This window comes from Lissotriton helveticus, chromosome 2_1 (genome assembly GCF_964261635.1).
Source record: "Lissotriton helveticus chromosome 2_1, aLisHel1.1, whole genome shotgun sequence".
NCBI classification, from domain to species: domain Eukaryota; kingdom Metazoa; phylum Chordata; class Amphibia; order Caudata; family Salamandridae; genus Lissotriton; species Lissotriton helveticus.
The window spans coordinates 1543124011-1543412368 of record NC_136059.1 but is presented as its reverse complement, the minus strand read 5'-3'; the positions used below and the strand labels follow the sequence as shown (position 1 = coordinate 1543412368).

General features: G+C 46.3%; 1 protein-coding gene across 3 annotated transcripts; it reads left to right on the top strand.

Annotated features, from left to right (window-relative positions):
• The first annotated feature begins 81349 nt into the window (after window positions 1-81349).
• GSR (glutathione-disulfide reductase) lies at window positions 81350-285321 on the top strand. 3 transcript variants are annotated; one of them, XM_078676503.1, is made up of 13 exons: window positions 81350-81820; window positions 95924-95950; window positions 130930-131018; window positions 152277-152346; window positions 169825-169972; window positions 223132-223186; window positions 226571-226670; window positions 227405-227491; window positions 244913-245071; window positions 255352-255463; window positions 261762-261893; window positions 266621-266754; window positions 284916-285321. In XM_078676503.1, the coding sequence occupies exons 1-13, from the start codon at window positions 81554-81556 to the stop codon at window positions 285063-285065; spliced, it is 1530 nt and encodes a 509-aa protein (XP_078532629.1). In that variant the 5' UTR covers window positions 81350-81553; the 3' UTR covers window positions 285066-285321. The 3 variants fall into 3 exon arrangements, with proteins under 3 accessions (XP_078532629.1, XP_078532630.1, XP_078532631.1); XM_078676504.1 differs by lacking the exons at window positions 81350-81820; window positions 95924-95950 and adding an exon at window positions 96057-96066 and having other exon boundaries at window positions 130928-131018; XM_078676505.1 differs by lacking the exons at window positions 81350-81820; window positions 95924-95950 and adding an exon at window positions 118665-118767.
• The last annotated feature ends 3037 nt before the right edge of the window (window positions 285322-288358 follow it).

Here is a 288358-nt window from a genome sequence, read left to right as displayed (position 1 = left end):
TAACTCTCTCCCACACATTATCTCTCTACAACAGCCTCTCTCTACAACAGCCACTCTCTACAACAGCCTCTCTCTACAACAGCCTCTCTCTACAACAGCCTCTCTCTACAACAGCCTCTCTCTACAACACTCTCTCTCTACAAAAGCCTCTCTCTACAACACTCTCTCTCTACAACACTCTCTATCTACAACAGTCTCTCTCTACAACACTCTCTCTCTACAACACTATCTCTCTACAACACTCTCTACAACAGCCTCTCTCTATAACAGCCTCTCTCTACAACAGCCTCTCTCTACAACAGCCTCTCAACACAACAGCCTCTCTCTACAACAGCCTCTCTCTACAAAATTCTCTCTCTACAACACTCTCTCTCTACAAAAGCCTCTCTCTACAACACTCTCTCTCTACAACACTCTCTCTCTACAACACTCTCTCTCTACAACACTCTCTCTCTACAACACTATCTCTCTACAACATTCTCTACAACACCCTCTCTCTACAACAGCCTCTCTCTACAACAGCCTCTCTCTACAACACCCTCTCTGTAGAACACTGTTTCTCTCTAGAAGACACTTTCTCTCTACAACACTCTCTCTTTCAAGTATACACAGTTTAACTATTCAAGACACTAACTCTCTCCCACACATTATCTCTCTACAACAGCCTCTCTCTACAACAGCCACTCTCTACAACACTCTCTCTCTACAACACTCTCTCTACAACACTCTCTCTCTACAACACTCTCTCTCTACAACACTCTCTCTCTACAACACTCTCTCTCTACTAAACTCTCTCTAACACACACTGTAACATTTCGGTTGAAAAAAATTTAACTATGTATTTCTTTACTACAACAGGTAACAACGCCACCACAAGAAACTATTGATGTTGAAATATATGCAGTGGAAAGCACAAACGGAGATTGGAGCACTATAACAACTAAAATAACCAACACCGATATTTACCAATCAATGGACGTAGAAAATAAAACACTTATACAGTGGTTTATGTTGGATGAAGAGGTGGATGACATTGGTGAAGCCCTAATTCACTATTTGCCTCAAATATGTGAAGTTATATTTTGTAATGGCAAAATTACGAAAATTGTGAAAGAAAAGTCTGAAGATTTAATTTTAAACTGAACAATAAGAAGATAAAAAATATGTACAAAGTTCAATAAATAAATATTATTTTGTGTTTTAAAAAAATAAATATACTAACTTGAATATAGCCACTTGCATGGTCATTTTCGTTGGGGGTGGGTATATTTTTTAAAAAAATGAATTAAATGTACCACTACAAGATACATTACATTAGCAGTTGCAGCTATGCTTTCACGAAGCACACACACCAACAGCCATTACTGCACCATTTCAACATGCATACACACCACCGGCCGTAAGTGCACTCTTTCAACACATATTTTAACATAACACACACACAATTACAGGTATAAAAGCATGCGTTTTGGCTGATGAGTACTGCAGTAAGGTGCATAAATGAAACTGTTGTTGTGCTACATACTGCTGTGGTGGTGCAGAGTGATGCTGTGTAGTTGTTCAATGGTACTGTGGAGGTGCTGAGTTATAATGTTGTGTCGCTGCGTGTTGCATTGGTGGGGCTCAGTGATGCAGTTGTTGTGAGAAGTGCTACTATTGTGCTGCTGAGTTATGCTGTGGTGGTAATCAATGAACACCAACACAGCAACACTCATCACCAGCACTGCACCACTCATCACCACAACAGCATTACTCAGCACCACACGAACATCACTCGGCAACACAACAGCATCACTCCACACCACCACAACAGCATCATTCAGCAACAACACAATATCACTCTACAACGACACAGCAGCACTATCACCACACCAGCACCACTCAGCAGCACAACAGCATTACTCAGCAGACAAATGTCACACAAACACAACATGTACGCTTTCACCAGGCACACACACCAACAGCCATTATTGCACGCTTTCACTAGGCATACACACACACCAACAGCCATTACTGCACGCTTTCAACAGGCATACACACCATCGGCCGTAAGTGCACACTTTCACCACATAACACACACACAATTACAGGTATAAAAGCATGCGTTTTGGCTGATGAGTACTGCAGTAAGGTGCATAAATGAAACTGTTGTTGTGCTACATACTGCTGTGGTGGTGCAGAGTGATGCTGTGTAGTTGTTCAATGGTACTGTGGAGGTGCTGAGTTATAATGTTGTGTCGCTGCGTGTTGCATTGGTGGGGCTCAGTGATGCAGTTGTTGTGAGAAGTGCTACTATTGTGCTGCTGAGTTATGCTGTGGTGGTAATCAATGAACACCAACACAGCAACACTCATCACCAGCACTGCACCACTCATCACCACAACAGCATTACTCAGCACCACACGAACATCACTCGGCAACACAACAGCATCACTCCACACCACCACAACAGCATCATTCAGCAACAACACAATATCACTCTACAACGACACAGCAGCACTATCACCACACCAGCACCACTCAGCAGCACAACAGCATTACTCAGCAGACAAATGTCACACAACACAACATGTACGCTTTCACCAGGCACACACACCAACAGCCATTATTGCACGCTTTCACTAGGCATACACACACACCAACAGCCATTACTGCACGCTTTCAACAGGCATACACACCATCGGCCGTAAGTGCACACTTTCACCACATAACACACACACAATTACAGGTATAAAAGCATGCGTTTTGGCTGATGAGTACTGCAGTAAGGTGCATAAATGAAACTGTTGTTGTGCTACATACTGCTGTGGTGGTGCAGAGTGATGCTGTGTAGTTGTTCAATGGTACTGTGGAGGTGCTGAGTGATAATGTTGTGTCGCTGCGTGTTGCATTGGTGGGGCTCAGTGATGCAGTTGTTGTGAGAAGTGCTACTATTGTGCTGCTGAGTTATGCTGTGGTGGTAATCAATGAACACCAACACAGCAACACTCATCACCAGCACTGCACCACTCATCACCACAACAGCATTACTCAGCACCACACGAACATCACTCGGCAACACAACAGCATCACTCCACACCACCACAACAGCATCATTCAGCAACAACACAATATCACTCTACAACGACACAGCAGCACTATCACCACACCAGCACCACTCAGCAGCACAACAGCATTACTCAGCAGACAAATGTCACACAAACACAACATGTACGCTTTCACCAGGCACACACACCAACAGCCATTATTGCACGCTTTCACTAGGCATACACACACACCAACAGCCATTACTGCACGCTTTCAACAGGCATACACACCATCGGCCGTAAGTGCACACTTTCACCACATAACACACACACAATTACAGGTATAAAAGCATGCGTTTTGGCTGATGAGTACTGCAGTAAGGTGCATAAATGAAACTGTTGTTGTGCTACATACTGCTGTGGTGGTGCAGAGTGATGCTGTGTAGTTGTTCAATGGTACTGTGGAGGTGCTGAGTGATAATGTTGTGTCGCTGCGTGTTGCATTGGTGGGGCTCAGTGATGCAGTTGTTGTGAGAATTGCTACTATTGTGCTGCTGAGTTATGCTGTGGTGGTAATCAATGAACACCAACACAGCAACACTCATCACCAGCACTGCACCACTCATCACCACAACAGCATTACTCAGCACCACACGAACATCACTCGGCAACACAACAGCATCACTCCACACCACCACAACAGCATCATTCAGCAACAACACAATATCACTCTACAACGACACAGCAGCACTATCACCACACCAGCACCACTCAGCAGCACAACAGCATTACTCAGCAGACAAATGTCACACAAACACAACATGTACGCTTTCACCAGGCACACACACCAACAGCACACATAAAACATCTGTAATTATGTATCTATAATTATCATTGCACGCTTTCACTAGGCATACACACACACCAGCAGCCATTACTGCACTCTTTCAACAGGCATACACACCACCGGCCGTAAGTGCACTCTTTCACATTACTCGGCAACACACCATCATCACTCCACACAACCACACAATATCACTCTACAACGACACAGCAACACTCATCACTGCCACAGCACCTGTCATCACCACGACAGCATTACTCAGCAGACAAACGTCACACACACAGAACATGTACGCTTTCATCAGGCACACACAACAACAGCTATAAATGCACTCTTTCACAAGGCATACTCCCAATACGCCGATACTACACTACATGACCCGCATCCCAGGACGACACAAGCAAAATAAATGAGTCAATGCATTGCGACATGGACACAAGCAAACTGTGAGCCCTATTCCATAATTACATTATCACACAAAAGGTCCTGTATACAACGTACATACAAAAAATCACAAAAGAACGCTTTCATTACATTTGAACAATTTGCATTAAAAGCTCGATCGTAGCAGCTCAGTCAGTGAATTCTAATAATAAGACAAACGTGACAAAAAAAGAACTGAGGCAGTGCATACATACTAAGCCAATGGATACCACGACACAAGCCAGATACGGCCCAACAACGATCCAAAGAAGATCCAGGTGCTAAATAAAAATTTTACTAGGTGCGAACTCAGGCGAAACAACACTACAGGACCCGCATACCATAACGACATGCGCAAACATGAGTCAAGGCATGCCGAAGAGACAACATAAATAAGAGCCAGTGATCGCATGAAAAACGGCACTAAGAAGAAAAGAGCCGGACACAAGCACAATTGCGAAAGAAATAATTGCAAAATTCTTATTTACATTCAATGCACACTAAAGAACATGATTATATTTTTAATTGTAAATAAACAAAGGCACTTGTTAAATAAAAAATTAATGGCAATTACCTGTCGATCGGAGCTGCTCAGTCAGTGAAGTGTAGAGATCAGAGAAACACCACACAAATATTACATAGACAGTGCATACATAATAATGTTTACAATAAAAATAAAAAATCACAATAAACACGGCAATGCATAGCGGCGACACAAGCCAGATACGGCCCAACAACGATCCAAAGAAGATCGAGGTGCTAAATAAAAATTTTACTAGGTGCGAACTCAGGCGAAACAACACTACAGGACCCGCATACCATAACGACACGCGCAAACATGAGTCAAGGCATGCCGAAGAGACAACCTAAATAAGAGCCAGTGATCGCATGAAAAACGGCACTAAGAAGAAAAGAGCCGGACACAAGCACAATTGCGAAAGAAATAATTGCAAATTTCTTATTTACATTCAATGCACACTAAAGAACATGATTATATTTTTAAGTTTAAATAAACAAAGGCACTTTTTAAATAAAAAATTTATGGCAATTACCTGTCGATCGGAGATGCTCAGTCAGTGAAGTGTAGAGATCAGAGAAACACCACACAAATATAACATAGACAGTGCATACATAATAATCTTTACAAGAAAATTAAATCACAATAAACACGGCAATGCATAGCGGCGACACAAGCAAGATACGGGCCCACAACGATCCAAAGAAGAGACAAGATGCGAAATAAACATTTTACTAGGTGCGAACTCAGGCGAAACAACACCACAGGACCCGCATACCATAACGACACGCGCAAACATGAGTCAAGGCATGCCGAAGAGACAACCTAAATGCGAGCCAGTGATCGCATGAAAAACAGCACTAAGAAGAAACGAGCCGGACACAAACCAACTGTCAACGAAATTATTGCAATGTTCATAATTACATTCAATTAAAAAAAAAGAAAATGTATAAATTTTTAAGTGAACAGTCACAGTCACACTTTCAATAAAATATCAAATAAAGCAATTACCTGTCGATCGGAGCAGCTCATTCAGTGAAGTGTAGAGATCAGACAAACAACACACAAAGAGAACATAAACGTTAATAAACAAAATTGATGTGTGTTGCCGAAAATAGCACTTTGAAGTGACGAAAGATCACAATCAGTACCCAAAAAAAAATAAAGAGACACACAAGTACTTCGGAAACACAAACATTCCTTAATTAATTCCCAAAATTATTTTTCGTCCTTACCGTTCACATTTCACATAAACAATCGAAACGTCACTTTGACAGAGTCAAACAGGAACGGTACAGTCAAAACCTGTAAATTAAAAATTATTATATAAATTTAACGTATTCAAATACAAGCAAAATACAGTATATAACAGCTATCATTTGGCATTACAGCAAGAATTACAGAAAACATATCGATAGCTGACATTTACAGTTCGACATGTTCATATAAACACTGCATCCAATAAATTAATTACAGTTTATCATTATACCATTACCATAATCCAATATTTACAGACGCGCAATAAATACATGACGCAATATGTAAATAACTGTAAAATATTATATAAAAAGTAGATATCGTAACGAATAAAGAAGGAAGAATATCAAAAACGCAATAATACATCTAAAAAATTGATCGATTTAATAACAATAGATACACAATAAATAATACATTCATATTCATGTAGTAAATAATTTTTTTTTAAGCTTACCTGTCAAACGACGCTGGAACAAGAACGGAAGATGAACACGCCTTTCACGGAATAACATTCACACCAATTTGGAAAGTTACACGTTGACGCACGTCAAACGCAACGCTACGTCACCAAAAAGTAGCAATGCGATTGGCTAGAAATTACGTCACACTTAAATTTACATAAAAACGAATAGAAAACTAGAACGCTACATTCTATTACGTAACGGACGTAAAGGGAAAACATAGCCTCCGCCATTTTGAAATACGTAAAATTAGACTTTAATTACAGTCTATAAACATTAACACATATGAATTGCAAAATAATACTTACCACAGGATAAACACTCACACTCACACAGCATCAAATATGTTATTTCACAAAATAATATTTTACTCACTAAATACATGAAAAGTACACTAACAAAAAATGACGAAAATATTGATTTAAAAGTTCATTACTCACATTTCGGAAATACTCGGCACAATTTTAAATTTTAGCTAAACAAACAACACTATTCGCATATTTCAATTCAAACGAAAATAAACATACAAAACATTCAATAAAAAGTTCGACATGTTCATATAAACACTGCATCCAATAAAATATTTACATTTTATCATACCATTATCAAATTTTTACATACGCGCAATAAATAAATTTCACAATATGTCAATAACTAAAATATTATATCAAAAGTAGATATGGTAATCAATTAACAAGGAAAAATACCAGAAACTCAATAATACATCTCAAAATATGATACATTTAATAACAATAGATACACAATAAAAAATACATTCATATTCATGTAGTAAATACATTTTTTTTAAGCTTACCGGTCAAACGACGCAGGAACAAGAACGGAAGAAGAACACGCCTTTCCCGGAATAACATTCGCACCAATCTAGAAAGTTCCACGTTGACGCACGTCAAACGCAACGCTACGTCACAAAAAAGTAGCAATGCGATTGGCTAGAAATTACGTCACACTTAAATTTACATAAAAACAAATAGAAAACTAGAACGCTCCATTCTCTTACGTAACGGACGTAAAGGAAATACATAGCGTCCGCCATTTTGAAATACGTTACATTTGAAAATGACAGTTGATAAACATCAAAAGAAAAATATGTATTAACAAATAATACTTACCACAGGATAAACACTCACACTCACACAGCATCAAATATGTTACTTCACAAAATAATATTTTAGTCACATAGAACATGAAAAGTACACTATCAAAAAATAAAAAATATAGACTGATAACTTCATTAATATTACATTTCGTAAATACTCCGCACAATTTCACATTTTAGCTAAACAAACAACACTATTCGCATATTTCAGTTCACACGAAAATAAACATAACAATGATTCCATAAACAGTTCGACATGTTCATATAAACACTGCATCGAATAAAAAAATTACATTTTATCATACCATTAGACACTTTTTACATACGCGCGATAAATACATTTCACCAAATGTAAATAACTGAGAAATATTAGATACAAAGTATATATGGTAACCAATAAACAAGGATAAATTGAAAAAACTCAATAATACATTTTAAAATAGGATAGATTTAATAACAATAGATACACAATAAATAAAACATTTATATTCATGAAGTAAATTCATTTTTTTTAAGCTTACCTGTCAAACGACGCAGGAACAAGAACAGAAGCAGAACACGCCTTTGCCGGAATAACATTCGGACCTATCTGGAACGTTCCACGTTAACGCACGTCAAACGCAACGCTACGTCACCAAAAAGTAGCAATGCGATTGGCTAGAAATTACGTGACACTTAAAATTACATAAAAAAAAGGGAAACTAGAACGCAAAATTCTATAATGTAACGGACGTAAAGGGAATACATAGCGTCCGCCATTTTGAAATACGTTACATTTAAAAATATTTAGAGTTTATAAACATAAAAATACACATGTATTAAAAAATAATACTTACCACCGGATAAACACTCACACTCACACGGCATCAAATATGTTACTTCACAAAATAATATTTTACTCAGAAAGTACATGAAAAGTACACTATCCAAAAAACAATAAAATATAGAATTAAAGGTTCATTAATATCACATTTCATACATACTCCGCACAATTTTAAATTTTAGCTACACAAACAACACAATGACATATCAGGATAAATCGAAAAAAATTAAAGTCACAACTAAAACAGAACTGCAAATTCAAAGTTACATCCACATGTGCACTTTTAAAATACATTGACTAACACTATTCGCATATTTATTTTCACACGGAAATAAGAATAAAAAAAATTCAATAAACTGTTAGACATGTTCATATAAACACTGCATCCAATAAAATATTGACATTTTATCATTATACCATTACCATAATCCAATATTTACATAGCCGCAATAAATAATACGATCTCCAAATAAAAATAGAGTTGAATAAAATAAATAATAATAACAAATAATAAAGACAGGAGAAACACTCACTGTCACACCACATCAAATGTACTAAATCAGAAAATTATCTTTTACTCACAAAGTACCTAACAACTACAGTAGCTAAAAAATACCAAAAAAAAGGTGAATATGTTCATTAATATCACCGCTAAAGTAACAGTCGGAAAAAATTGATATTCTTACCTAAACAAACAACACAATAAAATAGCAGAATAAATAGGAAATAAGAATACATACAACTACAAGAAACATGCTAACTCAAAGAGACATGAACATGTGCACTTTCTAAATATGTTGGCTAACACTATTCGCATAGTTCAATTCACACGAAAATAACGTAAAAAAACATTCAATAAACATTTCATAATCTTCGTATAAACACTGGTCATCCACGAAAATATTTACTTTTTGTCATTATCCCATCACCATAATAAAATATTGATATACTCGCAATAAATACATGTCACTAAATAAAGTACATACAATGCAAGAACATACATTAATGTTATACACAAAAACATAAAATATTACAACATTTCACATCCGAAAAATACATAGGCTAAAAATACATACCCATTCGACGAGATAATAAATTTTAGGTACGTAATAATTCGTATACAAACAATATATTAATTAAATATCAGGTGTCAGAAACATATACATAATATATAAATTTTACAAACATTTCATTTCTTTTACATTAAGTGAATACGCTATTACAAATTAATTCGCGAACACAACATTGAAGAATTTGTAGAAAAACATTATTATACATTCTTTATTTTAAACACACTATCAATAGTAGATTTAATAGACTTTAAACATAAACATTCAAATAAAGTCTTACCTGTTAAACAACGCGAAAACAGCACTGCAACAAGAACACGCCTTCCGCACACCACCATTCTCGATCTTCTGGAAAATTCCCCGGTTACGCACGCCAATCGCAACACTACGTCAAAAACGTAGCGCTACGATTGGCTGACAAAAATGTCAATAATAAATATAGAACACGGAAGTCTAAAGAAAAAAAAAAACTAGACTGCTGACCTACTAAACGTAAGTAGCGTCAAGGGGACGTATTGCGTCCGCCATTAAAAAATTAAAAATAATTATTTACGTAACAAAACACTACACTAACACACACAACACACACAAAATACATTAACAAAAACAGACATACACATAAAAAAATTATTAAAAAAAAATTAATTGCATACTATCATACACGTAACACCACTCATCCACGCAACACCACTCATACACACAACCCCACACATCCACGCAACGCCACTCACACACGCAACGCCACTCACACGCGCAACACCACTCACACGTGCAACGCCACACACATGCGTAACGCCACTGACACACGCAACGCCACTCACACACGCGACGCCACTCACACACGCAACGCCACTCACACACGCAACGCCACTCACACACGCAACGCAACTCACACACGCAACGCAACTCACACATGCAACGCCACTAACACACGCAACGCCACTAACACACGCAAGGCCACTGACACACGCAACTCCACTCACACACGCAACACAATTCAAACGCGCAATGCCACTCACACGCAACGCCACTCACATACGCAACGCCACTCACACATGTAATGCCACTCACACACGCAACGCCACTCACACACGCAACACCAGTCACACACCCAACGCCTCTCACACACCCAACGTGAGTGACACGCGCAACGCCACTCACACGTGCAACGCCACTCACACGCTCAACGCTATTCACACGCGCAAAGTCACTCACACACGCAACGCCACTCACACACACATCGCCACTCACACACGCAACACAACTCACATGCATGCGCAACACCACTCACACGCGCAACGCCACTCACAAGCGCAACGCAATTCACACACGCAACGCCACTCACATACGCAACGCCACTCACACACGCAACGCCACTCACACATTGTGGGTGCAGATTGTGGCATTAGATTGTGGGTGCAGATTGTCATTGCAGATTGTGGGTGCAGATAGTGAGTGCAGATTGTGGATGCAGATTGTGGGTGCAGATTGTGGCTGCATATTGTGGCTGCAGATTGTATCTGAAGATTGTGGCTGCAAATTGTGGGTGCTGATTGTGGGTGCAGATTGTGGGTGCTGATTGTGGGTGCAGATTGTGGGTGCTGATTGTGTGTGCAGATTGTGGGTGCCGATTGTGAGTGCTGCTTGTGGGTGCAGATTGTGGATGCAGATTGGGAGTGCAGATTGTGGATGCATATTGTAAGTGCATATTCAGAGAAAACTCAGCAGCACCACCAACATTGCAATGCAATAGGTCTCCTTTTAACGCAAATTTGAGCTATAGGCCTTGTAAATGGAAAAACCTTTTATTTATGTTCCAAAAACAACAACGCAAAAATAAAGGGCATTCTCATTTACAATGGTAATAGTTCTGACTTGCGATATTGCGAGACCTATTGCATTTCCAATGCTTGTTTATTTAGTTCCTCCCTGTTTAGGGTGAATTAGGTTCGGTTTATGCATAGCAGGGACAATGCATTATGGGTTTTGTAGTAGCGTCTTGTTCAGTAAAGAGTTTGTTTTCCTTTAAGTCAGGTAGTCACATGTTCTTATTGAGCACACCTGTGTTAGCAGTTTAAGAGCTGGGAGGGAGCGAGCATTGGGATTGATTTTTTTGAAGCAGGAGTGGAGACATGAAGAGATTAAAATGCCGGTTTTGGCTTTCACAAGGTAAATAGGGTTTTTTAAATTTCAGTAGTGAATGGACAAGGGGTAGTTTAAGGGGTAACTTGAGATTTTAGGCACTAATTAGATGTAGGATAGGAGAGCAGGTTTTCGTTTACAAACATGTTTCACAGTGGTTAGTTGGTGGAGTGACTGTGAGGATGGTTAAGGGAGGTGATTTTTGGTTGGATTAAGGGTTATTATTTTCTTGTTTCTTCAGGTATTGGGCAGGTTATGCTTCACATCGGTTAGTTAGTGGGGTGACTGTCAGGGGGGTTGAGGGAGGTAAATTTGGGTTTGATTAAGGGTTATTATTATTTTGTTTCTTCAGGTATTGGGCAGGTCACATTTGAGAGTGGCTGGCTAAACACATCTTTCTAAATTTGTTACAGCGACCCCTGACGAAGAACCAGACAGGTTCGAAATGCATTGGGGTGTATTGAAAGTCCTGTACTGAAATAAGATTGACTGCACAAGCTCATGTTAAAGCTTGGATTGGCTACAGAAAGCATTTTGAAAGTGCATGAATAAAGTATTCAGTGCTATCTATCTGTCTCCGGATTGATTCTATAAAAATACAAAGATCAGGATAATTAACATGACAAGTTAAATGGTTTAACATGGATTACTTGGTTTACAGTGAAGGTTCGGTTTACTTGGAAAATGTTCTTTTTAAAGCAGTGCAGCAGATGGGGCCTCTAAACGCGCAACCTTTTTGTAGCACTTTCTAGTAGTGGCATTTCTACGCTAGTCATGACAAAACCACCTGTACCACTGGAAAGGTTTGTCATTCTCGAGTCCAATGATAGGAAACAATATGAGGCTGCTCAGCTACAATCCACTATTGCAGCCTGAAGTAATTTCAACCCTCCCCCCATGTTAGCCTATGGGAAAAGTAAACCTCATAGGTAGTGAAAATACACATGGGTATCCTCACTACCTGGGCAGGAAATCACATGGGTACCTACCCTTCCTTTCACCTACCACTCGCTTCACCTCTTAAGATGTACCCTCTGGGTGGTCCAGTGGTAGTAAAAGGTTCTCTTAAGATGGCTAGTGATTTAGAAATGCCAGCCTGAGTAGAGGTGCATTTGTGCAAATGCAGACCTGCAATGGTAGGTAGAAACACCAATGGTGCAAGAGCAGACACCAGCAGCAGTGGCAGGCTCGACTCATGTTCAAGCACATCATTGGTGCAAGTGCGCAGACCGGCCTGCAATCGCAGGCTGGTGACCTATGTCACAAACATCAGGTAAGCACTGCTTCCTAACATGGATAAGAAGGGTGCACACACCTTCATGCTGCATTTAAAGTGGTAAAGTGCCCCAGGTCATAAGGCCACAACAAGAGATTCAGCCAAATCAGAGCGGTGTCCCATGGGGACAGCCAACCCCCTAGGTAGGGAAAACCCACAAGGGGGTAATTACCTACCTGGGCAATGAACACGCAGGTGTACCTACCCGGCCACTCACCTATACCAAGCTTCACCCCTTAGGTCTTACCCTAGGGCTTCTCTGGAGGTAGTGAAAGGCCCCCTCAGATTTGGCTAATGAGTGAAAAAGGCCAACCTGAGCATGATACATGTTTGACAGGCTATTCTGGTGGGTGACACAATCAGTGCTGAGTCCCACTACTAGCAAGTGCAGTACCCCCCTGGGTATGTGGTGTACCTTTTTACATGGCAGTTACGACACCTAAACCAATCAAGTAAGCACCCTTTCCCGGCATGTGTAGGAAGGGCTTGTGCACTTTCCCACTGCAGTGCAATAGGGAAATTTCCAGAGTCCTAAGGTCAGGAAAAGAGAGTCTGTAAAAACTAGGACAAAAAGCGAAAGGTGTTGAGGTAATCCCCCTAATAAGGGCCATGTCCAACAAATGCTTGCGAGAGATGAATCAGAAGCATGCAGGAAAGAAAGTTTACAAGGGGAGTCACCATTATTTTTAAGGTTTTAAATCTGCCCCACCATTGTCGAGACTGCTCTGTCCAGGCCGCTAGTTGCAGCAGGGGCGGAGCCACGCACAGCTAAAAGGACACGTCGGGATGGAAGGAGCACTTCGCGTTCTAGTTCATGCGAGCGTCTCCTTCGCGTCTGGAGACACTCACCTGCTTCCGGATCCCGCAGCACCATTGGTTCCTGTTTCCTCATGTCTCCACATCTCCTCGACTGCACTGCTGGAAGCTCTCCTGCATAAAGAAAAAAGAAAAGAAAACTGAAAAGCATCATGTAGATAAGTTGGTAACGCGCTTGTGCTTAGATGCTTGATTAGTAGTTACAGAGAAATATCTGGAAATACTTATCTAATGGGGACTCCATGATTGAAATTGACATCTTCATTCCTCATTGTTATATTGCTGTTGGCTGCGCTGAAGTATAGCAGTCAGTACATTAGATTCCTGAATATTTAAGGAAATAAGAAATACATTATCCTGCACATTTTTTCATTTTTATTTTTATCTGTTGCTTACTCAAAACTTCCCTAAGGGTTTATGGCTAGGCTATCATTTTTGGGCTAAATTTCTGTTTCTATGTTCCTATTCATATTACATAAGTATCTCTACATTGCACACAAGGGGATGGGGTACACATTGAGATATTTTCTGTTTGCTGTTTCCCATGCAGAAATACTCATTGAATCATACAACAACTTTTTTTTGGATACTAGTGGAAGAGGGGAAAGCATCAGGTATAGAATATTGACATTTATTTATTTATTTGCTGGTTTTTATAGCGCTTGAATCGACTCCAGATGGAGTATCTCTGCGCTTTTGGTGCCGGTTAAACAGGAGGTGTAATTAGAGCAGAAGTTAGATCTCATTTTTAAACAGAACGGTTTTCAATTGCCTTCTGAATTTTAAATGTTCAGTACACTGTCTCAGGGACAGAGGGAGTCTGTTCCATAATGTGGGTCCTGCAATTGATAACGCTTTATTCCCATGCCTCGCTTTCCTGGCACGGGGCACCACTAGGAGCAGATTATTGCTTGACCTTAGTGGTCGGGTTGGAATGTAGGGAATACATTTGTTTTCAAGATATGCGGGCCCTTGTCCATGTAGACATTTGTGGATCAGGCAACATATTTTAAATTTCGTTCTTTGCCGGATTGAGAGCCAGTGCAGTTGCTCAAGGAGGGGTTTAGATGGAGTTCTTGGCGGAGCATTAAGAACTAGGCGGGCCGCCGTGTTCTGAATGACCTGGAGCTTAGCCAACATGCCTTCATTGGCAGAGAGCAGCAGGCCATTACAGTAGTCGATCCGACTTAGAACAAGTGCCTGAACTAGCGTTCTCCTAAAGGAATCCGGCAGCAGAGGGAAGACCTTACGCAACAGGCTGATGGTGTGGAAACAAGAACCCGAGATGTAGTTAATGTGTTGTTTTAGTGATAGTTCTTGATCCAAACGGACTCCTAGGTTTTTCACTATCTGTTTGGGTTCGGGGGCTGCTCCCAGGTCCTGTGGCCACCAATCCGGGGCCCATAGCATCCTGGCTTCTCCAAACAGCATGACTTCAGTCTTGCTGACGTTGCACTGAAGGCAGTTGGAGGACATCCAGTGTGCCACTGCCTTCATACCTGATGAGAAGGAGTTTCTTACTTCAGCGGAGAGGGTTTTGAAGGGGAATATGTGTTAGATACTGGAGAAAGAAGTAATTTGCTTTTCATTCCGCAGTTTGCAATGACCATTGTATAGACAAAAAACTGAGACAAACTAAAATAGTTGGAGCATGTGAAAACGAGGGTCCAGAACTCCCTTCTTGCTACAATGATTTGATGGAAGTATTCGAGAAAACAAAAGACCACTGTTCTTCCTCCACACAGGCCATATGACTGCAGGATTGATTTAATTCCTGGAGCTCACATTCCCTGCAGCCGTAGTAATGCTCTTACTGAAAAAAGAGAATATATATCTCAGGAAATACCTAGACGAGATGCTACACATTGGGTTCATCGGCCCCTCTAGATGTACAGCCTCTTCTCCTCTTTTTTTTATCCCAAAGCGGGAAGGGGGGTCTTCGGTGTTGCATCGACTACAGAGCTCTAAATGAGAACACAATAAAAACAGGTATCCCTTGCCCTCGATTTCATCTCTGTTGGATCAAGTAAAAAAGGCAAAAATCTTTACCAAGCTAGATTTGCGAGAGGTATATCACCTGGTACGAGTACAGCAGAGGGAGGAACGGAAGACTGCCTTCAGTACCAAATTTGGCCTATATGAGTACTTAGTAAGGCCTTTGGCTTATGCAATGCTCCAGCAGCCTTCAAATTGTTCATAAATAAAGTTCTGAGAGAAATGTTGGACATATATGTCATATCTTACATTGTTGACATATTGGTTTACTCATCTTTGCCAATGGAGCATGAAACCCATGTACGGGCAGTACTGATGAAACTTAGGGAAAATCATTTGTTCATAAAACTGCAGAAATGCGAAATTCACACACAGCAAGTGGCCTTTTTAGGGTTTATCCTATCTCCGGACGGAGTGGGTATGGATCCTCACAAAGTTTCAGCAATCACACAATGGCAATCCCCTAGATCAGTGAAGGAGGTACAGAGTTAAGTTTCATAGGTTTCGCAAACTTCTATAGAGGATTCATAGAGAATTTTTCAGCACTAGCCTCCCCTATAACTAAAATACTTAAGAAAGGGGTAACGTTCTTTTGGTCTACTGAAACAGAAACAGCCTTCAACAAACTCAAGGAAGTCTTTACTCAAGCTCCCGTACTAAAACACCCAAACCCTTCTCAACCATTTACAGTAGAGCCTGATGCTTCCCAGCAGGCTATAGGGGGTGTTCTGTCTCAGAGAGATACAACCACGGGATGCTTACATCCTGTGGTTTTCTATTCCCACAAGCTGAATATCACAGAGCAAAACTATTCCGTGGGAGACAAAGAATTGTTTTTTTTATAACCAATTTTATTGGCATTTTAAACAACAAAGTAAACATAGCACCATTTTGATATGTCAGACCTTTCAATACATTTACAAGAGGATCCTCCCATCAGGTTGTTTGGAGTGTGAGCCCACCGGTGTGGCGGAAACTCAATCCAGCAGTCCCATCCATTTGCCCCATATACGCTCATGTTTAGCCGGGCACCCTCTTGCTTCGTATACAGCTTTTTCTTGGACAGCGCACCAGTCCACACCCCTGAGCCATTTTGCCAAAGAGCGAGATGCTGACTCTTTCCAGGCCGCTGCAATGTCTCTTTTGGCTATCAGAATGGCTGTTCTTAGAAATAGTTTATCAGCGCGTGAGCCATCCAGCCCCTCCATCACCCCCAGGAGAAGGGCAAGGGATTGAGAGGGACCTCCCACTCCAGTATCCCACTCAGCTCAGATACAATTGACTCCCAATACTTAAAGAGGATGGCGCAAAACCAGACCATGTGATAAAAGTCGGCTGGCCCTGCCTTACAGCGTGGGCATTGTGGGGTTGGGAGGAACCCCGCTTTATGGAGCTGCACCGGGGTAAGATATGCGCAGTGGAGGTAGTTGATTTGGATGAGGCGGAGCCTGGATGATATAGTGAGTGTCCTTGGGGCCATCAGAACATCTCTCCAGTCTTCCTCCTTTAGAGGACCAAGCCAATGATCCCAGCGGGCTCTGAGAGGTTCTAGAGTGGATGGGGTATTGTTTATCATGGAACGATAGATTTGGGATATTCCCCCCCATTCCCAAGTTCCCCATGAGAAGCTTGGCCTCCAGTGGGCTAAATTCGGGGATTGTTGTGTGGTCAGGGATGGGGATGGCTAGGGCGTGTCGCAGCTGAAGGTATCGGAGGAATTGGGTGGAGTGTAAGAAGTAGGCCTGTTGTAGGTCCCAAAAGGAGGACAAGTGCGCTCCCTTCCATATATCTCCCAGGCAAGTTATACCGATCAAATCTCATTACTGTTAGTGTAGCTACCAAGTTATTATTATTTTATTTAGAAGTTTTCTATAGCGCTAACAAGACCCGAAGGTAGCAGAGCGCTTTACAGTAAGAGGAAAGGCATGGTGAGCAAAAAGATACATAACACATAAAGGCAGTCCTCAAGACAATGTTGGGAGAAGTTCGTAACAGTAGGCCTTTTGGTAGAAGGATACAGAGATAGCGCATAGTTCAGAGGGAGATCCTCGTTATCTAGGACCCAAGGAGCGGGTGAGGAACAAGGATTTGAGTTGGATCTTGAAGTCCGGATAGGAAGGTAGAGTTCTGATATGAGGGGGGATAGAGTTCCATATTTTGGGGGCATTTCCAGTGAAGGAGCAGTCCGCAGTTTTCTTCTTTCTGGTTTTTGGTGGGATGAGCAGCAGGGAGTTGGAGCTTCTCAGATATCTGCTTTGGCCTGCTTTTTTGAGCTTGTTAGCCAAGTATTCTGGTTTACCGGTGTGGAGGGCCTTGTGTGTTAGGCAGGCCGTTCTGAAGGAGCTACGCATTTCCACCGGGAGCCATTCAAGTTCTTTGAGTGCTGGGGAGATGTGGTCAAATTTTTTGCATCCTGTGATCATTCTTGCTGCCGCATGTAGTGTTGTTTTTAATGGAGCCAGGTGTGATTTGGGTATGCCTGTAAGGATTGAGTTCCCATAGTCCAGTCTAGATAGAACTAGAGATTGGGTGGCTGGTTTGAGGTCTTTGTTTGGAATAAAAGGTTTTATTTTATTCAACAGTCTGAGGTTGAAGAAAGCACTTTTTGCCGAGTTCTTAATGTGGTTTGTCAGGGTTAATTTGGGGTCAAGGGTGAAACCCAGGGATTTGACGGAATCAGTTGGCGTGAGAGAACCTTTAAGAGCATCGATCGACTTCAGCCATTCAGTGATTTGAGGATTGTCTTCTTTGTTTGAGATGAGAAGAGTTTCGGTCTTGTCGGGATTGAGTTTCAGGTGGTTTTTTGTTAGCCAGTCTTGAACATCTTTTAAGACAGCATTTAGTCTGTGGATGTCATTAAGCGAGGAGGTTTCCAGGTAGATCTGCGTGTCATCCGCGTAGAGGTGGAAGAGGATATTGGCATTCCTGAGTAGTTTGGCGAGCGGTTCCATATAAATGTTGAAGAGCTGAGGAGAAAGTACTGATCCTTGGGGGACACCTTTGTTGACTTGCTGCGTTTCAGAGGTGAAGTTCTTCAGTTTTATTATTTGCGAACGGTTGTGGAGAAAGGAAGAAAACCAATCAAGGACAACTTCGCCGAGGCCAGCTCTTGCTTGCAGAGTTTTGATGAGGAGCTTATGGTCTACCGTGTCGAAGGCTGCGGATAGATCAAGGAGTATGAGAAGGCAGCACTTGTCAGCGTCAAGAGAACCGTGAATGTCATCTAAGATGTTCAGCATCGCGGTTTCTGTGCTGCGGCCTTGTCTGAAGCCAGATTGGAGGGGATCGAGGAGATTGATGTTCTCCAGATGATGAGTCAGTTGCAGAAGAACACATCGTTCCAGTGTTTTGGCGAGTAGGGGGAGGTTAGATATCGGTCTGAAATTGTTTAAGTCTGCAGAGTCAAGACCGGGTTTTTTCAGTAAAGGAGTGACTTGTCCCATTTTTAGGCAGTCAGGGACCACTCCGCTTTGTAGGGAGCTGTTTATGATTTTGCCCCAGATGGGAGCTAAAGTGAGCTTCATTTTTTTGACTAGTGAGGGAGGAATGGGGTCTGAGATGTGAGCTGATGGTTTGGCGGTCGAGATCAGCGAGATTATCTCAGTTTCCTGCACGTGACGAAAGCTTAGCCACGGGGCGGGGGGGGGCCCAGAGAGGAGGGTCTGAGGGATGGCCGCGTTACTGATGTCTAGAGATAGTTCAATTTTTAGGACCTTGTCATTGAAGAAGCTGGCGAAGCTATCGCAAAGTTCTTTGGACGCTTGTAAGGGTGGGGGTAGAGGCTTGGATGTTTGATGTCTGATTATGTTGAAGAGCTCCTTAGGTCTGTTTTTGGAGTTGGCTAGAGCCTCTCGGAAGAAGCTGGATTTCTTGCTTTTGATATTGTTGTTGTACTTCTTGCGGGCTGATTTTAGTTGTAGGCGAAGGGTGGTTGTTGGGTTGTTTCTCCACTTTCTTTCTTTGGCTCTCAATGATCTTCTTTCTGCGTTGAGGTCCGCATTGAACCACGTTCTGGATGGGGTGGCGCGACTTCTTTTGAGCTTTGGAGGAGCTAGATTATCGAGAATGGAGACTAGCTCAGAGTTGTAGTGGTCAGTGAGTTCGTTGGTCGAAAGATGTGGGGAGTTGTCTAGAAGAAGAGAACTTAGCTGCCGTTCTAGAATGTCTAGGGGGACTTGGGAGAGGTTTCTTGACCATTTGGGTGGGTCTTGGGGAGGATTAAGCGGGATGATGGGGTGATTAATGTGGAATAGGATCATATGGTGATCTGACCAGTCAACTGGGAGTATGTGGTTGATCGTGATTGAATTCTTTTGTGCAATGATGGCGTCCAGTGTGGCTCCTTTGTAATGTGTCTCCTCGGTGCAATGTTGAGTGAGGTTGTTGTCGGTGAGGAGGTTGGATAGTGATCTAATTAGAGGGTTATGGGATTCATTCCATCGGAGATTCAGGTCACCAAGAATTATGTTTTTGGAGTCATCGAGAGAGTCTTGGGCGATCAGGTTGGATAGTTGGTCTCCAAACTCATTGTTTCTGCCCGGGGGGTGATAAAGAAGATGGCAGAGTAGAGAGTCATTGTCTTTGGTTTTAATGGAAGCGGATAGGCATTCAAATGAGTTGTATTCAAAGGGGGAGGTTTCTGTGATGTTCCAGCTGTCCTTGTGGATGATAGCAACTCCACCTCCTCGTTGTTCTATCCTGTCTTTGGAGATGAGGGAGAATCCCGGTGGAACCAGCATGTCTAGGCAGGGGGGAGATGACTTATTAAGCCAGGTCTCAGTGAGGAACGCAACGTCTATGTCGTGTGTGAGGATGGCTTCAGCTATGTCCGTTGCATGTAATGAGGCCGATCTGCAGTTCATTAGGAGGCAGTTGGTGATTCTCTCCTGAGTGCTGGTGGTTTTGTCTTTAACTTCTCTGGGTATGGCGGTGAGGACTGGTAGTCTTTGTCGTTTGAGGATGGGTTGATCTTTCCGGAAACCAGTGATTACTTGGATTTTAGATTTAGGTGAGACTGAGATGGGAGAGTCGTAGGTCGTGGCTAGTGATGCTGCTTCACTGTCTGACATGGGGGCTTCTGATCTGAGTGGTCTGGTGGTCAAGTGATTTGAGCCTGCTAGGGAGTGAGATGGGTTAGTTGTCGGGGGCTTGGTCCGTGAGGTTCTGGGGAGTTCAGTTTTTTTGGGCCTGGAAGCCAGGACCTTAGGGTAGGGATCAATCGGGAGGGGGTTAAGGGCTTCTGAGGGTCCCTGGGTGATGATGGCATTGGCGAGGAGGGGCGTTGGGGGAGGGGTATTGGAAGGTTTGGGGGTATTACATTGAGTACTGAGGGGTACTATGGGACCCTGGGTGATGTTGGGGTTGGCGAGGAGGGGTGTTCGGGTAGGGTGATTGACGGGAGTACAGGCAAAACCGAGGTTGAGGAGTGTTACTGTAAGGCCTTGGGTGATGGAGTCGACCTGTTTTTCCAAGGCTGAGAGCCGTCTGGTTATGGAATCGATGGGGGTGTTGCGGGCATCTGCAGTGGGGCCGGGCTTAGTGTGGTTAGGGAGAGTAAGTTGAGAGATAGGGATCGGGGTAGAGGGAGGGGGTGGTGTGGGAAGAGGGCTGGGTGAGAGATTGGACATGGGAGGGAAGGGGAGGGGGTCGGGAGGAGGATGGGGTGGGGGATGTTTGAGAGTTGGGAGGACATTGGAGGGGAGGCTCGATGGCTGAGGACTGCCTGTTGACCGGGGGGTGAATGTCCTCAGGGTGGGCAGTAACTGTGGGTGGTGGGGGGGGTAGGGGGGGGCGAAGGGGGTGAGAGTTGCGTTTCCTGTAGGAGGTGGATGGATGGGTGAGGAGGGTGGGCTGAGGCGGGGGGGGGGAGCCAGACGGGCTTTGTGTGGATCGGGGTGGGTCGTGTCGCTATCATCTCTGATTGTAGAGGGAGAGGGTGGTGAGGGTGTTGATGCGAGATGGGTAGGAGGGGCGGACTTGAGAGAGGGAAATAAGGAGTCAAAAGCTTCCAGATTATCGTTGTTGGCTTGTATGAGGACTGTGCCATTGGAGAAGATAGTCACTGTTGTATAGCCCCTGCCAACTGATCTGAACGGAAGAATCGTAGTTAATTTGCAGCTGTGGGCAGTGGAGGTGGTTTTGGCGATGAACATCCGTGATTTGATTGTGAAGACCCAATATTCGGGTCTTTCGGTGTGGAATATTAGGTCCATCTTTGTCGGTCCTGTGGTGGTCGAGTGGTAGATGTCAATGATTAGGGTTTCTTTATGTTTGCGGATGAGTTTCTGCTTGAATGTGCGTCTGAGCTTTGTAGAGAGGAGGGGGGGGAAGATGATGGTGAAGGAGTTCCGACTGTGAGGTTTGAGATGGGCAAGTGGGATTGGAGGAGGAGGTGGCGATTGGTCCCGGGCCATCGTGTGGATAATAGAGGGTGGGAGAGCCTGGATGAGTTGTGATCCGAAGCTTGGAGCTGAGGTGGCCCAGGGTATCTAGCCGCGGTGATCCCGTGGAGTGATTGAGGGTGACGTTCCAGGCTGGAGGAGAGGGTCTTAGAGCCCGTGTGGTACTTCTTAGGAGTATGCAGGTGATCGTACTCGATTAGTTGATGGATTTTTTGTAGACTAGCATCTTGAGAATGGAGTGAGATGAAGATTCTAGTTAGGAGGGGGCATGCAAAGAGCCTCCCAAAACGTACACTCCAATGGCCAGCTCAGTACAGGATCTGACCTGACGCAGTTCTAAAGTTGCTGACAGCAAGCTCTATTGTCCATGATCATTCTGATAGAGTTGCACCTTGTCTGGTGTAAAGGGAAGTGTTTTTGAGTCTACAGGGACGTTTTGGGGAAGTGGATGAGAATAGTGGGAGAGGACGATCCGTTGTCCCCCTGTTAGATGCCCCACTCGAATTTAGCAGTCAGAAACTTCACTGAAACATCAGGCAATGTCTTCGATGGCCGCCATTTTGAGGTCAGGCACAAGGCCGGCGGCGGTGGGCAGCAGAGGGAGCCGGAGGGAGACTTTAATTATTGCAAAGGGAGGAAGATAGGGCTATCGCTTGGCGCCCGCGTAATAGACGTTGCCTCGTAGGTGGAAGATGCACCTCCGAGGGGCATTCGAGTCAGGCAGCGTCTTCTTTGTCCGCCATTTTGGGTACAGGCGGTGAGAGGGCAGCAGAGGGAGCCGGGGCGGGGGCTTACAGTTGCACTAGTAGTGGATCGGGGTGTAGCTTAGGCACCTCTGCCGATGTAATAACCTTTAGAATGTCGGGGGCGACTCCGGGGTAAGTTAGGGTCAGGCGGCGTCTACTTTGTCCGCCATTTTGGAAACAGGCAAGAAGTTTGAGGCGGAGAGGAGCCTGTAGCTTCGATGACGGGATTGCTGATAATACTCACGAACCGGGCTGTAGCTTGATGATCATTAGGTCGACTGAGCGCTTGCAGGGTGAAGAGGAGCGGCTCCGGAGGAGGCTCTCGTCAGGCGATGTCCTTGATGGCCGCCATTTTGGGGACAGGCTTACCGGAGGCGAGCGTCTCAGGGCTCCGGTGGTGGAGTGAGGTCCTGCGCTGTTCGGCGGGCTTGAGTTGCGGAGTTCTTAGTTCCTGGAACTGGCGCTGGTACTGGAATGCTGGATCCGGCGCTGGTCTGTGTCAGGAAGGTAAGTGTCCTGAGGTCGCAAGGAGGGCAGAGGGGCGCCGATCACCGTGGAGCGAGATCGGGCGGCTGGACTCTGCTTTCCTGAGGCGGGACAGGCTTCACTTGTCCTTCGGTCGTCGTTCCTGGTGTTGGGCAGCGCTGGGGGGGGGCACTGCTTAGGGTATTATTTGTTGAAGCCAGGAGCTCGGTTTCAGAGCTTACTCCCCCCCCGCGGCCATCTTCCTAAGTACCAAGTGCCGTGCCACAACGGTATTTGTAGTGAAAGCTTAGCGTCCCAGTGAATGTATTGCAGCATGGAGTGCCATGCCAGGAGAACTACATGAGTAACTATTGGTAGAGCGTGAGTAATTGAGGCCCTATAAAGCATGGCTTGGACTTGTGAGAATCCAAGGCTCTCCAGTTTCAGTGATAGGTTCGTCCATGATTTTAGGCTCTGTCTTTGAGAGCCGCGGAAGGGGAATATTCTGCAGAAAGGTGGAGCTACCCTGTGACGTTTGTGAGTGATTCGCTGAATACAGACCCTTATAATAGTTTGCGAAGGTCTGTGCAATTGTTGCAGGAGCGCAAGAAATTTGTCCCTGTACATTGCAGATTTCGGGGACTATCTGGTTAGCCATGGGGAAGGTAGTGAGCCAGTGAAGCAGCTTGCCGTTCTTATCTCCCCACCCATAGAACCTGGCCACCGAGGATCTCCAAACCAATTTGGCAGATTCTAGGGAAAAAGTTTTAATCTCTTCGCGTATTAGCTGCAGCTGTCGCGTTCCGCCTCTCCTTCCGAAGCGGCCGTTGTCAGTTCCAGATGGAGGGCCGTGGCCGCGAGGTGAGAGAGCAGGCGGTCTTGGATCTGCTGTTTGTATTTGAGGAGCACTTTGGTATATCCCCATATCGTGGCCTTGACCGCCTCCCACAGTGTGTCCTGTTGTGGCACTGTGCCCTCGTTGGTGCGAAAGTAGTTGTTCAGTTATTTTCCAATTCCCTTTTTGTAGTCTTGTTCCTGGAGGAACCAGGGTTTTAGTCGCCATAGGGTTCGCAGAGCTCCCATGGGGCCCCCCACCCGCAGAAGGAGTGGGGAGGGGTTGGACACTCTACGCGCTAGGATTTGAATTTCGGAAAACAGCCTGACAGTCTGGGGCAGGCATAAAGATGAGGTCAATGCGAGAGTGAGTGAGGTGCGCAGCAGAAGTGTGTGTGGATTGTAGCTTCTTAGGGTGCCAGGTGCGCCAGACATCACAAAGGCCAAGTGTGGAAGCCCAATCCCCAAGGGCGCTTGGCCTCTAGTTTCCTGTGGGAAGATGGGGCACCTGTGGCATCTGTAGTGGGCTCAGGGACAGCATTAAAATTCCCCCCTATTATGGTCAGGCCCTTGGCGAGGGTGAATAGTATCTCCATCGCAGCCCGAAGGGCAGATTCTAAATTTGCCGGAGGGGCATATTAGTGACATTAGGTTGACAGTAGAGTCCTCAAGAGTACCTGTGAGGGCAGTAAAGCGGCCTTGAGGGTCGTCAATCACCTGGGTCGGTGAGAATAGAAAGGAGCGCCGCAAGAGGATTCCTGTCCCGCGAGCGCCCCTGGAAAATCCAAAGTGCCATACTCTGTTGAACCCCTGACGTGCCGGAAAGGGACAGTGATTTCCCATCAGGTGTGTCTCTTGGTGTAGTAGGACGTCTGGGTTAACCCGCCGGGCATATTTTAAAATCTCTGTCTGTTTGATTTTGTCTAAAAGACCGTTAAAATTCCATTCAAGGACTCTCAGGGGTTCACCCCAGTACAGGGACTAGACTTTATGAGAGAGTGATGGTGTGAGGGTCCAGGAATCGGGATAGTTACGGTGGACCAAGTCTATGGGCCCTGATGGAGGCTGGGCGCATTTGGGGTCGTTATATGGATCGCCCAGGGGAAGATCTTGGATGTGGTGCACGGTGCTGTCGTAAAAAACAAAATAACACAACTAAAGGCTGGGAGAATAGTCGCAGTCAAGAACCCCAACCAACCCCTTTACCATACTTCCCCAAATGAAACATCTGTCGTCCAATGAACAAAGCTTAAAGTGTGAACAGTTAATTAGTTAGTTGCGGGGCGAAGTGTAGGGCTACATGCTGGGCCCCTCAATGTTCAAGGATTAGTGTTCCTCCAGGTTGAATTCTTCATAGTGGCGTACTTGGTTTCACATTTGGGGGCTACGTGACAGATCGGTGTCCTCAGAGCTGGGTCTTGAGGAGGTTTTTGGACCCACTTCAGTCAATAGGTCCGGTCCGTTGGAGTTATCTCGGAGGCCAGGCGAACCACTCCGTGTGGGGGGGGGGAGCCGGCCGGAGAGACGGATGTCGTTCCACGGGCATTGCGCCCGCTACAGGACCCAGTGCATTGCCCACGGGAGGTTGCAGGTGCACTTCCCCGGGGGTCCCTTATGGGGGTCCGCCACCAGGGCAATCTTTGTTGGACGGATTGGGCAATCCTCGGTTGCCAAAGGTCCAACCCGCCTCTGGCGTGTCGAAGAAGTAAGATTTGCCTTGGAGCATCACTTTGAGGCGGGTTGGGAAGAGGAGTCTGTAGGGAAGATTGAGGGCCCGCAGCTTCTGTTTCACATAGATGTATGATCGCCTGTGAGTCTAAACTTCCTTGGTGTAGTCAGGGAAGATCATGATCTGGCCCCCTTGTGGAGTAGTTCTGGACTAGAGTGGGCCTCTTGCAGGATGGCATCCCGGTCCCTGAAATTAAGGATCCTCACAATTATTGGGCGATGTGGGGCTCCTGGTGGTGGTCTAGGGGCGAGAGCGCGGTAGGCCCACTCCACAACAAACCAGGGGGACAGGGCGTCCGCGGGCATCCAAGATCTGAACCCAGTGTTCAATAAAGGTGTTGACTTGGGTGGGCTCTGTACCCTCGGGTAGACCAACCAGGTGGAGATTGTTCCGGCGGGAGCGGTTCTACGCGCCCTCAGCCCGTCTGTGAAGATCAGATGTATGGGACAAAAGTTGCTTCACCTGCATTTTTAGTGTTGATATGTCATCCTCCACTTCTGAAAGATGGGATTCTGCTGCTGCTCTGCGAGCAGTTGCGCCGCGGAGATCTTGGCAGATAAGTGCCATGTCCACACGAACCTCACCTATCTTGAGCTCCATAGAGTCTTGACAAGTCTTGATGGTGTGCAATATGGTGGGCAGGTCTCCTTCAGGGTTGCCAGTCGAGGAGGGCGCAGTCTCACTCTGGGTGGGGCCACTGAGTGTATATTGTTCCATTCTGGTCTGGGTCGGTTGGGTCTTTGTTCTTTTATCCTTCCCCATGATGGAAAGGACCTCTAGGGGGGGTCAGACCAACCCCGCAGCGCACACCTCTACTTGGGTCACTGAAGCACAGGTAGGCTCAGCCGAATGGTACAGGCCAGCTGCTCAGGAACGAATTCAGGCGAGGGTCGGGCTGGAAGGGCCGACACCGTCACATAGCTCATGATTGTGTAAGCAGGCGGTCTGGTGCGCAGAGAAGGGAATAGGTGCAGGGCAAGCTGGAGAGGCTTGGGCATCTAGCAGGTAGCACTCAGGAGTATATGGAGGTTAGTGCATGGGCTGCTGTATCTCTTTATTCTCCTTCACTGAACGCGGATCAGGTCGCGGAGCTGCCGCTCGCGCAAGGTCTCTAGTTTCAGTCGAGCCTTCCCTTAGATGGAGCAGGTGTCACCCCTCGTGCCACAGATGTACACAGTTTCTTGCTCCTTCCGCACAGCTTGCACCCCTGAGCAAGTGGAGCGCCGGGCATCCATGACGATTGTGAGCTCACCCTCTGGAACACAGAAGTAGGTCCACTCGGTTGGGCGCGTCTGAGAGAGGAGTTGAGCCCTTGAGTTGGTGGGTGCATGAGTCCGCTGCTCGGGGATCAGCTTGCTTCCGCTCTTCACAGCGGTTGCTGCTCCTGGCAAGGCTGGTTTAACCTTAGTGGTACAGTAAGTAATTTGGCACACCCCGCTGACTTCAGGCACCCAGCTTTCACAGGTTCAGGGCTTTGGGGTAGTGAAGAAGCCGCCCTAAGGCCTCGCAGGGTCCTCTTCCTGCGGTTCAGAGGCCCATTGGATCTCCCAACCTATGGGGAAGGCCCTGTGAGTCACACAGTCTTCTCAGCTGCTGTCAGTCCCAGCCGGTGAGCAGGGGGTTCAGTCGAGTTGGGGCAGAGGAGTGGTGGTGGAATCAAGTCTAGGTCCTGTCTGCAGCCCACCCGCAGGGAGGCCACACGCCGATCAACAGAGGGGTGCCCGCCCCAGGCCACAGATCGCGGCGCCACCAGGCCCTCGTGAGGCGTCCAACCCGGCTATGGGCCAAGCGCAGAGCAAGTCATACGCGACCGGGTAGGTGCTGTAGTATATAGTTGATTCAGCTGCCGTATATGGGGCCCCTTCCTCACTCCAGACACCAGCGGCAGGAGTCACGCTCACTTCGGGCCGGTCAGCTGCCCTCGGAGCCTCAGGGCATTAGGCCACCATGGGAGCATCATCGGCAGGACCAGGATCAGAACGTAACATATCCCCACCAAAAGGCCCTCGTGATGTGTCCGCCAATCGTGGGCAAAGCGCATCGCAAGTCGTACGAGGCTGGCCCGTGGCTGCAGTCTTTGCTGTTGGGAGTCCCTGCCGCCCCAAGGAGCAGTGTGGCAGCTCCAATGCTGTGTATGATTCCCTCTCTTCACCTCAGGCACCACCGGCGGGTGTCTCATTCGCGCCAGTCCAGTCAGCTGCCCTCAGAACCTAAAGGCAGTCAGCCACCATAGGAGGTATCAGCAACAGGTCCAGGATCGGATGGCTGCAAATACGCACCACCAGGCCCTCGTGATGTGTCCCGCCGATCACGGGCCGAGCGCACCGTAATCCGTCCACGGCTGGCCAGCGGCCACAGCCTGCTGTTGGGAGCCCCTGTGGCACCAAGAAGCAGTGTGGAGTCTCCCATGAAGTGTATGGTGCCCTCTCCTCACCTCAGGTGCCAGCGGCCGGTGTCTTGCTAGCTCCAGGCCTGTCAGCCACCCTCGGAGAGTCAGGGCACTAGGCCAACACGGGGGCATCATTGGCAGGCCCAGGATCAAATCGTGGTATATCCACACAACCAAGCTATCGCCATGCGTCCCGCCGATCGCGGGCCAAGTGCACCGCAAGCCGTCCGCAACTGGCTAGCAGATGCAGTCTGCCGTTGGGAGTCCCTGCCGCCCCAAGAAGCAGCGCGACGGCTCATCAGATGCCGTGTATGTTGCCCTCTCCTCACCTCAGGCGCCAGCGGCAGGTGTCTCTCTCGCTCCAGGCCTGTCAGCCGCCGTCAGAGCCTCAGGGCACTAGGCCACAGCAGGGGCCATCCACGGCAGGCACAGGATCAAGACTCTGCATTTCCAGCGTGAAATAGGCGGCCAGAGCCCCGAGACCACCACGGCCATCACTCGGTATGCCCTTCAGGCACAGATCAGTTCGCACCATTTTATCTCGGGTCTCACTGTTCCGCAGATGATCGCCAGCTGTCCCTGTAGCCTGCATGGGCTCTTTTCAGGGGATCAGGACTGCCATGGATGTGGGCACCTTGGTGACAAAGGTGTATCGGCTGGATGCTGGGTACTGGAGGTGCAGGATGACAGCGGATTGCAGAGGGGTCCGGAACACTCTTAGTGTGCGACCGCCATCTTGACTCGCCAAGCCAAGCCCGAGACAAAGAATTGTTAGCCACAAAAAGAGCTTTTGAAGAATGGCGCCAATATTTGCTGGGAACCTTACATAAGGTTACTGTTCTCACTGACCGTAGAAATCTGTTATTTCTGAAATCTGCAAGAGCCCTGTCTAGGAGGCAATTGACATGGAAATCCAGATGCCTTATCTAGATTGGGTTATGAGATTCAGGAACAGGAATGGGAACCCCCTCCAATTATTGCCAATGAACGTATACTTGGGGTGGTATATTCTGAAGAGGATTTCATTCAGAAGGTGTCAGTAGCACAAGACACTGAGGAGGTAAGAGTATGGGAGACAAAACATCAAGGGATAGGTAATAATATCCTCCTATACATACAAGGGGCTTTAGCGGTTCCGACAGCAGAATTACAAAGATAGGCCTTGGAATGGAGTCATGCTCATTTACTCATAGGCCATCCCGGATATAAGAAAACTGTATAACTTGTGAGACAGCACTTTTGGTGGCCTTCTCTGGCAACTAATACTAAGAACTACATACAGAAATGCTACATACGCGCACAAAGCAAGAGTTCACATCAAGTACCTGCTGGGTTATTGGTTCCCATGCCTACTACTCCTAGTCCCTGGCATTCTATTTCAATGGATTTTATAGTGGAGTTTCCTAAAACCACGCAAGGAAACACTGTTGGCCCGGTGGTGGTGGACATGTTAACAAAAATGTCCCACTTTATATCTTTGAAATCTCAGGAGTTGGCCTTGTTATTCATACAACACATTGTTAGATTACGTGGGCTTCTTTCTGTCATGGTTTCAGACCGTGATCTCAGTTCATTTCCAAGTTCTGAAAGGGGTTGGGCAATCTTTTACAAATCAATGTGCGTTTTTCCTCAGGACATCATCCACAAACTGATGGACAGACAGAAAGGGTCAATCAGTGCTTAGAGCAGTATATAAGGTGGACGTTATTAATATCCACCTCTGATTGGGACACATATCTATGAGCAGCTGAATTTTCTATTAACAATAGTATACACTCCTCTACAGACTCTTCTTCTTTTTTCTGTTCATACAGTTTTCATCCACGTTTTCTGTTACCACTCCCTACTGTCTCCACAGTAGCTCCTGCTGCACTAGAATGTGTTAAACGGATACATGAGATACAAAAGGCCGTCATAGTCAACCTAGACAAAGCCAAAGCTGAGTACTAGAAGAATGCAGATCTTCATCGCCGCCCTAGTCCTGAATATGCCATTGGGGACATGGTCTGGTTGTCTACTTACCACATCACAATAAAAGGGGCTAGGAAATTCAAACCTCGTTTTATAGGTCCCTATAAAATCATAAAGATAATAAACCCTGTAGCCATGAAACCAGAACTCCCTACGACTGAAGATACACCCCGTCATTCACGTGTCACTACTGAAGCCTGTTGTACAGGGAACTGTGTTGCCAATCCATCCTGCTCCTGTCAGTGTGGAAGACGAACAACAATATGAAGTAGGGGGGGGTGGCTTTGAAGCCGACCAAGATGATCGCTTAGTGTCGGAGCTCGGGCCCTCGCCTGACAAGACACCCCCATATCCGCACAAATATCCTCTCCTGGGACGCCAGCAACATCAAAATTGAGTAAGGGGTGGCACGGGGAAGAATCCTGAGCCGTGGAACAGCCCCGGAACGGCGCGGCAATACCAGAGAAAGGCCCCGACAGGAGTGCGTCTGATCTGCCGCACGCTGGGTCCAGAACGAACGGGGCAGTTGGGTGGCAAGGATGGATCACCCCTGTCCCCAAGGGACCACAGCAGGAGAGTGGTGGTCTGCCGACAAGGGGCACCCCAGTAAGCCTTGACCCCCGCTGCTGTGACCGGCGGAACAGCGGCTCATGCTGGGGCCCAACATATCGTGCCCAGGAGGAGGGGCCAACAAGCGAGAGCCGCGAACAAAGTATCGCGGAAGGCCACCCGCGAGGACCCTAGGAGTAAACAGGTCCATTCATGCCTGATACTCACCAACAGAGGCCCCAGAGTCCGATCGGAGCAGATAGGCGGAGACAGCTAGGCTGGAAACGGACCTGTGGTGAATGGCTGACTTCGAGAGAGAGAAGAAGTAATTGTGCACGCCGGCAAGAAAGGGGAACAACTGCCAGGTGAGTGGCCAGCCTGCTGAAGACCCAACAGCCCAATCAGAGACATGGGTAGAGAGACCGTGCAGCAGCAACACTTGGAAAACAGGCACAAGTGAGAACAGGGGGCTTAGAGAGATCTTGAACTCCCCCTCCCCAGGGCCCATAGGCAATACGCCAGACATTGATATGCGCCATAATGAAAGACCTCTGTACACAGGGAAAAACTGTGCGACCACAGCAGGTCAAGGGCGTAGAACGCCAACACACAACTACAGAAGCCTGGACTGACATGCCCACAAAGGGGTGCCAAGGGGGAACAGCGAATACACCTACCTGAACATCCAAAGGCGAAACAGACGGGCGGTGAGTGCGTATCCAAAATGGATAGCCCTAACATACAGGACCCACAAGGCTGTGACGAACCTTAGCTCGTGGATGAAGCCTAAGGGGCAGGCAGGGTCCCAGAACAACAAAATGGACAAATATGCAGTCCCGAAGCAGGCGATGAGTACCCTTGAGTCGCAAACAAATGAACCTACAGAACCCTCCCTAGCCGCAATCAAGGCGGCGAATGCGGATCTGAAAGGGTCGATCGAACCCAAGATAGATGCGGTGACTCTGGACGTGAAGCTGCTGAGGGCTGACCTGCAAAAAATCTCTGAAAAAGTTAACACCACAGAGACCAAAGTGTCAAAGTTACAAACTAGTACTAAGCGCCTCGAGCAGCAGGTGCAGATTCTTACGAAGCAGCAAGAGGCCATGGCTGCGAGGCTGGTAGACCAGGAAGTGAGGGCCTGCAAAAATAAAATCAGAGTGGTGGGGGTCCCAGAAGGCATAGAAGGACCAAGCGTGGAACTGTTCCTGGAAGAACTAATACTACAACATCTCAAACCGAAGAGACTGTCCACCATATAACGGACACACTGAGCCCCTATTTCAAAGCCAAAACAGGGCGTGCCACCCAGAACGATAATAGCCCATGTACTTAACTATCGGAACAGAGATGTAATACTGCAGGCCGCACAGATGAACAGCAACCTCCGATATGAAAATGCAACTGCTCGGTTCTTCCCTAACTTCACATTGCAGGTCCGGAGGCACTGGAGAACCGTTCAGGCAGTCAAGAGGGAGCTACGCAGCAAAGAATTGAAATATATAATGTTGTTTCTGGCAAAATTAGGGGTCATCACAGAAAAAAGTCCTGGCATTTTAACACAGCAGAGGAAGCATGAGAATGGTTAGAGGGCTGGCAGACTGTGGGAATCAATGCCCAACGTGACCAAAGAAGAGGAAGGCAGAAAGGACAACTGTCTGGCTCAGCAGAAATCGGAACACCCTCAACCGACCGGGATGGATGGGGGAAAGCAGAGACTGGATACCTGGGGCAGATGTTCATTCGAAACTGCTGCTGGGGGCTACGAACCCTCTTCAAGGCTGAGATGACAATGGCAAACATAGCCTTTAAGCAAAACTAGGGAAGTAATATATAGTTGGGGAGGAGTGACATTCAACCAAACACTGCTGCTTGCAGGAGGAGTAACAACTGGACCAAAACCTTGGGGGGTGGGAGCAGGCGAGGAAGGCCATCTACACCGTCAGGCATCGGCCTACCCCGTATTAGTAAACACAGTTAAAGGGGCGGCAGGTGCTCTGCAAGTTTGGGAGGTGGGCGGTTAATTAAACCTGCCTAGGAGGGTAGCAGGGAGGGTGGAGTTATACAGTTAAGGGGAAGCGACACTGTTTAAAGTTAACAGAAATGGTTTGTTATGTGATACAGTATCGTCAGGATGCAACATTTCTACAGTATTCAACACACAGAGAGATGATCCAAATGATAGGATGGCCAAAACAGCAGGTAGTGATACACAAAGGGAAGATCCGTATCTAGGATCACGAAACCAGACAGGGGGCCAGGGTGATAGTAAACTTAAAATCCTCACCTGGAATGTTAATGGGTTGGGTAACCGAATCAAACGCACAGTGGTATTACAGTACCTTCATAGGCACTCCCCCGACCTGCTGCTCTTACAGGAAACGCACCTAAAGGGTAACGATTACAAGGCACTAGACAGGTTTGGATACAAACTAGTGGCACATGCAGGTTATACGCTGGGATCGAGAGGGGTTGGAGAACTAGTGAAGACTGCCCTTACCCTGTCTGTTAAAGAAATCAAGCAAAACCTCCTTGTGCGTTATGTGGCCCTCAGAGGGACATGAGAGGGAAGAGTTCTGAGCATAATCTCGGTTTACGTACCACTGTATCTACACTCAGATACACTATCGGGATCAGGCACCGTACTCTTGGAACTCCCACGGGGAATCCTAATACTTGGGGGAGAAAGGAATGCGACCATGGACCCCGAGCGAGACAGGGAATCAAAAGCGACTAGGGAAAGGAGTGTAAGGAAATCAATTTCCTGTTTATTGCTTATTGGTAAACCCACTTAGACAGAAAAGGCGCTACTTGGCTCAATACCCTCATTGGTTAAGGCAGAGGTCTTCAAACTTTTGTAGGTTGAGCCCCCCACCTGAATTTGTTTAGATGTTGGGACCCCCCCACCACCTGACAGAAATTTCTGGACTCGACCGCCACGCGCACATTCCGGGCATATTCAGCGAATAACATTCAATACAATAAGAGTGTTAAGTAAACTGCCCACACAGGCGTGACGTGCGCACCACTTGTTTTATTTGGCAGCGCGTGACCGCATGCCTTTATTTTCTTCTGAACTTGCCCCTTTTATATGTATTGTTTATTTATTAATTTTGCAAGCGCGGCACGCTTTTACTATAGTGGCCTCGCACTTTTTTCCCCCTGGAGAAGCAGACCATGGCAGCCCCATGCCTTTCTTTCCAACAACAAGAACCCCCAACCCCCTTCTTTCTACAATAGCCGTCGGAACCAGAAGAAGGTCCCTCCGTGGAAACCAGCAGCTGCGAGCAGTCACATTCTGAGGTAATATTTCACTTCCATTGGTAAGTAGAAATGCTTGTTGTACAAAGAGGCGTGGTGCTGTTTTCTCTTGTGTTTACAGCACTATAAAGGAGGGACCGATGTCTGCAGTAAATTTTTGCATTTGTAAAGTTAGTGTGCGTTTTTCTGCAGGGAATCTCCACCGATCCTTCCAGCTCCATTCGTAACACAGGCAAAAACGTTTCTGCCTGCAGATAAAAAAGTTAAAGTAATACGAACCAAAGTGCTTTAAAGACACAGAGCTCTTACTACCATGGCTTCCCCTCAGTTCAAACACATATCTTCAAAGAGTTTCTGAATTTTGCTTAAATCGACAAAAAACACATGGTAACTGGGCTAAGTCGGCGCTAACACATCTGTTGTACAGCGTGGGATGAAGCGGTCTGTTTTTAATGGTTTTCACACATACATATGTGCATTTACAGCCCGCAGATGATATAGACTCGATATTAAATGACAACCTTCCACCTACATGCAATCCATACCATGAAAATAAAGGGACAGAATCCAGGCGAATTAGGCGCCTTTAGATGCTTCCTGAAATAGTTACACAAGGAGCCAGAAACATCTGCTTGGAACGGCTTAAATGTGCATTTTTATACAGAACATGAAATGATAGCGGTCTCCTTGATTCCCTGCCTGCCACTGCTCACTTAACAAGGAAGCAGTTTATATACCACGATTATGACTATAAAATCCATTCAATTTATTATATAAATTCGTTACAGGAACCGGACATCATTTATCTGCCCTACTACAAATCTGTCCAAAAAGCTTGTCGGATCAGTAATAATAATAATTGTTTTGCATTAGTGCTTGCTGGGAACAATATTCCCACTTAAAACAAACACGCCCTCAAAGTATGAACTACTTTGAACCATCCGCATCCCGCCCTCTCACTGTGTAACACTTAAACTCCAAGCAGGCAACTACCCCACGCACTCAAATACATACACGTGTCTTCGCACCATATGCTGGCAGCCGAGCCTTACTTCTCTCAAATCAAAAAGACCGACAAGAAGAGCTAATTGCAACTATGTATTTGCAAGGAAGCAACATTCCAATGGGAATAGAGCACACAAATATTTGACAATTCTGACCACTGCTTGGCAGATGTTCAATGCATGTTTTAAAATGTTTATTCAAGTTATTTATACTGCTTAAAGGGCCCCTTGCGGAATTGGGAGATTTTAAATATAAGCAGCACAGTTTCATGATAGTTGGCTTGTTTTGTTAGGCACGGGGAGATTGTGATTTGCCCATAATCACAGGATGTTCAGCTTCATTGCCGAGACTTTGTCTCCGTTCTGGGAAGAGCTAACTCTCCCAGGAGGGGGTTAATTCATGGAGCTGAAATGCTTCAGCTGCAGTGAGAGGCGAGGGGTCTCCACTGCTAAAACCAAAAGCGTGTCTGTTTGTTTGTTTGCTTTTGGTTTTAGCAGAGGAGACTCCGTGCCTCCCACTGCAGCTGAAGCTGTCAGCTCTGTGAATTAACCCCCTCCTGGGAGAGTTAACATGACTAAAGAGCGGGCACCTCCTGCCCCATCGATCTCCCCTCCCTCCCCCTTAGACATACCAGAATCCTACATGAAGACTTGCACAGACGGAGGGACGCAGGGAACAAAGGTCAGATTGAAGTGGAGTACGCGTCCCCCCTGGGAAGGTGTCGCGCCCCCCCAGGGGGGCGTGCCCCACAGATTGAAGAACACTGGGTTAAGGTGACCCCACATACTTGGTTCCTGCTACAAAGGTTTATGCACTCTTTCATTTCTGAAGGAAAGAGAGCTCACCCAACATGGCGGCGGCCATGTAGACAGCGTTTAGCCTCTTAGTCTTTTGGTCCGTTATTGCCTGGCAGCACTTTTGTTGAGCATGAGCACTTGAAGTCCTCGCACTTCAACTGTTACCTTGAAGAGAGAGCAGCATTCTTGTTTCGCGTCTCCTCACAGGAGAATTTCTAGTATATTTTTGCTGCGCCTGCTCAGTAATAGCGGCACTTACTTCTTTTTGGCTCCATAACTCGGAGCGGTGTGCACACCCGTTTTTGACCTGTCAGAAGAGATTAGTGTCTCGAAATTCGATGACAAGAAAAAGACATTTGTGTTGCTTCCAGAGGAGAAAAAGAAGACGATTCATCACTTCTCTATAAAGGACAGTAAGAGTAGAGATAAACCTATAGATTCATCAAGCATCCATTTTGCGATTCCTTATTAGCGAAAAATAAGGATTCGCTAATAAGGAATAGCAAAAGGCTATGCATGAAGAACTCGCTAAAAAAATAGCGATTTCTTAAAATTCCTTAATTGCGACACGCAAAGTGCGAGTCGCAATTAAGGAATACCTCCCCATTCACTCCTATGGGCCTAGAGGCCCATAGGAATGAATGGGAAGACTTTCTCAATTTGCGATTCTCAATTAGAGAATCGCAAATTGAGAATGCAATTTCAACGGTGCCAGGGTGTCAAAAGGACACCCTGTTGCACCCCTAAAATCTGCATATGGGTACATCTTGCACAACCACATGCCCCAAGGGCATGTTTGTGTGTAAAATGGAACTTTGAAAAATACACTTTAGTGCATTTTTCAAAGTTTTTGCAAATTACCATGAAGTTCAACTTCATGCGAAATCGCTATTTTTTTTACATTAATGCATTGCATTTAAGGAATCTCAATTTGAGATTCCTTAAATGCAATCTCAATTTAAGTAATCGCAATCTTGCGATTTCTTAAATTGCGATTTTTGCATTTGGGATGATGCATCCCAAATGCAAAAATACCAGTCGCAAAGGGGCAGATTCTGAGAATCTGCCCGTTTGCGACCGGTTTTTAGCTTGATGCATCTATGCCTAAGAAACTAAGAGACGATGTTGTTGACGTCTAGGACTTAAGAGACAACTCTCCTGAATTCCAATTGTTCTTTATATCGTTCATGAAGAAATTCTATACTCTCAAATCTACTAGATTATTTGGAGAAAACTGATGTTATTAAATACAGTTTTATAATCTCCAGAGAGGGACTAGCCAATGCAGTGTTCAGGTAGAGAAGAGAGTATTGCATGAGAATATTAATTAGACGATAGGAAGTTAGATAGAATGTACTAACCTTGTGCTCTTGTCATTTTAACCACAGACGTACCACAGAAAATTCCCTGAATACCAGACCATCAATATGTGTTGAAGGGAGACTGAGGCTGATTTCCTGAACCTGGAGGCGGTCTCTCTGTTGTCCCATTCCCCTTTCCCTCTGGTGGATGCGAGAGACAGGTTATTTGATTTGAATCTGTGCTAGCACTCGTGAGGGTGATTTGGGAAGTTTGCTTCTGCTCCTGTGGAATAATCAGCACTTAAAGAGCTTTCTGACAAGGGGGGATGAGCCATTGCAGGCGTTTGTGGAAGCCACAGGACTAACGGATCTATGGCGCATGCACAATCATAGGGAACGGCAATATACTTTTTATTCAGCGATACACAGCAGCTATTCCCACCTCGACCACATCCTGACACACACACAGAGTAACGGACTGTTCCAAAATACACATATCAAAGCTCGAGGGATTTCGGACCACTCCCCAGTGGAAGTGGCCCTTCAGGGCCCACGAAGAACAGCAGTATTACCACCTAGAATAGGCCCTTGGGATTTTAAGACAAAGATATAGTCAAGCAGGCTACGGAAAGGACACATCTCAACTTCCAGGAAAATGAGGGATCCGCAAAATCGCATTCACTTTATGGGAACCATTTAAACCGGTGATACGTGGTCAGGTGCAAGCACTATTGGGGAGGCGTAAAAAAGAAAAACAGATACAATAGGACGATTTGGAAAGAGAATTAGTTAAACTGGAAGCAAGAGCGCTATCAGGGGAAGAAACTAATCTGTCAATCCCACACCAAATCCGGCTTAAACAAAGGGAAATGAGAGACCTAGCGAATGATAGGGCTAGATCACTAGCACTGCCAATGCAAAGGAGATTATACGATCTCGGAGACAAAGCAAACAGAATGATTGAGTGGCTGGAAAAGAGATAGAGAGAGGAACTGTGTTGTAGAAATAAGGGACTCCAGTGGGTTGATGCAAATGACAGGGGAGGGAGAGGCAGATGCCTTTGCAGCTTATTACGAGAACATATACACTTCAAACCCAGTTAGAATAAGTGAAGACTGCCATGAGCTGCTGGTGCATGTCCGACTTCCTAAGCTGCCAGATGCTGACAGGGAGGACATAGACCGAGATATCACAGTGCAGGAAAATGAAGGGGCCATAAGTGACCTACAGGCCGGAAAAGCACCAGGACCTAACGGGCTCACCATCAAACTCTACAAGGGAACCGCAAGAGTGGTGGCTCCATATTTGTTCAATCTGCTTGCCTTTCGTAAGGAGCTAAAGACGTGGCTTTTTGCTCAGTAATATCTGTACCTCCTGAGCAGGGCACTGTGTTATGTATTTTCTTTGATTTTCTCTTTGCCAAAGCGCCGGGACACTCCACGGAGTAGCCGCGCGCTATAAAAGAGCTATTTTAACATAACATAACATGTTTGAAGAGGCAAGGGAGAAGGGGTGCCTACCAGCAGACCAACACATAGCTTCAGTGTTGGTGATCCCAAAGCTGGGCAAACCACTGGAAGAATGCAGCTCATACAGACCCATATCCTTGCTAAACTCAGAAGCAAATATTTTGGTCCTGGTGAACCGTATCCTGGGGGCTATCACAACCCTAATACACCCAGAACAATCGGATTTCATGCCGAACCGCAGTACAAGGCTAAACCGAAGGCGCCTGTAAGGGGTACTGCATCAGATTAAATCCCATCCTGAAGAGGAAGCAGTATGCAATTATGGTGTTCAATAGTATTGAGTGGCACTACCTAGATGCAGTCTTAGAGAGATTCAGGTTTGGCCCTAATTATCAGGTGTGGGTCAAACTACTCTACACAAAACTGATGGCTGGGGTGTGGGTGAACAGTTCGATTTCCCGATCCTTTGAACTGCATAGGGGAACGAGACTGGGATGCCCGCTGTCCCCCATCCTGTTTACATTAGCACTGGAGCCACTAGCGGCATAGGTTAGAGGAGACCCAGTAATTACGGGGATAACAGGAGAGGAGAACTGGGAAGAGCGTATTTCATGATACGCCTACGACATCTTGTTATATGCCACTAGACCCTGATTTACAGTAAACAGACTACTGCCGATATTTAGCTTATTTGGCGAATACTCAGGGTACCAAATCAATTGGGACAAGACTCTCATGTTCCAATTAACAGGTGGGTCGATGCCTGCACTTCTGGGACAATTCCAATTACATACTGAAGACAAATTTAAGTACTTAGGTATTACGATAGGGAAAATAGAATCAGAATTCCTAGAAGACAACCCAAAGCCCAAATTGGAGCAGTTCAAAAGGGACGTGACACACTGGAGGATCTTGCCAAGTTCATTGATGGGAAGAGCACTGCTTTTCAAAATGAGGACACTGCCATGCATGCTCTATGTCCTACAAAAGACCCCATACAAGATTCAAGATACATTTTCAGGGAGGTCGACAGTGAAATGAGGAAGCTCCTATGGGATGGGGTGGCGCCAGAATAGCCCTAGCTAAACCCCAGAGTAGTGTGTATGAGGTAGGCCTGGCCATTCGAAACATCCAAAACTACTACTGGGCATCCCAATTGGTACCAATTAATGAGTGGATATATGCAGATAGGAACAACCTGGCGTTCAGAACGGACCATCTAGGGATGGGCCACAGGGGTGTTGTACAGCAAAACTGCGGTCAAGCACATGGCCCCACACACGCAAGCAGGGATCAACGTATGGCGAAAAGCCAATACCTTCCTGGAGTGGTACAATAGACTAACACAGAGGACTCCACTATGCGATAGTGACATACTTCGATAACTGGGAACATTGTGGGGATTCCAAAAATGGAGACTAATAGATATTGCCTACCTGGAAGAAGTGTGGAGAGGCTCAGTGATAATTCCATTTGACTACTTACAGAGAGAATATCAGATAGCAGCCTCGGAAAGATACAAATATATTCAGCTGGGGCACGCACTCAGATACCATACCTGAGAAGGCGAACAGCTCCCGGAATACAGCCCCCTGGAAGACCAACTATTGCTGGATCCAATCCAGGAAAAAACCACATCTGTGATATATATAAAAAGATACTCAATAATGCACCAGATCCACTGAGGGCATTGCGGGAAGCTTGGGAAACAGATGTTGGGCTCCTGGAGGACGATGACTGGGCCATGGCAATTCAAAGCCCGAGGGAAGATGTGATTAGAAGATTTTGCTTGGTCCAATTACGGATCCTGCATAGATCTTACTCTACAGGGGTGTTGATGTGTAAACTGAGACGTGCTCCGACAGATCTGTGTATCAGAGGCTGTAATCAAAAAAGTACCTTCTTCCATATTATATGGGGATGCCCAGTTATACAGCAGTTCTGGGGAAAGGTAATAGAAGTGAAGTCCGAAGTCCTGGGACAGAGGATTCCAGCTGAGGCTAGATGGCACATATTATGTGTGACAAGTGATCAGTCCTGGCAAAAATATCAAATAATCTGGTTACTAGTAGCAGCAATGATAGCTAAAAGAAATATTGCCCGAGCATGGGGGCAAACCTCCCCCCAAAGGTAGTACAGGGGATATCTGACCTAGATTGGTGCAGCGCTATGGAGAAAATAGTCTACGAAATTAGAGGTCGCCCAAAAAAATGGGGATAAATATGGTGCAATTGGATGACATACAGAGGTCTTGGGAAAATGGAGGGTGAGGATGGGAGGTAACAAGAACCAAGGGGGGGGGCACTCAAATTGTATACACTTCAGAACTGGTCTCTCAAGATTTTGTAATGCATGTAGGATCGCTTCAACGTAGATCAGTAACGTAGATCTGGATATAAAGAAAGTTCTCCCACATATGTAACATGGCATGAGTGTAACTAATAATGGTTAATGTTTTGATTCTATGATACTATATCTCCTGTAAATGATGTATTGTATACTGCGCCTGATGAAAAGTTTAATAAAAAGATTATTTAAAAAAAAGAATATGAAGTAGGAGCTATTGTGGATTCCAGACAGGAATGGGGTAGACTACAGTATCTGGTACTTTGGAAGGGCTATGGACATGATGATCGCACTTGGGAACCTGTGGTACATGTCCATGCCCCTCGATTGGTACGTCTTTTTCACAGACGTCATCCATGGAAGCCCAAACCGGTTGGGGGCACCGTTGGGAGGATGTACTGTCGAGAAGGCTCTGTCTGGACAGCTAGTTACAGCCGGGGCGGAGCCACGCACGTCTAAAAGGACGCGTAGGGACGGAAGGAGCACTTCACGTTCAAGTTCATGCGAGCGCCTCCTTTGCGTCCGGGGTCACTCACCTGCTTTCGGGTCCCATGGCACCATTGGGTCCTGTTTCCTTGCGTCGAGTTCTCAGTTGGAGTCTCCACATCTCTTCGGCGGCACTGCGGGAAGCTCTCCTGCATAAAGGATAAAGAAATTAAAACTGAAAAGCATTGTGTACACAAGGCGGTAACGAGCTTAGATGCTTGATTAGTAGTTACAAAGAAATATCTGGAAATACTTATCTGATGGGGTCTCCATGATTAAAATGGACATTTGCATTCCTCATTGTTATATTGCTGTTGGCTGCGCTGAAGTATAGCAGTCAGTACATTAGATTTTTTAATATTTAAGGTAGTAAGAAATACGTTAGCCTGCATATTTGGCATTTTTTGTTTTATGTGTTGCTTACTCAAAACTTCCCTACGGGTTTATGACTAGGCTATCCTTTTTGGGCTAAATTTCTTTTTCTATTTTCCTATTCATGGTAATCACGTTACATAAGTATCTCTACATTGCTCACAAAGGGATGGGGTACACATTGTGATATTTTCTGTTTGCTGTTTCCCAAGCAGAAATACTCATTGATTCCTGAAACTCTTACTTTTTTTATACTAGTGGAAGAGGGGAAAGCATCAGGTATAGAATATTGACTTATGTGTTAGATACTGTTTTACAAACTTGTCTTACTCTAATGCCTTGTTTATAGGTTCACATACTGGTCCACTGACGAAACTTGGCGATCCGGGTCATACTGAAGAAACTTCTTTTTGTTCCTTCCCGCTTTTCCCCTCTTACCCTTGTACACTGGTTTGCTTTGACTTTGTTGGGCAGACTAGGTGATAGCGGGAAGTGGAGATCTGCTCTTCAGTTTCTTGCCTCTCGTTCCTGTGGAAACCTCAGGTCAGCCTTGATAACCATGAGATGTTTGTAGGGGACCAAGCTGAACGTAAATCTTTGAATTTCTTGAGTGTCTTCTGTTCATTATAGGTGATTGATCCAAATAGGTCACCAGAGAAGCATACGCCTAGATACTTAATCAATTTAAATTCCCATTGGAGGCCCGAACCTCCTATGCTTGAGGGGTGACAATGAATATTTAATGGTAATACCTCGTTTTTTGTCCTTATTCAAGGAATATCCTGAGCCACTAGAAAAAGAGTGTATGATCTTAATGAGGGCTGGAATGGGTAAATCTGGCTCTTCAATGAAGATTAATATATCCTCAGCATATGCAGCTTTTTTAAAAGTAGAAGGGACAAAAAGAAAACTTTTAATCTCTGATGTATTATTGATCATTGCTATGAGAGGGTCAATGGCTGAAAGAATAGTAATGTGGATAATGGACAGCCTTGTCAGGTTCCCTAATGCAATGAGAAAGGGGTAGAGGTGAACTGTTAACTCTAATTCTTATGATGGGTTGGCATACATTGTTACAATCATTTTCGAATAAGACTCTCCAAGATTTTATTTACAGATTGCAGCCTCCAAGCAAGGCCAGGTGACTTTGTAAAATACCTTCTCTGCATCTAGAGCTATGGCAACGGTTGCAGGTGATTGTGGCAAAGAGGTTTTTTCAATGACATCGCAGAACATATAAATGTTATCACCAGAGGTGGCTGGTGACATTTGAAAATGGTGTGGCGTAAAAGTTTGTCATGAGTGCCGCGTGTTGAGCGAGGAAGCCCGAGTGTCATAAGGGAACATTTGGGGGAAAAAGAGTGGGCAAAAGGTGCCCTTTCAAGCATATTTGAAGGTTAATAAAGCAATTGTAAAAGTGTACTTATTATGACATCAATAAAAAGGATTTCATATGATAATGATGTAGCTAGCTGCTCATTCTGTAAATTCAGAGAACTTTATAACAGACATACGCACACACAAGCAAGCACACAGATACATAGCAATCTGGGCCAGGTACAGGATTACTTGTCTTGGATCTTAGTTCACTATTGATTCATGTTTAAAAACTCAGAATTCAAAAAGTACCTCTCAGTGCAGTGCTGTAGTGTGTCGCAATAATGCCAAAAGTTCCGCATGGTAAATAAATACACTTTTTGAGATTTTGAATAGAGTTTAGCATATTTTACATGATGTTTGTGGTATGACGTAAATAGTTAACATTTTCAGTGCTCGGCAAAGCACTTGGCTATGCTCTCCCTGTTTATTAGAGCTCGGTGCGGGACAGCAGGACTGGGAATTTTCCTGGAAAGGAGGAGGCATCTATTTTGTGGTGACGCAGCTGCAGTTTTAAGTACAATCTGGTTATTTTTTAACTGGAGTGCATGAAAGCTACACGCAGTTTCAGACAGGTATCACTTCCTCATATTAAAATAAGCTTAAACCCAGCGTCCGTGTACAGCCAGAAACTCCCAAATTGAGATAAACCAACTTAAAGGGAATCAGCTCCGAACATCATCATAATCGAACGCTCTTAGCACAAAATATTTAAATCCCTGCACTGTATAAATCGGTACACAGCCACTCCCTCCAAATGCTGACCTGGTGCTCAAACACCGATGAGCGTCTGCAAGAAGCGATGAAACAGAAAGGCAGACCATTCAAGGCAGCATTTTACTTTCAAGGCTGCCCCCGAAGTGTTCTTGCTTCTACATGTGACTTCCTGGGCGTGCAAGAGCTGGTAAACACAGGGCCATGAACAGGCATGCAATAGTAACTCAAACAGCATTCCTGGTGGTTCTCTGCATTGAAAGGGAACTTCAACTCAAACAAGATAAGGTTCCCAAGCTGCAAAGCCATAGAGAACCGAGCAAAAACCCTACCTTGCTTCACCCGTAAAATGTTCTTCGCTCTGGTGTATCAACTGCCAAATACACTGCTGGCCCCTCCTTCAGCACGTCCTCTAAAACAAAAGCATACCACGTATGGGGTTGGGGAGGGGCTCGCATGTTTGCTGACACCTAATCAGCTCTGCCTCCTTTGTCTCTGACATTACGTGGACGCCGCCCAAGGTCGCAGGTATTAACGCCCAGAAGCAAGCCAATACTATGGCATTGAAAAATGCCGCCCCCACCACCCTGACGACACAACACTGCTTTGTGGCTCCAGGGCGAATATTTTCTCGCCCGGCAGCCGGCACATGCGCAGCTGTGTTCAGTTCACTTATTCAGCTCGTAACAAAACGATTTCAGGCTCCTTACTGCCTGAAACAAAGCACTATGAAGCCTTTCATTAGGAACTCAGTGTTTTTTTATTTATTGGTTATAAATGCCCTACTGGTTGAATGATGATATATAGAAGATATCTGTGCGTTACTTACAATACCTCCCTAATACTTCTTAGGGCTCCTCCTCTGCATCATAATTTGAGCCATGGAAATGACAGGAAATTTCCATGGCTCAAATTATGGTGCAGAGGAGGAGCCCTAAGAAGTATTAGAGAGGTATTGTAAGTAACGCACAGATATCTTCTATATATCATCATTCAACCAGTAGGGCATTTATAACGAAACAGCAACCAATGCCATATGAGCCTTGGGCACATTACACTTCAGACAAAGGACATAGAACAAGATTATCACAAGATTGAGAAACTTTATGTGAAACTCCACGAAGCTCAAGAGTTCCCAGAGGCGGAATCATCTTCATTCATTCATGTTTCAAATGTGGGCTCCAGAAAAGACTCTAATTCCAAATGTTCTGTAAATACCTGTGTTTTACCATAATGGTGATTTTAAATTTATAAGGACCAATGAAGGACTGTTGAATTCATTTTTCTGTGAGCTTTTTCCTGAGGGCCTATAAACTTTTACTCCTGGTAACTGTGTCTCTAGCAAAGTCTTGTGAAATGGAGGCCCTGTTTAAATCTGTTTTTATTAGTTATACATTTGGTTGTACAATTTTACAAATGCAACCAGTAACAGGAATAGTATGCAATATCACAGGGATTGCTACACAGCCTCTTGGTTGGCATGTTCTCATCATACATATAGTCATGCACCTACCCCTGCAAGCATGTAATACACTAAACTATATCAGTGTTAAGTTACAAGTAGGGGGTGGTGTGTGGGTAGAGTACCATGGGAAATTCGTATGTAGAGGTGGTATCTCGTTGTGCCAAGATAACCTTATACATATCTGGAGGTGGGAGGTAAAAAGGGGGGGGGGGCAAATCATTAGTAACAGGAAATATCTTGGCCCAACTGCAACAGCACCGGCCCACCCAGTCTGTCTATGAAGTGGTATTATGTACCACAGAAGCCCCCGACAACGTCGGTCTTGTGGGGCATGCAAGGTCCACGTTTAGTCCCAGATGCAACTCAACACACATGAGTCAGGAGGGGGTGGGGGGCCTATCACACCCCTCCACCTCCCTCTGCTGTCTGAAGTCTTGCAGTATGGAGTCCAAGTGAGCCGCAATAGGGATTTTTCGGTGGCAGAAAGTTTTGCCTTTTGTGTAGGACAATCCTTTCAGCTGTGGCCCATTTCAGGAGCGAACATCTCCAGGCTAGCAGAGGGGGAGGGTCAGGAGACTTCTACATATTCCTGATTTGGAGTTTAGCCACTAATAACCCTAAGTCCAAGAAACATGAAGTCACCCTCTGTCGCTTACTCCAAGGAAATAGATGCAATATGAATTCTTTCCAGGTGAATGTCATAGTGCGTTCAGTGCAAGATGCCAGGGAGGCTGTGATCGACCGCCAGTACGATGCAAGACCACATCATATGTAACAGATCTGCATCTAGGGTGTGGCATCTAGGGCACACTGCATCAGTGCAGTGGAAGTATTGGTTAATCTTATTTGGGGTGGGATTTGCTCTTTGTGTGATGTGGTACTGAATTAGACGAAAACGAGCATTCCGGGGAATCTTATTAGGGCTTTCCAGTATTGCGGCGCATTCTTTGTCAGCGCAGGGGTGGTCCAGATCTGTTTCCCAGTGTAGTGTCAGGGAGTAAAGCGACACCGCCGCATGTTGACGTAGCAAAGCCGCAAACCATCTGGTAAGATGTCTACTCGTTCCCATCACATGTAAGTATTGGACAGTAAGGTGAGCCTAACGCTCAGCTGACAAGACTCCCCATCGGCACTCAAGAGTGGCTATTAAGGAAGTGTGCAATAAAAATTGACCTAGGTGTAGGCCGTCCTCTTCTATCAGCATGTCGTAGGGTAGTAGGACACTGTAACAATAGAGGTCACCCAGTGTATGGAGACCAGCCTCCCTCCATGTGGACAGTTCAGTGGGCGAAGTAACAGCTGGGCCACAGACAGTGCCTAACAGGGGCAGCGCCTGTGCATACGGTCGTCGTTTATGTGAGAAACAAGCTTCTGCGGAAAGAGCGGTGTGCAACTCCTAGCAGTAGGAAGTCCAGTGACCTACCACGAGTACAGGAATGAAACAATTGGAGCAGTTTTTTGAGTTACCAATGGGGTGAGTGTGTAGCGGTGTCAGCGAGCTGGAGTCCCGCCATTTATCTAGCCACCCATTGAAGCTAGGAAGCAAGATAATATTGCTCCAAATTTGGGATAGCTGGGCCTCCCTGAGCATTGTGTTCTCGGACGAGATCCCGAACCTGTGAGAGTGAGGTGGAAAGAACTGAAAGTTTGAGAATTGCTGTGATATGAATGATGAAATCCCTAATTCCCTGTACTGTTCGTTGAGGTTCCATGTAACCCTTAGTAAATCCTATTGATTAACTCATGATGAAACACCCTAATGGACCTACTGTGTTCGATATTTTTTATATATATAAAAATGGTGCCATATAGAATTAAGTGAAGTTAGGACCTAATGTCCAAACAAGTAAGATAACTGAACGCTGCTTGAAATCTGTATGTCTTTTGTATTATAGTGTTGTCCCTTACCCCATGGTACCTCTGCGCCCTGACGAAGGTGTGGCCTGACCCGGCCCTTTCACCGAAACGCGCGTAGGCGTTACAAGCATTGGAGACTGCGATCCTCTCCCTATCATCTAGGATCATCATCTGCCATCTGATCTCCCCCTATCCGCTGAAAGAAGCAATTTCCATCCTGTCTTCTTTTCGGGCTATTTATGTACCCTGATGTTTTTTGTGTGCAAGAGAAGTATGAATGATGATAAATGAATGGAATGTGATTGAGAGTTCATGAGGAATGTGTGGGTTTTGTATGGGACTTTACTATGGTGAAGCATGATTCGGAATATGTTCAACTGTTTTGAAGAAACCATATGTACCTGTTTTAAAATTTATACTTAAGAAAAGATAAAAATGAACTAAAATAAAAAAAGAAGAAATGAATTTCTATTAGGCTGTGAACACTGGTGCATTAGGGTGTGTGTGCATTTATCTAGGACCCTTCTCAGGGCCTCTTGAAAAACTGCAGGGTTTGCTTTTCTTTTTGTTGTTCTTACCCCCTCTCTCCTTCCTTTATCCTAGTGGGAACCCCCTTCTATTTTGTAGTCCTTCCCTGAGCATTGGGCAAGTATAACTTGGAAAGCACTACCCGACAACAAGAACCGTTCCAAATGAATTCCCACATGGTGCGTTCGAATGTGTGAAAGAAAGGAGGCATGAAATAGTGAGGCAGGTTAGTGGAATAGTATAGGAGATTCAGCAGGACCATCATTTTTAGTAGCTCTATCTGACTCATGACCAATAGGAGGAGCGTGCGCTAGAACACCATTATGGACCTGATAGCTGTCACCGCTCTGCTGAGATCACCATCAAGCAGGTCAGCTGGTTGATGATGAATCTGAATCGCCAGAAACTGGAACAAATTTGGTTGCCATACTATGGGGACATCATTAAGTGTCAAGGCAGGGTCAGGACATGTTGACACGAATAGGTGCCAACATAATTTTGCCCAATTCACCCCCAAGCCAGAAAAGGCAGCAAAATCAGTGAGTGTGTGAGCAAGTGTAGTGGGGTTCAACCGCAGATCATAAAGATATAGAAGAAGATTGTATGCGTAGGGAGATATAACGTGGGTGTCATCTCCCAGGGGAATGCCACAATCTGCGCCCCGTAGGAATAGCAGCTGCTAGTGGCTCTACAGCTAGAGAAACAAGCATTTGCAATGCAATAGGTCTTGCATTTGCGAGAGTTTAAGCTATTGGCATTGTAAATGACAATGTCTTTTATTTATGTTTTAAAAACCAACACATAAAGAAAAGGCATTGTAATTTACAATTCAAATATCTCAAACGCTCGCAAATGCGAGACCTACTGCATTGTCACAGTCAAAGCGTGCATAGCACGCTGGTAATACATTGATGCGGCCGCCATTGCCAGCGTCCCGTGAGTGCTTGGGGCTGTGGATCAGCCACAGTGTAAGCGTGCATGGCGCACTGCTAATACATACAAGTCTACGCCATTGCTGGCATCCTGCAAGTCCTGTCTATATTAATTAAGTAAATAGTTCTCCAAACTTCTAATGAAAGTTCACGAGTTAGGACACATGTAAAAGGGCCAGTCCTAATGGGAGGTAACAACAGAAGACAGGGAGGTTCTACGGAGAGACTAATAAGCCTATCAACAAATCAGAAGCCAACATTTACAAAGGACAATGACACAAGCCAATGAAAAATAAGGGTGGAGCTTCAAGTCATAACTCAATACAGCATGCCTCGCAGAGCAGTGCATGCACTGCCCAGGCTAGACCTAAAAAGAAATGGGGACAGCGGGCATCCCTAGCGGGTCCTACTGTACACCAGAATTGGATCCGATATGTAGGAGCCCTTCTTCACTCTAGCCGTCAGTTCAGTATAGAGCAGTCGAACCAGGCGAATAAACCGGGGCCCAATACCGTAGTGAGGCAGGGTAGCAAAAAGGAAATCCCATTCCAGAGAATCAAAGGCTTTTTCCAAATGAAGCCTAAGACATCCCGAGTAAGGCCAGAGGAGTGTGGAATAAGTGGAAATGCGAAAGAAGCGCTGTAGGTTCAGAGAGGTGTTACGAGCTGGGACACACCCCTTTTGGTCTGAGTACACCAGCAATGGAATAAGTGGTGTCAATCAATCAGCGAAGATGTTGACCAATATTTTCAGTCTGTACTGAATAGGGGTAAGTGGTGATAAGAGCCCAAGGCAGTGGGATCCCTATCCGGATTAGGCAGAGAAATAAGGAGTGCTTCCCGTAGCAACTCAGAAAGGATGGAAGCCGTAAGAGTATCAGCGTATAAAGCATGGAGGCGCGGAGCCGGAACCAAGGTGTATGTTTTGTAGTATTTGGCGGGCAAACCATCTGGTCTTGCTCGAAGCCAGGGTTTTGATGCTGGACCTCTGCCATGATAACTATTTCACTTTCCTCATATAGGCTAGGATGCTTTCCGACTATTGATGACATAGTGGTCTGAAGATGATTGTTTGTGGTGAGGTGTAACTCTTGGAGCTAAAGGTCAAAATCCCCTGGGCAGGTTCAGTTCACAGTCCTTGGTGAAATTGATATTTAGTGTTGTGGAATTCCGCTTTTCCAGGAAATATATCATTGAGGTTGTAGTATCTTCCATTTCCTCCAAAAGTCCAAAAACTCTAAGATTGCTCTTTCTATTATGATCTTCCAGATCTGTGATGTCACGTTTCAGAGAGTTTATTAAAAATGTGGAGGTCTATATCTGCTTGGAGTGGACATTGTTTGGATCCTCAACAGTGCTTATTCTTCCTCTGTGTTTGTGATTCTGCTAGTTAAGTCTTTGATATCCTTACTGATGCCTGCTAAATCCATCTGTAATAGGTCAGTATTTGTCTTAGTGCTTTGAGCAATGTATTGTAGGAAAGCCTCTTTAAAAAGGATTCAGATAAAATTACCCACAATGTCAACAAGTGGCACTATGGTAACATGGAAAACATTTTCAGTGTTTGCTCTTTATCGCTGGTGATCATTGTAGCTATGAGCATATGAAGGGAACAAAGTAAACTCACAAGCAACACTAAGGTTTGTCCACTCAAATGGCTGTATTCTGGTAAACAATTTCAAAATAGTGAAATATCATGTACTGCGTTGCACAACGCGTTCTAGCTGTATGCAATTGTATGCAACATACTGCAGCTAATATATATATATATATATATATATATATATATATATAACCTACTGGTGGTTGCCAGTAGGTAGTTATAGTTAGGACCTATTATCCATAGGAAAACCGCAACATTCTAGTGCCAATAACTTTGGCGTCGATTGATTTTTTTTTTTTGTTTAAATATCCTTTATTAGAGTCACAGGAGAAATAAAACATGAATTTTACAACATATATAGCATTACATCTCAGAGATGCCTGTCATGTTTACGGGGCATATCACCCAATGCAGTAGTTCTCCGCTTCATACTTCACAGCTATTTTTCCCCGTCACAAATGTTCCAGACCATGTTAGCGCAACAAAGGATATAACTTTCCGAGATAAACAGTGAGGGAAGAAGGGAAGGAGAGAGAACAGAGGGCTAAGGGGGGGATTGGGAAGGGCTGGCTATGGTCATCGGATGCAAGACTGCTACTCTTGCATCTAGTCGTGGGCGTGTCGATGTGGGGGGGTCGTGTGAGTGCCGTTCACAATGGACTAAGGGAGTGAGCATGGCTTTTTTGGGGGGGGCAATGTGTCTGTTGTGGTAGGTGTTCTGTGTGAGGGGAGTGTTGGGGGGAGCATCATCAAGTCTGTCCGCTCGGTGTATCAGAAGGGGGTGTGCCGTTGGCACCATCCGGGTGGTCGACATCTGCTGGGTTCCGCGTTAGACGGTATTCCCTATGAAAGGAGTTGAGCATTACATCCCATAACGCCGCTATCGGGAACTGTCGGAGACCTGCCGTTTCCTCGTTATGGAGGGTGGTGCTTTCCGCTTTCGCCCAGGTGTCTAGTGATGTGTGCCAGTGTTCCGGCAGTGGTGGGGTGGTTCGCTTCCAGTGTTTCGTGATCAATCTTTTTGCCGTGAGTAGGCCAAGGTCCCAGAAACGAGAGGGGACTTTATTCAATGAAGTTCGTTAATATAGGCCCAGTATGCATGCCTCCCACGTGTGCAGTATCGCCATGTCCGTACATTTGTTCAGTGTCATCAGTACCGCCCCCCCAGTATGTCCGAATCTGTGGGCACTGCCACAGCATGTGTAGCAGGTCCGCCCCTTCCAGTGCACATCTCGGGCAGCTAGCAGCAGCACCCGGGAAGTATTGGTTAATTTTATTGGGTGAGAGGTACGCTCTATGCAGTATGTAGAACTGAATCAGTTTGAAGCGTGCGTTGCGGGGAACGTGTCTGGGCCCAGCAGTATCGTTTTCCACTCCTTATCTGTCCAGTTCCTCCCCCTGTCAGTTGCCCATTTGTCACGTAGCGGTTGCAGCGAGTGCTGCGTGTGTGACAATAGCGCTTGATGAAGCCAATGCACCACGTGTGTACCGTTTCCCATGACATGGAGGCTCTGTATCAATTGATGTGTTGGTAGTTCTGCAGTGATGTTACCCCACCGCTGCGTGTATGCTAAAAGTAAGGAGGTGTGCTGTAAAAACTGTCCTGGTGGGAGACCTGTGTCAGCAGCTAGTGTCGCGAACGGTATCAGGACGCCGTCGGCGTACAGGTCTGCCATGGTGTCTACTCCAGTTCGCGTCCAGTGTTCCAGCGCTGTTTCCGTGACTATGGAGGCAGACTTGGGGGTGCCTAACAGTGGGAGAGCTGGGGCATATGGTTTAGTCAGTCTCGTGAGTCGCAGGCTTCTGACATAGCATCGTACCGCTACATCTACATGTAGTTGAGCTGTTTTCCTCGGGTGCATCAGGGGGTGGAATAGGGTATGGATTTGTGTGGAGGATAGCACATCCGTAGTCGTGGCCGTGTCCTCCAGGCGGTTTCCCGCGAGCCAGGCAGTGACCCATTGTAGCTGGGCTGCCAGATAGTAAAGTTCGAGGTTCGGTACCGCGAGGCCACCCTCATCGACTGGTGCATATAGTTTTTGGAGGGCCACTCTGGGTCGCCCAGAGTTCCATATCAGGTCCCTGATCATGGAGGCCAGTTCTCTGAAGGTGTGTGCCCGCACATATACTGGTATATTGGTGAAGTAATATAAGCGCCTGGGGAGTACGATCATTTTTGTCAGTGTCACTCTGCTCGGGACATTGAGCGATAGGGATTTCCAAAAGGCAATCTGGGACCTTATGGACGTTATGGCGCGTGTCAGGTTGCCGTCTAGTATGTCCTGTGGTGTCCTGTATATATACACTCCTAGGTATTTGAACGTAGTGTGGTGCCATGGCAGTCGCTCACCATTGATCATGATTTCAGGGTCTGGGATGTCTGGGTTGAACGAGTATGCTCCTGACTTGGCCCAGTTTACCTTGAGACCTGACATGGTCTCGAAGGACCTGAAGATCTCCGAAAGGTCTAGCGGTATTTGAGTGAGGTCTCTGACGTACAAAAGGAGGTCGTCTGCATACAGCGAGACTGTGTGCGTGCCATCTGCTAGCGGGATACCCCAGTGCGTGCCCTTATTGCGCAGTATTGCAGCCAGGGGCTCAGTTGCTAGTGAAAAGAGCAGTGGGGATAAGGGGCAGCCCTGTCTGGTGCCGCGTTGCACCTTGATGGCATCAGATAGTAGCCCACCTGTGCGGACTCGCACCGTTGGGTGTCTGTATAACAATCCCACTAGTTCAATATAGTCGTCCCCAAGGTCGAATTTGCGTAATACAGCCAATAGGTAAGGCCACTCGAGCGAGTCGAATGCCTTCTCTAGATCAAGGACCAGGCAGCCCGACCGAGGCCAGTCTCGCGTATGTTGTGGGAGGTGCATCTGGTGGGCACAAAGCCGTTCTGGTCAGTATGTATCAAGTCAGGCACCAGTCCTGCTAGCCGTCGGGCGAGAGTTGAGGCCAGTATCTTATAATCAGTGTTTAGCAGTGCTAGGGGTCGGTATGAGCCAAGGAGTGTGTCATCTCTGCCCGGCTTTAAAAGGGATACTAACGTTGCCTCATTCCTTGACCGGGGTAGGGTCAAGTCCTCCAGCGCCGCCGCATAAACCCGTAGGAGCTCTGGAATCAGGATGTCTGAGCATGCTTTATAATATTCCACATTCCATCGGGGCCCGGTGCCTTGCCATTCGAGAGGGCAAAGATGGCCTCACGGAGCTCCTCCGCAAGCAGCGGCGACCCCAGGTCATCCCGTTGATCATCCGTCAGGGCAGGCAGCGTGATATCCTCTAGATACGCAGTGATGATGGGTTGTGTGGTCAGCAGACGGGATTTGTATAGCGCGCCGTAATGTGTCACAAAGGCCTCGTGTATCTGCGCCTGTGTGTATACCATCGGGCCAGCCAACGATTGTACCGCTGTCACTGGCGTCGCGTGGTTCTCGCGTTGTATCAGCCATACCAGCAGCTTGCCGGGTTTGTCTCCAGCGTGATGTGAGCGGGCCGAGTGGGCCTTGTAGTTGATATTTTTCAACCTGTCAATCAGCTTGTCGTGTTCTGCCCGCGCCCGTAATAGGTCAGTGTGTGGGTCTGTGGCTGTCGTCTGCTCTAGTCGTAGCAAGTCTAATTCTAGGCGTCGGAGATCTGCCTCTAATTGCAGTCGGGAGTGGGCCTGTGTGCCCAGGCATTGACCCCTGAGGACCACTTTAAACGCGTCCCATTCTATCAGTGGAGTCGATGCCGAGCCTGCGTTGTCTTCGAAATATTGTGCTGTCTGCATGCCTATGGAACCCCTAAATGTGCCGTCTAGTAAGAGGTCAGGTTGTAACCGCCATGTGGGTATCGGTGGCCTAGGTTGGTCCCACATTAGGTCCAAGAGGTGCGGGTTGTGGTCGGAGTGTGTGCGTCCCATGTAACAGGTGTCCGTGACATTAGGTAGGAGCTCACTGGAGACCATGTACCGGTCAAGGCGCACATGCAGGGCATGTGCTCCCGAGTAATACGAGTAAACCTTGGAGTGTGGATTGCGAGTGCGCCACGCATCTTGTAGGCCCCACTGCACGGACCACGCCTGCAGCGCTTTCGTAGTGGGCTGCGCCTGCGAGTTGGGTGGTGGAGGATGGGAGCGGTCTAGTGTTAAATCCAGTGAACTATTGTAATCCCCGCCGAGTACCCAGGGGATTCCATGCCAGGGGGCCAATGTGTGCGACAAGTGAGTGAGGAAATCTGCCAGCCCCGTGTTAGGTGCATATATGGAGGCTATTACCAGTGGGTTGCCATCTAGCTTGCCGTGGACTACTACGTATCTGCCCTCGGGGTCTATATGTACATCTTGTGTGGTCCATGGAGTGCCCGGCTTGACCCATATCAGCGTCCCTCTAGCGTACGACGAGAACCCCGTGGCATAGAGCTGTCCTCGCCACCTACGCCGTAGCGTGGGAGTTTCCGTGTTATTAAGGTGTGTTTCTTGTAGGAGAGCAATTTGTATGTGGTGGCGTTTGAGATATGAATAGATTTGGTAACGTCGGGATGGCGTATGTATACCCCTCACATTCCACGTGCATATCCTAATGGGCGACATTACAATATTGCAGCAAAACTCCCCATTCAGCACTACCTCCACCCCTCCATGCAATTGCGTTAGCCGTCAAGTGAACGGCCCCCACCACCCAATAAGCGCCCAATGTGGCACACCGCTGCACTGTGACCATAGGAGGGGAAAACAAAAACATGGCTAATGGAACAATAAGCCAGTGAACAATATGAACATTCGAAATACCAAAAGGTCGGATGCGAAACGTGCTCCCGTCCATACTCTCTAGGAGAGCAACAAAATTCAAGTCTAAGGGGGTGGTTGTGCTATACGCACGAAATCAGTTGGTCTGTGTCAATATAGTTATTAAGCGATGGCTCATTGCCTTCCCGGGAGGAACGTATCAGCCTAGGCCGCCTTTGCAGACAGTGAACCCATCATGTACATGTACAAAACCTCATACATTACGTGTCCCAATCGAACCGCCACCAGGCAGGGCCGAGCGTCCTTGTAGCTGCGCACCAATCGGGCGTGGGCCACTACCGCCAACACCTGGGTTCACGTTCAGTGGCGGGATGTTGGGCGCGTGCATGCCACGCGCGTAGCATGGAGGGTTGGGGGTGTAGTCCGCTGCCATGATCAGGTCTCGTAGCGGCTGCGTTGCCCCAGGACCGCTGTGGTGGTCAATTGCAAACGGTGTTGTAGAATGCCGTGGTCATCACGTGGTCAGCTGATGTAGTCCGCCGTTTGGGGAGTGACGTCAGGTCGGTCCTCCGAGGTCGGGGAGTCTGGCACTCCATAGATGGCTTCGTCGTCACTCTGGAGGTCCTCTGCGCTGCCGCCCGCCATCTCGCTCTGTGCAGGGGATCCGCTGAGTTCCATCACCAGGCGGAGGGCGTCTTGTTTCTCCTGGCGTCTGGTGTCCGCTGAAGGGGAAGGTCTTGTCGCTGCTCGTGATTCCGGCTGAGAGCTCCGGCGGGGTCGCCGTCTTCGCCTGTGATTACCGGATTGTCGCCGGGGCAACGGACCCGTAGTCGTTTTGGGTTCTGTATCAACTCCGCTGTCCAGCCAGGATTCCACCTCTACGGGGTTCGTGAAGAAAGGAGTCTGTTCACCCGCTACGACCCTCAACTTCGCGGGAAATAGCAGCGAGTACTGGAGGCCCATCTGTCTCAGTCGCTTCTTCACCGCCATAAAGTCATGTCTTTGCCGCTGGACCTGCACAGTGTAGTCTGGAAAGAACATCACTGACGCGTTCTCGATCTGGACCTCTTGGAGCTTGCGCGTTTCTCGCAGGATGGAGTCTCTATCCCGGTAGTTCATTATGCGGAGCAGCATGGGCCTCAGGTTGGAGCCTGTCGTCAGAGGTTTGGTGGGGACCCTGTGAGCTCGTTCTATCACGAAGTGTGGGGAGAGTGATCCTTCCGGTAGGATGCCCTTCTGAGGGAAATCAAAATCCCATCTCAGGGGTTTGCACTAACACCTGATCCTTTAGAGCAGCATGAAAAAGTTGGCACAGAATCTGTAATCAAGAGAAACATATTTATTAAATTACAACAAGTGAGGCCATGTCACACAGAAGCCGCAGCACTCTGTATGAGATGGTCTGAGGACTGAAGGCCACAGTATCTCTTATATACCCTCACAGGGGCTAAAAAGGGGCAGTACAAGTACACATAAGAAGAGTTACACACATAGATGGTCATACAGAAAATGCACAGTCGACAAGTAGGAGGAGCTAACAGTTTTGCCAATGCTAGCAAGCACATCCTGACAGTTACAGAATATTAGCAGCTGCAAGCACAACTGAGCATGTGCAAAGTAGAAGGAAGAGGCTAAATATACCAAGCAGAGAACAGCAAGATAGGACTGAGTACAAGGTGAGCACATGGCCATCTAAAATGGCTGCCAAATACAAAATGGATTCCATAAAAAGACAAGATAGTCTCTAAATACAGGATGTCTTCTGCTAATGCTTAATCTAATCGCTGCTAAATTACGACAGACGACCCTTTCAGCATTAGCTGAAGACATTCCCATGATCCAGTAAGAACATAGAAAATATTTGTACATTAATTTCACAATTTATCAATATCCTAATTTATTGCTAGGGGAGCATTTTCCAGTCTAAACATTTCACTAAGGGTATCAGCAGGAATCCAAGAAAAACGGGCATTGGATCATAATAAACATACAGACAGTAGGAGAAAGCAATGGCCACTATTATAAACAGAATTATCATTGTTCTTGGCCTAAGCTAAAGCAAATCCTAAAATCATCTAGTAGACATTTTCAGGGCTCCTATGCATTTCAGTGACTATTCATTTTAAATTTCAGAATAGCTAACAGCTCATATCTAATAAAAAACATTTTCCAATTGACTGTTACATGTTCCTTTTATGATGGCTAGAACATCAAGCATATCTGGGACCAGGAGGACCACACAGGGCCATAGGAATTAGGGCCAAGAGCTGCAAAGGGCTGCTCTTCAAAAATGGGACAACTAAAGGGATACATTATTGACAAAAAAGAGGAAGTCCTTGGGGAAATTGAAGCCGCTGTACAACCAACCAGAGGGGGAGTCTTCTCCCTGTGTCCGTTTGAGCCTCACAGGCAGGCTCTTTGTTGTTTCCACGGTGGAGCTGCACAACTCGCAACTCAAGAATCACAGTCCAGTTTTAAGGAAAAAAGTCTCTTCTTTCAGGATAGGGCAGTCACCCAACAGGCAAATGCTCTTAGCGATCCTGTCCAGTGTCTCAAACAGTGCACCACTTTTCTTCACTTCAATCTAACAGGCACCAGAGACACAGCACTTGAACCCTAATCTCAAGTCCTTCCCTATCTCCTATATTGCTCTGCTGGCGCACTGCTCATTCGTTGGGGCTACACATTTGCATCCAGTGTACCCAGGTATCTCTTGACCAACAAACAAAGGTGCAAACTTGTATTCACTTTAGGACCAGAAATCAGAGGCCTTATTCTAGGATCTCTGAAGCAACCCTTGTTTCAGAAGGGGTCACCTCAAGCAAAGCCTCCTTGCCATTCTGGTCGGTCTGTGACTCTCAGCTAGGCATGATCCACGATTTCTCCTTTCTGATTTGTGACCCCGTCTTTCGCTCAAAACAGTGGCAGGGGTACACACTTCACAGGGCTTCCGCCTTCACTGAGGTCCTAGTTGCCAGCAATGCTTGTGCTGGTTACCTTCACTTTGGCTGCAAGCTGCACTGGTGATGACGCTGACTCCCCAGGCTGAATCTGATGTCCGGGCCCCTCTGGTAGTGGTTTGTACAGCAGCAAATATCTATTGGTGGACAGAACAAATTGTCTTTAGACAAGGCACAGAAACAGTCTATCAGCAGAGTGTTAGAAAATACTTCCTAGTCTTGGGATGTCCCATATATTAGCAAGGCACCCAAGAACCACTTCCATCTATCTATGTGAGAGTAAAGAAAAACACAGGCTGGACCTATTGGCAAGTATACAAAAAACAATTCATTGCAGGGGATTTGCAAGCAGGTGGCCTGCAATCTTCAAAGGAGTGGCCATACACCATGGGACTATAGTGATCTAAAACAAAATACTGTCATTGTCATAGAGTACAAAGACAAAAGGTAGTAGGTAAAACAGCACCTCTAGCCTCTTCAATTGGGTTTCCATGTGAGAGCATACCCTCTACCATCTAAAGGAAAACAGCTACATAAAAATTCTGTTTGAATGGATGTCTTCACACATAGTGGCATTGTCTAAGGGGGTAAGCACACTTTCCTCAATGATTAAGTCTAGGTGTTCCTAAATTCCTTATCTAGAACACCTCAAAAAGAGAAATCACATAATACAGATTATCAGGGACATGTAGACTAATTGTGCGTCAGGTGGACTATACAATACAAAAGCTAATAGCAATGTAGAAACAACAGACAATAACTAGAGTCCTGGTATTTCTATGATTAGGACACATCTGATCCCACCAAAAATTAAGGCAGCAGGAAAAAAGAACTGAAAACCAAATTTAGAATAGGCATTTGAATTTGTCATACTAAATACTCGTGAAAGTATCTCCTATTGAGGTGGACAACTGATCTTACTATAATCTATCACTACCCTAACAGTCAGACTAGAAAACATCAGAGTAGGCCTGAAGAAATTTTGAAAACCAGTTTGGTCATACAAAAGGGAATTACACATATTATAGAGGAACCTGATACATCACTGTAGTCTGGAAATGTAAACCTCTAAATGGTGAAAGAAAAACGAAAAAGAAAATAGGACTAGAACACAGCTAAAATCCCCAAAAACTAGGCACAATGTGACATCAATCAGGGGAGAAGCAGCAAAAGAAAAATCCATAGGAAGGACAAAAAATGACTTGGGTGACAATCAAGTTTGTGACATAATGCCAAGAGCATGGGTGATACAAAAAAGTCAAAAATAGTACACATATTATAACTCTACCGCTGGCCACTACACCATCTACGGTAATCTCAGCTAGTGATCCCATTCCTTCCTTTCTCGGGGAAAATGAAACCTGGTTTCCTTTTAAGACAGAACATCATTTAACTAATACTATATAGAAATTAGGTCACCTTGCATAAGAGTCACAGATCTATAATTGCTTCCTTAGGTCCAATCAAGGAAATATAAATGTGAGGCTGCCTTTTCCTTAAGGGAAAAGAGCAGTAACGTGAGTAAAGGTGACACACTTTGCTGTATATATTATAACCACATAGGCATGCACTTGGTGAGGTGCTGTCTGTTCTTGCTCACAATATAACAATATCATATATCATAATTTAGTATCAGCAAGTTTTACCACTTAACAAGTTTTAACCACTGTTGCTCAAAGGATATACATAGTCATGTCATCCCTTCACAACACAGCAAAACTTACAAAAGCACCAACATGGATCACAAACATACATAATATAGGACATGTCATGCCAAGCCATCAGATATACTTTGCTGTATACCTAAGCACAGAAAAACACAATAGCATGCAACACCATTTCATGCACTTTCTGCACAATAAACACTCCAATAACATAAAAAAACCATTCGGGCCCATTTTAATTTTGTCAGACTTATACCTAAATAACACCTTCTTTTAATCCATCCTCACCCTTTTGACAGCAGATCAAGCAGTCAGTGAAGATCAGCTGTCAAATATAACTTACTGTGTCGCGTCAGACACACAGGAAAAGCAGGGAAAATTCATAGAAGAAATGCAAAAAACATAAAAATGCACAGATAATTCATTTCAAAGAAGTCATAAAAACACATCTTTGTTTCATCATACAGCCAATACTTCACATAACACGCAAAATCTCAAGTAGAACCACCCAGTTTTTGTAAATGTACAAAATCTCTTAAGCAAAAACTCTTTCACAGCCTCTGCGTGTCCCTTACACCAACCCCCCAGTTTAGGCCCTGCTGTTTATAAAAAGCCGTGTCAGGAATGCACTCTTCAAATGTCGACGTGAATGGCTCCTTTGCGTGACGCTTTTCCAAGCAATCATTTCACCATTTGTTGTCACATACTCCTAAGCCCCCACCACACTGACCTAAAGGTCAAAATCTGGCTGGAGCACCAAGCTTTCTTGTAACCCCCCTGTGAAACTGACAAAGACAATAAGTCTCTGCAAGTCTGTGCAATAATCAACCCTATTTAAAAAAGACATTTTAAATATATTACTTCTTTTAGAGAACTACAATTTATTTATTCTCAGAGCCTGTGAATAATTTATGGAACATAACAACACACCATACCAGCTTCAGAATAAATGTGTGTCACTATCCCATGCAATATTTTATCAACCTTAAATAAATTAATGGCTCAGTAGGCCCCGCTGAAGTCAAAACTTTCAACCCTGATATTAAACATAAGCCTCTGCGCTGGGCACATTGACTCACTAAGCTATGAAAAAGCAAACGTGCACATTTGTATTTTACTTGAATGTATGCATTCACTGAAGCCTAAGGCACTATAAAACTAGTTTAAATGGCAAGAAAGCCTTTTAAAATGGTCTATTTAACACAATATCGTTTTTGCAATTTGAGGTACTTAAAAATAAATAACCTATACTTGTGTTACATATTAATCATCCTCAGAATGTTCTTTAGAGATTGCAGAAATTGGACTGAGACATATCTCATGTAAATCTTTTTTAAAAAATGAGTTCTTACGCCTGCGCCAAGTGAAGGTCCCATACATAAATGTCCTCATTATGCAGTACTGCACAACTTAAATTAAATTATAATGCTAGGAGGTCACAGTATGAGTATTAAGCTTTATGAATATCAAAAAACGATTTTAAAAAGCACTTATTTTTTTCAAATTCTTTTTTTTATGTCATAATTAAAAAATTACTCTCCATATTTCGTTTTTGTAATAATCCTATATCTTAAAACCAAGCTGCATCCCTATTCTAAATCTGCCCCTTGCTTATGTTTTTAGAGCAACTATTCACAAGCCTAAGTACATAAGCTCGTCAACTTCGTGCAACTTTTGTTTGAAAAGGACAATGATTTTAGCAACAGAGCCATGAATGCTAAAAGAGAAGGGAAATCGCAATTAAAATGTCTGTCTGTGATACAAATAATTAACCTTATTTTTGTAAACCTTGCTTTCAAAATAACACTCTGAAATGCAAAGTTGCACGTTTAACTAAGTAAGAAATCCTGGCTAAATAAACATGGCCTGCGAAAACAACAGCTGTGTCCTTGACGGCAGGCCCTACCCAGTGTTGAATTTCCTGGTGGCAGCCTTACTAAAAACAGACATTCCAAGCTTTGAAATGCGTGTTTAAGAATACACATTTTAAGTTCAGAAAAACTCACTCCAGCTAAACTGTTTTGCCTGTAAGCATCTTAATGCAATGTATATTAAGTAAACACGCTATGAGTGTGTTGTCTAAAAAAACACACAATTTCATTTTTCTGCTGTAGGCCTTTAATATTCCTAGTGAATAAGAATTTTAAGTTTATCCCTTAAACATTTAACAGTTGTACATGTGCGCTATTCCTTACCCTATAACTTTAAGGAGAAACATATAGTTATGTTTAGCACATCACATAGGTCATTCCTGAATTTCTATCGAATTTTTCCCTAATATTAAGTAATCTAACATTATGTTTAACAGACTGAAAACATCAAAAATACCCACAAAAATGCATTTGAGCTCAGTACAGACATAAACAGAAAGGGGTAAAACACAAAAGACACACAATACAGCGCGCTTTAGCCATGTTTCGTAAATAGCGACAACGCAATGTACAAGCAAAAGTTACATGAATGGGGAAAAACCCACAAACCAGCTAGACAGTTAAACACACCTTTTAAACCATGGGTCAACACTAAAGCCAGAAACAAAACACAGCCCGCAGACTGCATACAAACCACCTATGTAAATTCCAGTTGTAAGTCATATTTACAAGGAGAAACCCTATTCTCAACAGTATTCTAAAAACTGAAGTAGAAATACTTTCAATTCACTAATTCAGGCTGGCAGAACACCAAAAACCGCTCTGCATATCTTCATACATAAAATTGCACAGAACAAAGGATCCTCATGTGTATTATGGGCATATTTAAATTCCCTGGGGAAAAATTTCACCAAGGAAGAAATATGTTTTCATACCTAAAACCTATTTTAAGTTTTCCCTCTAGGGGAAGCCGGCTAATTCAATTCATATCTCACTATGGTACCTCTCATAAAACTACACATTTTACATGTGAGTTTGGAACAGGCATGCAAACAAACATAATGCAAAATATGCATTATCATAATCTAAAATGGCACTTAATCATTGCGCCGCTCATAACCATAAATGGAGAAACATCTCCACATTACCTGCCTACATGTGTTGCAACGCATATATCACATAATCCATATCATAAATATGATCGATCATCCATACATATCCATATCCATATCCATAAGCCACACAAGCGTATCCTAAAACTGCCTTGCGAGTCACTGGCTACCATAAGCTCACAGTAATTACCATAAAATGGTTCTTACCAAGCACGAGCGTCCAGGTTCTATCTGCCAAGTTTTGAATGACCTAACAGTCTTTTCCTTTGAAATACTCACGCCAAATATGTTCTCAGTCAGGGGTGCCATCATATGGAGGATCAAAAATCAGGAAGATCAGAAGTAGACTGGGCTACAGAGACTAAGAACCCCCAGAATTGGTACCTCCTTTAGTAGAATCCTGCCTTGTCTTCCTCAGTAAATGTCTGTCTCCTGACCAAAAATCGCTCCTGCAGATAGTCACCGCTCTGATGAGCCCCAAGTTGGCGCGCCAAATGAGGGAAATCAAAAATCCCATCTCAGGGGTTTGCACTAACACCTGATCCTTTAGAGCAGCATGAAAAAGTTGGCACAGAATCTGTAATCAAGAGAAACATATTTATTAAATTACAACAAGTGAGGCCATGTCACACAGAAGCCGCAGCACTCTGTATGAGATGGTCTGAGGACTGAAGGCCACAGTATCTCTTATATACCCTCACAGGGGCTAAAAAGGGGCAGTACAAGTACACATAAGAAGAGTTACACACATAGATGGTCATACAGAAAATGCACAGTCGACAAGTAGGAGGAGCTAACAGTTTTGCCAATGCTAGCAAGCACATCCTGACAGTTACAGAATATTAGCAGCTGCAAGCACAACTGAGCATGTGCAAAGTAGAAGGAAGAGGCTAAATATACCAAGCAGAGAACAGCAAGATAGGACTGAGTACATGGTGAGCACATGGCCATCTAAAATGGCTGCCAAATACAAAATGGATTCCATAAAAAGACAAGATAGTCTCTAAATACAGGATGTCTTCTGCTAATGCTTAATCTAATCGCTGCTAAATTACGACACTTCAACCATCGCTCCATGTGTTTTTCCGGGGATCTCCCTTCCCATTTCTCCGGAACCCCGACCAGGCGTACGTTGTTCCTACGGGTCCTACCTTCCGCGTCTTCAGCTCTGTCCTCCAAGAACTCCACCCTGTTCAATAAGTCCTGTATGTGCTTATGTGACTGGTCGGTTTGAGGCTGAAGTGTCTGTAATGTGCTCTCCAGGGCGGTGGTGTGGTCCACTAGTTTTTTATGATCTGCCCTTAGGTGCGTGAGGTCGATGACCACGCTGTCGATTTTGGTGGCCAAGGAGGTGCGGGTTAGGTTGATTGACTCCTCAAGCCTCTCCATCGCCGCCAGCATGGTGTCCAGTTTAGCCGCCGTCTGGTCCGGGTCAGCGTTTTTCCCGGTTTTGTCCATCTTGGCCTTCTGGTTAATGTTGCCGGTTCCAGTCCTCGTTTTGGGCCCGTTAGACATCTGAGCCACCCCGTCGTTCTTGATCCAGTAGCTTGCCTCACTCTCAGAGGACCAGTCCGTTTGCTTGATTGTCCAGCCGCGAGGTAGGCGACTACCGCACAGCGTCTGTGGCCCCCAGGTGGGTGTGCGCTCGGGCTGCGGCCTGTGGCGCCTTGTGTCTGGCGGGTTGGTATGGTTGGGCTGGTGCGTGGCGTAGGCCCAGCGCACGTCGCACTACGATGGGTTAGATGCTGTTGTGGGCCATGTGAGTCGTCGCGGCACTCCCGGGGATCTTCCAGCCGCGGGGTAGGCGATCACCGCACCGCGCCTGTGGTTCCCGGGCGGGCGTGCCCCTGGGTAGCGGCCTGTGGCGCCCTGCGTCTGGCGGGTCGGTTTGGTAGGGCTGGTGCGTGGTGTAGGCTCAGCGCGTGTCGCACTGCGGTGGGTAGGCGCTGTGGTGGGCCATGCGAAGTGTCGCGGCACTCCCGAGGACTGTCCAGCCGTGGGGTAGGTGTTCACAGCACAGTGTCCGTGGCCCCCGGGTGGGCGTGCGCTCGGGCAGCGGCCCGCGGCGCCTTGCGTCTGGCGGGTTGGTATGGTAAGGCTGGTGCGCGGCGGAGGTTCAGCGCTTGTCGTGCCGCGGTGGGTTAGACGCTGTGGTGGGCCATGTGAGTTGTCGCGGCACTCCCGAGGCATAGGTGGTGCTGTGGGTGCTCCGTCTTCTGGGCCGAGGGTGCCCGCACGGCTCACCGGCCCTGGCCAACACGAGGGTGTGCTTTCTTACATGCGCCGTTGGTGGGGTTGGCGTTGTCTCACTGGCACGCAGCACGGGTCCCGTTAGCCCGGCCACAGCCGACCACTTGTGATCGTGTCTCCGGCCCAGCGCTCAGGGAGGGGGCACCTGGTCAGTGGATCGGCTAATCAGGCCAGGCCAGGCGTCGCGGCCCGTCTCCGTACCTCTGCTCAGTGTCGCGTAGCCTCGGTGCGTGCAGGCCTCAGCCTCGGGCCTGCGCCTGCATCTGGAGCCCCGGTCTTTCTTAGGCGTTGCCCAGGACTGGAAGCGACGCTCGCGGCCACCGGTCCGTGCAATCCGCGGTGCCCCACGGGTGTTCCGATTTTCCTCAAAATCGGCCGGGTGATCGGCAATGATGTCCGGCGGCAGCGCTGGTGGTTTGCTGCCGTCTGCAGGCTGTGGTTGACCGGATAAATGTGCCGGGAAGGTAGGCTCGGCGCGGAGCTCTACTCCGAGGCGGCCATTCTCTTTGCGTGCTTAGCCACGCCTTTGGCGTCGATTGATGACGCCAAACTTTTGGCCACCTCAGTTACGCTCCTTCCCTGAAAGTTTGGGGGTGATTGGTGAAGCGGGGGCCGAGAAAAAAGGGGGTCCCAAAACAAGTTTTCCCCATGCAATTTCTCATAGGACCTTTAGCCATGGCTACAGCTCGAACGGCTGAACGGAATTACGCCAAATTTGGCAGAGAGGTAGTCCTCAGTTCCGACTTGTGCGTTTGGCATATCTGGTGTCAATCTGTTCAGTAGTTTCTTTGAAAATTACGGTTAAAGTCATTTATATATCTATGGGCATGGAGGATCCGCGGATTGTAAGAGGATTGGCCTCGTAGGATAAGCGCACCGTTCCGATCATGCGCTGAATTCTAATTGGCTGTCAAAAGGTTGTAAACATTCGAAACCAGGAACTGTTGGCAGCCATTTTGTGCCTCGGTAGAAGTGAGGGTGAAGAAGTCTGTGAAATATGTTGGCAAAACATGAACAGGGGTAGGTTAGACACACCCCGGCTTCCCCCAGGCCTGCTCAGGAGGTGACATAGGGACCCGTAGGGCAAACAAAATAAGACTTTTTTTTTACGAAAAAGTAGCGATATGTGCGTGCGATCCACGCATTTGGTCGCTGGAAAAAACGAAGCATGTATTTTTTAGATATATATCAAGCTTATGTGTATAGATGTTGGGTGGTTCTGGAAAGAGCCCTTCTGTTTATTGAGAGATTTTAGTAATTACAAGTAAGTACCGATGCAGAGTCTAAAGTTCATGAGGAAGACTCGGTTTCCTTCATCTGTAAAATGTACACTATCTCTTTAATAGATGCCATGCATATTGAAACGCAGATTGTTGTGGTATATGGACAATATTCTATAGTCTCGTAGAAAAGTAGAAAGATTTATTCACATGTTTATTCACTTATCTATGATTAAATCAAAAAGAGACTAGCTCAAGTTACTTTTAGGGGAGGGGGAAGACTCTGATATGTTTTGTCACGGAGTGTGAACACCCAGCAGGTGTGTTCAAAAAGCCCTCACCCACCAACCTGGTTGGTGGCATGCTTCATCATCGGGCCCACCTAGTGGCACCTAGCGTGCCCCGGGTGTGCTTCAACGCCTGACTACAGCGGAGCTGGTATTTTACTGAGTGTGCGGTGAAGATAGTTAAGGAAGTGATGTTAAAACGGCTGAACGGTGGTCCCAGTACCCGAAGGTAAAATTAGACTTTAATACCTGGGCCTCCGTCAGCGGTTAAAAATAAGGCAAGGGGATGTAAGAGGCGAGTTACGACCTCTCACATCCAATGGGTCAACATGTTTCAGCCAGTGCCTTATGACTAGACTGGCTTTCTTCAGGACCTAAAATAAGTGAGTGCAAATTACCTAGTGGGGGTGTAGGGGAGACTATGTGTCTACACGCCCTAAAGTGTATCTACGTGTGAGAGGGGGATTCCCTTCTCAAGACCACCTGTACACATAACATGGAAGGACAAAACAAAACATACAGGGAGAAGGTAGAGTCATTAGGATGTACAGTTTTACGCACATCTGATGCCGTCACTATAGCGAGTGATGGTGGGCTATAGGCGGCTATGGTGTGATGGTATTGGTGGTACCATCACAGTGGGAATCGCACTGATAACTCGAAAGTGAGGTGTTTTAAGAGACGGAGTAAAACAGGGTGCATTAGTGAAAATGCGGCGCAAGGAGGGATTCTTACGCAAGTTATTTGCTCAGTCTGACCTCAAGGTTGGGAGGTGGCAAAAGGCTTGACCCTGGGGGGACAAACATTTACCATACTGATTAGGGAGACCTGTTAGGAAAGAAAATAGCGCTTACCAGGAGTCGTGATGGTGGTTTCTCATACTCACAGTACTTCTGGGTTGAGCCTGCTCTGGACCTGTAGTGCCTCCTTCGCATACCGGTGGGGAATGAGTGTTTTCCCAGGTCTTAAGTACTCTTGTTAATTGGTCTAATTAAGTGCACCTGTGATGGAGGGCAATGGTGAAAAGACTCACAGGCCTGAGTCATGCTGCCTGGAGTAAGTATGGGCGCCTTAGGTGTGCGCGCGCTGTAACGCCCTGTCGCGCTGGGAGGCATCGTTATGGGCCACTCGGGAACCACCCAGGCGCTCGCGTCTATAGTTAGCGCATGCGCGATAGGACCAAGTGCAAGCTCCCCAGGGGAACGCCCTGGAGGGTAGTGTTACTTGTGCGCGCATGCGCATTATGACCGGGCTGGTCTGCGCATGTACGGCGTATGCCGGGTGATCGCCCGCGCATGCGCGATGTATTGTTCACCGGGCTCATTTTATTTCGTCCATTGGGTGGACCTGGGGCTTATAAATGATTTCGTTTCGTCCATTTCATGGATGTTGGGCATATAAAAACATGTCAACAAGTGTATTATGAGTTAATGGGGGACAATCTTTAGCAATTTTCAGGAGAAAGACTGCATAGAGGACGTAGTCGTTTCAGTGATGCTGTGCCCAAACATATGATGATGGGGGATCACTGGCGGGTCAAGGAATTCCACGGGATAGCGTCATTCAATCCCTGGGTGGATGTGGAAAGGCGGTAGATCCACCGTTGTTCAGCCTGCAGTAGTTTCTGGTCATTGTCCATAGCGCCAGAGGTGATCTGCTCTATCACCGTCCATGAAAGGTCATTTGGTGTGTGACCTTCGGTGATGAAATGGTTGGTCATCTTGCTTATGTTCTTTTTGCATCTGATGGTACTTCGGTGTTCAGTTATGCGGGTTTTTATTTTCCGTGTGGTCATCCCAATGTATCGGAGTCCACATCTACATGTAATTAAGTAGATGACATTGCGGGAGTTGCAGTTAGTGTGGCAACGTTGGGTCCACATCTTGTTAGGTTCCAGATCCAAGGTTTTGGTGTGGGAGGTAAGGTGGCACACGCTGCAGTCATTGCACGGATAGTGCCCGCTGACATTGGGGAGGCCCCATATGTTGCGGAGGGTGTTGGTGGCAGATGGCGGTGGTGGTCTGGGACGGGTATTGACAAGGCAGTCTTTTAGATTGGCGTTTCGCTTGTATGCGAATCTTGGGAGGTCCCATTTCCTCTGTCCTGAAGTGATGATTTTCCAATGTCTTTTTATAATTTTCGACACCTCATTCGATGCTGTGTTATAGGTCGTAACACAGGTGATGGGTGGGTTATCTTGGACTCTGGTGACAGTCTCGAGGAGGGCCTCCCGATTTTGGTTTCTTGCTCTTTTTTGTGTTTTATTGATGATTGGTCTTGGATAGCCCCGTTGTGACAGCTTGTCGGTCAAGTCCTTGGCCTGTTTTTTGTAGTCAGAGATGTTCGTGCAGTTCCTGCGTATACGCAAGAACTGTCCATAGGGCAGGTTCTCTCTGAGGGGGCGTGGGTGGAAACTGGTGAAGTCAAGTAATGAGTTCCTTGCTGTCGGTTTGTAGTACGTGGTAGTGGTCAGAGTGCCATCTTTGGCTCTGATGTCCAGATCTAGGAAGGGGAGATGGCTGTTGCTGGCCGTGCTGGTGAACTTGAGGTAGGGGTCCCTGTTGTTAAGCCACATCATGAATTCGTCCAGGTCGGAGTGGGAACCTTGCCAGACCATCAGAATATCATCTATATACCTGCGCCAACTTAGGATGTGGTTAATGTAGGGGTTGGTGTCTGTAGTTATATGGCACTCTTCAAAGTGGTGGACGTATAGTCCCGCCACGCTTGGAGCGAAGACACTGCCCATCGATGTCCCGTTGGTCTGTAAGTAGAGAGTGCCGTCGTACTCAAAGAAGTTTTCTTTGAGTGCCAAGGTTGCGCATGACAGTATAAAGGCTCTTGGCGTGTGGTATTCCCAGTTAGTAGCCATAAGGATGTCATGGAGTACTTGGAGAGTGGCGTCTTGTGGGAGGCTGGTGTAGAGGCTCTCCACGTCTAGACCCACCAGCAGTTGTGTGGTGGGGTTGAATTCCTTGTTGTTGAGGACTTGTAAGAGATGCTTAGTGTCCTTGATGTATGTCGGGGTCGACTGTACCAGGGGGTTTAGGAAAAAGTCGCAGTAGCGTGACAGTGGTTCCAATAGGGAGTTGATCCCTGATACTATGGGTCTTCCAGGGGGGGGAGTGACCCCCTTGTGAACTTTGGGCACAGTATAGAAATATGGGGTTCTGGTGTTCTGTGGGCATAGGTAATCTGCTTCCTGTTTGGATATGTGCTCAGCGTCCGCCGCCCTTTTGACCAGTGCGTGGATCGTGGTCCTCAGTTCGTCGGTGGGGTCTTGTGCCAGCCGGCGATAGTTCCTGTTGTCGCTTAGTAATCTGCGGCACTCAGTGTCATAGTCCTGCTTGTTTTGGAGGACAATGCCTCCTCCTTTGTCCGCCGGTTTGATAACGATCAGGGGGTTGTCTTGCAACCGTTGTAGAGTCCTCCTATCCTCCCAAGATAGGTTGTTGAAGTGGTTGGTAGGTTTTAATCTCTCAATATCGTTGTACACGGCCTGTTCAAACGTCACGATTTCGGGGGGAATGGCAGAGGGAGGTGGTACAAACGTGGATTTTGGTCGCAGACCAGTGATATTGGGATTGTCGTGGACTGGTTCTATTTCTGGGATTGGTTTCTCGAAAAACGACTTTAGTTTCAGTTTCCGGAAGAATTGGGCCAGTTCCACATGTAATTTGAACTTGTCGAGTCTTGTTGTCGGAACAAATGATAAGCCCTTCTCAAGTACCGACTGTTCTTTGGGGGTCAGGGGTGTACTAGACAAGTTGAAGACCAATGAGTCTTGTTGTTTGTGAGGAATCATTGTTTGCTGGTTCCCGCTGTGCCCTCTTTCGCCTTCTGGCGTGTGTTCGCGCTGACTGGGTTCTCCTCCCCGCCCCAGTGTACTTGTGGTTGTTGTGGGTTTGTTCTTCTTCTGCCCCGTGTTCTTCTGCCCTGTCCTAAAAAAGGAATGTGTTGTCCCTGGTGGCCTGTAAATAAGGGCATTGGTCCAGGAGGGTACATGGGCGGGAATCCAAAGTAGGGGTTTTGCATCGGGCCGTAATTAGGTGGGAAACCGTGGAATTGTCCAGGTTGACCTCCTTGCCAGTTGTTCTGCCAACGCTGTCCACGTCTGCCGCGTCCTCCACGTCTCGCCGAGCCAGTGCTGGAATCGCTGGACACGGAGCTGTCATCTCCGGAGGTGTTGGACATACTGGTGTTTTTGTTCTGAGGGGTGTAGTCATCCTCTGAGTATGGGTAGACTTTGGCGTAATTGAATTTATTCACTTATCTACACAGATCGGGTGTTCCAGTCTTCCCCTATCCTGACGACTGGTTGTTGAAGGCGGGCTCGCCCCAGACAGTCGTCTCCCACCTCCAGACTACGGTCGACCTCTTGCACCTGCTGGGGTTGTCCATCAACATGCCGAAGTCGCACCTGTGCCCCTCTCAGAAGCTCTTCTTCATCGGAGTGGTTCTGGACTCGGCGCAGTTTCGGGTTTTTCACTCCGACAGCGTGTTCGGGATATTTAGGCTGATTCTGATCTTTCAGCTTTTATCCAGGGTCTCGGTCAGGTTAACGCTGCGGCTCCTGGGGCTGAAGGCCTCCTGTATCCTAGTGGTGCATCATGCAAGGTGGCATGTGAATAAATATAAACATAGGTCACGCAGTTTGCGTCCCGTAATATACAAATTTCAGGGGGTGGTGGTTCCCGGGGCTTGAGGGGGGTCGTTGAAGCCCACATACTTGTAATGTTGTAGGGGGGGTTGGACGCGAAAGTGGTGCAAGGGGGTTGTAAATCTGATACACAGTGTTTTGTTTTACTTTGCTTTCCTTTCTGTGATGTAGAAGATCCTGGGTAAATATAACGTTTTTTGTACAGCCAGTAACTTTTAAGCCTACCCCCAAATGACTTTCTGCCTGTTACCATAGTAACAGTTCATGGAACACTTAGGTGAGCACAGAGGTTAAAAGTTCACCACACTATGTTGCTAATGAGTTAGCCTCAGAATTATACTTCAAATTATAAATATCATTTCTATTGATGACTGCTACCCCCACATAAAAAACAGACGTATGTACTTTTTAAATTAACTTTTATTAAAACGATAACTGGAACAATACAATAAATAACTAGAACTATAACTAACAAAACAATATAATAAACAACATATAATATGGAGTCCAAAAGAAGTATTGTAGTTAATGTGCAAAACAAAAAAGAAAATTAGTGTTTAAAATTAGATTGATGTGACTAAATGAGGTCAAACATTACAAGTTAAAGTAACACTTGACGATATATATACTTTTTAAAATATTTCCAGTGTGCCAACTAGTAAATGCCATATTTGAGACATCGGTGTAATCAGCTGGAACAGGAGGATATAGTTTTCTTCAACCTCGGCAACAAACATTCTGCAAACTGAAAAAAGAGTTAAAAATGTATATGTTGTGCATATGTCCAAGATTAATTTAAATGTACATCAAAACATTTGTTCTCAATAGGATTGGGGATGAAAAGCAATTATCAGAGGTTATATTTGGCAAGCAAAATAGGAAATAGCATTGCATTATACAAATGTTAGGCCGAGATTGGTCACTCACTTTATTTACATGGCAATTTTCGGCTGATAACATTTGGAGAGCAGACAGTGGATCTGGTGTGTTGAGTTGTTCACCACCACGTGGTATAGTGCATGGGCAGGACAGCTTGTGGCGACCAGTACGTCTCATGATTGAGATATCTGTATAATGGGATAGAACAGGGGGAAAATGAAGTTTAAGGTTATTAAAAAACATGAAGAGCATGCTAAAATACAACATTGACCAATCAATTACATGTGCAGTGCATGGGGAGGAAGGAGCACGTGACGCACTACTTAAAAAATTATATGCGACAGGATTAAGTGATTTGCCCACAAACATCGCCTACCAAGGCAAAATATTTAAGTTATAAGAGCTGGAAACCGTGCTAAAATACACTTTTGCCGAAAACATTACTTTTGCAATGCATGGGGCACGTGCCGCACTACTTACACGAGAAAAACTACATCGCATTCACTTGAACAGCATGTAGCACACTGCTGTAGGAGCGGCCACGTGGCACTTGGCAAAATAAACAAACGCACCAGGATTAAGTGATTTACACAGAAACAAAAGTTACGAAGTCAACTTTAACGATATAAAAAAGCAGGAAAGCGTGCTTAAAAACAGCATTGCCAAATCGAACATAAATTTGCATTTATGCGGTATTTAAAGATTGTTCAGATTAATTAATTTAATTACTCTTTAAAAAGTGCTCACCTACGAAGAAGTGGATACGAACACTCTCAATGACTGTGACTGCGGAATAGGAAAAGTTCAAGAAGGTTGGCAGCTTATAAATTCTTTGCAGAAGGCTGATTGGTTGAGCATGATGTCACTGGGTGTGAGAGCTGTGATTGGGCATGTTGTAATTGAGCATGCGCAAATAAAATACGTTAGGGGTACATAGCCAGACGGTGGGACGTATTGTGCACATGTGTAACATTAACACGCATGAGCTACCACAAACATGCATGCGCAAAGTGAAGGCAACTCCTATGGGGTACATACATAGATGGAGTTCGGATGTCCCCGTGGTCTTGAAGTGGCTTCAGGAGGGGGGCTTTGCAGCCTTCCTCCATAAAATAATAATATATAATTAGCCATGACCCGGAATTGGGCACGGGAGGGGGGCCACCTGGCACACTTCCCATAAAAAAATGTAATACGTATACTCCGCTTATTGTCATCGTACCATAAGCGCACCTTTCCGATCACGTGCTGAACGCTAATTGGCTGTCAAGTGGTTGTCAACATTCAAAACTAGAAACTGTTGGCAGCCATTTTATATCTCGGTACAAGGGAGGCTGAAGAAGCATGTGAAATGTGTGTTTAAAACGTGAAAAGGGGTAGGGTAGACACACCATGATCCTCTAGGTCTCCTCAGGGGGTCCCACAAGGTCTCTCAGGGCCCCTATTTTTTGTGAAAAATCACGGGGTGTGTGTATGATCCGCGCATTCTAGTGATATTTAAAAAAAAATAAAAAGACGTGGGCTTCCGCGCGTCTTTGGTAATTTGCATTCTTTCAACTGTTTAGAGGAGATGCAGCAGTGCTGTATCCAGGATCCACCAGTGAGTAAGAAAAGGTAACGATAACACTATTTACCTGCTAAGTACATTTCTACCCATAGGATAACAGTGCGAAACTTCCTAAAAAACAAAAAAAATAATAATAATAATTTAAGTATATTATGAACAATATATAATAATGAAAAAATATATATTTTTATGTTAACAACATTTTATAAAAAATGTGTAATGTAATTTAAAAAATAACAAAAAATACAAAGATTTAAAAAATGTGGCTAGAAAATATTTTAAAAAAGAAATATTTACAAAGTAGCATTTAAAAAATCTTTGAAATTCACTGAAAAAAACATAGATTTCAGACATGTTATAGTTAGGAATTAGCATTTAAAAAACCTTTGAAATTCACTGAAAAAAACATAGGTTTCAAACATGTTATAGTTAAGAATTAGCATTTAAAAAACCTTTGAAATTCACTGAAAAAAAACATAGGTTTCAAATAAGTTATAGATAGGAATCAGCATTTAAAAAACCTTAGATGTCAGTGATGTCACTGACCATGTCATGAATTATGTAATATGTGACATCATCAGCAGTGGATTGCGGGCGCGCGAGTTATAGTTAGTACAACTAACTATAAAAGGGGAATTTCAATGGTTTTATACGAGTGAAATATTCAGCTAACAATAATAACACCCCTGAAACCTATGTTTTTTACAGTGAATTTCTAAGGTTTTTTAATTGCTAATTCCTAACTATAACTTATCTGAAACCTATGTTTTTTACAGTGAATATATATATATATATATATATATATATCAGTCTTTCAAACAGAAGGGTCCTTCCGGGATCCTGCTCCCATAGTCAGGTGGCGCGTTACTCGGCGAACCCATAAGTCGAAGAATTAATTATAAATCCACAGTGTGCTTGAAAGCATCACGCGCACTCGGTAGTAAAGATGCTCAGATTTGATTTATTCTCAAAAAAAGTTACGCGTTTCGACACCAAATGTGTCTTGTTCACACGTTACCCAACACGACATAAAGCTTGTTTAAATAAACACAAACAATGGAAAAGTGTAGTAGATAGTGAAAAAGCACACATGTTCTGGCTTGTTCATACTAAAGGTTAATGGATCCGCCATCTTGGAATGGTGTATAAATCAATAAGTTTCGCATTAATATACATTTATAAGTGTTTGTAATACACCATTGTCCTGCGTCCGCCAAAGGAAGCATATTAGTATCGAAATATTTAAATATTTCCGATTTGGGAATACATTGGGCTCGAAAAGCTGAAGAGAACAACGAAAGGGCCAAAGTCTGAACAAATGTCAAATCATAATTCTGGTGTCTGCCATACAAGTTGTCTATTAGCTTATCGTGAAAGCGACTTGATTCCAAGGTCTAGTGCCTTAATCCTAGCAGTTGCTTGTGCAATATAGGTTATAAAATATAACAAGTATTTATTTTTATATTCTTATAAAGCGCCAGACTAGACCCCCGAAGGGGTATCTCCGCGCTATTGCTGCAACACTAGAGTGTACTAATTCTGAATGTGTGCCCAGAGGGAATGGGGATGTAAGCTAGAAAAGCATTATTTACCAGGATACAGGTAAGTTTTTAAGTTTTTCCGAAAGGTCAGGTGGCTGGAGAGAGATCTTAGTTCTGGGGGCAGAGAGTTCCAGAGTGCTGGTCCGGCATAGGCTAATGCACGGCCGCCTTGTCTGGCCTTTTTTACTCTGGGTGTTTGCAGAAGCTGCTGATGGCTGGAGCGCAGAAGGCGCCCGGGAATGTAAGGCTGGAAGATTTTGGTCATATATTTTGGGCCCTCCCCTATCATACTCTTGTGGATTGTACATAGAGTTTTAAACTGGACTCGCTTCCTCACTGGGAGCCAGTGGAGTCTCATCAGCAGGGGGCAGGAGGGAGCCCTTGATGGAGCATTCAGGACAATCCTTGCTGCAGTATTTTGGATTACCTGCAATTTACTAAGTTGCTCCTCGTTAGCTCCGAGGAGCAAACCGTTGCAGTAATCCACCCTGCTGATGACCAGAGCCTGCACAAGCGTTTTTCTGTGATGGTCCGGTATGTAGGGGAAGACTCGTCTTAACATTCCAATAGCCCGAAAGCAGGTGCCAGCGACTTGATTTACATGTCCCTTGAAGGTAAGTTGCTGATCAAAAAGCACTCCCAAGTTCCTAACTGTACTCTTAGGGATGGGAACAGGGCCAAGCTCTAAGGGCCACCAGTCGGATGCCCAGTGTGTTGCCGCTTGTCCAAAACACATGACCTCCGTCTTCCCCACATTACACTGCAGACAGTTTGTTGACATCCATTCTGCAATGGCTCTCATGCCATCTGCAAAAGATCTTTTTATTGCAGGTGTGAGGATTTTGAAAGGAAAAAGGAGTTGGGTGTCGTCGGCATACGACACCGGGGTGAACCCGAAGTATCATCCACATTTCCTGTGGTCTAGTGCCTGTGAAGCCCCAGTACATATAAAGATTAATCCTAATATTTACTCATGTTGCCACCATTGTCCTTAATGCATAGATATATCATTGCCACATCCAACATGTGTGTTATTCATGTGCAAGCATCAGGCCCTCAAGTGAAAAAAACCAATTGAGGTCCGAAAAATGTCCAACAAACAAACAGTGAAAAGTGAATTCCTTATCTTAATCAAGTGAGGTGACTTCATCATTCGCCGAAGAAAAGAGTAGGGAAGATGTGCAGTGCATTGATAAAAGTGATGTCTCCCTTCCTTTTCTCCTGGAAAAAACATAATTAAAATATGCATTAAAATAAAGCAAGGCTGGCATAGACATGCTTATTATGTGCAGTTCAGTACAGTTACCATATATCCACAGGCTAGTATTACAGCAAACATATGTTCTCATTTCTTTTTCTCCTGGGACAACCCACCAACCACCTTCCATTCTGAATTACTCTTCATATAGATGAGTTGCAAGTTCTTCGTCCAAATTGTGACCCCCGGGAATCTGCTCTCTAACTCCATGATCCATTTCGATTCTCTTTTTCTGAGTGCTAAAACCCGAATACCTCCTCTTCTGCCTATATTAACTTGTTCGACTACAAAATTTCTCAGCAGAGAGGTATTGGATTGATGGAACTCCTGAAAATGTCTAGCAACAGGGTAACGCACATCCACATTAGTTATCGCTCTCAAATGTTCCTGTATACGCTTTTTAGCCATGCAGGTTGTGCTACCCACGTATCTCATTTTGCATGGACATTCGAGTACATAAATAACAAAACTTGTGTTGCATGTAAGAAATTGTTTGATTTTACGTTTTACTACATGTCCAGGGATATCGACTTCTTTTACCATGTAGCTTGATTTACAAGCCCGGCAATGTCCGCATGGGTAAAACCCTTTAAGGCCCTGTATGTGTTGTTTTTTATGGTCAGAGATATCACCTTTCACAAGATATCTCTGAGATTCCTCCCCCTTCTATAGGTGATTTGGGGTCTTACATTTAGCTCTGGACCTATTATGTTGTCAGACTGGAGGATGTTCCAGTTATCCACAAGGATTTTGCGAACTTTGTCTGATCTCTGGTGAAAAGTTGTTATAATTCTCGTTGGTTTTGTGTCACTTTCTCTATTCAATTTAGGGGTAAGGGTTTCTGACCTCTCTACATCTGCAGCTTTTCTCACAGCTTTCCTCAACACCCATTCGGGGTAACCTCTTGCCCGAAATCTAGATAGCATGCGTTCTTGTTCTACAACAAACCCCTCTTTGTCACTACAATTTCTTTTGGCTCTAAGTAGTTCCCCATAGGGGATGCTCCATTTCAAAGGGTCAGGATGTGCACTCAGGGCGTGGAGGAGACTATTCCCAGCGGTCTCTTTTCTATGTAAGCTAGAGATGAGTCTACCTTCGACCACATTTATCTCTGTGTCCAGGAATTCTACATGATCTTTGCTTATAGTATAGGTGAGCTGTATGTTGTATGCATTCCTGTTAAGTTTTTCAATGAACCTGGTCGCTTGCTCTTCTGTACCACACCATACTATAAACAGATCATCGATATACCTGACCCACGTTTGTACCTTAGCAAAATATTCTGTCAACATATCATCACATCTCAGCTCCTCTTCCCATTTGCCTACAAAAAGGTTAGCGAAGCTAGGCGCAAAGGCCGAACCCATAGCCGCGCCAAACTAGATTGACAAAGGCCACTTTGTGGCTGAAACGCGTCTCTCCTTGTGTTGGGGATTGAGGGTGACATCAACGAATAAAGTGATGCCAAATCCTGAACCACTTCGTGTCCATGCTTCCTTCCATGGTGTCACTGTGGGAGGTGGATTGTTTGGTTCATTTTGATGCAGCGTGAGCGGTCGTCACGCTTTCACGGAACACCAGTTGTTTGTGGCTCTCCCTTCAGACCGTTTTTTTGGGGAGGAGTACTGGAGTGCTATTGGGAGAGCCCCCATTTGGTTGGTCAGGAAGAGGAACGAGGATGACTGCGGTCGAGGATGCGGGTCCCAGAGCGGGGCGGTTTTTGTGACTGCCAGCATGAGATCTGTGTTTTTAGCAGCAAGAAATGCCTGGCCCGGAAGACTGACTCCAGCTGGTAATTGGGTACCGCAGACGTGAAACGCCGAAGCGGTGAGGTGGTTCTGACGTAATTCATTTTGATGATGGGTCCCCCTCAACCCCGAGGTTGTGCCATTCCTGGATATTACTTTTAATGTAGGCTGCTAACGCTATCTGAAAGACATGTGTCTTTGCCCCGGCAAGAAATACCTCTGACATTTACCCTGCAGCAACAACACCTAATGACTATTGTTTGCTTAGTAGTGACCTTTTCAGTGGCATTGTGGGATCGGTAGTCCTGAGGGGGTTGGAGCACATGCTCAACAGATGTCGAATTTGGTTTTTAAATTCACTCGCAGTCCAGAAATACAACCCTGGGAGGACAATGAGTTTATCCGGGCCCCATGACATGCGCTATCAGGAATGTGACATTAACACTGCTGCAACAAGCATGGGGAGTCTGGGTCAGAAGGCGGGTCAATACGTATCAATCATCAGCTCTGGAGAGCTTTCTGGGACAATGACAGCAACTACGAGTCATGAATTGTAGCGTTCAGCAGCACTTACTTTTAAATTGTTAATTTTATGTTATTAAGGCAACACAGGACGCAAGGTTTGGCTATGTAGATATAATGCCCACATTCTGTCCCACTGTGTTAAATGTCTAGAGTGATGTTCGAGCATAATCGTCTGTGCGGTCTGCATTATAGGTATGCAATGCGAGAAAAACTATATTCTAGTACTGTGCACAATACTTTGTGATGCTATAATGTACCTGCATTAATGCCGTCCTTTTGCTGTAGACAGCTTGCACATGAGGTAACTCTGGTGTAACAGGAGTGCATACACAATAGTGTGTTTTCTATGTTTATTTACGAATCCAGTGGGTGGGGCTATATAACACTTGTGAAAATCAGCGCCAAACTAGATTGACAAAGGCCAAATCCTGAACCACTTCGTGTCCGTGCTTCCTTCCATGGTGTCACTGTGGAGGTGGATTGTTTGGTTCATATATATATATATGTATATAAAAATAAATATAAATATATATATAGACACAGACTCTTTTAGTCTCCTATTAGTCCCCAATACCATTCCTCAATGCGTCCCGGTGTTATACTTGAGTAACTTTATAACCGCTTAATGACTATGACTCTTGTGAATCCCCTCATGTACCTCCTGTAAACGTTATGACATGTAAAGAGCCCTGATACCTTCGGATCTAGCTAATGCTATATAAAACTCAAAATAATATTAATAATAATTGTACAGCGTTCAGTTTTAAAAAAAATAGCCTTACGGGTGGTTGGATTCTCAGCTTTATCTTTAACCAGGGAATCAGGAATGGGAGGTTCCTGTTTAGTTGTCTTTTAGATTCCCTTTGATTTCCTTTTATTTGTGGTCATTCGAATGAGCCATTATGTAGACAGTGTTCAATGGCACCCTAGGCAGATCCAGGTGGAGCAATAAATATTAGGTCGAAAAACGGTAGGAGTGTAAGGACACTGTTTTGAAGTATCAACAAGCACAGTTTTACAAGGTGAAATCTGGTATTCCACACCTGCGGTGCCAAACTTCTAAGACCTCCACGAGGGTGAATGATTTCACTTATGTGAAAGACGATGAAAAACATATTTAATAGGGAGTTTATACAGTGATAAGGCTCAGTGCCAATTTTAAAATTCGAATGTGTAAGGAGATAAATATAGTAACAGTTAGTCAAAACGATACTCCTGATGTCCATCATAAATTACTGGAACACTACATAGGAGAGGTCCTAAGTCTGCAAATTCACTAGGCCCGCTGAGAGTATGGGGATTATTTTCTGCGGACTGGAGATGCGTGGCTATTTAATGGAGGAGCAGGCAGGCAGGAGCAGGTGACCGAGAGCCACAGTGGTGAGCGCGGCACCCGATATCACTCATCCAATGGTGTGGTTCGGTGAAGCGATGGCAGGCAGAGGAGGTATACTGGAGACAGAGGTGAGATTAATAGCCTCTCATTTTGTGTCAGCCAACTTGAGCTGCCTTGATCGAGAGAGCCATGGCAGCAATTGTCTGTTGTACTCTTGGCGTCCGTGACTCTTAGCGGCGTAAAAATTGGCTTTTCTACAATACTGAGCCTGAAACATATTTGGGGCACTTGCTGTCTCCTCATATCAGGCTGTGGTAATTATATTCTGTTATTACTAAACACTTGGGAATTCCTCTTATTGTAGGCTCAAGCTAACACAACTTAATAATATATCATAATAGACTATTTCCCAAAAAGCTACAACATTAGAAAATGCTCAGACTTGTAGCACCTAAGTATGTTTTTTCATGGTGATACATGCCCTAAAAATATGCCTGAGTCACCCTAACAAGTATGCTTTTTTTATTATTTACCACAATTGTTCTTCAAACAAATATCCTCGTAATCACAGGCTGTTGGAAAGCCCTTCCTTATCGAATAAAACCAACAGGGAAGGTACTGTACCCATCAGAAAAATAGGGAGAAAGACAAGACGGCGGACAGGATTCTTTCCTGGTCCCTTCACACATCCCTAGGGATGACATGCTCCATCATCGGGCGTTGAGCCTTGTACTTCTGGCGCTGCAATACCCTACGGGGCCCGCAACGGGTTGCTTTGGCGGAGATCTTTTATATACTTGCCTTATGATGAGGGGTGCAGGTATGAAGGCAGCCCTAAATGTGCGGGGTACAGTGATTGTGTATTTAGAAGTAAGGACAATAGGACAAAACTGTCTAGATGATACCAGAAAACCTTTTAATGTGATAGTTCTCCCAGAAGAATTGCTGTGATACCGTAACTAGTTGCATGGCCATTCTTAGTTGGTGGAGCGATTTTTCTGGTTTATTCCGATAAGGAACGCCACTCCTCCATGCTAAGTAGTTATGCGACCCCCCAGCTACCTACTCTGGCATAATACAGAATCTTTAAAATAAGCAAATATAGGAGAATAGCTTTCATTGGTGCTGCAGGTGCTGTGGCACTGGGATCCAAACACCCAAGGGGCCCACTGAACCCTGATTCTGGTGGGGCATCTCCCTGTCTTTAGGTGGGTAGGGTGCTGCTGCCAAGACCACAGGCAATTTTTGATAAATTCTGATTTAGCTCTTTTGAAAGTTAAATGTGGTGTGCGTTCTGAATTTGACTTGTCGGCTCAAATGCAACCAACTAATCGAAGATTAGATTGAGTGTTTTTGTTATTTCATATAGCGAGGGCGGGGCCCTATAAAAGATGGAGATCCTGTACCTTGTGTCCCTGCCCTGAATGCGTGTAGCGGGTAGACTTTTCCTCTGGTTGAGGCGCCGTTCCCGGTGAAGGGTGCGCCCCGCGTCGGAGCAGGCTCAGAGATTCACAGTGACTCAGCACGCTGCAGGAACTCCTCCCCGGGGCTCTCTCCAATAAAACCAGAGCCCGCTTCCGCCTCCTCGGCATGGCAGTGCGGCCGCCGCTCCTCCACAGAGGCCTCACCGCGCACCGGGTCCTGAGCTCCGGCGGCCTCGCCCCTCGCTTCCGGCGCTGCTGCCCGCTGCCCCCGCGCCGAGCCATGGCTGCGGCCCCGCCACCCGCCGGCCGACCGCTGGCCTTCGACTACCTGGTCATCGGCGGCGGCTCCGGCGGCCTCGCCAGCGCCCGCCGAGCAGCCGAGCACGGGGCGAGGACGGCGGTGGTGGAGAGCAACAAGCTGGGGGGCACCTGTGTGAGTATGCGCGCGCCCCTTCCCCCTGGGCCCAGCTTACCTCAATGTACAGGGAATATCCCTAGCACATCCTCCTCGTAGTCACCTCCCGCCCCCCCCCTTGCTCAAAGATTCGTTCTTTCAACTTAACCCCCCCCCCCCCCCAAAAAAATAAATAAATAAGCCAGTTGAGAGCAATGCTTGTTGTATCCAGCAGTCAAACGCGCAGATATTCGCACACGTGTGCCATAGTGGGTAAAGTAGTGTTAAGTGTACATGCACCACGTCCTACCGGAGAATAAGCTGTCGCTAAATGCATATTCATATATTTATATTTTGGCACGAAGATTGAAAGTGTGGCAAATCTTCCTTGCTGTTTTGCAGATGATGGAGAATAGTTTGGGAGGGTACTCCTATCCAAGTCCACAGACCATTTCACATAATGTGACCTCTAAGGAAGTAGCACTTAAGTTGGCACTGTGAGAGCTAGCATTCGACTCCGTTTTGGAATGAGCGGGTGTGGCGGTATTACACCATCACAGACAGTGGTTAGTTGTTAGTCAGCATGGAAACTTTAACGTAATGTGCTGCTTTTGCCTAGAAATGTGGCATCATTTGTTGGCAACAGAACATACTACAATGTACACTATGCAAAATAACTTGGCATTTCGACGTTATTTTGCTTTTTTTCATACTACGGTGATAAAATGTGTTAGAGCAAGCACCGCATTGTGGGTTAGCTTGTTGCTTTATGATGAATGACATCAGCTGATGACTAGAATTAGAAGCTGTGGGCAGAGAAGGCTTTGAACCCCAGTAAGAGCAGTCCTGTATTCGCCTTGGTGGTTAATTTCACTACTAATAAATCTTAATTAAGTAATTAGAATCCTCATTTTGTGTGGTGGGTAGCAAACTTAACAAGTGGCTAGATGTAACCTGCACATGGGGCAGGTCTTACCACCACCACTCCCGAGGGGTTAATTTGTTGTGTTAGTTATTTTTTCAGAATCTTGTTTTAGTCTTTTATTTTGGTGAATTGTTAATAACTGCATATCTATAGACTAGCTATATATCTCCTTATGCATAAACTACGACCCTGGTGTAGTTCTACAAGGTTTGCTTTCCCACCCACAGGTGAACTTGGTCAATGCACAAGTATTTAATGTGAAAGACAGGTTATTGTAGCCCCGTTGAACCCCACCGCAATACATAATTGAATTAGAGTTTGGGTTGCTAACCATATCTGCAACAGGATCAGGTGCATAGTGGTAACAGAAACAAACCTATTTCGTTATTCACAATATCACACACACATTTCACAAAGAAGAATTGACACTGTTAACTAAAAGCATTTATCAAACTGGGCGAACCTTTTTCTCAGCACATCTAAAATAACTACACATGGTATCATAAAAACAGAAAAAAGACATGTTGTGAACAACAAGAATAAAATAAACTATTCTAACATGGTTAAAATGTCACCCAATTTTACAAAAAAAAAAAGTTACAAAAAAATGTCACCCAAGACCCCTTAGGCAGTACATTTTAATGATACATTTGCGTCAGTGCCCTCATAGATCCAGCAGCCCGAATTGGTTTGCTCAATGTCAGTATGTCGCAAGAGTGGAAAGAGGGGTCATTATACTAGAGTATACAAGAGCCTGGATGACATAGAGAAACTATACAGTAGTTCTATGCAATGGATACAAGACATATTAAAAGGTAAAGATAGAACTGTGCTATGAGTTACCGATGTACCAGCCAAAGCAAATGAATGGGATTCAGATGCCCTGAAGATGCCAGAGTATACAATTGTGATTGGTGGAAAGGATGTGAATGTGTTGGCAACTCTGGGTCACCACTTCCTGTCATTGGAGATCAAAATTGGGATAGAATATTTAGGAGCGATGATCTCACTTTACAAAAGCCAGATATTTATCCAGTTGATTATGGAGGATGTGTGTAGATCTACGGAACCTAAATAACTGTATTTGGATAGACAGGTTGCCCCTACTAAACATTGTGGAAGAACGCTAGTTCCTAAACAGGGCATACGTTTTCAATGTGATTGACCGGTCTTCGGTGTACCGTCAAGTCCTACTACTTAAGGAGTTTAGGCTTCTCACATCATTTGTGTCACCACTCGGTGCATTCTGTTTTGTTAGGATGCCGTTTAAGTTGGCGTCAGTCACTGCTTGTTTGCAGCTTATATTGAGGAGAGTCTTATAAGGCATTAAATGGATTTTGTCCTAGATTATATTTTGGTATATAGCAAACATGGTTTTAATCACAATAGAGTTTTTTTGCAAGCTTTGACTCAATTGCAGGAAAATAGGTTTATGGTAAAAATGGAGAAATGTCAGTTTAGGGTCGGTATGGTAAATTATCTGGGACATGTCATGCAGGAGAAGGGTAAGTCCCAAAATGAATCCTACTGAGTCAATTGTTAAACCGCCAGCACCAGAAGATAAGCTTCTGCTGCTTTCCTTTTTAGGGCTAGCTAAGTACTGTTCAAGGCTTGCAAAGGGTTTTTCTTCATTGGTACAACAGTTTGAGAAGTCTTTTGAAGAAAGGTAAGAAATTTGTTTGGTCACTCAAGTGTGACAAATCATTTGAAGAAGTGAAATAGCTGTTGGGGAGGGTGCCCACCATGTTGGGACATTTTGATGTGTGGCGGAAGTCAGTATTGATTACTGATGCCAGCTTGAAAGGACTTGGGCATTGTTATACCAGATGGAGAATATTTTTAATGATTTCTTGTGGGGTCTACCTTTTGTGGTCTGTAGAGTCCCAAACCATTTGTTCAAATATTTTCATACACAGGCAGGGAGTATGCCACACAAATAGTTAATAAGTGATGTAGGGTGTCGGAGAATTTAACTTTGAGATGCAAAATGTGTAAGGTTAAAGAAACACTGCTGCATCTAGGATGCATAGTGAATGGAAAGGAAGGAAGGAAGGAAGATATATGGAGAAAGTGATGTGGGTGACTTGTTAAGCTCTGACTATGGACAAGTGGCTAGAAGCTCTAGATAAATATATAGCACAAACAAGATCCCAAAGGATATTAGAGCGCTTTACAAAAGGGTGGAAGGAAGGTCAAAACCCAATATCCACATCAAGTAATAATACAAAACATGAATAATCACATGATTCACATACAGATGACAAAAAGGAGAATAATACAATAATCAGGTATATAGCGACCTACGAGGGGGGCACACAATGCTGTAAAGAAGAGCAGAGTTACATGATGGACCAGAGATTGTAGGATCAATGATTTCGAGCCAATGGACCTCGCTCAGATTAAGGTAGGAATTTGTCCATAAGGAATCTTTTGGCTTGCAGTTTGAAAGCAGTCGTTGAGGGGTTTCTGGGTACTTCCGGTGGAAGAGTTCCATATCTTTGGGGCAGCACCAAAGAAGGCTCGGTGATAAGTTCTCTATTTGCTAAGGATGAGAGGTTTCAGGAGGAAAGTGTTAGCACTTCTTGAGTTTCTCCCGTCATAGGATAGTTCAAGCTTTTGCGCTTGATACCTGGGAGTTTTGAAATGCAAGGCTTTGTGTGTCAGAACGGCAATCTTTAACTGAATTCGAGCTTCGTAGGGTAACCATTTGAGAGATTTTAGGAATGGGGATATGTGCTAATTTCTTTTGGTACCTGTGACCAATCTGGCAGCGTTCAGTGATGCCCTTAGTGGAGCCAGGGTGTATTTAGGAAGGCCACAGAGCCTGGCACTGCCGTAGACTAGCCTCGGCAAGACCAGTGCTTGGACCACATGCTTGAAATCCTTTTGTGGCATGAATGGTTTGATGTTTCTCGGGGTCCTCATCAAGTGGTTAGCTCCCTTACACACATTGCTGATATGATTTTTATATTCAGGTGCTTGTCCAGTGTGAGTCAGAGAGATTTGGCTGAGTCAATGATGAGGGGGGTGCAGTTGAAGGCTGTGAGGTGATTCAGCCAAAGGTCTAGCTTGGGGATGTGGTTTGGGGGGAGAGATGAGAAGGAATTCAGTTTTGGAAGTGTTGAGCAGTAGATGATTCTCAGTTAACCAATTTTGAGTGGCCTCAAGGGTAGCGTTGAGAGAGATGATCTTATCCGAGGATGAGATTTTCAAATAAAGTTGTGTGTTGTGGGCGGACAGAGGAGAAGAGGTGGAAGAGAGTCTCTGATGTGTGTAGGTTGTCAAAGGCAGGGAGCGGAAATAGAAATGTCAGAGCCACCATGCCCTATCTCCTATCTTCTTCAACTTTTTCTTGGAACCTCTAGTGAAATCATTAAATTCCACGAACATTCAGTACCATATGAAGTAAGACAATTTAATGTGGCCAAGGAGGAGATATCTGTGGTTGGAGGATTGTTGTTCCAGAGGTGAGTGGATAATTCCTCCAGAAACAGTGAGAGAAAAGCTAATTAATCTGGCACATGAGTGCCACTTGGGCAGTAATTTGACCAAAGTAAGATTGAAGGAGCAGTATTGGTGGCCTGACATGGATAGGATGGTGTAAGAAACAGTTAGGTACTGTTGGTTGCATGATAAGGCAGACAAAAGTAAGACAGTGAGACAGGTTTGTTTGTCACTATTGAAGGTTCTAGCTGAACCTTGGTTGAAATTGGGTATGGACATTGTAGGACCTATTGGGTTGTTGCAACCCTCAGAGTTTTGTGTTTATATTAATTGACTATACCATGCAATAGGTAATGGCTAAGGGCCTTATTACAAGTATGGTCTTTTTGGGACCGCTGTCTTCAAACGGCCTGAATATGCTGGTGGTGCCGATGCCGCCACCGCTAAGCATATTACGACCTGCATATCCATCCCCCTTTTCATGGCGGGAATCCAGCCTTGAAAAGAATGTCAGACATGCAGGTTAGGGGCCAAATCTGCACATGGAGGTGTGCGCGGGGAGCACATTTTGTGGATGATTCCTCCAGAATGAGGGTGCAATTCCGGGGGTGGAGGCACATTTCATTCCTGACCCAAAGTGTCTCAGTAATGTGACTTCGAGCTTAATGGTTGAGTTCTTGAAAGAAGAGTTTGCAAGAGAGAGAGTGCTGAAAATCAACATAAATGATAATGGTATACAATTTGTATTACAGGAGATTAAGGACTTTCTCAGTAAGTTGTCCATCATACATCATCAAACTGCATTGTATTACACTCAAGCAAATGGCCTGGCAGAGGTAATGAACAAAATGGTTGAAGGGGAGTGTTATGAGAGCATTGTTGTGCAAAACACTGCTTAAATATATCCTGAGAGTAACCCTATGGGCCCATAGGACCTCTTCCCATTCTGTCACTGGGTTGTCACCATTCGAAAAACTGAAAGGTAGGAAAGCAAGATCTAAATATTTTCCAGGTTTGTTGCTCTCTGGTGTGTTGAGGGGGCCAGACAGAGCTCACAGAGAGGAGTGAAATGATTTGGAGACATCCAGAGAAATAGAAAAGTTGTTTTGATGCATAACATAGTGTTGTAGAGGGTATGTGGAAAATTGGAGATGTTGTGTGGGTGAAGAAGCCAAGGTTTGTCCCGAAAGATATATCTGGTATTATGTGTCCTTTCAAAATCAAAAGACACACAATTGATGGATGAATTCAGAACAAATCAAAACATTCACCCCCAGTCAAGAGATCTGGGTTAAATCCATCATTCTTTTGCTCACCATGCCACCCCAGTTTAGACCTGGCCAAATACAAATCAGTCTTGACCCTGTGCCTCATGGGAACAGTCAAGCCCGAACTGCCAAGCCAGTTCCTCACTGGACCGGAAACAAGCATCCTAGGACCGGTTTTGGGGTTTCACCCCTCTTCAGCCAGGATAGCTTGATTCCAGTGGCACAGTGAGCCCAGAACCCACGTCTGGGCATACCTGGCTCACGTAGGGCGAGAAAGCAAAAGACACACAATTGATGGATGGAATGCAGAACAAATCAAAACATTCACCCCCAGTCAATAGATCTGGGTTACATCCATCATTCTTTTGCTCACCGTGCCACCCCAGTTTAGACCTGGCCATATGCAAATCAGTCTTGACCCTGTGCCTCAGAAAATTAACTTTTGAAGTGAGAATGGGGCCACAGATGTTTGTGCTGCCACTTCTCTAGTACTGATACTGCTGGCACGCATGTTGTGCCAGTGCTATCTTTAAAGGGCGTTGGTAGACGGGTACCTGGAGGGTCGGCCGAGCACAAGGGGAGAGGCCTCCGGTGAGGGCCGTCTCCAGCGATCGTACAGACAAGTAACTTCCCCCCCACAGATGGACACCACACGAAGGTCAGCTTAACACCTTTTATAGGCAATTCTTTGAGTAAGGTGGTACGATACAAGGAGATCAGGACACGATGATCCTCTCAATTCTAGTCTCTATTAGGGGAAGGGGGTAGCGGGACAGTCTTGGTACCTACAGGTACTGAGGTGAAACGGTGGTAGCTCACAATCCTCGAGCTCGGCGTTCGGACGGGTCAGACCGCGGCTGCGCCAGCAGGTCCCGAAGAGGTCGTAGGTGGCAACGGGCCGCGGCAGCGCCAGCAGGTCCCAGCGAGGATGACGGTTACAACGGGCCGCGGCAGCGCCAGCAGGTCCCACGAGGATGAACGGTGCAGAAGGCCGCGGCAGCGCCAGCAGGCAGGACAATAGTTCACAAGGCAGGGCCGCGGCAGCGCCAGCAGGCAGGACGATAGTTCACAAGGCAGGGCTGCGGCAGCGCCAGCAGTCCGTCAAGGATGAGTTCTTCTCGGTGTCTCTCGACTCCAGGATACAACTGCCTTCCTGCTCTGGGGCTGCCTCAGTTATAGGTCTGGCGCCCTTTGATGTCCGGACCCTCGCACTGGGAGGTCGGGATGTCCAGGATGAGGGAGTCCAGACACCCAGCAGGGGGGTGGAGCCAGCACCCGGGGAGGCTGGGGGCGATCGGCACCTGGCGGGGGAGAGCCATTGACACTTCTTTCTCCCATTAACCTGCCAAGTGGTCCGTTCACCTCCTGGATGGATGGTGGTGCCGGGATGTCTGGGCCCGGCCAGGCCCAGGGTTGGGGGTCGAGCCGAGGCCACGCGGCCGCGTGGTGCAGTGTCCAAGATGTCGGCTGGGCCGGGCAATGGGGTTGACGGGGGCCTGGGCCCGTGGCACAGAGAGATCCGGGAGCCGGCGTCCCGGAGGGGGACGGGTTGCGGGTTGCTTCTGCGGGTAGCACCCGGAGAGCAGATGTCTGGGCCCTGTCATGCGGGGAGGGAGCGAGCCCTTCGTGGGGCCTGTCCAACAGGCGTTACCTCATTTGCATGGAGGCATGGCCCCATGCAAATGAGGGAATCTCTTTGACTCTGTGCCAACACCGTAATATGAATGCAGGCGCAGAGCCAAGCATGCCCTTAGGAGGCGCACTGACGGTGCTTCACAAAAAAGAAGGCACACTGTCCGGGTGCCCCATGAAGGCAGCATTCTGGACTGCTGAAAGGGGTTCCAATGGAGCCCCCAGACATCCCTCTGCAGTCATCTGTAGCTCCTCACTGCATATGCCTGCAAGAAGATCTCTCTTTCCACTTCAAAATGCAAGTGGGTTGCCCCCTACACTGTGAAAAACGAAGCTGCTTTGAAGAGGCTGCTCTGTATTTCATTGAATGTGCTGCCCCGGGCCGAGCTCACTGCGCAACTGGATTCAAGCTAGCTTGGCTGATGAGGGGTGATACCCATCAGTCCCGGGATGCTTGTTTTCTGGTCCAGGAAGGACTTGGCTTGGCAGTTTGGGCCTGACTGTTCCCATGAGTAGTAGGGTCTAGACTGATTTGTATATGGCTGGTTCCAAAGGCGCAGTGAGCAAAAATGATGGATTAAATCCAGATCTTTGTGACTGGGGGTGAATGTTTGCATTGTTCGGCATTTCATCCATCATTTGTCCTTTTTGCTTTTGTCACCCTGAGTATGAAGGGTATGCCCAGACATGGGTTCCATGCACACTGCACCACTGGATTCATGCTAGCCAGGGGGATGAGGAGTGATACCCCGAAACCGTTCCCAGGATGCTTGTTTCTTGCTTTTGCTTATGCCGCCCTAGGATCAGCACAACTTCACGTGTGCCTGCTGCACCCCGTTTTAACCCCCCTGCTCCGGTTGCTCTGCTCCTCATGCTCACCGCTCGATAGTGTGAGGGGGATCCTGCGGCCTCACCACACATCAATGATCTCGTAGTGAGGAGGCCCGTACTGCTGGTTCAGCTCTCTTCTCCGGTACCAGTGGGTGTTTCCTGCAGGATGGGCACTGGTTGAATAAAGCGAGTTGGTTGTTTTGGTCTGCGACGGTTGGGCGCCTCCTATTACGCTGGGTGCCGTCATGATAGGAGGGAGCGTTCGTGGGGATCGTCTCGCGGCTCATGGCGGCAGGCTCTCGGAGCTTGGGGATGGCCAGTCACTGGTGCTGCCGGTGTTTCGTAGCACAATGGCTCCGTTCGGTGGCCCCACCAGCGCAAATAGAGCACAATGATCCGACCGGGTCACAAAAGCCTCAGGCGAGCACATCTACAACCTTGGCTGGCTGACTTTAGAGCACAGGGCTCACGGTTTGATCCCCGGCTCCGGCGGCAGCTCAGCTAAGCACCATGTGACTCTGGGCAATAGCTCACTTAATTTCCACAACGGCCCCCAGCGCCTTGAGACCCGTAAGGGTGAGTAGTTTTCGGTTTTACAAATAAGGATTTACATTTTTTTTTCTTTCTATCGCTCTAGCTTCGTGGTTACTATTGAATTCCTGTGTATTTTTCAGTTAATCCTGGCAATGTGCATTTCTTTGACAAAGGGGATCCGATCAACTGGAATCTTACTATAAACAAGAAGATTTATGATTTGAAAATAACAGTATGCAACGTGAACTGAGAGGGGGAGTCATCCTGAGGAATGCAGCTGCCACTGCCTTCGCAGGAATTTAAATGCCGCTTAAAAACTCCTTCTCGTGGGTCCACAAAATATGGGAGGCAGGCCTTCTGTTTCCTTCATGCACTGCATATCTCTCTGTCACACAGCCAGCCGCAAAGCCCTCAACTATTAATTACTGCATGGCGGACCAGAAATTAAGTTTATACCAGAGAATCATGAGAGGTGGAAAACACACTTTTAGGTCTAACTGCAGAGAGCTTTATACAATTGGTGTTGTGTCCACTCGGGTATAACAACACTGCAAAAGCTTGCACCCCAGGCACTGGTCTCTGGCTGCTCCACGGCTCCTGATGTACACGCTGCTTACTTTGATCTAATCAATGTTTCATTGTGCAGAGATATTTCTTTAGTGCCAGGGTTGTGTATATCTGACAAGGTTGCGCTGTCTTGAGCACGGGATAAAAGAGCCCTGCTCTGTATATGGCCCGCAGGCAGCATAAACATTGCAGGCTATAGAGTCTTGGGAAGCTAAGAGATGTAATTTGTATTAATACTTGGGAAGGTGCCTGGCATTTGTCCAAACCAGGTAACCGTTGATTGTCGCAACCAAAAGCTCCATAAATAATTGGTTTTAATTTTGGGGAAATCATAAATTGTGAGATAGAATATGTTCCTCCCTGGTGTGTTTAGAGCGAAATAGAGAGGAAGGAAATTCTGGTATGAATTTTAATTGGTGACATTCACATTTGAAGCAATTGAATTTGCTTTTTTTAATTATTAATTGACAATTATCAACCTAAACAAGGCAAATTCAATTGTTTCAAATATGAATGTCACCAGCTAATATTCAAGACACGATTTTCATTTCAGGGCTGTGTAGCATTGTGCATGTTTATTTTCGCTCTACACACTCCAGTCGGATTACATTCCAGCTCCACATTTGACTCAACATTATGACGCTGGTCTTAACTAATTGTTAATCATTCTTTGCTGGGGCACATCTGCTCACAATGGCAGGTTTTGCCCTTTAATCAAACTGTTTATTTATAGCTGCCAAATCATCAGATTGCTTGTGTTCTGCATTTCTGTAGTTTCAGAGTACTTATGTTCAGTTGCAGAAGTTGCTCATTACAATATCTATTGAACGTATTTAATGCAGTAAAAAATGGAGTAGTTTTTGATGTTTAAATATTTCAACACTACACATTCACAATTGCTTTATAAACCTTCCTTTCTCAAATCCTGCTTTAAAATGTACAAGTTGCCACTGTTAATTTCAAAACTTTCTCTGGGGAAGAACCCTCAAACACCCTTTCTGATGGTCTGGCTGGTACGCTTCATGCTCTTGCGACATAACATTTATACTTAACTTTTACTTCTCACCAATTTCAAATGTCACCAACTGCCACTCAGCAAGCCTAATCTCATCTACCTTGCGTTGGCTGGTCTTTCAGATACTTCTGTGGGTGACCTGTGCTCCATATGAAGCAATGCCTGCAATGAGAAAGCACTGCCTCTTTTAGTTTCTAAATCTACTTGTTCTGAAGATCTATCCATTGATCACTTTCAGGAAATGTCGAAATAAGAATTTACAATGGGGAAGTGTAAATTTACCAAGTTGCTTTGGTCAGAAGTCTTCCTGAAATCTGCAAGAATTACGAAGTAACTTGACTAATGATTACATAATGGCAAGGCAAATTAACAATTGTAATTTTCTCTTGAAAAAGAATCATGCAGACACAAAGCATGCAAAACAGGAAGGAATAGGAGAGGGTTGCCATTTATGCTTCCAAGCTCATCAAGATTTTGTGAGCAATTGTGAGATGTGCAGGCATGGAACTGACCAGCCCTTTTTGCAGTTCAGGAAGACTCGTGTGTCTCTAGCCACACCCATAAAACCTAAACTGCATGGTGCAGATACCCATTGAGAGCTCAGAGTTGGTGTGGAACAGTTCCCTCTTTATCACAGCTTCACCACTGCGGAATACCTCTTTGCTCCTGGTAGTGTTGACTGGCTCTTCCAAGGGCTCCTTATGCTTCTGAATACCCCTGGAACCAGCATGGTTTCTTCTCACCCAGAGTTGTCTGAGAAGAAACCCTCCAGAAATGTACAGCCTTCCTCGTTTTAGCTTCATATAATGTTGATGTTGGTGCCAAAGAGATATGCGAGCCGCTATCTGCTCAACTGTCAAAAGAAAACAAATCCTGAAAAACTTTAAGAGGGAGTAATGGAATTTGAAAAGATGTAATTCGCTACATTTCCTCGGCCCCAGTGCTGAGCTCAATGTGATTACACAAAGTGACAACTCTTTCTACTTTGAACGCCTCACTTCCTGTTTATTTCTAGTAGATCCGGTCCTACCCTTCATTATTGTCTTTCCTTGCCCCTTTCTTTTTCCTTACCCTAGGATTTTCCCTCCTGTCCGTCTTCAGGTCTGTGTGTGTTTGTATACTGACTGTGCTCCTGTTTCAGCTCTGTAGGCATACTATGTTCCTTACCTCTGGATTCCTGCCAGATGCAGCTTCCTCTTTCAGTACATTAATTCTTCTACACTCCGATGTGCTTTGGTTCTGTTTAAGCTTGCTTCTCTGCCTTTATTCTAGCTCTCGGGCCACATTGACTCTGAGGTCACACCTGGATTCCGCTACTCTGGCTCCTCTCTGTACTTCTTACAGGAGCTTAGTAGCCAGTTGTGAATTATCATCTAGGGACATTAATATTTTGAGACTCCCCTTCTTTTGTCTGGTTTTGAAAGCGTGTTAAACCAATACCTTGAAACTGATTCGTAGCCTTTATGGACACAATAAAGAAATTAGGGCATGACTTCAAGTGTTGCAGGTCGGTTTCTGTCAGCCCTTTTGGGATGGTGAGCTCTTCCACCACGATAGCAATTGGGTTGAAGAGGGGTTCTTGTGGAAAATCTAACTATGCTTGTTTTGGATGGCTGATTTGTTGCCATTCTTTGACATACAGTGGCTATCCATCCCACAAGTCTTTTGGCTATACGAGGCTGCAGAGGTTTTCCAAGTTTATTTGGGACACCACTCTTCTATTTTAGTGTAAATGTATCTCTCTTTTCAAACTTGTCTTTCGTGGAGATAACTGTTGTAAATGTTGATCCATCACCATTCTTGACAGAATTGCATCCTAACTTTGACAGACTTTATGGTGGGGCCACAGGAGTCTTTCTCCGTTGAATGTTAGTCATTTAAGAAACTCCAAATATGGTGGTAAGCTTGTCAGTAGTGAAAACGAAGAATATGCTGTTTTCTGGCATATTTATCACTACCATTCCCATCAAAAAGTGTTTCTGATAATCTCAGGAAGTTTAGACCCGTTTTGTAGGTCTCGCCTGGCGAAAGCAGTGCATGCGCTGCTCTCGCTATTGCGAGTACCTTTTGGAATCGATTGTGCCGAGGGCTTTCATGCACGCGTCTGCATGGACAAACATGGCTGCTCTTGCCATTTGTCCATAGCAAACAGCATGCGCATGTCCGTTGGACTATGGACAGCCCAAAGCCATTTTGTTGTCCTAGCAACTAAAATGCCGCTTCGCAGTGCTTTTGGTTTCGCCAGGTGTTCCGGGATTCTTGTTTCCTTTGCTTCTACCGTTTCTCAGCGCGCTACAACTTTCTCGTTTCCTCCTCTTTCTTGCTAGCGCAGCCATCCACTACCAAGTTGCTATTGGGCCAATCCGATCACATGAAATCATTTATACCTGTCATAGTAATTGCCTCATTTGTTCCATGTAATGTAAAGAAACCAGGAGAGCCCTTCAGTAAGACATGCTGAGAGATATTAGTATATCGAATGCGTTCACACGTTTAAGTGAATGATTTGTGTTACTCGCATCACACCGCAGCTGCAAAGCTATGCAATTATATATGTGCATGATAATATATGTCACGGTAGAAAGTGAGATAGACACATTCACATCATAGTCCCCAGAGAAGCTACTCAGTAAAATTGGTGTAAGCTGACTATGTTTGCTGTTTACGCTTCACTGTGGTGGGTTTCATGTTACTCCACTGCGTTTTTTTAGTTGACGCTCTGCTGCTTTATTTTCATTTAGTTCAATTCTGTTTATTAGGGCTGTTTAGTTTTTAGTTGCTTCTGTAAGTGTGCCTTGCATTGCAATCCAGTATGAACACTGTATCGTTTACTCATGTTTAAGTTTTTTGCAGTTGAAACCTATGTATTATAAGCATTTGCATTCTTTGATTACTAAATACATCTTAATTGTACGTTGCCTTCATTAGACCTCAGTTTCAATTCGATGGGCATTTACGAATGCAGGTGCTGTTTATACCTATAATTAAGTTTCAATCAAATTCTACCAGAGAACATTGCATTCAGAAGGCAGGCATTAATTCTATCCACATTTTAATGCATTGTTTTTCTTCTGGTATAATTGCTTAACAAAATGCAAATATTTATTTTTAGACCCCAGGGCTAATTTTTTCGAGCTCAGCCATTAGGAATCCGAATTTTGTGTTTGTTAGCTATATTATTTACAAGGAAAGTTGCTGAATATAGTCTAACAATCTTTATAGAGTCAGACATTCAAAGCCTCACATTAGAGTGCCTCACTCACTCAAGCATTGGCAAAGTCAATAGATTTGGGCTCAAAAAAGCCCAGCAGTTGTACTCTTTCACTTGCATCCAGACCTATGCACATGCATCGTTAGCAGTCTTGAATGGGTTTTCTATTAAATAGAACATACTCCAAGATGGCTGCCGATACATGCAAATGTATACATCGTGACTGATGTTGCAAGAGATGGAAGTGCCCATTCTTTGTGACACAGGCGTTTATTTTCGGGCACGCCCCGGCGAGTGGGCCTAAGGCCATCATAGGCATCAACAGTGAGAGGATTATACTGCTGGAGAGTGGGCTACAAATGAGGACCCGAAGCAATGGAGAGACGGTGGAGGAGAGGCAATGATAAAAAATAAAACTAGCATTTTCAATGCAATAGGTCTCGCCTTTTATTAAGGTAAAGCCGTTTGCTTAGCTATACAATGCCATTGGCAAAGCAAATGGCTTTAACGTAATCAAAGGCGAGACCTATTGCATTTTCAATGCTTGTTACACAGTGCCAGGAAGTTTACAGGAGGAAGGTCCTAAAATTAACCAGAAAAAACCTGCTTTCCCCTTAAGCAACCGCAATTACTGCCCATATGCAAATGTTATGAAAATCGATTTTTGTGAAATATTTTACACATTTTGATGTTTCTCATTTCTCATCTCTTCTAGGTAAATGTTGGATGTGTGCCAAAAAAGGTACGTTTTTTTAAATAATTATTTTTAATGCTGAAGCTTATTTGTATTCTTTGACAAAATACTGTTTTACTTCTTTCCATGGCTCACTACATTTTCAACAGGTTGTGTGCCAAAAATATTGATGTAGTTAAAATAAATTGGAGCGTTATTTTTAATGGTAATTTCATTTGAAGCTTCTAAGACTTGCTTCTGTTGACTGTATTTTGAGCTCAGAGAAAGACGCAATATTCTGTTCCAGTTTGAATACTTCTGTGCTCTTCTGACAGTGTGGACACAAGACACTTCTGTTTGATTGCTGGCTTGTGAAATTTTGATAGGTACATGCCTGGCAACTCACAGACGATAGCCTCACAATAGTAATTGTATTATCCACAGGCTGGAAAACGTTAACTTCTTGCCTTTGCTCAAAACATTTTCCAATCCGAAATAGATTGCTCTTTGTAGTGGCCAATACGAATAAATGCAAAGTTTACAAATTATTTCCAGTCAATGGATAAGGAGCTGTCAATATAGCCTTAGAGTCTGCCTTAGCTGACTTTACCGGCCGTTAAAGGCTCGCTCCAACGTTATTTCAGCTCTGGCCCGCTAAAGAGGGCTCTAAGGCTATTAGAACATTCCGCCCCTAGAGGGCAGAATGTTCTAATTTGTAAAACAAATGCAATGCGAAGCCGGAGGGGATTAAATCCCCTTGGGCTCTGAGGCCTTTTGTTCACTTCAACAGCTGTGAACAAACATTTGAATGTTGGAACCCTGGGCTTCTACTGGCCGTTAGAAGCACTGAGCACTCCATTGTTTTTAATGGAGGTTCCAACATTGCAGTGTTCTAATATTTTACAGCTCACACAGTGTGCCTGTCAAGGTAGTAAACAGATACTTTTATTTTAGAGAGAGGTGAAGAGGTAGAGAGGTGAAGAGGTAGAGAGGTGAAGAGGGAGTAGTGGAGAGGGAGTAGTAGAGAGTGAGGTGAGTAGTAGAGAGTGAGGTGAGTAGTAGAGAGTGAGGTGAGTAGTAGAGAGTGAGTAGTAGAGAGTGAGTAGTAGAGAGTACAGTAGTAGTGAGTAGAGTAGTAGAGAGTGAGTAGAGTAATATTGAGTAGTAGAGAGTGAGTAGTAGTAGAGAGTGAGTAGTAGTAGAGAGTGAGTAGTAGTAGAGAGTGAGTAGTAGTAGAGAGTGAGTAGTAGTAGAGAGTGAGTAGTAGTAGAGAGTGAGTAGTAGTAGAGAGTGAGTAGTAGAGAGTGAATAGAGTAGTAGAGAGTGAATAGAGTAGTAGAGAGTGAGTATTAGAGAGTAAGTAGAGAGTGAGTAGTAGTGAGTAGTAGAGTGAGTAGTAGTGAGTGAGTAATAAACAGTAGTAGAGAGTGAGTAGTAGGGAGTGAGTAGTAGAGGGTAGTTGAACGGGAGTAGTAGAGAGTGAGTAATAGAGAGACAGGCTCTGAAGATTAAACCACGCCTCTGTCTCTGAGGGACATCTGTGTCACTGCTTCAGGGCAGCAGCTCTAAAAGAAAAGAGCGGAAGTGAAACCAACAAAGGGAGGGGCAGGGCTGCTTAATGGATCGGGGAGGAGATTTGGGGGGGGGGGGCTATTCTTTCACTGGCACAACTGTGCCTTGGCTGGGGTTTACATCAAATGAGTGGAGTAAACACAAACTAGCCCCACAACAGTACCTTTATGAGCACTAGCGCCATGTACATTTGTAGCCACATCATTGACACGGCAACCAACTCTCTGTCTGGTCAGCAACAGGAAATGCCTCAGAGAGCACGGAACGTTAAATTAAAAAAAATGCATACCACACGTTAATAAAATAACTGTTGTGGGACTGATGTGGAGGGAAGGGGGATAGACGACATTACAGCATGACAGGAACTGAAAGGAAAAGAGGCAAAATCGCAAGAAGGGGGAAACTGGGCGAGAGATTGGTATTCTGGTAGACGGCAACATTTAAGCAACGTGTCTCTGAGATAGACAGACGGTAGGGAAAACAAATATTGCTTCCCCAGTAATTAAAGGCATTAGTGTAACGCTGCGGGTAAAAGATCCAATCCCGGTGGGTGTGCCTAAAAGGAGACAGGGTGGCAACAAGTAAGGATTGACATGCCTTCAGTGCAATCATTGCACTGCCTTTGGCATAATTTGTGATGCCAAAAGCGCACAAATGAAAGCTGAAGGCGGAGCAGGGAGGAGGCTTCTGGAATCTTATCGATTCCAAGAAGCCTCGTATAATGAGAGCAGCATAAGCGCTGCTAACGTCAGGCCATGATCTAATAACATGCAAGGCTAACATTTTATTTTGTTCTTCCGTGTAACATTTTGTACTAACAAGTCCCAGTTCTGGCCTTCTTTTTGCCGTTTCCTTTTGGAGAATATCTTCACTGTGAGGCCTATTTATTTGTAACATCAGTATGCAATACGGGGCTCTATTCGGTGATAAATTAGGGTAGAATTTGGTTTTGATGCCTTAGATATTTGTTTGAAATAAAGAAGAATTTCCTTCTCTGAGTGACAACAGTCCATTCTGCCTCAAGGAAATGCCAGATTACATTCATCTTGTAAGACACAACCTCAACAGTACCATAGTTAATTTTGATAGCCGCACTTTCTCTGGCCTTTCTAGATTTGTTCTCAAAATAAGTGACTTGGCATTATGCTAATTTGTCTTCTAAGAAACGAAATCATGGGTGGTAAACTTTATTTAGGTCGAAAACCAAGTCACTAAAAACAGCACACTATCAAAACCATATTTTTGTTTCTCAAAGGCTGGAAGACTTGTGCATGCTTGAGTACATCACCATGAAATTAAGGTATTTCAGAGCATACTTTGCTCCATTTTCCTGAAAACTGTGCACTGCTTCACAGAAAGCACTCTGGCTTCCTGGATCAAGATCCTAGCCTTCAAGCATATTCCTCAACTTCCGACACACCGGGATGCCAACACATAGATTTGAAACTGGAAAATTGCATTATTCAGATGTAGATGTAAGATCTGGTAAATTTTTAAAACGACTGTGTGATATTAACATGAAACACTACTCAAGAGCTCAACAATAGGATTGATCATGGCATCAATTATAATGAATGACCCTGTCGTCCCTTTGGAGCAAGAAGTTAAAATGAACAAACACAGGTAAAGCAGTCTGAAAGAATAGACAGTAGATTAGTCATTGGGTTCCAAAGGCACTAAAAAAAATATCCTTAATCTGGCCTTGGTAACTCTCACTACCAGGTTTGGGAGGAATTACTCTCACTTAGTGTCAAACTGAAGAATCAATCTATTTAAGCATGTGGACGTTCCACGCTACCTCACAGAAATCCACTTCAGTGTCCAGTAATATTCAGACTCGAAAAATTGACAAAGTGCAGCATATACTTAAATTTTGAAGACTATTCCGATCAAAAGTAGACACCTGCAAGCAATTCTTATACATCACTATCTTTACAACTGGAGCAGAAATCCGAAGCAGCAAGGGGTGCTGCATTTTGTGCCATATGGAATGTAGAAGCCATGAAATAGACCTTAGGCAAAGACAGTACTCTAGTTTTGATAAAGGTATGTCTTCCTTCATTCACTGAGGCACTATCTACACCAAAGGCAACACATTTTTTTAATGGAATTCTTTCTATAACATTAGACACCACAGTGAATATACCTTCAGCTATACTTTCCTTGCTTAAGCACAGGTTAAGTAATCTGTAGCCTGGCAAACCCTGTTCCAAATAAAAAAAATGTACAATTAAGGTATCCATTTTTAAGTGCCTTGATCAATGCTACCATCAACACACAGATTAAAGGCAGAAATTGTCATATCAATCTCTAAGTCAGCAACTATGGTGCAGTTGCAACTTTTAAAACGCAGGTTCTAACACAAGCATAAGCCTACCCACTTTTAGCATCTCAATAACCGGTCTCTAAGCGGCTGTCCAAATGATGTGCAGCAGCGAAGGGCACAGTGTACTTAGCCAAAAATCCTGTAAAATGTATTTCTGCTTCTCTGGCAGGAATCCTCACTGGAGTGTTTCCTTGTCAGGTAGCCTAAGATGGGTTTCATTTTCTTTGCACCCTGAAGGATTGTATGAAGTTTACCAGTAATATAGTATTTCAGATCAAATCTTCCTTAATGTCCACAATAGACATTCTTCTCACAAATAAAGCAGCGGAAGGCTGTTTAAATTTTTATTTTATTGTATTTTATTATTCAGTACATTGCAACTTCTGTACCTTCAACATTTCGTATAAAACATAGCCATCCTTCCACATGTGCCACGCAACATCAGGAAATTCGTACAAGGAGGGTAATGAGGACAAAGTCATCACTAAACTAAACACGTTCCAAATCTCTTATTCCCGATTATCCCTCCCGCTTCCCATGGGTAAGAGAAAAGTGTCATCAGGCTCCAGTGGGTAGTCCTCGTGTCCATCCCCTGCTTCTTTAAGCCCCGTAAGGAGTAGGCCTTAAGTTCGTTAATCATCTGCTGCCTTATTGTCCATCTTACACTGACTAAGACTTATCTCCTCTGCTGCCACCCAATCTTTAACATCCTTTGTCCAACTCTGTTCCCTAGGACCCAAGGGACCCAGACACGAAATGGCAATTCTTCTTTTTGCCAATAGGAGGACCAGTTGCATAGCATTCCATTTTCCTATCCTGCTTCCCAGAAGACACTTTGTTCGGGCTGCGGTCAGTGTCAAATCCCGAATATCTCCCAGTCTTTGGACAACTAGGTTGCAAAAAATTGCGCCGAGGGACAGTACCTGCCATATGAAGGAAGGTAGCAGGGTCTCCGGGGACTCTCATCCGTCTTAGGACCCGATTACGAAGCAATTAGGAAAGCATTCCCACCTAGGGCCCGATTACGATGCGGTTAGGATGACCTCCTAACGGCATTTGCTCCTATCGGATCGGGAACGTGTCTTCCCGACCAAGGACCTGATTATGATGCGGTTAGGAACATAATCTCCCATGTCAATGGGAGTCCAACCAAATCGTATCTGGAAGCATCCGGATGCATCGTACTCGGTCGGTCTTACTCCTGATCCGAATTGGTCGGAAACCATTTCCAAACCAATTCGGTCTGGAAGATTTCCTAATCGTATCCAAATCGGGCCCTTAGTAGGTTCTGTTCGGTGCAATAGGAACGGGGTGATATATGTATGGTCTATGGATTTTAAATGTACCAATTTAAATCTCGAATTATGGGTCCCTTGTTTTACCATTGCACAAATACCCCTCCACTGGGCTTCCTCCAGCGGGGCACCAAGTTCCTCCTCCCTGACCAATTTACCCCTAAGTATGGTCCTTGGCTTGTCCGCAATCTTTGCCCTATTCAGGTGGGACATCAAGTGTCTGCCCCCACCAAACTCCAGCCATGCCCATAACATGTCTGAGGAGGGAGGGACTGCAGGATATGTCTGCCAAGTATCCAGTAGTATGTCCACGATACTCGCGTAAAGTAAGACCGGACTCTGACGAACATCAAAGGCTTCCTAAGCTGCTTCATACGTAATGAAAGTGGTCAGTCTCCCAACGCAACGGCAAAACTGGGAGTATATTAGTGTCCAGTGTTGCAATCCCACCCAAAGGAAACACAAGGGACGAAGCAGCGGAAGGCTTAACAGGAACAATGATCCCTACGAGCTTCAAAGAATTTCTAAAATTATGATTGTTCTATATGACATTTGGGAGGATTTTAAATTAAAGCCCTAGTGCTCAGTGACTGTTCCTAGGCACCCACTTTTTAATGGAGACTGCAATAGAACAAGTCAAAATCTATGCAGATTTACAGTGCTCAATATTTTTCAGGACATTTGTTGAGGGTTGAACCAGAAACTGTTTAGTAACAGACACCAAGCTTTGAATTGAGCATTCCAGTGCCTTTCTCCACAAATGTAAAATATAGAAGTCCAGTTCATGCTACTACAGTGTTTGTAAGTACCCAGACATTTGACTGAAAATTGAACTGTACACAGGGAGAATGTGAAATGCACTTAAGCACAATGTAGTCAAGTGTTGGGAGACCTTATTAAAATATGTTATCACTAAAGTCCCAATGTACATAGTAGAAAATGTGATACAACTTTTCCTAAATAGGGTGGGAAACTAACATTTGTAAAAACAGTTCTTCGTTGGTGTGCATTTACTCAAAAAGCATATATCAACTCCCAATTGATGGCCGCATAGTGTGAGTGAAAATCTTTATTCGGCATATAAAAAATGCCATAAAGCATAGTGATAATGCAATGAACAGCATACAATAAAATAATATTTATATTTGTCATCAAACTTTAAAGTATATAACCTGATTCAGCTGTCTTTGTATTGTTCCGTTTGCATCCAGACCAGGTCAGATTTTCTTTGATAGTACTGTTGCCTAGATTTCTTCTCTCCTGCTGCCTCCAATTGTAAGGGCCTAGTGCGTGAGTTTCATTTGTCCCTAAATCCCCCAATTTTTTGGCTCTGAAAATATCTGTCACTTGTAAGAAGACAAACCATGGTACACCGCTCTACCTGAAAAAATAAAACATAACATTTTAAGACGCGCTGCCTATCTGGGAAGAAATCAATTCTGCTTTGCAGTCAACAGTGACTGATGTGGTTCGGTGCGCTGCGAGGTTGAGCTCAAATATCTAAAAAAATCAAAACACATGCACTTGAAGTTACACTTTTAGGAATTACGGTTTAAACTTATTTATAGGACGCATAATGAAGAATGCACGTTCAGCAATTCAAAATAACATTTCAGCATGCGATGTTGGCAAAAGGAGATGGTAGGAGACATTGTAGAAAGAGTGGAAAAGCAATGGGTAGTAAAAAAAATGAAAAAGTAGAAATCTGAGGTATATTGTGAATCCTGTGCATGGTCCCCACTGTCCTTTCCTCGTCTCCCTGGGAGTCAGGGCTGGGCAGCATTGCTCAAAGGCAGAGATATTAGAAAAGCAGTAAGTATTGCACAGGCAGATAATTAACATCCAAAATACAGCTACAATTCAGCCAGTGAATACAGTTACTTACCCATTGTGTATAAGTAAGTCCTTACAGGCATTGCACGATTCCATGTGTTAAGTAAAGCACTGCGCTTGTGTAATTCCTTTACCTACTTTTAGTGTTTTGTTTAGCCAGAGGCAGATTACTTTCTGGGTCGTTTTTTATTGGCAAATATTTGCTGAATTTGACTGCATCACAGTCTTCTCATCATAAACAAGCTAGTAATATTACGGAATGTTAAGCCGCTGCGCTAGGGTGGCAGGCAGATACACAAACTATTAAAATATCTGGGTATTACCAATGCAGAGGTGCTTTTATTACCTATACTAGCACCATCTTCTCACAATGAGCATTTTTGGGAAAAGTTCTAATGTACTTTTAGCCAACAAACTCATGCGAACAACATTTCGCTGCAACAAAAGCAACCTGCACAAGTTAACCAGGGTAATTAATAATTGCTGTGGCATAATAGCTCGTAGTGAGAACCACTGCCTCAGGACAGCGATGACCGTATAGTTTACAGTAGGATGTTTTTGCAAGTAAAGTAGCCTGGGGACAGATACAGGAAACCACAACAGTGTACATTATTGACACCTCATTGTGTCACTGGTAGTAACCGGTTAAGAGGCAACAACATAGTCTGCACCTTGCTAATGTGTTCGGAATGTGATCTGGTAAGTCTGCAGCTGGTTAAATAGAGCTTGGCAACCACATTAGTTTCACTTGTGCACAGGAATTTGACAGCTCATCATGTAAGCTTCCTAGAAGACCAAGCTAATAGCCCTGGGACACAACAAGGAATTTGACGGTATGTTCAGGTCTACGAGAGTAAAAATAATGAAAAAATCTATAAAGTCATCCTTTTCCCTTTAAAACTTAAAACACAAATATGTAAAGAAACTACTTGAAAAGTGGTTTAGAAATGTCACACTATTAATGAATAATTATTAAAACATTAAATATATAATTGCAGTGTTGGAAAATGAATCAGATATCGACATTTTACCCAACATCGAGCACCTGGCCCTTCTAGAAGCTCAAAACAAATGGCCGGTACGTTTGCCTGAGAAATCCGGGTAGCCTACAGCAGCGTTCATTAATCATATGAAGTTACAGCACTTGGAGTACAGAATGGAAATAAAGAATTACAAGCTACAACAATTATATATTAGAGGGATTTGATTACACAGTCCAACAACCCAAAAGATGTCCTCCACAAATATACTTTCCCTTCTTTATCCCCTCAGCCATTCCCCCTACATTTTCTTCCCCTTTCCTTTTTTCCAGCCTTAGTTTTCCCTCTTCCCAAAGGAATCAGCCAGCTATTCCCTCTCTGTTTAAGCCAGTGATGTGCACGAACACTGCTTAGAAATGTATGGACTCCTAATGACGATGAAGACAAGCCACTCAAATTTCCAGACTATAAGTGTGGTGACTGTGTCCTCTAAGGCCTGTGACCACTGGCGCTCTGAGATGTTTGCGTCAGCTAGCGAGCTCGACTCATCAATCTCACTCAAGCAAGCGCTCTTTGAGGGGTGCAGTGGTCAGAGCGGCTGCTTTTAAGCATATGTCCACTAGGCCTGCTCCACAAGGGACCAAGTGAATCCCACGTGACACATGGTCATGGCAGCGGTCTCTCTGAACTGATTATCCTCATCTGGAATTGGAGTGACCCAGGGACATACCCCCGATCCACTGTCTGGCCACACATATCCTCTGTGTGGGCTGCAACCTCTTGCCAGTGCATTACTAGAATATGTTCTTTGCGATCATCCAGTTTATTGCCGGGGTCCAGTGGTGTCATCCTATCTGGCCGGAAGCAGGAAGAGATTGTCAGAACTTCATACAGTGCCACATTACCCAATCGGTAAAATGCAAAAAACACAGTTGATGGACAGAATGTAGAACAATGTCATACATTCATCCCAGTACAGAGATCTGGGCCTAAATCCATCGTTTTTTTGCACTCCACACCACCCTGGGTTAGACACTGGCTATATGCAAATCAGCTCTGACCCTGTGCCTCATGGGAACAGTCCAGTCCGAACTACCAAGCCATGTCTTTCCCAGACCGGAATCAAGCATCCAAGGACCGGTTTCTGGCTATCAGCCTTCATCAGCCTGGATAGCTTGACTCCAGTGGTGTGGAGAGCCTGGGACTCACGTCTGAGCATACCCAGCCCACTCGGGGTGAAAATTGCAAAAAACACAGCTGATGGACAGAATGTAGAACAATGTCATACATTCACCCCAGTACACAGATCTGGGCCTAAATCCATCGTTTTTTTTGCACTCCACACCACCCTGGGTTAGACACTGGCTATATGCAAATCAGCTCTGACCCTGTGCCTCATGGGAACAGTCCAGTCCGAACTACCAAGCCATGTCTTTCCCATGGCCCAGATCCTTGTACTGGGGTGAATGTATGACATTGTTCTACATTCTGTCCATCAACTGTGTTTTTTGCAATTTGCACCCCGAGTGGGCTGGGTATGCTCAGACGTGAGTCCCAGGCTATTGCTTAATTTAAGATAGTGGTTTCTAATACTCAGCACTGGCACTTAATCATCAACACCAGCGCTTTTCATGAGCACCAGTTAAAGACACATTAATTTATGGTCGGCACAGGGAGATTAAGAGCCAGATGTACGACCATTGTGGTTTGTGAGTTGCAACCTCAACCTAGCTCACACTGGACTTATTACATGGGCCAGCACAGAAGTGGACGGGCTGTACCAACCGCATTCTGGTGCAGTGCCTTGTCGCGGACTCTGAACTCTTTAGTTAGTGTGTGACATTGCATTTTTAGTGCAGTGATGCGGATATCACTGGAAAAAAACATAAGACTTAACTGGTGATGCACGGAACTTGGCAGGGTTGGAAATTGTTGGATGGAAAAGATGACTAAGAAGCAACAGTTTGAATCAGTGGGTCACAAATCCACTCCAGTAAAGCATTCACGAGACCGAAACCTGCCTCGTACCTCCCCTATTAGGATTCATCACAGGTCTGATGGATTTGTGGGATGATAAGTGTGTTTAAATGTGAATTAATAATTTTATATCATTGCCTCCTATTTGACTATGGTTAGTGATAGTTCAAAGAAAAAACATTCTTTATTTGACTTAGGACTTTCTTATGTAGCCCACCCTTTTTTTGAGAGAAAAAAACTCTCCTGTTGCAAACGGCTTCTCATAGATGACCTCATTTATAAGCATCACTGCTCAGAAGTAATTTCACTTGTTAGAATTGGGGGTCTTTGGTTGGCGCAAGTATTCACTTGTGACAAACAGGGACCCTCTCCTCTAAGTCAGGGCGAAGGATGACTCCTTAGAATTACCCTTGCTCACCCTCTAGGTGCGTGGCGTGAGCAGCCAAGGCTATTCTTCAGGCGTTCTGGAGTTAAGCATTTGTAATAACACACACAGTAAAATGTACCAATCCCCCCACAAATGGACACCAGGCTGTGAATATATAGAAATACGTACCTTTATGTACAAATATATATGCAGGTAAGACTTATCACAAGACCAATAATAACGTTTTTAAATTAGGCCACAAGATTGTAAATAGGCAAGCGTTTCTCAGTTACAGTTCCAATGTATCTTCTGTCTTGTTCAATTCACTTGTAAACAGTTCTCTCAGTTCCAGTTATGCAATAATTGGGGCCTCTTGCCCCGTTCCTGGAAGGTATGGCGCTCCCATGCGCCTATGTGGGCTTCGCAGCGCGCCTCTGTGCTCCACACGGAAGAAAACCCCCGGCCCTACCAATGCTCACGCATCTCGCGGTGTGCTTTGAATGGAGACCAGAGAGGGGCCTGACAAACCCTGGGCCTTTTCCAGAGGTGGGGGCTGAGCTGCGGAGCAGCAAGCAGGCGATGAGAGGAGCCTGGAGGAGCCCCGGGCCTTTTCCAGAGGTGGGGGCTCCTGGCTGCAGTGAGGAGCAGGGAGGCGATGAGAGGAGCCTCTTGGGCCAAGGCACAGTTACAGTCTGACGGGGAAATAAAACGTGGCGGCCCCCGAGCCCGGTTTGAATTCCTTCCTTGGGGGGGACAAGTTGTACAGACTCGTCTCTGGCAGTGTGTCCGGGTCTTGTCTGCAGCAGGTGGGTGCACACAGGCGGGCGCGGCCCACGACCCCGGTACAGATGGTACTGGGGTCTCCCAACAGGGGGGCGGCGCGGCCTGAAAACTCCTTGGGTGGGCGAGCGGGGGTAGCAGGGCACGGTCCTTCGTGCTGGCTGCAGTCCCGGCTTAGGTCACCGGCCTGGAGGAAATTCCGGCGGGAGTGGCGAGAGCACTTCAGCGAGCTCCAGTGGCAGGCAGGGGCAGAGGAGCAGGCAGCCTGACCCGGGGGCAGAGAGCGACTCCAAGGGTCACGGGTGAAGGGCAGGCAAGCTCCCGAGTGCCACAGCCCTAGGAGGGGGCGATGAGGGGCGCAGTCTTACTCCGGCGGGAGGCACACACAGCTGGCAGATGGCAACGAGCGAAGACACAATGAACCCACTGGTCCTGGGGTTCAGTTCAGGGGGCAAGCTCAGTCAAGCCTTTGGAGAAAGTTTCTAGCACAAGTCAGCAAAGTCTTTTCAAAGTCTTTTCCTCTCCTTCGTCAGCAAGGCAAGCAGCAGGCCAGTCCTTCCAGCGTCTTCTTCTCCTTCTAGTTGGGCAGAGGTTCGTTGTGGGAAACATGATTCTAATTTACAAGGAGCAAGGCTCCTACTTTTATACTGTATTTCCTTTGTTCTCACAGGCCAGGGGGGCCTCTGCATAACTGCTTTCAGTCTCTGAGCACTTGTTGGGTGTACTTCTGGCTTCTGCTTTCAGAGTGAGGGGCAGGCACATCAGACGCTCCACAGGAGGTGGAGCCAGCATTGTGTGGGCAGGGGCAGCCAGGAGTACCTTGATGACAGTGCTTCGCCCTTCCTGGGCCAGGTGCAGGCTGAGTCATCAGTCGCTCCCCAGGGGGCGGAGCCAGCATTGTGGTGGCAGAGCACAGCCTGATTAAGAGTCCAGGGGCACTCCCACCTCCCACTAAGGTGTAATCCTTGCATTCACCACCTGTCATCCCCCGGCCCTGTCACTCACACATCCCAGACAGCCAGATACACATACTAGCAGAGGCGGGCTGAAATGGTTAGGCAAGCAAATGCTAACTTTCTAAAAGTAGCATTTGCAAACACAGGAGATTAAAATAAACTTTACTAAAAGAAGTATTTTATTATTCTGAGTTCAGGCATACTAAACTTTATTTTCTACCATGTTCCCTGAGCCTGCTGGGATTATAGAGTGTAATAATTCCAGCAGCCCATCTGGCCTAAAGGGAACAGGTAGCCTTACAATAGTGAAAAACGAATTTGGCAGTAATTCACTATTAGGACATGCCACACTCATCAGAGCATGTCCTCTCTTACACTTACAATGCACCCTGCCCTTGGGCCTACCATAGGGGTGACTAATATGAAGTTAAGGGAAGGTTTAGGGGTTGGCAAGTGTGTGCACTTGCCCAGCCTGCATGACAGTACCAGACTGCACGCAGGGTCTGCAATGGCAGACCCTAGACACATTTTAAGGCTGCTTCTGTGGGTGGCGCAACCAGCACTGCAGGCCCACTAGCAGTATTGGCATTCACAAGCCCTGGCACTCCTGGTGCACTTTACTGGGGACTGACAGTAAATCTAATGAACCAATCAGGAATATCAATCACAGTTACACTTTCCATAGGGAGCACTTGCACTGCGGCACGGATTGGCCGTGGCGCAGTGCCCTGAGCAGCGGACACCAGCAAAAACATCTGAGGCACATCAGCAAAAAGTGGAAGGGAAACTCACACCAAGGTGCCAGGTCTAACACGTGTCCCCTCCAGCTGAAATGTGGGGAGAACTACCCTTCCCCAGGGAGTTCCTCATCACTAAGGCGGAAAAACCTGGACAGACCGTCAGCATTGGCGTGATCTGTGCCAGGGCGATGTTCCACCGTGAAGTCCATGCCCTGTAGGGAGATGGACCACCTCAACAGCTTTGGGTTCTCACCCCTCATTTGCATCAACCATCTGAGGGGCCTGTGGTCTGTCTGAACCCGGAAGTGAGGCCCAAACAAGTAGGGTCTTAGCTTCTTCAGTGCCCAGACCACAGCAAATGCTTCTCGCTCTAATGCACTCCACCTACCTTGCCGTGGAAGTAACCTCCTACTGATGAAGGCTACAGGTTGATCCCAGCCCTCCTCAGTCATCTGAGAGAACAGCCCCTACACCATGCTCTGAAGCGTCTGTTTGCACTAGAAATTCCTTGGAGAAATCAGGAGCCAAGAGCACGGGCGCCGTGCACATGGCAGTTTTCAGGGTGTCAAAAGCCTTCTGACAGGTGTCAGTCCAAATCACGTTCCTGGGCTGCTTCTTCGAAGTCAGCTCTGTCAAGGGGGTCACAATAGTGCCATAACCCTTGACAAACCTCCTGTAGTACCCAGTGAGCCCCAGGAAGGCTCTCACTGCAGTCTGGGTCTTTGGGGGCTCCCAAGCCAGGATGGTCTCAATTTTGGGTTGCAAGGGTGCCACCTTGCCACTCCCCACTTGGTGTCCCAAGTACACCACTGAACCCTGCCCAATCTGGCACCTACTTGCCTTGATTGTGAGGCCTGCTTTGCGCAGCGCCATCAACACTTCCCAGAGGTGTCGCAGGTGTTCTGGCCAGGTGCCACTGAACACTGCGATGTCATCCAAGTAGGCTGCACTGAACTCGTCCAGCCCAACCAACACCTGGTTGACCAACCTCTGAAAGGTGGCAGGGGCATTCTTCATTCCAAATGGCATAACCCGGAACTGGAAATGCCCATCTGGTGTAGAGAATGCGGACCTCTCTTTTGCCCCATCGGTCAAGGCGATCTGCCCAACCTCTGAAAGGTGGCAGGGGCATTCTTCATTCCAAATGGCATAACCCGGAACTGGAAATGCCCATCTGGTGTAGAGAATGCGGACCTCTCTTTTGCCCCATCAGTCAAGGCGATCTGCCAGTACCCAGACGTTAAATCAAACGTGCCGGGCCGCCCCTAGCGGATCAATGAGCTCATCAGCTCTGGGGATAGGGTGCGCGTCAGTCTTGGTGACTGAATTGAGTCCTCTGTAGTCCACACAGAACCGGAGTTCAGATGTGGCTCCCGGCGCAGCAGCCTTTGGGACCAAGACCATGGGGCTGGACCAAGGACTGCTGGGGGACTCAACCACCCTAAGAGCAAGCATCTTGGAGACCTCCTCCTTGATGCAGGCCCTGACCCTGTCAGTTACTCTGTAGGCCTTATGCCTCACAGGTAAGCTGTCTTCTGTGTCCACATCATGGACGCACCAATCTGTGACACCAGGAACCAGGGAGAACAGATCTGGAAACTGCCCCAGCAATTGGCGGCAGTCTTCCTGTTGCTCAGGCGTCAGGGTGGGTGAGAGGTTAACTCCATCCACTGACCCATCTTTCTCAGAGGCTACCAAGAGGTCAGGAAGAGGCTCAGACTCCTCCTCCATTCCATCATCAGTTGCCAACAACATGCCCACTTCGGACTATTCCATCATCAGTTGCCAACAACATGCCCACTTCGGACCTCTCCAAGTGGGGCTTAAGGCGGTTAACATGTAGGACCCTCAAAGGGTTCCTGGGAGACTGCATGTCCACCAAGTAGGTTACCGGACTCTTGCGCTCCACAACCTCAAATGGACCTGTCCACTTATCCTGAAGTGCACAAGGCTCCACTGGGGCCAAGACCCACACCTTTTGCCCAGGTTGAAGCTCCACCAGAGTGGCATTCTGGTTGTACCACCGCTTCATCTCTTCCTGGCTGGCTTCCAAATTTGCCTCAGCAAGTTGCCTGAATCGCCTGGTCTGGTTTCTGAAGGCCAGCATGTAACTGTATACATTCTGTGGAGGTTTCCTGGGAGATTGCTCCCAGCCTTCCTTTACCAAACTCAGAGGTCCTCTCACTGGGTGACCATACAGCAGTTCAAAGGGGCTGAACCCTAGGGACTTCTGTGGCACCTCACGGTATGCAAAGAGAAGGCATGGCAAGAAGACGTCCCACTTACGCCTCATTGGACCTTCCAGGCCCATGATCATGCCTTTCAGGGTTCGGTTGAATCTTTCAACCAACCCAGGGGTGGTGAACTTGTAGGTTACACCACACTCTTGCCAAAGGGACTTCATATACTTTGATATGAAGTTGGTCCCCCTGTCACTCACCACCTCTAGAGGGAATCCCACTTGTGAGAAAATTCCCATCAGTGCCCGTCCCACCACGGGGGCCGTCACTGTCCTCAGAGGGATGGCTTCAGGGTACCGGGTGGCATGGTCCACCAAGACCAGGATGAACCTGTTGCCCATGGCTGTCTTGGGGTCCAGAGGCCCAACAATGTCAATACCCACTCGCTGGAATGGCGTACCGACCACGGGGAAGGGTTGCAGAGGAGCCTTGTGCCTCCCTCCGCTCTTACCACTTGCCTGGCAAGTCTGACAAGATCTACAATGAGCATCTGAGCTCTTGTGCATTTGGGGCCAATAGAAGTGGGTGACAAGCCTGTCATAGGTCTTGTCCATCCCCAAATGTCCTGCTAACGGCACATCATGAGCCAAACCCAGTAGGAAGGCTCTGAACTTCTGGGGTACCACCAGCACACGGGCTGACCCAGGTTCAGCAGCCTTAGGCTCTGAATACAGGAGGTCATTCTCCCAGTATACATAATGTGTCTTGACCTGAACACCATTGGCCTGGTCTGCAGCCTGCTGCCGCATACCCACAAGAGAAGGGCATTCTTTCTGCTCCCTGCAGAATTCCTCCCTGGAGGGGCCTCCTTCTTGCTGCCAATGGGTCAGCTCAGACAGGTCCCCCAGTTCAGCAATCTGTTCCCCTGTAGGCTCCAGGGCATCCCCCTCAAGGTCTGCTTCCTCCTGGACCGTGGGAACTTCGGGGGCTGGTTTCCCGCGCCCCCTGCGCCTTCTCTCTAAGGCCGGTTCCTGGGCCTCTCCTTCAGGCCCCAGGATCTCTTGAGCACCCCTACTGGCTGCCATTGAACGGGTGGTCACGCATGCCCAGTCAGGCAGACCCACCATCTTCAGGTGAGTCGTCTTCTCCACCTTTTCCCAAGGGGAGTCTTCCAAGTCATTCCCTAGCAAACAGTCTACAGGCATGGCTTTCCTCACACAGACCTGCAGAGTACCAGAGACCCCCCCCCCCCCCCCCCCCACTCGAAGGGAACTTGAGCCATTGGACACTGACTCTCTGAATTATCAGCATTGATAACCCTACAGTAGGCATGGGGTAGAACTTGCTCTTGAGACACCAGGTGCTGCCTCAATGCAGTCACACTGGCTCCTGTATCTCTAAGAGCCTCAGCTTTTTTACCATTGATGGTCACCACCTGCCCATATTTCTTAGTGTTAGAGGGCAGGTAGTTCTCAGGGACCATCTCACTGTCTCCTAGCGAGACTAGGGTCATCTGGACAGGATCTCCACCCCCGGGGACTACTACTTCTTCCCCCAAATTAACACTAGTTACTTGCCGGGGTGGAGCACCAGTGGGTGCTGATTTACCAAACAGGCGACACTTGGGGTCACTGGCAATGTGACCCGGGTCACCACACCTGAAACAATTGAAGGGCCCCTTTGGAACAGACCTACCTGTCGGGGCCCCAGTCTGCTTTGGGGGTGGGGGAGGCTGAGAACCTCGCTGCTGGTTCCCTTGGGGATTACTTTGGGGGCCTCGCTGGAACCCTCTTTGTTTACCCCTGTCCCCCCCGCTCTTCTGCTGGGGACCCTGCCCACCCTTGGCTGAGTCTCCCACTGGACCCTTGTGGACCCTGGTGCTGAGCCAGCGGTCCGCCTCCTCAGCAAGCTTCCTCGGGTTGGACAGCTTGCTATCAATCAGGTCCCTTGCTCACTGCTCCATCAGGATTCAAGCAGCCGGGCCGACGACGCCTGAAATGGCAGAAACCGGTCCCCGGAAGCTTGTCTCCTTTCTGGTGAAGAATTGGCTTGGTAGTTTGGTCTGCCCTGTTCCCATGATGCACTGGGCCAGGGACAGACTAATTTGCATATAGCCAGGTTCTGAGCTGGGATGGGGCAGTGAGCTAAATAACGGTGATGGATCAAGCCCTGATCTTTGGACTGGGTAAGAGTGGTCTGCTTAATTCAGACACTCTGTTCATCACCACCCCCTTTTCTGAATCATTTTGTCCACCATAAGCGTGGAAGGGTATACTCAGACATGAGTCCCTTGCTCACTGCTCCATCAGGATTCAAGCAAGCCGGGCCGACGACGCCTGAAATGGCAGAAACCGGTCCCCGGAAGCTTGTCTCCTTTCTGGTGAAGAATTGGCTTGGTAGTTTGGTCTGCTCTGTTCCCATGATGCACTGGGCCAGGGACAGACTAATTTGCATATAGCCAGGTTCTGAGCTGGGATGGGGCAGTGAGCTAAATAACGGTGATGGATCAAGCCCTGATCTTTGGACTGGGTAAGAGTGGTCTGCTTAATTCAGACACTCTGATGATTCAGAAAAGGGGGTGGTGATGAACAATCAGGTGCTGGCGTAGCTCAGGAAAACAGTGATCAGACAAGTGCTCCCATGCAATTAAATCAAAAAGCCCCTGAAAATCATTTACCTTACTACCCTTTACCCATCCATCCAGTGCTCTGCAAAAACCAGTCACATACTCCACATACGTATTCCCAGGACGCTTTACACTCTCTGCACATTTCAGGGGTAAGCCCATACCTGGTCATTAAGGCCTCTTTCATGCGGGGGTAGGAACTTTGTTCTTCAAGGGGCAAATCTAGGAGGGTGTCCCGCCCTTCGCTAAGGAACCTTCCCCACAACCCCGCTCCCCAATCCTTGTCAGGGACCCGGTGGGAGGACATGGCTACTTCATAACCCCTAAACCACTGTCCTATGTCATCCGCCCTAAAGAACTCCTTAACTACATCTTTGGGTATGTACACCCTGGACTCTACCTGCACCGGCGTTGTGCTGCCTCCAGAAGGAGTTTTTCCCAAACTTCTCAGCTCCAACTCCTTCAATCTCAGGTCATGCTCCATTTGGCGTTGCTGCGCCTCCATGACCAACCTTTGCTTGTCCATCTCCATTTGCCCAGCTAATCTTGCCATCTCCATTGCATGTGCCCTGTCTGCTGCCCTGTCCGCCAGCTCCTCTGGGGACAGGCCTCTGCTGGGCTCCACAATGCCATCCGGTGGTATGATATCGACCGCATTCTGTGGTTCTCTTGACTTTTTCCAGGCTCTCAGCGCCTTGATGTATTGGCCTTTCTTTTTGCACCCAGTGTGTGCAACTCTGAACTTTACACAGTAGCCTTTCAACTGCTCCACTGTGTAACCCTCCAGTCCTCTGTGTTCCCAATCCACATCTTCAATTCCAGAAATCACAGAGGGTGCTCTTCCAGCAGGGAGTGAGCCAGGCATGGCTTCAGCAATGGCAGATGTCTCAACAAAATTATAAAACTGGAAATCTGTGGCTGCGTTATAGGTCTGATCTCACTATGTGGTGATCAGCAATTCACTGTATGTCAACTACAAATGCAAATTCGCAAATCCTCACTGCTGCGTCCAATGTTAGAATTGGGGATCTCTGGTTGGCGCAAGTATTCACTTGTGACAAGCAGCGACCCTCTCCTCTAAGTCAGGGCGAAGGATGATCCCTTAGAATTACCCTTGCTCACCCTCTAGGTGCGTGGCGTGAGCAGCCAAGGCTATTCTTCAGGCGTTATGGAGTTAAGCATTTGTAATAACACACACCGTAAAATGTACCAATCCCCCCACAAATGGACACCAGGCTGTGAATATATAAAAATACGTTCCTTTATGTAAAAATATATATGCAGGTAAGACTTATCACAAGACCAATAATAACGTTTTTAAATTAGGCCACAAGATTGTAAATAGGCAAGCGTTTCTCAGTTACAGTTCCAATGTATCTTCTGTCTTGTTCAATTCACTTGTAAACAGTTCTCTCAGTTTACAGTTATGCAATAATTGGGGCCTCTTGCCCTGTTCCTGGAAGGTATGGCGCTCCCATGCGCCTCTGTGGGCATCGCAGCACTCCTCTGTGCTCCACACGGAAGAAAACCCTGGGCCCTACCAATGCTCACGCATCTCGCAGTGTGCTTTGAATGGAGACCAGAGAGGGGCCTGACAAACCCTGGGCCTTTTCCGGAGGTGGGGACTGAGCTGCGGAGCAGCAAGCAGGTGATGAGAGGAGCCTGGAGGAGCCCCGGGCCTTTTCCAGAGGTGGGGGCTCCTGGCTGCAGTGAGGAGCAGGAGGCGATGAGAGGAGCCTCTTGGGCCAAGGCACAGTTACAGTCTGACGGGGAAATAAAACGTGGCGGCCCCCGAGCCCGGTTTGAATTCCTTCCTTGGGGGGACAAGTTGTACAGACTCGTCTCTGGCAGTGTGTCCGGGTCTTGTCTGCAGCAGGTGGGTGCACACAGGCGGGCGAGGCCCACGACCCCGGTACAGATGGTACTGGGGTCTCCCAACGGGGGGCGGCGCGGCCTGCAAACTCCTCGGGTGGGCGAGCGGGGGCAGCAGGGCACGGTCCTTCGTGCTGGCTGCAGTCCCGGCTTACGTCACCGGCCTGGAGGAAATTCCGGCGGGAGGGGCGAGAGCACTTCAGCGAGCTCCAGTGGCAGGCAGGGGCAGAGGAGCAGGCAGCCTGACCCGGGGGCAGAGAGCGACTCCAAGGAGAGAGGCTCTCACGGGTGAAGGGCAGGCGAGCTCCCGAGTGCCACAGCCCTAGGAGGGGGCAATGAGGGGCGCAGTCTTACTCCGGCGGGAGGCACACATGGCTGGCAGATGGCAACGAGCGAAGACACAATGAACCCACTGGTCCTGGGGTTCAGTTCAGGGGGCAAGCTCAGTCAAGCCCTTGGAGAAAGTTTCTAGCACAAGTCAGCAAAGTCTTTTCCTCTCCTTCCTCAGCAAGGCAAGCAGCAGGCCAGTCCTTCCAGCGTCTTCTCCTTCTAGTTGGGCAGAGGTTCGTTGTGGGAAACAGGATTCTAATTTACAAGGAGCAGGGCTCCTACTTTTATACTGTATTTCCTTTGTTCTCACAGTCTCTGAGCACTTGTTGGGTGTACTTCTGGCTTCTGCTTTCAGTGTGAGGGGCAGGCACATCAGTCGCTCCCCAGGGGGCGGAGCCAGCATTGTGGTGGCAGAGCACAGCCTGATTAAGAGTCCAGGGGCACTCCCACCTCCCACTAAGGTGTAATCCTTGCATTCACCACCTGTCATCCCTCAGCCCTGTCACTCACACATCCCAGACAGCCAGATACACATATTAGCAGAGGCGGGCTGAAATGGTTAGGCAAGCAAATGCTAACTTTCTAAAAGTAGCATTTGCAAACACAGGAGATTAAAAGAAACTTTACTAAAAGAAGTATTTTATTATTCTGAGTTCAGGCATACTAAACTTTATTTTCTACCATGTTCCCTGAGCCTGCTGGGATTATAGAGTGTAATAATTCCAGCAGCCCATCTGGCCTAAAGGGAACAGGTAGCCTTACAATAGTGAAAAACGAATTGGCAGTAATTCACTATTAGGACATGCCACACATCAGAGCATGTCCTCTCTTACACTTACAATGCACCCTGCCCTTGGGCCTACCATAGGGGTGACTAATATGAAGTTAAGGGAAGGTTAAGGGGCTGGCAGGTGTGTGCACTTGCCCAGCCAGCATGACAGTACCAGACTGCACGCTGGTTCTGCAATGGCAGACCCTAGACACATTTTAAGGCTGCTTCTGTGGGTGGCGCAACCAGCACTGCAGGCCCACTAGCAGTATTGGCATTCACAAGCCCTGGCACTCCTGGTGCACTTTACTGGGGACTGACAGTAAATCCAATGAACCAATCAGGAATATCAATCACAGTTACACTTTCCATAGGGAGCATTGCACTGCGGCACGGGTTGGCCGTGGCGCAGTGCCCTGAGCAGCGGACACCAGCAAAAACATCTGAGGCACATCAGCAAAAAGTGGAAGGGAAACTCACGCCAAGGTGCCAGGTCTAACATCACTGCATTGTTTGCTTACAAAATTATTGTTTAGAATAAATACCCCTGGGGTAATTACTGCTGGGTGGTAAAAACGCAGCTCTCAAAATAACATTTGCTGTATGTTTAGCATTTAAATACAGTTGAGCAGTAACTCTTGCCAAAAGAGCCACCCACAAAAATATCTGTTATGTCAGAGGCAGAAATAGGTCTCCTGGAGGATTAAACACATTAATTGCCAGAATGTTTTATTTTGATCTGTTTATTGAGTTTATCATTTTCATGTAACATTACAAGATATTACTCCTGTAAAAGTACTTCTTCTGTAGGTCATTTACACATAGCATATACATACTTTGTAGATTGATGGTTCCAATCTATTGCAGCAGCCTAAGAGAGATAGACGTAGGTGTCAAGAGGTGATTGGCATCTAATTAGATTCAACAGCCACATGTAACAATTCAAAACAAGAAGCAAAACAACAACCTTTTGTGATTTCAAAGTATTCCACTATTGTACTGGGTACTTTAGGCTCGCTTGGTTATTAGTTAGATGAAAAATTAACAGGTGATGTGGATGAGCTCCTAAGAGCACTGTTTCTCTACCCCTGACTATTCTTGTTCTCTCATGTCAGGGAGTTCAACGTTTGAACGTTTTTCATCTGTAGAGGAGGAAACAGTCTTCAACAAAGTCCTCTTATCTCCTCTACATGTAATGACAGACTTTAGGATTTGGCCCATCTACAATCGTCTTGTCTGCATTTATCGATTGATGGGTGCGTTCTGGCCTTCAGTGCATTTGTAAGTCTCATTTGGCTAAAATAAATTTCAAATCTATGAATCGAATACCCGCTTTCTGTGGCGTTGGTTTGTGAACAATCCCAGCAAGCAATAATCAATGTGAATAATCTTTCTACCCAGAGCCGACTCCATCTGCTCCAGGACACCCCTCTAGCATGCTTGTATTTCGCAACAAGTCAAGACCATGTGATCAAATCCAGCATTACAATAGCCACCGCTAGGATAATTAATATCCTCTGTGCCCAACATCAAGGTAATTAACTTAAGAGACAAATAGGCTATATGTAGGTTATTGAATTGGATACATTTACTTCTCATGCTCCTCGAGTCCTTTGGCTTAAATTCTAAGGCTCTTTTCAATTCTTTGCCTCTTAAGTCGGACACCTGGTTAACCAATATATGTAAGACATCTGATTTAGTCACTTCTAACAGGGAGCAATAGAACCCGATCAACAGTTTACAGTTGTCATCCACTGTAAACAGGAGTTGCAAAATCTTTAGTGTTTTCAGCTCACAGTAACTAGATTTCCGCGTATTCTTGTTATTTTTTATTATTGATTATATGTCAGAAATTGAGAAAATAGAAGCCTCACCTCATCCTCCAGTATAGCGATGGGCAACTATTTACCACCCTGGAATAAATCCTCAATTGGGTCAGGCCTGCCTTGACCAATGATCAATAGTTCAACATAGAAGTTCTAAATCCGTCTCTTTCGGTTGACAGTTCCACCAGGGGTATGGTAGTATAAAGTTGACTAGACACCATTTTTTTGTACACAGTGCACCCAGCATATTAGACCAATCGCTGTCAGGATGTTAACCATTTTCAATTTCCTTTGTAGGCCCAGGATCCTTGCTACAAACTCACCTCTTGCTATTGTTGCTATCATTTGACCTAGGTCTTGTGTGAGGCTACCGTCCAACCATCTTGCCATCCACTGAATCTGGACTGCCGAATAATACATTTCAGGATGGGAAACCCCAGTCCACTCTCCAACACTGGTAATTTTAGGGTTCTTAATGCCACTTTGTCATCCTCCAACCCAAATAAAGTTCCTCAGGGTCATTTGTAGCTCTCTAAACCAAGGCACCAGCCTTCATATGGGAAAATTACTAAAGTAATTTAGCAGTTTTTGGAGCGTCAGCATTTTATTCAAGGGATTCCGTGGTTGATAGTGGCTGTCATGATCTATCCAAGTCCACATCTAAAACGCTATTGGTGTCTCCCGCAAGTACCAAATGAGTCTGGGGCCAGCTATCTAATTTTGCAGAGACTCTACCCACTTAGGGCATTTTCGAGATGGCAGAAGTCTTTAGCCTCACTCAACTTGGGGTGTGTGTTTTGTATAGCAGGCTTCTCCAACGAGTAGCTCTCTTATATGCAACCCAGCCGACTAAATTTAGAAACGTTTCCTTGGTTGGATTAATATAGGCATACCTAAATAGAGAGCGTATGTTACAGACAAAATTGTGTCTATTTTCAGAACTCATAAGGTACTATTTGGAGAAAAATTGCATAATTTCCAAAAATTTATTTAAAGCTGATATTTTAGTGCTAACGCATGTGACATTGGGGAGACTTTTTACAAATGTTTTTACATTGGTACAGGAGGCATTACAGCTATAGCTGTTAAGTATTCTCATATAGAGGTAGTCCATATTTACATTCATTTTTACATTCATGCTGGGAACCATGCCTGATGCGCTAAGCTGATTGCTGGTATAATATTGCATTACAACATTAATTATGTTAGTAGCTCTTGATGAGTTTTATTTAACATAAGTAGCTGTTATTACAGAAAGGATTGGAGACCTCTTGTCTGGAGAGTGTATTATGGTAATCTTAGTGTCCTCCCACATCTAGCACTAAAATCCAGTTTGGGGCTGTCTCTGCACTCCAATAAACACAGAGGCTGACGTCTGGTTGAACAAAGCAGGGGTTTCCAGCAACCAGACTGTGGATCCCGTCCTATCGAGTGTGTCCCCCGGTGTTGTATGTATACCCCTGTCAAGCAAGATATGATATGCCAGCAGGATTTTACACTTTAATGTCAAAAAGAGGCCCACAGTGTTTGGAACCTGCTTGAGTGGGTGGGTGGAGGGGACAAAGGAAATGCCCTGCCCAAGTGTCCGGTAACAATTACCTGTGATTGGTGATGCCTTTTAGAAGTTAATCCAGTTCCTGAGCCCAGTGCCACTGGTCATCATGTCAAAGGAACAACCCCACCTCCCCACACCCAGACCTTTGTTCCTTGCTCTGGGAGCAATTTTCATACCTCTTTAAATACTAATTAATGTTTGGCAGATGTGGGAGAACAAATGCAAATGGGCCTCTGGAGCATTAGGCAGGGAAAAGGTAACTTTCTAACGATACCTTCTTCTTAATATTTTTCAAAAATCTGACATCATAATTACATTGGATTTTCAATGAATATTAACAATACTTTAATTATTTTTCTAGCTGTTTCCTAACCAAGATTAGAATTATTAAATGTAATAATGTTATCCAGTGGTTTCATATGTAACACCCACTTGGCTACAATGAAAATAAGTTTGGGGCTTTTTCACTGTAAGGACATGTTTAACGTTACATTCCTACATGTCCTACTTCTAAATACAATGAACCTTGCCTTAGGGGCAATAAGGCTTAGAAAGGTGTGACTTATAAACATTTAATTGCAGGGCATTTAGGTGAATGTCACAATGGGTGCTGCAGTCCACTAGTTAAATGTTTCTTACAGGCCCTGGGTATCCTCTGAGCCATATACTAGGGACGTAAGGTAAATTAAACATGCCAATCGCCAATTTCACCTTGTTAAAAGAGTGAGCACAGGCACTTTGTCACTGGTTAGCAGCTGTAAAGTGCAGAGTTCTACAGCCAGTAGCAATACAGGGTCTGGCAAAAGGTGAAAAATCCGGAGTGACCATGCAAGTAGGGCAAATTACCTACACCCCCATTCAAGACTGACTGGTACTGAGAGTTCCGTATGCTGCTGATCAGTAGCAACTAATCATCAAGATGCAGCAAATGCAGTCTACTGTCAATCACAGGTCATCAGTAGTCTTCTGCGTCTCAATTGGCATGGCATCGCCCTCGCCTTGTGTATTGTCTTTATTTGAGCCTTCTTCCCTATCACTCGTTGCAGATAACGGTTTACTGTTGGCGCCTTTCTCACTTTGGATCATCCTAACAAATGCTGTTCCATGTGCACTCACCTGCTTCTTTGTAAGGCATTTCATAGTCCTCTGCTCTGATTGCAGTTTGCATCTTTTTCTGCATTGCTGTTTAGGCCTCTGCCAAGTAGTGCTTGCCTTACCAGCATCGCATGTCTCAAGCCAATCCCAGGCGTACGCACGTTTAGTGAAAAAGAATGTTGTACCCTCAGTCATTATCTTTGCTTCAGCAGGAAAGGTAATAGCAGTGTTTGTGAGATCCCTACTTCTTTCAAGGATTTTTCGACCTCCAAGAAAGAAGCTCATTTGAACAGGACATCAGTTGAATAATCTGGAAAAATCAAAACTCTTCGTTTTTCAGCTTTAAAAGCACCAGTTGTTCTGGCTTTTTTTAAGATCATGCCTCTGTCTTTATAGTGTAGCAACATAGCGACTACAGAACAGGGAGGGCCCCAGGCCATGGACTTCTGCACGAAACTGTATGCTGTCAAAAGCTTAAAACTTTGATAGTTCCAAAGAAGCCACAGTCTCAATTATCCCGTTTTCCAGGTCTGCTACCACGCCTGCCTTTGTGTAGCCCAACAGTTCTATTGTTCCTACATTTGCAGCCCTCAGTCTTCTGCCCTGTGTTCTAAAAATCAAACACTCTTTCAGATCCTCAATCTTCATCTGAATGGAGACTGCAGGTGGACGCAGCTCACCAATGGCATCCTCTGTTACCTTGACTCTTTCAGCCAGCTTTTGGTATTCTTCCTCTAGTAGTCCCATTTCCATAGCAACTGTCGTTCTTGGCCTCCAGGGCTTCAAGAGCGGCTTTAATTGCCGCTAGGGTTTTGTCTAGTTTGTCTGAGGGTCCAGCCTCTGGGCCACGTTAGGAGGGTTATTTGAAGTCCTCTGTGGAGTATGAGGCCTTCTTAGTCTGCTGGGGCAGTCTAGCTCATGCCCTGCTGTTTCGTTGGCCCGTTGGTTGCTCCCCATGTTTATCTCTGTTTTGTTGTAGGGTCTAAATGCCTAGCTGATATAAATTCAGTCCCTTCGCTAACACAAGGCCAATGCCGAGATTCTATGTGGCATACATAATGACTCGAACCCCCTTCCTGAGTTGTGAATTGTCCTCAAGTTGCACAGGTCTTCGCATTTAAGAGATCAATGTCTCGGATTTAATACATCTATTACTTTTCCCATCTAGGCACCTTATGGATTTACTAGCACTCTTTCCCATAGCAGCAGGTCTCTCTCTGCAACAGGGCCCCTCAGTCATATATCGCTTACTCGGTCCTCAGGACCACAGTAATCCAATCCACCCAAAAGGAGCGTTGGCTCCTTCTCAACAGCTCCTCTCCCTATTGGCTGCCCCTCACACACGCAGGTCCACCTCAGGCAGGACCACCCTCTGTGTCTTTATAGCGGCTGCCTCCGCTCACTCGGATGCGCCATCAGATCGCAGGGCCAGGAAGCCACCTAAACCTCTGTGGTGTGCACCTGCTCTTCTTTCGGATCTACACTGTCTCCCGTCGGCCTAGGGAGATTTCCAAGTGGGCAGGGGTTTGTGGTGGAATAACTGCTCCCCTGTATTTAATTCGGGCAACTGCGACCCTGCAGCAGTCCCATGCTTTCTATTTCAGTCTGACCCAAAGCGCCTCCACCCCAGGTCCCCAGGGTGTGGCGCGCGGATGGAGCACTCTCAGTGAGTGCTGCTCCCCAGCCCGCCGTGTAATCATGAACTCTAAGGTGCAAGGGTCAGACGGGGGGATTTCCATCGCCCTTATTCACTAGATCCCCGAGTTGGAGATACACAGCAGCCACAGGCCTCTCCGGTCTGTGTGATCTAGTGAGGCCCTCACCTTAGGCTGTCAGAGCCTGTCACTCTGTTGGAGCTTTCCCATCAGTCACAAGTCCTCTGCAGCTCTTTTCAACCTCCTCCATATGGGGATCGTCAGTTGCTTCTCTGATTGATCTTAGGTGGGGTGTGTGGGGCTCAAGGGGCCAGCGGTGCAGCGGGATGATCGACAGCTGGCCAGGAGCCGGTAAAACGTGCTCTACTCCATGGGCTGTTAACTACAATCTAAAATTGCCAGAATATCTATTGACTACCATGCTTCAAACTGGGGGAGCTAGTAATTGGACCACCTACCCATTTTAAAACTATCCCATAGCCGATCTTACTTTGTCTTGTAAATCCTGTAATTGTGGGTACTTTTTTCTTTGTAACCACTATTGAAAATAGTAATGCAGTTATCACTGGCTGTAACTCATTGAACCCAAAGAGAGACTGTTATCCCTTGGCAGTGATGTAGTGTAGGAACCTTAGATGCCAGTGTTCATTTTCTGTAATTGGTGCCATTTTCTTTCGGTAGGAATATCAGGTTGCTAATCACCTGTTACGGTAACATGACCAGCTCTGCCATACACTTGTAAACAATTTATCTAGTACTGCTATAGGTTACACAGATGGTCAAAGGTTACATTCGTGTTTGATGCTGCTCTGAACAGAGGGAAAAAAGCTAGAACCCCATGTGAGCTTGTGATGTGCAGATCATGCTCTTGAAGCTAAAGTAATTAGATATTACTGTCAACCACAATTCATTCAGCATATTTCAGAGATCGTCTAGATTTACTTTTCTTTTCTCCTACTTAATGTGTTCAAACACATGCCCAGCTAATTTAGCTGCGAAAGGTAGACTTTTACATGAATGTGAATACTGATCCACCATAAAAGCTAAGCTGCTGCCTCTGTGGCGGAGGATGAAGGCTATTAGTTTTAGTGAAATGCAGACCAGTTGTTTGAAGCTGTGGGTCGGTTTTTCAGTGCGCAGTTGGCCGCCAGCCGGCATTTGAAATGGGGGCAGAGATCCCTCTGCAGGGGGTTGCAGTAAGTGACTGGACTCACCTGCATGGGTATTTCAGGGGATCTTACTATTTCCTTTTGGATTTCTGTGACGAAAGTGGCCGAAAGGGAGGTGTGCAGACAAACTGTCATCTTTCATTGATGCCACTTCCATGGTAGGAGAGGCACAGGTGTGTTCTGTGCTCTCCTTGGTACCTAGGCAGTGATCATTGCAGTGACGGAGAAACTGTGGATGATCCAGGATGAAGGGGAGTGTTGTCCCACTCATCTTACTAGAACTTTTTGTGACATTTCACGCTTTCTCCCCCGCAGTCCTTTTCGTTGACCTGCATCAAGCGGGTGTCGGAGGCAAGGCTCTATACTGGCTAAGTTTCTTTCTGCATGGGCCTGCCGCCATTTTGTGATCTCGCTTTCAATGTCCCAAATGGCTCCTCTTTCAACTGACTCTATTTAACCTCTTTGTCGCCCTGCTTGTAAAGTTCATTTGATCTTTTAATCTAGAGTTCATGTCAAATGAGTACAATATACAGATTATTCTGACATTACATGCTGATTTCCATACTTCACAATCTAGCTTTAGGGCATGTTAGTCCTCAGTGGCCACTTGTATGAATAGTAAATTTTTGAAGCTCAGCTCTGACAAGATAGAGGTATTGATAGTTGGAGGCTCCTCTTTTGTGACATGGTGTAAAGACTGGTTGCCTCTTTGTTGGGCAAGTGCAGTTTACCTGTTCCTAATGTTCATGAGATAGGTGTTGTTTTTGGTGATAATTTAGATTGCGCAGCAAAAATCTCTCAATTAACTTCTTGTTTCTTCCATCGAAAACGTTTGGGGAAAAATCTTACCTCTTCTTCCCACAGATTCACGGTTCACTGTCAATGCTACAATGGGATTGCATCTTGATTACTGAAGCCGACTCTGTCTATTTCCAAGTAATCAACTTCCAAGTTTTCTACCTATTCAAAACCTTTCAGATAGATTGCTCTTAGTATTGCCCCGCTGTGAACCTCTTCACCAACATCTGAAGCAATTGCACTGTCTTCTGATTGAGAAGACCATTAAATTGAAACGTTTGTGCAACACTATAAAGTTATTTATAGCAACAGCCCTGAATTTGTATAAAATGTGATCACCCCTTATCATACTTCTTAAACCCTACGCTTTGTGTCAGCCAGCCTGTTTGTTGTCCCTAAAATATGCAGATACAGAACCAGTGTCTTTTTTTAGGTCGAGCCTACCGCAGCGCGCATGCTCTGCTCTATGGGAGGCTCGTTGTGAGCACTCCATACTGTTCCTAAACTTCTCCATGGGAGTTAGTTAACTCCCACATATTCTATTGGCCTTTGCTTGTTGCTTTCAGTAATGAAAGCACGCAAATGGCCAAAGACGGCAGCATGTCCCGCCTTTCTTCCAAAAGTTAACTCTCGCGGCCTAAGGCACTCTGGAGCGAGCAGCCGTGCGCTGCATTCCTCATTGTGGATCAGGTTACTGCAGCGCGGCTTTCACTTTTGCGTGCATCGGCAGCCACGATGCCAGCTGCATTCATTACAGCGCGTGCGCCACTCTTTTCGAGACTGCATCCGGGCTGTTTCTTCCAGATCCACTGCCCTTTGGAATAATCCACCAGGCACTTCAGAAATATGACCCACCATATGTCCTTGATGAAAGCATTATACGCATTTCTCTTCTAGAGTCGTTGTGGAAGGCTAATGCCATCGCTATGAGCCCGTGGGTAATTAGCGATATACGGATCCGTCTTGGTGCTAATGAGCCTTGAGCACTCCTGCTCCGGCCAGTTAGAGACGGCGAGCAATTAATCATTCTGGTAGTTTTCCACCAGAATTCTCACCATTCTGGGGATTCCCACAGCATATGCCAATCGTTACCAGCCCCACTTCTGCATTCTCAAATTACCAGCACCACTTTGCGATCTCACATTTAACAGTGCCTCTCGAGGGACCTGGATAGCCATCTATAGTACAACTCGCACACACTAAAATATTGATTCTTTTGCACAGTTTCAATCTCCTGATACATATATTTGATCTCCGGTTCACAAATATCGGATTTTGTTTCTGCACCAAGTGCAGTCCATTATCTCCCCCTTCCCCTTCATCAATCAAAAGCTCTTAATAATAGTGAGACAGCACTTTTCACTTGTGCGCGTTTCTGCTAGTTTTAGTGCTCCATTAGGTTCTGTTTTGTCGAAAGATGACATAATCTAAGTGCCCTGAAGCAGAATGACCCTGTTACTGCAGAGGGTTCGAAATTAATTTTGTGGACACAGGTGTTCAAGAAATCTGACAAAAAATGTTGTAGGCCTCATCCGTCGTCTATGTGGTTCCCACCTTATTTAGACATGCGGAGCGGCCTTATTTCATTGCTGGTGCCCGGGAAACAGTTCACACCGCAGGGCACAAATCACCATAGTATCGGGGCCACTCAGCCATCTTTCTGGAAATCTCTGAAAAAAATTCTCTTTACTGATCAATGGTTTTGTGGACTCAGATCACTGTACTGTTCTGTGCGTCCACCACTAGGGTGCCCTTAATGATAATGGCATGCTTTATAAAACACACATTTTAATAATGGTAATCCGATCAACCAGTTCTTGTCTTTAATTGATTGGCAGGTAGTAATTAAGGTCGAAATTTCGTCAAGGCTGGACAGTTGCAATGTTTTCCCGTAGGACATTCGTTAACAAACTAAAAAACAGGTAGAAAGATGGTTCTCCTAATCTTGGACATCACTAAATGCCCAAAAGTATGAGCAGAATTGAGGGTTGTTGGCTCCTGGCAATAAAAAAAACTGTTGATTGAATACAGCGGTCCCTAATACAATGCTGGAAAACATTCAGCAATATTGTGCTGTTGCTCTCCAAAAAGGTTTTTCTTTTCAGCCGGGAAATTACATACTATTGTTCACTAGTTTTTGAATGCTTTCTCTTGTTGGCCACACTTTTGTGTGCTAAAGTCCAGCTTGAGCAATAGCTGCCCTCAGATCAACATTCTTAGATAGGTTTTTCAAGATATACTGTTCTAATGATTGTCTAAGGATACTTCTTTCTCCTTTTGAAATTGTTCTATGAAAAGAGGTCACAAGTTTATTGTCCCAACATGCAAATAGTAGGGATTACCGTGTTACTGGGAATTGTGGCAGATCTTTGATGAAGCTGTTAAAATTGGTTCTGCTGTAAAGGAGAACTCTGTAAAGGAGAACTCTGTAAATTGTAACCCTCTTGGGGACTCATCAGTGCCTGGAGCCTGTGCCTTTAAAGAAATGGAGCCGAAACTGCCTTAGTTAAAGAGAAATGTTAAGCCCAGAAGTTGTCAGTACGAAAAATAATTAAAACCAAATTCTTACTATGTGATGAAAACACCCCGTGACATCTCCATTAAAAGGATAGGAAGTAGCCGATCGAGGTAGAATACAGGCTATCCTGGAAACCCTTTAGACTGGTTATGTGTATTTTTTGGGTGGATATACCAGGTCATGTCACGGAAGATTCACTAAAAGGAAAAGCACTAAGCTTAGCTGTGCAGTAGAGGTTTTCTACATTTCATCGTGGACCAAGCTGGAAACCTGGAAGCAAATGCAGAGGGGGGGACCGGCATAGTTTTGCCAGTTTATAGCCAATTCTTGAAATTGGTGTTGTGTGGTCAGAGCAAAGGGATCTCGTGAAGTAGACTAGAAGACCGAACTATTTTGTCTGATGCCCGATGGAGCTACCTGGGTTAGCTATAGAGGAGATGGGCCGTGGATTCCCTCCTTGGTCGTCACCTACCCAGTCGGTCTTTAGACGGACTTCCTCGCGTCTCTACCGTTGTCTCTTCCGTTATCCTCACTTTCCCTCCTCCTCTACCCCCCACTACTTTCTCTCTCCTTTCTCTCCTCCCCTAATTGTATTGCTGATTGTTTGATATAATGTTTACTTGATCTTTTCTGGTTTATAGTTTAACCACATAGTTACACTTCCTTTCGTCGCTCCTGTCGTCTACTACCGCATCCCTCCTCTATTTATGTCTCTCCTTCCCTCCTCTCTCAATGTATTGAGACTGAACTATTTTGTCTGACGCCCGATGGAGCTACTTGGTTTAGCTATAGAGGAGATGGGCCTTGGATTCCCTCCTTGGTCGTCACCTACCCAGTTGGTCTTTAGCCAGACTTATTTCCGACTCTCCTTATTGTCTCTTCCCTAGCTCCTATCCTCTCTCCCCTGAATCTCTCCCCTTGTCTGCCCTGGGATCACACCTTACTGGACTTTGGACGTTGCCTTGACTCGTCTACCGGTTTGTGTCCCCATCACCCTTCCTCTCCTCTTCCCATGCTTTTCCCCTTATGTATTTGTGCTTATTGTTTATCTCGACCTTACATGTAACTATGTTGCCATTCTCTAAGAACTGTGTAACCTTTGTAATGATGTAACCTGTAACTATGATCTGATGCTCATGTAAAGCGCTCTGATACCTCTGGGTCTAGCCAGCGCTATATAAAACTGTTTAAATAAATAAATAAATAGAAGGATTCCATACATAAACTTGAGATTAAGACCAGGCCAGAAGAAGAGCATCATGAGTAGGACCAAGCTGTTGAAGTGGTTTTGTCAGGCCACAGAGTGAAACTGAGATTGTGTGTCAGAAAGACAAAGATGGAATTTGCTGGGCTGGATGACCGGATGAGGTTTATTCTCCAGCATTGACACTTCAATTCCAGAAGGAATCAATACTAAAGAAATAGCCCTATACCATTTGGATCACATTGCTGGGAGAGTGAGCACGTCCACCCCCCCTGCTGCTCATTACAGCAGTGCTGTCCATAGCAGAGGGAGAGAAAGAATATACCTCAGTAGATAGAGCTGGAACAGATGCCCTCTGTCACAGAAGAGCCATGTGGATCGAACAGATTTGGATGATGCAGAGCCACATTTACTTCCCATTCTATTATCAGAAAAATGTGATCAAGCAGACTGAAACCCAGGGAGGCAGAATCTACTTCGTCACAAGACACTTCCTACTATAGGTTTGCCTCATGGCAGGACTAAAATACCTATTTAGCACATCCTGGAAAAGTTTTACAAGAGAGTAGCTGGTACTGGCCAGGGGATTTTATGGTCTTCTACTAGGAGCTGCCATTCGGCAGTGTTATCTAAAAGCAATGGATGCATACGACTTTTCAGAGGAAGTGGACATTAATTTTGGTGGCATGGAACTCCAAATAACCGAATGAAGATCTGGACTTTATCATGCGTTGACAGTTTTCCTATGCAAATTTGTTTTTCCCTACTTTTTAATACATTTGTACCCATTGCGTTCTTTCCTCTGCCTGCTGTTCCTGGTACATGTACATACGGTATGAGCTTGTCGCCCACGCCCAGTAATGGATGCAATGTTCAGAACTTTGGCAAGTAAGCATCATATTAATTCACATTCATTCGGTTGATGTAGGTTCGGTTAGAACTGTGTATGCTGGCATTCCGCAAAGACAAATTGTACACAAAGTAGAAGTTGCTTAACAAAGTATAAGTACAAACTGAAATCAGTCTTCCTATATTGCATAAATCCTAACCTTTAAAAAATGTAACTTCTTTACAATGTTTCTTCTGAATACATTTAATTCTTTAATTACTCCATAAGTTGTACACAATTTGAATATGCCACGTTTCGTTCTATGTTTATATAGTGTATATAATGTACAAAATAGTCCTAATCTGTTTTTTATGATAGTTTGTTTAAGTTCTAGGATTCAAACAAGTGCATGCAATGGCCAATAGTTCTAAAATTTGACAAAGTTAGGACACATGTCAGGATGAATGGCTTAGTTTCTGTAGTGTTACTAACAAAGCAGTTACCACAAACAACATTGGGATTAACATATTTGTAAATGGGGCCATTTGTTTAATTCATTTGATAACTTTATTTCGGTCAGCCGACCATAAAAGTGCAGATAAAATACATACACAATAGCAGAAAATGGTAAAACAATAAATAACAGTCCAGTCATATAATAGACCTAAAAGTTGATTAAACTAAATGGTTATCAAACGGACGGTATAAAATACATAAGTAAATCCAGTTGTTATACAAAACTTTTCTGTCTGTGCCACATGCCAAATAGAAACCGTGATACAGCAAAAACAATAGGGGGGTGGGTATCATACCTTAGGACCCTACAAGCTTGGACGCAATGTCTAAATCCTAGGTTCCTACATAGTGGAATCAACCAGCATTTCCTTATTGCTTGGTAGGCAGGGCAAAAAACAGTACGTGGCATACATCTTCTTGCCTGTAATTACATGCAGGGCACGCAATATTCTCTGTGTTAGCCCATTTACAGGTAAATACCATTAGTGGGAGACTACCCTGCCTAAGCTGAATGTAGAGTTTCCTCGCAAGTGGAGGATAAATTACATCTAGGAATTCCTCCATTCTAGATTACATTTTTACTTGGAAGAACTCTACCGTCAGTCTTCCCACCGTAGTGGATCTTTGTAGAGCTAATAGATTCTGATGCCTCACATGGCACAAGAGATCTGTTTTGGTTATCCCTGAACAACCTACTTCAGGGTTCTCCCACAACTCAGATAGACCAATCCGATTACTGAGTGTCCTAATATGTAGAAGCCACGGAATGTTCTTGCTTTTTAAAAGAGCCCAAACCTCTAAAAATTCCTCTCTATAGGAAACCAATTCAGGCACTGACCAAAGCCTCTTCCAATAAAGCATAGGCCATGCTACTGCTAGCTCCTCTATCGATTCGACCCCCAAATCCAATCGCAAGGGGATGAATGGCTTAGTTTCTGTAGTGTTACTAACAAAGCAGTTACCACAAACAACATTGGGATTAACACATTTGTAAATGGGGCCATTTGTTTGCAAGTATTTCGTTTATAAGTATTTACCCTGTGTAAATTTCATGCAGAAGCAAATGTATTTATTTTTTATCAACCAAATTTATCGGTTGTGATACATTATATATCAGAGCTATAGTCCTAGGTAACACCTCTTTAAACCATTATGCACAGCTTTTTAAAGTAGAAAATCCATTCTAAAATTTAAAAGAGTGTGATGATGTTACTGTTACTCAATTATTTACACAACCTATACATTTCTCATAATTTACTTTGTATGGTGTTTTTACACAGGTGATGTGGAACACAGCAATGCATGCAGAATATATTCATGATCATGCTGATTATGGTTTCCAAACCGGTGACGTTAAGTTTAACTGGAGGTTCGTACAAAGATGGTATTCTTTTCACATTTGAATTACAAGTTCTCCGTTTATGCAGTTGTCTCCATGGTTTGTTGCATCTCTGAAATGTTATCAGATGCCTGCTTTATATTGTAGTTTCATTTTCATTGGATCTTCGACCTCTAACAAGTATCGGAATCACCATTGAAGTTGGGTAGCATGATACTTGAGTGTGCTTGGATGTAAGAGTGTGGGTTTCTAATGTGGCAAGTATTTTAGTGCTGTGCGTGAGGTCCAGCCATGTTATCAGATTATGTTTTTGTGGTAACAGCTTGGTGTGTAGTAGAGTGATTGGAATGAGAACTAATTCATGGCCCAATTTAGAGTTTGGTGGACAGTTACTCCATTGCACACTCGATAGAGTACCCCGTCCGCCAAATCCTTTGACCTCCTGACTCATTTACAGATGAACAACCTTAAGTTTCCTGTCAATGGAGCCACAGTTGACTCAGTTGATGGTAAGCTTCTTCTAAGAGGCCACCGTCCCCCTTATTTAGAGTGGACATCATGATATCTTTTCTTCCTGTACCTCACTGCCAGGGAAAACAGGTAGTGAGGGTCTGGAAAAAAAATTGACCCACACCCTGGGAGCAACCTTCCAAGGCGATGGGATAATTAAATTTGTGTTTTTGTGAATGAAACTCCTGGTGTGGAAGTTTGTCTCAGAAAAGCAAAAAGTTTTGCACAGTTTAGTGAATGGTCGTGTTCAGTAATAACAATTTAAAGCCATCTGCTGAAGAGATCCATGTGGGTCCAGTTTTCAGGCAGCAATAAAAATGTTAAGATAACTCTTGAGATTGAGTCCTATGCTGATAATATTCAGCACTTTAAAGGCGCGAGTGTACAGCTGGAGAGAACGTGTGAATGCAGTGTTGTCTATGTGGGGAGCGTTGTAATGTTTTGAGTTTACAGCACCAAAACAGGAGCTTTTCATATGGTGCTGTATATGCATGCAATGGAGGCGAGCTTGTGGTTGTGGTGATTTGTTCCGCCTTGGGTGGATATGATCGTGAGGTTGGTTCTTCCACCCCCTCCCAGTGATGGTTATTGTTTCTGTCTACTGGTTTTGTGATCATCTTGGGAAGATCCAGGTCTTAACTGTCTTCTTGAAGATGGCTTTGGATATTTCAATCTTTGCCATATGAGAGCACCATGGGTGTGTTCGTCTTATAGAGAACGCGGTTTCAATTTGCTTTTCTTCTTGTATTGATGGAGAGCCATGTGGAATTCCAGATCTAGATGGAGGGTTCTCTTCTGTTACTATATTTTCGCAGCTTTACAAGATCTAGATTACACTATGGTTGATAGAGAATCTTAAAGGCAGGGAGTCTGGCAGTTAATAGCCACTGAAATGTTCAAAGAGCATTTGAGATATCATCTCATTCTTTAAGGTGTGGTAGATGTGTTTGCATTATATGGAATAGAAAGAGCAGGGCTCCCAGTCCATTTGCATACTTAAGGCATGCCAAGTGTGATGGTAGCTGTGTGTTTCTTAGTGCAACCTAAAGGTGGGAAGAGTTGTCTTGGAGTATAACTGATGTAGAAGGTATGTTTAATGATTTGGTTCACTTGTAGGTGGAGGGTTGGCAATTGTGACCAGGGATAGGATGAAATTCCTGATCACAATGAGGCTTCAAACTTGTGTGAATTGCCTTGATTGAAAAGTGTGTTCCTTGGGAAGATGGTCATAGGTGGATAGTCATTTAATTCTTTTAGCTTGTTCAGATCTTTTTTTAAGACTTATTAAGTTTAAGGTGATTCATCCGTCTCATTTGATGCTGGTCTATCCCTGAGGTGTCTAGGTGACTTGGGTTTTCCAGCTTTAAGATGGTCTCAGTTTCATTGGCTTAGTTTTTGTCTGTTAGGGTGAAAGACTTAATGAGCTCTGGTAGCAAGTTCAGGTAGAAGTTGAAGAAGAGTGGTGAAATATTTGAGCACTGAGGTACATCCGCATTAGTGATTAAAGATGATTTATCTGAATAAATTATTCTAAATCGATTGTCGAGGAAGTAGATCCAGTCAAGAGTTATTTCCTTTATTGCCAACACCTTCTAGTCACTGTAAGTGGGAGTGGCGACTAATGTGTCAAATGAGGGAGACTGATCAAGTATAAGTGCAACTACTGTAATGTTCTCCATGTTGGTCTTCAGGTCATCCCAGATAGAAATTGGAGCAGATTTGTTGTCTTTGCAGGGTAAATCCCTGTTTATTGGCCTGAAAATTGGTTGTGTTCTTCCACGAAGTTGCAGATCTGAGCAAATGCTTCTCTTTTTCAAATGTTAAGAAGTTTTGAAGTTTGACGGGAAGGTGCTTGATAATAGCGACATGTTGATGGTCCTGTGAGGGAAGTGGTAACCATTGAAAGGTGAATAGAGGATAATACCTTTATTCATACAAACAACCAATTAGGGATCTTCAAGCACTGAAGAACACCCCAGACAGTTTAGGCTAATGTAAATGGGCATAAACATGTTGGCAGATAGGAAATGGGTGTGGCATTCAACTTATATAGCCTAGGCTTTTAATCATACCTAGTGTCCTGTTGACTAAAGGTATTATCCTAGGAACACTAAGGTATTTTTAGTTCCAACGTGGATCCCCTCTTCTGTAGGTGTTGTCCGGTTAGATGTATTTAAGAACTCCCTCCTTCCGTTACAGTCTTTGAGACGGTTGAATCCGCCTCTGTGGTATTTTCCTACCGGTGTGGTGAGAGGATTCCGGTGATGAAGCATGACACTCAAGTGTGTGAAGTTTCCTCTTCCATTAAGGATTACTTTTTCCAGCTAGGAGACCAGGTGTTAGTACTCCCAAAGTCTGTAGACGTATACTGGACCAAATAAATTAAACATCACCTTGAGATTTCTTGTGTGGTCGAAGACGCGGATCTCGATATGTTGTTTTTAACGGAGACTTGGACCAATAATAATTCGGCAGTTGAATTAGGTTTAGCATGCCCACATGGCTACAAGTCCTGGCATAACCCAAGATTGACGGGCAGAGGGGGGGGTGTAGGGGTAATTTTTAAGGAGGAATGAAATTGTGTTCCCCTAGCGCTGGATGAAATTAGTGGAATCGAGTTGATGGGGTTCACTTTACAAGGAACTAAGGGGAACTTACTCTCAGGCATAGTATGTTACAAGCCCCGGGACAATGTACAAATTACCAGTGCCTATATGAGAGCATTACGAATTTTGCTCTGTCACACACGAGTAATTATACTAGGGGATTTTAATCTCTGGGAAACTGGAAATTTGGAGAAGCCTCTGAGATTTACAACTGACGTGTGCGAATTTGAATTTTCAACAGTTGATACATCAGAGCACTCATCAAGGGGGGCATACACTAGATTTAGTGTTTGCTAGTGAGGATGAAACATTGGTAAAAGATATCCTACCCCAAACGTGGACTGATCACCATCTGGTCCTTTTCACTACTAGGGTAGGGGCTCAACGGGAAGGAGTAAGGACCGCAAACACATACAGACTGGATAGGAGGTGGGCTAAATTGGATAGCGATATGGCGCTAGCCCTGACTGAAGAAAATGACTATCTGACCGCCACTGATTCGGTGGAGAAGAGCTACCAAAAGTACTGTAGCACCATGGTTAGGAATTTAGATCGCCTACTTCCAAGGTGCAAAATTAAAAATAAGGATAAGAACTCTGCCCCCTGGTATAATGCGGAGTTAAAAGAACTCCGCCGTTTGAGTAGAAAGGCAGAAAGGAGCTGGAGGAGACAGTATGAAGAGGTAGATAGAAACCTTTTTAAGCTAGCCCAACTCCAATATAAAACAGCAATTGCTAAATTAAAAGCCAATTTTTATGCCACCACGATCCTGAACTCCACGAATAGTACCAAAACTTTTTAAAATCTATAAGGACATCACCCTGCCCCCCAGCCAATGTAACAAGACAGTTGCTTCATAACAGCTCTGCGATGACAACTCAGGCTACTTTCAGGAGAGAATTCATAATATTGTCGGGAACTTAGTCCCCCACAATACCCAGCCTCTAGACACTGAACAGAAGGAGCCAAGTATTGAGTTGAATGCTAACTCTTTATTAACCTTGTTCCAACTATTTACAGAGGATTCCTTTGCTAATATGGCTATTAGTGTTACTTCAGGGTCCCCGGCTGATCATATTCCCCACAGATACTGGAAACAATTTGGTAAAATACTATTTCCACAGCTTCTTAGTATCTGTAATCAGTCCCTGGAAGAAGGCACAGTGCCGGCCGCATGGAAGCAAGCGATGATCTCTCCGCTGCTAAAGAAGCCGTCGCTGGATCCTGCACTACCTGCCAGCTTCAGGCCGATTTCCCTCCTCCCGTTCCCAATAAAGATCCTGGAAAAAACAGTCAGCAGAACCCTTTCTAAGCATCTAGAGGATAATCGTCTGCTGGATGCATTCCAATTTGGGTTCCGACCTGCACACGGGACGGAAACGGCATTGACCACAGTGATGGACAATCTTCGACTGCGTGCCGACAGAGGGGACGCGTCGATTCTTGTCCTTTTAGATATGTCGGCGGCTTTCGACACTGTGAGTCATGCAATATTGCTGCAAAGACTGTGGAACAACGGAGTGAGAGGAAGAGCCTTTGAGTGGCTACAGTCGTACCTCCAAAACCGCCAACAGACGGTGACCCTAGGCCAGTTTGTATCTGAAGCTTCTCCCGTCCTGCTTGGGGTCCCACAGGGGTCTTCAGTTAGTCCCATTCTATTTAATGTGTACCTGAAACCCCTATTGTCCATCCTTAAATCCTTTGGTGTCAGCGTTCTAAATTACGCGGACGATACTCAATTGATTTTTTCCCTGGAGGGCAAGCAAGAGACCTCAGTAGAGGCCTTCCAGGAGTGCATGCGGAAAACGGCGGGCTGGCTCAGGGCTAACTCGCTCCAATTAAATGGAGAGAAAAGGGAGGTGATGTACTGTTCAGCTGCAAAAATTTTTAAAGCCCCCCATGTCAGAATTTAGGCTTACCCCGGAAGAGGACTCTCTGAATCTGACCAACACCGTGCGTAATTTAGGAGTGCAAATGGAGGCAAACCTTCAGATGGTGTCACAGGCCAACAAAACCATCCAAGTTTGCTTTAAACTAATTCGCATGCTGAGAAAGATCCTCCCGTTACTACCAATTACCTCACGAGCCTTGGTAGTGAGGAGTTTAGTGCTGAGTAGGCTGGATTACTGCAATACCCTGTACCTGGGGGCCCCTAAGTACATCCTCCAGGGGCTCCAAAGGGTGCAGTCGGCGGCAGCCAAGGTGGCTCTTAATAGACCATGGAGCTTCTCAACATCCTTGGCACTGAGAGACCTTCACTGGTTACCAATTAAAGAACGGGTCAGTTTTAAATCACTATCCATCGTCTTTAGGGCGGTTCAGGGTCCTCTACCACTGCAGGATAAATGTAATTGGTACGAGCCCCCTAGACAACTATGGTCTGCTAACACTGGCCTATTCCAGGTCCCTAGATTTAAACGGTCTAGAATGGGAGGCAGGACTTTCAATGTGGCAGCTGCACAATTATGGAATGGGCTGCCACAGGACCTCAGGGTGGCTAGCTGCCTGTTGAAATTCAGGAAGGAATTGAAGACCTTACTATTCCCTCGGGGCTAGTTCATTTTCTCTAACCTGCAACTGTAGGATAATCGTTGATTCTTGTTTGAGCGCCAAGATACCCGTAGGGTGATAGCAGCGCTATATAAGAACACAATACAATAAATGAAAGTATAGAGTACACCACTTAGTTTGCTCTTAAGCTGCCGCCGTACCAATTTTTGTGTTTATGCTCTTTCCGACTATACCAAGTGGGTCCAACTACAATGTAACTCTTTTCTGACAGTTACAACTAAATTTCGGACTATACATTTTGACTATGTACTGTTTTATCATGCTAAATTGTAAGTGAACTGTAAACCACACTACTTTGAAACCATGGTGAAAGCATAGGACTGGGTGGGGGAGAGGTTTAGACTTCCATGCCCGACTTGGGAAACTAGAGAACCTCTGTCACAGGAGTGTTGTACTGCTTCTGTGCTGTCTGGCAAAATGAATGGACAGAGGAGACCGTTCCAGTGCACCATGGGATTTTTGTTTGCCCACCTGGGACATGCCAGGCAATTGGCGGCAGACCTGGAGGGTGAAGGAAACTCTTCATGTTGGAGTCCCTCCCCTGGTGTCAGGTCACCGGGGCTGCCAAGGTTGCAAACATATTCCTCGGAAAACTGATATCAGCACACTGGGGTGGGTGGTACTTTATTCACACAGGAAAAGCAACCCCAATGGACAAATCCGGCGACCATGAAGTCAGGGAGATCAGGTGATAGACAGTGCATACTTCAACCAATGTCGTTGTAAACATTGTTTTCTTCAAATGCCACGCTTGAGAATGGGAATAGTGTATCTGGCTGCATAGAGAGACCTTGGTAAGGGGACATATATTGGTACTGGCTTACAAACTTTTTCATAAGATTGGACTCCTTGGAGCCTTGGGTAACCAAATTGTTAGCGGATTCAAAGTGAAAAGTTACTGCTATCGGTTAAATTTTTTTTTTCCATTGTTAATTTGGTCTTTTCTGAGAATGAAAATCCCTATGTGGTAATCTAAGAAGAATATAAACCAAAATGAAATTAGAAGCAGATAAGTGAATTGTAATACCAAATGTGGGAATCATTTTATTTTATTTGTAATGTTGGCCTAGTGTAAACCTGGCCTTAAGGGCAAGGCAGGTCTTCACAGTAAAATCGCGGACAAAACCTTACTTCAATATTAATTGTAAAAGATTATGGTTTTACATCAAGGTGTCGGAATCTGCTTCAATCATGGCCCCTCTGCACATCTTCCAACCAGAACTCCACCCCAAGGTTTATATTCACACATAGCTTTACCCATTGCATTGTCGATTCATGACCAGACATGACAAAATACCGTGATTATTGCCTTCAGTATCTCACTAAATTCTAATAACTCCATCCTTTAAGCCCTTAAAGCCCCAACATCTTTCCTGATCAAATATCCTCATGCACTCCTTGGCTGCCTCAATTGTCGCACCCATTCTCCGGGCCCGTAGGACACAGTCTCCACCATTAACCAGTTTTTAGGTCGAGCCTAGCGGCAGTGCGCATGCACTGCTCGCTCTGCGAGGCATGCTGTATTGGGTCTAGAATACAAGCTTATACAGGCTCTGCCCATTTCCCCACCCATCTTTTCAAATGGCTACTGTTATCCGCCTTCCTAAATCATAGCTTTTCATTGGTAAATAGGCTTAGTAGTCCCTCCTTGGTGACGCCTTATCTCCATTTGTAACCTCCCACAAGGACTGGACGTTTTACTTGTGTGTTAAAGGGTGTGCTTTATATGGTCAGTGAGCACTATTTTCTTGGTGCACAGCAAGGAACGTGTCAATCTGCCACTCTGCACTAGTACTCTGAATGTTTTCTCCTGCGCCAGCACCAAGTCATACCTCCGCCTGTCCAGCGATGCCAACACCTCTCCAACGATACTCCCATAACACCCTGCTTTGATATACACTTACCTTTGTCCAGATTGCTCAAATTCATGAAGCAAGGCGAGCACAACAACCCCTGTAAGCAGAGCTCATAGATGGGCAGATTCTGTTGCAGCCACTGTCCACATACACACTGACCCAACGCATGACAACCCCACTCCTCGCTGTCCCCTTCGCAGCTCGTGAAGGGTGCATGCTCCACTCACAGCACTCGCAACCCACAGTCTCCTAGCTGCGTAAAAGACTGTCCAGCCAGAAAATCCACCACTCTGCCCTTCCAGAACATTTGCTGCTAGTAAATTAACTCGCAGAAACCGAAGTCCTTCCGGTGCTTAACAAAGCCCCAAGAAGACGAGTGATGTGGTATGCCCCAACCGTAGAGATACCCAGAGCTTCCTCGACTCTCCCTCAGGTGACTAAAGAGCTCCAGCTGTTAAAGCACTTCTGTCATAACAAGGCACTACAGTGGAAACAGAAAGACAGGCAGAAAATCACTCCATTGTCAAGAGCTAGCGTCCTGCGCATGTAGTGACCATGTTAGAGTTGGTCAATTCCGGACGAAAAAGAAAATACAACAAAGCTATGCAATAAACCTGAAATTAACCTAATTAATTCTGAATCACTTTAATACTAGCTCATAAACGTTAACTTAAATTCCAATCAGCCAAAGAAAAATACATATTTTAATTAAAGGTTATCACATTAACACACGTCAGTCAATGTAAAAGTCAAATATCTTGCAAAGTCTTCACTTATATATATGTCACGATTTCCAAACAAGTCTTCAGGATGGTTTGAAGGGGCAGAGCAGCGCTCGTTTGTCTCACCAGCCGAAGGGCTCTATTTGTTTTCTGCCCATTCATCAATACACTGTGATCGGCTCGTACAGCAGGTCACATGCCCCAACAACACCTTTTGTCAATATGTCGTTATTTCTTCTGGACAGCCCGCTGGCGATCTTTTAGATGACATGGCAACAGGAAGCCAGGCCTACCCATACCCCTGAGGCCCACCCGTACCCATGAGACCCAAGCAGAAGTAGGGTGGAGGAGGCTTAGACTTTGCGCAAGTTACTAACAAGTGATAAGACAAGTCGGTTGCCAGCTTAACTCTGACCGTGTGATTTACAGTGCAGGACCAAATTTTGCTCTGCAATGTCAATCATACTGGTAAACAAATTTTCCGGGTGTGGCAGAGAACGAAGAATGGAGGAAAAAAGAGAATAAGGATAAGCTACGATCTTTCAAACATTCAACCATACCATAAGTGACATGGTGAAAAGAAGGCCATTGCTAGAATAACTAGCATTTGCAATACAATAGGTCTCGCATTTACGCGAGTTTAAGCTGATGGCATTGTAAATGACAATGCCTTTTTATTTATGTTTTAAAAAACATAACATAAATAAAAGGCATTGTCATTTACAATGGCAATAGCTCAAACTAGCGCAAATGCGAGTCCTATTGCATTGCAAATGCTTGTTTTAAAAGTTTAGAGTGCACCCCCCCCCCATTTCCCAGGCACTGTTTTACCCAAAAATGAAATAAGTGAAGTTTTGCCTTTAAATGGCTTGTAAGTGAATTTAATGCCGAAATGAACTATTGTAAAAGTGGAAAATGTCTGAGGGAAGAAATGACAAGCACGTCTTGCCCTAAAATAAAATCACGATATAACATTCATTTGAAAGTCTGCACTTAATTTCGTCCTAGCGATGAGTATACCACACTGGTTTGCGCTCACTTGTAATTTGGCTGGGACTGTGGGACAACCCAAACGCTAACACATAGACAATTGATGAGAAAAGGGGACTGTAAAAAAGTGCTAGCCTTTTATGAAACTGCTAAAGGTCTGTTACTGATATTCATGACCCAAAGCAAATTGCTATTACCAGAGAACATTCCGAAGAAATAACTCCGCTTTCTGAAGAGGAGTTTTTGGCAGTGGTGTTAGAGGGATACTGGAGCAAGGTTACTGACCGAACATACTGTTAACATAAATACACATGGACTAAAGAAGTACTTTAGTGATCTGAATCCAAGCAGCTGTTTGTGTAAGGGAAGTTCTCACAAGGCAGACTCGCAGTATTGGCTTTGGGAAAGTGCATGTGATCATTCATAATGGCTTCATCTTATTATAATTTTGCTATACATGTTGACTGACCGACAACACCGTTTTGCTGGTAGGCGAACAGTAAGATATATAATAAGATACATCAGTAACCCCCAGTTCGGCAAGTGTGAAGCGAATCACCCATAGTAGTAGCAAAAGTGTCAGAGTCAGCCCCTCATGTCGCCCAAGACAGAGGCAAGAAAGGAACTCCATCAGCCACACCAGCACTATCAAGGCACCACTCATGCCCCAATAGCAGCAGATTGTCATTGATCACAGATTTCCTAAGCGCGGCAACTAAAACAACTAAGGGAAATAAGGAAACCAAAGCCCATAACGACCCCAATACTTCAACAGATCTTATAGGCTCAAATCACAAAAATCCCAACCCCAATAATAAAATCATAGAAGTCCAAAACTTAACGGAAACAAACGTCTTCCGAGATACAAACGATAAAAGCAGAAAATCCTCAACAGAAGAACTTGGGGGAGAAACGACCAGATATTCAATGCACATTAGATTTTGAAGCTCAAGGCATGCAATTCCAAACTCCCACAGCGCTCCAAGAAAGCGGACAAAGCCACAATGCAAAGATAATGGAGGCACTAATCCATAATAATCCTTTCTCGTCAGACACACAACTGCTGCAGAAGCTTCAACAGTCATTAACTGGTCCCAGTAGTAACAATGAGACCATTCCAATAAAACAGACAAGCCCAAACATCTCTAGGGCTCACGGAAATAGACATAAGCAGCAGGAGGCCCAATCTGCAAAAGAGCAGGTTTGCGCAGAAATGCACACAAACAAGCAGAACCAATTCTCCTTGCCATATCGGTTATTGGAAACACATCATCCAAATAGTCATGAGCTCATGACCTTTAATCAGCATGATGACAAGTATCTTAAGGACAAGAACCTTGATAATTCTTTGACGATGCCACTGTCACAAAGAAGGGCTCGATCAAGGGAGTTTTCAGGTGGACTGGATTTTTCATCTCCAGATGTCCACCGCCTTCAGGATCAGAGAACAAGCTCTCCACCATCAACAGTATGGATACACCTGCTAGACACGTTGGATACCATTGGCAAAGCTATGACTTACCATGCAGATAAATTAGATACCCAAGTGGATCTCCTAAACACGCTTGCTATTTATGTTCAGGGGGTGGAACAAAAGCTGCAAAAGTTTAATGAAATGATCACAAGGGTGCAGGCAGACAGAGAAACAACCTTTCAATCGTATCACTGCCATTGCGCCCAAATAATAGACCAATTAGCTACAGTTCCAACCATAATGACCGAATTATTGGGGGTTATTAGGGCTACCCCTTCAAAAACCAATTCATCAACAGAGAGATCAAAAGAAACACAGAGGGAAGAGGATCAGGCCCGCCTGAGCCCTTGCACGGAGGAAAATGTAGGAGGCGTAGAGATTAACGCAGCCCAAACATCGGGTATTACCAACACACCACAGCAATCAAACACTATGGACAAGAGACACTCCTTGGCAGCTCCACAAGCGGATCACAGTCACGAGCGAAAGGCAAACCAAACAAACAGCATGGCACCTCTAAGCAAGCGAGAGAGAAAACGCCTGAGAAAGGCCAGAAAGGGAAAACATATAAGACAGGCCCAAAACATAAACTACACGACGCTAGAGCCAGAAGCGACACAATACGAAGCTAATGCTACAAACATAACTATAGAGAATGCAAGCCCAGTGGCTCATCCGATCGCATCAACTCAAGAGCCCATCACCTTAAAATCTCAGTCAATCTACAACGGAAAATTGCCAGATATCAAAAGTCTACAGCATATTTAAGCCTATAGAGAAGGGAAAGAAACGGCTCTCAACAACTCAGGCCACACAACCTATAAGAACATTACCCCCACTAGGGCCTAGTACGATGGAATCTACCGCAACCAGCATAAAACGAGTCAACCTGCCTAAGGAGGGGAAAATGAGGAGGAGGGGAGTAACCTTGAACAAATAGATACCATCTGGGAAGTCGCCTGACATCACCGGCAAATGGCATGGATACGCATCCACTAAGAAATACACGTAACATACAGCAATTTTGTGGAACATCCTCGAAGCGTATTGCCGAGGTGAAACAAAGTGAAATGAGCACAGATTGCAAACAAAGGCCGGACAAGGCCGACAATAACACTAAGTTGGAATTTATCCCCCACTATGTCTCGAGGGGAACTCAAGATATCCTCAACAGAGGCGTACTATTAAAACTATTTAAGGCACTTCCTTCACTGAGTCATATAGACACCTGTAAATTGGAAAGTATAGAATTCAGAAACAACTCGGACTCAACGGGCCATGAAATCACTAGAGTAACTTTTTCCGATATTTCCATCGCAGAGCAGATTTGGCAGCAACAAGACGCCTTTGCCAAATGGGGCATAGAGATAAAAAAGCTCGCTCCGCCCCGTTACCCAACACCGTTACAATTACTAAACCTACAGAAGGGTATGCTGAGAGGCGCGAAAGGTCCGGATCAACCTAGCCCAAGCAATGACATAGTTCAAACCGGTAGGAAAATTACCATCACCATCGCTCACCCTGCAGCGGACAATTCCCCGGGACACGGGCAGAGGAATCGAACTGGAACCAGTTACGGCACCGCATGAATAAACCCATCCAAAGCACCAAAATCAGCTAATTACTGTAGCATCTGCTCTTGGAATGTGAATTGCCTAAGTGCAAAATTAGAAGACCCAGACTTCTTGGAATTCATAACTCAACATGACCTACTCATCCTCCAGGAGACTTGGCAGACAAATCCAACATATATCGTGGGATATAAAGAGTATCTCAACCCAGCAAAGAGGGATTCCAAATATGGCAGAGCAAAAGGAGGTCTTTCCATCTTTGTTTCGACCAACCTTTCTTGGGAAGTCTCCGCAGTAGATCTCGACACGACCTGGATGTCATGTATCAAATTAGTGGCTACATCTTCTTTTAGTATCATTATATTGAATATTTACATGCATCCCTCATTCAAACAAAAGATGTCAAGGATAGAGAAACTAACAGAAACAATAGCCACCCTTAAACTTGCGCATCCACATGTTAACATCATCTTGTCCGGAGACTTCATCATGAACCTTTTAAATGTCAGGAAAGGAAAATCAACAGGCTACACACAATGAAGAAAACGAAGTAACACACATGGTCATAGATGTGCACTCCTGCTGAAAAAACTTTCATTGTGCGCGCTCAACGGTCAAGCTCCGCTAGAAGGCTCCCCAGCATACACCAGGGTTACTCAAAAATCAGGCTCAATCCTAGACTACACATTTACAGATCAGGACATTATTCCATATATTGCAAACTATTTAATAAAAGAGAGAGCTGAAAGTGATCATTACCCCCAAACATTCACCCTGCTTATAAGCATGGCAAATCCCAAAACAGACAATGCAATGTCTCTACCAACGCGATGTTACAATCTAAAACGACTCACTTGGAACAAGGGGAAAATAGATGATATCATGGCTACATGCATTACTCTTCTCGGGAATTTCAAAACTGAACCATTGTGTCCAAAGGCTTGGGCATCCTTCACTCACGACCTAAACAACGAATTCTCAAGAAAAGGTGATGGACACAAAGGTAGAACACCAGTAGGGGCAGCTTGGTTCACGAACAGCCTAAGGAATCAAAAAAGACTACTAAACAAATATTTACGACAACTCCGACTCCGAGGCCCAGATCCCTATCGCGACATCTTTGCCCTAATCTCAAAAACAAGAAAAGGGCTAAAAAGAGACATCAAGGTCGCCAAGAACGATTATAGTGAAAATCTCTGGGCGAAACTTCTCTACGCCAGTAAGCAGAGAGACTCTAAGCTGTTCTGGGAAGTTATCAACCAGTTAACAAATGGCAAGAACAGGCACTTTAACTCAGACATAACGGAATATTCCTGGAGAGACCATATTGATCAGACATATAACGCTACCCCACTCTTGGGTGCTATAAAGCAGGAAGCTCCCACTTCAGAAACCACGTACAAAACACAAAAGTCAGAATCTCCAGACCCTCCGTTACAGATTACACAAGACCAGGTTCTTAAAATTATAAAAAATTTAAGATCTGAGGGAGCACCAGGTCCTAATGGCCTGCCAAATGCACTATTCCAGCACGACCCTCCATTTTGGACTGGGATTCTAACTCCATTGTTTACGTATGCATTAACAACTGGCTCGATCCCCGACTCTTGGCGAGGAAGTATTTTAAATCCTATATACAAAACGGGTTCACGTGCAGACCCTGCGAACTATAGATTGATTGCACTGATCGATGTGGAGGCCAAGATATATGCCGCAAATCTCTTGGCAGATTTAGAAGAGTGGGTCAAACGCATAAACCTGATACTGAACACCCAAACTGGATTTCGGGCCGGAATGGGCACCCTTACTAATTTTTCTGCTGTGACATTACTAGCTAATCAAGCCTACGCAAAATCTCGAACCTTGTACGCATGCTTTATCGACCTTAAAGCAGCGTTCGACAAGGTTCCGAGAAAGAAGTTGTGGGCCAAAATGAGAACCTGGGGGGCACCACCCAAACTTCTGGAGGCAATAATCAATCTTTACTCAAATACGTGGGTGCAGATAAGGAAAGGAGATGGCCGCACCATAACAAACAAGATCCCAACATCAAACGGTCTAAAACAGGGGTGTGTGCTGGCCCCCTGTTTATTCAACATCTACACAGCTGATCTTGAGAAGTGCCTCCAACAAGTGCAAACCGACCCACCAAAATTAGGCAAAACACCGATCAGGAGCCTTCAATACGCAGACGATATTATGCTCCTAGCACAAACACCAATAGGCCTGCAGCGTTCAATGACACAACTAGGATCTTATATTACCTCAGCTCAATTAATAATAAACCTTAAGAAAACAAAGGTATTATGCTTTAGCAGTCACCACAAAAAAGGGTCAAAAGGAATATGTTATGTTATGTTAACTTTATTTTGTATAGCGCAACGGCTACTTTATTTTGTATAGCGCAACGGCTACTCCAACGGAGTGTCCCGGCGCTTTATCGTGGCAGCTCAAAAACATAACACACACAAGTACTCAGAGAACAACTGAACAACACAACTAAAGAGTAAAAAGCCACGTTTTAGGCCTCTCCTAAAAGACAACAGATCAGAAGTACAACGTAAGGCCAGTGGCAGAGCGTTCCAAAGCTGGGGCACCCTCAAACCGAAGGACCGTCCCCAATCCGGGCCTTCCTGACTCGAGGTACCACAGCAAGAGACAGAGAATTAGAGCGCAATGCTCTGACAGGACGATAGAAAGCAAGCCTACGTCGGAGATATTTAGCTCCAAGACCAAAGAGCGCTTTATGGGCCAGGGTCAGTGCCTTGAAAATTATCCGCTTGAGGATAGGCAACCAATGAAGTGCCTGTAAAAGACCGGACACTCTGGCTCGCCTGTGAAGGCCAAAAATGGCACGTGCCGCAGAATTCTGCACGACCTGTAAACGCTGCAATAAATAGTCCGGAAGACCCAGGTACAGTGCGTTGGCATAATCCAATCTGGAGCCTATCAAAGCTTGCACCGTTATCTTCCTGTGCTCTTCAGAGAGCAAAGGAAGAAACTTCTGGAGCATCCTAAGGATGCCAAAACATGAGCCCGTGAGGCCGAGAATCTGAGATCTCATAGTCAGATTGTTGTCGATCTTAACTCCCAGGTTTTTAGCCACCTGGGATGCCTGAGCTGGGGGAAACATATCTGTCGGCCACCATGCATGCCAATCAGGGTCCGCAGCACAGCCAAAAAACAACACCTCCGACTTGTCGGAGTTACATTTAAGGCAGTTGCGCTGGAACCAGTTGAACACCACCCCGAGACAATCCCGAATTCTCCCTTCATCAAAATCCTCCCCTTTCCTACATGTGAAGAGAAGCTGGGTGTCATCGGCGTAGGAAACGATCTGGGCCCCATGAGACTCCGCCAGTGCCGCCAACGGGGTCATAAAGACGTTAAAAAGAGTCGGGCTCAACACAGAACCCTGCGGAACTCCGACTCCCAATGGCGGCATCTCAGCAGAACCCGGGGGGACCCAGACCGTTTGTCGACGGCCAGCTAAAAAAGATGTAAACCAGCTGAACACCGTCCCCCTTAGACCGATGTTTGAAAGTCTGGCGAGGAGCCCCTCATGGGGGACGGTGTCGAAAGCCACCGACAGATCAAGCATAATAAGCATGGCTTTGCCTCCAGAATCAAGAATCTCCCTAATGGCCTCAGACACCTCTAACAACGCCGTCTCGGTACTCAAATTGGGCCGGAAGCCAGATTGAGACGGGTGCAGCAAATTATTAGACTCCAGAAAAACGGAGAGCACGCTATGAACGTGCTTTTCCGTAATTTTTGCCAACGCTGGAAGCAACGATATAGGCCTATAGTTGGCCGGCGCCTCAGGATCTAACCCCGGCTTCTTGAGAAGGGGGATCACCATGGCCCGCTTCCAGGCCTGCGGGACCATCCCTTCCCTCAAAGAGCGGTTCAGAAGAGGGTTAAACAGTGGATTAACCACATCGGCCATCCTCGCCAAAAATTTGGCCGGACAGGGGTCAAGCGGTGACCCAGATTTAAGGTTGGCTAAGAGTGCCCTTGATGTACAGAGAGAAATAGGCGGGAAGACTGACAAAACCGAGTCAGGAATGGGCACAGAGTCTAGCCCAACCCCACAGCTGGGATGAACTTCCACTGACTTCCCCAAGAAGGAGTCCTGGATCAATTTGATCTTATTAGTAAAAAACTGAGCCAGATCGCAGGCCCAGGACTCAGAGGGAGAGGTTTGAGAGAGATGAGATCTAGGGGTTATGAACTCCCTTACCACCGTAAAGATCTCCTTGCAGGAGTTAGAAGCTGCCTCAATCCTTCTAGCCAGGAAGTCCTTTTTCTCGCGAAGGATATCGCGGTGATAGGCTTTGATCACAGTCCTGTATGCAAGTTTAGCCACCGGGTCATACTGGGAGCGCCAAGCTCTCTCAGCCACCTTACACTGGCGGCGGGCGGAGAATAATGCTTCCGTGAACAACGGAGCAGAGACCCGTTTGAAAGTGGCCTTAGGCACCCGCACAGGGGCAAGATCATTCAACCTATCTGTCAGCCACAGCTGCAAGGAGTCCACATCCTGCTCTAAGTCACCCGTGAGGTGACACGGATGCTCAAGAAAGGCCTGAGCTAAAGTCTCAGGAGTCACAAGATGGAGTGCCCTAGAGGCAGACCCCTGTGGTCTGGACGCAGTACTATACAGTTTCTCTCTACCACGAATACAGAACCTAGCGAGCATGTGGTCGGACCAAAGCACCGGGACAAGCTCTATGTCCTCCAACGGTGCAGTGGAGAAGACCTGATCCAGAGTGTGACCCTTGTCATGGGTGGGGCCAGATAGAAAAGGCACCAGACCAAGGGGAGCCGTGATGTCAGATAGCTTAATCACATCTGGATCCTCGCCCTCATCCTCGACCTCGCCATTCACTTGGAAACTGGAGGAAAAACCAATATTCCAGGTGGACTCATACAAATACCTTGGGTTCCAACTTGACCATTCACTCAAATACAAGCTACATTTGGATCAAGGGAATACCAAAGCAAAACAACTCCTGTATGCTTTCAAAATTTTACAGAAGAAGCTAAAAGGTTGCCCAACAGGCCAGTTGCTTAAGATAATCGCAGCCAAATTTTTACCCTCAATATCATATGGGTCGGAAATTATGAATACCAAAGATGCAGCCGCCTTAAATCTAGCCCAATCGAGTTTTTTCAAGCGCCTCTTTTTAATTCCTCAACACATTTCTCAGGCACAAGTTCGATTGGAATACGGGCTGAAAAATCAGAAACCAGCAAGACAAGGGGCGATGGTAAAATATTATTGGCGGATGAGGCAAGCGGAAGTCGACACTTTAGCCCACTGCTGCTGGGAGGAAATCGAAAATCAGGCGAGGCAAAAAAACTCCATTGCAGCAGTCCTAAAAGAATCACTCGCTGATTTACATCTTGAAGAGGCATGGCATACAACAACGTCATACTCCGGGTTCAAAAACATGGTGAACAGCGCAATAAAGCGAACTTCGCTACTAACGGATAAAACTGCCTTTGCTAAGAAAAATCACGCATGGGCAGTGATTCAATCATACCAGTTTTTGAAACCTCAACCGTACTTGTCCGAACACTTCTCGCATCACAAAAAGCACCATTTGACGCTGTTGCGGTTGGGTTCCTTCCACATAAAGGATTTAACCCCGAAATGGAAGTCTACATGGCCAACGAAAGAATGTCGCCTGTGTGATCAAGGAGAAGAGTCGTTATTACATCTTTTATGCATCTGCCCCGCGCTACTGGAACATCGAGATTTTTAGGAAGCACCAATTGAGATCGTGCAGAGCAGCAGTGATACAATGCCTTGGTGGACTGTCAATTCAGCTGTCATGTCGAGCCATCACCTTTTGGAAAATAGCAGCCAAAGAACTGGACAAAAAAGACAATAGTCCACACGGCAAAGGCATATGACTGACTGGTCACTCCCTTTCTGTACAGGTATCAAATACTGCTCTTTTCATACCACAATGAACTTCTTAAATTTCTATCGTTTTAACTGTTGCAGTGACCAAAGCTTGCGAAAGGACATTGGTTTTACTCGTCTATACTTCATAGATTTTAACCTTAGCTAATTATTATGTAAAATGTGTTTTCTCATGCTTTTACGATTTTTAACGAAATCAAATAAAAGTAATACTTACACTTATACAGTAAGATATGTTATAACACATAGTTCCAATTCTTATTGAAGGCTTGAAAAACCAGCATTTGCAATACAATAGGTCTCACATTTGCGATAGTTGAGGTATTGGCATTGTAAATGACAATGCCTTTTATTTATGTGTTGTTTTTAAAACACATAAATAAAAGGCATTGTCATTTACAATGCCAATAGCTTAAACTCTCACAAATGCGAGACCTATTGCATTGCAAATGCGTTTGGTGCCCGTGCTAATAAATGTTTTTTAAAAAGCATTAGGTGAGAGCGTGCGCTGCCTGCAACAGCAGGCAGTACAAAGCTATTTGAGAAAATAGTGCTCGGAGGTTGTAATTAAAGCCTACTGAGTTACAACACTTGTAACGGGGTGTCGCCATAGGAGGTTAAAAAGAAGCATTGGCATAGCCAGTAGGTCTCGCCTTTGGGACCTTATAGGTGTTTAGTTACCCAGCACAATATCCTTGGTGCAACAACATCAAGTGTTGCATGGCTAAACACTTATAAGGTTCCAAAGGCGAGACCTATTGGCTATGCCAATGCTTGTTTACTATTTTATTTGTTATGCAAGTGTTTTAATTAATTTCTGCAAATAAACCACAATTGCCACTCTTGCACTTAAAGGCACTTACTTAATTTCACGCCTCTGTAAGAGTGAGATCAGAGTGAACAACACAAAACCATGACTGAAATACCTCAAAGCATCACGCAAGCGCTCCCAAGCACACATATCTCTTTTTCACATCCACGTTTTTGAAATATACGTGTATTCTTTGAATTGTTCAGAAATGCTGCCGACGTGAGTGTAGCTCGGCTGCTCCCAGGTTCAGAACCTTAAATTGATTCATCGGCTGCTGCTCCGCCCAGAACAAAGCCCCGAGGAGATATGTATATTTAATCACGACCTCCCTCCACTCGCGCAGCCCCTCTCCTGTGCGGAAGCCAGGCAGCGCTGATGCACGGCGGGAGTAGCCCGGAGGTGTGTGTGTGTGTGTGTGTGTGTGTGTGTCGCTGCCGAACCAGCCTGTGCGATAAACAAACACTCAAAAGCGCGTGGTGAGCTTTCTGAAGCCCCTTACTAAACGTCTCGCGAGCAGCGTATACGCGCTGCTCTAGGCTCGACCTAATGAGACAAGGCGGGTATAAGGAGGGACTCCTAAGCCTATTGACCAATGAACAGCCACAGTTTACAGTGGACAATGACACAAGCAAATAAAGAATTTGGGCGGAGAGTGGGCAGAGCGTCAAGTCCCTCCCTGAATACTGCACGCCTCGCAGAAGCCGCGCATGCGCTGTCCAGGCTCAACCTAATAAACAACCCACGGATATTGCCTATTTGCATAACTTTGCTGTAAAAGGTTAATGTTTTCAATGTAATTTAATACTTGGGGACCGAGACCTGGACAATCTGGGTGGTAATTGGGCACCTGGTAAATACTGTACACAGTGATCAGTTAGCCCAACGCTTTTGTTTCAGATCACGAAATTAGAAAAATGCATAGTTATCGCACTTTTTCCCACTTTCCAAGGTGTGAAGACTCCTAATGTGTGGCGATTGCTTGCTCGATTTTTGCCCGGTTTTACCTGGCAAACATCGTACACGCAGCTTCGCCAGTTATAATCCTGAATCTGGTTCCTACAGGAGTTTGCACCCAAATCGTGAGTTGCAGGTAATTTAGAATGAGGGCCTATGTGCCAATTCATTATGGCTGTTGTGACATTCACTCTCGTGATTAACTTCTAAAAGTGATTTGTACAATGTTAACAAATGCACAGTATCTCCTTAACGAGATGAGGAGACTATGAGTGGCTTCAGTGCCCTCCGCCATGATTGATATATCACTTATTTTTCAAACAGATTATTTCAACTCATTTGTCAGTCAATGTTTTGAAATGTTAAGAAACAATTGCATTAGTTTTAGGAACCTTAAAGTCGTAAAGGAACCCCTGGTTACCATGCAAATTCTGCCTGATCAGAGAAGCACAGGGACAACCTAGAATAGTTGTTAACTAGCTACAAATAATTTTTGGAATAAACTGTCTCAACCCGTCTTTACAGATTATGTCCTTATAGTTCTCATAGGATGAGTTTGCTGAACAATGGTAACTTTCCACCTACCTTAATGACCAGACTAGTTTGCTTCATCTAGAAATGATCACGCAAAACTTTGCCATAAGTGTTTTATCGATTTAATTTATATCACTTTTGCAAGATATGTCTATAGATTATCGGTACTGAATCTCAACTTCTTATGTATTGCAGCTTTTGAAGTGGACGCTTTGCAATATTGTTATGCTATTTGGCTGTACAAAGCTGTGATGATTAACTCACAAAGTTTAGCATTGTTAACCGAGATGTAAAGCAGCTATCGCATAAGAATAACATTTGTAAAGAGAAATTTTACACAAGAATTTTTCTTTATAAAGTCTTACCCTTTCAATGGCCTTTCCTTTATTTTATGACGTCACACCGAGGAGAAATGAACTTTGCAAGTTAGTCTCAAACACCGATTGGTCTCTATCATGCCCAGCCCCGACTTTCTTAGACCTCACCTGGACCCATGCTTCAGCAGGGCTGACTTTTTTGTCTGGCTGGCTTCAGGTCTCCGGATTAAAGGACACGTCCAAAATTGCTTGTATGCCACCACCTTGCAGGATTAGTAGCTCTTTCACTGATCTCCAGGAAGTTAATGTACTTGACTGAAATCCATCTTCCTTGGCTTTGCTCTAATTTGTGTTCAGCTTCTTTTGAATATGTAGTTAAAACCTCTTGAGTTAATGTACAATTTGGCTTTGTAACAGTAGTTTGTATGTTGTTGCAGAACAATTAAAGAAAAACGAGACGCCTACGTAAGCCAACTGAATGGCATCTATCAAAATAACCTAAACAAGGTTTGTAAACACTCTTAAAGATATTTTATTTTAGGATTTCTGTTGCACTCTCCTGGCCCTAACCAGGCCACAAAGCACTCTAGTCGTTTGAGGAAACTGTAAGTTACTTTGTTTTACAAGGTTGGTATAAGTATGTGTGTTTTTATCGTGTGAGTGATGTGGGATGTATTGAATCTCATTTGTGAGGCTCGGAGGTATGCTCCAGTTATGTCTCGCCAAACATGTCGCTCCACTTCACGCGATTCAGAAAACATGTGCTTGTGATGAAGTGGATTTGTCTATGCGCACCTGAGCCAATGAAAGAGGAATTGACTGCCGCACTTCACATGTCCCCAGCACCACCTATGGCATAGAATACAGTCCGTACAGGTATACAAATTGCAGTAGTATGAACCAGCGCGGAGTCCCATATAATCCAACTCATTCATTACAACATCTGGAGTCCAAATCACCTTACAATAGTTCCTATCCAGTTAACCCCACACTCCCTTTCTCAGTACCGGTGTCTGCGTCTGATCCATCATTGCTCTTCCCATAGCCCTGAAAATGTTCTAGTACCATCACCCGTGTTTCAATATCATCATGAACTTTGGCGTCGAACTTAGTCAGCTTGATATGTTGCTGTTTAGAACAATTATAAAAATTAAGGACGCACGCTATTTGTATTGTCTAAAAGTACGCTCTCCATGGAGCTATTCCCCGGTTTCTGCATCTTTATAAATGCATTTTCTACTTTAATAGATTTTATATGCAGAATGCATATGTTACATTTAGCCAGAATCTGCTGTATTTTGTAATCTCCCAAATGATGCCTCCAGTTCATAAAGTATTTGTCACATAAGGAATTTGCATGGGCAAAGTTGTCACAGAATCAAGAATGGTGAGTTTTGCCATCTTAAGTTGGCTGAACTAAAAAAAGTACAGAATTTTTGTGCCAGTGAATCTGCTTACAAAAGTTGCTATAAGAGTGAACCCATCTGCAAAGTTCGGCTGACACATCACACCCGAACGTTTTTGTAGAGAGTTTTCCATCCTGAATACTTCCGGAGATTTACTTCTGTGAAGACCAGGAAAAAAAAAATTTCAAGGTGTGAATGCCTAACAAAATTCCCCCAAATTGACAGAGTGAATGGAGTTTCTCCATTGAGCGATAAAGAGTACTTTGTGTTAAGGTTAAAAAGTAGCATATGAACTTTAACATCAAGTTTTCACATTTTGAAGTCTACGTGTGTACCATCCTAGAAACAGGTGCTGTAGGTATTTGACCGTATCAGAACAAAGATGTTGTTTGACAATTTATTCTAGCCTGTACATAGGCCGTCCTTGCGTATATTGTGGAATTTGGCCTTGGAGTTCTGGTGGACCTCAAACTATGATTCTTGCTGGTATCCTCAAATCAAATTCCAGCAACTGAGTCCCTCCTACAACCCCACCCTCTCCCTTATGAGGAATAACCACTTGGACCTGGTAATGGTAATAATGTTTCCTTTTGTAGGTAATTTTCCTTGATTCAGTGGGGAAAACCTGCTCATATTTTCTGGCAGCTCTGAGCAGGCAAAAAGTGTTTGTGGTAGGCCAGTGGAGATTGTGAGGTGAAGAGGTGTGGGAGGAAGAGTGCAGGGCAGGCTTGCGCCTGAAGATGCTGCGATGCTGCCCACTGCCCCAGACCCGACAGCAGTACAGACAGGCCCACTGTGTCTGGGTTTAGAATTATCAGGTCCAGACTTGCAGGCTTGATAATTCCAGGCCAGAGAGACTTGAAATCCTTCTGCGACAGAAGCCCAGTATTATTAAGTACTGCAGATGGTGGAAGGCTGCCTCATATTGCTGAACCCAACAGAGTCTGCCTGAGGTTGTGCTCAAAGAGGGACACCTTGGCCTCATTAACTCCCTTGGAGGTGTTCTTTATTAGTATGAGCAATGCCAGGCTGTTCTTTGATCTGTCTGCATCGTTCAACAACATCATTGATCAACCCATTCTAATATTCAGGATACTAGACTTTGGCATCTCAGGCTCTATTCTCAAGTGGCTTACATCGTACTTAGAGAAATGTCATCAAGGAGTAAGTCTACTCTGTTTTGGTCTGAGCTTAAAGTCTTCGAGGCTCAGTGTCCCGCAGGGTTCGATCCTGTTGGCCCTCCTGTTTAATATGTACATGCTTCTCTTAGCCAAGCTACTTCATTATTATGATTATTATTAAGTATTTATAGAGTGCCTGGCTACCCTTAGGCACCCCGCGCTATGAGTGACAAGAAAAGTTAGAAGGCAGGCTGATTATGGCGAGATTTGAAACAGCCACGTCTTCAACTGTTTACGAAAGGTAAGATGGTGTGAGGTGGAATGTAATGGAAACGGGAGGGCGTTCCAGAGCTTAGCTGCATTATAGGAGAACATGCGGCCCCCAGATCGTACTCTCTTAATTTTTGGGACCACTGCCAAAAATTGATCTGCAGACCAGAGGCATCTTGTGGGTTGGTAAAAAGCCACCAGAGATTGATTTATCTTGGGACCAGTTCCCCAAAGCTTTTTATGAGCAATACACAAAGCTTTGAACTTGATCCGCTCTGTAATTGGCAGCCAGTGAAGTTTTTTTTGCATAGGCTTCCATGACCCATCTTGAGGCACAGACGAGAGAAGCCTGGCTACACAGTTTGGTACCACCTGTAGTTTCTTTATAGTGGCTTTTGTGGTGCCCAAGTAAAGGGAGTTCCCATAGTCCAGCGTGAGAGTAGCAATGCCTGTACTATCACTCTTCGAGCCTGGACTGGGAGCAGTGGGAGGATTTTCCTTAAGAAAAACGATGGAGTTAGGCCCAGATCTCTGTACTGGGGTGAATGTATAACATTGTTCTGCATTCTGTCCATCAATTTATTGTTTTTGCATTTGTCACCCCGAGTGGGACGGGTATGCCCAGACTTGGGTCCCATGCTCTCTGTGCAACTGGAGTCTAGCTATCCTGGCTGATGAGGGCTGAAAGCCCGAAACCGGTCCTAGGATGCTTGTTTCCAGTCCAGGCAGGGCCTGGCCTGGCACCTTGGGCTGGACTGTGCCCATTGGGTGCAGGTTCAAGACTGATTTGCATATGGCTGCTTCCAACTGGACTGGCACGGTGAGCAAAAAAACCGATGGATTTAGGCCCAGATCTCTGTACTGGGGTGAATATATGACATTGTTCTGCATTCTGTCCATCAATTGTTCTTTTTGCTTTTGGGGCGTGACACCCTTCAAATACATTCTTGGCTTGGTAATTAGGTATGAGGGCCCTGAGTCCTGTTTGCTTTATCCTTGTCTTTTTCTCATGTTTCTCATTTTGCAAAAAGATTTCAACTTGTTAATTTGTTTGGAGCTGAAACGTAAATGTATATAGTGGTTGGTTTATCAAAAAAATAGTAAATGTGCACCCATAGACCTGCTCTTCGAGTGGGATGGATGCAAATGTACTACTCTTTGGAACTCACAAGCACTGGCAGTATTTAGCATGAAAAGCTGCACAAGTCTCAGGTTTCCAGGCATGCTACTGGCAATCAAACACCCAAAAGGTGTTGGGATGAATGTTTGAAATACTCTAAATAGTGGCATTCGCTTGGAGTAGCATTCAAATCCATTGTGTTTTGCCCGCTGTGCCACTCTTGGCAGAGATTCACTAATGCTAATAATTACTGACCCTGTTCCTCATGGAAACCGTTCATCTCGATTTGTCCTTCTCTCCATATAACTACTTTTAAATTAATGTTAGACTTGGCTTCCCATTCTTTTTTTTTTTTGACTTCTGCCGGAAAAAGTGTCCTTCGTGTGGTGATAAAAAAAAAAGTCTACAAAAAAAAGTCTGTGGGGAATTAACTCCACCCTATTACCCATCTATTGAGTATTCTTGGGACTGTGCTATCAACATTCCTGGGATAAAACAGAGTGTTCCCCACTATACCTGTCAATATTTGCATTCTTGAATTGATGCACACTGAAAAGTCAGTTCGGCTCGTTATCTAATAATAGAGACAGATGCTACAGCACTCCGTTAGGTGAGATGCTCGGCTCTGCATGTCCACTCATGCACTCAACAGTCAGTGGTAGTTGCACTTCCTAGGGATTTGAGAGGAGAAAAGAGAAGCTTCCTCAAACACGTGCTCCTTCAACTTGGAGGATAATGCCATAATCATTCCTGGTAAATATATTGTAATCTAGGCCAGAGGGAGCAGGTAGTCTACGTAGGACTACCTTGAGCTTCTTCTGTCTTGGGGGAATTAGTATTATCAATGTAATCCCTAGGATAGAACCCCTATCCATGAGGAAAACTGATCCAGCTGCTGTCATCTCTGTTCTTCTCAATGTGAAACAACCCCAAAGGCTTCCTGCCTACTGTGAGCTAAAGGTTCATCTCATGTTAAGAATTATTGGGCAGGTATCTGGTCTGCAGTACCAAAAAAGAAGCATTGTTGGGGTTGGGAGGGGACAGCATTTGCAGCCAATATAATTTAGTTTGTGTGGGGGCGCGGAATGAATTTGGCGAAGACCATATCTGGGTAAGTAAGGTTTTATTGTTTTCAAGACACGTCTTTTACGACTAGTTAGTCTCTCTTCGGCAAACTGGGCAGGATCCGGGGTGGCTGAAGGACTTCTAGGTTTGCTGGCAGCCGGGTCTTCTCTTCTCCGTTTCCCTTGGCAGTCACATGGACGTTAGTTGGGCCAAAGAGAGCAAAAACAGAAGAGAAGCCGTCAGTGAGGCTGTTTTTTTCTAAATAACACCAGGTTAAGGGCCGGGGGTGAGGAGACACCTGTTACACACGTGACCACCAGTGCACTCTGTCGTTCGAGGAGTTGTGAATAGTGCCGGTGAACAGGGAGAAAAGACAAGCATTAGGAATGCATTAGGGCTCGGTTTGTTGAGTTTGAGATAATGGCATTGTATATGGTAATGTGCACTGACAGCTGCTAATGATTGTGCCAATTGAAAGAGTGGCTGGTGTACTGTCATCTGTTGGTGTGTGTGTGTGTGTGTGTGTGTGTTTAGTGAAAGTTGCACTGACATTGTTTGTTGTGTGCGTGGGTGTTTACCGGCACGGATGCATGGTGGAGTTTTTTTTTGGTGAAAGCGTACATTGATGGTTGTTGGTGTTTGTGCACGGTGAAAGCATTCATTGACGGCTGGGGGTGTGGTGTTGTGTGTGTTGTTTTCTGTGTAGTGGTGAGTGTGTGGTTGTGAGTCTGTGGGGGTGAGCCTGGGGATCAAGTGTGGTGGTGAGTGTGTTGTGAGTGGTGACGAGTGTGTGGTGTTGAGAGACTGAGGTGTGTGGTTTGTGTGTGTGCTATGTGTGTTTGGTATATATGTGTGTGTGGTGTGTGTATGGTATGTGTGTGTGGTGTATGTGTGTGTAGTGTTTTCTGCACACTCACACACTGGCCCTACACATTCACACACTGCTCACCCACACACTCCCAATGTCACCCTGCATAGTCATACACTGTTTATACTGCACACTCGTTCTGCACACTCACACAATGTGCACCCTGCACCCTTACACACTGTCTCTGCAGTCACTCTGCAGTCACTGTCACTCTACACTCACTCTGCACTCACTGTCACTCTGCACTCACTGTCACTCTGCACTCACTGTCACTGCACTCACTGTCACTCTGCACTCACTGTCACTCTGCACTCACTGTCACTCTGCACTCACTGTCACTCTACACTCACTGTCACTCTACACTCACTGTCACTCTGCACTCAGTCTGCACTCACTGTCATTCTGCACTCACTGTCACGCTGCACTCAGTCTGCACTCACTGTCACTCTGCATTCACTCTGCACTCACTCTGCACTCACTGTCACTGCACTCACTCTGCACTCACTGTCACTCTGCACTCACTCTGCACTCACTGTCACTCTGCATTCACTCTGCACTCACTCTGCACTCACTGTCACTGCACTCACTCTGCACTCACTGTCACTCTGCACTCACTCTGCACTCACTGTCACTCTGCACTCACTCTGCACTCACTCTGCACTCACTGTCACTCTGCACTCACTCTGCACTCACTGTCACTCTGCACTCACTCTGCACTCACTGTCACTCTGCACTCACTCTGCACTCTGCACTCACTCTGCACTCTGCACTCACTGTCACTCTGCACTCACTGTCACTCTGCACTCACTGTCACTCTGCACTCACTGTCACTCTGCACTCACTGTCACTCTGCACTCACTGTCACTCTGCACTCACTGTCACTCTGCACTCACTCTGCACTCACTGTCACTCTGCACTCACTCTGCACTCACTGTCACTCTGCACTCACTGTCACTCTGCACTCACTGTCACTCTGCACTCACTGTCACTCTGCACTCACTCTGCACTCACTGTCACTCTGCACTCACTGTCACTCTGCACTCACTGTCACTCTGCACTCACTGTCACTCTGCACTCACTGTCACTCTGCACTCACTGTCACTCTGCACTCACTGTCACTCTGCACTCACTGTCACTCTGCACTCAGTCTGCACTCACTGTCACTCTGCACTCACTGTCACTCTACACTCACTGTCACTCTGCACTCACTCTGCACTCACTGTCACTCTGCACTCACTGTCACACTGCACTCACTGTCACTGCTGTCACTCTGCACTCACTGTCACTCTGCACTCACTGTCACTCTACACTCACTGTCACTCTGCACTCAGTCTGCACTCACTGTCATTCTGCACTCACTGTCACGCTGCACTCAGTCTGCACTCACTGTCACTCTGCATTCACTCTGCACTCACTCTGCACTCACTGTCACTCTGCACTCACTCTGCACTCACTGTCACTCTGCACTCACTGTCACTCTGCACTCACTGTCACTCTGCACTCACTGTCACTCTGCACTCACTATCACTCTGCACTCACTGTCACTCTGCACTCACTGTCACTCTGCACTCACTGTCACTCTGCACTCAGTCTGCACTCACTGTCACTCTGCACTCACTGTCACTCTACACTCACTGTCACTCTGCACTCACTCTGCACTCACTGTCACTCTGCACTCACTGTCACACTGCACTCACTGTCACTCTGCACTCACTGTCACTCTGCACTCACTGTCACTCTGCACTCACTGTCACTCTGCACTCACTGTCACTCTGCACTCACTGTCACTCTGCACTCACTGTCACTCTGCACTCACTGTCACTCTGCACTCACTGTCACTCTGCGTCACTCTGCGTCACTCTGCACTCACTGTCACTCTGCACTCACTGTCACTCTGCACTCACTGTCACTCTGCACTCACTGTCACTCTGCACTCACTGTCACTCTGCACTCACTGTCACTCTGCACTCACTGTCACTCTGCACTCACTGTCACTCTGCACTCACTGTCACTCTGCACTCACTGTCATTCTGCACTCACTGTCACTCTGCACTCAGTCTGCACTCACTGTCACTCTGCACTCACTCTGCACTCACTGTCACTCTGCACTCACTGTCACTCTACACTCACTGTCACTCTGCACTCACTGTCACTCTGCACTCAGTCTGCACTCACTGTCATTCTGCACTCACTGTCACGCTGCACTCAGTCTGCACTCACTGTCACTCTGCATTCACTCTGCACTCACTCTGCACTCACTGTCACTCTGCACTCACTCTGCACTCACTGTCACTCTGCACTCACTGTCACTCTGCACTCACTCTGCACTCACTGTCACTCTGCACTCACTGTCACTCTGCACTCACTCTGCACTCACCGTCACTCTGCACTCACTGTCACTCTGCACTCACTGTCACTCTGCACTCACTGTCACTCTGCACTCACTGTCACTCTGCACTCACTGTCACTCTGCACTCACTGTCACTCTGCACTCACTGTCACTCTGCACTCACTGTCACTCTGCACTCACTGTCACTCTGCACTCACTGTCACTCTGCACTCACTGTCACTCTGCACTCACTGTCACTCTGCACTCACTGTCACTCTGCACTCACTGTCACTCTGCACTCACTGTCACTCTGCACTCACTGTCACTCTGCACTCACTGTCACTCTGCACTCACTGTCACTCTGCACTCACTGTCACTCTGCACTCACTGTCACTCTACACTCACTGTCACTCTGCACTCAGTCTGCACTCACTGTCACGCTGCACTCAGTCTGCACTCACTGTCACGCTGCACTCAGTCTGCACTCACTGTCACTCTGCACTCACTCTGCACTCACTCTGCACTCACTGTCACACTGCACTCACTCTGCACTCACTATCACTCTGCACTCACTCTGCACTCACTGTCACTCTGCACTCACTCTGCACTCACTGTCACTCTGCACTCACTCTGCACTTACTGTCACTCTGCACTCACTGTCACTCTGCACTCACTCTGCACTCACTGTCACTCTGCACTCACTGTCACTCTGCACTCACTCTGCACTCACTGTCACTCTGCACTCACTGTCACTCTGCACTCACTGTCACTCTGCACTCACTGTCACTCTGCACTCACTGTCACTCTGCACTCACTGTCACTCTGCACTCACTGTCACTCTGCACTCACTGTCACTCTGCACTCACTGTCACTCTGCACTCACTGTCACTCTGCACTCACTGTCACTCTGCACTCACTCTGCACTCACTGTCACTCTGCACTCACTGTCACTCTGCACTCACTGTCACTGCTGTCACTCTGCACTCACTGTCACTCTGCACTCACTGTCACTCTGCACTCACTGTCACTCTGCACTCACTGTCACTGCTGTCACTCTGCACTCACTGTCACTCTGCACTCACTGTCACTCTGCACTCACTGTCACTCTGCACTCACTGTCACTCTGCACTCACTGTCACTCTGCACTCACTGTCACTCTGCACTCACTGTCACTCTGCACTCACTGTCACTCTGCACTCACTGTCACTCTGCACTCACTGTCACTCTGCACTCACTGTCACTCTGCACTCACTGTCACTCTGCACTCACTGTCACTCTGCACTCACTGTCACTCTGCACTCAGTCTGCACTCACTGTCACTCTGCACTCACTGTCACTCTGCACTCACTGTCACTCTGCACTCACTGTCACTCTGCACTCACTGTCACTCTGCACTCACTGTCACTCTGCACTCACTGTCACACTGCACTCACTGTCACTGCTGTCACTCTGCACTCACTGTCACTCTGCACTCACTGTCACTCTGCACTCACTGTCACTCTGCACTCACTGTCACTCTGCACTCACTGTCACTCTGCACTCACTGTCACTCTGCACTCACTGTCACTCTGCACTCACTGTCACTCTGCACTCACTGTCACTCTGCACTCACTGTCATTCTGCACTCACTGTCACTCTGCACTCAGTTTGCACTCACTGTCACTCTGCACTCACTGTCACTCTGCACTCACTGTCACTCTGCACTCAGTCTGCACTCACTGTCACTCTGCACTCAGTCTGCACTCACTGTCACTCTGCACTCACTGTCACTCTGCACTCACTGTCACTCTGCACTCACTGTCACTCTGCACTCACTGTCACTCTGCACTCACTGTCACTCTGCACTCACTGTCACTCTGCACTCACTGTCACTCTGCACTCACTGTCACACTGCACTCACTGTCACTGCTGTCACTCTGCACTCACTGTCACTCTGCACTCACTGTCACTCTGCACTCACTGTCACTCTGCACTCACTGTCACTCTGCACTCACTGTCACTCTGCACTCACTGTCACTCTGCACTCACTGTCACTCTGCACTCACTGTCACTCTGCACTCACTGTCATTCTGCACTCACTGTCACTCTGCACTCAGTTTGCACTCACTGTCACTCTGCACTCAGTTTGCACTCACTGTCACTCTGCACTCACTCTGCACTCACTGTCACTCTGCACTCACTCTGCACTCACTGTCACTCTGCACTCACTCTGCACTCACTGTCACTCTGCACTCACTTTCACTCTGCACTCACTGTCACTCTGCACTCACTGTCACTCTGCACTCACTGTCACTCTGCACTCTGTCACTCTGCACTCACTGTTACTCTGCAATCACTGTCACTCTGCATTCAGTCTGCACTCACTGTCACTCTGCATTCAGTCTGCACTCACTGTCACTCTGCATTCAGTCTGCACTCACTGTCACTCTGCATTCAGTCTGCACTCACTGTCACTCTGCACTCACTCTGCACTCACTGTCACTCTGCACTCACTCTGCACTCACTGTCACTCTGCACTCACTCTGCACTCACTGTCACTCTGCACTCACTGTCACTCTGCACTCACTGTCACTCTGCACTCACTGTCACTCTGCACTCACTGTCACTCTGCACTCACTGTCACTCTGCACTCACTCTGCACTCACTGTCACTCTGCACTCACTCTGCACTCACTGTCACTCTGCACTCACTCTGCACTCACTGTCACTCTGCACTCACTCTGCACTCACTGTCACTCTGCACTCACTCTGCACTCACTGTCACTCTGCACTCACTCTGCACTCTGCACTCACTCTGCACTCTGCACTCACTGTCACTCTGCACTCACTGTCACTCTGCACTCACTGTCACTCTGCACTCACTGTCACTCTGCACTCAGTGCCACTCTGCACTCACTGTCACTCTGCACTCACCGTCACTCTGCACTCACCGTCACTCTGCACTCACCGTCACTCTGCACTCACCGTCACTCTGCACTCACCGTCACTCTGCACTCACTCTGCACTCACTGTCACGCTGCACTCACTCTGCACTCACTGTCACTCTGCACTCACTCTGCACTCACTGTCACTCTGCACTCACTCTGCACTCACTGTCACTCTGCACTCACTCTGCACTCACTGTCACTCTGCACTCACTGTCACTCTGCACTCAGTGCCACTCTGCACTCAGTGCCACTCTGCACTCACTGTCACTCTGCACTCAGTTTGCACTCACTGTCACTCTGCACTCACCGTCACTCTGCACTCACTGTCACTCTGCACTCACCGTCACTCTGCACTCACCGCCACTCTGCACTCACCGCCACTCTGCACTCACCGCCACTCTGCACTCACCGCCACTCTGCACTCACCGCCACTCTGCACTCACCGTCACTCTGCACTCACCGCCACTCTGCACTCACCGCCACTCTGCACTCACCGCCACTCTGCACTCACCGCCACTCTGCACTCACCGCCACTCTGCACTCACCGCCACTCTGCACTCACCGCCACTCTGCACTCACCGCCACTCTGCACTCACCGTCACTCTGCACTCACTGTCACTCTGCACTCACTGTCACTCTGCACTCACTGTCACTCTGCACTCACTCTGCACTCACTGTCACTCTGCACTCACTCTGCACTCACTGTCACTCTGCACTCACTGTCACTCTGCACTCACTGTCACTCTGCACTCACTGTCACTCTGCACTCACTGTCACTCTGCACTCACTGTCACTCTGCACTCACTGTCACTCTGCACTCACTGTCACTCTGCACTCACTGTCACTCTGCACTCACTGTCACTCTGCACTCACTGTCACTCTGCACTCACTGTCACTCTGCACTCACTGTCACTCTGCACTCACTGTCACTCTGCACTCACTGTCACTCTGCACTCACTGTCACTCTGCACTCACTGTCACTCTGCACTCACTGTCACTCTGCACTCACTGTCACTCTGCACTCACTGTCACTCTGCACTCACTCTGCACTCACTGTCACTCTGCACTCACTGTCACTCTGCACTCACTCTGCACTCACTGTCACTCTGCACTCACTCTGCACTCACTGTCACTCTGCACTCACTGTCACTCTGCACTCACTGTCACTCTGCACTCACTGTCACTCTGCACTCACTGTCACACTGCTGTCACTCTGCACTCACTGTCACTCTGCACTCAGTCACTCTGCACTCACTCTGCACTCACTGTCACTCTGCACTCACTGTCACTCTGCACTCACTGTCACTCTGCACTCACTGTCACTCTGCACTCACTGTCACTCTGCACTCACTGTCACTCTGCACTCACTCTGCACTCACTGTCACTCTGCACTCACTCTGCACTCACTGTCACTCTGCACTCACTCTGCACTCACTGTCACTCTGCACTCACTGTCACTCTGCACTCACTGTCACTCTGCACTCACTGTCACTCTGCACTCACTGTCACTCTGCACTCACTGTCACTCTGCACTCACTGTCACTCTGCACTCACTGTCACTCTGCACTCACTGTCACTCTGCACTCACTCTGCACTCACTGTCACTCTGCACTCACTCTGCACTCACTGTCACTCTGCACTCACCGTCACTGCTGTCACTCTGCACTCACCGTCACTCTGCACTCACCGTCACTGCTGTCACTCTGCACTCACCGTCACTCTGCACTCACCGTCACTCTGCACTCACCGTCACTCTGCACTCACCGTCACTCTGCACTCACCGTCACTCTGCACTCACCGTCACTCTGCACTCACCGTCACTCTGCACTCACCGTCACTCTGCACTCACCGTCACTCTGCACTCACTGTCACTCTGCACTCACTCTGCACTCACTGTCACTCTGCACTCACTGTCACTCTGCACTCACTCTGCACTCACTGTCACTCTGCACTCACTCTGCACTCACTGTCACTCTGCACTCACTGTCACTCTGCACTCACTGTCACTCTGCACTCACTGTCACTCTGCACTCACTGTCACTCTGCACTCACTGTCACTCTGCACTCACTGTCACTCTGCACTCACTGTCACTCTGCACTCACTGTCACTCTGCACTCACTGTCACTCTGCACTCACTGTCACTCTGCACTCACTGTCACTCTGCACTCACTCTGCACTCACTGTCACACTGCACTCACTGTCACTGCTGTCACTCTGCACTCACTGTCACTGCTGTCACTCTGCACTCACTGTCACTGCTGTCACTCTGCACTCACTGTCACTGCTGTCACTCTGCACTCACTGTCACTCTGCACTCACTGTCACTCTGCACTCACTGTCACTCTGCACTCACTGTCACTCTGCACTCACTGTCACTCTGCACTCACTGTCACTCTGCACTCACTGTCACTCTGCACTCACTGTCACTCTGCACTCACTGTCACTCTGCACTCTGTCACTCTGCACTCACTGTCACTCTGCACTCACTGTCACTCTGCACTCACTGTCACTCTGCACTCACTGTCACTCTGCACTCACTGTCACTCTGCACTCACTGTCACTCTGCACTCACTGTCACTCTGCACTCACTGTCACTCTGCACTCACTCTGCACTCACTGTCACACTGCACTCACTGTCACTGCTGTCACTCTGCACTCACTGTCACTGCTGTCACTCTGCACTCACTGTCACTGCTGTCACTCTGCACTCACTGTCACTGCTGTCACTCTGCACTCACTGTCACTGCTGTCACTCTGCACTCACTGTCACACTGCACTCACTGTCACTGCTGTCACTCTGCACTCACCGTCACTCTGCACTCACCGTCACTCTGCACTCACCGTCACTCTGCACTCACCGTCACTCTGCACTCACCGTCACTCTGCACTCACCGTCACTCTGCACTCACTGTCACTCTGCACTCACTGTCACTCTGCACTCAGTCACTCTGCACTCACTGTCACTCTGCACTCACTGTCACTCTGCACTCACTGTCACTCTGCACTCACTGTCACTCTGCACTCACTGTCACTCTGCACTCACTGTCACTCTGCACTCACTGTCACTCTGCACTCACTGTCACTCTGCACTCACTGTCACTCTGCACTCACTGTCACTCTGCACTCACTGTCACTCTGCACTCACTGTCACTCTGCACTCACTCTGCACTCACTGTCACACTGCACTCACTGTCACTGCTGTCACTCTGCACTCACTGTCACTGCTGTCACTCTGCACTCACTGTCACTGCTGTCACTCTGCACTCACTGTCACTGCTGTCACTCTGCACTCACTGTCACACTGCACTCACTGTCACTGCTGTCACTCTGCACTCACTGTCACACTGCACTCACTGTCACTGCTGTCACTCTGCACTCACTGTCACACTGCACTCACTGTCACTGCTGTCACTCTGCACTCACCGTCACTCTGCACTCACCGTCACTCTGCACTCACCGTCACTCTGCACTCACCGTCACTCTGCACTCACCGTCACTCTGCACTCACCGTCACTCTGCACTCACCGTCACTCTGCACTCACCGTCACTCTGCACTCACCGTCACTCTGCACTCACCGTCACTCTGCACTCACCGTCACTCTGCACTCACCGTCACTCTGCACTCACCGTCACTCTGCACTCACCGTCACTCTGCACTCACCGTCACTCTGCACTCACCGTCACTCTGCACTCACCGTCACTCTGCACTCACCGTCACTCTGCACTCACCGTCACTCTGCACTCACCGTCACTCTGCACTCACCGTCACTCTGCAATCAGTGCCACTCTGCACTCACTCTGCTGTCACTCTGCACTCTGCTGTCACTCTGCACTCACTGTCACTCTGCACTCACTGTCACTCTGCACTCACTGTCACTCTGCACTCACTGTCACTCTGCACTCACTGTCACTCTGCACTCACTGTCACTCTGCACTCACTGTCACTCTGCACTCACTGTCACTCTGCACTCACTGTCACTCTGCACTCACTGTCACTCTGCACTCACTGTCACTCTGCACTCACTGTCACTCTGCACTCACTGTCACTCTGCACTCACTGTCACTCTGCACTCACTGTCACTCTGCACTCACTGTCACTCTGCACTCACTGTCACTCTGCATTTACTGTCACTCTGCACTCACTCTGCACTCTCGCACTCACTCTGCACTCTCGCACTCACTCTGCACTCTCGCACTCACTCTGCACTCTCGCACTCACTCTGCACTCTCGCACTCACTCTGCACTCTCGCACTCACTCTGCACTCTCGCACTCACTCTGCACTCTCGCACTCACTCTGCACTCACTGACGAAGTGGTGACGTAGGCCGAGACCTAAAAAAGTAGACTCGCTGGATGGAAGGTTGGGGGAGGGATAGAGGGAAAGAGAGAACTCACAAACCATATATATAGAGAGAGATAGAGAGAGAGGGGAATGATCGTAACATGCACACCTATAAAATGATAAATCTCAAATAGCACAGAAAGAATCCAAATGAAGAATTCATTTATGATGTCACCACTAGAAAGATACACTGATCCAATTAAAAATCATAGTGAAATCTAAATGCTCCAGGGGCGGGACAAACAGAGTGATGGCGAGGAAAGCCATTGCAATAGACAAGGAGCAGACCCAAAGCATAGTCTAAGCATTTGTTAAAGTAATGATTACAATGTTGTCTGCGACAGATAGGTAGCGAGTCTGACAAAAAAACTTTTGAAGTTGCATGGGCGATTACTTTGCACCTTACCTTGTCGCTGGATACATGGGGTCTACAAACAATCGCACTATTTATGGGTAAAGTGTGAATGCCAGAGTTACAAGCCACGTGCATATGCCAATAGCCTATTTCCTTTGGTTATGCAAAGTTCTAAACATAGGTTTACACTTGGCACGGCTGACGCAGTGTTCCATCCTTACAAGTGTGCTAAAAGAGGTACTTCCGTGTTGCTCTAAAACAAACTGTTATTTTGTTGCTAAAAGACAAGCCACGCCTTGCAGTGCATCATATAACTGCCCATTATTAATATTACTTATTAAAAGATATGCCCCGTCCCCAAGCAGGAGCTGTGAATGGCAGCAATGTGTGTGTTTATATTGTGTCATGACCAACGCCTGTGAGGGTGCCTCGATATCTCTTTGATAAAGTGTGCTTCACCAGCCCGCATTAGATTGCACACAGTACATCCCAGCCTTTAGTTTACAAGATGTTCCACGGTCTGGAGATACCGCGCCGTTGGGAACTACGAGCTGTTTGAACTGCGATGCAGACGAACGCGCGATAAGCAGCAATGTGTGTGTTTATATTCTGTCATGACCAACGCATTTATGGGTAAAGTGTGAATGCCAGAGTTACAAGCCACGTGCATATGCCAATAGCCCATTTCCTTTGGTTATGCAAAGTTCTAAACACAGGTTTACACTTGGCAGGGCTGACGCAGTGTTCCATCCTTACAAGTGTGATAAAAGAGGTACTTCCGTGTTGCTCAAGAACGACCCATGTTATTTTGTTGCTAAAAGACAAGCCACGCAAAGCAGTGCATCATATAACTGCCCATTATTAATATTACTTATTAAAAGATATGCCCCGTCCCCAAGCAGGAGCTGTGATAAGCAGCAATGTGTGTGTTTATATTGTGTCATGACCAACGCCTGTGAGGGTGCCTCGATATCTCTTTGATAAAGTGTGCTTCACCAGCCCGCATTAGATTGCACACAGTACATCCCAGCCTTTAGTTTACAAGATGTTCCACGGTCTGCAGATACCGCGCCGTTGGGAACCACGAGCTGTTTGAACTGCCATGCAGACGAACGCGCGCCCACCAAACGCACTGCTCTTCCTGCCTATCTTTATTTGGAGGAGATAGCTGGCTCTTATCTGCACATACCGCGCCGTTGGGAACAACGAGCTGTTTGAACTGTGATGCAGACGAATGCGCGCCCACCAAACGCACTGCAGAATGGTGAACGCGCCCACAGCATCTGGATGCCATTACAGCGCCTCCCTGACAGCTCCTAATTGATATTTATGGACGGCTTGCGCATAACCGCACAGATTATGGCGGAAGTGGCCAACATGAATTACATATGGCCTATTGCGTGAAGGCTACTAAAAAGACACGACCGCGAATACCAATGAACATCCAGATGGCAAAAAAAACTACTGCAAAAGCTCGCGCACTGAGGAATTTTTCCTGCACTATTCAGAAGCCCTAACATAAGGAGCTCGGAGCTCCGCCTCTCCTGCTGACGCAGGAGGCGTAGGCCGAGCCCTAAAAAGGAGTGGAGATTAAGGGAGGAGTACGCTGGTGTCGGGTAACTTTGTCCGGTAATTAAGGGTGTCCCCGCCTCCCAAGCCAGCCCGAGACCCTGTCCCGTACCTGAAGAAGCCACGCTCCTCCAGGAACGTGGCTCGAGGATGGGTGGAAACGTTGGCGTCCTGGCACAGCGGCCGCCAAACGCGCGTCTCCTTCTGTCTGCTGCTCCTTGACGCTTTCTGGTGGATTCTCTTGCTGTGTTCTTCCTGGTTCTTATCCAGTGAATTTCCAATGACGTTTCGAGGGGGCGTGCCTTCAGTACAGTAGAACGCCCAGTTAAAGGAACAGGTTTAGTTTTCCTCGGCTGGGGTTCGATCGGCTTCCCAAGACCACTCCTCCTGTCTGGGATCAAAGAGAGAGGGTGACGGAGGCAGAACCGTCCACCAGTCCGTATTGCTTTCAAGTGACCCTGCTGTCGGTCCCGCCCGGTCACAGTTTGGAAGATATTTTCTCATTGATTGGAAAGCAAAATACTTTTGCTAAGCACATTTTAAACTTGAAAAAACATATACAGGTAATTTTTATTAGTATGTACTCTAATAGATTTTATTTTCCTGTTTCAGGCAAAGATAGAAACAATTAAAGGCCATGCAATATTTACTTCTGATCCAGAACCCATGCTGGTTGTCAACGGGAAAAGCTATACAGCACCCCACATCTTGATAGCCACCGGAGGAAGACCATCGGTTCCGCTTGAAAGTGAAATCCCTGGTAGGTCAATAAGATGTTTATGTGAAGTTAGGCCTGATGTGCTCTTACCATCCGAAAGCCGGCATGTGCAATTTGCACACTGACTAACTAGTTTGCAAATTAGGCTTTCATTGTTGCAATGCAACATAAGTATTTAAAGTCTGCCATAAACTGTCCAGTCACAGGGCGTTTCAAAAACACCTGATAATGAGTAGTACTAAGGCAGGTTGCAATTTGCAATAGTTTGTGATTGGCTATGAATGGTTGACGCCCTACAAAGGACAGCTTTTAATGAAAAAGAATTCCTGTTTGAGAAGCCAATGGGGGAGCAGGCAGTAATGCTCTGCCAGCCCTTCCCGAGGCCACATACACAATGCTCAACAAGCATTGGCATAGCCAATAGGTCTCGCATTTGGGACCTTATAAGTCTTTAGCCATGCAACACTTGATGTTGTTGCACCAAGGATATTGTGCTGGATAACTAAACACTGATAAGATCCCAAATGCGAGACCTATTGGCTATGCCAATTCTTGTTATTTTATGGTGTGAATATAAAAATATTAAGTGAGATAATGAACTATATATACACACAGATATATATATATATATATATATTCACTGAAAAAACCATAGGTTATAGACCATATATAGTTAGGAATTAGCATTTACAAAACCTTGAAAATTCACTGAAAAAACCATAGGTTATAGACCATATATAGTTAGGAATTAGCATTTAAAAAACCTTATTTTACTCACACAAAACCATTGAAATTCCATATATAGTTAGTTGCACTAACTATATATTGCGCACCCGCAATCCACTGCTGATGATGTCACATATTACATCATTCATGACATGGTCAGTGACATCACTGATGACATCACTGATGACATCTCAAATGACATCACTGATGACATCACTGATGACAACATCCAGTGACTATGTTTCTGTAAAGTTAAAATATGTCTTACATATTGAAGAATGAGTGGATGTATAAGTGTCTGGACGAAGGATTTAGTAGGTGCATGACTGAATGTATGAGTGAGTGATTAAATGTGTCTCACTGAGTGCATGGGTTAGTGACTAAACTGTCTTAATTTGTGCATCATTATGTCTGTTGTTCTGTAAACTGCTGCATGTGTTGATCAGTAGCTATATGAGTAACTATATGGGTTATTGATTGATTGCCCAAGTATTTGCATGGGAGACTGAGTGTGTGTGTGGCTGGATGGGAGGTGTGTGACTCTGTACAGATCAATGTGTACTTGTATCAATGATTGTATAAGAGAGTAAGTATGTGTTAGTATATGGTTGAAAACGTAAGGTGCTCTATGTTTAACTGTATAGAGTAGAAAATGGAAGTGTGATTGATTCTTTACAGGACTGACTAGGTGTGTGAGTAACTCCATGGATGAGTGGCAGAGTGTGAGTGTCTGTATAGGTGTATGAGTGCATATGATTGTGTTGTAAACATGAGTGATTGTATGTATGAATGATTGTATGGGTGAATGAGTGAATGTGTGTGTAGACGTAGGAATCAGTGAGTACGTATGTAGTAACTAGTATTGGTGTGTCAATGGTTTCAAAAATTATACTCTGTTTTTAACACTGGGTGAAACAGAGGTTATATTAAAATGTGAGGAGATGCATTGTATTGTCACATGAATGATATCATCAGTGATGTGATCATTGATGTCAAGTGAGATGTCATCAGTGATGTCATTTGAGATGTCATCAGTGATGTCATCAGTGATGTCACTGACCATGTCATGAATGATGTAATATGTGACATCATCAGCAGTGGATTGCGGGTGCGCAATATATAGTTAGTGCAACTAACTATATATGGAATTTCAATGGTTTTGTGTGAGTAAAATAAGGTTTTTTAAATGCTAATTCCTAACTATATATGGTCTATAACCTATGGTTTTTTCAGTGAATTTTCAAGGTTTTGTAAATGCTAATTCCTAACTATATATGGTCTATAACCTATGGTTTTTTCAGTGAATTTCAATGGTTTTTTAATAGCAAATATCATAAGCTGTCGAATGTCAAGTACGTGGTAAGATTTTTTTTTTTCGTGTTTATGCACACTGATCTGCTTTGATTGCTGCCCCCCACCCCTCATTTCTATTAGGAGTACTCTCTCTTTGCAGATAGTGAAGGGTAGTTAACGCAGCCCTTTCCCCCTTTGTAATCCGTCGTGCCTGCTTCTCTCTCCATTTGATTGATTGTTCTCTTTGGTTCATTCTCTATTTACAAACAAGCACAGAGTCGCAATACTCTGTTTAGTCTTTGCAGATAGCGAAAAATCGTGTAAAAAAACAAAAGGAATCGAGCAAAATCAGTAGGCCACTAATGGGATCTCTTTTGACCTCGCTAAAATAGAAACATTAGGAACAACCTGTTGAAAATAGCAATGCGTATTGTTAGACGGACCGGGAGGGTCGGCCGAGGATACGGGGAGAGGTCTCCGGGGAGAGCCGTCTCCAGTGAATCGTACAGACAAGTAACTTCCCCCCCACAGACGGACACCACACACTGATAAAGTTCAACGATACTTTATAGACAATTCTTCAAGTACGGTAGAATGGTACAAGGAGGTCTGGACTCAGGGGTCCCCTCTATTCTGGTCTCTGTTCGGGAAAAGGGTAGCGGGACAGTCTCGTTACCAAAAAGGTGGAAAATAGCTCTCAATCCTCGAGCTCGGTGGTGTAGATGAACGGGCCGCGGCGGAGCCAGCAGGTCCCGAGATGGATGAAGGAAGACGACGGTCCGCGGCAGAGCCAGCAGGTCCCGATGAAGGTGGTGGTTACAAACGGTCCGCGGCCACGCCAGCAGGTCCCGACGATGATGAAGGATAGGGTGGTTCCCAAAGCCGCGGCAGCGCCAGCAGGCAAGACGAGGGTGCACAAGACAGAGCTACGGCAGCGCCAGTAGTCCGTCAAGGATGAGTTCTTCTTTGCGTCTCTCGACTCCAAGATACAACTCCCGTCCTGCTCTGGAGCTGCCCCAGTTATAGGGCTGGTGTGCTTTGATGTCCGGACCCTCGCACTTGGAGGTCGGGAGGTCCGGGATGAGGGGGTTCAGACACCCAGCAGGGGGGTGGAGCCAGCGCCCGGGGAGGCGATGGGCGAGCGGCACTTGGTGGGGGGAGAGCCATCGACACCTCCTGCTCCCATTGACTGACCAAGTAGCCCGCTCACCTCCTGGGTGGATGTTGGTGCCGGAATGTCTGAGGCCTGGCCAGGCCCAGGGTTGAGGTCGATCGGGGGCCAGGCGGCCTCGTGGTGGAGTGTCCAAGATGGCGCCCAGTATGGGCGCGCAGGCCGGTAGTGGGTCGGCCTACGCGGTCAACAGGTTCGAGTGTAGGGGTCCCTGCGGGGACGGTGGACGGGCAATGGTGGTGTGTGGTACTTGCGTGGCTGGTTCGGGCCTGGTTGGGCCGGGGGAGAGCGGCCCTTCATGTGGCCTGTCCAACATGCGTCCCCCCCAGCTGAAGGCGGGGAGAGTTACCCATTCTCTTGGGGACTCTTCTCGTCGAGGCGGAAGAACCGGGACAGGCCATCTGCGTTGGCGTGATCGGGCCCAGGCCGATGCTCAACTGTGAAGTCCATCCCTTGTAGGGAGATGGACCAGCGTAGTAACTTCGGGTTTTCCCCCCGCATCTGCATCAGCCACTGCAGGGGTCGGTGGTCGGTCTGTACTCGAAAGGGTGTGCCAAAGAGGTAGGGCCGGAGCTTCTTGAGGGCCCATACCACCGCGAAGGCCTCCCTCTCTATGGTGCTCCAGCGTTGTTCCCGTGGTAGGAGTCGCCGGCTGATGAAGGCCACTGGCTGGTCATGGCCTTCGGTGTTCACTTGGGACAGGACTGCCCCAATGCCATGGTCGGAGGCATCCGTCTGGACGATGAACTCCCGGCTGTAGTCGGGGGCCTGGAGCACAGGGGCGGAGCACATGGCGGCTTTCAATTGTTCAAATGCAGCTTGACACTCTGGGGTCCAGTTGACTTTCTGGGGCTGATTTTTTGACGTGAGCTCTGTGAGGGGCCTCACGATAGTACCATAGTCTTTCACGAACCTTCGGTAATAGCCCGTGAGGCCCAGGAAGGCTCGTACCTCGGTCTGGGTAGTGGGGGGCTGCCAGGACTGGATGGCGGCAATTTTTAGCTGCAGAGGGGCCACCAGGCCGCTTCCCACCTGGTGCCCGAGGTAGGTTACAGACCCTTGCCCAATTTGACATTTGCTGGCCTTGATCGTGAGGCCAGCTTGCTGAAGGGCGTGCAGTACTGCTCGGAGGTGGTGGAGGTGCTCGGACCACTGGTTGCTGTATACAGCGATGTCGTCTAAGTAGGCGGCGCTGAATCCTTCGAGCCCCGCCAGGACCTGATTGACGAGCCGTTGGAACGTTGCTGGGGCATTCTTCATGCCGAAGGGCATGACTGTGAAATGGTAATGGCCATCGGGCGTGGAAAAGGCAGAACGTTCTTGTGCCCGGGGTGTGAGGCCGATTTGCCAGTAGCCCGCCGTCAGGTCGAAGATACTGAGGTAGCGGGCAGCTCCCATGCGGTCGATTAGTTCATCTGCCCGGGGGATGGGATGTGCGTCTGTCCTGGTGACCGCATTCAAGCCCCGGTAGTCGACGCAGAACCGGAGTTCTGGTGTGGTGCCGGGGGCAGCTGCTTTGGGGACCAGTACTACAGGGCTGGCCCAGGGGCTGTCTGAGGGCTCGATGACCCCGAGCGTGAGCATTTTGGCTACTTCCTCCTGGATGCAGGCCCGTACCCGATCTGGCACGCGGTAGGCCCGGTGGCGGATAGGGGGGCTGTCCCCCGTGTCCACATCGTGCGTACACCAGGAAGTGACACCTGGGGTGAGGGAGAACAGGCTGGCGAATTGTGACAGGAGAACTTGGCACTCCTGGTGTTGCTCTCGGGTGAGGGCCTCTGAGAGTCGGACCCCATCTACGGAACCGTCTTTCTCCCGCGTTCGTAGGAGGTCCGGGAGGGGCTCGGAGTCCTCTTCAGCCCCATTGTCTGTGGCCATCAGGAGGCTGAGTTCTGTCCGTACAAAGTGCGGTTTCAGTCTGTTCGCGTGGAGGACCCGGAGGGGGTTCCGGGAAGATTCCAAGTCGATGAGATAGGTAGCCGGACCCTTGCGCTCGACCACTTTGAAGGGCCCTGTCCACTTGTCTTGTAGGGCGCAGGGTTCGGTGGGGGACATCACCCATACCTGTTGCCCAGGTTCAAATTCGATGGAGGAGGCATTCCGGTCATACCACCTTTTCATGTCCTCCTGACTGGCCTCTAGGTTGGCTTTTGCTAGTTCTCGGAATCGCCGGGTCTGGTTGCGGAGTGTTAGGAGGTAGCGGAAAACATCTGGTGGGTTCTTTAGAGGGGGCATCTCCCAGCCTTCCTTAACTAGGCTGAGCGGCCCGCGCACGGGGTGTCCATATAGTAGTTCAAATGGGCTGAAGCCCAGGGACTTCTGGGGAACCTCTCGATATGCGAAGAGAAGGCACGGCAACAGTACATCCCACTGGCGACGGAGGGGCTCTTCCAACCCCCCGATCATCCCTTTGAGCGTGCGGTTGAACCGCTCAACGAGTCCGTTTCCTTGAGGGTGATAGGGGGTCGTGAACCGGTAGGTAACCCCGCACTGTTGCCAGAGAGATTTCATATATTTCGAAATAAAGTTCGTGCCTCTGTCACTGACGACCTCCCGGGGGAAGCCCACCCGGGAGAAGATCCCCATCAGAGCCCGGCCGACTACCGGGGCTGTCACAGTCCGCAGGGGAACAGCCTCCGGGTAGCGGGTGGCGTGGTCCACTAGCACCAGGATGAATCGATGGCCTTGTTTTGTGCGCGGGTCCAGGGGCCCTACGATATCGATTCCGACCCTCTCGAACGGGGTGGTGACCACGGGAAAAGGTTGCAGGGGGGCTTTCAGTTTGCGGCCGCTCTTCCCACTGGCTTGGCACGTGGGGCAAGATCGGCAATGCTGGTGTACATTGTCCCTCATTTTGGGCCAGAAGAAGTGGGTCACCAGGCGGCTATAAGTTTTGTCTTGACCCAAGTGTCCTGCCAGGGGGACATCGTGGGCCAGGTTTAGCAGAAAGTCTCTAAAACGGAGGGGTACCACTAGGACTCGGCTGGCCCCCAGCTCCGCGATTCTTTGCTCACTGTACAGCAGATCATTGTCCCAGTAGACCCAGTGAGTTCCGGAGGTATCCCCTGCGCTTTGGGCTAGCGCTTGCTGGCGGAGTCCCTCGAGGGAGGGACAGGTCTTTTGTTCTTGGCGAAATTGTTCTTGCGTGGGCCCCCCCTCTTGAGGCCACTGGTCGAGGTTAGCGAGGTCTGGAGGTTGAGCTGGTTCGGGGGGGACGTCACGGTCGGTGGTTTCGACGGGGGCGACCGGAGGCGGTGGCGCCGGCCATTCGAGTTCCTCTGGGCGGGTGTTGGCACGGGCGGTCATGGACCGGGTGGTGACGCACGCCCAGTCCGGGACGCCCAGCATCCCCAGGTGCTCTTTTCGTTCGACTGCTGCCCATGGAGAGCTTTCCAGGTCATTACCCAGGAGGCAGTCTACGGGGGCATCATCTCGGACAGTCACCTTCAACATGCCGGAGACCCCTCCCCATTCGAAGGGGACGCAGGCCATCCGACACAGACTCTCTGAGTTATCGGCTGAACGTACAGGGCAGAGAATGTTTGGTAAGTATTGTTCGGGGGTCACCAGGTGACAGCGGACGGCTGTTACACTGGCCCCAGTGTCACGAAGGGCTTCAGCCCGGCGTCCATTGATGCCCACCCATTGGCTGTACTTCTGGGTATTAGCGGGTAGGGGGACCCGCGGGACCATGTCTCTCCCCCCTAGGCAGGCGAGAGCCATGGCGGCTGGCTCCCATTCTTGGTGTTCCTGTTCATATTCTTCTTGTTCCTCTGAGATCCGTTCCTCCCCCAGAGCAGCAGCGGCTACTTGGCGGGGTCTTGGGCTCTGGTACTGGGGGCAGCTTGGGTCGTTTGCATAGTGTCCGACTCGTTGACATCGATGGCAGGTAATATTGGCTCGATGTCCCGGTCGCGCTGGGGTGCTGCCCCGGTTGGCCGGGGGGGTGGGGCTGGTAGTGGGGGTGACCGGAGCGTTGCTTCTTCCGCGTCCTTGGCCTCCACCTCCTCGGGGACGGTGCTGACCATTGTTGTTCCGGTTCTGTTCGGAGGACCCATTTCGACTCACTCTGGTGATCTCCCACCGGTCTGCTTCGGCTGCGAGCTGCCGGGGATCTGTTAACTTGCTGTCGAGGAGGTGCTGGCGAAGTTCAATGAAGCAATTGTTCGACAGATGCTCCCATACCATAAGATTGAACAGTTGTTCGTAGGTTGTGACCTTGCTTCCTTTGATCCAGCCCTCGAAGGCTCGGCTAAAATAATTGACATAGTCCACCCAAGTTGTACCTGGGATGCGGGTGCAGTCTCGGAACCTCTGACGGTACATCTCGGGTGTGAGGCCATAGCGGGTGAGGAGTGCAGCTTTCATATGGTCATAGGAGGTCATCTGCTGGTCCGGGAGTTGCAGCAGGGCGTCGCGGCCCTCATTGAGGAATCTCCCCCACAGACCGGCCCCCCAATCGCTTCTATCGATCCGGTGTGCAGTCATAGCGATTTCATAGGCCTTAAACCATTGCTGGATGTCGTCCTCTCGGAAGTACTCTCGAACGACATCCTTGGGGATGTGTACCTTCTTCTCTGTTGCCCCTGGAGTGTGGGGTTGCTCGGGCACCCCTGTTTCTTTATTCTGTTTGCGTAGGTCGATTTCAGCTAATTTCCGCTCATGTTCATATGCCAGTTTCTTTTCCTCGAGCTCCCTTTGTCTCTGTTTCTCCTCTCTTTCTTCTCGGAGACGCAGGTGCTCTAAGTTGATTTTCTGTTCGGCCAACTTTAGTTCAACGTCCATTTTGAGCCGGGCCATTTCCAGCTCGTGTAGTCGGGTTCTTTCTCGTTCCTGGATTTCGTCTGGCGAGAGACCCGTTCTTCGTTCTTCAGGGGCCATGGGGGTTTGTGCTGCGATGTCTTGATCGGGGGTTCCGGCAGCCCCGGTTTCTGCCCAAGATTCCAGGGCCTGCTTAAAGTCATCTTTGGTATTTAGTCCTGTGGTAGCGATCCCTAATTCGATACAGAACTGTTTAAGTTCACGATGGCTGTACTCGCCCAATTTCTCCATCTGGAATTTCTCCGTTGATCCGCTGTCTTTAGTTGACATCGTGGTTCGCCGTGGGGTGAGCTACTCTCTGTACGGTTTATGCGGTGATTCGGATCCCGTCGCTGGCCACCAATGTTAGACGGACCGGGAGGGTCGGCCGAGGATACGGGGAGAGGTCTCCGGGGAGAGCCGTCTCCAGTGAATCGTACAGACAAGTAACTTCCCCCCCACAGACGGACACCACACACTGATAAAGTTCAACGATACTTTATAGACAATTCTTCAAGTACGGTAGAATGGTACAAGGAGGTCTGGACTCAGGGGTCCCCTCTATTCTGGTCTCTGTTCGGGAAAAGGGTAGCGGGACAGTCTTGTTACCAAAAAGGTGGAAAATAGCTCTCAATCCTCGAGCTCGGTGGTGTAGATGAACGGGCCGCGGCGGAGCCAGCAGGTCCCGAGATGGATGAAGGAAGACGACGGTCCGCGGCAGAGCCAGCAGGTCCCGATGAAGGTGGTGGTTACAAACGGTCCGCGGCCACGCCAGCAGGTCCCGACGATGATGAAGGATAGGGTGGTTCCCAAAGCCGCGGCAGCGCCAGCAGGCAAGACGAGGGTGCACAAGACAGAGCTACGGCAGCGCCAGTAGTCCGTCAAGGATGAGTTCTTCTTTGCGTCTCTCGACTCCAAGATACAACTCCCGTCCTGCTCTGGAGCTGCCCCAGTTATAGGGCTGGTGTGCTTTGATGTCCGGACCCTCGCACTTGGAGGTCGGGAGGTCCGGGATGAGGGGGTTCAGACACCCAGCAGGGGGGTGGAGCCAGCGCCCGGGGAGGCGATGGGCGAGCGGCACTTGGTGGGGGGAGAGCCATCGACACCTCCTGCTCCCATTGACTGACCAAGTAGCCCGCTCACCTCCTGGGTGGATGTTGGTGCCGGAATGTCTGAGGCCTGGCCAGGCCCAGGGTTGAGGTCGATCGGGGGCCAGGCGGCCTCGTGGTGGAGTGTCCAAGATGGCGCCCAGTATGGGCGCGCAGGCCGGTAGTGGGTCGGCCTACGCGGTCAACAGGTTAGAGTGTAGGGGTCCCTGCGGGGACGGTGGACGGGCAATGGTGGTGTGTGGTACTTGCGTGGCTGGTTCGGGCCTGGTTGGGCCGGGGGAGAGCGGCCCTTCATGTGGCCTGTCCAACACGTATGTATATAAGCGGCGTTCATTTGTGTTCACAGTACCCCTTGTTGATTGTTTCAATCGAGCATTGAATTGTTCGAAGTTAATTCTCTTAACGATCTTCTCTACCTGCAAACGAGGAAGAATAGGAATATTCTATCTCCCTTTGCAGATAGTGAAGGGTAGGTAACGCAAGCCTTTAACACGTCGTACCTATTTCATTCCTCATTGATTGATTGATTGTCCGAACATTGACTGTTTGGGAATTAGTTCTTTTTGGAGGTATTCCCTGTTTGCAAATAAACGTAGGAAAATCTTTGCAAGTAGTGAAAGGGTACGTAATGCGGACCGTTCTCCCCCGTTGTAATCTGTCATGCCTATCTACTCCCCACTGATTGATGCACCTTTTTCACCCGGACCATTTACTAGAGATACGTCATCTGGCCCGACCAGAGAGCACCCCTAGTGAAAAGGACATATGCAATAATAACGAAGTGATCACTGTATCCTGTTAACAGAAACTTTACCATGAAACAACCTGGAAAGAAAAAAATAGGAAAACGAAAATCAGTAGGCCACTGATGAACATGAACTTTTATTAAACAACGAACAAAGAAACGATAACATAACGTAATGATAAAACCTATTAATGTCCTAGAAACAAGAAAACGTTAAAACTATGCCAGTGGTGAGAGACCAGAAAAACAGTAAGAGAAACCAAATCACCCCTCGCTGTCCCACCGCCTGCCACGCCAAAAAAATCGATAGACTAGGGAAAATGCAAGTCAGTAGAACATCCACCCCCACTCTGGAAACTTCCAAGGTGGGGCAGGGTTCCGGCTACGCCCAGCCGGGAGCAGCCCATATAAGGCAGGTCCTGCTGCCACGCCTCGGCCAGGAGATCCTAACGTAGGGTGTAGCCGGAGGAGAGGCCGAGACCAGCGGGACCCGGCCAGGGGATTGCCTTTACAACGCTGAACAGTTGCAGGGGGGGGGGAATGTCTCCTCGACCCTCTCCTCTCTCTCCCAGTCCGGCCGCGGTGGCCCTTGAGAGTTGCAGGTAGTCCCGCCACATGCTCTTCCGGTCCGACCACCAACGGTCGGGGGGCCGAGGCCGACGGGATCCGGCTGCAGCCGATAAACCAAGAAACCCGTTCATGGGGCCAGAGCCAGGGGCGTCCGGCCGACATCCACCGGAAGCCCGGCCCGAAGACGGACGGGACACTTCTTTCTTTTATAATGGCTGCGACAACACTGGAGGGGGATGTCTTGCACATGCCTCCGACCCCCCCCTCGTCCTCATCGCCTGGTCCGGCCATAACAAATCTCAAGCGAGACGCCGTGGGGTGCACTGGGAGGGAGAGACGGTGCGAACAGGCCTCTCCCGCCTCCCCAGGTGGAGGCTTCCCAGCTGCACCCTCAGCGCTCCAGGCGGTGGCATCCTAACAACTACAGTGCTGCACAGTTTCGGAACGACCTAGATAACGGTTCTTCCACTGTGGCCATGCTGCAACGTCTCGCCCGGCAGGGTGGAGCCCGTCCGCTCATGTGACCCCGCGATCGCCGGTAGCTGCCGAACTCTCAAAATGGCGGTCGACCTGGCAAGAGCGGGCCCAACATAAAGAAATGGCCCGGTCACTGGTTGACTCCACCACCGTAGTCCTCCACGACCTTGAAGATTCTAGAGGAGCCGCGGGAGTCTCCGACCCCCGATGGGGAATGACTGCCATGATCGCCCGTGGAGTGACGAAACTGTATCCGCGGGACGTCGGCGCTCCCATGCTGGCGCCAGCCTCACTTTGAATTACTACAATCCTGCAGACCTTACTTCCGGTGAAAGCACAGTGTGACCCGGTAGGAAAAATTATTGCACCCCCTCCCCTTTTTGACTGATAGTTCAAACCACCGATCCTTTCCTTTGCCCTTTTAACGGAACTTTGGACTGCCTCCCCCTCTTTTACATTTTCTAGAGAAAACAAAACATTAACCACTACATTAGCATAGCAGTTGACACCAGAACTGTTTTCAAATTGAAAACCAACAACATCTTCAACAGAATCCTTTTTGTTTCTGCTGTGACCCTGCTACAGCACAGGCATTGTCCCCAGCAGTAATTCTGCAATGCCGGTAAGAATAGCTGTGGTGCCTACTGGACTCACTCACCCCCGCGGCGCCCCACGCCGTTTTTTGCTGGGCGGCAACTTACTAGACATCACTTTCGTGCCATCTAGATTTCAGCGCGTTCTGCTGCCTTGGAACTATTCGCACAACAGACCGCTACTGACAAGAATATTTCATTATTGGTGCTGTCAATTTCAATAAATCTATTGGATAATTAAAAAGAAATTGCCACGGTCTCTTCGTTGTTTAAATGTTTTTACTGTTTTTGTTTTGTTGTATATATTTATATGTTATTAAAGTTTTATATTCCTACTACTTTGTTGGAGTGCTATATATTTTTAATGTGACACATAATTGTAAAAACTTTGATGTACAAAGAGTCATTCCTGGAATCTTCCGCTTCAGGCTCGGTCCCCTCCCCAATCACAATACAGGATGGTTTTCAGATAGTAGGAACGCGTGTGCTGTGACGGATCACATCGGGTGTGGGCCTTGATCTACTATAACTCCTTTGAAGAGGGGTGATTCTTTACAGCTGGGGCCATAAACTACATCTGCAGGGCTAGCTGATAGCCTAGGACCGGCCTGGACATTCGGACACAGAGGAAGAGGAGTGTCAGAGGGTGCGGTAGTGAATAGGGCGAAAGGGAGGTGTCGGGCGGGCACAGAGTGTGATTCTCAGGGAAGAGCAGCGCAGATGGGGGAAGGTTTATTGCCCATGCATAAGACAGAGAGCGGTGGTGACCAGTGCCTGGGGGAGATGCTTACGAGGGTGAGGAGCCATGCTACGAATCGACAGCGTGCAGAGAGTGGGTCTGGTCAAGACATCTAAAATGGCTGCCGTGCACGACAAAAGTGTGGCATTTCAAAAAAGGCAAGATGGCGCAGACAATGTTTTTCAACACTTCCTCATTTCCTTCGAATCGAACGTTAACAGACGTTGGGGCATATTACCAAAGTTAAGCGATATTTATCGCTAACGATGCTTACCAACCAATTTTTTACCACTAAGCATCGTCAGAAATTATCGAAGATAAACCTTACTATTATCAAGGTTTATCGCAAATGCGATAATAAACGGCCGCAATGCATGAATATCGCTAAAAACTCAGCGATATTCATGCATTACCGAGCTAATACTCTTAGCCATGTTATCCACCTCCCATTGGATAACATGGCTAAGAACTGCTCAGGGCAGGTGTTACTTTTTGGAGATATTCGCGCTTAGCGCGAATATCTCCAAAAGTTGGTAATAGGAGATAGATATCTTGCATGTTGTAATGCAAGTTATTGTGGTATATGGAACTCATACCATAATCTCTCAGGAAAGCAGAAACTGATCCTTTTAGGACCGCCTAAAAAGGCCTAGGGGGTGAGGAGTACTCTACTTTGCCCCCTTTTCACGTTCCGAACTATTTTATTTTACTCTCTTCTGTAATTACACAAAATACCAGCGATAAGATGCATCGGAGACACACAGTGAGAGAAAGGAGGCCGGAGATGAAGAAGACATGTCAAATACACATTGGAGATAATATAGTGGCAGAAGGGAAGTAAATATGAGTAAACTTACCATGTAACATAAAAATGTTGCACTCTATACTATAAGTCTCATTTTATACTACAATCACTTCGCTACAACCTCATAAATTAAAAATAAAAATAAATAATGTCTCAAACAATTTTTGATTTCTAAATATAAATTTATTCTTCAGAATTTTCTAAATTTGAAACAACTAGTAACATGTCCTCATCAGTAATTTCCTCTTCAATCATCTCATCTGGAATCTCCTCATTAAAAGTCTGCAATGATGATTCTTGTAACTCTATGGTCTCCAAACACTCGATAAATTCGCCATCAAGAGATTGATCAAAAAAATCATTCAAGTCATCTCCTCCTTCTGACAATATTTCATTATTGGTGCTGTCCATTTCAATCAATGTAGTGGAATCATTCAAGTCATCTCCTCGTGACAATATTTCATTATTGGTGCTCTCAATTTCAATCAATGTAGTGGAATCATTCAAGTCATCTCCTCCTTGTGACAATATTTCATTATTGGTGCTGTCCATTTCAATCAATCTAATGGAATCATACAAGCCATCTCCTCCTTGTGACAATATTTCATTATTGGTGCTCTCAATTTCAATCAATGTAGTGGAATCATTCAAGTCATCTCCTTGTGACAATATTTCATTCTTGGTGCTGTCCATTTCAATCAATCTAATGGAATCATACAAGTCATGTCCTCCTTGTGACAATATTTCATTATTGGTGCTCTCAATTTCAATCAATGTAGTGGACAATTCAAAAGAAATTGCCACGGTCTCTTCATTGTGAGCCATTTTATTTTGAAATTGCTTGCTGTAAATTGCAGAAAAAAATAATCACTTTCATTTATCGTTTTTAGTAATACATAATATAAAACTAACTTCATCAAGTATTTAGTATAACAGAAGGACTGCAAATAAATAACAGAAAACATTTTTCAAATTATCTTCAAGTGTACAACATAGTTCCCCTTACAAATTAACAACTCACCTTTTTAAAAGTAGCAGAAGTGTTAGTACTGTGTAAATCAAACACCAGAAATTCACCACCAAAAATTCCTCACAAATGTACCTCAGACAGTAGTATCACAAAATGGCTGTGGTTTCCTCTCATTTGACATATATACATAACCAATTAACTTTCATCACACACAAATACAAAACCAAAGTAACATTTTAATTGGTTCTAAATTTCAACACTTTCAAATGTGTTTTCCCCATGCAATTTTCCATAGGACATTTACATACGTCTACAGCCTGAATGGCTGAACGGAATTACACCAAACTTGGCAAAATGGTACATCAAACCTAAGAGGTCAGGAAGGATCTACTATGCCCCCTTATGGTCATTTCCCCCTTCGCTTTGGCCTCCTCTTGTCTCTCAATCCTACCGAGGGACAAGATGGCGGCCGCTACGGACTGTTTGGAATGTTGACAGACGCCGGAGAACCAATCAGCTTCGCAAAGCTCCGTAACGCGAAAAGTACGCGAAGCGGAGCGCTGTTACAGATATATATCTTTTTTTCAACGTTAATTTCTCAAAATCCACTGGAGCACATATATTGAGACCTAGCAAAGGCACATCGGGCTACCAGTCCCTAATATTTTGCCAAGTTTCGTGCAAATCCATTCAGCCGTTCGATTATTATTATTTTGTTTTTTTTTTGCCCCGCGGGGCCCTTTTAAAACCTCCACATCAAACCTAGGGGGTCAGCGAGGATCTACTATGCCCCCTTATAGTTATTTCCCCCTTTGTTTTGACCTCCTCTTGTCTCTCGATCCTACCGAGAGACAAGATGGCGGCCGCTACGGACTGTTTGGAATGTTGACAGACGCCGGAGAACCAATCAGCTTCGCTTCACAAAGCTCCGTTGCGCGAAAAGTCCGCGAACCAGAGCGCTAACCGGTCCGCTGTTACAGATATATATCTTTTTTTAAACGTTAATTTCTCAAAATCCACTGGAGCACATATATTGAGACCTACAAAAGGCACATCGGGCTACCAGTCCCTACAATTTTGCCAAGTTTCGTGCAAATCCATTCAGCCGTTCGGGCTAAAAGTGAGGCCAACCGCCCTATGGAAAACTCAATGTTAAAAACACGTTTTGGGACCCCCCTTTTTTCTCGGCCCCCACTGGACGAACCCCCCCCAAATTTTCAAGGGCTGCTCAGAAACAAAATGTGCCATTTTCCTGAAAATTTCAGCCGATTCCGTCCACAAACGCCAAAGTTATTAGACATAGAATTTTCAAAAAACCCATAGAGAAAAAATCCTAACTATATATACCTACTGGCGACCGCCAGTAGGTAATATATATATATATATATATATATATATATATATATATATATATATATTGACATATATATGCTCCTCATAATAATTATATTTCTATATTTATTTGAGTAATTGTTTTATAGTTTCAATTTAATTGGAGTTGTGTACGTTCCCATTGCTCAATTGAAGATGTTGTCTGTAACAATGTTTTTGTTTTTACAATTATTTAAACGATTGACATACTTCACTTTAACTTAAACAAGAGTTTCCGATGTGATTTGCATTACTAGGGCCAATTTCCCCTGCCTGCATTTGCGTGATGGGTAGTGCTTATGCAGGAGTTGTATTTGGAGACTATGACTGCATCACGTTCTAAATTACATATGTCAATCAGACAAACAATATGCAAATCGACTTAAATCGAATCGAGGCAGCGTGCATTCATATTCCTTTGGAGCAAAAAAAAAGATGTCAAACTAATGTGTTAGCAATTGAAGACGTGCATTATGTTCAATATATTCTTTATTTTGGCAAGCAAAGCCAACACGTATTGCCTTTCACAAATCTCAACAAAGCAATTGATACATCGCTACAAATTGCAGATAGTTTTGTGGTTGATTTAGTTTTTTACGGTTCCTGCACTCCCGTGAATTTTTCAGGGCATTCAATTATTGAACTTTGATCTAGTCATTAAAATAGATATCTTCTAAAGATCTGTGGCAGGGGGCCATACACAGCAGTATCTACGGCATGCATATGTACACAAAACAAGCCACAAAGTGGAAGGGGCAGAGTTCACCAGTGCATCTTGCAGGCAGGGAAGCAATTCTTCACTAGTGAGTGATTCATTGAAAACACTGTCATAAAATGATTTACACTGACCGCTGCATACGTGTTAAGTGAGGGAATGAGAAACAGACTCGAAATGCATATACTAGAAAGAGTAAACACACTGAAGTATGACATCTGAAACCCCTACCTAAATTAAAATACTAACTCCACATTAGTGGCAGCATCTGACACTGCCGTCCTTCGGTTACTGGCTAGAACATAAACAAGCATTGGCCGCGTGGCCGTGAAAGTGACGCGGCCGTCAAAGTGAAAGTGATCGAACATGCAAATAGAGTTTGAAATAATGAGCACAACTCTAAGCACAAGCAGGAAGGAGCAGGTATATGTGCGGGGAGCTGTGGGGGGCACAGCAGAAGGCCCCAGTGGAGGAAAGAGGAGCAGATAGTTTGCACTTTTCTCCCCTGAGGTGGAAGCCGGGGGAACCTTGCTTTACTCTTTACTCATTTTAACCTCGCAGTGTCAGCACGTCTTTGACTTAAAAATTACGTGTCTTAAAACTTGTGAATATTTTAACTAGTACATTTAAAAAATTGTTTTCTCTACCTCGGGGTGAGATTTGCTTCGCCCTGAGGCTGCCCACTCAGCTGGCCATCACAGCGCGGCTGTAATCAGGCGCTGGGACTTCACCTGACCCTCCTCAGCCGCCATCTTGCAGAGGGAAGGTCAGCGCTGTAGCTGCTCGAGCCCTCCCACCCTCCTCCGCCCAATCATGAATATAATCACCAGACCATCCCGTCCGTGCAGAGGGCGGGCGCAGCGGGCGCGCCAAAGGCAAGCCCGTCTGCGCCCGTCCGCGCCCGTCCGCGCCGGGACCGGGCCGAGGGCCAAGACCCCTGGACCAATTTCCAACAATCACCATTTGGTCTACTCCCACTCTTCCTTGCTCAGTCTCAGATCGCCCACAGACCCGGCTTGTACATTATTAGACCTAACTACTACCGCAAAGAAAGTTGTATGGTGTTGTCCACACTGCCATCTTACGATATCAACGAACTGTGATAGAACCTATACAAAGCTGCATACCAAAGGCACGATGTCCCGATGACTATGGCCCTTATTAAAGGAAAGGAAGATGGCCGCCGGGTAGGAGCTCTTGGAAGGAGCTCCGAGTGCTGGAGATCCCAATTTGGACGATATCTCCTCTAGCACCCGGCTGCATCCCCCCACCATCCTATGCAAAGTTATTACAAAAGTAACTGGAGTACGAGTAACTGGATGGGAGTACGAGTAACTGGTTAAATGATCTTTAAGCCTCTTACCAGTCTGACGGAGGACGAAGCCTGCGGATGATCCCCGTCCTGACCGGAGGCGACACATCGCGGGAGAAGACTGAGACACCCCCTCCTCCTCATCGGACCCGGGGCCCCTCCTGGCTTGAGACGAAGAACGACGACCGCGGCAGATGGCGGATGCACGCTGTGATTGCCCGTGACTGCCTGCGGGAGGAGCTGGCTGGCGGTGCATCGGAGGTGTCCGACCCACCGGCGTACACTGCTGCAGGGGACGGTTTGACCAACAGAGGCGTCCGGTGCGCTGCCACGGAGGCGCCGGACGATCCCGGAGGTGAACTGGAGGGACAACACAGGGTCCAGAAATCGAGTGGAGACGTGCTGGCGCTACCGCAGGAACTGCTCGAGTGGAGCCCTGGGACGCGCGGGATCCGGAGGAGCAGCGACGCATAGCAGGAGCCTGCACTGCCCCTGCGACGGGAGCCGAAGGTGACCGGAGGTGGGGCGCCGCCGCCCAGAGAGCAGAAGGAATGGAGCCATGAGGCGCTCGGGTTATTGGGAGACAACGGGGGTCGGTCCGACCAGAGCCTGCCCCGTCTGCGCAGGCAATTGAGGTGAATTGAGGTGACGTTATTGTTTGCACCACCGACTGAGGAGATGGCTGTCTCCTGAGACCTGAGGCAGAAGGGAAAACACACGCCGCGCACACACATCAACCTGCCGGAAGGCGGTGCAATAGCGGTGTGCGTCCTCTCCCTATTTCTAGAACAAAAAAAAAAGGCTTCACTTTGCACCACTCCGCTGGCAACATCGTGGGGCTGGATGGGCAGAACTACAAGAAGGTATTTATCGACCCTGCACACATTTCCCTTTTTCCTTTGTGCCTTTACTCAAAATGGCTGTGGCCATAAAACTGCAGCTATAAATCGCCTCCTGCATCGAAGAGGCCCACGAGGCTCCCAGGTCTGACTCTGACTCCCCCACACAGGACCAAATTACAGATAAGACTCCCTCCCAGCAAGAGAGGATCTGGGCTTGCTCAAACAGAAACTAGAATCTGACTCTGCCCTCCCTGTGCCTAAAGCAACTGAAACTAACAGAGGACTGCCGTAGCTATCTCCTCTACTTTGTCGGCCATTTTGGAGTGGCCTGACCCTCACTCTCCTCTCTCCTAATCTCAAGTACCGAGTGTCTACCGTTTATTGCAGTATTATACCTCTATATGTACTTAATGCACTGACGGATACCTCATATATTTCTGGCTGCTCACTAGGGGCATCTGACTCCTACTGCTTCTGTTTGCACATGTATTATGTATATATACTTTGACCCGGTATATCATTAATATTATACTTCTTTGTGTATATTACACCCCTCGCACTTTCAATATAGTATTGCACCGTTAACCACCTCATATTTCTAAAAACTCCATATCTCTTCACTCTGCACATATTTCTAAAAACTCCATATCTCTCCACTCCGTACACCTGTATTTTGTTCTAGTTCATCACTAATATTACACCTCTAGACTATCCACTGTTATAAGCTCTACCCTTCTTCCTCTATTTCTGTACTGCACCGACGGCTACCTCATACTTTTATTATTACTATTACTATGCTACCTCATACTTGTATTATTGGTATTAGTATTTTTATGCCTATTTTACTTCTATCTCCATTTATATATTTCTGTCTCCTTCCTTTGCTGTAAGGTGAACTCATTCAACTCCTCTCCTTGGACTACACCAGTTATCACCTCCTATATTCTGTTATCGTTGTTTCTTGAATCTGATTGTGATTATTGTATTTAGATTTTGATTCTGACTATGTTTATATCGACTGCTGAGTCTGATTGTGTTTATTGTATTTAGATACAGTGATTTAGATTTAGATACATACTACCTCATATTTCTTTTGGACGCTACCTCATATCTCTTTTGGATGCTCACTAGTGTCACTTATGACGCAAGCAAGCAGCCTCTGTCTGCACCTATACTCTGTTAGTATTATGCAGCTGGCAGCCCAGTGGCAGTGGGCTAGCTTGCGACTGCTGGAGTGCGACTGCTCGTAATTTTAAAGTAATTTTTCGCTCCTCCGCTGATTACTAGCGGTGTTAACTTCCTCTCAGACCGGTCCCGCTGACCACGAGCGGTGGACCTTAATTTTTAATTTCCCGGCCATTACCCGCTCCGCTGATTACTAGCAGCATTTGTTTTTAATTTTCCTACCTTGCCTTCAGTACGCTTGCCGGTGCTCTTTAGCGCTCGTGGGCGCCATTTTGGGTAGGGGTGGACGGCGATCTTCGCCACACCCCTTCGTCTCCTCACTATTTAGGACCTGCCTTCTTCTGCCTCCTGTGATCGCTGGCAGCCCAGTGGCAGTGGGCTAGCTTGCGACTGCTGGAGTGCGACTGCTCGTAATTTTAAAGTAATTTTTCGCTCCTCCGCTGATTACTAGCGGTGTTAACTTCCCCTCAGACCGGTCCCGCTGACCACGAGCGGTGGACCTTAATTTTTAATTTCCCGGCCATTACCCGCTCCGCTGATTACTAGCAGCATTTGTTTTTAATTTTCCTACCTTGCCCTCAGTACGCTTGCCGGTGCTCTTTAGCGCTCGTGGGCGCCATTTTGGGTAGGGGTGGACGGCGATCTTCGCCACACCCCTTCGTCTCCTCACTATTTAAACGACCACTATGTGTCAGCGCAGCGGACGAGCGCAGCGGGCACGACGTAGGCGCGCCGGAGTCGCACCAGAGTCAAGCCCGTCTGCGCCCGTCCGCGGCCGGCAGGGGCAAGGGGCAGGGGATGCTTGCCCTAACACCTCATACACTGCTAGTCAACTGAGATATTATAACCTACCTGGATTGGTTCCTCCTTTAGTCACCATGGGGAAACTCACTGCACTCGGTATCTCCTGCAACCCCCCCCTTCTGCCTGGCCCCCCGGCTCTCTGGGCGGTCCCTGCACTGACTCACACCTCCATTCGGGTTCTACTTTTAAACACCCGCTCAATGGTCAGACACCAGGCAGATATTTTCACCTTGCTGCTACAAGAAAGCCCAGACCTCCTCTTGCTTACTGAGTCCTGGCTCACAGAGAATTCTCTCCCTGACATCTTGGCAGCCCTTCCCCCAGATTATTTTATTCTCCATGCTGACCGTATTGCCGATCACCCCGGTGGGGGGGTGGCTGCCATTATCTCGAAACGTTTTCACCTTATCTCTTCATCTTCCCTTGCACTTCCACAAGTAGAGAATCTGGTTATTAACTTGGGGACGGAAGTGGGGGCCTTTTCTTTTGCCCTTTTATATCGTCCGCCCCGTCCCATGCCAGACTTTGCGGAGAAACTCTGCGAACATCTGACTGCCCTCTTGCCTTCACTACCCAGTTTCGCCCTATTTGGGGATTTCAATTATTGGTTTGATGATACCAATGCTGGGGCGCATGCCTCAGCATTATCTGAGATTCTGACTAGTCTGAACTTGAGTCAGCAAGTCACTTCACCGACGCATGCAAAAGGCCACATACTAGATCAGGTCTGGACTTCGAATATAACCCTTTCAACCCCTTCTACACTTCCATGCGTATGGTCAGACCACTTCATAGTCGACTCGACCATCACACTTAGTGGGCGAATCAAGGCCCCACTAAGGGCAGGTGGCTCTGCACGCAATTGGAAGAACTATGACTCCAAGGGTTTCATAACCACCCTGGCCTCTACCTGTCCGAACACCCTCCCTTATGAGGATATTAATAGGATCGACACTAACATCTGCAGCTGGTTGAAAGGGGCTAGTGACCAATTTGCCCCAGTAGTTAAATTCCCTTGTACCAGACACCCTAATGCTAACCGGTGGTTCTCTGACAACCTCAAGCAAATAAAACTTGAGGTACGTCAATGGGAACGTATCTGGAGGCGGGATTACTCCTTGTCTTCCAGACAGAAATTTGTTACTGCTCGGAGGGAATATAAATTGGCTATCTTATCAGCCAAATCGGAGCATATCTCTGATAGAATCTTCACTGCCACCAACAAATCCCGTGAGGTGTTCAGGATCATGAACGAACTGACCACGGACGACAGGACTCTCCCAGCTCAAACTCCGTCTAAAGAGACCTGTGATGCTCTCAACCTCTTTTTTGTTGAAAAAATCATTAAAATAAAAAACTCTATCACCCTTACCCCTCAGCCGTCACTATCTTTGGACACTCTTCCGGGCAATCTATCTTCTTTCACTTCATTTCCCATTCTGGATCCTCCCTCCCTGGCGAAGCTAGCCAATCGTGTAAAATCGGGCTCGCCGGAGGACCATTGCCCTCCCGCGGTACTGCGGGAGGTCTGTCTTAAATTACCGGAGTGTATACTTCCCTTTCTGAATGCTTCCCTCATCTCTGGCACAGTCCCTGGAACCTTCAAGGAGGCCATTCTCCTGCCTCTCCTGAAGAAGCCAGGAGCTGATGCGGCTGAACCTTCCAACTATCGCCCAATATCTTTGCTGCCTTACCTGTCAAAACTCCTTGAAGCCCATGTCACCTGGTGTCTCTCTAATTTCATCGAGAGCTCGGGCTTCCTTGAGCCCAACCAGGCCGGCTTTAGGCCGGCCCACTCCACGGAAGCAGTCATCTTGGCAGTCATGGATACCATGAGAGAGAACGCAGATGCCAAGAGACCGCAGGCTCTGGTTCTCTTGGACCTGTCCGCCGCGTTCGACACGGTGGATCATGACATCCTTCTCCACCGTGTCGAACAAGCCGGCATCCGGGGCATGGCCCTCAAGTGGGTGGAGTCATTCCTGACGGGAAGATCACAAGCCGTGCGCCTTGGCCCCTTCACCGCAACCAAATCCCCTATCACTTGTGGTGTTCCCCAGGGCTCTTCACTCTCCCCGTTATTATTTAATCTTTACCTGCGCCCTTTAATTTTCTCCCTTCATAATTGGGACGTCAGCGTTTTTAATTATGCTGACGATTTGCAGCTCGTCTTTCCACTTGATTCTCCTCAGGCGACCAACAACTTCCACGCCGTTATGATCCATATCCATCAATGGATGAATCAGAATCAACTGAAACTCAATCCTGGAAGACTGAGCTACTTCTTCCTGGCTCCAGTGTCGCTTTTTGGGGTCCGCAGTTTTGGCCTCCCGACTTGGGCTCCCCCCCCGACACCTCTCAAGACCGTCAGGAGTCTGGGGGTGACGATCGACGCCGAACTGTCACTCAAGGCCCAAGTGGGTGCCACGATTTCTTCGTGCATGTTCCAACTCCGAAAAATCCGGAAGATCAGGCACCTACTTCCACATGCGGCCCTGTGTCAGGTCGTCATGTCCCTTGTCATATCGCGCCTGGATTTTTCTAATTCCCTTTATCATGCACTCCCACGATTCCTTTTACACCGTCTTCAGGTTGTACAAAACCAGGCAGCCCGCCTCATATTCAAGATCCCTAAGTGGCAATCGGCGAGGCCTCTGCTCCGCAGGCTTCATTGGCTGCCAGTGAAGGAGAGAGCGGCCTTTAAGATGGGCTGCCTGGTATTCAAATCTCTTCACTGCCCTTGTCCTGCTTTTCTGAAATCTCGGATTATCCTGTATCAACCTGCTCGCTCTCTTCGTTCAGCTTCCCATCACTTGGTTGTCACCCCCAAATTTAAACTTCATAAATTTGGAGGCCGTCGTTTTGTTTTTCTCGCCCCCAAGTTTTGGAACTCCCTCCCTTTGATCATCAAATCCAGCAATTCCCTTTTTCAGTTCAGGAAACTCCTCAAGACTTTTCTGTTCACCCTTTCTGAATAAATTTTTCTCCGCTCATCTACATGTCCCTTCAGCCAGCGCCAAGAAACCTTCGGGTGTTAGTGCGCTTAACAAGAATCATTTAACATAACATAACTAATATTTGTATTTGTATTGTATATGTATCTTCGTGTGATTAAGTGACCACCCTACATTGCAGTTTTATACCTCTACTAGTATTCTATACACGCTGCGTAAACTGCACCCATTTCACTTTTCCCTCACCGGTTCTGCACCAATCGCTACCTCATGCTGCACCTGCACCTATCTCACCTTTATCCCTATCATTCACTGTTCGCCACCTCATTCATTTGGTTCTTCGATGTCAGCTACTTCACGATGTCGCACTGATTATTTCTACCTCATTCACTTCGGTAAGCCATGTAAGCTGCACCCAGCCAATTTCTACACCTAGACTACACCGCTGCTACCTCTTACATTCTGATGTGTAAATTTGATTCCACCTAACCTGTTCTACCTCTCATTTTTTTGTACATGGTGTAAGCTAACTGCTACCTTGCATATAGGATACATTATGTAAGCTGCACCTTCGCACTGTTTGTTCCTGGATGCACTGACTTCTACCTCTTATACTTTTGGTCACTCACTAGTGTCACTCCTTTGCCCTCTAACCAACGGCTGTCAGTTTTTACTGACTTCCTATCTCCCACACCCAACATCACAGCCTTTCTAAAATGGAGCTCAACGGCAAGCACACTTTTAGAATTAACTACCCTTCCACCCTCACCAAAAAAGCCACTAAACGTTTTAAACATAACTTCTTGAGGTCGCACCCTGAAACACCCTTTGCCGACACCTACTTCTCACCGGGCAATGGAGCTCTGAATACTGATATCATCTTCCACACCTCCCGCAGAGCCCAATGGAGAAAAGCGTTCCTAACCCTACTCACCGTCTCCACCACCAGGAAAACAACTCATGGCCTAACTCTCTCTATCACACCCTCCCACCTCTTCCCTGGCAGGACTACCATTACTATCTACAATAACGGGATTGTCCTAATTCAATCCACGGACAAGAACCTGGAACTACTAGACAACCTGTTCCCCAAGTTCAAAGAGCACCTCTCCAAGCTGCGGACCCCCACCCAGATCTCCTCCAGCACTATCACCCCTGACGTCGCAGCTCCCACCTACAACTCCTCTACCCCCAGCACCCCAACAAATGGCCCACCTGCTGTTAACGCCCCACACTCCCCAAGGACAGACACAAATGTCGCCACCTCTTATACTAGCCGCCCCTCTAACATGATCCCTTTTACCCCCACTCATACCCCCCCATCCCTCTCCCCCCTGACATAACAACCCCCTCCCGCATCACGCCACCTGAACACACCACCGCTCGGAGTTTATCCACCCCCCCCTCCCATCCCCCCCACGGCAGACCCCTCTCCCTCCCCAGCTCCCTCCCCACTCTCACCCACGACACTCTCACACCTGACAGAACAACTCTCACCCACAACACGCCAACATCTGATCACACCACCATTCGGAGTTTATCCACCCCCCCCTTCCATCCCCCCCACGGCGGACACCTCTCCCTCCCCAGCTCCCTCCCCACTCCCACCCACGACACTCTCACCCTCCCAACAAAACATACAGAACATACCGCCTCCCCTACCTTAGCATCCCCCTCTCTCCCACCTCCTATTCTCAGCCCTCACTACCCTCCTGTCTCCCCCACTGTCTTCAGCCTTCACTCACTCTTCTACTCACCAGCACCGTCTCACACTGACGGCACTACCTATGCCTCCCACCCACCGCCTGCACCGCCTACATCACCCACACCCCCTGCCCACAAACACGCACACTCTTTGAATGCCATCCCACTCATTAGCACCGCAGAACCTTCCAACAACGCTAGTTTATCCCCCCCCCTCGATACCCTGCCCGCTTTCCAGCCCACTACTCAACCAGTTATCAATCGCTCTCACCACCAACCCCATCCCCAATGCACCTCCTGACCTGACTTTATCCACCCTCCAACAAGTCAAAGAGGATATTCTACAGATCAAAAAAGATATACACGCAATCAAAGACCTTCTCTCCCCACAGCCCAGTCTACCCCCCACCATCCCTCTACCCTACAAACGACGCACCCTCCCTACATGCCCTCGCCCCCAACGACACCCGCGCTGCCCGACTATCCCCGTTCGCAATAACTCCCACCGCCCCCGTCGTGTCCTCAACCCATTGTCGGACCGCGACCTATGCTCTCTCCTACGCTCTTATGGCCCAGGTCCGGTAAAACACATACCCAACACACACATCCCCATACCCACAATTCTTACAAACCCTCTGAGGCTCCCAACACTCAACAACAGAGGTTCCGTCCCTAACAACCTCAGAAAAGTTCCCCTCACTCTAGAAAGCTCGACCACCCTTCTCTCTCCCAAACTCAAATGCATCCTACTCAACTGCAGATCGGCCCAGAGACACTCATCCGACATCGCTGATCTCGTCTCAGCTAGGGATCTGGACCTAGCCATTCTAACGGAAACGTGGCTTACTGAAGCCTCTACCCCGATTATGGACATACTAGTCCCCCCCAATTATCACATCATTAGGCTGGACAGGTCTCCTGGCAAGACGGGCGGGGGAATTGCATGCATTTTTAGGAGCAACCTCTCCGTCACTAAAGTCACCTCCCCCTCCCTTTCCTCCTCTAAACTCCTCTGCCTTGACATCACCAGCGAGGGCAAACAAGTTTGTGCTCTACATCTCATCTATCACCCGCCTGGTGACAATCTCATATTCACCCAACAACTCATGGACATGATCACTTCCAATGCCGGTCGGCAGACCACCCAAGTCTACCTAGGTGACTTCAATCTCCACTGGAACGATCAGAAAGACACAGTGGTGAATAGTCTCAAAACTTTCCTTAATGCGCTTGACCTCACACAAATATGCGATAGACCAACACACGACAAAGGCTCGATACTCGATCTCATCATTGCCAAAGAGAACTCTACACAACTGGAGGCGATTCTACCCTGCGACTGGTCAGATCACCACATTATCACCTTCTTTATCAATGAGAAAGTTAAACCTAACCCGGCTCAACCAATCAAATCCAAAACATGGAAAAGGGACATGAAGAATCTTAACCCCTCTACCCTGCCTCCCCACATCGGCAATCTCCTCCTTCCCCCTGCAGGTGCCTCGGATGTTCAATCACTGACCGACCACTACCTTGACTCTATGAATACAATAGTCAATGAAGTCGCCCCACTAAAACTGAAGAGAGTCTCCACCAAAATTTCCAACCCCTGGTATGATGATAGACTCAATGACGACAGGCGCACTATGCGAATGGCAGAGCGCACCTGGAGATCGGACCCTTCAGCACTGCACCTCAAAAGGCTTAAGAACAAGAGAAATGCCTACTTCAGGAAAATAAAGCGCACAAAGTCAGACTTCTTTAGCCGCCAGTTGGACCAAGCAAAAAACAGGCCAAGAAAGTTGTTCGAACTAATAAAGACCCAAACAAAGACACAACCCTTACAATCAAACAGCACAACAAGCGACACCCCACACTGTGAAGCCTTCTCTGCTTTCTTTAAGCTAAAGACTGACAACATAAGAAATGACCTCATCATGGATGTAAGCCGATTCCCCAACCACACCAGAATGGCTAACACTCAACCTAAAAACAAGGCATCTTGGCTGTACTTCGATACCTACTCGGAAGAAGCAGTACACAAACTGCTCTGCACCTTGAAGCCCTCTAATCACCTCACAGACCCTCTACCTGCGAATGCTGTAAAAGACTTCATCCCCTTGCTCCTCCCTCTCTGGACCAAAATCATCAACAGCTCCCTGCAACAAGGCCTCATACCAGACTCCCTCAAGGTGGGGCAAGTCACGCCTATACTCAAGAAACCTACAGCTGATCCGTCTGACCTAAACAATTACCGGCCCATCACCAATATCCCCACCCTGGCCAAACTGCTGGAGAAATGTGTCCAACTCCAACTAACAAAACACATTGACCAATTTGACCTCCTCAACCCTCATCAATCAGGCTACCGAGCGAAACACAGCACGGAAACAGCTATGACGCACATAATTGATGACGCCCTTCAAATTCTTGATCGCAATGAATCCTGCCTCCTCATCCTTCTTGACCTCTCGTCAGCTTTTGACACAGTCAAACATGAGAACTTGCTGGAGCTGCTAAGCAATAGAATGGGTCTTTCGGGAACTGTTCTCAAATGGTTTTCGTCCTTCCTTCACAACCGGTCTCAGAAGTTCAAGATCGACAATGTGCTATCTACACCTGTGCCTGCAGATCTAGGTGTTCCACAAGGATCCTCCCTCTCCCCCACACTGTTCAACCTCGTCATGGAACCGCTCGCCACCTTGCTCCAAGCTTCCAATGTCCAATTCCATATGTACGCCGACGACACACAACTTTACCTAAAGCTACAATCCCCGGAAGATATCAAACATCTGAACTCCACGCTTATTAACACTCAATCTTGGCTGGCCGATAATCACCTCAAACTAAATGCTCTGAAAACTGAGTTCCTACTCATCTCACCCCCGGCGAAAATTTCCTCCACCCAAACCTGGCTCAATAACCTAACAGCTCTCAATGTCCAACCTACCATCGTGGATTCGGCGAAATCCTTAGGCATCACACTCGACGCCAAGCTCAACATGCAGCAGCACGTTAGCAAAGTCACGAAAGCAGCTAATTTCCAAATCAACACACTGAGGAAAATTAAACCCTTCCTCGCTGCCGAAGACTTCAAAACTGCTGTACAAGCTTTAGTCATCCCTCGAATAGACTATGGAATTGTGGCCCTCAGCGGACTCCCGCTATCCACAACAGCACCCTTAAGAGCCTCCCTGAACGCTGCCGCGAGACTCATTACTGGCTCAAGAAAACATTCGCATATATCCCCAGACTTAAAATCTCTAAAATGGCTACCTTTTGAAGCCAGAATACAGCTAAAAATTGCAGTCATGACACACGCGGCCGTGCACCACAACGTACCCAACTACCTCGCTCAAAAGTTGTCTATATCAGGAGGTTCGAGATCCAATAGAAGTACAAAAAATCTACTCCTGAAACCTCGTAGATTCCGGAAAGAGAAAACATACAAGCGCTCCTTCTCAGGAATGGCACCCAGGATCTGGAATGCGCTCCCTCCTGAAACCAGGCTTATCTCCTCCGCTGCACTCTTCAAGAAAGAGGTGAAAACCATCCTTCTGGCCAAGAGCTCCTGAACCTTATAGGTACTGAATCAGAGACTCTGCACTGCTTTGTATCACTGTTCACCTTGTCCTTTGGCACTATACTTCTACTTGATGGGGACACTACTGCGCTACTCGCTTACTACCGACCAATATATGATACACGTTGGTCTACTGATTCACTCTCCCGATGCCCCCACTCAGTGTTCTCTCTATACTAAAACACTGGTATAAGCCATCCACACACCCAAGCTGTACCTGAACACCTCTGTAGTGGGTTCAATGACTTGTGCCGTCTTATATTACTTGTTTACCTGATTGTATATTGATATGTTTTATGTATGTTATTATTATCCTACCATGTTAGTGACTATTATACTGCTCCCATTATCTCTGTTTCATTCCTACTGCCCCTACCCTGTCTTTGTGAAGCGCTCTGATATCTGTAAGGATCTTGTTCGCGCTATATAAAACTTTGAATAAATAAATAAAATAATGCACGATCCCTATGTAAACATAGTCGGGAAATAGCAGACCTCATAATTGATTTTAATCTGGACATCCTTTTTTATCACGGAGACGTGGACTGACGACTCGTCGGAACCGGACGTCGTGATCGCCACACCTAGCGGTTATAAAGCCTACAGACAGGACAGACCCAGAAAAAAGGGTGGCGGGATCGCTATCATAGCCAGGGAAAGGCTCGGGGTTATAATCTCACATATCCCGGATACCTCATGTGAGGCCCTGGTGTTTTCAATTAAACCCAGTCCCCTTTTTAATTTCAAGGGGTTACTTTTATACCGACCCCCAGGAGTCAAGACAGGCTTTCTAGCCAGCCTAAGCACAATTTTGGAGTCACTCGCGCTCGAGGACTCCATCACGGTGTTAGGCGATATGAATTTTCATTTAGAGGACAATAAACATAAAGACACCTTGGCCCTTATTTCAGACATGGAAACCTTGGGGCTTAAACAACTGGTTACATCGGCCACTCATCAGGCTGGACATATCTTAGATGGTGTTTTTTCTAATGCTCCGGGCCTCCAGGTATTTTATATTTTACCGATGCCATGGACAGACCACTATGTGGTATTCTGTACTCTGACAATAAATAAACCCTCGAACAAGGCAACCATTCTCTCAGGCCTGGGATCCTTTAAAGCTTGGCATATTAATCAGCCAGACCTAAGAAATCAGCTAGACAGCACACGTCCGTTGATTTCGTCCGACTCAACTATGGCCACACAACTATTCCAGGACTGGTTGGGCCACGCCACTAATCTCCTGGTCCCAATTAAGTCAATATCCAAGAACCGGTCTACTCCAACCGCACCGTGGTATACGGATGAATTAAAACAACAAAAATAACAAAACAGGCACTGTGAAAGGCATTGGAGGAAGACTTATGACCAAGTAAGCAGGACCCGCTACAAAGATTCATTGGCTGTTTATAAAACCATGATTATAAAGGCAAAGAAATCTTTTTATTCGGATCAAATCGAGCAGGCTAAGAACTCCAGCAAAAAATTATATGAAATTACCAAATCCCTTTCAGGCAACATCCCTGACCTGACTCCACCTCCGTCCCAAGTTATGTGTGATGCTTTGGCTAACTTTTTCTTTTCTAAAGTTGATGACATTTACCAAGCCTTCACTTCTACTTCCACCCTCACCAAGCCTGTTACAACAACCCCCTCCGTCACCAATACACCTTCAGCTACAATTTTTACCTGTTTTAAACCACTAACTGAGGATCATACACTAAATATCGTCTCCACAATTAAAACTGGATCCACGTTGGATCCTTGTCCATTCTCGGTTCTCCCCCCGGTGATGGATTCGATCATACCTGTCCTGACGCAAGTATGTAACTCTATCTTGTGCTCTGGGACATATCCTCAGTCTTTAAAATCCACACTGCTGAAACCTCTTTTAAAGAAACCTGGGCTGGATAAAACCGAGTTAAAAAACTACCGGCCAATTGCCAGCTTGCCTTTTATAGCTAAAGTGGTGGAAAAGGCCATGAATATGCAACTATCAGAGCACATTGAGACACATAGACTACTGGACGATACCCAGTTCGGATTTCGGAAATATCATGGGACCGAAACCGCCTTAATTAAAGCCTCTGATGATGTGGGACAAATAAGAGACCAGGGCGGGACGGCAGTTCTGATACTGCTGGATCTCTCAGCCGCTTTCGACACGGTCGACCACAAGATCTTGGTCGATCGTGTCGAAAAGATGGGCATCCGTCTCACGGCAAGAGACCTCCTCGCCTCGTTTCTCTCTGATAGAACCCAGGCCATCACCCTTGGACCTTACCAATCTGCCAAGCTGACGCTGCCATGTGGTGTACCTCAAGGCTCATCCCTTAGTCCGACACTATTCAATATCTATGTGTCGGACCTTGCCAATGTCATCAAAGCACACGGGATGGGCCTAACCTCATATGCCGACGACACGCAATTGGTTTTGGCCATTAAGGGTGACGGAGGGGAAGTCGCCCAACGCTTCCAAAATGGAATGACGGAGATAGGAGAGTGGATGGCAATAAATTGCCTGAAACTCAACTCAGAAAAAACTGAGGTTGTGATTTTCGGACCTCTCTCACCGGACTGGTCTGCTTTCTGGTGGCCTTCCACATTCGGTGCGCCTCCTAAGCCAGTAACCAAAGTAAGAAATTTGGGAGTCACCTTCGACGATGGCCTAAATTTCATGGACCATGCCAACAAAGTGGCCTCCACAGCCCACCATAAACTACGCATGATCCGAAAAATTAGTCCGTATCTTCCAGCGGCGGCCATTAAAACCTTGGTTAGTTCATTGGTTTTAACATCACTGGATTACTGCAACGGCCTTTTCTTAAACACTCAAACGAGAGTCATGAGAAAACTCCAGTCGATACAAAACGCGGCAGCACGCCTGCTTTTTGAAATCCCAAAGTTTGCTGCCATTTCGGACGCTATCACACGACTTCACTGGTTGACGATCCAGAATAGGATCAAATTTAAGTCACTATGTATAGTCTACAAAGCACTAAATAGGCAAGGTCCGCATTTTTTAACAGAGCAATTGCTGCCATATCAACCTTCCCGTCAGCTTCGGTCCTCCAACTGTAATCACTTAGTGGTACCCCGCACTAAAACAGTGTCATGGGGTGATCGCCGCTTTATGGTTGCTGCTCCAAAACTTTGGAACACTCTGCCTCAGGAAATCAGGACTTGCTCTACACTCCTCCAGTTTCGTAAGAGACTTAAGACGTGGCTGTTCACCCAATCACTTTCAACAATGTAAGTAACCTGTCGGAGCATTTTATTTCGATCTGAAGTTTGCAAATTAACTAGCGCCAAGACGCCTTCGGGTATTTGTCGCGCTTTATAAGTGGCACTAAATAAATAAATAAATAGTTAAGAATGCACAGAAACAGGCACACCAACTGGTGAAAGTGGAGACGCAGAGGGTGAAAAAGCGGACAAAAGGCAAGAGTGAACGCGCGGCCATGAAAGTGACGCCTGGTGAAAGTGGAGGCGCAAAAGGGCAGGGCAGCAAGACAGAGAAGTTCTGGGTGAGGGCAGAAAGGAAGCGTCTGGAGCAAAACATTTCAAATGAATGAAAAGAAATCCTAAATCAAAGTGCGAGCAGCAGAGAAGCGACGGCGGGCAGCAACATGGAAAAGTGGTAGGTGAAATAAAGGCATAAGTTACCGGCAAGATGTGGTGACAAAGATTTGTGAAATACAATACTTAGGTATCAAACATACAAGTAAAACATTTTAAACAAATAAAATGCTGAAAGGAGCCGACTCTTTAAATAAGCGAAGATGGTAGGGAAGATGGTAGGGAGGGGTGTGGGGTGGGGCAGCATGGCAAAGAGGTGCTGGGTGGGAGCAGAAAGGAAGCGACTCAAGCAAAACATGTAAAATAAATTAAAGAAATCCTAAATCACAGCGCAAGCAGCAGAGAAGCGACGGCGGGCAGCAACACGGAGAAGTTGCAGGTGGAAGTTGAAAGAAGAAATACGGGTATGTTTCTTTAGTAGAGACTGGAAACACGAGCGCCACAAGCAAAACAGTTGAATTAAAAAAAGTTAAACAAGTTTTAAGAGGAGACGCGGCCGTGAAACTGAAAGTACGGCCGACCGGCCGTGAATAATTAGGGGGTGAGAAATGCGCCGGGAGGGCTGCCTTTGATGTGGTAATGCGAGGCAGGCTGGTGGCATTGTGCACGCGCTTTTTAGGGCTTGCGCTTGCGCAATGACCTAAAAAGCACATGCACTGCAACAAATCGCCAGTGGAATCGCCAGTTCGGTAAACTCTCGATAAGCCCCTATATATCTCGCTCCCGCTCAATGCGCATGCGCATTGAGATAGGTCGCTCGACCTAAAAAGGAATATACCACTTCCCCTCTGAGGTGCTTGGTATCTGATCAACGTTTTGCAGTCACAAATTGATATATCCTATTCCAAATTGCAGGTAGGTGGGCGAGACTCTTCCCCCCCCCCCCCCACTTGCGATTTGGACATCGTCATAAAAACTCTGTTGTGAGTCCAAAAGACTTTTCATATTTGAAATAAGGTATTTTTGTAGTTGTAAACCCTATGACTTCGCGAGTTGTAGGGTTGCAACCGCAAAATACCTTTCTACATAAGGCCTTTAGTGTCTTTCTTGAAGCATGAAAAGAATTGTAGTCTATTGGATTCAAATGCATACATTTCGGGACCTGCATGAAAAATGAGACAACATTGCTACTACAAAGAACAATGAAAACAACTCTTTCCTTTCCCTTGATGTCCGCGCTCCTTGAAGGACGTAATTGATTTAATTGTGGAGTTTAAGGGCTAGGGTCCTATAGCATGCAGATTTTCCTTTAATACACAGACTGTTTTTATTTTAAACTGATAACTAGCTGGCCATTCTTTGCAAAACCTCTGGGGCCTGTGAATGTCATTGTGGGCACAGCGTCACTTCACATTTATGACAGCACAGACCTACTGGACTTGTTGGTTAGAACCTCAACAAAATCATGCGTGTTTGTTTTAAGAGGTATTTTATAAAAAAAAAAAAAAAAAAAGTAACAAGTTCAATTTCCATTGAGAACCCCCACATTTTTAAGGTTCACATTGAGAGTCCACACTGAAATTTCCGAACTGTCACACTTATTTACTAAGCATGGGTTTCAATTTGTCAGGAGATGTCAATGTATGATGTTTTTCCAAGGTTGATACTCCTAGCCCGTTCGGACATCACCTCAAAATTTGAGATTTGCAATCTGTGACTATTGAGTCTGCATCAGGAGCCACGATATTTGTGCAGGAAAGATCGTTTTCCTGTTTGGAATACATGATTCTGAAAAAAAACTGCTCTAGCTGGGTCTCGTTTACACACTTTTTAGGTCAAGCATGGGCAGCGCATGCCCTGGAGCATGCTGTATTGGAGTATGGAATAGAAGTCCCGCCCACTCTCCGCCAATATTTTTCATTGTTTTGTCTCAATGTCCTTCGTAAATGCTGGTTTCTGATTCTTTCAAAGGCTTGTTAGTCCCTCACAGGCCTATGCTAGGCCGGAGCCTGGCTCATCTTTTTTTCTCTTTCGTGACTCCTCCATCCACGCACCGCCCACCCAACCCGCCTACTGGGATCTAAGGCAGGCTCAGGGGAGGCGCACCCGCCCCCCACACTCACTGGCAGTCCTTGATACAGGTCCCTCTGACTCCAGGTCCCAAGGCCGCCACACACTGTCTCAGCCCCCTTAGGCCGTCCGACGGAGCATCTGCATGAACCAGTTCTGCAGATCTTGTGGATCCCCACTGATCATCACTGGCCGTGCCACCGCTACTCTGCCACACTCACCACGGAGCCCGACTCGAGCAAGCACCCAGATGGGTCAGGAATAAGTGTCTCCTCCACAAAGTCATGCTAAATCATGTCCACTATCTTTTTGTGGCTGGTCATGAATTTTGGCTCTAGGAATAATGACCATTGAATTTAAGAGCCTTTTGAGTTCTTTCCCTGAGCAAATCACTGTCAATAAGTGTCCTTCCTGCAGTAATGATAAGGAAGAATCCATGTAGTCCCTGTACTTGGAACCATTCCGGGGGGTGCTTAGTTCTTGCCAGATTGGATTATCCAAAGTGCCCAGTAACCCATTCTTAAAAGAATGTTATGCTTTGAGGAATGCTTTTTGCCAGGCCACATTTGAGCTTAGGAAGAAAATGTTGATAAGCAAAAGGTGGAGCCATGCAATCTATGCGCTCCAGGCCCCCCCTCTCATTATTTCACTACCCTATGGTAATGTGGGAGTCAGTTTTGCATAAGGATTTTAAGTAGGGTTTTGAGGATTGGGCCATTGATGATTTTGACAGAGTTGCAAAGGCAATTTTTTTATTTTTTTATTATTCTTTTAGTTAGTAAAAAAAACCTTTACATTACAGTACAAACAATCACCATAACCCATCTTGTCAAATTTACATTACTTTTCAGAGTTTCGTGTTTACAACAATTTACAGTTTCAGAGTTTTCGTGTTTACAACAACTTACAGCATTCAGTGCCAAAGCACAATGTTTATACATTTAGTCACCAGTCTCCTCAGCCCCTTTTTAGGTCTCGCGTGCTGTACTGCGCACATGCGCAGTCGAGCTCGCAGGATTTTATGTCTTAGTTTTTCTAGCGAGGGTTAAGCCCCGCCCCTCTTCTCCATTGGCTGGCCTCCTAAACGGTGGCCAGCCATTGGAGAAGAGGTCCTAGTGACGTTCATCTTTCTCTTTTAGCCCTGTCCTTTTCATACTGGGTTCCTTGCCTTACGTTTGTGGAAAAAGCTTTCTTATCTTCTTTATGGGTTCAGATGGCCCCATAAAGAAGATAAGAAACCTTTTAAGTCAGCAGGAAGTCCGGGAGCCCAGTCTGAAAAGGACGGGGCTAAAAGAGAAATGTGTACGTCATCGATGTCTCAGGAAACGTGTATGCTTGCTGTTTTTGTTGCTCCTGTGCCTTGAGGACTCTACAGGGCAAGTGGTACCTATGCTCCCAAGAGGCTTGTGTCCGGCTATTAGCTCCCACACTGAAGTGCCTTGAGGTCACTGTGCACGGTCAAGCAAGAGGCGACCACCAGAAGAGGCGTGAGCGGAATGCTGTCTCCCATACCCCTGCGCCTTGAGGTCACCGTGCAAGGACGAGCAGTAGAAATCCAAACAAAACGATTATACCCGAGCGCTGCCTCCCTTGATCCATTTTCTTGCAGAAACTGTGCGAAGACACACACCAGCGATCCGCCACGGAGGTTTGTGCCTCAGTGCAGACTCCTTGCTCCAGCGCCTTGAGGTCACTGCAAAAGAACAAGCAGCGTCAATCCTCTCAGCAGGGGTGGGGACACGTCTGACGAAATTGCCAGGGCCGCTTTGTGTTCTCACTGCAACCCTGCAGACACTGGTCTGTACCGTACATCTGGCGTCAGCAAACAATAGACATCAGTGTCGAGGAACTTTGACGTCCGATCTCGCATCAGTCACACACTCTCAGCTGGTTAGAACTCTGCCTTTTACTTGTAATTATTTACCCCGAGCATGCTGTGGGCTTCTTACTGAACTGTCTATCTAAGTAGTGCATGGTTAAAATTTAAGTGAAGAAGCATTGTGAAAGTCAATCTGGTGGTGTGGCTAGCGGGTGTGAGGGATTGGGGACGGTCGCTAGAGAGGATGGGGCGGTGATTTTTAAAAAGCGCCATAAACCGGTCAGCGCTGGCCACTTCATAGCACTTCTTCAGTGAAAGAACCAATATTACTGGTGCTCATGGAAAGTGGTCCAAAACCTTCATATTAAATTGGCACTATATAATGATGCAAATAAAATACAAAAAAATAACTAAATAACGGCATTGCGACATGTTTGCAAATGTGTTTTTCCTGACAAGAAGGAAGGGTGAAGTGGAAGGTCTGAAAGCAATGACATTAGAGTTTTGGAAATTAAAAGCAAAAACAGAAGGATGGGGGTTTATTGAAAATAGTGAAGGAGGGGTTTAAAACAAAGATGGAAGGGTGGGGGGTGACATTGAAAACAACAATGAGAGGGAGGAAGTTTAGCAATCGTCTTGAAAGTCTTGCATGCCGCTGGTGTCCCCGTGCTACAGCGCCTCGAGGTCTCACTGCAAGAACAAGCAGTAGCGATCATTTCACTAGGTGTGTGTCGTAGCGCTACCTCTCACGCTCCAGCGCCTGGAGGTCACAGTGGAAGGACACCCGGTAGACATAGTTTTAGGAGTCGTGTGATGCTGCTGTCTCCTTTGCTCCGGTGCCTCGCAGACACTGTGCACGGTCAAGCAGTAGCGACCCCCTGAAAAGGCGTGAGCGGAATGCTGTCTCCCATACGTCCGCGCCTTGAGGTCACCGTGCAAGGACGAGCAGTAGAAATCGAAACAAAACGATTATACCCGAGTGCTGCCTCCCTTGATCCAGTGTCTTGCGGAAACTGCGCAAAGACACACACAAGCGATCCGCCCCGGAGGTTTGTGCCTCCGTGCAGACTCCTTGCTCCACGCCTTGAGGTCACTGCAAAAGAACAAGCAGTGTCGCTCCTCCCAGCAGGCTTGTGTCTGAGCGTTGTGTGCTGTCCTTCAGCGCCTTGAGGACCCTGCGCAAGGACAAGCTATGTCGATCCTTTCAAGAGCTTCTGTCCACTAGGAGCTCCCTTGCTCCAGCGCCTTGAGAACACTCAGAGGACAGACACAAGCGATTTTCTCAAGAGGCTGGTGTCTGAATGCTGCTTCCCGTGCTACAGTCCAGCGCCTTGAGGTCACTGTGAAAGGACAAGCGGGAACAAAAGGTAAACGATGCTCTCTATGAGACACGTTTACTTTCTGTATTTCCCACGCCGTACCTTAACCATGAGCAGGGAAATGAAGGGTGTCACGGGTCTATAGGTGGCACAAGGGGTCCAACCCGTGGTGTTACCAGGGGTCAAACGGTAAGTGATGTTGCAACCGCTACCCTTGCCATTTTAGTGAACAGATGTTTCGGTGTTTAATTCTGACTCTTTAAAGCTATGATAAAAAGATGATATCATGTATGTTTCTTGTACCTTTCAAATGGGGGGACATAACCTTAACAGATTATCTGTTGTGCGAGTGTCTCAACCTTACATTCGCTTCTCTAAATGCACCCACTGAGTAGGGAGACACAGACCAGCTCTCTGTTTAGCAGGGTGCAGACGTGTTATGTGCATTGAACGTTATAAAAGATGAATGTCAAAGCAGCAACTACAAGGGAAAGTGAGGTTAACATTAAACACTCAGTCAATCAAAAATAGGGAGGAGGAATGAGTGTCCATTTGCTTCCCCTCGGGACGTTTTAAGGTTATCAAATGCAAAAATAAATTTTCGCAAAAAATGGACACTTGTAACAAGTCTAAACCATTGGATAGAAAATTTGTGGTATTCTCAAAAAACGCAATGTGTAAGATATTTGTGCGGTGTATATTTTCGTCCGCCCCTACATTGCAGTTGTGGCAATTATCATCGAATACCACAAAGTGTAAGGTGCCTGCCTCATCCAGAGGCTCCTCTGGTCTAGGTTTGCAGTATCCAGAGATCCGTAAATGGGGTAAAACAAAAAGTGGAAACCCCAACAAAAAAGAAAATGAAAAAAGAAAAATGAGTTTGTATTAAAAAATATAGGTCCACTCCAAGTAAACTTTAATAACGGTGAGGAACTATAGTGTTTAAAAAGGTTGGTACTTATACTAGATCGGGCAACTAAATCTAGAAGTATAATGTAGTAATCTTTAAAAGAGGTGTCGACATGTTTCAGCCCCCTATGGCTCAACGGAGTCTGTAGGGCTTTCCTCAGGACTAAACAAAACAAACAATACACAGGTAGTTACTCACACGATTTGTGTAGTTACTGCGATGGCTTACTAAATCAATTTAGTCAGTGGCCAAACATTCTCTTATAACCTGCAAAAGAGAAACACAACATAGGAATATACAATACATGTATTTATGTATGAATTCACGGAGGCACCAGAGCAGAATTCTGTCTCTAGAGAATATTAATATTATTGTAAAACTTTTACTATGGTGGACCATGGAAGGCAGGGGGGCAAAGGACTGAGTAGCTGATAGAACGATACATTTTGAAAGTTTAGTCGTAGTAACGTCGTATAGTACTCAGATGTTATGTAAATACCGCTCAAGGGGTCTTATGTGGTGAGCGAGTATCATGCAGAAATACTATCTCATTGATGACCATGAATACAGTGCATCACATTACAAGAATGGCGTGGAGCTTAAACACAACGGCCAAATGTAGTAAATACAATACATTGATTACCCCTCGGAAGGAAAGAGTTCAAGGCCCCAAACGGGGCTAAACCCAATCGATCGTAATCGCTTTTAAGTCTTTAGCCAACATGTAAGTAGCGATGGGTACACAAGGGGGGGAGGGGAGAGACGGACAGCGTTCTTACCTCAAGTAAAGTTAAAGTGAGGCTTCGTCAGGGGATACCGGTAGTCTGATACCACAGAGCTGTGAAGGAATGGAGACATACAATGAGCTCACTCGCCTTACCTCAAACCAGTGGAGGAAGTGGAAGAACCAGCGTATTGCTGTCGCCATTACCCGCATGGAGCGAAACTGCCGCCGCTTGTGCTGACTCTGCCCCTGGACGTTGTCAGGGCGTCACAGGGCGTCTTTTAAAGAGGAAGTGACAATTACATGTTTCATAACCCGAAGGGTCAAGGAAAACGTCAGATGATAATGGTGCGAACAATTAATTCAGATTGCTCTTTTATCAAGTAAAGACATCAGAGAGTATTTATAGGAACAATTAATTCAGATCGCTCTTTTCCCAAGTAAAGGTGTTGTATACTTTAGGAAAAAATGATGGACATATGAATTGATATGTATCTCACTGATTAACGGATCGCAGTGCATTCTCACCAAAATATATATAGACTGGTATGCATGTAATATTTCATTGAGGTTCTCACAGGAAAAGAATGCAAGAACATATGGATTGATACGTATCTTACTGGCTCATTAGTTACAATGAAATATCTCCAGATTTATGCAAACTGGTGCCATGGAGGATTATCATTGAGACCCCCGATATGGGTTTTCAAACGGTTTACCCATCTCTGCTCCTTTTCATACAGCTTTTTTTCGGAGGTGTGGCTTTTTTCGGTGAGCATCTCGATGACAGTCCAGTGTATTTCATCACATGTGTGTTTTGACTCAAGGTAATGAGCACAAAGTTTGGTGGTAATTTTATTGAGTCTGATGTTGCTCCTATGCTCCCCAATGCGGATTTTCACTTTTCGACAAGTCATCCCGATCGGTCGTCCAGGCGGTGGAACTTTGTTTTTATGAGTCTTCGGAAGTGGCAATGGTGTTGCGGAGCCATGACGCAACACCATTGCCATGATGGTTTATGAGGCTGAAATAAATGGATGGATATCCAAAAAAGAAGCAGACTACCTGGTAACAAGTGAACCAAAGATACCATACTTTTATTCACTTCCGAAGACTCATAAAAACAAAGTTCCACCGCCTGGACGACCGATAGTTGCTGGCATCGGATCACTGCTAGAACCGGTGAGAGATGGGTAAACCGTTTGAAAACCCATATCGGGGGTCTCAATGATAATCCTCCATGGCACCAGTTTGCATAAATCTGGAGATATTTCATTGTAACTAATGAGCCAGTAAGATACGTATCAATCCATATGTTCTTGCATTCTTTTCCTGTGAGAACCTCAATGAAATATTACATGCATACCAGTCTATATATATTTTGGTGAGAATGCACTGCGATCCGTTAATCAGTGAGATACATATCAATTCATATGTCCATCATTTTTTCCTAAAGTATACAACACCTTTACTTGGGAAAAGAGCGATCTGAATTAATTGTTCCTATAAATACTCTCTGATGTCTTTACTTGATAAAAGAGCAATCTGAATTAATTGTTCGCACCATTATCATCTGACGTTTTCCTTGACCCTTCGGGTTATGAAACATGTAATTGTCACTTCCTCTTTAAAAGACGCCCTGTGACGCCCTGACAACGTCCAGGGGCAGAGTCAGCACAAGCGGCGGCAGTTTCGCTCCATGCGGGTAATGGCGACAGCAATACGCTGGTTCTTCCACTTCCTCCACTGGTTTGAGGTAAGGCGAGTGAGCTCATTGTATGTCTCCATTCCTTCACAGCTCTGTGGTATCAGACTACCGGTATCCCCTGACGAAGCCTCACTTTAACTTTACTTGAGGTAAGAACGCTGTCCGTCTCTCCCCTCCCCCCCTTGTGTACCCATCGCTACTTACATGTTGGCTAAAGACTTAAAAGCGATTACGATCGATTGGGTTTAGCCCCGTTTGGGGCCTTGAACTCTTTCCTTCCGAGGGGTAATCAATGTATTGTATTTACTACATTTGGCCGTTGTGTTTAAGCTCCACGCCATTCTTGTAATGTGATGCACTGTATTCATGGTCATCAATGAGATAGTATTTCTGCATGATACTCGCTCACCACATAAGACCCCTTGAGCGGTATTTACATAACATCTGAGTACTATACGACGTTACTACGACTAAACTTTCAAAATGTATCGTTCTATCAGCTACTCAGTCCTTTGCCCCACTGCCTTCCATGGTCCACCATAGTAAAAGTTTTACAATAATATTAATATTCTCTAGAGACAGAATTCTGCTCTGGTGCCTCCGTGAATTCATACATAAATACATGTATTGTATATTCCTATGTTGTGTTTCTCTTTTGCAGGTTATAAGAGAATGTTTGGCCACTGACTAAATTGATTTAGTAAGCCATCGCAGTAACTACACAAATCGTGTGAGTAACTACCTGTGTATTGTTTGTTTTGTTTAGTCCTGACGAAAGCCCTACAGACTCCGTTGAGCCATAGGGGGCTGAAACATGTCGACACCTCTTTTAAAGATTACTACATTATACTTCTAGATTTAGTTGCCCGATCTAGTATAAGTACCAACCTTTTTAAACACTATAGTTCCTCACCGTTATTAAAGTTTACTTGGAGTGGACCTATATTTTTTAATACAAACTCATTTTTCTTTTTTCATTTTCTTTTTTGTTGGGGTTTCCACTTTTTGTTTTACCCCATTTACGGATCTCTGGATACTGCAAACCTAGACCAGAGGAGCCTCTGGATGAGGCAGGCACCTTACACTTTGTGGTATTCGATGATAATTGCCACAACTGCAATGTAGGGGCGGACGAAAATATACACCGCACAAATATCTTACACATTGCGTTTTTTGAGAATACCACAAATTTTCTATCCAATGGTTTAGACTTGTTACAAGTGTCCATTTTTTGCGAAAATTTATTTTTGCATTTGATAACCGTTAACATTAAACAGCCTGCCATCAAAATTAATTGATTCTGCAAGACTGTCCTATAAAACCAGCCATCGTTGGGTCATTAGTGCTTTCTTAAGGCCAATGCATGCACAGAATAGCATATGGTTGCCTTAAAGATCTCCACCAGCAGAACGTGTCAGAAGAAAGCAGTTCACGCACATAACATGCACCTGCCCCGCTCTACAGATGGCAGGACTGGCTCAAACCAATTTGGGGGGCTCTGTGTGGGGGGGCTCTGTGTGAGTGTGTGGGGCTCTGTGTGTTTGGGGGGTCTGTGTGTGTGTGGGGGGTCTGTGTGTGTGGGGGGGGTCTGTGTGTGGGGGGGCTCTGTGAGTGTGTGGGGGCTCTGTGTGTGTGTGTGGGGCTCGGTGTGGGTCTGTGTGTTTGTGTGTGGCATTTGCGAGAGATTAAGCTATTGGCATTGTAAATGACAATGCCATTTATTTATCTGTTTTCAAAACCAACACATAAATGACAATTTTGTTATTTCCAATGCCAATAGCTCTAACTTTTGCAAAGGCAAGACCGTTGCATTGTAAATGCTTGTTCTCTTAGATATTTAGTCAGTGGTTCCCATATATCTTAAGATTTGGATGTTTTTGGGAGTTCATCTGCATATAGGGCTAGCGTCTCTTTACAATATACCAAGCTCTTAACACATTGTTCCAATGTAGGGATTGCTCCTCTTCCGTAGTTCATTGCCACACGCCTCTTGGCCATTAACAACGTTATTGCTGTAAATTTGTATATGCCTCCTTTCAAGTTTGGAAGTAATCGTAGCAAGCAGGTTTGCGGACTGCACTGTATCATGTTTCCAACCATTTTGTTTACATTTCTAACAACCTATGACCAAAAGGATTTGATCCCATCAGTTCCATGCTAGGTGCATAAACTCTGCCACCTATTTCCCACATCTTCGGCACGCATCACTGTCTTTGATCCCATATTTATATAACCTGGCAGGGGTGTAGTACACTTGCTGTATATATTTAAAATGTATAATGCGGAGATTGCACTTGGACATTAACATCTCTGTTTAATTACTGCATATCACTCATTCCTCCTGTGCAAGCTGGGGTTGTAACTGCATTCCAGCGTTCTAATGCATATGTTGGAGGTGTTCTTTTTCTCTTCTTGTGCACTCTTGCATAAGTTGGTCACTAGTTTGCAGCGTGTGGGAGCCGCCAGCAATATCTGTAGTGTATTTAGTGTTGGGTGTTCCTTTGGGAACGTCGGATACAGCTCCGTCAGCGCCTGTTTGAGCCTATGATATAGAAAAGTAAAAATTAGTGTTTTGTATATATTGTAGGTCGTCAAGGGTGATATACCTTTGGGAACATGTCAATCATCCTCTCCTGGCCTACCTGTTTTAGTACCTTGAGAGCTCCCCCCTCCTGTAACTAAGATATCCGGGTGATACTCAGTCGGTAGCAACGGGGCATAAAGTGGCAGTTTCCCTGCTCTTCCCCCTAGTGTTTGACACGCTGAGGTTGTACAGTGTATTGTATTGATTTCTGTTTGTGATATCCCCCTATTGTGATGCAACAGCACATTCCATATAGGGTGTGCATCGCCCTCCTCCACCACTAAATGTGGTGTATACACATGTGGGTTGTACCAATAGTGCGCAAAATGCGCCTGGGCAAAGATCTGGTACTCCAAATCCTCCACTTTGGTAAGGCATAATTAGGATTTCCATCTTTAATCTGGGCGACGAAGCAGCCAAGAGTTGACTAAGTAATTGTGAACGTATATTTGTGAAGAGTTCGCTAGGCAGGGTAATGGGAATATTTATAAATGGGTAAAGGCAATCGGGGAGCATTATCAATTTTAACAGCACTATTCTGTCTGCCAGCGATAGGGGCATTGCTATCCATCTGTCAACCCTGTTTTCAAATTTGATTAGTGACTTGCCATAATCTTCCCATATAACTAGGTCTGGATTTCTGTGTCCCCATACTCCTAAATATTTCACAGGTTGTGGACCCCTCTAGTGGGTATTCAAGCTAATATGGTATCATGCATTACATGAATGGTATAATAGTGGATTTTCCCCAGTTGATGATGAGGCCTGAGAACTGTTATAAACAAACATATTTGCATAGTACTCTTTCCAGGTATGTTTCGGGTTCTCTCACATAGAGTACCATATCGTCCGCATATAGAGATATATCTGAAAGAGGCTATTAGTTATACATTCCTTTACTTAGAATTACCCCCAGGCATCAGACTGGATCTGGAGAAATATTTCTTAACAGTACCCCTGCGTGTCGGTAGGTGGCGTTGGGCGACTCATAGTCCGTCATCGTGGTCGCAGGGATGACGTTGCGGTATCTACTTAGACACCGCCCCTGCGCGCTGACGACACTGCCGATCCGGAGAGAGCGTGCCGCGTAGTCACTTTTTGACTAACCCTTTTTCGACTTTGGTCGAAATGTTTTTGAGTCATTGACTCCTGCCACACGAGGGATATCCAGCCGTCGGCCCGGTTTCAAACCTTATCACTCCTGTCACAGGTTGATGTCAGTCACTGATTCGCACCTCTTGTGTATCTGGTGCCTGGAGCGCGAGCGCGACCATGACCGTGCTCTGACAGCCAGGCCCTGAACCTGAAGTTTTTGGAGGAGTGGTCCTGAAAGCTTTTAGAGGCCCGGCAGTCTGCTCCGTGCCATTCGAGGCCCCGGTCGAGGAGAAGGTCGCGGGACCGTTTGAGGAGTCGCCACTATTCGTCCTTGAAGTCTTCGCACTCCTCTGGTAAGTCGAAGCACAAGAAGAAGGCAAAGAAGCATCGTCACTCTTCAATTTCTCCGCATCCGTCGGCCAATGTGACTTGGGACCCGGAGCGTCGTCGCTCTCTGGCTCCTTCTTTGGAACCCACTGGGACGGTTGGCGCTTCCCTCCTTTTCCCGGAGCCAAAGCGTCCCATGCACAGCTACGTGCATTTTACGAAGCACTGCACAGCAACTTTGCGCAGCCCGACTCCGCAGGTGCGCCTTCGAGCCCCATAGACTCGGCTGGGGGCCCTGGGCCTTCGATGCCGGAGGCTCTGACTTTGGCCCCGCAAGGTCCCCAAAGATTCAGGCCTGGATCCGGATCGGCACCGGTCGACCTCACGGTCCCTGGTGCCAATTCCAGTGATGACACCCCACATCGGCTGCGCCCCCAAAACAGTGTCGACCACAGCCTCACCCCCGACTTGGACACAGCGCCGGACCGATGTCTGTAACAGTGCCGGAGGGTACTTTTGTACCGCTGTTTATCTCTGGCGTTCCCTACCGCCCTGAGTGGCAGCCAGAGGAGGGTGAGGAGGACTGAGTTGGGTCTGTTGAACCTCTAGCAGAACAACTTGAGGAGCTGGACTGGTGAGAGGAGTCTGGTGATGCCAGTGGTCTGGATACCCCCTACTGTGGCTACGGAAGAGGGAGCTTCCTACGCTGTGGTGTTGCGTAGGGCGGCTGAGGCCTTGGGCCTCGAGCTTCCTACGGTGGCTGTCGGAACTAACCTCTGCTGCCTTTTAATGAGGCCCTCTCTGTCCTCCTTCTGGGCACTTCGTCCAAGCCCAGCACAGGGGCTGCTGTGGAAAGGTTGATTGCCCAACGCCACTGCCCGGCCCAGGGTGACACACTTTTCCTCTCCTGACACCTTACCCCTGAGAGCTTGGTGGTCAAAGGCTCATCCTCAAAAGGCGCATTCCCTACTGCTCCCCCAGATAGGGAATCCAAGAAGCTGGACCATCTTGGGAAGAAGATGTTTTATTCCGCCAGCTTAGGACTGAGGTCGGAAAACACCGCATGTCTCCTGGGCCGTTATACACACACGGTGTTGTATACGGTCACTCAAGTGCTGCCATAGTGCCCGGAGTAGGCCCGGCTGTGCTTGCCTGCGCTGTTTCTGAGGGTCGAGACTCCGCTAAGTTTACCATCCGGTGTAGGCTTGATACCGCCGGCTCACTGGGTAGAACGGTTTCCACGTTGGTAGCCCTGAGGCGCTACGCCTGGCTGAGAACATCTGGCTTCTCTGGGGATGTCCAATCCACACTTTTGGACATGCCCTTTGATGGCCGTCGCCTGTTTGACAAGGCGGACATCGCGCTCGAGCTCTTCAAGGACTCTAGGGCCAGGGCCAGATCCTTGGACCTCGCAGCAACTTCTCGCCCCATGCAGTCTGCTTTTGTGGCTACGGAAGGGGTGCCCCACCACGTTTTACCCAGAGCCACAGGGCAGTGCAAGCTACCCAGCCTATGCATGGCCGGGGATGTGGGAGCCACCGTTGCGGGTCTGGGGGCCAGCGGGAGGGCCAGTCCACCAATGTTCCAACCCCCCTCCCCCTCCCTGCAGCAGCCACCAAACCTTCCTAGTCTGACCTTTCAGGGCCACTAGTTGCCAGTGGGCGGCAGTATCCGCTATCGTCTCCCCCACTGGCACAACGTCAAGGGGCTACTCCCTCCCCTTCGAGACTAGCCTTCCCTCCATGCCACCAACACTCCATCGCATGTCGGAGGATCGTTTGGCCCTTCTCCACCAGGAAGTTACGGCTCTCTTGGCCAAGGGAGCTATTGAACGAGTCCCTGTGCCAGAAGTAAGTTGTGGTTGCTACTCCCACTACTTCCTGGTACCCAAGAAGGACAAAGGCCTGCATCCTATCTTAGACCTCATGGATGTCAAGCGCTTCCTCTGGAAGGAGAAGTTTAAAATGTTAACCTTGTCTGCCCTCAACCCTAGAGACTGGATGGTAGCGTTGGACTTGCAAAACGCTTATTTCAAATCCCCTTCTTGCTTGCCCACCGGCGTTACCTACAGTTCACGGTAGGCCACAAGCATTTTCAGTTTACCATGCTCCCCTTTGGCCTTAACCGCACCCCTCAGGTGTTCACGAAAGTAATGGTGGTGGTCGCAGCTCATCTGCACAGATCAGAGGTTCCAGTCTTCCCCTATCTTGACGACTGGCTGTTGAAGGCGGGCCTGCCCCAGGTTGTCACCACCCACCTCCAGATTACGGCGGACCTCCTGCATTCGCTGGGGTTCACTATCAATGTGCCGAAGTCGTACCTGATTCACTCTCAGAAGCTCCTTTTCATCGGAGCAGCTCTGGATACAGAGCAGTTTCGGGCGTATGCTCCCGAACAGCCAGCCCGGGATATTCAGGCTATGATACTGATGTTTCAGCCTCTATCCCGGATTTCAGTGAGAATGACCCTGAGGCTGCTGGGCTTCATGGCCTTTCGCATCCTGCTGGTAGATGCGGGCTCTGCAGTGGGACCTGAAGTTCCAGTGGGCGCAGCATCAGGGAAATGTTTCCAATGTTGTGCAGATCTCGGAGGGGACTGCAAGTCATTTGTAGTTGTGGCTCATGAACTGGGATTGGGTCAATGGCAGATCCCTCTCCCGACCAGAGTTCGAAGTGGTGTCGGATGCGTCACTCCTGAGATCAGAGGTCTCTGATCTCTGGCATAGTCTGGGTTCCACATCAACCTTTTGGAGCTCAGGGCGATTCGTCTTGCACTGAAGGCATTCCTTCCTTCTGTCAAAGGAAGAGTAGTGCAGGTTTTCACGGGCATCACCACCGCCATGTGGTACTGCAACAAACAGGGCGGGGTAGAGTCGTGAACCCTATTGCAAGAGGCTATTCGCCTTTGGACATGGCTGGAACATCAGGGCATGACGCTGGTGGTTCTACACCTGGCAGGTTCCTTGAACGCCAGGGAGGACAAACTCAGCCGCCGATGCATGATGGTTCACGAATAGCGTCTTCAGTCAGAGGCGGTGCAATGTCTCTTTCGGCAGTGGGCAGAGCGTTGGTTAGATCTATTCGCCACCAAAGAGAATGTGCAATGTCAGCAGTTCTGCACTTTGGCGTTTCAAGGCGCACTCGCTCATCGCAAGTGGAATTGGGGACCCCTGTACTCCTTTCCGCCGGTACCACTTCTGCCCAGAGTGCTGAAGATCAAGCGCAACTGGGCCCAAGTCATTCTTGTGGCTCCGGACTGGGTACGAAGAGTCTTGTACCCTGAGCTCTTGAGCATGGCCATCCGTCCTCCGATCAGACTGACTCTTCGGGGGGATCTTCGGTGGCAGCAACCGGGGACGATCCTCCACCCGAACATGTGCAGCCTCCACCTCCTTGCATCGAGATTGAGCGGCGACAGTTGACAGCTTTCGACCTTCTACCGAAGTCTGCAATGTCATTTTGGCAGCTGGGTGTCCCTCCACTAAAACAGTATACACCTGTAGATGGAACTAATTTGTGGCATGGTGCCTAGCAAAAGCTGTGGATCCCCTTTCTGCCACTCTTCCAGAGGTTCTCCTCTTCATTCTTTCTTTGCCCAGCAGGGCTCTGCTCTGGCCACTCTTAAAGGCTATCTTTCGGCCATTTCGGCCTGTCTTCGCCTTCCTGATCAGCCTTCTCTTTTCAAGTCCCCGATTGGTATCAGATTTCTGAAGGGCATTACTCATCTCTTTCCTCCTTCTACTTTCGTAATGCCCCAGTGAGACTTGAATCTTGTCCTCAGTTATCTTATGTGTGCTCCCTCGCCACTACTTAATTGTCCTCTTCGTCTCCTTACTTTGAAGACTGCTTTCTTGTTTGCCATCACCTCTGCTCACAGGGTGAGCGAGCTTCAGGCTTCATCTTCCAAACCTCCCTTTCTTACTGTCCGGACAATGTGGTTCTTCGTACTAGGCCTTCTTTTCTGCCCAAAGTGGTTACCACTTTCCACATAGGTCAGACCTTCACATTGCCCACCTTCTTTCCACCTCCGCACCCTTCCAAAGAGCAGTAAAAACTCCACCGTCTGGACCCAAAATGTGCGCTTTCCTTCTACCTTGACTGCACGAAACACTTCCGGGTGGACGATCAACTCTTCGTGGGTTATGTGGGCGCAAGTGCACAAACGTACCATCTCTCAATGGGTTGTCCTATGTATTAAGATCTGCCAAGTCCGTAGAGATGGCTTTTTCTGCCGTTCTGTTCTTTACGACTTCCTGGTGTGAACTTAGTTCGCAGACCCACCTCTTGGAATGGTATTGCAGGGGTATCTATTGTAAGGTAAGGAATCTATAACTAATAGTCTCTCTCAGATGAACAATTTACTTACCTTCGGTAACGATGTATCTGTAAGAGGCATATATTAGTCATAGATTCCTCACCGCCCCACCCATCCTCCCCGTTCTGCAAACTGACTTCTAGGGAGAGGGACTCCCTTACTGGGCCCTAGTTTGGTGCACCAGTGGTCAGTGTCTTGCATGGCTTCTGGCTTGGAATGTCGTGTCAGAACTGACATCAGTGCGGAACAGGGTCTAAGTAGACACCGCAACGTCATCCTGGTGACCACGACGACGGTCGCGGAGTCGACCGACTGCACCTACCGATGCGCAGGGGTGCTGCTAAGAAAAAATGTCTCCGGATCCAGTCTGACGCCTGGGGTAATTATAAGATAAGGAATTTTTAACTAATATATGTCTCTTACAGATACATCATTACCAAAGGTAAGTAACTTGTTCGTTAAGCCGTCTGTCTAAATCGCAATGCCGAATCCCTGTGCTGTTTCCTTATGATGCATGCCAATGGTTCTATCATTAAAGAGAACAGTAACGGAGATAAGGGCCAGCCCCGTGCCTCTGTTTATCTCTATCGGTTCTGATGTATACCCTTCTGTCCGTACTCCCGACACTGAGGACCTGTATAAGATTTCTATCCATTTCAGGTAGTCCCATTCTTTCAAGTATCTGGAACATAAAGCTCCATTCTATGGAATCAAATGCTTTAGCGGCTTCCAGCTTAACTGCCACCACTTTATGCTCTGGGTTGAGTTGGTAAAAGAGTGCAAAGAGTGTTCGGAGGTTATGGGTGGTGGACCTGGTTGGAATGAATCCCAATTGGTTTGAAAATGCTGTTAATGTCATCAGGGGTTCTAGTCTATTGGCCAAAATATGGGCCAATATTTTGGCGTCTATATTGATCAGGGATAACGGCCTGTAAGAGTCGCATCTCATCTGGGTTTATCTTGTTTGAGGTAAGTTATTATCAGCCCTTTAAGTGCAGCGCACGTTCAACGGACGTCCGTTGAACGGTCCGGTCCCGCCAGCGCAATAGAACGTTCCGCACCAGCGCGGAACGTTCAGCGCAGCGGAGGGGTTAAGGCTTCCCTTATTGTTGTTGGAAGAGTGCCTTTTTCATATGCTTCTCTGTACATTTCCAACATGTGTGGGGTCAGCAAATGTTTTAAAACTCGCCACTGAGTCCATCTGGCCCTGGCGCTTTTCCATTTGGCAATGAGTGTATCGCTTCTGTCCGCTCCACTTCTTCGACGGGTTGACTTAAATACTCCTGCTGTCCCTCAAACAGCCATGGGAGCGATATATCATATAAGTAGTTATCCAGCTCTTCTGTCCGGAACTGCTTGAGGGATGCATAAAGGCTTTCGTAAAAACTCTTAAATTGAGACCGTATTCCCCTTGGTCATAATAGTTATTTCCTTCTTCCTTCTTCGCCCGTGATCTGTGTGATGGGATGATGACGTTTATTGATTGCTATTTTTGTTACAAGGGTGTGGCCTGGTCTTCCTCCCTCTCCAAATGCCCTTGCTACATGCCTTTTGGACCAGTAGTGTGCTTCTGTTTGTGCTAGTTTCTTATATTCTGTTATACGGTCTCTGATATCCGCTAAAGTGACCTGACTCGTCTTGGTATCGTATTCCTGCTCTAGTTAGGACAAGGTGTGTTCTGTTTGTTGCATCTGTGTGCGGATGTCTTTCAGTATACCCATTTTTGTATTTATGCATACCCCTCTTATAGTTACTTTGAAGGCCTCCCATAGAGTAGAGGAGTCACTAACCGAACCCTTGTTGATTGTAAAATATTCTGTGCTTGCTTACCTAATTGTTTCCCTAAACATCGGGTCCAGCAGCGCCTCCGTCCTGAATCTCCATGTATATGGTCCCGGGATTCATTCTGGGAACTGCAGGTCTATCTTAACTGTGTTGTGATCTGCTTATTTTTTATTTTATTTTTTTAATATGTTTTTATTAGTTCCAAAATAGAGCAATGGAATCATTTCCAGGATACACAGGCAAGCAGATGCTCATATAGCGGCAATACAACCTGGTCGCACCCAGGGAAAAGTGGCAGAGACATGATCAGTTATTGCGTTCCGTACTTCAATGCTAATGCGCCAGATGTCAACAGGACCCTTGAGAAGCAAATGTAGTAATAACAACCAGTTGTCAATGAGCGTAATGAGAAAACATCCTTGCTGCACATTTAGGACTACCAAACGAAACTTACCCCCCTTCCTCTTATCCCTCCTCCCTCCCCAGCGTGTCATATAAAACAAAAATTATGGGAACAGCAAGGTGTACCACAAGGGAACACAATAAAGGTCTGCTACAGCAAGTATCAAGGACTTTGTCTATGCCGGAGGCAAGTGTAGTAAGGGACGCAATAGGTACATATAGCAAGGTAATGCATATACTGTGGTCAGGGCAGAACAGCCGGGTCATCAGTCAGGGGATCTTCGTCCAGATCAGTGTCTGGGACTTTCAGCAAGACCACTAATGCTTCCCAAGCCCTTGCTGCTTCCAAAGCGCTCTCACTATTTGCCCTGTTAGCCAGCTGTAATCTAACTGTGCCTTCGCATTCTGCCCATTTAAGGAGGTCAGCCTTCCATCGCTAGACACTTACGCCCTTGATTTCCAATGAGCTGTAATGTCTCTTTTGGCCAAGAGAAGGCCCAAGTCATAACATTTACCAGTAATCTTATTCTTGGATGTGTGGGGAAACCAATGCAGCAGACAAAGGCCTATAGTGGGCTTTACCTCTCTACTGGGTTGTGATCTGATAGCATCCTTGTCAGGTGCCCCACCTTTGCAACCCAGGCGTTTGTGCCAGTGGTCACCAGCCAGTAATATAGCCTGGACCAGGATTCATATGCTGATGAAGCATGTGTTCCCTCCAACCAATCTGGATATGGATCCTCCAGGGATCCACCAACCCCATCACCTCCATCCCATCCCTTATAGTTCTGGCTGCCCTAGGGTTTTGCCCCATGATGCCTTACTTTGTCCTTACTTGGGTCTAGATGTGTGTTCAGATCCAACTCCGCCCCCCCCAATATTATTTCTGATTGTGGATGTGAGCGTAAGGCATTAAATATATCTGTTTAGAAAGCTGGATCGTCCACGTTTAGCCCGTACACACAGAGCAGCGTTACTGATTTACAGTGCAGACTACTCTGCAGTACAGCATACCATCCGGATGCATCCATGGCGAAGTGTGTAACCTTGAACGGCGTTCACTTTCTCACAAGCGTTGGCACCCCCCTGCCTTGCGTACGTGGAGTACAAGGATGACAACCTAGTTCCTGCCCAGTTTGCGCCCACCTTATTCTCTGTGTGTTCCATTAAATGCGCTTCTTGAAGAAGCGCTATTTGAATGTCATGCCTGGTGAGAGAGGTCAGTTCTTGCCGTGTTTTCTTTGGATTGTTTAATCCCCGGACATTCCATGTCAGGCATGCTAATTTGATGTTGCCGGAGTTACCTGCGAGTGCCAACTCAACGGTAGGTTAGCTTCAGCTGCATTTGATACCTTGTATTTGTACCCTATGTGTATCTTCGGTGTGCTGCAGGTTATTCAAACTTTGAACCTGTTTCCCAATGCCTCCCACCCCCTCCCACTTCAGCATCCCAAACATGCTAAAGACACTTTCCCTCTTACCCCACCTATTAACTAGCTTTTGATCTATAACAAGTCAGTCATTTTGGGTTCGCCCGCTTGAAGGGCTGTCGGGAGCTTGTACTCCCCCACCCCCGCTCCCCCAGTCTTGGAGGAGGGGCCAGGTGTTCGGATGATCCGTTCAGACGGTTGTGACATAATGTTAAGTGCCAGATCCCAGTACTGTCCTCCATAGGGGATACATGCTCAATGCCATGTCCTGCACCATAAATTTATTGATCTGAGTCGTCTCGTCTTGAATGCGAAGAGTATGCTTCTTCTTGTGATAAGTGGCTATCCTGGATGCTTGATTTCCAGAAGAGGGATGACGTCTTTTCTATATCTTGTGTCTAATGCATCTGCCAAGCATACATGTAGGAAGGTGGGGGCAGCCTTGTTTTTTTCAGATCATAATCCACCCCATACCCTATTGCAACAGAGCTGTGCATTATTTAATCCATTCACCTGATCTGATTTGTTACTGCCTCACATGGGCAAAAAGATTTTGTCCGTTTTGCATTTAAACAAAGTTTTTTGCCTAGCCCTCATAACAATTAGCGTAAGATTACTTCAGGTCGGTTTTTAATCGTGTAGGAGATAAGGCATGCTTTAAGGTGTCATGCGGACGGAGAGAGCATTATTGTGCGAGGTTGACCGCCATATCCTTATTTTCCAGGTGCCAGTTTAGGAATCACAAGTGACGGCTTTTTTGAACTTGAAGAACTGCCAGGGTAAGATGTTTCCTGTTTTTCTTATTGGGAGCCTTCTCTAACTTTAGTCAATCTCATGTTTATGATAACTTGTGTGCAATTTCTGATCTTTGGTGTAATATCTTGTTTCAGCACATGTGAGTGTTTTAGTAAAGGTTACACGTTGTATACTTATGTCTACAAACATATAGGGCCCGATTCACAAATGTAAAATGAGACGAAAGTCTAACTTTACGACTTGTGGTATTCACAAAGGGCATTTACGAGTAGTAAAAGCCCTTTGCGATACCGAAAGTAGTAAAGTTAGACATTTGTCTCATTTTAATCGGGCCCATAGTGTGTGTGCTATTACTTTAGTGGAGGAGGTGGGATCTCTAATGCTTTTGCAAGATGGCGTGACACACTTAAGGAATCACAAGCACCATTTGATAGTTTTTGCATACAATTTTGAAGGCCCTCCTGTAGAAACACCAGGGGAGGGCCTGGATAAATCACAAAGCTATAAGTGTTATCCCTGTTTCTGGGCTCATTGCCCTTTCTTTAGAGCGCTATTGTGTATGCACATAGAAACCACTACAAACACACTATTGTGTATTCTTGTGTTTAGCTACTGTTCTGCAAAAACAGCCAGTGTTCTCCGGTTTCCTTAACTATGAAGTGATCATTGTTGCCTATAAAGTTGTTTAAAATTGTGCATTAAAAAAAATACAAGTAGTCCAGCATGGCCATGCATCTGGTTAGTAGAGACAATGCAAAGAACAAATACATAAATTCATGAGATAGAAAAGTTGTCCTCAGAAATAAAACAATAAGTTTAGTCTTAGGGCCTGATGCATTAAGGATCAGGTCGCAAAGCAGTTAGTGTTTTTGCACAGCGGATTTACTCTCTCAGGCTTATAAATGCGAGAGACTGAAAACCTCCATACCTGCCTTTGAAAAAAGCCAGTTTTGCATCCCCACTCTTGTAAAGGGTTTGGAGCTACAGTTTATAAAAATGGCCAAGATGGTATTGTCTTCTAAATCGTGGCATGTGCTCTCTGGCCTGAAGCCCAAAGCTGACATTTAGAAACGGGATCTATCCTTCATGGATGAGCTTCGAGTTTGCGAATGCATACCTTTTGCTTTCGGGTTCGGTACATATCTTTGTGACTCATAGGAAGAAGAGAGATAAACCACACATCCTCGTTTCTTATAAGGTGCAATGTCTTACAATGTGGACATAGTGAGTTGCACAACGATTTGCGACCTATATTGTCACTCATGGCCTCATGTACAAAGTGTTTGAACAGGTGCAAAACCTCATTGTGACCACTAGAAAACACTTTTTGAAATTTACTCAACCCAGTTAATGGATCAGAACAGTTTTTCAGATTGTTAAATGGGTTTAGGAAACAGTAAGGAACTGGTATTTGAAATAGACTTGTTTAGAGCTTCCTTTGCAAATACCTATTCATTATGGTTAACAATCATGTTTTGTGACTGGAATCTTGTTGGAATACATCAATATTTTACCACTAACTCAAAGGAGGTGGTAACCCGTTCACCAACAGGAAGGATGTCCCCAAAAGGCTTTTGTGAATATGACAAAAACGTTTTTTAGGCGTAGGCAGTGGGTTATAAGACCACTGCCCTCTCCTAAAATACGTTTATGTAGCTTTTCATTTTTTTTTTCCAAACGCATCCTGTTTTCAGGCTTCATTTAAAAAAAAAAATAATAATAATAATTGGTTTATTTAAAAGCAGTCGCAGACTTGGTGGGCTACTGCCACCAGCCTGCCACGATAACTGTGATTGAAGGTAGGTCGAATTGTGACCCCCTACAATTCTGTATTTTTAGATCATAACCTGTTATGTCCTGAATTGGTCAGTTCTCAAAATCGAAAATTATTTGGTAAAAGTCGGTGTGCAATTTGCAACCACTTTTACACCGAATCGATTCTATGTGCATGAGGCCCTAAGTACTTTACACACGTTTTTGGTACTTGCAAAGCCTAAAGTTTTGTGCAGCACATGCTTTAAGAGTGCAAAAACATTTTGTACATGAGTAAGCTACATTCTCGCTAGGCAGATGCTTTAATATACACTCAAATGAACATGTTGATGCTTGTGATTTTGGAATCTTAAGGCCGTATGTATGAACACTTTTCCCCATATTCACTGATGGGTAAAACCCTTACATACATCAGGCCCTTTGTGTCTACTATAGTCCACTGAATCCCTTCATTAGATGCTAAGTTAACACTGCACACGTAAGTTAAGGATCTGGATGGTTGAAGCTGAACCAGAGCTGCCAAAGGAAACTGAGCAGTGTCCACTCTGCTTTGTTCCGTGAGTCAAATAAATGAACACTAAGGGCCCGATTCACAAAGTTAAACTTAGACCTGAAGTCTAAGCGTAGACTTCAGGTCTAAGTTTACCTTTGTAAATCGGGCCCTGAAAGGTCTCGGTGTGGTCTATTGCTTTGTCAGCGGTTTTTCCAGATAGATTTTGCAAGTAATCGAATGTTAAGTAGAAATATTGTGGAATAGAAAAAAAAACATTTATCCTCAAATATGTCAATTTAGTTAATCTCATTTTATGAAACTGTTTCACATGAAGCAAATATTACAATTAGGAGTGACTCCAGAGTGTTGGGGGCCGCCAAGTCATGAACTTTTAAATATTAAAGGCAATACACTAAGGCAGTCAATGTGAAACTTGTTGTCCCTTTTTGGGCATTTCAAGATGAACACTCGTACCAATCCAGATCTGCCATAAGTAGCATGTGATCCCAGCCAGTGTCAGCAAGACCGGGTGTCGAGAACTTGGTGCTTAATTAAAGCTCTCCCTAACCAACCCCATCTGCCTGCTGGCATCACTGGGCATCAGAGATGGCAGGCGAGCTCTCTCTGCTCGGTGTGTTCACCAGGCAATTCCGATGTGTTTTTTTTATCCGTGATACATAGGTGTACTGTAACGAGGGTTAATAAGATTTTGGGAAGGAAGTTGAAAGACAAAATATTTTTTATTGTTCCCATTTCTTCTTTTAAAATCTTTGCCTTATTTGTAGCACACAGAGAACATTTTGCATACACTCTAGTCTCCTGAGGAACAATGAAAACCAGCACAATTCCAAATACATTATTCCATTTGGTCGCCAGTCCGAACTAAGCACATGGTGCTTGGAATGTGCACATCAGCTTGTTTATTTGAAAATGAAAAACTATCGGCATCAAAATGGCCTCCATGCGAATTGTGAGCCCTGGGAACCCAAACCAAGGGCACAAGCTCAGTGCTGCCATTCTCTTGTTTTTTTTACACACCTACATTTGCTTCATTATGTGGTGCATGGGGAGATATCCCTTTCCTGTTTTTCCCATTTCCTCTTCCTTTTGAAGACATTCCTGTCGTATGTGTTCTCCTTAGGCGCAGTGTCATTGTTGGGGCTGGTTACATTGCCGTGGAGATTGCAGGCATCCTTTCAGCACTGGGATCCAAGACCGCATTGCTCATACGTCAGGATAAGGTAGATTTGTTGTTTGTTCAAACAGGTCCCCCCTTATTCATGTAGAAAACTGAGAACAAAGTAGACCTCTGTGGACTGTAAACACACCATTGGCAAGTCTCTTCATGCTCCCATAAGTTCAGGCATGTTTAAATTGAGAAGTAAAATTAAAATACAAGGAAAATGGTTATTCCAAACTTTGAAATAATATCACCTATGCAAACCAGTTCAAAGATGGACGAGACCTCCTAGCGTGGAACTCCAATATACATATTTCTCGATTTGGATAAACAGGGTGAGTCAAACCACAAGGTAATGGGTCTGCAGGAATGGCTGATTGTGGCCAGCATCTGCGACAATATCGCCCATTAAGACAGATGAGCTACAAACGAAAAATAAACTAAACCAAAAGTATATTATAGTGGCCCCAAGTAGTCACAATCTTGTGGTTACTATTGAGTTTTTAAAGAGTGGGGTAGAAATAAAACACTGGGAGATGGTGTTTCAGTGGAACTACTTTTAAGGGTACTTAGTACACAATATTTTGAAAAATGTTTTCCCCCTTAGCTTAAAATGATAGAATAACCCACCTAGCTTACTGCATGGTTCAGTGTCTGGTTAGTGCATGTGTGGTGAACTTTAATTCTCAAATGCTTTCGATCCAGCACCTTTTACCTGCTGTGATATTTATGCACATAAAAAGTAATATATTCTTCTTCTCCTGACTGACATACGTATGGATTTATTTGGCATAGGTTCTGAGGAACTTTGATTCCATGATCAGTTCACATTGTACCCAGGAGCTGGAAAACGCTGGCATTGATGTCTGGAAATTTTCACAGGTGAGCACCCAGAGTTATTTAAATTGGTTAATGATACAAATAAATAACCAACATTGCACTACAAATTTAATATAGTATCCTTTTGAAGAACGCTGGTGAGTAGACATAACCGGATAAAAGTATGGTGAAAAAGGAATAACTGGTATGAATGAGGAGAGGCAGAGCAATCACATGGAGCACTTAGTGCGCAGAATAAAAGCTGCTAGTCCAACTCCTTTAGCTGACATTAGAAGTCAGGAGACCAATTGTTTAAATCCCTGTAAAGCCAACTCCGGCTTCACCCTTTTGACATTGCTAAATATATTTCTCACAATTTTAATATAACACTAATTGGTAATGAGGGTCTTAAGGATGACACATGTGGTAGTAAGCACTATATAAAGAAATCAAATGATTATTAGTTATTGTTATTCTGATTATTTGTGCACTTTTAATTTCCCTTCCACTTCAGAACGCTTCTCGGTGTAGCATAGTTGTGAACTGATATGAAAAGAAGTTTTGTGAGGTGGTATGGTACATTTATATGTAATTACTTAAAGGTGTGGTTTTATTTGATGTCTGGCAGAGAAGCATGGCCACGTACAATGAGCTTTGGTCAATATTTGATGATTCTGTTTAATGCTTCTAAGTACATGTTCTATATTATACATTTTAATTAAGTTTAACCCCCTGGCTGCGGGCGTGGTCATGACGGCTCCCGGCCGTCATCAGCACACGCCCACCGTAACTGATGACGACCGGGAGCCGTCATCTGCACCGAAGGGGTTAAAATTGTGAAGTTTCTATATCATGCCTTTCACATATTTATTTAGGTCAGAAAAACTTTATAGTGATATACAGAATCAAAAAACCAAGTCCCCCTCCCACCTTTTTAAGTGCACAGAGAAATTCGTTTAGGATTATCTAATTAAGTTACTGTATCATCATCATCAAACTTTATTGCGGCTGTTGCAGCCATAAAAGCACATATACATTTTAACAATACAATAAAATATGATCAATAGCAGCATGAGGGATTGCAGTTTCATTATATTATTGGCTCATACAATTTACACAGGGATCAAGGGAGAACAAGGGGGTCAGGTTCGAGGCATGTGGGCTGCTAAATTCATATCTATAGCATAGATCGCCGCCTAGTGTTGGGTCCGGATGATTGCACATTGTTGTCCTGGAAGAGTCTTCGAAGTATCACGAGATAGGTGGCTCCTCCCCTGGACTACAGTGCGCATGGGCATCGACTCCATCCCCAGATTGTTTTTTTCCGCCATTGGGTTCGGATGTGATTTCGACGTCTCCAGTTCGGAATCGTGATAGAACTTTTTAAAGGCCAAAAGGCCTTCTTTGCACCGTCGGTATTGTTCGCGTTCGGTCCCGTATATCTTCCAGCTCGTGGAGTCGGATATCCGGGGGGTCGTGTGACTCTTCGGTGATCGAGGCCCGGTCGACGCAGCAAGACTTCGACGGCATGGAACGGAGTCCGTTCAAGAAATGTCCTGTGTGTGGATCCAAGTACCCACACATTGACGTCCATCCTGTGTGCAACAAGTGCCTGTCGCCGGACCACGACGAGGCCAGCTGTATGGCCTGTTCAAGATTTCGATTGAAGAAGACGATCAAGCTTCGGCGCGTGGCGCGCCTCGAGGCCCAGCATTCGGCTCCTGCACCGGTGGACATCTTTGACGACCCCGAAGCAGACGAGCAAGTGCGTCACCTGCAGATTTCACCTACACGGGTGGAGGTCGAGTCCGACTACGGAGCGGACGTCCACAGTCAAGACATAGAGGAAATCGTCGAAGGTAGGGGACGACGAAGCATATGGGGCCATGGAAGATAGCTCGGAGGAAGAGCTATGCCCCGTTCGTACTCTTACAAATGCTCCGGTCACGGGATCGCCACACGGCCTTACCCAAGACCTTACAACTCAATCCACGGCCCCGCCTTCCGGCCCGGCTACGGACACCTCCGCGGAGCCGCCATTATTGAAATCGAAACCGAAACTGAACCTCGGTATCGACGAAAACAAAGATGGCCGAAACGCCATCGAAACCGAAGACGTCTGCTCCACCATCGACGCCGTCGTCTTCGGGGGCCTCCAAGTCAATGAAAGCTGTCGACCAGGCAAAGGTGCCGAAGGTGGTCAAGGAGCCAAGCTCGAAGAAGGCAGTCGAGCCGGTGTCAACCAAGGCGGACAAGCCAACATCCACGAAGGCTGTCAAGCCTACATCGGGAAAGTCTGTCGCGCCGAAGACCAAGGGGCCCGTCGATCCGAAGACGTCGGCATCGACGTCTGCGGCCGTGGACAGTGCTCGAAGCGCACCAGTCAAGGGTGCTCCTGCGCCTCGACCAGACAAACAGAAGTCATCGACGCTCGGGTCTTCCCCTGGGGGCGGACCGAGGACATCGGTCGGGTCGACGAAACCGTCCGCTTCCTTTACGAAGCAGGTCTCGGACTCCCTCAGGCGCCTTAAGGACAAGGCTTTGGCATCGGAACCGAAGACTCCTTCCGCACCGAAGCCGGCGGACCCACCGAAAACCACCTCGGCGCCGATCCTCTACACGTTACCGCCTAAGGTGGCGCCGACGGCCTTTGCACCGCGGTCGGTGCCCAAGGACACTGTGTCGAAGTCAACTCACCCGGCTGGGACTTTGGGTCATCGACATCCTTTAGTTGAGGAACGGTCTGAGCATTTCATCGATGCCGACACCGGGAAACTCACGCTATACAAGAGGAAGATAACTTCACAGCCTTTGGAGTCGTTTACAATTCCTCTGAAACGAAAGAAGCCTGCACCAGAAACACCAGTACTGGTTGAACAGATTCTTCCACAGCCTAGGAGGAGTGCAACACCTTCACCCACATACTCTGATGGGGATGAAGGGGAGCAGGATGAGAAGTACAATTTTCCTGCACATAGAGCCTGATGAGCAACAGGACTCATGGATGGATACAGGTGATCAAGGGGACCAGCAAACGGTCCATGATCCTCAGGTTTATAACGTCAAGCCGTCTCCCACTGAAGATTCCGCGGCATGTAATGCCTTGATTGAAAGGGCAGCTACAAACCATAAAGTGGAAATGCATGCTGACCCCGTGGAGGTGGACTTCCTTTTTGACACTTTCTCTACTGCTGAAAAGACTGTCAAGACTCTCCCAATGTTGAAAGGGGTCCTTAAGCATGCGGCAGACATTTTCAAGGAACCCACGAGATCAAGGGTTGTCAACCCAAGAATAGAGAAGAAATACAGACCGGCACCTGGCGACCCGACCTACATAAGGGGCCAGTTGCCTTTGGACTCTTTGGTGGTCTCTAATGCCCGCAAGAGGGCAAACTCCCAAACCACGGGTGAAGCTCCTCCCCCAGACAAAGAGTCAAAAGTGCTGGAGGCATCTGGGAAGAGGGTAGCAGCTCAGGCGGCCAACATCTGGCGCATCTCAAACACGCAGGCTCTGTTGGCCAGATACGATAGGGCACACTATGACACCCTAGAGCAGCTGTTACAACACCTTCCAGACCAGTTTAAAGAGGGAGCTGAAATGCTTATCCAGGAGGGAAAGCTCATCTCCAACGCTGCTATAAAGTGTGCGCTAGACGTTGCGGACACAGCAGCGAGAGCAATCAACACTAGTGTATTGTTGAGGCGTCAGGCATGGCTCCGCATCTCGGAATTCAAGCCAGAGATACAGACTACTATCCTCAACCAGCCCGTTAATCCAGACAGGTTATTTGGTCCAGAGGTGGACACCACCCTGGAGAAGATCAAAGATACCGAGACTGCCAAGTCCATGGGAGCTCTCCAGTCACAACAATTTAGAGGGAACACTTTTCGTCGCTCAGGCAATCGAGGTGTTAGCAGAGGGCACATGTCGCAGCAGACGCCATTCAATAAAAGTGGTGCGCAATCCTCCTACAGCAAGCAGGGCAGAGGTGGATACAGAGGAAACAGTGCCAAGGGTAGAGGCAGAGGCAACAACAGTTCCCGTTCCTCTGCCACCAACAAACAGTGACTCCCTGTCACTGCCCCCCGACCATCCAACACCTGTTGGGGGGGAGACTCCAACAGTTCCTGCCAGTCTGGAAGTCCATCACCACAGACAGGTGGGTCAGGAAACTTATCCAGTTCGGCTATTGTTTGGAGCTGACATCCACTCCACCAAACATACCCCCAAAACACCGTCCTATGTCAGCAGAGCACTTGCACTTATTGCAGCAGGAGGTTCTGGTGATGCTGCAAAAAGGCGCAATAGAGCTCGTGCCAGTGGAGGAAGAAGGCACAGGGGTTTATTCCCTGTACTTCTTAATCCCAAAAAAGGACGGCTCACTCAGACCGATTCTAGACCTACGCCCCTTGAACCAGTACATTCTTTCAGAACACTTCCACATGTTGACACTGCAGCAGGTTCTTCCCTTGTTACAAAGGGGAGACTTCCTCGCAACCTTGGACCTCAAGGATGCTTACTTTCACATACCACTCCACCCATCCCACAGAAAATACCTCCGGTTCACCATCCAAAACCGGCATTACCAGTTCAAGGTACTCCCCTTCGGAGTGACCACTGCTCCCAGAGTGTTCACGAAATGTCTGGCGACAGTGGCGGCGCACCTCCGGAGACCGAGTATACATGTCTACCCTTATCTGGACGACTGGCTCGTTCAGGCAAAGTCAGCCCAGCAGTGCGCCGCAGATATGTCCCACACCATTCACCTCCTTCACAGTCTAGGATTTTCACTAAACTACCCGAAGTCGCACCTTCAGCCAGCACATGTGCGGCAGTATTTGGGCGCGACGATAAATACTCTGGCTGCCACAGCTCAGCCAAACCCAGCGAGGATCGACAACATCCAGTCGCTAATCCAGAGGTTCAGACCGCAACACTCACTCCCAGCGAGAGTGTTCATGCAGTTGATAGGCATGATGGCCTCCTGCATCTTCATAGTCCCGCACGCCAGGTTGCATATGCGTCCGCTCCAAGAATGCTTAGCGCATCAGTGGACTCCGGCTCAAGGACAGTTGAACGACCTAGTGTTGGTGACGGGTCGGGCATACAGCTCTCTGCATTGGTGGAATCCACACAACCTTTGCAAGGGCCGCCCGTTCCAAGAGCCTGTGCCACAGATTACACTGACGACGGACACATCTCTCCAGGGATGGGGGGCTCATGTGCTCCACTACACAGTGCAGGGACTATGGACGACGCAACAAAAGAAGATGCACATCAACTACTTGGAACTGATGGCAATCTTCATGGCTCTCAAGTCCTTCAAAGTACATCTGTGCAACAAAGTCGTGTTGATCCGGACGGACAACATGACAGCCATGTACTACATTCAAAAGCAGGGAGGTACGCACTCTCCACAGTTGTCTCATCTGGCTCAGAGCATGTGTAAGTGGGCCATTCAGAGGAACATCTTCCTCATGGCGGAACACCTCCCGGGCACGGACAATCAGATGGCGGATCTGCTCAGCAGGTACAGCCACCAGATGCTCGAGTGGGAATTACATCCATCAGTACTCCGCCCGTACTTCCAGCAGTGGGGTCATCCAGAGATAGACCTGTTTGCCACGGAGGAAAACGCAAAATGCCAAAGCTTTGCCGCCAGGTTCCCTCACCCACTATCGCAGGGCAATGCGATATGGATGAACTGGTCAGGCAAATTTGCGTACGCTTTTCCCCCAGCGCCTCTCATTCCGCTGGTGGCAAGAAAGCTAAAGCAACACTCTCTCATCCTGGTTGCTCCGACGTGGGCGCGACAACCATGGTACACCACGTTCCTCGAACTCTCCGTGGTACCGCATCAAAGACTGCACCTCACACCCAGGCTCTTGACGCAGAACCATGGCGACATTCAGCATCCATATCCACAGCAGCTCAATCTGGCTCCTGAGGTCTTAGAGTTTGGCTACCTTGATTTGCCCCCTGAATGCATGGACATCATCCGGGAGACAAGGAAGCCCACTACCAGAGCTTGCTATGCAGCGAAATGGAAGCGGTTTGTCATCTACTGTATAGAGCACGCTATCAACCCGCTAGATGCATCCATTCCTAATATCATCTGCTATTTGTTGCATCTTTACAAATGCAATCTAGCATACGCTTCCATTCGGATACACTTATCCGCCATAGCGGCTTATCTCCAAAACAGGCAGCATCTCTCTGTCTTCAGGGTGCCTGCCATTAAAGCATTCCTGGAAGGGCTGAAGCGGGTCATCCCTCCCAGGACCCAGCCAGCTCCTGTGTGGAACCTCAATGTGGTACTCACCAGATTGATGGGTCCCCCGTTTGAACCTCTGCATTCATGTGAGATTCAGTTCCGAACATGGAAAGTGGCTTTTCTCATTGCCATCACGTCTCTAAGACGTGTTAGTGAGCTACAGGCGCTCACAATTCAAGAGCCATTTATACAAATTCATTCAAACAGGGTGGTGCTGCGCACTAACCCCAAGTTTCTTCCGAAGGTGGTGTCGCAGTTTCATGTGAATCAAACCATCGAACTGCCCGCATTCTTTCCAAACCCAGAAACGGTAGCAGAAAGAATGCTCCATACGCTTGATGTCAAAAGAGCGCTAATGTACTATATTGACAGAACACAACATTTTAGAAAGACACAGCAACTCTTTGTTGCCTTCTCAGCCCAGCATAAAGGCAACCCCATTTCCAAAGCAGGAATAGCCAGGTGGATCGTTAAGTGTATTCAGATTTGCTATCAGAGAAGGCTAAGCGCACTTTAACGGTCCCCCCCCCAGGGCACACTCCACACGCAAGTTGGGGGCCTCCATAGCATTCCTAGGTAACATTCCTTTGGAAGACATTTGTAGGGCAGCCACATGGTCTACACCACATACGTTTACTAAACATTACTGTGTGGATGTGCATTCCAAACAGCAGGCAGCTGTAGGACAGGCTGTTCTTAAAACACTTTTTCAGACTTCTGCAGCTGGCACGGGCGGCCGCCGTTAATGGCGGGACTGCTATGTATTCTATGCTATAGATATGAATTTAGCAGCCCACATGCCTCGAACTGAATATGCTACTTACCAGTATGCATCTGTTCTTGGCATGTAGGGCTGCTAACATTCATATCGCCCGCCCTCCTCCCCGGCGCCCGTAGCGGCTGCAGACTTTTCTTGCATTTAATCTCTAGCATGGCCATCGCTTACACTGTTAAACTCCATCTTTGCCACAATGGCTAAAAACAATCTGGGGATGGAGTCGATGCCCATGCGCACTGTAGTCCAGGGGAGGAGCCACCTATCTCGTGATACTTCGAAGACTCTTCCAGGACAACAATGTGCAATCATCCGGACCCAACACTAGGCGGCGATCTATGCTATAGATATGAATGTTAGCAGCCCTACATGCCAAGAACAGATGCATACTGGTAAGTAGCATATTCATTATAGTAATTAAAAGTTAGTATAAAACATAATTTAGGGTTAAGACCATATAAAATCTTGCTAAAAAAAGAAACCTTTTAAAAACTAACAATCATCGTTAGAAAGGCATCCCACTTTAGTGAGCTAAAAGTTATATCTAAAAAAACAGCCACCAGTAGCTAAATAGCGTTCTTTAACAAAAACATACGTTTGAGCCACATGGCGAAGAGAAATTTTGAACACCATGCCATTAAGGGGCTCGTAGTAACAGTTGAAATCCCCACCGATTATAAGATGGGTACCCCCCTCGTGTACCAAGAAAATTTGCCAAGGAGTCTATGGTAGGGGAGGTGGCACCATACTGTGATGGCCTAGAGTAGACATTAATAATACCTAGTCTAGGGAGGTTACTATGTAACAGAAGGATGCACATAATATCTGGAAAATGCGTATCTACACGCCTTATCTTGCATCCCAGATGGGTACCCACCCATATACAAAGTCCCCCCGATGGTCTACCCATAGGCCCCTTGGAAGCTGCTTCACAGTATGCCACAAACCCTACTCTAGAAAGAGGAACGGTTGCCCACATTTCCTGGAATAGGCAGATCTCGTGGCCATCAATGTAGGCCCCCCAATCGGGGTGGTCCATTTTGGTCACCAAACCTGCAATATTCCACAATAGGATTCTTAAGCCTCCAGTGACCGCACTTTTATCCCGGTAATGATTTACCCCATGCGTCTCAGCCAATCCCTGGATGACAATTCCACTATTTCCCTTAGGACCTTGATCCAGGGCAATATATTCACAGTTGGGCACATTAATACCAGTGGGGCTCTCCCCCGCCCCTGCTGTATTAGGCAGCAATGATAAATCGTCCATTATCAACCCCTCCTCAACATTTGAGAGGATTTGAAAAGTCAAACCCCCTCCTAATACCTCACTAGATGTTAGACTTTGTCTTGGCGAAACATTCACACTAGTGCACGTGGGAATCAGTCAATCTACCAGATCTAAGCTGCTAAATCTATTGCTAAGCGGGAAAGGAAACTGTGGGCCGTTGTGACTAACCTCGTTCCATTCATACTGGCCGTTATTGACCATGTAGTTTGGGGGGCAGTAGAAATTACTTAAGTTATGGGCCCTAATGATGGAACCTGAGGATCTTGTTGGACACACACAAACATGACCCACAACTCTCGGGTCCTTAAAATTTACAACGATACAATCCCCCGCTGAGTGTTTTGGTCTGTTTCCCACCCAGCTCACTCTCCTCGCACTCAATATCTGGCTATGAACTTCTCCCGGGAGGGGTCTGTTATTATTTAGCCAGTGTATCGTTTTGTTTTGAGTTGGTCATGTGTTTCGGCCTTCCCATGTTCTAATTCTGGCACCCCATTCAATATTATGACATACGGTGCACAGTCTGGGGGTAGATCTAGGTGTGGGTGGATGTTCTTTACAGCTATCCCTCTACCAATTCCCTGGGTGGCAATAGGCATTCTATGTGGGTTTGGGCCCCCCGGGAATGTTTCCTCGCGAACACAAGGCCTAACACTTGGGAGCTCAGCTTCCGGTATATTATTCGTTCCTCGTACTTCATCCCTCTCTGCACTTGGTGCCACTACTTGGACATTCTTATTAGAATTTGCTCTAACGAACCCCCCGCTGGCCCTTGGGCCCCTCATTCACTGGATCGTGTGATCTACCATGGTTTACTATAGTATTCTTAGTGGTATCCACACTAGACACCATCATTCCTTCAATCTTAAGTAATTTGTTTTCAATTTGTATAAGTCTTTCCATTAGAGGTTTCAAAGACAGGGCAATGAGTCCAGTAATTCTTTGCAAGTTGGGGTCCTCTGTATGAGATAGTCTATTAACAGAGGCTTCCTCCTTTGGTGTACCAGCAGCGATGCGACTATCCTGGACTGCTTGGATAACCGAGGGATCCAGCGTAGCCACACTGCTGGTTTTGTTCGGCTTAGAGGCTTTTGGATTTCCCCCATTCTGGTGTGTGCCGCCACGCTTCCTCTTATTTTATTTATTTATTTATTTTTATTTTGAAAGTTTTATATAGCGCGAACAAGATCTTCGCAGATATCAGAGCGCTTTACAGAGGAGGGGAGCATATATACATAGATACATCAATAGTGTTAAAAGTACAGTGAGGTGATATCATAAACAATCAAGTAAGACAATTTCAAAGTCGAACAAAAATGCAAAGGGTTCGAACAAGTAGTACAGATCAGTATCGAGTCTTTGAAGTTGATCCCCAGTAGTGGTTCAAGTGTATTTAGCCATGAGGATCGCTTTTACTTCTTTCTTGAAAAGTATGGTAGATGGGATGAGCCTGGTTTCAGGGGGGAGTGAGTTCCAAATCCTGGGAGCCATTCCTGAGAGAGCGTTTATACGTTTTTTCCTTGCGGAATCTTTTAGGCTTTAGCAAAAGATTGTTTGTGCCTCTAGTGTTTCTGGAGCCTCCAGAAATCGTCAGCTTCTGAGCGAGGTATCTAGGTGAGCTCAGGTGGACAGCCTTGTGCGTCAAACAAGCAATTTTCAGGTGTATTCTGGCTTCAAAAGGCAGCCAGTTCAGGGATTTGAAGTCAGGGGAAATGTGTGAGTGTTTTTTTGATCCAGTGATAAGTCTCGCTGCAGCGTTTAAAGAGGCTCTTATGGGTGCCGTAGTAGCTAGGGGGAGACCGCAGAGGGCGGTGCTGCCATATTCTATTCGAGGTATGACTAGTGATTGTACAGCAGTTTGGAAGTCTTTGGCTGGCAGGAAGGGTTTAAGTTTCCTAAGGGTGTTGATTTGGTAGTTCGCTCCCTTAGTTGCTTTGTTGATGTGTTCCTGCATGCTGAGATTGGTGTCAAGTGTTATGCCCAAAGATTTCGCTGAGTCCACGATGGTGGGTTGAACATTGAGTGCCGTTAGGTGTTTAAGCCACATTTGTGCGGTAGTGATCTTTGCGGGAGGTGAAATCAGAAGGAACTCTGTTTTAAGGGCATTGAGTTTGAGATGATTAGCGGCCAGCCAGGATTGGGTGCTTCTGATCGTTGAGTTCAAGAGCGTGATGTCTTTGGGTGATTGTAGTTTGAGATAAAGTTGGGTGTCATCAGCATACATGTGGAAGTGTACATTGGATTCTTGTAGCAAGGTGGTGAGAGGTTCCATAACTAGGTTGAACAAAGTTGGGGATAGGGAGGATCCTTGTGGTACGCCTAGCGATGCAGGTCTTGGCGCGGACATCAAGTTGTTGCTCTTGAATTTCTGCGACCTGTTATGCAGAAAGGACGTGAACCATTTGAGCACAGTTCCAGATAGGCCCATTCTTGTGTTTAATAGTTCGAGTAAATTCTCATGTTTGACGGTGTCAAATGCGGAGGAGAGATCAAGGAGGATGAGGAGGCAGGTATCGTTATGATCTAGGATTTGAAGGGCGTCGTCAATTATGTGAGTCATAGCAGTTTCAGTACTGTGATTTGCTCGGAAGCCTGATTGATGAGAGTTGAGGAGATCAAACTGAGTAATGTGTTTAGTCAATTGTATTTGTGCGCATTTTTCCAGCAGTTTGGCAAGAGTCGGAATGTTGGTAATGGGACGGTAGTTGTTTAGGTCAGAGGGGTCGGCTGTAGGTTTCTTTAGCAAGGGTGTGACTTGTCCAACTTTGAGGGAGTCGGGAATGGTTCCTTGTTGAAGTGAGCTATTAATGATTTTAGTCCAGAGTGGAAGGAGCGACGGGGTAAGGACTTTAACAGCGTTAGCAGGAAGGGGGTCCGTGAGGTGATTGGATGGTTTCAGAGTGCTGAGCAGTCTGCCAATTTCTTCTTCCGTGTAGGTGACAAAGGTTGACCAAGTGGCATTGTTTTTTGGTTTAGTGGGTGCTATGCAGTGGGTTTTGGGATAGAGGCTTGCGTCCATGAGGAGATCATTCTTTATGTTGTCAGTTTTTTGGTTAAAGAAAGAGGCGAAGTCTTCGCAGGAGGGAGCTTCGCACATAGTGTTGAGAGGTTGGGGTTGTTCTTTGGATTGTGTTCGGATAAGCTCAAACAGCTTTCCCGGACGATTTTTGGCTTGGTCGAGCTGATGGCTGAAGAAGTCTGATTTTGAGCGTTTTATTTTCCTGAAGTAGGCATTTCTCTTTTTCTTCAGGGTTTTTAGGTTCAGTGCAGAGGGAGCTGATCTCCAGGTGCGCTCTGCCATTCGCATGGCGCGTCTATCGTCATTGAGACTCCCGTCGTACCAGGGATTGGACATTTTTGCGGAGGCTTTTTTTAGCTGCAAGGGTGCGACTTCATTTATTATTGAGGTCATAGTGCTAAGATAGTGATCAGTCAAGGATTGGACGTCCTTAACGCCAGTAGGAGGAAGCAGTAAGTTGCAGCTGTTGGGGGGCAGAGAGTTTGAGTTTAGTTTTTTCATGTCTCTTTTCCAGACTTTGGGCCTGGCGGATTGAACAGGGTTAAATTTAACTTTTTCATTGATGAAGAATGTGATAATATGATGGTTTGACCAGTCACGGGGTTGGATAGATTCGAGTTGGATAGAGGCCTCTTTGGAGATGATAAGGTCGAGGGTAGAGCCTTTCTCGTGTGTCGGACTGTTGCAAATTTGAGTGAGGTCAAGGGCGTTAAGGAAATTCTTCAGACCTTTTACCACCGCATCATTATGATCGTTCCAGTGGAGGTTGAAGTCACCAAGGTATATTTGTGTGAGTTGTCGCCCGGAGTTGGTTGAGATCATATCCATGATTTGTTGGGAGAAGGTAAGGTTGTCGCCGGGTGGATGGTAAACGCCGTGAAGAGTGCAGATCGGTTTGCCCTCACTGATAATATCGAGGCTGATGTATTCACAGGAGGTTGGGGAGGGTAAGGAAGGGGAAGTTACTTTCAAGACAGAGAGGTTGCTCCTGTATATACATGCGATTCCGCCACCTTTTTTATTGCCAGACCTGTCAAGTCTGGTGATGTGGTAGTTAGGGGGAACCAGAATGTCCATTATAGGTGTAGAAGATTCTGTTAGCCATGTTTCAGTCATGATGATTAAGTCAAGATCCAATTTTAGGATGAGATCGGCGATAGCGGAGGAGTGTCTAGCGGCTGATCTGCAGTTGAGGAGAGTGCATTTGAGACGGGGTGTGTCGAGGGTGGAAGGGGGTTCTAGAGCGAGGGGGACTTTACTCAGGTTACTATGGATAGCGATTCTCTTGTTCAGTGTGGGGGGTCTAAGGGGATTGGAGTGAATCGTAGGAATGGCAGTGAGAGTGTCGGGTGTGTTGCTATGGGGAGCTGAGTCGTAGGAGCGGAGGAGGGTGATTGTGTCGAGGTCCGAGAGAGGGTTGCAGGAGCGATGGGGGCGGTTTTCGCGGTTGTGAACAGGGATTGAGGTCCAGTGCGGTGGGAGTCGAGTGCGAGAGTTCGCCGCCCGGGTGGAGGACCAGTTGGGAGGGGAGGTGATGGTGGAGGCGCGTGAGGGGTGTCTGGGGTGTGTGCTGAGTGATTGTTTGGTGATGTGAATGTCTTGTTTGATCTGGTGGAGGGTGTTGGGTGAGGGGTGACTGGAGTGTGATAGACAGAGTAGTTGTTGTTTGATGATGTGCATGTCTTCTTTGAGCTGGAGGAGGGAGGCCGTAATGTAGTCCAGTGTGGGAAATGTGTTGGAGGTGGGGATGGGAGGGTCGGGCGTGGATGACATAGGGGAGAGGTTGGAGGTGGGGATGAGAGTATTGGTGGTAGGCGGAGTGTGCAGGGTGGAGGATGGGCGTTTATTAGTGGTGAAGGGGGTGGAGGTTGGGTAGTGGGGGGTGAGACTGGGGGGGAAGTGGGATTGTAGATGGTTCTTTTTTGAGGGGGTGTAGTTGAGTTGATGGAGGTGGTGTGTTCTGTGTGATTAGTTAATGGGTGGAAGTGGGGGCTGAGAATGGGGGGGATAAAGGGTGGGGTTTGCCTTTGTGTGTGTCGGTCTGATGCTGATCTAGGTTAGGCGGGTTGTGGGTGGGAGCTGTGGTATCAGGGGTGAGAGGAACGGGGATGAGGGCTGGTGTGTAGGGGGAAGGGGTGAGGTGGTTGGTGTATGAGGGAGAGAGATCTATGTCTGTGCTTGAGGGGTGTGGGGTAGCTACGGTAGGTGGGTGTATGACTAAGGTGCCGGGAGTGAAGGAGAGGTGCATGTCGTTTTGGGTGGGAGCTGTGGTATCAGGGGTGAGAGGAAAGGGGATGGGGGCTGGTGTGTGGGGGGAAGGGGTGAGGTGGTTGGTGTAAGAGGGGGAGTGATCTATGTCTGTGCTTGAGGGGAGTGGGGTAGCTACAGAAGGTGGGTGAATGACTAGGGTGTCGGGAGTAAAGGAGAGGTGCATGTCGTTTTGTGGCTGGGCTAGGTTAGAATGAGTGTGGTTTGAGGCTGTGGTGTCAGGGGTGACAGGAATGGGTGTGTTATGAGAGGAGGACAAGGTGAGGTTGGGGGGGAGGGGGTGCCGCTGGAATGTGTGGGTGAGGGATCTATGTCTGTAAATGAGGAGTGCGAGGTAGCTACATTAGGTGGGTGAATGTCTAAGGTGCCGGGGGTGGAGGAAAGGTGCGTGTCGTTTTGGGGTTGAGCTAGGTTAGAAGGGTTGTGATTGGGGGCTGTGAATTCAAGGGTGATAGGCCTGAGGGTGCTATGAGTGGGGGTCCGGTGATTGGCGAGGTGTTGTTTGAACATGGGGAACAGGTTGTCTAGTAGTTCCAGGTTCTTATCTGTGGATTGAATTAGGATAATCCCGTTATTGTATATAGTGATGGTGGTTCTGCCCGGGAAGAGTAGGGATGGTGTGATGGAGAGTTTTAGGCCATGTGCGAAATTCCTGGAGGTGGAGACGGTGAGTAAGGTGAGGAACGCTTTTCTCCATTGGGCTCTGCGTGTGGTGTGGAAGATGATATCAATGTTCAGTGAACCATTGACTGGTGAGAAGTAGGTGTCTGTAAAGGGAGTTTCAGGGTGGGACCTCAGGAAGTTGTGTTTAAAGCGTTTAGCGGCTTTTTTAGTGAGTGAGGGTGGGTAGTTAATTCTATGTGTGTGCTTGCCGACGGGTTCCATGATGGGAGGACAGTCTAGGTAGGTGTAGTAGGGAGGGTGCACTGTCATAAACAGTTGCGTGGGCCAAAAGTGACACTAGTGGGTGCACAATAATGCTATATGCAGAGTACAGATGCAGACAATAATAGTGAGATAATGGGAAGTGACACTAGTGAGCTGCCAAGGTATTTGAGGTAGTAATCGGTGCATACAAGACTAACACTTGAGATGGGTGCGAGTTGCACAAGTGTGTAGGGTGCACAATAAAGATATAAGGGAGCAGGATACTGATGAGGACTGTAAGTTACATGGAGCAGGGGTGACACCAATGAGCAGCTAACAAATATGAGGTAGTAATCAGTGTATACGGGAGGGAACAATGTAATGAGTGCAGGTTACATCAGTGACAAGTCTATGTGCGATATTCGTCAGTGCATTTTAAGAATAGGAGTGAATTCGATGTAGGTTATAAACAAGTGCAGAACAAGTAGAAATATAATACTGACAAAATACTGGAATAAAATAACTGTGCAGAACATAGAAATATCTAAATCGAAGGTGACAATAGTGAGTAGTCAAAAAATGTAAGGTACAGGAGTGACAGAATACAGTTGCACACACAAATGATATGAAACAACAAGTGGCATTAGTGAGCAGCAAAAGAAACATATATGAGGTAGCAAACGGTGCATTACCGGTGATGATAAAGTGGGACGTGCAAGATACAATTAGGAATATACAATATAATACCACTGTAAAAGGCAATAATATATGGGTAGCAATAGGTGCAGAAAAAGTGAAATGTGCTGGTTACAATTGGGAATATATTAATATTAGAGGTAGCAATCTGCGTAATACATATGTTCAAAATATAGGTAGAAGTAGAATACTACAATAATAGGCAGACATTCTTTCACACTAGTCTAAAATACTAAAGTCCAATAGAGACTAGTCAAAAATGGCCCCCAGATAGTTCAGATCGAGACAGTAGTCCTCTGTTTGTTGCTGTTGCTTCGATAGCAGGGGAGAGCAGCTTCCCTTCGCAACCATGCAGGCAGGGGGAGATAGAGATATTAGTCCTCTGTCTGCTGCTATTACTTTGAGCACAGGGGATGGGATTACACTTTCTGTTTAAGCAGGCAGAGCTCAAGGCTAGCTGGGAGGAATTCTTATCTCTGTGTGGGGGAGTTAAGCTGATGGGCCTCGTGGGCAACAGAGGTAGGGGGGGATTTATTGCTACAGTTTTATGGCCCAGCCATTTTGAACAAAGGAGTTAGTTTTTAAACTAATTGCACCCAACATCTGCTCAGGGGGAAACGTTTGGTTTCTATGGGCTTCCATTGCACGTGTCGCAGGGCCCCTAGTTGGTTCCAATATTATTACTGTATCAATAACTCATTTGTGGAGTTCTGTTCAACGTGTTGTTTATAAATTGGGAACATATAATGGTGTGCATAAATTACTTCAGAAATGTTCAGCTCATTTGCGTAAACTGGTAGCCTTTTCAGGACGCAGAGGCGGTGTTCAAATTCAAGTTAAGCGATTGTATTTGTGGCGTCTAATAACCAGCTTGAGAAGAACCAAAATAAATGGAGTTGCTACTTTTTGTGTCCTAAGCTATTGGTCTGCTAAATATCCCCTGCAAAGGCGAATTAATAAAATGGCATTGAGTACTTTGAAGCTTCAGTCTCTCTCCTGTGTGAAGTCCACAAAGGCAATTCCCATTGTAGTTGTTACCTATTCCTAGGAGCTTAGCTTTGGTTGTTCTTCCCTGAAAAAAATGACAAAAAGCCCTCTCACAATTTATGTGACTTGTTCTCTTGGGTTACCATACGCCACAAAACTCAACGTTGCACAGTAAATTACCTGATTTTATGATGCGTTTAGAAAAATATATTGCTCTAGGCAATCATTGGTGAATTGAATTCTTAAATAATTAATTTCCCAGCTGAGTCTTTGACCTAATGTGTATAATCACCCTTGTTTTATTTGGTGCCTGATCTCTTCCATGTGTAATTCCTTTTTTCTTATCATTACTTGTCTTCCCCTCTGGCTAAAAAGAGTGTCCCAAGGTCACTATATTTCTATGCTATGTTATGTAACCTCTATATCTCAAATGCGTAATACTCTGTAAAGGGGTGGCCTAGACATTTACTAGTGGTATAGTAACTTGACAACAAGGGAATTCCAACTTAATGCATTCAGAGTTTGCATTGTAATCACTAAAAAACAAATATCTTTATGGCAAACACTAGAATATTTTCTTGATTTTGACGTATAATATGGGTTCATGATGGTTGCATCAACAAAGGTGATGTTATGACCATTTAACTGATTAGTAGCTTGGGTGTTCTTTTCTCTCAGTGATCAACTTGGAAAAATAACATTAAAGTAGTATGTGGTTTCTAGATAAAAATATAATTGTTGTTTGTAAAGTGAAGATGTTACTTTGTGTGTTTGTGTGTACTCATCCAGCTCTCTAGCAGTTTATCAGACCCACAGACCATGACCCGCTGCCATAAATTCTATTTTGTGTTACCGATTTCCTAACGGTGACACTTATTTTGACTTTTGTGATGTGTGTGTGTGTGTGTGTGTGTGTGAGAGATTGGATAGAGACATCTATATATCTTTATTAATATTTACATCTTACGCAGATCACCTCCAAGTTGCTGCGTTTGGGCTGCCAGATTTCATTTTAAGCTCAGAAAAATTATTTACCTTTGGCACTTCTAATACACTAGTATCTGTCATTGGCGAGTATTACATTTGAAATGGTTTTTTTATTGAATATTAAGGGCAACCATTTTGAGGCCAACTGTATGGGACATCATTTGAAGACCATGAACCATGGCAGTACGGAATAGCTAGAAGTGTGTGCATATAGTTTCATAATTCTCATTTTCTTTCCCAGTTGTCTTTAAAAACTGTAAAATATTAAAGTAAATTAAAAGATGTCACAATTAATTTGTGCTTACGGGTCTGTCTCCAGGTGAAATCTGTTGCAAAGACCGCTGGCGGTTTGGAGGTCCGAGTGATGTGCTCTGCTCCTGGTCGAAAACCTACGTTCACAACAATCCCTGATGTTGACTGTCTGTTGTGGGCTATTGGTCGAGACCCAAACACAGAAGAGCTCAATCTGGACAAACTGGTGAGACTGAGCGCTTTACTTTTCTATGCTCCGAAGAGCACTTAACAAAAGTTACGGTAGTGTTTCTTTTCTAGATGTGATGGGAGTTGTTTTTGAATATGAATAGACGGATGTGACCAGAAATTCCAAGGACTTCTTGTTTTGTTTTTTTAACTTTTTTTTTAAACACTGCGTCCAGGTTATTAGTAACAATTCACATGCATGTACATTTTCATCATCTATAGTCGTTTTTTAGGTCTCACACCTGCGACGCATCGCGAAGCGATGACGCAGCGAGACCTATAGTCGGCGAGTCTGCTTTCAAGGAGACAGGAGATGGGCACGCGCAGCATGCCGGAATCGGATCAGGTCGCACGCGCGTTCACCATCTCCTGTCTCCCTTGAAAGCATCATGCACTTCTTGCATACACACACAGCCACACCCCCCCTTCTTTTGTTTAGCACACACACACACACACGAGCGCTCACACAGAGAGACACACGCATGCACACACACAGAGAGACGCACACACGAGCGCACATACACGTGCACACACACACACACGAGCGCACACAAACAGAGACACACAACCCCCCCTCCGCCACCACCCCCAGTACAACTAAGCCCCACTCACCGCATCGGCGCCACTCCTGACTTCTGCAGCCTCCGCGGGGCTCTCCCTCAGGCATGGGAGCCCCGCGTCATCCCTGCTCCTCTGGGTCAGCCACTCCGTGGGCGCGGGCTTCTCGCAGAAGACGGAAGTCCTGCCCCACGACAGGTTTCGGTTTCGGCAGTGCATGCTCACGTCTTGTTTAACAGCTTTCTTCAATGCTTGTGTTTCTGTGCCCAAAAGTATTATCCCTTTAACATGACATTCAGAAGAGAAATCAAGCGACCCCTTCATCTCTCACTCCCTGGTCCCTGCGGAGCTGTAAAATTTTCGCATTTCTCTTTTAACAGCACTACTGTCGCCACCCCATGAGCTCTTGTAAATAGGCTTTGAGTACCCCCCTGCTTCTTTGCTCAGGCCACATAAACACAACTGCCACCCAAGCCCCTGATGTCTAAACCAGTAGCGCTTAGAAACAGTCTGAATCCCTGCAGCCAAGGTGAGGGTCTTCTTCCGTGACCAGTAAAGTGCCTTCCTTGCCCTCACACCCAAGATAGAATGCCAATTTCTTTTACACATCAGTGCATCCTGGGAGCTATAGTCTTGGTTCATTTTAACGGGACCAGCACCCCTGATAACAATGACATGTAAAAGCAAAGCCCAGGAAATGAAAAGTGGGGCGATGGGGCCGTGTGGTCAACCTACCCGCAGCAGCCCACACCCTTCTACGCGTCCGCTAATGCACTTCAGCGCATAGAGTTAAATCCGTTTGTGGTAGGCACTGTAGACGCTTTCCTCACTCAAAAGTAACTTGCAATTAGCTCAGGTTCTGTGTAAATCCCAGTAGTGCTGGCTCAGCCTTTCATCCTTTGGATGGTGATAACTTGAGTAAGTTCGAGATGCAAACTATTCTCAAAGACAGTGAGTTTTTGTTGACGAAATAAACACAAGTATTGCAGCTCTGCTCTGTGACACCAGAACGCGTGCTTTAGGTTAAGGGCCGACATCATACATTTTTAAGAGGAAAATGCACAGGAGCCAGAGCAGTCCTTGCACCCCTCCTTGACCTCCCACCCACAGCCCCTTCCCCACCTGTGCACAGCCCTCCTAGCACGAGAGACCACAGTGAGACAGTCCAGTCCCAGCTGAGAGCAACAACAGAGGCCAGGGAGTGACCGAACAAACAGCACACCAGCGGGAGGATGTGGGAGGGAGGGGACAACAGGCAATCAGGACTAAATTTAGAGCTCGAATCTAAACAGATACCCTGCTCTCCAGAGACCACGTAGGGATCCCGGCAGAGAAAGTGCGCAGGAGGCTAGCGGCGCAGCCCAAACATGCGGCCGAAGGGTGTGCTCTTCCGCTATCTCGTGCCAGGGTTGGATTGTGAATAAAAATCGGCCCGGGCACGCAAAAAAAAAAAATTGGCCCGCATTTGCATAATCACTCCACAAATCACTGCGTTGGTGTAATCTTATTAAAAAAAAAAATAGATGGGGGTGTAAAAAAATGCACGCGTTAGCTTACACTGTGAAACAAGTGAGGCCACTTTTTTTTTCTTTTTTCTTTATTTTTTTTAGAACTTTTCGAGACAAGTTACAAATAATTCGAACATGCCTTCCAACCCCCCCACCCACCACCCACCAGTGGACTCGAATTTCAGTGTGACATCAAACACCTATCCGCGCTTTTTCCAAGAGTTACACAGCCATTTAGCCAACAACCCTGTCAATAGGGCAGGCGGCGTTGTAAGGACACAAACATATTTACATGTTTAGATCTGAGAACGCAAGGAGGCAGCACCATCTTGACCCACGACCCAGGCCTGAGAATCTGAAAAAACACTCAACATCCAGCGTGCATCAGTTACCACGCACTCTCCACCTAGGACTCCTGTGACTCCGCGTTCAGGTCTTTGTCTGCGCTAGTCGTCAAATAAGTTTGGTAAAGCCCCCAAAAGTTCTTGGGTCTGCTGGTGGGGGGCAGGAGCTTGCTATATATTTCTGATTGTGTGCAGCAGTACAACATGTTGTGTGCCCATCTTTTAGGAGTTGGTTTCGGTCCCCTCATCCAGCAGCAGGCCACTACTCTGCGCGCAATTAAAAGCCCCATGTCAGCTAGTCTGCGGACTGCTTTCGGCAACTTCTTGGTGTACCCTATCAGAGCCATCGCAGGGTCAGGGGAAATAACAATCTTGGTGATGGTACTCAGTTCTGCAAAAATCTTGACCCAAAAGTCCATGCTAGGTGGAGGAAATCAGCGTTAGGCGAATGACACCTCTCACACTCCGCAGTGGTTCTAAGACCATACCTGAAGAGTCTAGCTGGCGTATAATATATCCGGTTGAGGAATTTGAAGTGGACCAGCCTGTGCCGTCCGTTCAGTGAGATTCTCCTAGTGTTGGTGCAGCAGTATGTCCAAGCATCATCATCCAGCGTCATTTGTAAATCTACTTGCCAGGCTAATCTCGCTTTAGTGTATGTGTTTTCCCTATGCGATTGTGACAGGGTGTAAAGGTGAGTTAGCCATTTCTGTGAGGTTGTGACCTTAATTACATATGTGAGTTCCTTCACCTCAGGTGGCTCCGCCATATCTCCCCCCTAGAAGCTCCAAAAGAGCATGGCGTACTCTAAAGTAGTGGAATCTCGTCGGCAGAGACGGGTCCTCCTGGCCAGCCCCTGCTTGTTCCCAGGTTTTAACCACCCCATCCTCAAACAGATCTCCTGCAGTCTCGATCCCAAGTTTCTGCATAGCTTCTAGTACCCCTTCTCACGTAGTGGGGGCAGCCACCGAGTCCAGTCAATGGGCATAATAGGGGAGTACAGCAGTGCACCATTCTGCCTCTGTAGGAGGTTACTCCACGCATGGTTAGTAGCTGCCAGAGAATCCAGGATTCCCGTGCGGCGATCAGTGGATTCAAATATCGTGTGTGGGAGGGAAAGCGGACGGGCAAACAAGGTCTCCATTTTCACGTGGGGTATGTCTTTGTGTCCGTGCACCCAAGTATGGAGGTGAGCCGTCTGTGCCACCCTATAGTATAGTTCTAGGTCCGGAGCGCCTAGGCCTCCCATGTTGTACGGTAGTGTAAGGATCGACCATTTCGCCCTGGGCTGTCCGCCCGCCCATGCAAGCCTAGTCAGCTCCTGTTGTAGTCTTTGGAAGAACGTCTTGGGGAGCACCATCGGGATGGACGTGAATAAGAATAGGAATCTGGGGACCACAACCATTTTCATGATGGCGATCCGCCCAATTAGGGAGAGTGGGAGTTTACACCAGGCAGTCACATCATCCTCTAGCCTGCTAAAAAGGCAGTGCATAGTTGGCTCTAAATAAGGTCTCCGGGTCTGTATGTAGTTGAACACCAAGGTATCTAACAGTGTCCGTAGTCCAGGTGAGTGGGTATTCCATGGTCGCGGGTAGTGTAACAGGAGTCAGGGGAAATGCTAGCGATTTCGACCAGTTGACTCGCAGACCTGACAGTGCGCCAAAACGGACCACTTCTCTCAGCACCGATGTCAAGTTGTTGTCCGGGTCTCTGACATATAGCAGAGTATCGTCCGCATACATTGAGACCACTATCTTGTAGTTTGGAAAACAAATGCCTTCATTACTATGGTATTCCCGGAGGGCGCAAGCTAAGGGCTCAGCCACTATTGCGCAAAGCAGGGGCGAGAGTGGACACCCCTGTCGGGTGCCTCTAGTGATCGGAAATGGGTCTGTCACCAGGTCGTTAATTCTGATTCTGGCGCGTGGCCTATGGTACAAGGCTCCTATCATTTGTAGGAAAGGTTGTCCCAGACCCATGCGCTGCAGTACCTTTCTCAGGAAAGGCCATTCCACAGAGTCAAAAGCTTTCTCCATGTCGAGGAACACTGCAAGCGCAGTCCTATCTTGTCGTGTGTGTTGCATCGTGCCTAATACGGTGCGGATATTATACGTCAAATTCCTGCTTGGAATGAAGCCAGCCTATTCCGGGGCATTCAGCTGAGGAGCCAGTAAGGCTAGTCTAGTGGCTAGGACCTTCGCGAACAGCTTTGCGTCCACGTTTAGTAGGGACAGGGGTCGGTACGAACTACATTCCTCCCTGGGCTTGCCAGGTTTCGGGATAGTAACTAGAAACTCCTCTCTCATTGATTCCGGCATTTTGCCCTCTACACAGATGTCATCAAAGAGAGCCGACAAATGCGGAATCAGCTGTTCTTTAAAGGCTTTGTAAAAGTCCGCTGTAAGGCCATCTGCTCCTGGTGCGCTGCCAGACTTCATGCTCATCAGGGCCTCGGATATTTCATCTTTTTCTATCGGGTCCATGAGAAATTCCCTATCTGAGTTCTGCAAAGAAGGGAAATCTATATGTCCCAGGTAATCCTCAATGTCCTCGTCTAGGTCCCCCCCTGAGTTGTGTAGAGAGCCGTGTAGTAAGTTTTAAATTCCTGAGCTATTTCTACTGGATCAGTGAGGGTGTCGCCTATGGTCGGTTTTACCTCAGTGATTTGTTGGCGTTTTCTCCCACCCCCAATTATTCTTGCCGGGTCTATCGCGTTCACCATACACTCTAGCAGTGGTGTACTTTCCTATGTGTTTGACTTCTCTGTCTGCTTCGTCATGGTATTCCTCGAGCCGAATTTTAATTTCGTTGCTCACGTCACAGTCAGCACTATCTCTCTGCCTTTTTTTTCCAGAACTTCTAGCTGCTTTTCATGTACGAATAGCCTTCAGTCCGCCTGAATGCTTGGACATCGCCACCCCTCGAATGTATACTTTAAATGTCTCCCAGACAGTCTGGAAGCTGTCCACTGAGCCTATATTAGTATCGAAGAATAGGTCTATGGCTGCAGCTCGCTCGCCCCTGAACACTGGGTCTAGTGCCGAATATGACGGGAATAGCCAAGTGAAAGGTGGGATAGTCGAGCTTTGGGCTACTATCTCCAGGAGCACAGGTGAGTGGTCTGAGAGAGTTCTGGGAAGAACATTACATCTAGCAATCAGGCCTAATCTGGAATCCGGGATCAACCAGTAGTCAATTCTAGTGTGTATGTCGTGATATGCAGAGTAGTGGGTGTAGCCTCCCTGTTGCGGATTGCGTGATCGCCATGCATCCTCCAGGCCTAGTCGCGTCATAACGCCTTGTAGTTCCACCGCAGCCGGTTTACGGTGCGGGCCAGCAGACCTATCAAGGGTGGGGTCCAGGGTGAGGTTCATATCCCCCCCCCCCCCCCCCCCCCCCCCCCCACCAAAGGTCATTAGGGTTGTAGCATCGGAGTTTACTCGCCAACTCCTTGTAAAACTTAGGGGAATCGAAGTTAGGACCATAGGTATTGATAACGACTAAGGACATTCCCATTCCAGAGCATCTAGAAATGACATAGCGGCCCTCCGAGTCTGCCTCTAGTGTTTGTTGTGTAAGTTTGGATTTAGGGTTAACCCACGTTTTAACACCTCTGGCGTGTGTAGTAAAGCCAGCAGCCGCAACATTGCCTTCCAGTCCCCTACAGTGTAGGATCCTATTGTCCATAGGGAGGTGTGTCTCCTGAATCAAGGCTAAGTCTATATTATTTCGCTGCAGGTAACTTAGCACGTTACGCACTTTCCTATGATCATTTAGGCTGCGCACGTTCCACGTGAGCGCTCTGAGTCAATTAGCGCGCGTGTTGTCTATGTCAACGGCCATCGCTTCGGGTTTGCTGCGCAAATGCTCTTGAAGTCTAGGCAGCTCGCGTAGCCTCTCCGTGCGCTACATTTGTGTCTACTGTATGTTAGGCTGTGTTGTGAGCTGTGCGTGCTTGGTTGCGCCGAATCAAGTGTGTCAACATCAGAACAGTACATTTTCACCCCAACTCCCTTCCCGTCAGATTCTCCCCCCCCCTCCCACAGTAGACCATCCCCAACTCGGCCTAGTCTGAAATTACTTCTTCCCCCCCCCCCCCACCCACTGTCATTCTTGCTCGTCCAAGCGGCTGGTAGGTTCCTGTTCTTCCGGCTGGCCAATAGGGCTGTTTCTGTGCTCCTTAGAGCCTTTTGGAGGTCTTTTGGGTCAGTGAAGAAGTGTGAGTGCCCCTGTCGGTTAATTCTTAGCTTCGCGGGGTACAGCATGGCGTAGTCCAAGCCAAGATCTCGGAGTTGTTGTTTGTACGGAGCAAAGTGCCGCCTCTCCTCCTGCACTTTCGCAGTAAAGTCCGGGTATAGGGAGATATATGCACCCTAGAACTGCAGCTTTCCCTTCTCCCTGGCCACCCGCAGCGCGGTATCCCTGTCTCTATAGTTTAGGAGTTTAGCAATTATGGGCCTAGGGGGGGGGGCCCCCAGGGCGGGGGCGAGGACCCAGTGTGCGATGCGCCCTCTCCACTATAAACACAGGCGAGAAGACGTCGTCTCCCAGCAAGGTGGTCAGTAGCTTCTCCACAAAGAGCTCCATTTTGCCTGTGTATGTAGTTTCCGAGACTCCCGTGATTCGTATGTTGGAGCGTCTGGAGTGGGCTTCCAAATCTTCCGATCTGTCCTGTATCACCTGGAGAATCTTACCAATTTGCTTGCGGTCCTTATCTAGTTCCATTTGCCCTTCCTCTACTTCAGTCAGGCGTCTTTCCGACATATCCAGACGTTCTGCATGTTTGTCCACTCTTTCTGACATCCTGTCCATGCGGTAAGTGAGGGTATCGATCTTTGTCCCTATCGACGCCATACTGTCCTGCAAGCCCTTCTCCATAGTGACAAGTAATTCCTTAATGTCTGAATATATCGAGTTCTCCTGGGTCCTGGTTTGTTGCCCCGTTTCCGGCTCTTGTGGATCTGGGGCCTTCGTACGACGCTGTTCGAATGGGAGTTTAGTTTGCGTTTTATCCCCTTTCCCCATCTTTCTGGGGCAGTGCACTGCAGTTCCGCTCCGCGTAGTCCGCCGCAGGGGGGGGGGGGGTCCCGTTCGGTGCTGTGTTCCTGCTTCCAGAGATTAACCCGATCCACTCGGTTGGTCCGCCAGGGGGCTACACTTTTCCTGCAGGCGAGGACGCACCAGCTAGGCCAAGACAGGTGGGCTGCAAGTTGTATCCGGGTGGTCAGTGGGGTGACCGCCTCATGAGGCAGCAAAGGGCCCAAGATGTCCATGCTCCGGTTGGGGGGGCCCACCTCGTCAGTCCTGGAGTGGCAGTCCAGTATCTCCCACAGGGCGCTTCACCAATCTCGCTGTGTGGATTGTTTTTCAGAGCAGGTCTCAGTCCAACCCCACAACTTACTCCGCCGCACCCGGTCACGCGTGTACAGTTCAGCTGCTGCTACAGTATGGCGCCTGGAACGCAGCAGCCCAAGATGCCTGCAGGAGCCTTCTCCGCGATATCAGTGGGGCCACCCTATTACCCGCAAGTGGTTAGCTCCTACAGCCTTCGGGGGGGGGGGGGGGCGAGGAGGCCTCAGTCGACACTAGGACTCTCCCACGACTTTAGATCGCGCAAACCAGTCTCAGAGTCCACTAATGCCCCGAGTGTCCCCACTAGCGCTCCAGTGCTTCAGAGGTCGTTATCGCTGCTTCAAGCCCTCCTTTATATGGCTGCCCTTGGTCGCTCCCGGTGCCGTGTGCTGTTTCCCAGGCTCCGTATACCAGCTATGCCGCCAGCTCTCTGCCGAGTTCCGGGCAGTCGGGGTCAAATCAGGGCGCTCCCCTAAATGTCCGCAGCTCCCGGGGGCTCCCTCACTCACCGCTGCTATCATCCGTGCCCCAGCTTGCAGAAGTCGCAGTTCACTTACGGGCTCGCGGCAACTCCCGGTCCCGTTGTAAGGTTCAAGCTGCACGTCAGAAGACTCAAGCCGGGCACGGCACTACGCAGGTCCGGGGCTTTGCGGCCTCCGCTGCCGAGTTCTCGACTGTGCGCCGCTCCTGCCCGGGCCGCCAGAATGTTCCCGCACCAACCGCCAACCGTGTCAGCAGTGCGCAGGGGTCGCGAGCCGTCTTCGGGGTTTCGTGGGTGGCGTTATTTAAGGATAAATGCCAGATAGAGCGGGTGATGTAGCGGAGCTCGGCGCTCAAGCGTCCACCATCGACGCTGGCAAGCTCCGCCCCCCCTGCCCCCGCTCAGTATGTGCACACATTAATGGGCCGGCCAGCAAGACAAAGGGAGTGACACCTCTGCTAAACGGAGGTAATGAGCGCCCGTCCGCCTCTAGAAAGGCTACTCAGACTCCCAATTGGCCGCTGGCTGTATTCGAACCATAGAGACGACGCCCAAATAGCCCCCCAGACTGCGGAAAAAAAGCAGCCCACAGCAGCACTCGGACACCGCCCCCTCGGGCATTGCCCGAATGCCTGTTACCAATCCAACGCTGTCTCGGGCCCTCCCCCACCCCTGCCTCTTCTCTTATTTAAGGAATTCATGGCGAGCACCATGAACTCAACGCGCTTCATATAGGATTAAAAACAAGATTGTGGGGCGCTCGGGCCAGCTGGATGCAGGTGTGTCTTCAGAAGCCACATGTGGGGTGGGTGCTTTGAGCAGAGAGAGGTGAGAAAAGAATGCCACTAGAACCTCAGAGGCAGGCGGGCACACCCCTGCTGAACTGCACTGCCAGGCAACCATGCAGTACTAAACAAACGGGAAATGAGCAGCATTTCCTACTCCAAAAGCACTTTTGATGCCTCATCAGGGGTACCAAGCGCTATATAAATGCAACCCATCCCTTCTATCCCTCCACAATCCTTTTCAACTCAAATAACAGACTTCCATGTCCGGTGCTCAAATTAATTTCATATTTCCCTATACAAATTCAACACTAATGTGCTACTCGCCGAAAAGTGCTTTGACACCTCGTATGGGGTAGTAAGCGCTATATAAATGCAGTTACAATTACACTGGGACCGATCCACAAAAGGATTCATGATTACCAAAGCATTATTTTACATACTCTTTACCTACTCCAACAACCATTTGCAATGCAATAGGTCTCGCATTTGCGAAAGTTTAAGCTATTGCCATTGTAAATGACAATGCCTTTCATTTGTTTTAAAAACCAACACGTAAATAAAAGGCATTGCCATTTACTAAGCCAATAGCTCAAACTCTAATAACTGCGAGACCTATTGCATTGCAAATGCTTGTTATACTGAGTTATTGATATGAGAATACTTATTTTTATCGACCTCACTACCCATGAGCATAGTTTCTTTTGTTTTGAAACAGCAGTGCATTTTTTAAAATAGGATCTGTCATGAAAAACAATATACCAAAATCGACAACCAAAATAGGGAATCTGGATTCCCCCTTATCTAACCCCTCCCCCACCCCCTTGGCAACGACAGGCAGGCGGTACTGTATTACTAATACGGGAAATATGGCAGTGCACCCATGATTTGCTTGTGGGTCATGTGTTCTTGGTGCAAGAGGGCGTGTGCGGTGTTGTTGCATTAGATGGCGATGAAGTGGGCCCGGCGAACCAAGGACTTTTTTATTAATACAAGGCATGTTTTTCTATTCCTGCAATTAATCTCATACCTATAAATGGTTATATACACCACCTTTCTTCGTCATATATGAGGAAAGACGACCTGACTACTACTTGCCTTGTGACCTGGAAAAGGGCTGACATAATGACTCAGTTACTTTCAAATAAATTCCATTACTAACATTTAATACTACATTAGATATTTCCACATGTTTCTCGTTCTTCTTTTGGGGAGTGAAACTCACTTACCACTTTTTTCTCTCACAGAGTCTTCAGCTGGATGAAAAGGGCCACATTGTAGTTGATGAGTTCCAGAATACTAGTCGAAAGGGCATCTATGCTGTTGGTGATGTATGTGGGAGAGCCCTTCTCACTCCAGGTGAGAGGAAATATGTTCTGAGGTGCTTTCCATCTTTAGGTCATAGGCTTAACTTTACATCAGCTGTTGAATATCTTCTGTTTTGTTACCTGTTGTAGAAGTAACTTTTTAATGTCTTCCCTTAAAATACAAAGGTAGGTCTGTTATTTGTTTGTTCAGAATGGGAAGATTATATATAGGTATACATTCAACATACCAACACTCTATTATATATGCTTCCTGAATCCTTATTTGCTTTTTTGTCCAGTTACAACTTAATCAATTACTAATTTCTTTATCATCCCTCAACTCCTCTTTTAATTAACTAACATACCTGTCAATTAGTTTATTGTTGATTAATTGAAAGCACAAACCTAAATGTAAAAAATAAAAGAATAAATAAAAATTGAAACAGAATATAAAACACATCAGTTTCAGAAGGTGAAAATGTGACACTGTATGTGTATTAAATTAAAAAAATACTAAGAGGGAATTTGATATCAGTTGTTAGTTGAACACCCATCAATAAATAAATTATTCCCACAGATAAAACTCTTTGAAGTACTATTTCAGTGAGAAGGTGAATTAACTAATGTTAAAATAACACCCTTATCTAGTAACAATGGTGCAGAGCTGCTTCTGTAAATGTAACTAAGCCAGCAGTGATTTGTAAGACTTCGCTACTGAATACAAATCAAATTGCTGGTAAGGCTTGTTGGCGACAGAACGTTATATCGAATAGAGGCCTAAGCCATTTTCTTCATTCAGCCAATAAGAACAGGAGCAGAATATAAATTAATGAGTCTATCAGGCACTGCATAATCAATAACGTTTCTTCTGGCTTCTGGACAGTGTCCACGAATGTCTTAATTCCAATAAAGGAATTGATAAAAAGCAAATGTGCATAGAATGGTTCCTTATCCTTTTCGCCAATGGAACAGATTGATAATTTTCAGTTTCATTGCCGAAAACAAACAGTAATGTCATCGTTTCTTTTTATTGCATGCCTCACTATCGCCAACAAGCAACAGTGATTTAACTTGTAATTAAATATTTTCAGTTTGTTCAAAATATAAATGTTTTCATTAAAACCATTACACACCTTAAAATCTAGCTTTAATTAAATTGTAAGCATTTTCAATTGTGAAATAAAAATCTGTCAATTGAAAACGGGTGGATAGCATAGGACTAGACGGGTCTAATCCATGCCAGATTTTCAGGATATGTAGACCAGTTCCATTTAGATCTAATGAATCCATGTTCACACAGCGAATGTACATTTTTTAAGTCTTATCCTGAAAGGTCTGGCATACTGTGGTTTGTTGCTCCATTGTACTTGCAACATCAGCAGAGGTTTGCTCTGCTTACTTCTTTTTCTAAGTCACTTTAATTTCTTGCCACTTTCCAAAATGCCTGCGAATTTGCAAGTGATTCTTTCTCTCTTGTCACAGCTCGGTGGTGTATGCAGGATATTGTTACTTTTGGCATTAGCTGGAAGTTTCCTTGATTCCAGTCGCACGGATGAGGGTATATTGCCTTTATGTTCTTGTCATTGATATTTGCAGGGCATTCCAAGCAAGAAAATGTGCTGTGATTCAACCAAAACCCCCACTGTTAATTCCCTTATGTCTCTAGATTTCAGAAATGCCAAGGATCAGCTGGGTTTCTTGGGTGCCAGCCAACCCAAGGTCCATTTACTGCAGCTATTCCACCTGGAAAGCGAGAGGATATTGGGTTTTGTTTAGCTATAGTTTTACACAGAAGGGCCTGTGAATGTCTAAAGAACATACTAGGATCTCTGCGAACCACACCCCCTGGATTCCCTTGGCTCTTGAGACTTCAGAAATACCCAGGGTTGTTAGTGTTTTCCAAGTACCGGCCGACCCTGAGCTCAAATGCAGCAGTTATACCCCAGTGAAAATGAGAGAAACTGTGGTATTTATTTTGTAGCAGTTATGAAATATTGGATGCCAGGGAGATGATAAACCCTCTGTGCTGCAAGACTGAATGTTTTCTTAGAGTGGGGGTTGCAGTCTGGTGCCATGACGGGCTGGTCCTCCATCCAGTTGATTATTAAACAACACTTCCTGGCACATAGTGGGCTTTCTCTCCACCTGGGATGGGTAAATTCAGTGTAAATTTCGAAATCTGCCCCATGGCAATAGGGGGAGGCATGTGGAGCAGGTGACTGTGTTTGCCCTTGTGGTGGTGCTAAGGGTGCTGTCCAATGCGTGGAAAAGCTGGCCCACAATCGACCCTTAATTTTTTTTTTAAAACAATGCAATTCCTGGAGGTCTAGTGATCTTTCCGAATCATGAGACAGACCTAAGCACACCACATTCGTTACAAAAAGTACTCCTTGATGTCTAGTTGCTGCGGTGACAAAAAACCTTCCAAATTTCCCATCCCCCCCTCAAGGCGGGTTGGGATGGGGGGCACAGCAGAAAGACTTTGTTAGCCCCTGGGATTGGAAAAGGGAAATTACCCAATGACTGAAAGCAGAGCCACCACCATCCACTTCTTTAAAAAGTTTCATCCCTGGTGTCCTAGTGGGCTTTCAGCCCCGGAGAGTGGCCACATTATGGTCCTAATCTGCTCCTTCTCTGAGAGGCAGAAATATTGGATGAATTCCTAGGATGGGGAGTGTATCCCAATGCCACGATGTGTCCGCCACCCCACCGAATCTGAAAAACACACTCAGGTATCTAGTGTCCTTTGGCCTCATCTGGGTCTGTAGATTGGGGACAATCCTTCCAAATGTGCCTCCCAAGATGGCAGAACACTATATTGCCCCCTCAGTAGGAAGGTGGAACAATTGGCCAGGCTTGGGGACTGCCCTCCCCTTCAGTTTCCCTGATGGGTGTGTGGTGCGGGAGTCTGAGCATTACCATCCGGTGGTGACCTACGAGCACAGATCCACTAGAGAGATAATGCTGGAAGGGAAAGATCCTCCCCTTTCCTATAGTACCTCTCCTGTTAAGCTCTGTGCTCGTGTGCTGCACTTTGAGCACTAATCCGTTTCAAAGAAGGCTGCCTTTAGGTTCTGGCTGCTTTCAGTTTCACATTCAATGACCTCCCCGCACTTGGCTCTCTGCGAGTCACTGAAAACATATCTGCCCCAAGTGGTGGTACTAGAATTTGAATGAAACTGGATGTTAAAACCCTTTTGAAAACATTACAAACAGTAGTTCTGACTGCACGAGGGGCAGCACAGTGAAATGCTTTACTAGACCTAAGCTGCTGGTGTGAAAGTTAATATTGCTGCAGTACCTTGCACCCTCTGTTTTCACTTGCCCTGCGGTACCATCTGTACCGTGCACCAAACTTGGAAGCTGCAGGATGGGACAGAAGAAAGTTGCACATTTATGTTGTTGTTCTCACTAAGATAACTAAAGTAACGACTGCGATGCCACACAGTGATGAACACTTTTCTTCAAATTTCTTTGTTATATTCTCCTCCCAAGGTTTACAGTTCTCCATTCTGCAACAAACATATTTAGGCCCTAACGCTTCTCCCACCATATGCTGTACTGACCCAAAAATATACATCCTTTGTAATCTTGTTTTCTCTGTATGATCTGAGTTGTAATCAAGTTCTATCAATACATTTAATATGACATTTGTACAGATTTCCAGGACCAATAGTACACTGTGAGCCCAAATCTAACACCTTCATTTTCATATGATCAGTGCAAAAGTGTATTATGTGTACCGTGCTTGCATGCACTTGTTGGACCACTCTACGCATCCCCAGGTTGATTCAGGGCCTGAGGTACAAGGTGTCACCATGCCGTTTGTGTAATTGAAAGGTGTACTACAGCAGACCTGTCCTTTGACCACCAATCCATCTCAGTACAACTTTGGAGACAAATGCTGCATGGCACAATATCTTCTTGTAGCAAGGCACATGCCAGTAATCTTTGCTTCATTGATACTTCATTGGGTGTCTGCATTTGTGTTCCCTCTGCATTTGTGTTCCCCCTGCATATGTGTTCCCCCTGCATACCTGATCAATATAGCAAAGTGTTAAACTTTTAGTCATGTGATGTCCAAAGAGCTCTAACTGCGTAACTGCGATCCTGCAGAATACGAACGGGCACTGTTCCTTGGAACACCACGGAGTCATCGTACTCCTAAGATCTCCACGGGTTCACGGTCCCGGGCACACCTCCGAGTAATTGAGTACTCTTCAAGACTCCAATGGTCGATCAGATATTGCTCAAATGCCGCTGGAATTCAGCCTAGATTGACTCCCTGCAGTAGGAGGTTGCCATACCAGACAATCCCTCAACATAACAATCCTCAGAATCCCTGGGCTACAACTCGCCGATCAGGGCGGTTGTAAAATGATTATGCCAGGCAGGCAAATGTTCAATTGTCAGTCCTGATGATGATCCCACATATTAGAGCATAAGGGATCGAAACGTCGACTTTTTATAAGTGTTTTCACAACCTGACTATTATGTGTGAATATTGTTGTGTCTAGCACTTGTTTGGCATTACTTAAAACTAACACTGATTTAAAAGTGGCCAATAATGCTCTTCCTTGCCTGGAAAATTCCCTTCCTTGTGTGTCCCCAGTATGGTACAGGACTGTGCCTTACTAACATTCCTTTATGTGTTTTCATTTGATTGAAAAATAAAATACCCTGTCCGGCTGGACAGTGGACAAATATAGTTCCCATTGTGGCCTATGTCTTATCCCTACATTGATTCTAGATATACGAAGGACCCTTGTTTCTCCTTAAGTCCAAAGAGCTCTATTCATCACTGGAATGGAATACCATGTGATTTGCCTCATCAGTGATGTAGCATGTTGTAACGGCGGGGACAGGAAGAGGCAATAGGCGGGTCTTTGTAGTAGCAAGGTTTATTTTAGCAAGTAGTGAGTCAGTACAGGTTTTCCTTGTGGCTCCTCTCCGTGGGGATCTGCTTCTCTCTCGTCGGGTCTTCCGCCGAACTTCTTCTTCTCTACGGAGGGGACTCCGCCTTCTGCTGGGCGCCGGAGGCTCCGTTCTGACCGCTCTCGCCGTTCGCCGGGGTACATGCAGAAAAGAGAAGACACGTAAGTATTTCAATTAGCGATTCCGTTTGTGTACCTAGCCAGGGAGCGGGGAAGTGAGGGATGCACCCGGTGCTCTGAAGATACTTAGGTAGTGCTTGTGACGGTACAAGTGAGGGGACGGGTACCACAACAGGAACAGTACTCTTAGCGGCTAAGGTGTCCCCCTTCCCTTTCTCCTCCACCACCCCAGGAAGCGCTCACGTACCTCGAGGAGCCGTACCCCTCCTGGCGTATGGCTGGGCGGCTCGTGGTGTTGGCCTCCGGGCTCAGCTGGTCGTGCAGATCGGCTTCCTGCTTTTCCGATGCTCCTTTCGGTCTCCGCTGAGTCGGTGGATTCCTCCTCGGGTCCCCGTCCTCGGCTCTCATTCCTCTCGCCGTCCGCTGTACTCTCGTCTTCTCTACGCCTCGCTCCTCTCCTCCAGTTCTCCTCGCTGCTTCCCGCCTCTCCGCTCTCTGCCACACTGTCCGCTCCTCCGGTGTAGAAACACCCCGCTTGATCGTCCGCTCCTCCCTTATACAGGTGAGACGACTCCTCCTCCATCAAGCTGCTTGTCCATTTAAAGGGCCCCCAGTCGCCATCATCTTCCTCGTCACAGGAGTATATCTCGGGTCCAGGTCCTCCGAGGGGTTGTCTAGGCTGCGGAGATAAAAGGGGGGGGTCGGACATCATTATTGAGGACCCCTCTTCGGGGCATGACAGCTGACCCCGGTTACACATGTGCACTGTGCGCTACCTCAAGAACCTAATTGCCATACACCTAACAACTTCCCACAGTTTACCTTGCATGAACCTCATGTTGCAATTATTGATGAATGTTATCACATTTGTCCCTAAAAATTTGAAAAATACTGCATTTCAGAACTCACTACAGTACGTTACACAAAGCCATTCGCTTCCTGGAAACGTCCTAGATCCTCATTACATTTGTGTGTCGTGCATTAAAACATACACACACACACACCCACACACACCCACACACACACACACACACACACCACACACACACCAACCACACGCACACACACCTCTTTACCTCTTCCAATCACAAACATTCCACAGGATGCAACATGTAATTCACATAACTTTAAGATGGAAATTTTCACTTTACCATGTTCAAGCCAATCAATATTTATATACATGTATCCATGTGTGTAAATCAAACCAAGGGTTAGTACATTCTTTACAAAGTAAAACTAAATTGTGACCAGAGTTTCTTAAGTGTTTTATATTAATTTTCGTCATGTTGGTTTCAGTGGCCATAGCTGCAGGAAGAAAGTTAGCACAGAGGCTGTTTGAGGGTCAAGAGGATTCAAAACTAGACTACAGCAACATTCCTACTGTGGTATTCAGCCACCCACCAATTGGAACTGTGGGACTCACTGAAGGTATGTTACCACTTACGAGAGCCGAACACCATCAAAGAGAAAAATGTTTAATGTCACATCGCGCCCAGCAATTAAATTTTCCAGTTAATAAGTGTGTTCGCTTCTGTGTCCTGATTATCACTTTGCCATGAAGTATGCACTATGTGGTACAAACTGTGTGTATTCAACTTGATCATACTGTAACAAAACAGGAGACCAAACTGTGGTGGCAAGCACATAGGATTTGCCCTACCAAAGGATTTGCCCTGCCATAAAATATGACGGTAAATAAAATGTGCAACTTTACAAATACAGTGGTACTAGTCTGACCTGTACTTAATGGATCAGTATCTATTTCCATGATTCATCTGGGCTACCAGGGAAGCTTTGGACTACCACCTACTGGACTCTGATGGAAAATAAATGTTACATTTGTGAATATGCCTAGGAGTTGTCTCTGTTGCCGGGAAAAGAATGCGTGCTTTCCTTTCACCTGCTATTGTAATTTAGTACTTTAGTACAAATAGCTCAGTTGATGATCTTAAAAATAACTTGCATAAAGCTTTTGGTTATTAAATGAAAGCCAAGGAATTAAGTGATGCCCTCAGTGGTTTCTTATCCTTAAGAGGAAGCGCCAGAGCAGCTCAAGGATTGCAGAACTGTTGCAAAGGCTCGTGACACGTTGATCAAGGTGATGCATTCTGCATTGCCATTTGTTGGTGTCTGAACTTACAGTACAGATGAACTTAAGTACTTAATATGCCCACTAGAAAGCCATCTTTGTTTGAGAGAGCAGCCTTAAACTTAAACAGGAAGCCATTATGCGTCAGCATACATCTAAGCCCACAAATAGCCAGAGCACAGCAGAATAAACAGATCTACTTCTGGCATAGTAATAGGCTGTACTGCCCTGCTGAGGCCGGTCCAGTCTGTCAAAACAAGGAAACTGCTACAGGTGTAACAGCCTCCATGTAAGCTGGTACTGCGTGCCATCTGGGCTCCTTTGCAAACACCCTTTCCCTGGTAGTTTATTACCAGAAAATAAACTCCACAAAGTTCCATGCGATACTACCAAAATTCGTTTGTAAAGTGTAATAAACATTAGTTTCAATCTGCCACTCTCACCTGAGTCTTAAATCTCCATGGTTTTGTAACATAGTCGATGTGATGTGATGTAAGCAATTTCTAAAGAGATTAGCATTGTAATACTGTGCAAATAATAGGAAGCAAGTGCATAGAAATTCTGCATGGTAACTGACTGGAGGCTTAGCTATACCTCTGTAGCACAATGGTTGCTACCTTTAACAGAACTTTTTCAGTTGGTAGCTTGGCTCAGCTAACTTATATTTAATTGAGGAATTTTGTCATGGATTATGTGGGTCAGTCCATGTCTCTCTCTGTACACTCAGTTAATTTGTGTTGAATGACTTCTGAGAGTTTTAATATCATTATCACTCTAGTGTGTATTTCCTTGCTGCCTTGTTCATTGGTGGTGTGTACCCTTGTCTTCATTCGTCCTCATTCTCTATGTGCCTACTTGCTCATGAGTGTTAACTTTTGGTTGTGCAGAACTAGAGTTGTTTCTAATGCGGGACCTCTTTTTCTAATGTACTGCCATCCCATGCAAATATTAAGAACTTGTTTTGTGCCTCTGGCTTTATCCTTGGAGGGCGTGTCTCTGTCTCCCGACGATACACCCGTTTTTAGGTTTTGCTGGCAATGCGTACGAAGTACGCATGCGCTAGCAAAATCCTTATGTTTCTCTGTTGGGTCGGGTATCCCGCCCCCTCCTCGCCCCCTCCTCCCATTGGCTAGCTCCATAAATGGAGGCTAGCCATTGGGAGCCGGATCTGTCCGTCAAAGGCCAGACCAGATTCGGGGGCGTTCCCGTGATTTTTTCCCTCTCCGCCCCTCTGTGCGCTCATCTCGGCGGTGGGCGTGTTCTTTTTTTTTTTTTGTTGTTGTCAGGGCGTGTTCTCTCATTCCGCCGAAGATGGCGCCGGGGCCCGTCGACTTCTCTTTGCTCCACGAAGTCCAGGTCAGTGCTCTGCATTTTTATTTGATATCCCGCCCCCCTCCCGCTGCCCGTGTGTGCCCCGTTCCCGCCCCTCCCCCCCCCCCCCGTGTTTCCGGCCGTAAATGTTTCCGCTGCCCGTGGCCAGGTCCCGCTGTGATTCTGTGTAGACAAAGATTAAGTCTCCCTCCCGCTGAACTCGCACCGTTCCCGCCCCGCCCTCCCGCTGTTCATGTGTGCCGCCATTGATTCCATGGAGGCTGGTGCTCGTGACCCTCTGGGCTGCTTGTGGAGGCCGGAGGCTGCTGCTAGTCCGCACTGCCAACGCCCCCCTCCCGCTGAACTCGCACCGTTCCCGCCCTCCCGCTGTTCATGTGTGCCGCCATTGATTCCACTGCCACAGAGCCCCGCAGCGTCATCACGGGGCCTCGCGGCCATTGGTCCGGCCAGGGCCTCGTTGAACAGCCCGGTGAGTTTGCAAGGGCTGGGGGGGCTCCAGGTGTACCTTGTTTAAGTTGGTTACGGGGAGCTGGTTAAGAGGACTGTTTGTGTGTTGGTTGTATAGGCAGGGGTCTGGCCATGGGAGGCTGGTAACGGGGGCTGGTTATATATGAAGGTCGGTGTCTGGTTACGTGGGTTTGGGATTGTTACGGAGCCTGGAACTGGTTAAGAGGGCTGGTGATATAGGCAGAGGTTTGGTTATGGGTGCTTGGTAACGGCGGCAGACAGTTTATACATGAGTCGGGCACTGGTTATGTGAGCTGGGCCTGGTTACTGGGTCTCACGCACTGGGCATGGAGGCTGGTGCTCGCGACCCTCTGGGCTGCTTGTGGAGGCCGGAGGCTGCTGCTAGTCCGCACTGCCAGCGCGCGCCGCCCTCGCCGACCTTTGTCTGCAGAGATTGCGCCACGGGATGAAAACCAGCAGGAGGTGCAGAGCTGCAGATGCGCAAACCCAGCCTCCCTTTAACACATCTAGGCCGCAGGCTAAAGGGGCACACGCCATTGACAAAGAGGCGTCCTAAACCCTCACGAGAAGCGGCGAATTCGCCACACCCACGACAAATAAATAAACAATAATATATATTTTTTTGTCTAATTTATCGTTTCGGTTTTTACTATTTTTAGTACGTTTCAAAGCATTTCAGTCTAAGTTTCATCAATGTCCTGCTAATAAAACTGTTTTGGAGAAAACGGGCCTTAAAAAACAGAACGGCAAGGTTTTAATGTGTCAAGTTTCTTTAGTCGAAATCGGGACTGTGCTCTCATCCTTGTAACGTGCATCCTTCAGGTGACTGCTTGGAAACTAGCGGCTTTGATCAACTAGTCACAGGCCCTTTCAGAAGTGGTCTGGCGGCAGCGTTACTTCTCACACTTGATTTGAAAAATACGGAACAAGGGTCCAGCCGTTCAAATGTCAATGAAAACCAACTTTAAAGTGTCAAAGCAAAATTGAACAAAGCAGTCTCATTTGCTTACAGCAGTTTAGTTAATTTTTTCTGTTGACTTCTGCACTCAAAGTGCCTGTAAAAGCGCCTAGAACCCTCAGCGACCGAGTTGCGCTATCTCAACGATAGACTACTGTTTTAAATATGTGCGTCCTCGTTTATAGATACTACATAAGGTGAAATGTGTGCTTAGCGTTATTAACCCTGCTTTAGCCTTCTCCCACGTGACTGGTGAATGAAAAGCAGCAATCATAAACAATGCAAGTTTCCGCATTTATGCGTGGAGTATTTCATTTTACAGCCACTTTCTGTTGCTGGTAATGCTGACATTTTTGCGACGTGATGAGGTAATTGATAACGTGCGTTACCACCACGATTACCGCATGTTTAGCGCATTTTCGTGCTAATCTACAGTGAGAAGATTGTTGTAACAAGCGAGGTGACACGTCTCGGTCTCGTGTTGTATGAGTTGGGGGTGGGGGGTGCACATGTCCTGCTTCACATCCAGCATGGACCACTGGAAAACAGTAGACACTAGTGATACATTCACAAATTCGACATTTTTACTTCACATAGCGTGTATTTGTAGAGCGCTAAGTTGACCCCAATGTATCCCCCTAGCGCTATTGACACATTATAGATGTTTAGTGTTTCCTACCTCAAGGGTAGGCATGTTATCGACCTGTTAAGGATAAAATCCTGAGTGGGCTCTTCGGATTCGAAACTGTGGCCATGCATTTGGCCTCATTTCCAGCCAGCACTGAACACTGGACAGCAAAAGGGTCAGTTTCTAATTGTGAATTCACACATTTTGAAATGTATTTGCTTCGCATAATGTGTATTTGTAGAGCACTGTATTGACCCCAGTTAGGCCTCTTAGCGCTATTGACACCTGGAAGCTGTTTGTTGTTTCCTAACTTAAAGCTGTGCGGTTTATCAACTTCGTAAGGATGAAAGGCTGAGTAGCTGTGTATGTGGGAAGCTTTGTGTGGCTGTGTGTGTGGGAGACTGTGTGGGTGTGTGTGGGGGGGGGCTCTGTGTGGGTGTGTGTGTGTGGGGGGCTCTGCGTGTGTCATTTGCGAGACATAAAGCTAGTGGCATTGTAAATGACAATGCCATTTATTTATGTTAAAAAAACATTAAAAAAAATAATGTCAAGAGCAATGCCAATAGCTCTAACTTTAACAAAGGCAAAACCATTGCATTGTAAATGCTTGTTTTCCTATGTGTTGAAAAGACGAAGTGCTCAAAACATTTAATGCTTTTTTTATTTTCTGTGTGTTTCAGAGGAAGCATTGGTCAAGCATGGTAAAGACAATGTAAAGACATACACCACTTCTTTCACACCAATGTACCATGCAGTGACCACGAGGAAAACGAAATGTATCATGAAATTGGTTTGTTCTGGCAAAGAGGAAAAAGTAAGTATTAGTTAGAACTATAAGAATAATAGATGTGGTGGTATTCGGCTTAGCAGCCCTGTAGGTGCATCTTCACCAAGGAAGTGAGGGTTGCAGGAAGAAGATCGATTTATCAGGATGAGTTCACCCTTCTAAAACTGAGTGGAGTCTGTATGGATTAATCTTATGGGCTTTAAATTAAAAGGAGCAAAGGCCGAGGCCTGTTTGGATTTATTCATGGAGTGTTTGCTATCAACACAGTCCCTCAAACCCCAGAATTATTTGGTGTCACTTCCTTATTCCCTGGGATTCTAGACTCTGTCTTTGGGTACGCAAAGGGTCAGCGATCAGCTGTCTTCTTCAGCCTGAAGAAGTAACCCTATTCACAGATCAGACGCATAATAAGGGAACTGGTGGAGCACTGAAATGCCAAATTGGATTATGCTAACTCATTGATGGGGAAGTTCAAACTTTTTAAATTGACCAACTGCAATTTGTTCAGAATTCAGCTGTTCGGCTGATCTCAACTTTTATGAAGTGTAACAGTGTGTGTGTAGAATTGGAGACTGTACTGGTTACCAGTGGACCAATTAGTCATGTTCTGCTTGGTTTACAAGTATATATCACTAAAAAGTGTCACCATTGTACTGTATTTCTGATGTCTACTTTTAACCACAGATTCGTCACCATAGAATTCTCACCAGGCGCCAGACTGGATTCTGAAAACTTTTAATATAGCTGTGCTCCAATGTGCCTCTAGGTGGTGTCGTGCAGTTCCACACGAACTCCATAGTGTCCTTGAAGTGATTGAAATGAGCAGCTTATAAGCGCCATCCCTAAATGCTGACCTCAGTTTCTTTCTTTCTGTACGTTCAGACTCGGTTCTGGAGCTCTGCCCCAAACTTTGTCAGTTTTCTGACAGCGTCCTAAACAGTTTGCCAATTGTGCTAGGGAATGATGTAAACCCCACATGAGGTTTTAAGCCATGCTGCGAAGATGCTAGAAGCAGATGTCAGTAATTTGACCTGCACAAGGTGTGTCTTCGGTGCCTGGACTTGAGATATGACAGTTGTACATCTCTGAACACAAGAAAACTGTGCAGTCTATACTTAGGTCCTACTCACGCTCCAAACTGCGTACTCAGTCCCAGTCCCGAGGCTGTTCTGGCGACCGCTTAACTTCATACTCTTAAGTCCTCCGGTAAGTTAACGTCTAAGAGCAGGCATAAAAAAGCAAAGTAGGACCCAACCACATCTTATTAACCTGACTCCAAAGAGAAGGTGTGAGTGTTTTGCAATGTCAGTCACAGCTCTACGAGGTCTAGAGCCACTGAACAGATTCCTCAGCTGGTCCTGACATGTCCCAAATTTCCTGGGCTGTTGTCGACCCCACAGCAAATTGAGGCCTTCATGGAGACCATTCTGCATCAGTGTGATTCCAACTCCCCCTGGTGTGCCTTCTGGGCCCATAGACCCACAGGGACTCCAGTCAGATTGCCGTCAGTGAATCCTTGCCTGTCTGCCCACTTGTGATCCATTACCAGGTCCGTACCAAAGCTGGTACAGAATTCTACTTTGGCCCCAGGATCCCCGCTATCCTGATGCAGGGGTCTGCACCACTGCTGACAGACAATGACCCAGTGCCGACTTCAATGTCAGACCCGAACCGACTTCCGCTCCAACATGACTAATGCCGCATGATGAAACGGAAGCGCAACTGGTCATCATAGAATCTGACTCTAACCCAATATCCCTGTCCCTTTGTATCTGCCAGCAGAGGCTTCATAATCTCTTTGACTCTGACCCTGATCCTGTACCAGTGCAGGGATCACCTCAAGATGTTGATGGTGATTATGATGGGGAAGATGATGCTCTATTTGCAAATTGCCAGTGGGCTTGGTACCTCACCTGAGACATAGCTTGACTCGTCACTTGGGCCACCAAAAAAAGAAAGTGCCTCATTTGTAGTGGAGGTTCAGAGGCCAGCTGAGGCACTAGGCCAGAGACAGAGTCTTACTGTCATGCTTCTCGAAAGTCAGGTATTAGGGAAGTGGCCCAGCCCATCCTCCTCCGGGCGTGGTACGGGACCAGGCGCGCCAGGTGCGTCCCGCACCGCAGGCCGCAGTGATGCAAATAAGTGCCTCCGAACACGAAAGTGATGGTGCATGGGACCGGGGTGACTGGGAGTTAGTCCTCCCCGGCCCGGTCTCCTTATGGGAAATGAGGGGGCTTACGGCAGGTTGCTCGGGGCTGCAGTGATGCAAATAAGAACCTCCGGGCGCAAAAGTGACGGTGCAGGGGACCAGGGAGTCTGGGAGTTAGAGTCCTCCCCCGGCCCGGTCTCCGTATCCGAAATGCGGCGGCTTACGGCAGATTGCTTTAGCACTAGAATTGCAGCTACCCTCAGATGGTGGCAAGACTACCGTTATAGTAGATTTTGAAGCCATGGCCAGTTATCTCTGAGCCCCTGTTTCCTTTTTGTTTTTTTCTTTTAAACCATCTTTTTTGATTTTTCTGGTTTGTACAACATACGTTGGCAATTGCACATGTACATGGCTGATAATTACATTTTTACTTACTTGAACACATCCACAAAGTAGTAACAATGTTTTGCTGCTCATAAAAGAGCTATGCTTGGGACCATAGAATATCAGTAGTTAGGGACTGGGTCACCATACCACCTCAGTGCCATGAGCCAGAGTCCGACTAGCTATAGTGTCTCACTTGCCCTCCTTACTCATAACCAGAAGAACATTTGACACACCCAGTACACAACACTCCTGACCCTTCTCTGGGATTGTGGTGACAGGACACTCCCTTTCGCTCACTCACTCGTCCACAAAAAGATATGTAAGACACGAAGGAAGATAGAAATATTTAAACTATCGAGCTCTGAAATGCAGTATACGTGCCACAATTAGAAAACAACTGCCTAGCAAAAATACTATGTGCATTGTCAAACAGTATATTATGAAACGCCCTAACGTATTATAAGACAGTATTGCCTAATCCCCTCCCCTTCTACAGAGGCAAAACTAATTATACAGCAAAGATCTCTGTTTAGCAGGGGACCCCGTACCTTAGCATACACAGATGAATGTATTACATCTCGCGTACAGTTGTGATCTTCTCTCTGGAAAAATTGACCTTTCTCTGACTGCCAGAATGTGCATACCTACATGACAAGGCTTCACATGTTCATAAACAGCTGCATTTCCGTGTTGTGTCTAGGTCCGAGTGCCTGATCACAACATAATAACTAGGCACATTTTTGTTTGTCCTTGTCTGCTGTTCAGACTAAATCACAGGAAAAGAAAGAACAAGAAAACAACTGTAGGATCTGTGTGAAAATCTAATGTGGCACAGAAGCAAACATGATCATGCACTAACGTGTGCAAAGCTAACACAGCCTGTGTCATGCACAGTCAGGCTAACATAGGAAACACTACAATAGGCCCTGTATGGAACATGACAGTTCAACATAGTCAAGAATTTGTAAACCAGAAAGGGAGAAACACAAACAGTGAGTCTGATTATAAACGATGCATGCGTTGTGTTTAGTTGCGCAGAGTCTACGAGGAACCCTTGTTTCCTTTTAACAAAGCTGATACTTTGTTGGCCACTTGGTCGAAGCCTTGTTCTTGTTCCCCTGTGAATATACAGGCACCCTACTAAAGAGTCTTATTGTACAGGCCTTAACCAGTAAGGTGAACCTAAACTCATTTCTACTACTCCGCATAGGGAATCCAAGAGGATTGATGCTTTTGGCAAGTGTATGTTTCCTGGATGCGTACCACAGGATTCTTAAACTATTTCCATGCCTCCCTTATGGATATGCTATTTGATGGGTCCCGCCTTTTTGGTGTGAAACAGACTGCGTTGGAGCATTTTAAGCAGATTCCCCAGTCCTTTTGAGGACGTTGGTCTGGATGATAGCGTGCAAGCTAGCGGACACATTAGTCTTCTTCGCCTTCTAGAGTGCCCATCAAACCACTTTGGTGGGCTTTAGTCATGCATGCCCATCCAGCAGAGGGCAAGATTCAATATTTCCTCCCAGGTGGGGGATTCATTAAGTCCAATTGATGGGTCTTTACAGATTATTCAAAATGGGCATGCCCTGCCTTTTCTTTCTGCCCTTCCCTTTATTCCCTCCTCACTAGAGCAAATTTTAGATAAGCGCCTGTCCTTTCTGTTAAAGGAGGTACACTTGTTTCTATCCAAGGGTGCTATCAAGATGATTCCCACTCGGAATGAGGAGGGGTTGTAAATCTTTACTTGTTTTGGAGAAGTATGGTGTCTTAGTCCGATTGCTTTCCTGCAGACTGACAAGCTCAAAATTCTCACACTGGCCCAGATCCTCTCTGCTCTGGACCCGGGTGGCCGAATAGTTTCCTTGGCTGGACAAGTATTTTCATATACCTTTTCTACAGTCCCACAGATGTCATCTAAGATTCAAGATGGGCCAGGATCATTTTCAGTCTGTTGCATGCCTCTCAGGTGTTCATCAAAGTGTTGACAGTGATTGCTGCTCATCTTCCTAGATCGGGGTGATTAGTATTCCTGTACCTCAATCATTGACTGTTGAAAGCGGGCATGCCACTGTCAGTTGCAGACCTGGTCTAGACAATGGTGAATCTCTGGTTGTTGATAGTGAACCCAACAATGTCAAAAGTCTCTCCTAACTCTTTCCTAGAATCTTCGATTTATAAGGGCATACTGGACACAGTGGAGTTCAGGGCTTTTCCTCTGCCGCAACAATTAGGACATTTAGGCTATGATCGTGATGTTTCAGGATAGGTCCTGAATCTGAATCCGAACAGCTCTGAAGCTTCTTGGTGTCTTAGCCTCTTGCATCCTTCTTGTCGACTATGCCAGAAGGCACATGCTATGAAATGGAATCTGAAGTTCCAGGTGGCCCAACTTCACAGCAATCTGGCTAAGGCCATCCAGGTCTCAGGGGAGATGGCTGCAAATTTTCAACAGTGTCTGCTGTAACACAATTGGTCCAGTAGCAGGTTCTTCTCTCTTCCCCGCCCTGTGCTGACCCTGGTGACAGACTCATCCCTGGCAAGTGAGGTCACCTGGGTCTGGTGGAGGTCTGGCGACTGTGGCCTCTTGTGGAAGTTGGGGTCCATAACAGTCTGCTGGAGTTGTGAACAATTCATCTGGCCCTGAAGACCTTCCTAACCTCCATCAAGGGAAGGCTGGTGCAGGTTCTCATGGACAACACCACTGCCACATGGTAGTACAAAAAAAATGGTGGAATGGGGTCTTGTGTCAGAAGTCTCTGCGCCTTACATTTCTGCAGGTGATTAGGGCACCAGTGCATTTTCCTGATCACATACCACCAAGAAAGTTCCCTGAATATGTACGCACTTTTAGATGATGCATAGATGCTTGCTGCGTCTCCTCTCCTTACAGACAGTCTTCCTAGTTACGATTATGTCAGCATGTCACATGAGTGTACTTCAGGCACTTTCAGTGCAACTACCCGATACCACCTTTGTCCCGGACAAGATGGTGCGGGTGCAGCATTCTGACCCAAAGATGTGATTCCCTTTTACATTGGGCAATCCATCACTCTACCAGTATTCTTTGCTCCCCTCACTTCTTTAAAGAGAAGAGGTTTCATCAATTGGACCCCAAAAGGGCTTCAAAATTTTACCTTGATCGTACTAAGGAACTTTGAGTGGATGAGCATCTTTTTGTGGAGGAAGGCTGCACAGAAGAGGATCTTGCCAAGGTGGGTAGTCATCTGCATTAGGATCATATACTCACTGGCCAAGAAATAGTCTCTGAAAAGAAGGTCTGAGAGTCCATTCAACCAGAGCATGCGTTGGCATGGAGAGTGCCTGTCCATATTATCTGCCAGGTTGTGATTTGGGTCTCTCTGCTTATGTTCACGAAGACCTATCCTTCAGACGAACTGACCTCGCTGTGCAATACCTTTATTTGCATCTCTGCCCCATTACTTTTGGAGCAGTGTGGAGACACCATAGAGCTGCACATTGTTGTCCTGGAAGAGTCTTCGAAGTATCACGAGATAGGTGGCTCCTCCCCTGGACTACAGTGCGCATGGGCATCGACTTCATCCCCAGATTGTTTTTTTCCGCCATTGGGTTCGGATGCATATTTGATCATTCAAGATCGGAATCGATAGAAACTTCTTTCTACTTCAATGTCACCACACCCCCTTGCCATGTTCCCTCCTTTGCCATATGGTGCCTAGAGACAACTAACTTCACGGTGTGAGCCATATAAATACATTCATTTTGTAAATAATAGCATTAAGGGTTGGTAGTAGCTGTTTTCTTTTGAGGGTAATTGATTTCCTGTTGGGTGTTCTTGCAAAGATGTACAGTCTCAGAACTGTGTTTGAGGTTACAGGATTGTGCTTGTTTGGGAGAGTACCACCAATTGAAAATTGGTGAGTTCTTGGTTATCCTGGTGTGTCTTCAAACTATTACTTTCATATTTAGTTTATGTATGTTTTGTTCCTCAATGGGCTTTCAGAACCATTGGATACCATTGCACGCTTTAGAATGGCCTACTGAAAGGCAGGACAAAGAAGACAACTATACATTTAAACAGTGCGTTTGAGGAGTAGGCTCAGGATTGGTTGTAATTTCAAGGGTTTTTGGCTACTGATTTGTGTTGCATTCAGGAAGGCGTTCAGAACAAATTCTCTAAGACAAAGGAACTGAACCACCCACAACCAAGAAAATGCAGGTTTATAAACATCCATTATTCTGGGCATGTGTGAATCACTGGCAGTAAATAGTTGTCTGAATCATATGTGTACAAGTTGAATAAGAATGGCATCGGAAGGCACTGTTACTTCACCTTCTTAAACTGAATTTTCAGTATATGGATCCTTTGCAGCAAAATCATTAGTCTTGTTTTCTCTCGGTGTTCTCTCTACTTTATTTGGGCAGGTAGGGGATAGGATTGAAATGAGACATTTGTTTAATATATAATCTGAAATGTAAAATTCTTCATTATTAGGTCGAGCCTAGAGCAGCACATGAGCTGTTCTAGGAAATTACCTCTTAGAATCGGTCTGCACTTACCGGTAATTCGTGCATGTAGCTGGCATCCACCTTGCGGGAGCGAGCAGCGGCGCGCATTGGCCATCTGTTTCAAATTAGCGCGGCCGTGCTTGTTATCTTCTGGCATGCGCTGTTCTGGCTCGCGCTCTCTCTCACACACGCTGACTCACGCACGCACACTTTCGCACACACACGCATACACACACACACACACGCACGCATACACTCACACACTCACACACTCACACACTCACTCACACACACACACACACACACTCACACTCACACTCACACACACACACACACACACACACACTCACACACACACACACACTCACACACTCACACACACTCACACACACTCACACACACACACTCAAACACACACACACTCACTCAAACACTCAAACACTCAAACACTCACACACTCACACACTCACACACTCACACACTCACACACTCACACACCCACACACTCACACACCCACACACTCACACACCCACACACACACACACCCACACACACACACACTCACACTCACACACACACTCACACTCACTCACACACACACTCACACACACACACACACACACACACACACTCGCACACACTCTCTTGCTCACACATTCTCTCTCACTCAAATGCTATCTCACGTCAAAATTGTGCCACCACTGTCGCAGCGGATGAGGTTGAAACCTCTTAAACGTCCATTAATTTGGTCAACGGTTGCATATATTAAAAAAATTACAGTTCACAATCACACCAAAATGAGTGTGAGCCACTTAAAGCACACACAAACTTAAAACGTTGTTTATGTTATAATAGGATGCAATATCATCTTTGCTTCTTTTCCAGTCAGATTGCTTTGTGTCTGATTTGAAAATGTTCAAAGGGAACCATGCCACCTAGTGTTCAAACAGAAGAAGTGTTGTTGTGCTAAAGAGAAGTTTGTTTTGACTAAGCATGCAGAGGTGAACCACTGGAAGTATCTAGCGCCCCCAGCTTCCACTGCTGACGCGTTAGCCGCAGTGCTGGAGCATGTGCCCTATCCCTGCCGTCCTTATTGCTGCTGCCACCCGGCTGCCTATGCATGTCTCTGCCTAGACTGCCCAGGTCTAAGATTTTACACATCTTTAAAATGTCACCTTACACCCATTGTGTGACCTGGATGTATTGTGCGCAAGACTGCACTTGTGTGAGCCTATAGCTGTGTATATGTGCTGTGAGTGCTCGGCCTAGGCGGCCTATGCCTCTGTGTTGATCAATATGTGCGCATGGATTCAGGTTACCATGTCTGACTGTTCATTTGTGTTTATCTAGGTTGTGTGTGCACCTTCGTGTACTCTGTGTGTGCCCCTAGGTCTCTATCTGTGCGCCTTTGTTTCTCTGGGATGGTCTTATGTATGTTTGTTAACAGAGCTGTATCAATTCTAAGCCCCCAGGTTTGGACCCCATTGGCTCTCACAATTTGTCCGTCTTAAAGTAGAAGGTGGGTATTCAAATGAGCAATGTTGGGTGTTCCTTTTGAAGAGCTACGACTGGTGGGAGTTAAAGAATCGACCCTGTACAAGAGCTTGCTTACACCTTTTACATCCTACAACCCAGCTCTGGCATTGCTGAAAATCTTTTTCAAGTCCATTATCTGTGTATGCTTCCTGTGTAAGCCACTTGTGAACCAGTGCCAAAAGCCCTTGTTAGTGACAGTCCAGCAAAAGCATGAACAAGAAAAAACAATATGACTTGTTCATAGGCTCTGTACGTACGTAGTAGGCTGCTTTTGAACAGAGTGCATGTCAGAGTAGATTTGGAACACATTGACTTCCCGCAGGAGTAGAAACTGTACTTAATGAATCGAACTTCATCATAAGGTAAATCATTTTTTATTTTTTTTAAAGCTTTACATATTACATTTACTAGCTTTAATTGTTCTCAAGTTATCAGTTCACTACGTTTACAGATGATACTGGTCCCCATTCCAAATGCATTGCTGGTTTCGGGTCAAAGTGGATGGCGCTGTCTTACTGGAATAGATGCAGGGTTGATTTGGCAGAACAGGGATCTGCTACAAGAGAAGCAGTGTGTGTGGTGTAGGTTGCAATTGAGACACATAACAGTCCTTTTGGGTCTGTGGGTGCCCTTTCACCAGGCCATCATGTCAACAGTCACTCTGATTGGGTCAGGATTTGTATGTAGTAAAAAGAGCCTGAGCATTAATCTCCCTTCACCCGCTCATGATAAAATCTCACAAGTAAGGCACTGAAATGTCGCACATAAGGGCAGACGAAATAGGAAATTGTCACACAAACTGAAATCTTAGCAACTATGCATTGGTTGATCTTGGTTACAACTTTGCTGCACGTTTTGATGAAAAATTCAAATCACTTGATTATAAAAATCCTGGTATCCGCATGTCACGTAACGTTACAGGATTTCATTATTACTGGCAATGATCTGCTTGTTATTAGGAACTTATACACTTATAAGGTCCCAAAGGCGAGACCTATTGGCTATGCCAATGCTTCTTTCTTCTTCTGATGGCTTCCCATCTGAGCGGATAGCTTCTGAGCTATAACAGGGTTCCTTAGACCATTCACAGCACTGACCTTTTCCTTGAGTGGCCCAAGCCGGACAGTTATTGTCTCACGGTTGATTTTCTTTAACATGTTCTCCCATTTATTTAAAAAATAAAATATATAAAAGCCATTTATCCTCCATGTACCATTGGAGTTTATAATAATTTGTATTGTAGGTGCAATGCCCTTGCAGGCTTGCATCCACCTCTTCAAATCTTTGTGTGACTTTCTTGATAGGAATTATTCCATGTGGTATTAATGCTTTGCACTTTTGTTTTTTTTATTTAAACCGTCAACTCCTCACAGGACCTATGGTGTACTATTTTCCAGGTTTATCGCATTCCTTCTTTACTGGCATTTGGACAGAGTTGTTAGGACATTAGCTTTCTCCTGGTTCCAAAGTGTCTTGCTGTCACATATCACGCTTAGGCAGTAGCAGTCAAACTCGTTGCTCTCCGGCCATTGTTAAGGAAATTTCGTTTGTAAATAATATGATTAAAAATGATGTAATAGAGGCTTTATCTTAACCCATGTAACACTGAGCACATGAATGTTTTTATAGTGGGGTGAGGGCAGGATGTGGTGACTAAGAATAACGTGTCTCATATAGATGATCATCCGAGTGCATCTTTCAAAAAGGATAGGGTTCTGTTGCATAACAGCAAGGAAAATTGACATCCTGCAACTCTAAGAAAGTGTGTTTGTATCCAAGGAAATAAACATGTAGACTGTTTTGTTTAGTTGACATATTTTATGTTACATACCCTACCCAAAAGGCTTGCGTAGACCTACATGCTAAAATCAACTTCTAACTTTAGCTCCCCACCTAATAACACCACGGTGACATAGGAGTGGATCATAATTATGACTGCTCTGAACTACACGCCGACTCTGGTGGACTCCACCTTATCACTTGGAAGAACCTTAAAATGCAAAGTCATATCAACCTGTTGGCTAAAAGCGCCCGCTTCTACTTCAGCTATCTCAGAAAAATGAAGTCATTCGTCGAGAAATCGCCCCTCAAAACTGCAGTTCAGTCCTTAGTTATCTGAAGGCTGGAATACGGATGCACAACCCTCTCAGGGCTTCCCAAAATCTCAACCGCCCCTCTAAAAGCCTGTCTCAATGCTGCAGCAAAACTCATAACAGGATCTAGGAAATATGACCACATACCACCACACCTGAAGGCACTCAACTGGCTACCCTATGAAGCTCGAATCCACCTAAAGATGGCTTGCATCGCTCACAAGGCACTACACCACAACACCCCTCAGTACCTAGCCCAAAAACTTACCTTATCAGGAGGAAACAGACACTCTAGGAGCGCAGACAATCTACTTCTGAAACCCTCACGTTTCAACAAGACTAAAACCTCCAACAGAGCATTTTACTGAGCAACGCCAAGAATATGGAGCTCGCTTCCGCCGTACATCAGAAAAATCTCCTCTATGCCTCTCTTCAAAAAGGAAGCAAAATTATTCTTGATGAGCAAATTCCTACCTTAAGTCTGCACAATTACGACCCCAGCTATACAACCTCCTAAATTCCTCTACTCTAGAGTCATTGAGACAGCGAAGCGAAGACCAACACAAACTTGATCTTGTTCTTATTGTTTCAGAACAATTTCCACTGCTGCTATTCACCCGAACTCTTTTCCTATATGCTCCTACTTTTATGCTATGTTTTTGTATACAATGTTTTTCACTAATATGTTTTACACCTTGCTCTTTATGTAAAGCCCTCTGATACCCTACTTTGGGTCTGGTTTACGCTATAGAAAACCCTGTAAATAAATAAATAACTTATGAGAGACTCCATTGCAGATTGGGAGAGGGACCGTCTCTTCCAGAAATACATTGACTGAAAATGCTAAGTATATTTCTTTAATAGTACTGCAGATTTTGATACCATTTTGATGACCTCACTTAACATGGTACTATTTTGTGAGGATATATATAGATGTTCGCCTTGCCTTGCCTAGCCTGAGCCAAGCCACGCCACGCCACGCCCCGCCAGACCGACCGCAGCGAGCACGGAGCAATCGAGCAGCTGAGCAGGAGCCGAGCGGGGCCCGGAGCGAGGGAGCCCGAGACTGAACGCGAAAGTTGAGCCCGCGACCATCTTTACACCTAGCGGGAAGCGGGAGGAGAGCATACCGCATACTGTTGCAACCCCCCGCCCGGATTACAGCGGAGCCCGCGGGGGGGAGGAGGCGCGAGGAAGCGCGAGGAGGTGTGAGCCGGAGAGCCGCCGAGAGTCACAAAAGGCACAAGAGGGCAGCAAGTGACGTACTAGCGGAGAACGCTATCGTCCGCTAGCGTCCGTGAGCCCATCTAGCCCACCCAGCCACCATTCAGCACCATCCAGCAATTAATAGCCCCTATTTAGCCCTTAAGCAGACCAGAACATTTAGCTGGAGCAGCGAACCAGCAGAGTCTGCACAGTCTGCAGGGGAAACAGGAAACAGGGTATTAACAGCATAAAGGAGGCGCCTAAAGACACCCAAGAAGAGCTTAGCAATGTAAGCACTACACCCAAGAAACCTTGGATCAATGTGAAGCAGGTGATTTACCAAGTACGACAGAAAGTGCAACCGTGGCAAGGAAAGCTGAAGGAAACCTGGTGGAAGGCACTTAAGGCACTTAAGGCAGAACAGAGGTAAGTGATTAACTAATAAGAAAGTAAAAAGCAATAACTAAGCGTTACACCTACAATTGTACAACAGTTCAGTATCCAGAAATGGGTCCCAAAAAAGGGACCAATCTACGTATAGGGGATGAACAAGGGAGAAGTAAATTAATGGAGGGCTCAAAATCTCTGGAAGAGAGCCAAGAAAGTCAAGTATCATCCTTGGACATTAGTAAGAGCAAAAGAAAGAAAAGGAAAGTTAAAAAAGTAGTGAAGAATGCCCAGAAGGCAAAAAGAGGTGGCAACCAAACGACGAATAAACAGAAAGAGAACACGGGAGCAACAAAGTCCATAAAAGAGTTTGTGGGGAAATACTACAAATCATTGAATCCAGCAATAACATCGGAGATAGATGAAGAAATAGTGGAAATTAGCGGAGAAATTGGCGGAAATCCAGGCAAGCCGGACGAAAGACAAAGACGGTTAGAAAAGGGAGATAACCACGAAGATGTCAACCTGGACAGTAAAGAGGAGGGGGAGAACGACAATACTATAAACCTGACTCTGCAGAGCCAAAATCACCGAATCTCGGCGCCTCGACTATCATCATCTCCCAAATTGTTCTCACAGTTGTCAACAGGAAACGATGGTCATAGGGGAAATGAAGACCAGAACCAGAGTGTTATCTGGGGAGGCGCGCCAGATCAACTACAGCAGCTCCATCCACTGCAAAAAACATCAACTCAGCAAGAGAGCATAAGGTCTAGCAACCCAGTAAACCCTGTCAGAAACACTATACAGGATTCGGTGACCTCTGAAACACCTACTTCTTCGCTGATAGAGCTAATCTTGTTACTTCAGAAGGCTCTACAAGGAATTCTGGAAGTGAGTCTCTCAAATAACAGATTGATGAAGGCTCAGAAACAACATCTAAAGAAAATAGAAGAAGAACTAGGAGAAATAAAGAGCAAAATGCCAATCAAGGAAAGGACATTGGAGACAACCCCTTCAAGGGAGAAAAGTGACATGATAATACTAGAAGAAGAAAGTAGTGTATCTATGGAAAGAGTTCCCCAACCCGCAGAACAAACAGCAAAGGAGGCAGAAGAGTCTGCAGATAATGTATACATATCAAGAAGACCAATGCTGATAAAAAGGCGCGGGGGGTATGTCACACGTGGGGCCACGAATAGGACTGGAAAAAACAGGCAACCGAAACAAGTAGGGAAGAAAAAAGGGAAGGAAACGGCGACGAGGGTGGTACAGTCAGGCTTAAATGCATCAGCACCGACTTTTACAAAAATTAGACCCACGCACGCACAGGCAAAAGCTCCAAAGACCCCAAGGTCCCAGAGAGTATTAAGGAAAATGCAGAGACGAATGGAGGCAACTGAGATCCCCTCCTCCATCCGCACGACGAAACTGAAAGTAAGGCAAAAGGACGAACAAGTTACTGAACAAAGGACAGTAAGACCTTATGTACAAGAAGAACCCAATATGAGAAAGAACGGACGGCAAATAGGGAGATCAACCGCCTATCAACAGGCGCTGGTAACAAACACGAATCTACAGGAGAGAGATAAGAACAATTGGTTATTTCTGGACCTAGTACCAGCAGGGAGGAAAGAGAAGCCGACAGGAAATCCGAGACCCCTAAATAGGGCACTGATTTTGTCCGCATTTGAAAAATGCGGCAGCCTGAGAGGGATTGGTACCAAAGACCTACAGCAAGTTGGTTTTGTAGAAAATAGACATGGAAAAGAGATAACAAAAATTACCCTTCACTCAGACCTGGTAAAAAGGGCAATCCAGAAAGCATCAAATGAGATATCTCAACAGGGAATAAGGATTATCCCAGAGAGGGAAATAAAAACCTCCAATGATAACAATTTCTTAAACCAGCATGCCGGGCTTCAGAAGAGACAAGTGATTCTCTATAGAGAATCGGAAAAGGATCTAAGCCGCCTGAACGTAGTAATAGACAACACAAGGAATGACTACTCATGGGGTAATTGGTCGTTACATAGTAACCCAATGGGAGAAGGCAACGTTAGTAATTCATTGGATATGGAGGAAGTAGGGGTTTTGAGTGACGTCGAATAGGACGGAGGGGGGTCGCAAGATCTAGGTCTCTTAACCTGGAATATAAACGGGCTAGGCAATGAGCAAAAACGTGAGTACATAAAGGAAGTTATAAATAAGGCGGACATTGCCTGCCTGCAAGAGACCTGGTTATGCGACAATACCCCTACATTTGATGGATACGTCCAGATACAGCAGCCAGCCATAAAGAAAAATCACGGACGGCCCTCGGGGGGGCTGCTGACATTGATATCAACAAAAGTTATGAGGGATATAGAACTACTGAACACAAAATGCAAATGGGTACAATCATGCAGAATCGAACTCATGAAGGTGGAACAGAAGTATAAAAAGATGATTGTAATGAATGTATACATGCAGTGGGACAACGGGGAGGAGTATGAAAGGGAAATGAAGTATTTTAAAGAAGACGTAGACAGTAATATCCCGCAGAGACATTAATAATAATGGGGGATTTTAACCATAAACTAAACCCAAAAAAAGCAGACCTTTGGAATAGGGAACAGCTAGAGGTGTATGGAATAAACCCGGCTAAATTCCCAATTGGGGAAATCTCGAAACAAGATCTTGGTCTAGTACACACCCTAGGAGGTAGGGGCTTTCACTGCGTAAATGGGAGAATAGAGACAGACTCCCCAGCAGGAAAGACATTCATCCAAAGGCAACAGAATTGCCCAATCGATTATGTATTCTTACAGGCCTGGAATTTCACCCAGATCAGGGATTTTAGGTTAGAACAAAAAGAAGTGAGCGATCACAAACTCCTGTATATAATAATAGCAGGGGGAAGGGAACTACAGAGAGAAAGGGTGATCACCCAGGAGGTCGAGTACCCCAAACGGGTGACGACACGTCTTACAGAGGAATATATGGAAAAATTGAAGGCCATGCAATTAAAAATTGTACCGGAAAGCTGTGAAAATAAAAAATTGGAATGGTTTATAGGGAAATTAGAAGAGGTGGTTCAATGCTTAAAGATAAAACTAAAAGGGAACCATCTCACAAGGGCTAACCAAATAAACCGATGTAAAGGGTTTTCTGTGGTATGTCAAAATAAGAAAAAGGAGTTACGTGCAGTACAAAGAAGACAAAAAAGAACTTTACACTAGAGAGACAGGACCAGCTAGTTAAGCTGAAAAGAGAATTCAAGATAATGGTAACCAATGCAAAAAGGGAATATAAAGAAAAATGCTGGTTAGAATTATTAGAAGCTGTAGAGAATAAAAATCTAAGGCAATTTTGGAGATTAGTAAAGGCTGTAGCGGGAACATCGGATGGTGAATTGTACTGTGTGGTGAGTGAGGCTGCATGGGAAGCGTACATAAGGGATTTGTACGGGGTAAGGACTCCTAGAGAGGAGGTGGAGTCCAAAATATGGCAAGAAATCTCAGAGGACCTATTAATTCAATTCAATGAAGAACAAGTTGAGCTCACAATAAAAGAACTCAATTTAACTCGGGCAGCGGGTCCGGACAACCTTCCTGCAATAATTTTGAAATCCGAGGTTAAATGGTGGGCAAGATTCCTTGCTAAAATGTTCCTGGTAGTCCTAAAAGAAGGGGTAATGCCACCAACCTGGAAGGGAGCCATAATTAGGCCAATTCACAAGAAAGGGAGCAAGGAGGTGCCACAAAACTACCGGCTAATCAATCTGATAGATATAGGCGAGAAAGTGTTTTCTAAAATTGTGCTGAAACAATTGAATGCATGGGTAGACGAGTTTCAAATAATACCTATTGAACAGGGTGGATTTAGAGCAGGCCACTCTACAATAGACCACGGATTCGCTCTATGGGTGATGGTGATGAAGTCGACGGAACAGAACGGCAAGTTATGCTGCTGTTTCGTCGACTTCAGAGCAGCCTTTGACTCTGTGGATCGGCCCTGCCTATGGGAGTTACTAGAGAGGTTGAAGATTCCCAAGGATCTATTCACTATAATAAAAGAACTCCACAGGGAAAACTGGGGGCAAGTAATTAAGGATAAGGTGGGCTCTTTGACACCAAAAATACCCATCGCTAATGGATTAAGACAGGGCTGTGTGCTGGCCCCTCAGCTTTTCTCGATCTTCCTGTCAGATCTTCCGGCACATTTAGAGGTGGAGGGCAGTGCCAGCCCTAAAATGGATGGCAATAAAATACCCTGCTTATTGTACGCAGACGACTTGGTGATAGTAGATCAGACCGAGAGGGGCCTCCAAAGGAAGCTTAACGCCTTCAATACATACTGTGCCAGTAAACTCTTAACAATCAATTTGGATAAAACCAAAACCCTATGCTTCGGGGAAAAAGATAAGCAAATTTACTTGGTATATAGGTGATCTCAAACTTGAGACCGTTAATGAATATCGATATCTGGGTTTATGGTTCGATAGGACTCTAAACTGGAATTCCCACCTGGATACCCAAAAAGCAAAGGCACTATCTTCCATAGGTGGTCTAAAAAGGTTTAATGGGGTATATGGAGAGATGTCACACCGCCCCATGCTGAGAGCTTTCGAAGCAATGATACCTTCTCAAGTTTTGTATGGCGTTGAGATCCTTTATTTGAGCGGTAAGGGATCCTGGGACGTAATAGAGGGGAATTGCTTAAAAAGGCTCTTATCCCTTCCTCAATCTTCGATGATACAAGCCATCAGGAGAGAAATAGGTACAATATCATGGAAAATACAAACCCAGATGGTTGTGATCAGATTCTGGAAGAGATTGGAAGATCCCGAAAGTCAAAAAGTAGCACACTGGTGTCGCAATGAAATACTGAGAAGCGAGCTAAAATGGGCAAAGGTCTGTAGGGACAAACTGAAAGGAATCTGTAACTCATTAGATATTGATTGGGTCCAGGAAACGCTTCAGGTCCTTAATACCAAGGGGGAGCTGAAGCAAAGGGGGAAGGAAGCTTCTAAATCGATTGATATAGATTATCTAACAAAGAAAAAATCAGTGGCGCATATGCTAAATGCTTGGTCTAATGAAAATTGGTTCCCCTACCTTGATAGATTACCTAACCGCGGGCTCAGGCACGAGATGCTGAGGTGTCGAATTGGGATTAACCCGTGGATAATAAACAAAGAGCTCAAAGCTAAATTGTTAGATCAAGAAGGCCGTTGTAGGTGTAAGCTGGGAACCAAGGGAGACTTACCCCATATTCTGTTGGACTGTCTGTTACTCCTAGAGCAGAGAAAATTATGGCTCCGCCCGGTTTTCTTAAAATATGGAATAAAAACAAGGGTGCAAGCAGCAAGCCTTTTAACAGAAATACCCTTTATTGACATTGTAATTGCCCTTGGGAAATTCTTAAAGGTGGCGTTGAGTGCACTGAGAATTAAGGAAAAATGTAGTACTGTATGTATTTTAACTGAGTGAAATCGTTATGGTGGTAAGAAAGTGAATAGGTTTTAACTTTTAGAAACAAGTTTTAAGGTATTTGCAATTTTTTACTGGTCGTTAGTATTTTATAGTTTGGATTTGTAACCTTGAAAATGAAATATAGACCTGCTTTTTAAAGAACATCTGTTTTAAAAATAATCATAAATATTTATTGTAGTCAACCCCTATTGTTATGCTCACTGCTTTGTTTAAAGACTACGCTCATAATAAACATACATTTTGACTATAGATATATATATATATATATATATATATATATATATAGCGCCATCTACATATAAGGTAGTTTAATTCTTAAAAAAACCTGCACATACATCCTGGAATAGTTCATATTTATGGGATAATTCTGGCAAGTTATTTATTGTGTACAGAATATGTTAAGTCATTGGACCTATTTGCCGAACTATACATCCTTGGTAAACCTCTTGTGTTTTTTATTCTAGGTGGTGGGGCTGCACATGCAAGGATTGGGGTGTGATGAAATGCTACAAGGTTTTGCAGTTGCCGTCAAAATGGGGGCCACCAAGGCTGACTTTGACAACACTGTTGCCATTCATCCCACATCTTCTGAAGAGCTGGTCACACTACGATGATATTGAGGCCACTGCTTTCAAGCATTGTTATTGAGGGCCAGTAGGATCATGTCGACCCTTCCAGAGAAAATAATCCATATATTTATAGACCCATTATAGACCCTGTGCTTTTTTAATGAAGAGTCAAGTAAAAACACACTCCCTTTTGGAATTTTGTACCTAATAGTAAAAAGAAGTTTAAAACTATGCTTGTGGTGGAGGAAGGTGTCTAAATTCAACAATGAGTATATGCAAAAAATAAATGAAATTGATTGCCTTTTTGTTATTTTTTTTTTTTAACGGTGATATTTAGTAAAAAAAATCAAATTCTCAAAACAGACATAAGTGAAAAGGCTCTGTGCAACTTGTATGTGTTAAATATTATAGATTTAGAGAAGATATGCATGCAATCTCTATGTTCCCTTCTTGTCGTTTATTTTTACATTTTCAGAAAAAGAAATTCGATACTATTGGGCACAGTGCTTCATTTGTACAATATAAAGTGTAGGTGCTCCCAAAAAGGTTTAGGAGACCACACCCATGTCCCCCGGCTCCACCTAATTTCTCCACTGGCTCCACCTACTTCTCTATATGCTCCGCCCACCACTGATTCCCTTACCACCACTCACCAACAGTGCCTCTTATCTCTCCATAGTTCCTCTCTCACAAACATTTAATTTTTTTTTTAGAGCTGTTCATACCAGTGCAGGGTGTCGGAGCACTGGATACCACAGACACATTATACAGAGACCATGAATCATCCACGGAAATGTTAAACAAACCAATGATGATTACAATAAGGTGTAGAATCATGTCATCCATACTAGGTAGGTAGTATATTTTAAGAGTAGTATGGAAAAGCACAAACTCAGGGTTTAAAATGTACCACAGTGATTGGGGTTTTCTTTCCTAATAAGAATGCATTTCTACCCAAACTAGCTAATGACAGTTTTCAGGTCACTGTGTGGATTAGGACTGTAATTTATGAATCGCAAGTAACCAAAGTATCCCTGCGACAAAAGCTGTAACCCACTGAACTATCCACATAATAATAAAATACAGTTCTGGATATGCAAAATACACATTCTTTGCAGCATGCACGTTAATCATCTTTGTTACTGGTGGGTTAAAACTTGCCCTGGACAAAACTCTCTCCTGCAGGAACATTAATCACCACGTTCTCTTTGACTTACCAAGGAGTCACTGACAGTGGTGGGTAAATAATGCCTGGTCCGCTGCCTCTGGATTGTCGCTGTAGCTGTAGTCTGTGGAGTCATTAGCTGCAGACAGCTTCTCTGACTGCCAAGATGATGTGCAGAAGACAGGAGTCAGTTACCGGCCCATAGAGGGCTGGCTGCCCCAGTGATAGACATGATGCTGGCACTCTTCTCTGCAGACAGTACTGTGCTGCGTTGCATCTAATATGTAGCTGTAGATTTAAGTCACACTGAGAGAGCATGGCGTGACACACTGTCTTCAAGGCCTGTAGACACTCTCCTCCTTCTCTCACCATGGTAAAGCGCCCAGCAATCCTCCAAGAGCAGAGGAGGGCTGCACATGTCAACGTGGTCACGGATGTTCCTTACTTAAATTCCTGTGGCGCCAGCAGCAATACCTGGTGGCTCTGGCTGGCTGCACCAGGAATCTGAAATTAAAAAATCCTGTAACTGCCGCCCACACCAACCAGAGCCTTTCTGTGACAGTCAGTGTTTGTCACTGACTGTCTGTCATACATTTGAGGACTGAGGAGGCTGCCAAACGTCTGTAAGGCCTGGAGGACATGAGTGTCCAAGACAAGAGTGCTGCCACGGTCCGCCAGCCACAACTGAGGCCTGAAGTGCTGGTGAAATCATGATGCCCAGGGCCTGCTGCAGCAGCAGGTAGGCCAGAGAGCAGCGCATGGTTTTAGGTGGCGGCAATGCACACTCTAACCAACCTGGGGCATGAGGCGCTCCACTCTCCGGTAATCCACCTGAGCTATGGCCAGCCCGCGCAGAGAAGATTCTGTCTCTGCCTTCTGGTGGGAATGCACCAGATCTTCTTGTCCCAGAGGCTGAGGTTGGTCCTCAACAAGGCAGATCTGTGTTTTTTATACCTGGTCCGGCCATTTAGAAAACAATGTGTCAAAGAGACAGTTCAATGAAAAGCTCACCATAGCAACGATTTAGCCAATCCCCTGAGGCCATCAGTTGTGAGCTCTGAGTAGGCTAAATATATTGCCTGTGGAACGCAGCAGCATCACCGTTCTTATTGATGTACAGGCCGCAGCGTTTCACTGCACATTTAATTCACGTAGATGTTAATGTGTGACTTGTGCATTTTTGTGCGGTGATGCGGACATCTGCACTAAAATGCATTAGTCTAATCCCTCACGCGCTGTACTTGGCAGGGCTGACTTCTGGCCAGGGAGGGAAAATGCAATAGCCATGGCCCTGTCAAATAAGTGCCGGTGCTGAGCACCGGAAAGCACCGGCACAAATTAAGCACTGGTTGGACAATGTAAAGAGACATATAAGAAGCTAGATCGGATTGAGTCATAATAAGTAATAACATTAGAAAATAATACTTCTGATAGACTTCTAACTGCAGTTTCCTCACCTTGTAAATTTCCGCTAAGTGCCAGACTGAGTCTGTAAACTTTAAAACCATTCCTTCACGCATTAGTGGTTGTCATTGTGCAGCTCTGTCTGGCCTCAGATTTGACGTTAGTAGATATATATATATATATATATATATATATATATATAAAAAAATCATCCAGGTACTTCGCTCGCAGCGCCAATCAATTACTGCTTCAGCTACAAAGGAGTCACGAACCACCGGTACTGCAGGCAAATCATAATTTTATTTTGTTTACTGGTTACGTGTTTCGGGCACCACTTGCCCTTGGTCACACAATCAGAAAGTCAGAAACGCCACTTTTTATGTGTGGTGCTAATACCACGTGATCACACACCACAATCGATATAGAAAAAATACATATGTGCAAAAATGTGCATCTCAAGGGACACTTTCTTTGTATTATTTAAACATTTGGTTTTTAAATTGTTGTTACTGTGTCCATTGTTATGGATTGGAATTGTGGTCCTCATATGAATCCTGGTTCTTATTCTCGGTGATAGTTCCCATTAAAAGTCACTCTGTCTGTATTATTTCTTTTAAGGTATTGCATGACGATCTAAATACAATATAAATAAATATATATATATATATATATATATATATATATATATATAATACATAAATATGATAATATCAATTTCATTTCATTATATCTGTTCAAAATTATGCTATTGTACTACTGAATCCGACCT

Bases quoted from the DNA above. Each gene is read 5' to 3' on its own strand.
- GSR (XM_078676503.1), top strand. From the start codon at position 81,554: ATGGCAGTGCGGCCGCCGCTCCTCCACAGAGGCCTCACCGCGCACCGG. The intron at 226,671-227,404 runs GTAGATTTGTTG...TATTTGGCATAG, and splicing joins TGCTCATACGTCAGGATAAG to GTTCTGAGGAACTTTGATTC. The intron at 227,492-244,912 runs GTGAGCACCCAG...GTCTGTCTCCAG, and splicing joins ATGTCTGGAAATTTTCACAG to GTGAAATCTGTTGCAAAGAC.